This window comes from Antechinus flavipes, chromosome 4, assembly GCF_016432865.1.
Source record: "Antechinus flavipes isolate AdamAnt ecotype Samford, QLD, Australia chromosome 4, AdamAnt_v2, whole genome shotgun sequence".
Taxonomy (NCBI): Eukaryota; Metazoa; Chordata; class Mammalia; order Dasyuromorphia; family Dasyuridae; genus Antechinus; species Antechinus flavipes.
Window position 1 is genome coordinate 378,826,220 of NC_067401.1, and position 288,358 is coordinate 379,114,577.

General features: G+C 35.6%; 1 protein-coding gene and 1 non-coding gene across 2 annotated transcripts; both read right to left on the reverse strand.

Moving 5' to 3' along the window:
• Positions 1-34,713: 34,713 nt before the first annotated feature.
• On the reverse strand, positions 34,714-35,576 carry LOC127563353 (cilia- and flagella-associated protein 251-like; the record flags this gene model as incomplete). Its single annotated transcript, XM_051999758.1, is given in 4 exon segments — positions 34,714-34,782; positions 34,784-34,920; positions 35,095-35,409; positions 35,441-35,576. Coding segments are annotated over 4 exon segments (657 nt in total), but the record flags the coding sequence as incomplete, so codon positions are not given.
• A 79,551-nt stretch (positions 35,577-115,127) lies between these two features.
• Positions 115,128-115,253, reverse strand: LOC127563678 (U6atac minor spliceosomal RNA). The gene has a single exon (XR_007954115.1). It is a non-coding gene; the product is annotated as a U6atac minor spliceosomal RNA (small nuclear RNA).
• Positions 115,254-288,358: the final 173,105 nt, after the last annotated feature.

The following is a 288,358-nucleotide window of genomic DNA, read 5'->3' on the forward strand; positions in this document are numbered from 1 at the left end:
GTATTAGCAGTTGAGCAGTGAATGGATTTGCAGGGACCTGAAGTGTCTGCCCTGGAAGCACAGTCTGCTGGGGAAGTTCTATTGCCCTAGGCTGAGCCCCACACTGTGCTGATTAGAGGCTGCCCAGGCTGTGCAGATTAGTAACTGACCCCCGCAAAAGCCCCCAACTGCAGGATGTGGCTACAGGGCTGCATTACAGTCTTCCTGAGTTACTTCCGGGTTTGGGTGGTTACAGAACTCCTTAGGTTCTAGCATTTTTTAGAGTACCCTCTGTTTTAGGCTTTAATTTCTCTGCCAGTTTACTGCTTTGTAGTCAAGGCAGAGCAGTTAGCCTATAGCAGAGTCGTCTCTATAACTTCTTTAGCCACAGAGATCACCCCTGCCCCTAGTTTGCTCAGGATGCTAGTCTCTCACTGCCTGTGCTAGTCTGTTCCTGGCCCCTCAGGACAAACCTTTCCTGGGATCTTCCAGATTGACATCTGCTGGTAAATTGTGTGCTTATAATCTTCATGAATTTAAGTAGTAAAGAGCTATTTTTGAGGCTGAATTAAATAGTTGGTTATGAGGGGAATGAAAGGAACTTAGAGAGTCATGTGTGCCTTCTCTGCCCCAGGAAGACTACCTAATTGTTTTGAATAATGTATAAAATATTAATATGATTGACTTATAATGTAGATTTCTCTGTTTTGATTGAATATTTTTAACTATGACTTTGTCTGAGATCAATGACTACTATCCCTAATTTTCTGTTTTACTAAATTCTATTCCTAAGCATTACTACTGTGTTTGTATATATCTCTTTACTTTACTTCTATTTTACTTCTAACATCCTTCCATTACATTATTATAAGTTTATGTTATTCTTTTTGATTCATTCTTGGATAGCACACTTTCTTTCATCTTTTGTACTTTTCCTTTTAAAATGTGACCTTATGGGGCAGCTAGGTGGTGCTGTGGATAGAGCACCAGGAGGTGCTGAGGACCTGAGTTCAAATGTGGTTTCAGACACTTCATACTTCCTAGCTGTGTAACTCTGGGCAAGTCACTTAACTCCACTTGCCTCAGCAAAAAATAAATAAATGAATAAATAGATAAATAAATAAAATGTGACCTTATCAGAGAGCTGCCTATATAGCCACGTTTTTTTTTTTTTTTCTTCTTTTCCTTTATAATTCAAGTTATTCATACATTGGACCACTTGCCATCTAGAGGTAGGCATGCGGGAAGGGGAGAAAAATTGGAATATGATTTTGCAAGGGCTAATGTTGAAGAATTGTCCATGCATATGTTTTGAAGAATAAAAAAGCTTTAATTAAAAAAATTGAGGTTATTTGCAACTATTTTGAGCAAACCAGATTGTACATTTTTTATTACGTCTTTTCCCCCTAGAGTTTTTTCCTTTTTTATAGACTCAGTTCTTCATATAAAATCTATCCTTAACTTAAATTTTAAAATCTACTTGCTACAATCTTACGTACATATATGACAGCACTAAGCCTTCCATTCCTTTGCCCTCTTCTTTTTTTCTATTTTTTCTTCCTTCCTCCTTTCCCCATCTTTCTTTCTTCTATACCCTCATCTTTTCCTTCTTCTCTCTCATGAGTAAGCCATCACCAGACTTGAAAACCCGAGATTTAAAGGAACTCACTCCTAGGAGTTTCAGCTTCTATAGCAGGTGTTATAGTTACCTGATTCTTAGGAAATGATATTTTTTGGCCTATTTTTGGCCATAGATATTTTCAGAAGCTACAAACTTAATACTGCCCTTACCATATAGTAAATAGATGGATTTCAACATAATATAGTGTGAAAATGGTTTGAAAAAGGTCTCTGTCCCAATATCTGATTCTACTTCATTCCTTTGGCACATAAATGGAAGGAACTAGGTAAGATTTTATTACAGTAGATCATCAGTGCAGCTATAGAATTGGGGTGTTGAATGGGGGGATTCCTTTTTTGTTTAATAGAGTATTTTCTTTGTTCTCTAACTATCTGGGGTGGAAGGACAGAAGGGAAGATTAGTGTGTTTACGACTTTGCTACCAAAGTTTCTAAAGTCTGAACATGAATTTTTATCACTGGAGTATAACACATCTGCAATGAACTCTTGCCATATCATCAGTAAAGGTTAAATCCCTGATTCTTTCCTTTGGAATCACTTCTATTCTCCTGAACGCCACATCACAGAAGGAAAAAGAGTACCCATAGAACCAACCTAAACAGATGATCAAAAAGAAGAAGCCATACATTTGATCCCACTATTTAAATGATAGTGAAGAAGCCTCTCTGTCTCTCTTCTCATACACTAATTAACAGAAATACTATCAGAAAGTATGTTTTTGTAACAGACAGACCTAATTGCCTGTGCTTGAGGACTTCTCAGGAGATATAGAGACAGGAAACCTCTAATCTGTACACATTTGGCTGCTTGTAGTGTGCACTACAAGTTAATCTTGATAACCTCTGATTCATTTAGGCTAACTTGCCCAGTAACTACAGGGCTGGTGCTACATTAGGAAAAAAAAAATATTAGAAATCGTTGTTTATGCTAAAGAGAAAGATTTGGGTAAACTGTCATCTGTAATTCTATCAATAAAGGCATCTCTTCCCAAGATACAGGTTGCAACCCATTTTTGTCTGCCTGTCCCATGAGACTCTTGTTAATATCTTTCTATAAATTTACCACAAGACATCCAACCAACATTCTGGGGAGTGGAAAAAAAGAGATATTCCATATGCTTTCTTGATAACAGAAGATACTATTAGAGGATCAGGGCTTTCTATTACTTATCCCTCACTTTCACCATGTGAGCAATCTATTTCCTCTTTTGAGCATTCAGTTCATTTGTTAGACAACATCTTTTTGTACCATAAAATATGAAACTGTAATTCTGCACTAGGTAATAGAGTATGACAGTCATCTTGGTGGTAGAAAGTAGAGCAAATAACATATATAATTAGGCTCAAAAGACTATATGGAACTTTCTTTTTATTGGTGAAGACTATTTACTCAATTTCCCACATTTGTGTGAGGGATGAGCAGAGTCCATGAAAGCTAATGAGAAGAGAGATCTGGGTGTTTCTGGATTCTAGCTTTGATAGAGAAGATATATCATTCCAAAATCTTTTCAAGACTACTGAAGGGACACAAGAGTTACACAGAGAAATTGCACTTAAAGTAACTACTGATTGTATAAAATATTTAGGAATCTATCTGCCAAGGGAAAATCAGAAACTTTATGAGCAAAACTACAAAACACTTTCCACACAAATTAAGTCTGATCTAACCAACTGGAAAAATATTAAATGCTCTTGGATTGGGTGAGCAAATATAATAAAGATGACAATACTACCTAAACTAATCTATTTATTTAGCACTATACCAATCAGACTCCCAAAAAACTATTTTGATGACCTAGAAAAAATAACAACAAAGTTCATATGGAAAAACAAAAAGTCAAAAATTTCAAGGGAATTAATGGAAAAAAAAATCAAATGAAGGTGGCCTAGCTGTACCAGATCTAAAATTATATTATAAAGCAGCGATTACTAAAACCATCTGGTATTGGCTAAGAAATAGACTAGTTGATCAATGGAATAGGTTAGGTTCAAAGGACAAAATAGTCAATAACTTTAATAATCTAGTGTTTGACAAACCCAAAGACCCCAGTTTTGGGGATAAGAATGCATTACTTGACAAAAATTGATGGGAAAATTGGAAATTAGTATGGCAGAAACTAGGCATTGACCCACACTTAACACCGTACACCAAGATAAGGTCAAAATGGGTTCATGACCTAGGCATAAAGAATGAGATTATAAACAAATTGGAAGAGCATAGGATAGTTTACCTCTCAGACCTGTGGAAGAGGAAGGAATTTATGACCAAAGAACTAGAAATCACTATTGACTACAAAATAGAAAATGTTGATTATATCAAATTGAAAAGTTTTTGTATAAACAAAACAAATGAAGACAAGATTAGAAGGGAAACAATAAACTGGGAAAACATTTTTACAGTCAAAGGTTCTGATAAAGGCCTCATTTCCAAAATATATAGAGAATTGACTCTAATTTATAAGAAATCAAGCCATTCTCCAATTGATAAATGGTCAAAGGATATGAACAGACAATTCTCAGACGAAGAAATTAAAACTATTTATAGCCATATAAAAATATGCTCCAAATCATTATTAATCAGAGAAATGCAAATTAAGACAACTCTGAGATACCACTACACACCTGTCAGATTGGCTAGAATGATAGGGAAAGATAATGCAGAATGTTGGAGGGGATGTGGGAAAACAGGGACACTGATACATTGTTGGTGGAATTATGAACACATCCAGCCATTCTGGAGAGCGATTTGGAACTATGCTCAAACAGTTATCAAACTGTGCATACTCTTTGATTCAGCAGTGTTTCTACTGGGCTTATACCCCAACTAGTCATTGACCCACACCTATACACAAGAAATACTAAAGAAGGGAAAGGGACCTGTATGTGCCAAAATGTTTGTGGCAGCCCTGTTTGTAGTGGCTAGAAGCTGGAAAATGAATGGATGCCCATCAATTGGAGAATGGTTGAGTAAATTGTGGTGTATGAACGTTATGGAATATTATTGTTCTGTAAGAAATGACCAGCAGGATGAATACAGAGAGGACTGGTGAGACCTACATGAACTGATGCTGAATGAAATGAACAGAACCAGGAGATCATTATATATCTCAACAACGATACTGTTTGAGGATGTATTCTGATGGAAGTGGTTCTCTTCGATAAAGAGATCTAACTCAGTTTTAATTGATCAAGGATGGACAGAAGCAGTTACAAACAAAGAAAGAACACTGGGAAATGAATATAAATTGCTTGCATTTTTGTTTTTCTTCCCGGGTTATTTATACCTTCTGAATCCAATTCTCCCTGTACAACAAGAAAACTGTTTGGTTCTGCACACATATATTTTATCTAGGATATAATGTAAGCTATTTAACATGTAAAGGACTGCTTGCCATCTGGGGGAGGGGGTGAAGGGAGGGAGGGGAATAATCGGAACAGAAGTGAGTGCAAGGAATAATGTTGTAAAAAATTATCCTGGCATGGGTTCTGTCAATAAAAAGTTATTTAAAAAAAGAAAAGACTACTGAAGGGACAGAAAGACTCTAAGAAAAATCTGGCATGGGGGGGAGCTGACAATCTTTATAATTCTTTGCTTGTTAAGTTATAAATTTTGAGTAATTTTCCCTTGGGTAATATCTGGGAGATTCATTCTCTTTCTCTCTCTCTCTCTCTCTCTCTCTCTCTCTCTCTCTCTCTCTCTCTCTCTCACATTATCTCTCTCCCAATGAGAGAGCTCATTCTCTGGTATGTATTTCCTATATATAATTCTCTGATTTCTGTTTTGCTATAGACTTGGATAAATTGGTCCATTTTCTGTTTGCTATGTGTGTTTGTTATGACGCGTGTGTGTGTGTATGTGTATGTATATTTCACTTAGGACTTTCCTTTCTTACTAAGAAATATTAATGTAGAGTATGACTTGGACCAAAAAAAAAAATATTTCCTGTAAGCTATTGGTAGTTGTGAGAGAAGCTAGATTTAAGTCTAGCCTGGTACCCCCTCTATCTGACGAGAGCAGAGTAGTCAGTCTTTGGCCTCAACCTTTTGCTTCCCTTTCTAGCAACAATCACAGTTTCCCTTGAAGAAGATGGAGCAGAGTTGCTAGAACATTACACTTTGAGGAACATTTGGGCTTCTTTAGACCCATGTGGACACACATAACTTATATGGTAACAATACTATTACTACAACAACAATGTGCACATGCACACACATTCTTGCATTTGCATACCCATACACACACACACACACAAGCACACCAGACTATTACTTACACATACTATTTAAGGGAATAGTTGATGCCCTCTGTCTAACAATTAGACTAAGAGTCATACACAAGAGAAAAGAAAACCTTTGTCTGAAAGTCAGATAATAGGATTGATATATTCTGGTGATGAAGGGCAATTAATAAGTTCTAAGGGAAAAGATCATATTGGGAAGAAGATATGGCCAAATTGTGAGTTTCAAGAGTAAATAGAATGCCTTGATGAGTCACATCAAACTCTGTGGAATATCCAAATCTAAGGAGAGAGAAAAGATCATAGATCATAGAACAGTGGTTCTCAAAGTATGGTCTAGAGAATCCTGGGGATCTCTGAAACACTTTTAGAGGGACTACAAATTCAAAAATAGTTTTTATTTCCAATATGGTAAATGTCTATAAATATAATCCAGATAAACAAAAACACTGGGGAGATCCTCAATAATTTTTAATAGGATAAAGATACTGAAAACAAAACTTTGAGAATCATTGTCATAGAATGTAGTGAGAAGGGACAAATTTAACCCTTCATTTTGCAGATAAGAAAATCCAAATATATTGAGGTTAAAGACCTGTATTGTTAGAATCTAGTCCTTTCTGACTCTGTGTTCAATACTCTATGCATTATACAGTGTTGCCTTTCAGGAGTAAGAAGAACAACAACCCCCATACTAGACATGACAGTCTAGAACACATCAAATAGAACACATAACAAAGGACAAAAGTAGGTACCAGCAAGAAGAGAGACAGCATTCTTACTCCATAATGGCAGAATAGCTATGACTTCTTGTTCTATGTTGCTTTGGGTCTGAACAAAGACAACTATCACAGGGCTTACATTATTATGGTCAAATATTCATTTTCTCAGCCCTAAACTAAGTCATTTTAAGTGAAAAGAAGCAAAGATTTTACTTGGCTACAAAAAAATTCAATTTTACACATAAAAGAAAGAACATGATTAAATAGTTGTTCTGAAAAAGTTCTGGGATTATTAGTGAATTTCATGTTCAGTAAGAGTCAACAGTATGACACAACAGAGTACATTAAGCTAAACAAAACTTCTAGAACTAGTGAAGTGAAAGTCTCACTGTACTCTACCTCAGACCTCAGCTTGGCCATTTATTGTGTTCAGTTCTGGATGCTATAGCTCAAGAAGGACTTTGGTAAACTGGAGTTTCCAAGGGAAGGACTGCTACTATGCTACAAAAAAGACTTTTGAGTCTAGGTCACAAGGGAATTAAGAAAAGGAATTGGGAATGTTTAATTTAAAATCAAGAAGATTTAGGAGAGTCATGATAACTACCTTTAAATATTTAAAGGATTGTCATATGCAGAGGAATTAGCCTTGTTCTGTTTGGCTCCAGAAAACAGAATCAGGAACAATGGATAGAAATTGAAAAAAAAAAGACAAATTTTTATATTTAATATCAGGAAAAACTTTCTGACAATTAGAAATGAATATTGGCAGGATAAGCTACTTCCCTCCTGGAAGGGTTTCAAACAGAGGTTGGACAGGCATTTTTACACACACACACACACACACACACACACACATATGGAGTCAGAGGACTTATTTTCCAGGTCTGACAATTTCTACTTGTGTTACCTGAAATAAATTGTTTCACTCCTCTGAGTCTCAGTTTCTTTTTTTGTAAAATAATAGAGTTGGAGTAGCTTGACCTCTAATTTCCCTTTCAGTTTGAATTTTATTAACCTAAATCAAACAGACTCCTTTTAAATTACAAAACAAGCAAAGAAGACCCAATGAGGCAGAGATTCAGGAAACCTTTCTAGGAAATACTCTCGTCCTTTTGGCTGGAACGAATCTACTTCTAAGTGATTACCTAACATTTTCCATCATTTTGGTGGGGTTTCTTTTTGACAATTTCTAAATGCATAGAGAAACAACCTGCCTCCCTTTATATTCATGTATTCCAGCACATAACGTCTGATTTTCTGCATGGCAGGAGTCAACCAAGCTCCCATTCTCCTTTCTCCCTGTTCACCGTTCTAATGCATTTCATGATTTAGTTTCTTTGGTGTGCATTTCAAAATGACACATTTGATCAGTTCTTTAGGTAATATTGATGTTTTGCCCTTTTAAATGTGTCATTTGATTTTCTGATGCTTTTCTCCATCTGCTTTGGTAACACTTTCATTTAGCTACAATTTATTATTCAGTCCCCAAAGGTTTATGTAAGGACTTTAGCATCAAGTTTTTTGGTCCGTCATACTTCCTCTCTCCCCATACTTATGTCTCTTTCTCTGCTCCCTCTCTTCCCTATATTCCCTCACTTCATTTCCTATATTCTGAAAACTGTGAGTACATGACTGAATCATTTAGTATATGAATCAGAGATGCTAGTTTCTCCTCCATCTCAATCTCATTTAAGTATTTCATTGTGCAGACTCATTGCCCTACCTCCACCTTTTTCTATGGATCCAATCAAAGAACAATTTTTAAAACAGGTTATGTGGAGCTGCTGATGTTTTGCATTTCTGACTGCTTTTATGGCCCTTGGATAAGACATTTCCAACAGTTAATCCAAATTTTCTGAAGGCAGTAGTAAAGCATCTATACTCTCTGTTCTTTTTTTCATTGTTTGACTTTCTTTGGCTTTTTCTTACAAGACTTGATTATATTTACCTTACATCCTTGGCAGGTTAATTTCCACATTTCTGATCTCTTCACCTCCTCTGCAAGTACAGTAAATGCAGATGTTAGAAACACACAACGGGGTCAAGAGACTGATCCAACTTAAGTACATGCCAATTTCTTCCTCATGAAACATTTGAAGAACAGAGAAGATAGGGTCAAGTAAATAATATAAACCCCTTTGTTTCACGTCTCCAATTGTCAGTTCAGATTCTTTTAAACTACAAAATCCATTGAGAGGTGACTAAACAGTTGTACTGTCTAATAAATGGGAAACCAGATATTTTTTGTTTGATAGATTCCCACAAAGCAAATATAATAGTTCAAAGAATCATAAATTATTTTTTAATGAAAAATACTGTAAAGAATTTCAACACTCATCATCAAGAGCTAACATTTTCACCAAAGTAGTTTCAGAAATTAATGGAATGCTGAGCCAATTATAGGAAAATCAGGAAGACAGATGCAAAGTTGCTTACTTCATCTCATTTTAGTTTTGCTAAATAAGTTCCAGTAAAATGATTTGAGATATATTGGGATTGGAATAAGTGAAAAGGGATTTTCCTTTTCCAACTCTAAGAATAGACTGAATTCAAAGAGAGGAAGCTGAGAGGGGAAAATGTTTTGTTTTGTTTTTAATAGCCTTAGAATAAGTCTAAGAGCTTCTCTAGTTGACTGACTGAAATTTTGGGTCTGAATCACAAAGAAGCTGATATATACCCTTGGAGCAATAACTAAAAGAGCTATTAGACCCTTTCTATAGAGGAAAGGAATAGAACAGCTGCAATTCAGGAGAGAACCAGAAGATGGCAGAAGGAAAGAATAACTAAACTAGTCACAATTATGTGGCTACTGTGCAGAAAAAAAAAAAAAAAAGACTGATAAAGGACTTCAGCAATGAATAATCACAGAGAAAACAGCTCATAGTTTAATGACATTACTGGACTAGTAAATGATATTTGATTCAGCAAGTCACTAAGCAGCAGCATTAGAGACAGAGTATCTCACCAGGAGGGACACCAATTTGAATTACCTGGTTACATCTGTTCTCCCATCATGTGTGTTCCCAAACATATCTCTCTCTTCATAGAATTCTCTGACCACATATATTCTTTCCCCTCTGTGTACAAGTAAGTATCATCTTATTTCATTGTGAATTATAAATCAAGGCAGGGTGAAGTATCAGTTTGTGTATTGAGAAGGGAATCACATAATCCATTTCCCACTGTTATTTGAAAACATAGTTAGACTAGGTTCACAATCACTTCAGCAACTGACCTTGGGGGCAGTTTGTTTTACAAGGAGGAGACTGGGACTTCCTATTCTGCTAGTCTGTCATTGGACTCAGGTGTGTAAGACAGAAAGGGATTTGTTTGTCTATTGGTTTGCCTTGTTCAATATTTGGCATGAAGGAAAGCAAAACATAAGGATTAGACATGGCTGTCCATTTTTGTGGAATTGGAGGTTTAATCTAAAATGGCATTATTCATGTCAAGCAAGAAAAATTTGTTTTCTCCCTTCCTCTCTTCCTAACACAATGGCAACATAAAACTATGATAAAAGTTCTGTTATCTAGCATTCTATTAACTGATTCCTTCCATTAATTACTTTATTTGTGGTATAATACCAACTGATAAACATTCTATATAGGCCCCCACCCCAGCATTGGCCATAATGATATAGAAGAAACTTAATAAAAGTTTGCTGAATGAGTGAATCAATGAAAGAATGTTCAATAAAATGATCCTTCAGTGACTCCTGAATTATTCAACAAAAAGAAAATTATGTTTGGTGTAGCATATTTCCATTATAGTCTAATGCTTTGAAACTAAGTTATCTATCCTGAATCTATATATTCTTTTTTTTTTAAACTAGATCTTTGGATTTGGTGGCACAGAAAACCCAGAATGAGTAAATTCTCTCTACAAAAGTAGATTGGCATCTGTTTTGCAAGTCAGGGTCATAGATTTATAGATGGATGAGACCATGGAAGATATCTAGTATGATCCACTAATTTCACAGATAAGGAAACTGATGTACAATGAGGTTATCTGAAGTCACACAGCCAACATATTTCTGAAGTCAGACTTAAACCTTTCTGACTCCTGGTCCGGCAATCTATACTCTATGCCTCAATGGATATTTATAAATTAGAATATGTGGTTTTTCATGGAACTATCCTATAGCCTGACTTCACTAGAAAACAAGATGAAAAATTTCTGTGTAACTCATAGTAAGCCATCCCCAATCACGTATTAAATAAGTGAATGAGTGAATTCTTTTTCCTTCCTCTCTCTGTTGTAAATAAGGAAACTATTGCATTGAGATGTGGTTCCATGTCTGGATGAGGCCTTTTCCTAACCTATTTTTTGCTCTGGGTCTTATGCCTCAGCCTGGAAAGTATGTTTAGGTTTACTTATAGTGCCCAAAGGAATGTCAACTTTAAGGACACCTGGCTTTTTAAAAACAAGAGGATGCAAAGAGTTCTGTCCCATTATCAAACACCAAAATGGATCCTTTTTCTGTTTTTATAAATTAAAGAAGAGAAAACGAAAGAAAAGAAAAGAATGGAAAAGGAAAAATGAGGACTTTTTTTAATTGCAGGTGCATTGGCATTATTCTTTGATTAATCAATGCTGGACAGGACTCCTGGCTAATCTCATTAGCTAATAGTGCTTCTGGGTAATTACTCTGATGAGTGCAATTATCCTCAAATTTCTGTGTGTGTGTGTGTGTGTGTGTGTGTGTGTGTGGTGGAAGCATTGGTGTCTGCTTAGTGCACTGCCATTTTCCTAACCACTTTATGATCCTTTGAGTAAGACTTGAAAGGGTTGGGTTGTTTTGTTTTATTTTGTTTTTTCTTCTTAAAAAGAAAGCCTATAGTGGGGAATTACTCTTCTGAGATCCTTTCACTTAAGTCTCAAACTCTGGCATCTTAAAGAAGAAAAAAAAAAGCTTTCATTTAAGCCTAACATCCCCTTAAGTTATCTGTCTATATTTCTCCTCCCTTTCTCTGTCAGACTGAAAAAAATATTATCTCTATTTGATATCCCCACTTCCGTTTCTCTAACTCATTCCTCAACTCTTTGCAATCTGGCTTCCAATCTCATCATTCAACTGAAACTGCTCCCTCCTAAGTTACCAGTGATCCCTTAACTGTTGAATCTAAGATTCATTTGTTTTTCCTCAATCCTCTTCCTTCTCAGCCTATTCCTTGTATTTGACACAATTGTCCCTCCTCTCCTGTGGGATACTCTTTCTTTCCAGAGTTTACATGACCCTAGTCTCTCTTGGTCCCTTCCCATTTGTCCAACCCTTTCTACTTAGTTCTTTCTGGACCAACAGCACCACCATCATCTGTATGGCACTATAAAGTTTGCAAAGTGCTTTCCCCATATTATTTTATTCAGTCTTAAAAAGTTCAATGAGTTTGTTGCTATTATTATCCCTATTTTTTGCATAAGTAAATTAGGGCAGAGCAGATAAGAGCCTGGGTAAGGGTCATATAGCTAAATCTCATCAGAGCAGTTTAACTGAGGTTTCCCCAATTCCAATGTCTGTGTTATATCTACTATGCTATGCTGGCTCATCATATGCTTTAAAACTGCCAGTGCTCCTGAAAGCTCTATCCTAAGCCCCCAACTCTCTTCTTTCTAACTTTTCCCTATTGGTAACTATCAGCTACCCATGGATTTAACTATCATCTCTCCTCAGTGTACCCATAGATCTATGTCTTTAGTCCTAGTATCTTTCCTGTATCAAGACTTGTATCACTAGGTGATTAGCTAGATATTTCCTACCAAATGTCCCAGAGATATCATTAACTCAGTATGTTGAAAACAGAACCCATTTCCTCCCCTTCTCCAAACCTGTTCTGTTTCCTCTAAGAATACCATCATTTTTCTAGTTAGCTTTACAACTTTGATGTTCTCACTTTTCATTTGCCCATACTCTACATAGTCAGTCAATTGTCAAACCCTGCCAATTGTAATTCCACAACATACTGCCATCCGACCCATTGTTTCTACCTACTCTAATACCAACCACTTTAGTTCAGGCCCTCATCATCTCTTGCTAATGCTATTGCAATGAGACTTCTATTGAGATTACTCTCTTCAGTCCATTCGTGCAACCAAAGCAATTTTTGTTAAATCTGACATTTTACTTTGACAAACTCCATAGATTCCTACTGCCTCTATAATTAAATATATTCTCTTTTATTTAGGTTTATAAATGCCTAATAATCTATTCCCAACCTATTTTTTCAATATATTATCTGTTTCTTACTTATTTTTATCTAGTCTGTTCCACACACTCAACCTTTTAATGGCTTTGTATTGGTTTTCTCTGATGCCTAGAATATACTCTTTTCTAACCTTTAAATCATAAAGTTGGAGATTTTAAGACTTACTTCAAAAACCACTTTTTTTGTTAAGCCTTCCTGATTTCCACAATTGTTACTGAACTCCTTCCTTGTTTTAGTAGCTTTCTCCATCACTGCTGTGGCCCAATTTTTGATTTGTTAGTTCCTCCTGGAACCTCTGTTTTAAGGAAGGGTCCAAATTATATATTTATGATTCCTGGATTTTACCAACATGCCTAGCACAGGTTTCCCTCTCAACCTTTTTTCAGCTCCTTCTTATGTTTTATCTTCCCCCATTAGAATGTGTTTCCTAAAAACAGGGGGCGTTTTTTTTTTGTTTGTTTGTTTGTTTGTTTTTGCAGCTATTAAGTTTGAAAAAAGATTGTTGGCTACTATCTAACAATATAGTATTTTCTCTTTTTAAATTTATCTTGTATGTACATATTAACACACAAACCATATGCACATCATGTACATACCATATGTGCTTATACATGTGTGTATTGTTATTCAGTTACTTCATTTGGGTCCAACTCTTCATGAATCCACTTGGGATTTTCTTGGCAAAATTATTGGAGTTATTTGCCATTTTCTTCTCCAGCTAATTTCAGAGAAGAATAAACTGAGGCAAATAGGGTTAAGTAACTTGCCCAAGGTCACACAGCTAGTAAGTGTCCAAGCCTGAATTTGAACTCAGGAAGATAAATCTTTCTGACTCCAGGCCCAGCAGTACAAAATCCACTATACTACTCAACCTCCTGGAGATTGTATGTATATATGTATATATGTATTTGCATAGATATCCATATAATGTATATACACACATATAGCTATACATACATCTACCTAGATATTATATATCTATATGTGTGTATATCTATATCTAAATATAGATACATACACACCACACACATATATATGTGTATATATTAATAGATATATAGCTATATATATCTCAAGTTATTCTCATTATTACTCTTACTCTACCCTCCACAATATCATTTCTTTGAATGATAGGATTATTTTATATTGTATATTTGTATCCCCAGAGCTCATCAAATAATAAGTGTTTAATAAATGCTTGCTGATTGATAGGCCTTCTTCATTCCTAGTAACCTCCCAATCAAGTACATAAAATAACCTACTTGATAAAACTTGAAAGAATTTCTAGAAATTTCCAGTCAAGCTGAAGTAATGGGCCTCCAGGTTACAATAAGAAATCTAACTAGCATTTGGTCCCATTCCATGAAAACCACAGTGGACTCAGCCATGTCGCCCATAGAATAATAGATTTTAGAACTAAAAGAGACCTCAGAGACCTCCTAATACAAATGTTTCATTTTGCAGAAAAGGAAACAAAATGTGATGTATCAGAAACATAATTTCATTTGAAGTTTGAAGACCTGGCCTTAGATCCTAGCTCTACAATCTGCTCCCTATGTAGCCTTGAGAAAAATCCCTCCATTTTTTCTGGATCTTAGTTTCCTCATTTATAAAAGAAGACCCTCTATGCCCACTGAGGGACCTTCCAATTCTAAATCTGTGATCTCATGAAATGTGACCTGCTGAAGATCACCCAGGGAGCTGATGACAGAATTAAGATAAGGGCCCTGTTCTTTTGATTCCCAGGTCTGCCATCTTTTTAGTTTATTCTGTTATCTCCTTCATAGTAACCTCAAAAGAGTTACATGGAAAGAAAATAAGAACACCAGTAAGAAGTTTTCCACTCTCTCAGTAACACTAATTGAGACTTCTAAAAAAAATTTGGAGATCTTTTGTCTCCCATTTCCCTTCAATCCATAACTATATCTCAAATCTTCTGTCCTCAAACCTTCCTCTTCCACTATAATTATAATATAGGAAAGTGGACTTGGAAAAAAGGAAAGTCCAGTTTCATGTATTACCTCTGACAGTATCATATTGAGAAATTAAATTAGCTTTTCTTATCCTCAATTTCCTTATATGAAAACTGGAAATATTAATAGCAACCCACAGGGTTGTCATACTATCAAATGAGATAGTACATGCAATATCTTTTACAAGATTTCCAGTGTTATAGAAATACATGAGTTGTTGTTGATGATGATCACAATGATAGCATGACATAGTGGATAAAGAATTAGCTTTAAGGTCAGGAAGACTTGGAATCAAGTCCTATTTCTGACATTCTGAAGCCAGGCAAGTTAATTGACCTTTTGGTGCTCTATAGAAATCTCTAATACTGTAAGTTGCAGAGAAGGCATCAATCCACAGTGGAAGAGAGACTTTTCTCACCTGAGAATTGCCTATAACACTGCAATTATAGATATATTCCTATATTCCTATCCCCTATGTTATTAATATTATTGTTATTCTCCTTTAAACATCAAGAAAATGGAATTCTTCCACTATATACCATTCATATTAGTATGTTGAGTCTAATTCATTTCATCCTTTCACTAACAGCAGCATGCCCATCTGTATTTAGACCCAGAACACATACTCCTCACCCTGCAGACTAATGACACTCAGCTGGTAGAGTCTGGCTCTTCTATTCCAGTGGATTTTAGCCACTAAGTTTAAGGGTTGTCAATTCAATAACCCCTCTGGACACTAATGGCACCTTCAAAATGAATTCTCCTATTATGAAAACATCATTTTTCATTATAGGTTAAGCAATCTTGTGGATGATTTTTTTAGGGTCTAACTGAAAAAAAATAACAAACCTTTTATTTATGTCCAAACTCTAGTCTCCATATTATTTTAAACAGCTTTTTCAGACAGAGAACCATCAAACATGATTCAGGAAATGTGCTGTCTAGCCATTGATGCCCTATTACTCTGGTGCCCTCATTTGGGAAAGAAAGTATTAAGGCCCACCTGTGCCAAAAGCAGTTAATATTAATGATCAATGCGATGGCAAATACATGGAATTTTATTATCCCCTTTAACCTATCTTAGTAATGATTATTATCATCATAGTAATTTTAAAAAGAGGTCTTGTGCTTTTTTTTAGCAACTCTGGTATAATCTTGCTTTCTCCAGATATTTAGAAAAGTCAGTAATGTTTTGCCCCTTTTTAATTTAAAAAATTTGGAAGGAATTTTCTTCACCTAATGTATAGATAAAGACAATAAGTCAACTAAGGTATTCACATTTTTAGATCCTATTAGGGAGATTTCCATTTTATTTTCTCTTTAAGCCCATGAAATGGAAAAATTGAATAACCCTGTAAGTACCAAAACATTAGATTATTACTATTATCAACCTTATCATCACCATCACCATCATCATCATCATCATTATTGCCATTATTTTGGGTGATAGTTTTCTCAGCCATAGAAAAGGAAAATGAATAGCCTTTCATCCTTGTGGAAGGCTTAACTAGAAGATATATCTAGTGGTAATGAGTGGTGAATAAAGAATATTAAGATTAAAAGAACTTATATTTTCCTTTATCCTTTTAACAATCTCCAGATGTATTTCCTAAGGGTTGCCTTCTAAATCTTTTTTGTACAATAAGCTGTAAATCCTGGAACCAGCAAGCTTCTGGTTTGGCTCAACGTAGCCTTTCATGTACAATATGTACAGCCTGAATAATGGCAGAAAATTATTCAGGGGATAATTACAGCAATTGATCTTGAGATGTTTTGTAGCGTCCTTCATAGATCATTCTTCAAAGCCTTTTGGAGAAATGGTGTCTGTGGAGTCCGCTAGAGGCAGGGGAGCTTATAAGGGCCTAATACAAAATAAATAGCCAGCAGGAGTTGCAGCTGGCACCTGAGAAAGAAAGAAAGAAATAAGGAATAAAAGGGGATAAGAGGGGGGTTGGGAATGGAGGTGTGGGAGATGGGGAAGACTTAAAAAAAAAATCTCATTCCCATCCATAAGATACAAGCTGTTTCTGACTCACTCCACCCTCATGGTATGTCACCTGTCATCCATATGTCCCACTTCTGGTCCAGATGTTATCCTCATGGTAAGCCTTTATCAACCCAAGATAGGGGGAAAATGCCATTAGGTTTTTGGGAACTACTTCAATTATAAATTAGTGTCATATATCCTGGATCACCTGTACTCTTATGCACATACACTCCCTAGACACACTCACAGATGGACATAGATGCACATACAAACATACTCACGCACACATACACACAGAGAGACAGAGACAGAAACACAGAGACAGAGACAGAGAGACAAAGAAACAGAGAAACAGAGAGAGACAGAGACAGAGACACAGAGAGAGATCCATCTTCTTTTTTTTCCCATAAGAGTATGAAAACAGATTGGTACAGAATGTATACACCAGTATTCAATTCAGAACTCAATGATGACAATTCATAAATGGGCTTACTACAAATAAGGAAATTCATAAAATAGAAAGCACAGGCAGAGGTTGAGAAAAATTCTATTTTTCCTTTGAATGATGTTTATTCTTAGGTTGTCTGGTACATACCCAAGATTAGGACATAGCTAAATAGACAGTGACAATTTGTAGTTAACTTCTTAAAGGAAAAGGGAAAAGTTCATAAGTAAAAACATGAAAATCAGTGAAATGGCTCATTCTCAATTATCCTAGCTAATGAGAGACAAAAATGACCGACATTGTTATTAGTTTAAGTCTCACTCCTTACACTGTGCCATACATGCTTTTGAAGGGTCTAGGAATCGGAATTTCTTAATTTTTATCTTGAGAACTTAATGAAGACAGACTTCACAATTTTTAGAGATAAAGTTGGAGGTAAATACATGTCTGCTGAAATAACTGACAGAAGTGATCAATGAGCCATGGTGAGTATTCCTTAAATGACTATGAAGAACTATAGTTGGTTCCAAATGAATGGAATATGACTATTATCAAATATCATCCCAAGGCAAATATTGTCACAAGTTCAAAAACAGGAAGATAATGGAGTTTATAAATCAAAGACTAGTACTCTTGAGGTCAATTCAGGGCAAAACTCCATGATATAACATTAAAGGGAAGACTAGTGAGCACCTAGAAAAGGAAGTATCAATCGCAAGGGAACATCATGACTTTATCAAAAATAGGTCACATCATATAAATTTCATTTCCTTTTTTTTAAAAACAGGATTATTCAAATGATAATTTAGAATGCTGTAGATAAATTTTACTTTTATTCTAAGAATTTGGCAAAGTCTCTCATATGGTTATAGGTTAGACAATAGTATGCTTAATATATAAATATAGAACTGACTGAATGACTGGACTCCAAAATGTGAACCAATAGTTTTATGCCAACTTGAAAGAAAGATCTTTCTTATGGAATGCCTCAAAGATAGATAGATAGGTAAATAGATAGGTACATAGGCAGGCAGGTAGGTAGATGGATAGATAGATAGATAGATAGATAGATAGATAGATAAATTTGGCTTTATTTTGGTTAACATTTTTGTCAATGGATAAAGGCATAGATGTTTTATGCAGATAACTCTCAGATCTATGATGACCTCAACTTCCAGTCTAACACTTCAAACTCTCTATTGGACACATTACACTAAAAGTCCCATAGAACCTTAAATTCAACATGTCCAAAACTTTGTTGTCTTCCTCCTCCACAAAACCCTCCCCTCTTTGTAATCCCCCTATTACTATGGAAGGAACCTCTAAACTGTTAGGCTTTTGAAGCCTTTTATAACAGGTTTTAAATACCATAGTGTGCTGAAAAATATTTAACAATTATCTTTCAAAAATCCACATATGACATAGTTTTAAATGTAATCTGAATTATTAATATTTTCTCCATTTTTTAAATCTAGAAAAGTAATCAACAAAACAATAAATCAAGCTCTTTAGGTTTGTAGCAGCTATTGATTACCAAGGTATAAATGTGTACATCGAAAATTAATTGTCTCTAGAACAACAGTGCCTGGCCCCCTCTTTGCCTGTCCAGTCTACCTACCTCTTATTCCCCTCTGGGTTCTCTAAAATCTATCTACACTTACCTCCTTGCTCCTCCTTGCAGAAGATACTTTACATCCAGAATCTATACACTTTCACTGACTGTTCCCATGTTTTCCTCATCTCCACTTCCTAGCTTCCCTGATGTACTTCAGATTTTAGTTAAAATCTCACCTTTTGCAAGAAACTTTTTTCTAATCCCTATTAATACTAGTACCTTGTTCCTGAAAATATGTACATATATGTGTATATATATGTGTTTGTATAAAATATATACATATGTATATACTTATGTAAAACATATGCATATTTTCAGGATGATATATATAAATATATATGAATAAAATGCATCTTGCCTTTATAAAAACACTAGGTCTAAATATAGATACAATCATTCGCTCACACATACAAACACACACACACGTTTTTATTTTGTCTCACATATTAGCTGACTTCTTTGAAAGTAGGAACAGTTTTTGCCTTTCTTTGTATTCCCAGTGATTAGCACAATATGCCGCATAGTAGGAAATTAATAAATGCTTGTTGAATTCACTAAATTAGATAAGTATATTTATCAACATTTTAGATGTCACAAATATGGAAGAAATTAGCCAAAACATGCTAAGATCATGATCCAAAAAAGCTTTTCAGAGTTTGGAAGGTTTGACAAAAATCTAACAATTGAATAACAGTTAAGCCCTATATTTCATTTTTAAAAAAATAACTTCTTAAGAACAGGATAAAGGAGACATGCTTAGAAAGTAATTTGTCTGAAAAAGATCTGGAGGTTTTAATGAACTATAAGTTCAATAGAATCTCATATTTTGGGTTTACTCAAAATGCTAATTGTGAGTTTAGAGTTCATGACAACAAGTTTAATGACCAGGAAATGCAGGAAGATGGACTGGAGCTAGAAAATAATAATTTTCTAGCTAGAAACGCCTCTGTTCTTTGTTCTAAAGAACTTGGAACCAAGGGCTGAGCATATCCTGCTGATAGTAAGAGCCCTCATTGCCAAAACTCTGAAGGTAATAAATGAGGTCACTTGCAAAGGAAAAAAAAAATCTAAGAAGCATCTTAGCATTTTTCCCCCCTCTTATAGCTATTATATGAATGGGGCAGCTGTTTTTCTCAAATGGCTATTAAAAAACTTTTGACTTTGAAGTAAAAGAGCACGTACAGCTCACTTTTCTCCTGAGGAAAAGATAGCCAAGGATTTCAGCTAAAACCTATGGCTGATAGGGTCTGGCAAAGACAATGCATGTCCAGTGGAGCAGCATCTGGCTAAAAGTATTCAGTTGAATGGTTCCTAGAGGAGACTACATGTCAATCAGAGACCATAGTGAATTCTTCCCAGTGGGAACAGAAGGTTGACACCACTAGAAGACATCAATGGCCCTGTTTCCAAATATGTTCCCTAGCTATGCAGGTTCCCTTCATATATACATTCATCCCATTTATGGTATGTAAATTTTAAGAGTGTTTCCCAAATTTACTGAGAAATGTTTTCCAATTGCATTTATTTTTTTAAAAAAATATTTTTCCTCAATTACATATTAAAACAATTTTAACATTAAAAAAAAAAACTTTGAGTTCCCAATTTTATCCCTTTGTCCTTCCCCTTAACCCCTTCCCTGAGATAGTATACAATCCAATATATGTTATACATAAGTAATAATATAAAAATTTCCATATTATTAATTTTGTACATGAAGGATTGAACAAAATTAAAAAAAATGAAAAACAATATGCTTCAATCTGTATTCAAGTATCAGTTCTTTATTTGGAAGTGAATATGATGTTTTTCATGAGTCCTTTAGAATTGTTTTGGATCATGCATTGCCGAGAATAACTAAGTCATTCACAATTCTTCATTGTACAGTATTGTTGTTTCTGTGTACAACTTTTTCCTGGTTTTACTCCCTTTATTTTGCATCAGTTCTTGTAAGTCTTTCCAGCTTTTTCTGAAATTGTCTTGTTTGTCATTTTGATAGCACAATATATATATATATAAAATATCACAGCTTATTTACCCCTTTTCTAATTGATGTGCATTATTTTTATTTTTTATTCTTAGCTACCACAAAAATATAACATATTCCTTATAATTTATTAAATTATTTTCCTTTGAACTTTTATTTAGTCCAATGAAATAATTTTTAAAATATCTCATTATAAAATGAAATAATATTTGCAAAAAGTAATTTTTAGCATAGTACCTGGTTCATAATATATTTCATAAATTTCTTTACCTTTCCTTCCTAATAGTGCCTTTTGGCTGAATATAAAAGGTAAAATATATTGGTGGAACTCTTCAGCTTTGGTTTTAGGGGATGTGAATACATAGAATATATTTTTAAAGCTAAATTATTTTAATATTTTTATTCTTAAAATTTATTTTATTTTAAATTTAAGAAATAAAACAAGCAATTCTTCAACATAATACTAAAATGGGGAAATGATGATTGCCCACGAAACTGCACATCTCTTGTGTGCAATTTGCTATTTCTTTCAAATATATAATAAAGTTATTTGATTTCTTTTTTCCCCCTTTTTTCTTCCCTTCCCATTCCTAACCTAGAAATGGCTTCCATAAGATACAAATGTACATGTATGCATGTTTTGTGTATATATGTAAATACATATATGTACATATAAAATAATTTTATGCACACTTCTACTTATCAGTTTTTTTCTCTGGATATATATCTTTCATATATCCTTTATATTTAACTTTGATATTTATAATAGTCAAAAAACTTAGTCACTCGAAGTTGTTCTTAAAACAATATTTCTCTTTCTGTATATAATGTTCTCTTGGTTCTGCTCATTTTACTCTTCATTAATTCATACAAGTCTATTCATGTTTTTTCCTAAAATCATGACGTTCATAATTTCTTATACCACAGTAGTATCCCATTGCAATCACATACCACTTGTTTAACCATTCCTTACAAAGTATCTTTAACATGAAATAATCTTATTTCCTACAAGTTAACCAAGGTGGCATTAATATACTAGATAATATCCAGAGGAAATCAACTAAAATGAAGTATATTATGCCATTGTTTGTGGGGATAAGTAGAAGGAACTGAAATTATCTATAATGGAGAAGCAGAGTTAGCTCATCAGTATTTGAAGAATTGCAATATAAAAGACGAATGAGGCTTGTTTGACCTAAGAGGACAATGAAGAAAAATGAAAAAGATTTAATTTTGTGCCAAGGAAAAAAGCTTCCTAATAATTAGAGCTATCCCAAAGTGGAGTGAGCTTGGGAGGGGAGTAGGAGCCTCCCTCCCTGGAAGTCTTTAAGCAAAGGCTAAATGATCACTTTCTGGGTATGTTACAAAGGGTATTCTTTACACTGGAAATGACAGAAAAGCAATGGCTCACGTGGACTTTATACCTCGATAAACAAAGCTATAGTAAGAAGACTGAGCAGCCTTTAATAATCCTCTGACCCAACTAAATTACATCCTTGGATCATAAAAAGTGGCAGCTGTGATTGCTGAGCCTTGGTCAGGCTTGAAAGGCTTGAAAGATCATGGAGGAAGAAGATCACATGTTCCAATTTTTTTTTAAAAATGAAGAAAGAACAATCTGTAGACCAGTGAGTTTAACTCCTATTAATGTAAAGATTCTAGAATAAACCATTAAGGTGGTTGACAAGCATCTAGAAAGGGAATTTGTGACACCACACATATAAACATATAAATACATTTATACACATATATGTGTATACACACATACATAGATACATAATCATTTCCTCAAGAACAGGTTATTCTAGACTCATCTCATTTCTTTCATTTATTTATTTATTTATTTTGGTACAGGATTCCTAAATTAATAGGTAAGATAAATGCTATGGACATAGTTTTTTTTAAGGTGGAACACACATTTCGGTAAAATGTCTCTCTTATTGTCATCCCTCATCTGGTAACTTGCCCATTCCTCACTTGTATTAGCAGGCTAATTCCCCAGAAGACAACTAACTACAACTTTAAAAATTCTAGCCCCTAAGGGGCTGCTACTGCTCTTAGTATTCTAGGGGAAACACTAAGAGACTAGATTTCCTGTTACTGTAACTTATGAGCCCCCCTTACTGTTTCCCATTGATAATCAGCTAGCATCCACATTTATATTTTAGTAAAGGGAATTTACTAAGAAAATAATGTGAGAACAATTGGCACAAACAAGATGAGACATCTATGTCAGGAAAACTTGAGTTCAAATTTAGCCTCAGACATTAACTAGCTGTGCACCTCTGACAGATCACTTAATCCTCTCTAACTCAGTCTTCTCATCTGCAACATAGGGTTGATGGTAGAACTTACCTTCTAAGGTTATTAAAGGATGAAGCAAATGCTTTGCAATATCAATGCTATCATTGTTATTGATAATAATATCATGCTATTATGTTATGAACATAATATAATCTAATTACATAATATATTGTCACGTAATTATATACTATTGTACATAATGTTAAATAATTATAATAATAAATATGATGATGACTCTATTACAAAATATTTCCCTGAAACCCAGAATCTCTTCTCCTTTTCCACACACAAAATCCCTGGAAAAATCAGAACAAAATTTATAGTGAAATGGTAGTGCAATAAACTTATGGAGAAGGCATATGACAAAAAAGTACTTTATAATTTCTGGTTGCTTTAAGTTCTTTTCACCCTTTGTAGAGTTTTCATGAGATATAACTGACTTCTGGGCTCTGAAAGTTGGGTCTTTGTAGGATCTATAACCATCATCTTTTTATATTATGAGAGATCATGACTTCTGAGGCTGTTACCATCTCTGGTTGTATTTCCATATGTGTTTGATATTGTCTTTACTATTCTGATGACCATTGCTATTGTCTTCTCTGGCTTTTGCTACCAACTCTGGTCTCTGGAGCTGGAGGGAATGAGAGAAAAGGAGAAAGATATGCTTTCCTATCCCCTGTAAGTGATACTCTCTCAAAAACCTAGCTAGAGATTCTCAACTACTGGATTAGGCTGCTGAAGGATTTTGCTATTCAGAACTTATTCTTACAGACAGAATGAGAGGCCCATTCATGAGACAGCAGATAATAAACTATTGTTTTTGTGACATCATTTGTTTTTATCTAAAGATCAAATTGGTTGAGAACTTTTTCACACCTAACATATAGTTTTAATTATTTAATTTATTGGAATTTTCAGAGTGTTCTCTCAATACTTTAATTGAGACAGGAGTATAAATCCCTCTTATACCATGAAAAAGATTTTAAGAAATATTATTATAATCAGATGTATTCAGTTATGGTTGGCTAGACAGATTCAAAGAGTGATTGTTAATAGTTTGATGTTACTGTAGTATCCCCTAGAGATTTCATACAAAAATCTGTCCTTGGCCCTGTCCTATTTAATATTTTGGTCAATGACTTAGATAACCTCATGGATGGCATGCAGATTATACAAAGCTGAGAAGGTTACCTAAAACCTTGGATGACAAAATCAGGATACAAAAGAACTCTTATAGGCTAGAGCACTGGCATAGTAATAAATGTAAAACCTTGCACTTCAGTACAAAAAAAATCAATATCTCAATTAGAGGATCAGAGGTATGGACAGAGAGCCATGGTTGTAAGAGTGATCCAGGGGCTTTAGTGGACTTAAAACTCAATATGAGTCAGAAGGGTGATTTAGCAGCCAAAAAAGCTATTGGGATCTTGCACTGCATTAAATAGGACATAGCTTTCCAGAAAAGGGGGATGACAGTACTTCCATAGTGTGGCTTCAACATCTTTCAGCTAATACTGTGTTCAAGCTCAATGATCACCAGTGTCTCCTTCAAGTCTTGCTTCTATGCTGCCATTGCTCAAAACATTTTGGCAAAAACATTCAGAACCCAAAGCACATTTATTAAAACTTATTCAGTTATAGCAATATTGCATATCTTGATGGTACATTTTATTTTTGAAAATAATTATATATAATTTAGAGTCAAGGTTGTTAATAAAATGGAATATTGGGGCAGCTAGGTGCTGCAGTAGATAGAGTATCAGCCCTGAAGTCAAGAGGCTCTGAGTTCAAATCTGACCTCAGACACATAATACTTCCTAGCTATGTGACCCTGGGCAAGTCACTTAATCCCAATCGCCTCAGCAAAAAATAAATAAAATAAAATAAATAAAAATGGATTATCACACCTTAATAATACAATTTTTGGTAAAAAAAAAAAAACAAATTTAGGAATTGGATTTTCACATATGGCTCTCAGACTAACTTTAAAAACAATTCCAACTGAGAATTCCCAAAATAATTCCCTTCATCTAAGTACTACATTCAGTTCTGGACACAACATAACATCTCTGGTGTCCAGAGGAGAGCAAACAGAATGATGAAGAAACCTGAATCCATGTTGAATCAAGATAATTTAAAGGAAGTGGACATGTTTAACCTGAACAATAGGGCACATGGTAATGATCAGTTTTTCCATTTCGACCCAAAGGTTAGAACCTGTTGTAGTGGGTGGAAGTTACAAAGAAACAACTTTAGACTTGATGTCAAGAAAAACTTCCTGACAGAGCTGTCCTAAAGTGGAATGGGCTGCCTTAAGAAGTAGTAGTTTTCTCTCTCCTAGGAAACCTTCAAACAAGGGATAGATGACCTTAAAAAAAATTCTTATGGATTCCTGAGTTACCTTGGCAGACTGCACATACTTATTTCAGTAGTTTGAGAAGCATGGCACATGAAAAAGGAATTTGAATTTAGAGAAAAAAGATTTGGGTTCAAATCCTATCATTTGGGAACATTTGGTAAGTCACTTAACTGATCTGTGTCTCAGTTTTCTTTTTTGTAAAATGAGATTGTTAAACTCAATGATCACCAATGTCTCCTCTGAGTCTTGGTTCTATGCCGCCATTTCTTAAAATGTTTTGATAAAAACATTCAGAACCCAAGGACTATTTTTTAAAATAATTTCTTCAGTGATAGCAACATTTCGTATTTTGATGTTGGATTTTTTTTGGGGAAATAATGAAATATCATTTGGAGTCAAGTCTTGTTAATAAAGTAGATAATCAGACTCAACAATAAAATTTTTGGTTAAAAACAAAGTTAGGAAATGGATTTTCATTTGTAGCTCTCATACTAGCTCTAAAGGCAATTCCAACTAAGAATTCCCAAAACAATTTTAAGCAAAGGATTCTCTGTTGGAATAAATAGTCTTTCAAGGTGGCTTTCTGGAAGGACCATGCTCATTAGGATGCATAAGTTCTGTTATGTTCTAAAAACAAAAAACAACAAACAAACAAACAAAAAACAACCTGGCTCAATACTTGGTAGTCATACCTTGAATACATCCAATATGTGTCTTCATTTGGGTTAATGAACTCCATAAATGCATCACCTCCCGTTGAAGCACTCTTTTTTACTTTTTTCCTTAATAGTATTTTATTTTTCCAAATGCATACAAAAAACATTCATTTCTGTAAGATTTAGTGTTCTAAATTTTTCTCCACCCTTTCCTTATCTCTCCCCTCCCCAAGACAGCAAGTAATTTGATATAATTTAAATATGTGCAATCCTTTTAAATATATTTCCATATTTGTTGTGTTGAAGCACTATTTTTTATTTGCCCTAAACTTTCTTTGCTCAAGATTCAAAATAAGTCTCTCGAAGGATTTTGGAATTTAGTGAAACATTGTTTTCACTTTATCTGTTGGAAACTTTTGAAGAATTGGGAAGTGTCCAGTGGATAGAGCACTAGCTCTGAATTTGTAGAAGCTGGATTCAATTCCTATACCTATTTTTTGCTGCCTATGTAACTTGGGAAAGTCACAATTTCCCTGAATCTCAATTTCCTTGTATATAAAAATGGTAGTTATCCCAGATGAGTTCCAAGGTCAATGTCAACTCTAGATCTACAATCCTATGAAAGGGCCAAAATCAGTTCTTCCGATGGAAGTTTGATGATTGCTAAGTTTATTATCTCAATTAATAATAATTTACACATGGACCCACACTTAACACCATATACCAAGATAAAATCAAAATGGGTCCATGATTTAGGCATAAAGAATGAGATCATAAATAAATTACAGGTACATAGGATAGTTTACCTCTCAGACTTGTGGAGGAGGAAGGAATTTGTGACCAAAGAAAAACTAGAGATCATTATTGATCACAAAATAGAAAATTTTGATTACATCAAAATTAAAAAGCGTTTGTACAAACAAAACTAACACAAACAACATTAGAAGCAATAAACTGGGAAAACATTTTTATGGTTAAAGGTTCTGATAAAGGCCTCATTTCCAAAATAGAGAATTGACTCTAATTTATAAGAAATCAAGCCATTCTCCAATTGATAAATGGTCAAAGGATATGAACAATTTTCAGATGATGAAACTGAAACTATTTCCACTCATATGAAAGAATGTTCCAAATCACTATTGATCAGAGAAATGCAAATTAAGACAACTCTGAGATACCACTACATACCTGTCAGATTGGCTAAGACGATAGGAAAAAATAATGATGGATGTTGGAGGGGATGCGGAAAAACTGGGGCAGTGATACATTGTCAGTGGAGTTGTGAGTGAATCCAACCATTCTGGAGAGCAATCTGGAATTTTGCCCAAAAAGTTATCAAACTATGCATACCCTTTGATCCAGCAGTGCTACTACTGGGCTTATATCCCAAAGAGATACTAAAGAAGGAAAAGTGAACTACATGTGCCAAAATGTTTGTTGCAGTCCTTTTTGTAATGTCTAGAAACTGGAAATTGAATGGATGTCCATCAATTGAAGAATGGTTGGGTAAATTGTGGTATATAAATGTTATGGAATATTATTGTTCTGTAAGAAATGACCAGCAGGATGAATACAGAGAAGCTTGGAGAGACTTACATGAAATGATGCTGAGTGAAATGAGCAGAACCAGGAGATCACTTCAACAACAATATGTATGAGGATGTATTCTGATGGAAGTGGATATCTTTGACAAAGAGAAGATCTAATTCAGTTCCAATTGATCAATGATGGAAAGAAGCAGCTACATCCAGAGAAGGAACACGGGGAAATGAGTGTAAACTGTTTGCATTTTTGTTTTTCTTCCCAGGTTATTTTTACCTTCTGAATCCAATTCTCCCTGTGCAACAAGAGAACTGTTTGGTTCTGCATACATATATTGTATCTAGGATATACTGCGACATATTTAAGCAGTGTATAGGACTGCTTGCCATCTAGGGGAGGGGGTGGAGGGAGGGAAAGGAAAAATCAGAACAGAAGTGAGTGCAAGGGATAATGTTGTAAAAAAAAAACAATTACATATGTTCTATCAATAAAAAGTTTAAAAAAGCATAAAAAATAAAAAATATAACAATTTATATTTGTATGCTCTACAATTTGCTAAGTACTTTACAAATATTATATCACTTTATCCTCACAACAAGACTAAAAAATAAGGGAACAATCTACAGATATTAATATAGATGAGAAAACTGAGGCTGAGAGAAATTAGATTATTTGCTCAAAGTTGCATAGCTAGTAAAAATCTGATATGGTTCTGGAACTCTGGTTTTCCCATCTCCAGGTCCAATGTTTGTCTAGGGGAAGATGATATGACGATAACTTATCATTTATTTTCTAACATTCACTGAGGTATGAAGATGAATCTGTGTTCTCCAAGGTTATGCCAGCTAGGAGGAAGCTCTGTCAGGTCATGTAAAGGTGAAAAAGCTTCACACACACACACACACACACACACACACACACACACACAACACACCCCTAGACAGTTTAGCTGCAGCAGTGAAACACCTGGGTGAAGAAATATGCAGTGTCATGTGCCAGGTATATCAAGTTTGTTACCTCTTTAATCATAGCTCCTTGGATAGAGACAGTATAATTTGAAAAGTGATTGCAATTTTAGTCTACGCTTGCACGAAAAACAAGAACTGCCATAATGGACATATGATCCCATCTAGAGATAGGCAGTCTTTCACAGTGGGATTGTGAAAGTATCTGTTCTAGACACTTATACATTGGTGGTGGAATTGTGGGATAGATCCAGCCATTCTGGAGAAAAATTTGGAAGTATGCTCAAAAAAGTTATCAAACTGTACATACCCTTTGATCCAGCAGTGTTTCTACTGGGCTTATATCTTTAAAAGATCTTAAAGGAGGGAAAGGGACCCACATGTGCAAAAATGTTTGTAGCGGCCCTTTTTGTAGTGGCAAGAAACTGGAAACTGAGTGGATGTCCATCAGTTGGAGAATGGCTGAATAAGTTATAGTATATGAATATTATGGAATATTATTGTTCTATAAGAAACAATCAGCAGGATGGTTTCAGAGAGGACTGGAGAGACTTACATGAACTGATGCAAAGTGAAATGAGCAGAACCAGGAGATCATTGTACACTGCAGCAGCAATATAATATGACAATTAATTCTGATGGATATGACTCTTTTCAACAATGAGCTGATTGATTCCAGTTCCAATGATCTTGTGATGAAGAGAGCCATTTACATCCAAAGAGAAAATTGTGGGAATTGTGTATCACAACATAATATTCTCACTCTTTTTGTTGTTGTTTGCTTGCATTTTTTTTACTCATTTTCTTTCCTTTTTGATTTGATTTTTCTTGTGCAGCAAGATAATTGTATACATATATTGGATTTAGATTTAACATGTTTTAACACGTATAACATATATTGGATTGTTTGCCATCTAGGGGAAGGGGTGGGGAGAAGGAGGTTATGCAAAGGTCAATGTTGAAAAATTGTTAATGCATATATTTTGAAAATAAAAAGTTTACAAAAAAAAGAAAGTATCTGCTCTATTTTCCAATCTCATGTGAAACATCACCTACAACCAGGCATTAAGCATCAGGAAGTTTTGAAAGCATTTAACAAAGACCTGGATCCAGAAGTTCTTCATGGTTAGCAGGAAGCATTCCAGCATGCAGAAAAATGGCAATGGCAATGCAAAGGCCCTATTAGAAACTGAATATACCAGAAACAGGTTTTAGACACAGGGCAACTGAGCTTAGTTACTAAAATGGAAGTACGAAGTGGAAGGAAACATTTTTAAAGCATTTACCATGTGCCAGGCACTATATTAAGAACTTTACAAATATAAATTCACTTGATCCTCACAGCAACTGTAGGAGGTAGGTGTCATTATTCTCATTTTACAATTGAGGAAACTGAGTCTGACTAAGTTAAGTGACTTGTCGCAAACTAATGAGCATCAGGCTGGATTTGAACTCAAGTCTTCCTGACTGCAGTCCCAGCTCTCTATTTAATATGCTCTCTGCTATCTCTTTAGGACTTGTCTCAGTGAACATGAAAGCAGTCTGGTCAAACCAAGATTTGAGATTACAGTAGCCAGACTAATAATGCTAAACATTCTAAATTGTAAATTTTTGGGTCTCAATATTTCCTTCACTTTGAAGCTATGCTAATTCCAGAGTCTAATATGAGGCTAGGTCTACACTGGAGATAGAATGATCTAAGTTTTGTTTTGTTTCCCCCCCAAAAAAATGAGATGAAGTGACTCATCCAGGGTCACACAGCTAGTAAGAATCAAGTGTTTTAGGTCACATTTGAAGTCAGGTCCACCTGATTCCAGAGCAGTGCTATCTGCCATCTAGCTACCCAAAGTGATCCAAGTTTGAAGGAAGCTGGTATAGCAACCCAGGTAAATAACTAATTATAGAAAGAGGAGGCAGTGAACTAAACTGGAAACATTAGAGTTGGTTTAGACTGAACTGGGGAAGGGGGATCTGAAGTTATAACAACTCAGGCATCAGTATCTGCATGAGCATTCTGAAGCAATTGATTTTAATGATGTTGTGGTCAAAGTTGGAAAAGTCTGATGAGCAATTCTTTCATTTCCCTTTTCAAATTCTTCTTATTCCTCTTGAATGAGAATATTTCTCTTATTCTCACATTACCTTTGACAAATAAAGCTCTTCCACTTTTCCCAATACTGACCTAGGATTCAAAACTTTTCATTTTTTCTATTCAGTATAATCAAAATTCCACTGATTATAAATAGACATAGCTCTCATTTTGTGACCTAAATAATGCTGTCTAAGAATGAATGATACTTGACCTTCATAACAGATAATACTGATAAGTCACAAAGAAAGACTAGAAACAGGTCTGCTGAAACCATTCATTCATCCATTCACCTTTTTATTCATCACTTACTAAGTATCCATATTGTACAATATATAGTTCTACACAGAGGAAAAAATTAACATTTCTTTTGAGACCAGATTCCTATCCTCAAGAAAATCACAGTCTGAAAGCAGGCCATAGGTACATAGATACATACAGAATCATTGCATAATAATTTTACAGCTGCAAGTGACCTCAAAGGCCATCTAATCCAACCCCTCATTTTACAGCTGACAAAACTTAGATACAAAAAGATGAATGGCTTTTCTAAGATCAAAGGTATGATTTGTAGCCAAGTCCTCTGACTTTAGCCACAATGTTCTTTCCAAAGTACCACACTGTATCCAACTCCATTTACATTCTGGAGAGTCATCATCATGTGGTGATTAAAGCACTGAAAATGCTGTCAAAAGATCCAGGTCTACCACTTACAAGCTGTCTGACATTGACCTAACTGAACCTAAGCTTTCTCATCTGCAAGATAATGGTAATCATCATCATTTATAGACTGCTTTAAGGTTTTCAAAGCATCTTACAAATATTACTCTTTTAAAATATCCTCACAATAACTCTGGGATGTAGGTGATAATATCTCAGTTTTATAGTTGAGGAAACTGAGACAGTAGTTAAATGATTTGCCCAGTGTCACACAGCTTACTAGCATAGCTGAGCCTGGAACTGGTCTCCTGACTCCCCAAGTCAGTAATATTTTACACCTACATTTGGAGTTTAGTCTGCCAAATTAAAGGACTTCAGAGGAAGGTACCCTCTTATCCCTTCTTTTTGCTAAAGAGAAGAATATTATAGTGTGGAAGGATTACTATATCTAGACTTAAATGACCTGGATTAAAATTACTACTCTGACACTTAACACCTATGTAATGTTGGGAAAATCACATAACCCCTATGAGACTTTTTTTTATATCTATAAAATGAGGAAATGAGACTATATGGACTCTGAGTAATTGGCCAAAACTAGATTTATCACATATTCCCAATTAAGAACATACTGCTGGATATAAAAAAAAATATATAGATAAACAGACAGTTTAAATAAATAAATAAGGTAGAAAAACAGGAAGTATTTACCAGTAAATATCAGCTTCATTCTGATACACCCTTTCCTAGTTGATGCATTTTGATTTATTTTGGTCTGTAAGAAGAAAAGAGTGGAGATGTTTGATGAATCATCCCACAGGGTCTGAGACTGGATTTGAACTCAGATCTTTTGGACTTCGTTAGAACTTAGGCACTAAATAAATAAGAGTTCTTACTTTTGCAAGGACTAAACCTGAATATAATGTTTTGGGTTTTTAATTAGAGAATGATAATGTTTTCTTCTTTTTTTTCTAATAATTTTCCTGTGATGTCCAGCATTTCACTAAGCTTTTTGCTGTAGGAACATTGGAGTGAGTCTCACATTACTCTTTCAATTCCTAATACCAGTTGCTTGTTGCTTTGGAATATTTTTTTAATACCAGTGGTGCTACATAGTGATTTATAATGAAACACCTTAATCTTACAATAATCTAAATGACCCAGATGGCAATAGGAAGACCTAGGATGGATAGATTCAGACTGTATCATGTTACCAATAAATACATGCATAGAAGTGACATAAAAAGACATTATTAAGGTTTATGTGACTTGAAAAAGACATAGGTTAATCATATACTAGATAGTCCAATAGCCTTAGTACAGGTTTACGCCATTCTTAAAAAAGCTTAAAACTGGCCTAAGACATTTGTGATACCTTGTATCTAGAGTGAAAGACAAAAGATAGAAACCAGAGCCACTGACATTGTTATGATAATAAACTGTAAAGAGAATCAGACAGTTGTCCATTCCACCACTTAGACACTGATTGCCCAGTGAATGATTCACATTCAAATCACAGATCCATTGGAAAACTACAGCCTTACTAGAGCAAACATCTATCTATCTACACTACTCCTTGATGACTTCCAATTGTCTTCACTTAAATTAGTGGTTCTCAGGACCTAGACTTCTAGAGACCATTATACTATCTCGGGAGAGTAAATCCACTCAGTTTTGGGACTATGACCCAGGAAAGAACTATGCTGTTGAGAGAATAAGTGAATGAGAAGAAACTCACCTGACCCACTATAATTAGTTAACTCCCTATCATGTTTCAGAGCCCATCCAAACATGAAAAAGTAATCAAATCATTTTGCTACCATTGTTATTGGAAAGAGAATGATAATTAACAGCTCTTATAATGTCTTGGATGCCTCATATTGCAACTCTATCCTGGTCATCTGAGTATGTGTTGTCCCCAATTAGAATGTAAATTCCTTGAGAGTAAGGAATGCCTTATTTTTTATCTCTATGTCCAGTGCTTTGCATAGTTTCTAGTACATGCATATATGAAATATTTAATAAATGCTTGTTCTTTTTCTTGTTTTTTCTTTCCTTCCTCTTTTCTTCCTTCTTTCTTTTCTTCCTTCATTTTCCCTGCTTTTTCCTTTCTTCTTTTCTTCCTTCCTTTAGTTCTTCTTTTCTTCCTTTTGAGAGATCATGATATTTCGGAGAGCTGAGTTCAAATCTTGATAATAATAATAATCTTGACTTTGTTATTGACTGCCTGTGTGATTTTGGTCAAGTCCCTTATCTCTTGGGTTCTCAGTTTCTTCATCTGTAAAATGAGGAAGTTGAACTAGATGATAGTTTTCTTCTAAATCTAAATCATTATCCTATAATTATGAGAAAATATAGGTAAGAAATGCATAAGACAAAAAGTATAAATGGGTTTTTGTTGGATGAATACCCATGTAAATAAAAATCACTATTCCCACACAATGTCAAAGAATGTTAGGTAATGTCTTCAGGGTACAATCTACAAGAGATTGCCAACTCTCTTCCTGGAGTCCGACATAAACCATAGCTTAGAGATGATTTTCCTTCAAGTCTGACCTGACACGTATCTACATTGAGGTTGATCTGACACTTTTTTGCTCACTCACACAGCCTTACAGATATTCTCATAGTTATGTACATCATTCTGGCATTTCACTACTCCACAAACCTCCTACAGAATTGAAGATGTCATTGTATACTCCTGAGACATTTCTAAAGAGTCATCTTTCATATTCAATGATATCTAATTTTTCCAGAGATCCTTGCTAGTAGTCTTTAGATATCTAAAAGGATTTCATAAATTATAGAAATGATCATTTCATCCAGCCACCTCATTTTATACATAATGAAACAAAAACCCTAATGGGAAATACAATTTCTTCAGGATTGTACACTAACAGATTTGCTCCTGGAACTCTGGTTTCCTGATCCCCCAAGTCAGCAATCTTTTACACATACATTTGGAGGTTAGTCTGTCATTAAATTAAGGAGTTTCAGAGAAAGGTCCCCTGTTATCCAGTTCTTCTTCTTCTTCTTCTTTCTTCTTCTTCTTCTTCTTCTTCTTCTTCTTCTTCTTCTTCTTCTTCTTCTTCTTCTTCTCTTCTTCTTCTTCTTCTTCTTCTTCTTCTTCTTCTTCTTTCTTCTTCTTTCTTCTTCTTCTTCTTTCTTCTTCTTCTTCTTCTTCTTCTTCTTCTTTCTTCTTCTTCTTCTTCTTCTTTCTTCTTCTTCTTCTTCTTCTTCTTCTTCTTCTTCCTTCTTTCTTCTTCTTTCTTCTTCTTCTTTCTTCTTCTTCTTCTTCTTCTTCTTTCTTCTTCTTCTTCTTCTTCTTCTTCTTCTTCTTCTTCTTCTTCTTCTTCTTCTCTTCTTCTTCTTCTTCTTCTTCTTCTTCTTCTTCTTCTTCTTCTTCTTCTTCTTCTTCTCTCTTCTTCTTCTTCTTCTTCTTCTTCTTCTTCTCTTCTTCTTCTTCTTTTCTTCTTCTTCTCTTCTTCTTCTTCTTCTTCTTCTTCTTCTTCTTCTTTCTTCTCTTCTTCTTCCTTCTTCTTCTTCTTCTTCTTCTTCCTTCTTCTTCTTCCTTCTTCTTCTTCTTTTCTTCTTCTTCTTCTTCTTCTTCTCTTCTTCTTCTTCTTCTTCTTCTCTTCTCTTCTTCTTCTTCTTCTTCTTCTTCTTCTTCTTCTTCTCTTCTTCTTCTTCTTCTTCCTTCTTTCTTCTTCTTCTTCTTCTTCTTCTTCTTCTTCTTCTTCTTCTTCTTCTTCTTCTTCTCTTCTTCTTCTTCTTCTTCTTCCTTCTTCTTCTTCTTCTTCTTCTTCTTCTTCTCTTCTTCTTCCTTCTTCTTCTTCTTCTTCTTCTTCTTCTTCTTCTTCTTCTTCTTCTTCTTCTTCTTCCTTCTTCTTCTTCTTCTTCTTCTTTTCTTCTTCTTCTTCTTCTTCTTCTTCTTCTTCTTCTTCTTCTTCTTCTTCTTCTTCTTCTTCTTCTTCTTCTTCTTCTTCTTCTTCTTCTTCTTCTTCTTCTTCTTCTTCTTCTTCTTCTTCTTCTTCTTCTTCTTCTTCTTCTTCTTCTTCTCTTCTTCTTCTTCTTCTTCTTCTCTTCTTCTTCTTCTTCTTCTTCTTCTTCTTCTTCTTCTTCTTCTTCTTCTTCTTCTTCTTCTTCTTCTTTCTTCTTCTTCTTCTTCTCTTCTTCTTCTTCTTCTTCTTCTTCTTCTTCTTCTTCTTCTTCTTCTTCTTCTTCTTCTTCTTCTCTTCTTCTTCTTCTTCTTCTTCTTCTTCTTCTTCTTCTTCTTCTTCTTTTTTTTCTTAGCACTATTCTGGATTTAAAGAGAAGAATATTATAGAGTATAAGGTTTACTGGATCTAGACTTAAAGTATCTGCATTCAAATTCTACTTCTGACACTTAATATCTATGTAATGTTGGGAAAATCACTTAACTCCTATGTGACTTAATTTCCCTAACTACAAAATGAGGAAGTTAGACTTTATGGACTCTGAAGTACTGGCCAGTTTCAGATCTATCATGTTTTTTCAGTTTAAAATATGCTGCTGGATAAACAAGCAAATAAACAGATAAAAAGATAGACTAAATAAATAAGGTAGAGAAACAGGAAGTATCTACAAGTAAGTATTAGCATCATTCTGATACATCCTTTCTTAGTTGATGCATTTTGATTTATTTTGGTCTGTAAGAAGAGAAGAGTGGAGATGTTTGATGAATCATCCCACAGGTTTTTTTTAACAGTAGAGCTGATGGCTTGAAGTTGCTTCCAAAGGAAATTCATTATGTATGCTGTGGTACAGAATGAGCTGAGTTAGTCCCGAGCCTCAAAGAATGTCATGTTCTTATGGTGATGAATAACTATTAATTGGTGATAATGGATGCTTTTTAAAAATTGGTGATGATGCATTTAGAAGCAAAAAAAGAAATCAGGATAAAATATTTGTGGGAGGCAGAGCTGATCTACACAAAATGAAGAAAACCAGAAAAAAAATAGTGATAGATATGGCTCAGGAATTTTTATCATTTTGATCAAAGTTTAAATAATACTCAATAGGGCATTAAAATCTCCAAAATTCTGTGATACTTCATTTTTTGATGAAATTTTTCAGGTCCTCTTCATGTTCCTCCTCTAGAATGAATAACAGTGATGGGAAACTTCTTCTTTTTTTTAAAATAACTTTTTATTGACAGAACCCATGCCATGGTAATATTTTACAGCATTATCCCTTGCACTCACTTCTGTTCCAATTTTTCCCCTCCGTCCCTCCACCCCCTCCCACAGATGGCAAGCAGTCCTTTATATGTTAAATAGATTAAAGTATATCCTAGATACAATGTATGTGTGCAGAACTGAACAGTTTTCTTGTTGTACAGGGAGAATTGGAGTCAGAAGGTATAAATAACCCGGGAAGAAAAACAAAAATGCAAGTAGTTTATATTCATTTCCCAGTGTTCTTTCTCTGGATATAGCTGCTTCTGTCCATCTTTGATCAATTACAGCTCTCTTTGTCAAAGAGATCCACTTCCATCAGAATACATCCTCAAACAGTATCATTGTTGAGGTATCTAATGATCTCCTGGTCCTGCTCCTTTCATTTAGCATCAGTTCATGTGAGTCTTGCCAGTCCTCTCTGTATTCATCCTGCTGGTCATTTCTTACAGAACAATAATATTCCATAACGTTCATATACCACAATTTACTCAACCATTCTCCAATTGACGGGCATCCATTCATTTTCCAGCTTCTAGCCACTACAAACAGGGCTGCTACAAACATTTTGGCACATATAGGTCCCTTTCCCTTCTTTAGTATCTCTTTGGGGTATAAGCCCAGTAGAAACACTGCTGGATCAAAGGGTATGCACAGTTTGATAACTTTTTGAACATAGTTCCAAATTGCTCTCCAGAATGACTGGATATTTTCACAATTCCACCACCAATGTATCAGTGTCCCTGTTTTCCCACATCCCCTCCAACATTCCGCATTATCTTTTCCTGTCATTCTAGCCAATCTGACAGGTGTGTAGTGGTATCTCAGAGTTGTCTTAATTTGCATTTCTCTGATTAATAATAATTTGGAGCATATTTTCATATGTCTATAAATAATTTCAATTTCTTCATCTGAGAATTGTCTGTTCATATCCTTTGACCATTTATCAATTGAAGAGATGGGAAACTTCTTAGAAATCTTTAAGAAGATATTTCCTTCAAGTTTTTTAGGGATATTTATGCTTTGGGACTAGAGAATATCAGAGATGCCTTCCAAATTTGAGAGTTTATAAATCTATTAGCTTCCTAGATAGAAGCCTTTTCAATTGGCACAAATTCTTCCCTGAATTCTTTCTTCTTTAGAACAATCTTCCAAGTCAATATAAAAAGTACCAACCTCACCATTTTTAAAATCAAAATCATTCTATACTTCCACTGTTGTGATGCATTTCTCATTAAAAAAAATTTCTGGTACTCAGTTTTCCAAATATATAAGGAGCTACCTTGTGATAAAACTACTAAACAACAGGATCATAGAGTTAGAGTCAGAAGGAGAAAAAATAACTTTAGAGGTTAAACCCCTCCACTTGTCATTTTACAACTGAAAATATTGAGATTCAGGGAGAATGAATTAGTTTCCCAAGTTCACAGGTAGTAAGCAACAGAACTTGGTTTTCAACCTAGCTTCAAACTCTGGAGTCAAATTAGGCTAGAGTTTTTTTTTTTTTTTCCCATCAAAATAAAGGTATATGTTTCAAAATGCCTATTATGTGCATATAGGTTGTCAGGTTCCTACCACAGGTCTAAAGCTGATAGATGACAAACTGTTCTGGAAATAGGATTTCTGTGTTGAGTAAGAGGTTGGAGGAGGTGACCTCTAAGAATCTTTCTAGGAGATTTCATGAATCCTTGTTAAGGTTTTCTTGGAGAATTTTGTTTTCTCCACAGTCTTCAACAATTCTATGTCCATCCCTGTCCGCCTTTCCAATCAGGGGACTGAAAGCTACAGATTTCTGTGTAGAAAAAAAGGAAACAGACGTGTTAGAGAAAGGAGAAATATTACTCTGTGGCTCCTGGTGCTTCATCAAAACACAGGCCTTGTGAAATGACGGCAAACATTAGTAATCACCAAAGCTCTGGCCTTATTTATAGATTTGTGAGAAAGATAAATACTGTACATGCACATTCTAATTAAGGCCAAGGCATCCCAGCATGCATAGCCCTGCATCTCATTTCCCTTGTCATTATTACCAGGACTCTCATATTTTCTGTGGCAGCCATGCCCCAGAATTATTAGTGGTGTCATACCGAATGAAATGGATAGACTTCTAACTTGGCCACAGGGCACTGGAGCCTAAGCCATCTTTCTTTACACCCTTCTCCCTGCTACACCCCAACTCAATTATTCTGTAATCTGAAATTTAGAAACTGTACACTGGCATCTTGTTTCTGGTGGCTGCTTAAAAGAGCCTCAGAATACTGACCCATGACATGGTTCTTGCTACGTGGGTCAAGAAATATAACTCAAGTGGTGGATACTAGTAGGGGCCTTGGGGTGAAGTGAGTTTGTACCACCAATAATCGAAGATCTCTTTCAAAAAATTGCGTGTGTGTGTGTGTGTGTGTGTGTGTGTGTGTTGTAAAAGATAATTTCTTTTTATTTTGTGGAGATAATCAGGGTTAATTGCCATTCTCAGGGTCACACAGATAGTAGGTGTCTGAGGCTAGATTTAAACTTATGTCCTCCTTACTTCAAGGCCAATGGTCTATCCATTAGGCCACTAGCTGTCCTTTAACTTACAATTATCAAAAAAAAGAGACTTTTTGTATGTTCACAACATTTCTCAGGTGTAATGCTTCAAATTGCCATAACTCTAATTTACATTCTCATTAGCCTTCAGCTAGTCTCTACTACAATATCTTTCTAAGTGGGATCCTTGCCTCATCTTTACTTATCTCTCTCTGCTTCAATTCACCTTCAATTCAGGTGCCAAAGTGATTTTTGTAAACATAAGTTGGGTCATGAAACTCTTTCATCCTCCCCCTTTTCTTACACATTCTAAAGAGTTCCAATGATAGCTCCCTACATCTTCCAAGAACAAATATAATCTCTTTTCTAGTCTTAGAAAAGCTTTCCTTTTGTCCTTGAAGACTATGATTAAGCTATCTCCAGCCTACCTGCAGATCCATTACCAGAATACTATATTTCCCATTTTCTTGCCTTTGCATTGGATGTCCTCAAGCATGGAAGAATCTGTCACTTCACCTCAATTTCTTAGATTTCAATAACTTTCTTTAAGTTTCAATTCAAAGCTCATCTCTTCCACAATTCCTTTCTTCCTCCACCATTATGAATACACACATCCACACCCCTCCACACACACACTCACCTCATTTGCTAATATCTTTCCCTTTTTCATTATCTTTCATCTAATCTGCATATGTCTTGTGTGTGTCTAATTATTTACATGTTGTCTACTCCATTAGGATATAATTTACTTGAGGACAGAAACCTATTTTTCCCTTTTTTTTTTCTTTTTTTTTTTTACATATGTAGAACTTCACAGTTCCTGGAACAAAGGAAGCACTTAATGATATATGCATGTTGATTGACCAACATAAAAAGAATACTAAGAAAGAAGAGCATATAAAAATGTTATATTCAATTTATAAAATGTAAATGTATATTAAATTTGTCAACCACAAAATTTTTCTATTTGTGCTCTTTTGTGACTTTTCCAATTTAATTCACATTAATGAAGTACCATGGGTATTGGCACCATATAAGAGACCTGACTCCACAACACACAAAAGAACTCACTATGACTAGGTTTGATCCAGGTTCATAGCATCGTATGGCTAGAGCAAAAAGGGACCTGGAGGTTCACCAATTCAACTTGCATGTTTTATAAAGAAGGAACTGAGATCCAGAAATGGGAAATGAGTTGTCTAAGATCACATAGGTGATAAATAGTCGTCAGATTTGGAATCTGGATATCGCACGACATTGTCCAGATCTTCCCTTTCCTTATATACAAGTACGATGCTGTGTCACTGAATTCTTTTTACAACTTCCCTGCTGTCACTATTTCCATAGACAAAATAAAAGTCAATTTCAATAGTACTTTGTTGAAGTGAATATATGATTTTTCAAAAAATAAAACTTTCTCTCTCTCTCTCTCTTTCTCTCTCTCTCTCTCACACACACACACACACACACACACACACACACACACACACTCTCTCTCTCTCTCTGAAAGAAAGCTTCTGTCTCAAAGTAAAAAATAAAATGTAACTAAGTGAAACAAATCACTATCTTATCACTATTTTGGCCATTTCAAACAATGTATAATTCATTCTGCACCACAAAGTATGCTTTGCTGTCAGCTCATTGGAGTCAAAACTAGTAAGTGCACTGATCTGGTATCTTTTAGCACAGGATAGCCTTAAAGTGCTGTTTTAAGCCATCAGAGAAAAAAAGCATTAAGACTTTTGAAATATTCTGTGTTTTCCTTGATATTATTGCAACCAAATATGTTCTCTGGCCAGGTTTATCCTTATTACTTGAGGCCCAACTTCATATACTAGAAATCAATGATTCCCATATTAAAGGTTGCCATTATATCCCACCCCACTCCCTGACTGAACTATTATTATTTAAGCAAATATAATATATTTTTATAATATAATAATATAAATATAAATTATGTATTATGTTATAATATATAATTATATATAATATAAATAAATATTATAAATAATATAAATTTATAAGAAAAAAAGGATAAATTAGAAATATTACTGAGGTTAAAGGCAGTCAAAAGTAACTGTAGGAAAAAAGTACCTAGTACAGGCAGGATTACTCCCAGCTCACTTAAATAGCCACTATAATGAAAAGTCAGTAAATATTCACTTCTTTTCTCCAAAACACACCACACACACACACACACACACACACACACACACACACACACACACACACACACTATGGTGGTTATTTAAAAACTGCTTAGGACAAATGACCAATGAGAAAAACATCTAATTCAAGTCTCTTTATAAAATAACATTGCACCCCATGTAATCAATGGTAACAAATAAATATAGAATAAAGATATTGTATAGAATACATACATAATCAATACATATACAATAAAGAAAACAGGTTAGAGTCAGCCTGGAGCTGAATATAGCCAGAACCATGTTCTAAAAACGCTGAATGCTCCAATACAGGACAGGACTGAGATGAGCTAAGGGACGGGGCAGTCATAGTATGAAGTCAGAATTGAGCAGAGTCAGGATAGAGACAGAGAACTTCTCAGGGGCAGAAGCTGAATGGAGCTGGTTGGAGAGTTCCAATTCATCAAAAAATCAAAAATGAGATAGGTCAAGGAAGAGAAATTTGGGATAACCCTAGGAATAAAGCAGTAAAGAGGTCCTAAGATGGCTGTATACTGAGCCAAGCTGGACCAGAGAATTAGGCTATCAGAGCTAAGGGAGTTATAGCTCAGAAAGGAGCAGGTGAGTTGACCCTTAGGCACAAGGAATTTGAATCATGACAGAGTTAGGCAGAGGAGTAGGCAAGATAGGACTGGAGTGTACCATAAAAAATATATTATGCTATTGCTAATTGCATAAATAGTTCCAAATATCACAGTAACAACAAAATTTATAAGATTAATAATAATAGCCTGCATTTGTATATTGCTTTGAGATTTTAAGCACTTTAACAAAATTTATAAGATTAATAATAATAGCCTGCATTTGTATATTGCTTTGAGATTTTAAGCACTTTATATCTATGTTATCTCATTTGATTCTCATATCAGTTCTGTGATATAGATGCTTTTATAATCCACATTTTACAGATAAGGAAAGCTAAAAGGTGAAATTGCTGGGAAAACTGGAAAATAATGTCAGAAATTTAGCATAGACCTATATCTCACACCACATACTAAAATAAGATTAAAATGAGTACATGATTTGGAATAGAGGGTGATACCATAAATTAGAAGAGCAAGAGATAATTGACCTATGATATCTTTGGAGAAGTCTCTGATCTCTGACCACATTAAATTAAATTAAAAAGGTTTTGCACAAACAAAACCAATAGAAATAAAATTAAAAGAGAAGTATAAAGGTGGTTAAATTTTTTACAGCCAGTGTTTCTGATAAAGATCTCATTTCTAAAATATATAAAGAATTGTGTTAAATTTAAAAGAATACAAGTCATTCCTCAATTGATAAATTGTCAAAGAATATAAACAGACAATTTTCAGATGATGAAATTATAGTCATCTACATTCACATGAAAAAATGTTCTAAATCATTATTGATTAGAGAAATGCAAATTAAAACAACTCTGAAGTACCATCTCATACTTCTCAAATTGGCTAAGATGACAGGAAAATAATCATACATGTTGGAGGGGATATGGGAAAACTGGGCCACTAATGCCATGTTGATGGAATTGTGAAATGATCCAGCCATTCTGGAGAGCAATCTGGAACTGTGCCCAAAGGGCTATCAACACTGTGCATCCCCAGCAGTGCCACTACTGGGTCGATATCACAAGGAAATCATAAAGGAGGGAAAGAGATCCACATGTGCAAAAATATAGCAGCTCTTTTTGTGGTAGCAAAGAATTAGAAAATAAGTAGATGTCCATCAATTGGGAAATGGCTGAATAAGTTGTGGTATATGAAGATAATGGGATATTATTGTTCTATAAAAAATTATGAACAAGCTGATTTAGAAAGGCCTGGAAAGATGTATACAAACCAATGCTGAGTGAAATAAGCAGAACCAGGAATATGTTGTACACAATAACAGCAAGAATGTGCCATGATCAACTATGAAAAATCTGATTCTTCTCAATAGTTCAGTGATCTGAAGCAGTCTCAATAGACTTTAAAGAAAACGCCAACTGCATCCAGAAAAGAATCGTGGAGATTGAATGTAAATCAATAAATGCTATGTTCACTTCTTTTTTTCTGTGTTTTTCTCTCCCATGGTTTTTTCCTTCTGTTCTGATTTTTTTCTCCCAATATGATTCATAAAACAGTGTATATTAAAATTAATTAACCAATTAATTAATTTTTAAAAAGAAGATCTGTTTGAATTGTGAGCTACTTTTTCTTCCAAAATCTCTGTTCAAATTCCCATGGAGCTGAGTTGGACAAATGCATGTGTCTCTATTAATCTACAATCATTTTTTGATAGATATATATCTATGGAGGAGAACGATTGTTCATTGGGTATGGTTAATCTAAATGTGTTGAAACAAAAATAACATGTAATATATTTGAGTGTAATCTCTTTCTTCTTACCCCTGACATTTAGATTTACTTTCTCAGTTATGTTCCTTTTTAAAATATTTTATTGAGATCATTTGTTTTCACATTGTCCACATTTCCTACTGTATTCCTTGCCCAACTTTATCTCCCAAAGTCACCAAATGACATTTTATAGGATCATAGATATAAAGCCAGAAGGGATCTCAGAGACTATCTAGTCCAACTCTTTCATTTTAGAGATAAGGAAACTAAGGTCAGGGAAGTAAAGTCAATCAACAATCAGTCAATTAGCAAGCATTTATGAAGTGCTTATGATGTATCAGGCACTGACCAAGCAATAGAGATAATAAGAAAAGCAAAACTAATCCTGATCTCAAGGAGCTTATAGTCTAATAGGCGACATCCAAGTAAAGTATAAAGTGTACACACACATATACACATATGTATACATGTATACAGATAGGTAAATGTGTATTATTATGTGTTAGTTTTTATATTGAGTTCAAATCTGGCCTCAGATATCTACTAGTTGTATGATCCTGGACAAATTGCTTGTCTGCCTCAGTTTCTCATTTGTAAAATAGTCTGAAGGAAGAAATGATTAACCACTCTTGTGTCTTTGCCAAAAATAAAAAAAACAAAACAAAACCCAACATTGAATGGAGAGTGTGAAGAGTTTGCCATGACTGAAACAATTGAAGAACAACAAATACTATATGAGTTATTATATAAATGAATGTATACATATAATGCACATCTATACATGAGTGTATATGTGCACATGTACACATAAGCATATATATCTATGTATATAAATGTATTCTTGTATATGTGTATATATGCACATGTGAGTACATGTATATATGTATGTTTTGGGTATGTTTATATATACATATAAACACAAACACATATCCAAAGAGAAAGAGAAAGTGAGAGAGAGAAAAAATGAAGGAGAGAGAGAAGAGAAAGAGAGAGAGAGAGAGAGAGAGAGAAGAACATATGGCAGTTAATTTCAGAGAGAAAATGCTAGAGGGGGAGAAAAACCAGGAATGAAGACCTTCTAGGATTTAAGATCTGTCTTGAAAGAAGACTATGGGGAAGCAAGAGTCAGAGGTGATAAAGGAAAGCAAAGTGAAAAGGCAAAGAAGGAGTGGGGAAAATGGAGTGTAGTGTGTTGTATAAGAAGTAGCAATTAGTTATATATAGCTGGATCCTAGGTCTGAAGAGGGGAGCAAAATGAAAAAAGACTGGGAATTTAGGAATGGCACTGGTTTTGAATGCCTTTAAATCCTACACAGACAATTTAATATTTGATTGTGGAGGTAATAAAGTCACCAAAATTTATAAAGTATATGTATAGGTTGAGGAGGGAAGAGGCTAGAAGTGAATGGCCAGAATTAAGTTTTAGAAAAATCACTTTGACACTCGAATGGAGGATAATTTGGAATTGGGAGAGATGAGGCAGGGAGACCAATTAGAAAACTATTTAAATAGCCCTTATGAAAGATGATATAGGTCTGTACTAGAACCCTCTTGGTGAAGGGTGATGACATATATGAAAGATGTTTTTAAATACAGAAATGACAAGACTTAAGAATAGATTGCATTAGTGGAATGAGTGGGAGTGAAGAAGCAAGGATGACACTGAAGTCATGAATCTGAATTACAAGGAGGAGGATGGTGACCTGTATAATGAAAGGAAAGTTGAAAAGAAAGTAGAGTTTTAAGTGAATTAAAATAATTTCTGTTTGGAACATACTGAATTTGAGATACCCACAGTACATCTAGTTTGAGATATCTAAAAGGCAGATAGTACTTTGAATCTGCACTCAGGAGAGAGACTAAAGCTGGATATTTAGATCCAAAGATAAATCCACACAGAGATGAAAAGTGAATCTTCGAGAACTAATGAAAAATAAAGTAAAGAGTAGACAAGGAGGAGAGAAGATGGCTTGAGAAAGAGTCTTGAGGGATACTGTTGATTGGTTGACAGAAATAGATGAAGATACAGAGAACAGTTTGAAGGAAGAGACATGAAGGGAGAGAACAATATTTAAGAAACCTAGAGAGGAGACTATATCTAGGAAGAAATGATAATTAACAGTGTCCAAGGCTATAGAGAGATCAATGAATAAAGGCCATTAAATTTGACAATTGATAAATCATCATAATTCCATTATTCAAGTTGAGAGTCTCATAATCACTGAGAATCCAACTGAGGAGTGACTCTTACAATCTAGGATCATGGTAATGATAAGGAGAAACTATAATTTCAAGAAAATAAACATTTTAAACATTGAAGAACACCATGTATTGGGAGGAGTAGAGTTCTAAGTAGGTAAGTTAGATTAGAGGCTGAAATTTCAGATCAGGGATCTAAGATATCCTGGCTAAGAAATTGTGAAAAATAAAGATAGGAACCAAGAAACAAAGAGAATGTTGAACAGCTTTGCAAACTGAGAAGGGAGAAGCTGGTCAGCTGAAACAAGGAACTCACTCCCAGAATTTAAAGTCCTTTACAATCTGGTATCCTCCTATTTTTCAATCTTCTCCTATCATTTTCCTCTCATAGCTTTTGAGTAATCCACCATCCAGTTACATTGGCCTACATTGAGCTTTCCACCTTTGGTGTCTATCTGACTCACCTAACTCCCATCTTTGGCTCTAAGAAGCTGTAGCATGCACACCCTAGTAAATTGTTTTGACGGATGTGCTAAAACAGGTTGAGGAGACCCAAGGGGTCTCAAACCCATTATTGAGTTAAGAGAGTATCTACAAGTATGTGAATTCTTCCTCTGGTGGAATGGACTGATGAGAACAATTTATTGCAATGGCCATGAAGGCAACTGAAGCAATAATTGTGGAGAACTTAGAGTTTGACTAGATATAAAAGATGCCAAGTTTATCCACTGCATCTCTAATCATCATTAGTTGTTTTGACTCTGTACTGCTACTGGACACTGATGGTTCTGGAATAGAGCAAAATTGATGAGTTTGTGCAACTCTGCCTCACTTAAATCCAATTTACACATGAATCAAAATACCATTTTGTTATTTTTACCTGTCTCAAAGTCCTGTAGCAACAGACAAGTAACAGCAAAGTGATGTAGCAGCCCCCTGGGTTACTGAGCAGCCTTTTAAGGGTTGTACTGTTCTTCTCCTGTTGTGAGGCAGAAGCTAAAAAAAGTGTCTAAAATTGTCTATTTACTCAACCTTGGTCTGATTACCGAAGCATATGGGGATCTCACCCACTGGTCAACACACACACACACACACACACACACACACACACACACACTGTATAAAAACTTCTACAACAATAATTTTACTCACCATTGGTACATGGAATGTGTACACAGTTATAGACAATACAAAATCCAGTGTACCTGAAAGATGAACAGTTCTTGTTGTGAGAGAATCCAAGAAGCATCACATCCAAATAACAACCCTGAGTGAAACAAGGCTAGCAGATGAAAGACAGCTTACTGAAGTCAGAGCTGGATAAACATTTTTACGAAGTGCCACACTGAAGGGGAACAGTGAAGCTGTTGTATCAAAGCTAATCTAGTCAACAAGCTGATATGTCTACCTTAAAAGAGTGAATGAGAGGCTTGTGACAATGCAATTTCTACTTACAGGAAAATACTATACCAACATCAGTGCCTATGATCCCCTCTGATGAACTTTGATGGGGTCGAAGAAAAAAAAATTATGAAGTTCTAGAGACTCTCATCATCCAAGTGCCAAAAGAGGAAAAGCTTATAATTCTGGGTGACTTTAAAGCTAGCAAAGCTCATACATGCTATGTTCACTTCTTTTTTTTTTTTTAATCTCTCCCATGGTTTTCCCCTTGTGCTCTGATTTTTCTCTCCCAGTATGTTTCATAAAGCAACGTGTATCAAAAATAAATAAACTTACTACATTAAAAAAATGCTAGAACAAACTCAGATTGTCAGACATGGCAGGGAGTCCTTGGGAGGAATGGAGTTGTAAATTGCAGCAGTAATGGTCACTAATTATGAAGACTTGTGCTGCTCATAATCTTCTCATTACCAATACTGGCTTCCATTTACCTAAATGCAATAAAACTACACGAATGCACCCTTGCAGCAAACATTGGCTTTTGATAGATTATGTAATTGTGAGAAGAAAAAGACAGAATTTGAAAGCTATGAAGGCAACGTGTGGCATAATGTTGGATTGATGATAGGTATATCTACTCCAAGCTAATTTGGATTCAACAAATGGTGGCTCCAAGGCAACATGACTCCCAGAAGCATTAATGTCAACAGATTAGAGTGCTTTTCTCAGAAGGAACAATTTGTTGCTGACTAGGAGGCAAAGTTGAGCCAACACAGTAGGCAACAATGGAGCAAAAAAGGAGTTTAGTAATTTGGCATACAGCACTGCAGAACACTCCCAAACAGTAAAACTGATTTCATGAAAATGATGGGGAAATTCAGAAGCTGATAAATGAAAAACGAGAGTTCCATAGTGTTTACCATCAGGATAGTTCAATCATCTCTAAAAAAGCAAGACTTAATTCCATCAAAAATAAAGTACAGGTGAAACTTATAGAGATCCAGGATTCTTAATTCAATTGGAAGGTAGATGAAATTCAGTTTTATGCTGATAGTAACAATCCAAAGCACTTTTATAGGTCAAAGACTTATGATGAATCTCAACTACTAAGTGTTGATGAAGCCATATTGATTACTGATAAGGATATCACCTTAGAAAGATGGACTGAATACTTCCATAGTGTTTTTAAGAGACTCTTAAGTCAATGTAGAAGCCAGTAAGCATTTACCTGAGGTTGAAATCAATCAAGGGATTTCAGCTAAAGTTCTAACTGAAGAAGAGGTTTTGAACGCAATTAGACTCCTTTAACATAGGGAAGCACCTGGTGCTGATTATATTCCAGCTGAGATTTACAAAGTGGTAGGTCCATTGCTCATATAAAAGCTGACTGAAATTTTCTGAGTTAAATGGCAAAAGAGGTTATGACCCCACAGTTTAAGGATGTCTCCATTTTCTGTCTTTAAAAATGTAACGGGAATAGATTGTTCTCTGACAATTACAGAGGGACAGGGAATCCTTTCTCTTGGACATTACTGTTAAGATCCTTGCCAGAGACCTTCATACATTGATCCTTCACCTGGAAGAGTATCTACCTGAGAGCTAATGTGACTTTAGAAAGAGATGAGGAAAAGTTTATATATTGTTTGCTGTCTGACAACTCAAGAAGAAATGTCAAGAGCAGAACAGAGGTCTGTACACAATATTTCTAGATCGGACCAAAGTCTTTGATACTGTCAGTCATGAGGGCTTGTGGAAAAGTATGTCAAAATGTGATTGCCTGAATATGTTCATCAGTATTGTACATCAATTTTGTACATTGATTTTGTGATGGTCTGCTTGCCTGGATTCTGAACAATGAATGATTTTCTCACATTTTCCCAGTCACCAGTGGAATGAAACCGGGGATGTGCTTCCATGTTTTTAGCATGATATTTTCAGCCATGTTGTCAACTAATTTCAGTGAGAATGAACTTGTACTGATAGTATGTTCTTCCATTTGAAAAGCCTACAAGCCAAGACTAAAGTGGAGGGAGTGTACGTGATTTTTTGTTTGCAGATTATCATGTACTCAATGCTGCACAAGCAGCAGAGAATTGACACCAAGAATATAAGGGTTTTATAAGCCAGAACCACACCATCCATATATGGAACATTGCCTATAGCAAATGGAGAAGTTTTGAATACTGTGAATAAGTTCATTTATCTTGACAGTATATTCTCCAGGGATGTCTTCCCTGATGTCTACCTTGATAATGACATTGACATATGCATTGCAAGAGCAAGCTCAATGTTTGGGAGAGAAGAGATATTAAACTGACCACCAAACTGAAAGGTCTGTATTGTAATTGTGTGACCAGCACCATGGCAGGAAACTGAATTCCTTCCATTTGAATTGTCTTGGGAAGATTCTGATGATGACCCAGTAGGATAAGATATCAGACTCGGATCCTTTGCTGAAATAAAATACCAAGCATTCAAACTCTGCTACAAAGAGCATAATTCGGATGGGTTGTCCATATTATTTGAATGTTTACTGTTCACTTGCCAAAAAGGCTATTTCATTGAGAACCCACATAGAGCAAGTTCTGAAATGGTGGTCAGAAAATACAAAGACACTCTCAAGGTCTTTCTTAAGGACATTATTGTGCAACACAGGAGACACTTGGCACAGGACCTAGCATTGTGTGCCTTCATCAGAGAAGTGCTCTATGAGCAAAGCAGAATTGAAATAATTCAAAAGTAACATGAGATGCACAAATTTAGAGAGACTACCCAGAGTGATCATATGAACAATTTTTATTCAATGTGTGGTAGAGCAATCTGTGCTTATATTAGTCTGACCAGCCAGTCAGATACAATACAACTTTACTCTAATGTAATGATATAACTTTGGTCTTCATCAAGAAGGAAGAACAACCACCAATGAACAAACCAACCATATATCTTGTATGCACATCGTTGTTTATTCTCTTCCCCATTTGAGTGTGAACTCCTTGGGAGAAAGGGAGCAAATTTTTGCTTTTATGTATCTGCAGGACTTAGCATAGTGTCTGGCACATGGTAAACACTTAATACTAATTGACTGATTATTGACTGAAAGACAGGGTGACAAGTGTCTCTACAGCTAGAGAGACAATATAATCAAGTAGGTAGAACATTAACAGGGAAGTACTGAGAAATACAGATGCTTGTAGCTATAGTCCCCTAACCTGTAAAATGGGAATATAAACATGATTAATACCTTCCTCAAAATCATTGGAAGCAAATTCTTTTAAACCTTAAAACTTGATAGAAATAGAATTGTTGCTTGTTTTTTTTTTTTTTTTTTTTTTAGAAAAGAACAAACAGGTCAACACAGCTTAACAAATAACAAGACAATGCCCATTGACATTACAGTAGAGTTTACCTGCCTTCTACCTTGTTTTTGTGATTCATGATTAGTTTGGGCTGCTAAAGGCTGCCACGTATATACTGGTACTAAGTTAGAGGAGGAGGTCTGCGGGTGATTATCATTCTTAATGGCATCTCAAAGTGTGTTAATGCATCTTTCCTTAAACTAGTTTTAGCATGAATTGGCTTTCACTTAAGCATACCCTAATTGAGGGATTATCTGCTGTTTAGATTTAGGCCCGAGGTGGCACAAAAGACAGAGTGCCAAGTCTACAATCAAGAAATCTTCCCAAGTTCAAGTCTGGCTTTAGATATTAACTAGCTATGTAAGCCTAAGCAAGTCATTTAATTCTGTTTGCCTCAGTTTCCTCATTTGTGAAATGAGCTGGAGAAAGAAATGATAAATCATCCAATACCTTTGCCAAGAAATTCCCACATGGGGTCATGAAAAGTTGGATATAACTGAACAATAACATTGATCAGAGCAAAGAAGCCCAGGAACATCCTCGGAGAAGAGGAGGAGGCACAAGCATTTGTGAAGCCTTTTTGCCAGGCACTGTGATAAGCTCTTTACAAATATTTTCTCATTTGAGACTCACAAATAATCCTGTAAGGTAGGTGCTATTATCACTCTCAATTTACAGAGAGGAAACTAAAGTGGGCAGAGGTTAAATGACTTGGCCAATTAGCCTAGAATCAAGCATATGCTTAGGCTAATTAGTGTAGTAGTACTGTGGTGCAAGTTTTGGGTTGGAGTAAGTCCTGGGTTGGAGCTCTGGCTTTGACACTTATTAATTCTGATACTGTGAGAGAATTACTCCATTTCTCCAAAACTTCATTTTTCATTTGTCAAATAGGAGGAATATTACTTGCTCTACCAATCTTTCAGGGTCCACATGAGAAAAGTACTCATAAAAAGCCATGTTCAACTTGTCATTAAAAAAAAAAAAAGTATCCTCAATATTTGGTATTGTGGCATATATTAAGCCTTAATAGATGCTTTTTCATTCATTCAGGTATTAATGTATATTAACATGTATACATATGCATTCATACATATGTGGGCATCTAATCCATTCTAATTAATATTTATTAAGTACCTACTATGTACCAGGCATTATGCTAAATACTGTGGATTCTATTAATAAAAAAAAGAAATATATATACATATGCACACACACACACACACACACACACACACACACACATATATCAAATATGCATGTATTGGTAGCATAGTGGATATAGCAAAGAGTTTAGAATCAGGAAAACTTACCTTCCTGAGTTCAAATCTGGCCTCAGACACTTACTAGCTCTATGACCTTGATCAAATCACATAACCCTGTTTGGATTAGTTTCCTCATCTATAAAATGAGCTGGAGTATGAAATTCCCCAAAAATAATAACAAAGAGTTAGAAATGATTGAAAAACTGAACAGCAAAAAAAAAAATAATAATAACATATTATAAGTATGTATGTATGAGGACATTCATGTCTTTATATGTGGTACCCCAGTGAGACTTTTGAAAGGAATGTAAAAATAGAGACATAAAATAGCAACTGACACATACTGCAGATGCAAAATACACATTTCCCACCCCAGAAAAAATGGTAGTCTGGAAAACTTGAATTGCATATGAAGAGGCTATCAAGACAATGAACTTGCCTCCAGGGTATATAGATGGCATTCATCCCTTTGTCCCTAGTCTCTCATCTACATAAGTTTCCCAAAGGAGCATGGGAAGTAAAAAAAATAGATTGATACTAGTCACTCCTAGATTCAAAGGAATAATTTACTGAGGGGAGCAGCTTTTGAGGATAAATAAATGGGGAGCAGAGGTGAGCTTTGTATCTTCTGCCTGAAGGTGACAAACAACTTCTGAGATGGGGCTCTGAGTTAGTCAAAAGAAATAAGTTTCTGCAAAACCTAAACTTAGAATTGTTGGAAAGAACTTTGTATAACTCAATCTGAAAAGAACATCTTAACATCTTACCTGAGAATAATACCTAGTGCCACCCAGCCAATCTAGTGTCTGAAGGTAAAAAGAAACTTTAGCTGTCCATTGAAGAGTGAACGCAGAAAACTAGTGAATGAGTGAATGATCCAGAGAACCCTATTCAATATGCTTCTCTTTCTCTCTGTGTGTATCTCTCTTTCTTTCTGTGTATGTCTTTGTGTCTCTGTCTTTTTGTCTCTCTCTCTTTCTCTGTTTCTCTCTCTCTTTCTCTGTTTCTCTCTCTCTCTCTTCTTTTTACATACATACACACACACACACACACACACACACACACACAGAGTATCCAAAAAGTAAGTTTTTGTGCAGTGTTTAGTTTTAATATTGTTAATTCTAGCTCAGCATAAAGAAAACCAGAGGAATCAGGAGTTCAAAAAACAATAAAAAATAAAAAATATGTCTCTAATCATCTCTGATATGGATAGGACCAAGGATGTAAACACCACACTGGGACACTGAAAGTGCCCAAGAATAAGATTGCCCTTTAGTAAAGGATATAGAGCAGTATTGAAAAACTAGAGCCACAAGAGGTGGGGGGGGGGAAGGACAGTTTTTTGTGGGGTAGATGTTGGGGCAGATCAGCAATCCTAGTGCAATGCCAGAGAAACTGAGGCAAGATAGAGGTTAGAGAGTTGTAATATTTTTATTTGGATTTCTGAGAGGGAGAGATTGTCCTGGGGGCGTGATATCCCCAAGAATGATGTCCAAAGCATCCAGCAGCTAATGTATGCTTCCCATGAAGTATCTATACACACATGACTCAACTATAGGGGTAGACCAAGGCAGGGACAGAGTGTGAGTGTTAACGGACTATCAATACGGTTCTGACAGGGTGAGGGGAAGCACAGGACATTCTGATAAGTTGGTATGAAGAAGAACAATGACAGAATAGAGGGTAAGACCATAAATTCTTGATGACTCAGGAGGAGTTAAGCGCCAAGAAGTCTGAACTCCCCCTTATCTTGAGTTTACATGTTGGCAATTTATAACCATAGAGTAAGTAGCCCTGAGTTATATCAGTCTTAATGAACCAGAGATGGGGTTTGCAACTAAGACAATTGAGGCAGAGCAATTGGGGAAATTGAAACAGAACAATTTAGGGAAACTGAGGCAGGACCATTATGGAAACTGAGGCAGGATAATTAGGGAAACTTAGGCAAGACAATAAGAGGGAACTGTGGCACAACACTAGGATCAGTTTAGGTTGGTTTAAGGTGGTCTGAGCTGCTTCAGATACAGGATTCAGAGGACACAACCTGGAGAAACCTGGGTAAGAGCAAGATTTTGGTTCATGCCTCTTTTTGATGATTGGTCAGCAAGGGTTTTTCTCTAGAAATGGGAGTTCTGCCAAAGCTATAGAAGAATCAAAGTCATTTTCAAAATATCTTAGGATAACTTAAAACCTCTTTAAACTTTAATAACTTATTAAAGTTTTAAATTTTAATAGCTTAAAACTGCACTAAACCGTTTGGAACATACCATGTTTGAACATTCATTATTATTAAAGAACAGACTCCCAGGTCTTATTTTCCACAGTTACTCCATTTAAGTGGCTTGAGGCAAGCCAGAGGCCTTGAGACCAGAATATTAGAATTTGAAACCAAGAAAGCTACCTTGACTTGACTACCATTAGATTGTAAGCTCCTTGAAGGCAGGAACTGTCTTTACCCACTTTTAATATCTACAGCACTTAATATAGTGTCTGGCATGTAGTAGCCACTTAGTAAATATTTATAAGTTGATTGAATTAAACCTTTATAGGTTCAACTTGTCAGGACATACCCATGATGACTTTGGTTCCACATTCCCCTTGCTCTTTTCCAGAAATTAGTCTTTATGGAAAACTCTACTCTGCAAGAAAGGAATGTATCAGGGACTCTGGCTCCTAAATGAAAATGGAAACAATGTTTGAACCTCAGGGGAGTTGTGAGAAAACCCAGGGCTTGGTCTGCTGAGGATGACAACTCCATGGTCCATTTTCTCTTGACCTAGAGCTATCCCCATTGGGTCCTAAGAAGGGGGAGGTCCAGACATTCTGCCTCTGAACAAATTTCTGCCATCTGGATTTTAGTCAAGGGATCTACATCACAGCAGAGCACATAGCTATTGTGCAGCTGTTTAACAGCTGTTGTGAGGCCCCAAGGGCAGATGGGTGAGAAGGAAAGGGATTTTGACAAAAAACAAAGCTGGAAACTTAGTGGAAACTGGAAACACCAGATCAGAATACTCTTGTTATTGCTTTATTTGGAATTCTCAAGTATCTAGCTGGATAAAGCTCTGGACTTGGAGTTAGGAGACCACATCTTAGTTCTGTCTTTGATACTTGCTATCTTTATAATCTTGTTCAATTCCCTTTCCTTCTTTGAGTGTCATATTTCTCATCTTCAAAACCCTAGTGATGGTTTTGACTATCTCCAAGGCTTCTTCCATCTTTAAGTTCTACAAAAGACAATTGTATAAAGGATTCTCACAGGATTATTTGAGTCTCTATTAGGTCAGTTGACAGGAGGTCTGAATTTAGTTGTAAAAATACTCTTCCAAAGACTTCTGCTAATTTGAGAAGATAATGGATTCTTCTTCACTTCTCAGGTCACAAGTTAAAAAGAAATTCCTCTTCTCCTCCCCTTCCTTACCTTCCATTACAGGCAAAATATAGCTCTCTATAGAAACTAAGTGCTCTGTTTCCATACAGTAAGCCAGTGGTCTGGAAGGTTGTCTGTGATGAGGCAACAGACAAAAAGCTCACTGCTTAATCGAGAATTAAACTTCAATATCGACCTGTGTGGTCAGGCAGTGAGTGGACTAGCATAAATCAAACTCCTGACCCAGAAACAGGAGCCAAAGTGCTTTTGATTAGTTTTTGAATGGTTTTTATTAAAAGGAACACTCTTTACTTCTGTGGCCACTTTTCATTCTTCAGTCTGTTAGAAACCAAGGGAAATTTTTTGTCCTCCAATCCTGTCTTTCTCTTGGTACAATAACACACTTACCCATGTCCCATAAAGAAAGCTTGGCTTCATCTTCATTATTTAGTCTGGGACTATGGGTAGGCCTAGAGCTTTGCCATTCATGGCAGTAACTTACATTTTAGTTTGAATTATCTGTAGTGATGGGCTACCTAGATCACATTCGATCCATATGGGATGTCTATTCTTATGATATGTATATATCATCAGTAAATATTTGTCATCTGTATGAAGAAATAAATCCATCCATTCACATAAATAAGGAAGAAATAAGCACCTACTATGTTCCAGGAACTATGCTAAGGCCTTTACAAATATTATCCAATTTAATTCTCATAATAATCCAGAAAGGTGGATGCAATTATTCATCTTCATCTTACAGTTGAAGAAACGGTAAAAGAGGTTAAATGATTTATTCAGAATTATACTTTAGTCATTATCTAAAGCTAGACTGGAACTCACTTCTTTCTTACAGCTGCCTCTAAGGAATAATTTCTCAGTAGAGCTCCTTACAGTTATAATTGACTGATTCCAAGTAGTGGCTTCCCACTCACTGGATATTTTTAAGGAAGAGATGGATGACCCCTTGATCAGGTGAGATTGGACAGATGGTCTCTGAGTTCCTTTCCAACTGTGAGATTTTGTGATACATTCAACAAACACTTATTAAATCCTTATTGTGTCCAGGATATTGTATGGGGTACTGACATAAAACATTTATATAAAACATGGCTTTCTATTTTCCAAAAGCTTTTCATCTAATAGGGAAGATGACACAAATATGGATAAATATAATACATACTTATGTTCATTCCCTCTAATACAACTATGTGTAAGGCCATATGATATAATGATTTGAATGGCTTGAATATGTCATTATAGCCTAGATTCAAGGTGCACCTTTTTTTTCCATTTCAAGGCATAATAACTCATAACTACAATTGTTTCTTTATATCAATTGAAGTCCTTTATGATAAAAATTTGGAGTTTTCTTTTTAAAATTATGATATTAAGTAGAGAAATTAAAGATTCACCTTTGACACATACTGTCACATAACATCTTACATACCTATTGGCCACTTTCTAAGATTAGAAGTTTCAGAATAATTACTGACTTTCATTGATAGAGAGTTGCACTAAGAACATTCTACCAATGAAATTACAAGCCTTCACCCTCACTCCTCCAACCCCAAATAGGCAAAACACTATGCTAATATTTGGAGATATAAAGTAAAAAAAAAAATAAATAAATAAGTCTGCCTTCAAGGAGATTCTATTCTATGTGATAAATATATTTAAGAAAAGTGAAAGAGGGTTCTATGGACTTTCTAAAGAATAGAGATAGGGATCAAGACAGAATGACTTTCAGTAACATAACCTAAAGTGGAATAACAGAATGTGGTGTGATCTTGACTAAATAGTTTTCTTTCACGGAGCTTCGTTTCTCCTTATGTTAAACCTAGAGTGTTATATGCCTGATTTGAGGCTAAAGACGATAATATAGATGGAATCAAGGAGCATTCAGCAGGAAGGCATAAGATAAATCTAGGATACCATGATTAATCATTTCAACAAGCCCTAGCCTGGGTGGTAAACAACTGTCAAATCTTAGTAAACAGATAAGACAGACGAAAAGCAGAGATATCTTGATGGGCAGGTCAAGGAGGGAGGAAAGGAAGGAGAGTACAAAGAAGAGATGGAAAAGGAAATAGGAAGTCCACACTGCTGAACCATCAAAACCCTAAGGATGGTAAAGTTTGGGAGCCTGGGCTTTGTTCCGAGGAGGGCTCCACGAGTGAAACTGATTAGCTGTAAAATATCATTTAAATCTTCTCTTAAAGCAAATCCAAGTCTTTAATCATTATCTCCCAAACCACCAAACAGCTCCAGACACACACCAGCCTCACTGAGAGACTTGTCAAGACTGAAACAGTAATTCACAAATTCACTAAAATTCCCTGCTCCACTGAGCAGTATGACAGTTTCAGCGACCGGCGGTAACATTTCTATTCAAACTGGCTTTGGTGCCGAAGCTATAAATATCCTTGCAATATTTCCTGCTTCAGAACATAAAGACAGCTTTACAGCACTGATAAAATAGAAATTACTTTCTCTCTGAGGTCTTGCTGGAATTTTAATGTCTGTTTTGCAATAAAGCAGCTCCTACACAATTTGATTTGAGGGAAAGAAAACAAACGGTCTAATTTAGTTACAATAATGACTCCTCTTGTATTGTTTGCCCTACTTGCTTCTCTGGTTGCTGGGCTGTTAAAGTTTGCACTGGCGAGTAGGGGCGATGATGTTTATGGGAATATTAAATTGGCTTCTTTATTATTTAAAGATACATTGTTTCTGTGCCTTCTTACCATAGAAAAACACACAATCCAAAAAAAGTGGGGGGGATAAAAAGGAAGGAAAATGGAAGAAATAAAGTTTACAATCCTTAATAGCCAGTCTCTTTTGAGAGAAAAAAAAAATCACTTGTTGGACTCATAAAGCTGTTGACCAAAGATGAAACACATTTAAAAGGCCTTTGAAGCCTAAGAGATTATAAGCATTTTAATTAGTCCATACATGTTCCCCTAGTTCTTCTTAGTACTTTCAGAGCAAAGAATCTCCTTTTTCTTATTTCTGTGCATTTCCCTAGTGCTACTGTACTACAACTCTGTGCGTTGTGTGATACAGAGAGAAGAAAAAAAAAAGTACTGTTAAGAATAATTCAATGGAAAGGTCTAAAAACATAATTAGTATTGTTTGTTTGCAACTGGCTTACATGCTGCAGAGAGTGGGAGGTAGAGTGGAAATGGAAACTCTCTGTCCTCAATGGAAATGATTGGAGAGAGGCTGGCTGTTGACATTGAGTTGTGTCTAAATCCATCTTATTGGGCTTATTCACCAAGAACATTGGTGGATATGGACAATGTTTCGACCCAGTGAAATCTCTAATGGTAAGAATTTCAGAAACTGGTGGAAGATCTTTCACAAATCACACTGATTATCTGAGGACCTGTCTCATCCACATATCCAGAGATCTGTACTTGGCCCTGTGTTATTTAAAGATTTTATCCATGACCTGACATGAATATCAAGTTGGCAAATGACACTTGTTGACTAACACACTGGATGACAATGTCAGGAACTAATAAGTTCTTTAAAGCCTGGAGCATTCGGCTAAATCTAATAAGGTAAAATTCAGTAGGACAAATGTAAAGTCTTATGCTTGGGTACAAAAAATCAACTTCCCAGATACAAGATGGGAATAGCAACAATTTATATGAGGAATTAAGGGGAAATATGTAGTGAGCGTATCAGAAAGATTGTAATCCCGATGAAACTGACCAATCTGTTCCCCCACTTCTATACTCAGTGATCCCTCTTCCCAAAGAGAAGTGGGGCTCCGCTTTTGACCAGAAACGTTAAGATGACTCCTTAAGATTTTTCTTTAATGGGGACAGTTAGGTGGTGCAGTGGATAGAGCACCAGCCCTGAAATCAGGAAGACCTGAGTTCAAATCTGGTCTCAGACACTTAACACTTCCTAGCTGTGTGACCCTGGGCAAGTCACTTAACCCTAATTGCTTCAACAACAACAAAAAATTCTTCTTTAATAAGTTTTCCTCAATTTCTCATTTTCAGTGTCAAGAGTGTTATTTCTAATACTTGTTATCATCCATAACGCTTCACTTCCATGTTTAGGAACTCTTAAATTCCCTTATCACATTCCATTTTCTTCTCTTCATTGCAACTCCAAACCCTGTTTTATATCTTAACCATGACTTCCTTGGTTCTTTCCAAGGCTTTCAACCCTACAATGTCTATAATCTCCTCCTTTCCCCATCATGAGCCCTGAGTGAACCGGTCCCACTCTACAACGTTGTAGAAATGATAGAGAGTCAATTAGAAAGATATAAAAGTATTGCCTTTTTGCAGTGAGAATCCAATTGTGCTTATATAACAATTTAGTAGAGGATCTAGTCTTTTATGGTTTTGTGATTCTCCCACCCCTACCCCATCACTGAGTTTCATTCAGCTACTTGTGAATAGGCTCAAAAGCAGAAGACAGTAGAGGTGGTCTAGGGTTGAAGCTTGGCAGGACAATAAATGTTAATAAGTGGGCAAGTATTTCAAGAGAAGAAAATAGTATAGAGTTGAACTGACTCACTGAAAGGTCCTATAAACATTTTGAACTCAATATGTCCAAAACTGAACTCATTATAATTTTACAAGAAATATCCCATTCCTTTTCTAAGCTTCCTTTTTAAGGGTACCAGAATCTTCTTATTCACCCTGATTCACAACCTAGGTTGTGACTTGACTCCCTGACCCCTTCATTCTTTGACTTCTCATTCTTTCTTGCCTCCCTATCCAGGCTATCGAAAAGACTTGATTTTATGATTGCAACATTTCTTCTGTAAGTTCTCTTCTTTCTTGTGACCCTGGAGTCATCCTCATGCCTGTTACTGCCTGAAATGCCTGATTGTTGATCTTTCTATACAAGTCCCTACCTAGTTTAGTCCAGCCCCAATTTAGCTGCCAAAGTGATCTTCCTAAAGTACATGAGCATGAGGACTGACTTAGAGCACTTGCATGCATATATGTATGCATGCATGTATATACACAAAACACACACACACACACATATACATAAATATATATATATATATATATATATATATATATATATACACACACACACACATATACTTAATAAACTGCAATAGTTCCCATCAAATAGAACCCCTCTATTTGGCATTCAAAGTCCTCTTCTGGTCTGTCACATACATATACATAACTTCCCATTCTTCTTACACCTTATACCCCGACCTCGCACACAGAGACACACATACGCTTTCATCCAATGGCATTGACCTCTTTGCTATTTTTCATTCAACATACTCCATCTCTTAACTCCAGACATTTTCCCTGGTTGACTATCATGATTGGAATGCCATATCTATCTCACTATTTTTGTTCCTGGCTTTCCTAGCTTCCTTTTAACTCCAGTTAAAAACCTATTTTCCATAAGAAACCTTTCCAATCTCTCTTAGTTCTGCTTCCTTCTCTCTACAGATTATCTCCAATTTACCCTGTATATAGCTTGTTTAAATGTAGTTCTTTGCATGTTGTCTCTTCCATTAAACAATAAACTCTTGAGATCAGGGACAATCTTTTGCCTTTCTTTAGATCCCCAGTGCTTAGCACAGTGCCTTGTATATAATGTTTATCAGCTGACTCATGATGGTCCTATAATCTCTGAAGGTTGATCACTTAGCTTCAATGAAGAAGGAAAAAAAAATTCTAGGAAATGAAACTCACTACCATTCAAAAATCAGTCCCTCTATTTTTTGAGTAGCTCCAGTTGTTAGGGAATTTTGCTCAAGATAAGGAATCTGTTTCCCTGAAAGCCTCAGTCGATACTCTCAGCTTGCCCTGTGGGACCAATCAGAAAAAAGCCTTATATTTCTTTAACATGATAACTCTTCATATTTGGAAGCAGTGAACATGTCTCCTCAAAGATTTCTCTTTTCCAGACAAAATGTCCTTAGTTTCTTCAAATGATCTTCATATATTATAACTTTGAGTCTGTGAAGGGGTTTTTTGTCTGTTTTTGTTTTTTTAGTTTCTCCATTCATGAAAGCCTCTGAAAAGTCTGAACTACTTCCTCTAGGATCCTGTTCTTGGTTAACTATCTTGAAAAACTTCATCTCTGCTAATATGAAAATTTGTAGCAATGAATTATCATCTTATAATGGGGCATTCCATGGAGGCTAAGCTCAAGTTTTACCTAAACTATTTTATCTCCATGCTTAAAGCTATTTTCTATACACAGTAGATTTTTAACAAATATTTCTTAAGTGAATGAATAAACTCATGGCCCTCATCACAGTGATACCAGAAAGTTCAAAGTTAAAGGCACTTTGTGGATCAGCATTTTGTACCCCTGATTTCTTTCAAGGTTCAAATTTTATTTTCTGCAAAAGACCTCTTCTGGTCCTTCCAGATGCACTAATGCCTTCTCCTCAGAGACTGCCTTTTAAATACTCTGTATATCTTGCATATACCTCATTATTTACATATTCATTTCATTTAATCAAAACTGAAAAGGAATTAGGTTAGACTAGTAAGGAGATTCCTTTTAAGACCACCCTTACTTCTGATGGTACACCTGGTTGCCATGCAAATCAATTCAGGAGCAAAACTGAAAAGGCCCAGGTGGAGCTCTTGACTTTTTTCATACTTTCCACTAGCAACCAAATTTATTATACTCCCTATTTAAAAATTAAATGTTCTTTTCAGTCTAGACTTCTTCCTTTCACACTTTCCATCTTCTGCTATTCATGGAAATCTCACTCTTCTTTAAAATGTATCACTACTTTGGCCACTCTCTCCAATTGTTAATTTCTATTCTCATTCCTCCAATACCTGGGCTGGGAGGAAGAATAACAGTATTCCTTACTCATTGATAACTATTTCTAAAGTCTTCTTATATTTCTATCATTCAGCAAACTGAATGAGCTTTATTCTACCTATCTATATTTCCCATTCCAGAGTTTTGTTAGTCATGGTAGACTTCTTTAAAATTCTCTCTTCTTTCTTCTATATTCCTGAGTGAGTTTTCTTTTCCATTCCAATCCCTGATTTCAAATTCATATTTTAGTATAAATTTTTATATCACCAGAAATACTGTATCTTCCATCAGTCTTCTCAATTGCACATGATCTGTCTTCACTCATGTCAACCAAATGGTCATAATCTAAACCTCAATATCACTAATAATTGTGCCAGAAATTATTCTCCTCTTCTTCCCTTTCTCACTTCACCTCATTCATATAATCCTGTTTTTTTTCCTTCCCATGGCATCTCTTCTCTCCATTCTTTTTTACTTTCTCACTTCCCATGTTCCTCACTTTATATTCTTGATTCTAAATTAGCTAATTCAATTATATGCTATTTTCTAACTTTGCATTCCTTGATCTTTTGTTGTATTTCTTCTCATTCCTTATCACACGCTAACCCTGAATTACATTATCTTCACTACTACTCAAATACTCTTGGACAATTCTGGTAAAATTCAAACAATTGCCAAATAGACCCCTTATAATTTTATTTTATTTAAATTAGGCCCTTATTCTTCATGAAAATCCTTTTATTTTTATCCAATTAGCTTTCTATTAGATTCCTCAATGTAGTTTTCTGAATTTGCTCCTTTCTCCCAAACTACCTTTTACTACCTTCCTGAATTTACCTTTCACTTTTTTTTATTCAGATCATTGAGGTTATTTACTATGAGTTTTTTTTTTTTCCTGGTTCATTCACTGAAAATTTCTCTACTGTTGGAATATACAGGCGAGCTGTTGGAATACATGGCAGCCAACTGACAGTGGCTGCTGGAGATCCAACCCAGACCTGCAGAATGGATCCCCTCTTGTGAGAGGATGACACAAGGAGACCAAGAGGCAGTTGTTCTCTGACCTCTCTGACAGAGGCCGTTGTGTTGTCTGACTTCTCTCCTCTTCCCTCTGCCTCCAATTTACCTCATTCCCAGTCCGCAACATCTGTGTCAGCAAAGGCTGCTCTGCAACTCCTTCAGATGCTATGATCCACAGCTGTGGAGGCTCTCAGAGAATTGACTTGTCCCTTAACATTCTAACACTCTACATCATCTACCAATATCTCTTCATTTTATCTAATTTCTGAGGAAGCAGGGGCCTCATTCATTTTGAAGACCACTTATTTTACCTTTTTTGTCTTCTTAAATCGTTCCTCATTTATCATATGCTTTCTAAATATTTCCAAATATGAATAGATTTTCCATATCCTTAACAAATTTTCACTTGACTCTGCTATACCCTCAAAGTTTTCTCCTATGTAAGGGTGGTGGGAGGGATTAAGTGACTTCAGTGATGGTACTAGATCACATATGGCTCACCAGAAGTAGTGTCTTCATTATATGTATAGCTCTCCTCTCATAATATAAAATTCAGGAAAAAAGTAAATTTATATGTTCACCTTTATTTTTTCACTACCAGTTATCACTAGATACTTTAAAATTTAGCTTATTATCATCCACCTGTTTTCTCTACTGTTACCAATTATCTCAAAACTTGCTATATCAGTTGGCTTTTTCTCAGTCTTCATCTTTTCTGACCTCTGCAAAGTTGATACTTTTGATCACTTTCTCTATAGTTTTTCTCTACATTCTCTTTATTCCCTCGGTTTCGATCTCTTTTTATTCTCTTCCAATCATTCTGACTACCCCTTAGTCTCCTTTTCTGGATAATCACTATTTCTTGATTAATAATATTCTCTACTGAACCATCTTCTCTTTCTAAATTTTTTTCTAGGTATTTTATAAGCTCCTATGTATTTTAATATCTTTTCTATAGTGATATATCCTAAATCTATATCTTCATCCCTATTCTCTTTTTGAAAATCTAACTTTTTGAATTGTGGTTCATGATCCCACAAGGTATCTTATAACTAAATATTGGGGTCATGAAATTATGGTTTATTATCAGTAAATGTTTGACTTGTGTGAATATACCTATTTACATACCTACACCTGGGGTCATGCAAAAAAGTTTTCAAGTAAAGATAAATCATGAGAGTAAAAAGTTTAAAAAGCCCTAACCTAAACTGTGGTTCTACCATATACTTGTTAGACATCTTCACCTAGGTCTCCCATTCTTTTCTCCAATCAACATATCTGAACTAATCTCTGTCATCTTTTTCTCAAATTCTCTTCTCCTCTAACTTTTCTCTCTTTATTGAAGAGGCCATAATTCTTCTAATAACTCAAGTTCTAACCATAAGGTTATCATTGATCTTCCATCTCCCTCAACTTTCCTATGAAAACAATTGTCAAGTCCTATTGCTTCTATCTCCATAAATTATTTTGCATTTCTTCCCTTCTTTTCATTCAAAGAGTCACTTTCCTAACTCACATTCTCACTATCATTATGACTATAGAACCCTAATTATAATTCCTGCTCTCAACCATGCCATTGTTCAATTCATCCTCAAAACAGACACTATATAACATTTCTAAATGATAGGTCTTGCCATGTCATTTCCTCAATCAAAAAGTCTGAATTTAATGCTTTCTCTAAGATTAAAAAAATCCTCTTTTTGACATTTAAAATCTTCCACATGCTGACTGTCACTTACCTTCCCCACTTATTTCATATTACTCTTTTTGGACATTTCATATTCCAACTAAATTGGCTTACTAGATGATCCTCAGACTTGATTTTCCATTTCTAATCCTTGTGCCACTGTGGGAAAGAATCAGGAACAGACAGAAAAATAGAAAGACACCCAATCAGATCCAGAGAGAGACAGAGACAGAGACAGAGAGATGGAGACAGGAAGAAAGAGAGAGAAAAGAGATACAAAGAGAAAGGAAAAGTTAGGGACAGAAACACAGAAAAAGAACCATGAAAAAAGGCAAAGGGATAGAGACAGACATAGGCAGAGAGCCAGAAAAAGAGTACAGAGAGAGCATGTATTTAGCTTTTACTATGTGCCAGGCACTATTAAGTGCTAGGGATACAAATATGAACAAATAAGAGTTATTAAAACTCAAGAAGCTTCCACTCTATGGAGGAAGACAAAACCCAAAAGGCATCTGGAAATCTGGGAACAGGGATGGCATGGCTAGAAGGCGGAGATGAAATAAGTCAGAGAATGAACCAAGGAGGGAATGGTGAGCATGACATCTATAAAATGGCAGTCCATGCTAACAGATTTCTTTATTAGTGCTAATAAAGAAATCTAGTGAAAGTTGCTGGTGACAAGATAAAGAAATCCATAGAGTGAAGTACAACACAAACATATGTGTGTGTGTGTGTGTGTGTGTGTGTGTGTGTGTGTGTATATATATATACATATGTATGTATATGAATATATGTATATATATGTATATACACACACACACACATAAGACAAAAGACAAAGTAATTTTGGGGGAAGGGAATTGTACTAGTAACAAGAGTGGCTCAGGAAAGAGAAAGTGGCACTTGAGCTCAGAAAACCATATCAAATACATATTAAATTTACTCTATACTGTGTCATTGGTTATATTGATACCTCCTATAACATTATTCATTATTGATGGACCGTCATAAGTCAAACTTGTCACTAGCCCAGTGGTCCTGGAACTTCATTGTGTCAGTTGTGCAATTTCAAAATTCATCCAAAAGTATAATGTATTTTTATGGGATTAAGTTGATAAGTTATTGACCATCATAGTTCAACTTCTTCAAGTTCCTCTGGGTTTATAGAATAGCATCAATTATTATCAGTGGTTTGGTGTCCATATTACCCCAGAAATTAGTAATCTAGTAAAAACTCCATCCTTAGCAAAACATGATTCAAACACAACTTTTGCTTCTTTGGTCTTTAACTAGAGGCCCATACCTTCCCCAGAAAACCACGGACCTATAGAACAATTACTTATGGAAAGCAGACAGTTGATTTAAAAAATACTGTCATGGGAGACAAAAAATGGAGATGTAGTCCTCAAAATGGGTATCCTTCCCTACTAAATGTAAAAAATGTTTGATGCTTAACTGGAACATGTCATAGATATAATGCAGAGGTGACATGAGACTAATCCAGAGTAACTGGAGAAAATAATAGGAGAATTTCAGGGAATATCACAACGAAGGTGGAAGATGCAATATTTGAATGTCTTCACGTACTTTGTGAGATATCTACAACTTTTGAAATTCTTTTAATGTCAGGATATCTTCTGGAAAAGAAACTTGCATCCCTAATAAGAAAAAAAAGAGCTACACCCTTTATTTTTGATGTGCTGAATTTCTCACAAGTCTCTGTCATATCATTTCTTCTGCTATTTGTCATCTAAGAATAAGCAGGACAGAGATCATCAGCTCAAGGTAACAAGATTTACTTCCATTGATTGGCATACCTTTTAGCAGAAATATCAGACTTCCACAAGCACTTCCATGTATTCATAAGCTGGATCCTTGTTATGGAACATATTAATCATTTCTATAGCTATCCCTATGGCTTTGGTGGAGAAACAAGCAGGACCAATGGAATATGGCATCTGCAACCATATTAATCTTATCTGGTTAGTAATACATAATGAATTCACAGCTAGCTAGTGTCACTTCTACCATTTCATTGTTGAAATGTAATATTTAATTTGGTACTTGTCAAAATGTCAATAATGCTCATCTATACTAAAATAGAGCTTCATAAACAGTTTCAGAATTTTCCAATGACTGCCCACTTCAAAACCAAGAACTCCTGTTTATGTAAGGAGTCTCACCACTTACAAGTATTCTGCTGTCAAATGAAATAGATTTTAAATGGTCATCACTTGGCTGGTATAAAATGTTTTCTAAGATCTCTAGACATCAGACTTTAGTAAAAATAGTTTGCTTGAAGTTGCAAAAGCAAAAACTAGTTCACGCCTTGGGCAATTAATCAAATCTTTGGAAGTCTGCTCAGATTTCTCATAACAATGATCTACAAATGGGTACAAATTGGATTTCATTCTCTCTCTCTCTCTCTCTCTCTCTCTCTCTCTCTCTCTCTCTCTCTCTCTCTCTCTTCTCTTTTTGTTCCATTTTAAAAATGCACTAGTCAGAGATTATTGAGAAACTTAGTTATGATGGCGTTGTATTTCACATGCTTCTTATAGTAGTTAACAAAATTCTAGGAAAATCCTTACTTTCCAAAAATTCTTCAGGTGTGACTAAGTGATAAATATTTCTGTCTTTGTAGGGGTGAATATTGCTTGCTAAGATATTACATCACTCATGTACTTGACTTGGCACCTGACCATTCTCCAATCTTCTAGATGATTTAACACTCTCATAGTTCTAATGTTTTTCCAATGTTTTTCCAAATTCATGGATAGAACTTGTACAAATCAATACTTTTCAAGTATTTCATATCCCTATTTTTCCAAAGAAAATTTTATTATTATTATTATAGCTTTTTATTTATAAAAAATATACATGAGTAATTTTTCAACATTGACCCTTGCAAAACCTTGAGTTTCAACTTTTCCCCTCCTTCCCCCTACCCCTAGAACTTTTTAAAGTGGCAGAAAACCCAGAAATTCCTTAAAGCATGTGCTCTAGTAGATTCTACTAGATGGAAGACAGGCATCTTATCCTTCCTTCATCATAGAGGTCTGAGAGGCCTTTTTCTCTGCTCTGATCCTCAAGTGGTCTGCCTTAACTGTGAGTCTCAATTTCCTTTTTCTTCTGAAAGGTCCAATAATGAACAATGGACAGTTAAAAATGCCAGACCTTCACTGAGATATTTCTGCTTTTATAAAGTCAGCCTTTTTCTGTGGTTTACCCTTGAAAGGGTCAACTGGAACTACTCCTGTCTATATACTCTTCTTTTACTTGCCAGATTAATTATATCACTGTGGAGTAGTTGAGAGATGTTCCTTCTACTCACACAGCTATAAATGTACTTATAGAAGACATCATGTACAGCCCCTGAGCATTTGGGTCAAGCTAGTATGTTCCATACATTTTATAAAACACCATAGTCTTTATCAAAATTCTTATCTACAGTAGTAATTTATCTACCCTCAAAACCTCAAAAAAGACATTGTTTCTTTCTGTGTGTGTGCATGTTTATATATTTGTATACATAAGTATTTAGGTATGTGTGTGTATGTATGAAATTGGAAAATATTCAGAAACTTCCCATAGGTATCTCACAAACTGACCATTTAGCATCTATCTGAAGATATTCAAATATTGCTTTCTTATTTATTATATTGCATATTTTATTGTATCCTGCTTATTTTAAAAGTAGCTTCCCTGAAATTTTCCTATTATCTCCCACAGCTACTCTGCATTAGTCTCATACCACCCCTATATTATATCTTTGATAAGTTCCATTTGGACATCAATTTTTTTCTTTTCTTTTTTTTTTTTTATTATAGCTTTATATTTACAAGACATATGCATGACTAATTTTTCAGCATTGACCCTTGCAAAACCTTCTGTTCCAACTTTTCCTCTCCTTCCCCCACCACCTCCCTGAGATGGCAGGTAGACCAATACATGTTAAATATGTTAAAGTGTATGTTAAATACAATATATGTATACATGTCCATAGTTGTTTTGTTGCACAAGAAAAAATCAGACTTTGAAATAATGTAAAATTAACCTGAGAAGGAAATCAAAAATGCAAGTGGACAAAAACAGAGGGATTGGAAATGCTATATTGTGGTTCACACTCATTTCCCAGAGTTCTTCCACTGGGTATAGCTGGTTCTCTTGATTATTGAACAAATGGAACTGTTTTGGTTCATCTCATTGTTGAAGAGGGCCATGAACATCAGAACTGATCATCATATAGTATTGTTGTTGAAGTATATAATGAGCTCTGATCCTGCTCATTTCACTCAGCATCAGTTCATGTAAGTCTCTCCAGACCTGTCTGAAATCCTCCTGCTGGTCATTTCTTACCGAGCGATAATATTCCATAACATTCATATACCACAATTTATTCAGTCATTCTCCAATTGATGGGCATCCACTCAATTTCCAGTTTCTAGCCACTACAAAGAGGGCTGCCACAAACATTTTGGCACACACAGGTCCTGTTCCCTTCTTTAATATCTCTTTGGGATATAAGTCCAGTAGAAACACTGCTTTCTACTGACCCACTGCTGGGTCAAAGAATATACACAGTTTGATAACTTTTTGAGCATAGTTTCAAATCACTCTCCAGAATTCCACCAAAAATGTATCAGTGTCCCAGTTTTCCACATCCCCTCCAATATTCAGCATTATCTTTTCTTGTCATCCTAGCCAATCTGACAGGTGTGTAGTGGTATCTCAGAGTTGTCTTGATTTGCATTTTTCTGATTAATAATGACTTGAAGCATCTTTTTATATGGTTAGAAATAGTTTCAATTTCTTCATCTGAGAATTGTCTATTCATATCCTTTGACCCTTTATCAACTGGAGAATGGCAACACCAAACTTTTCTTACATTTAGTAGGTAAGGAAATCCACTCTTAGGACTATTTCTTTATATTTTTATTCTTCCTGACAGTGTTTTTAAGCCAATTCTTCGCCCTCCATAAATAACTATACCCACAGGACCATGGTTTGCTGGGGAAAGTATGGACTTCAAGCTAGGGACAAGGAAGATAAAATTGTGCTTGAATCATGCATGGCCAAGGGTTACTGCTAGATCACTGATCTTTGAGGTAGGTGTGAATACCAGGCCACTGATAATATGGATGCTACATCTTAAACCCTAAAAGACTCTGAACATTATCTTTAGGCAATCTTGCTTTCACTAAAAGACTTTACACTTTCTTGCCTTTTCTGATTCTATATTAGGGCAGTTTAATAAATAATTTCCAAACATCCCTATTAACAGTTATTGCCTCAGGGGTACTGGTATGTCACACTATTTCAGGTACTTACTTAATATTGTTAATGTTTCTTCATTGCTGAATATCATTATTTGTACTTTATATGCCCCCAAAGTTCTCAAAGAACATTGCAGTCTCCACAACTCATTGTTATAACCATAGTCAACAAGGAACATGAGGATCAGTAGTATCTGGTGGCCATCAGGTCCTGTTACTAGCAACAATATTACAACAGCTCCAAATTTATGGTGACTATTTAGACCAATATACCAAAAGAAATTTTTAAAAAGGAACAATTCAACAATGTCACTCCAGCAAACAATGAAAACTATATGAATAATTCTTTAAACTACAATACACTTTTTAAATCAACTTGTCTGATCTGAAAGGTTACACTAAAAGACTTTGCTGCTAAATTGCAAACTAGGAAAAAAAAAAAAACATCTCCTCCCATCCACTAAATCCTTAATGAATACTTGCAAAGCTAGATATACAAAACTTAATCCAAGATAACCTCTCACAAATGTAGCCTGAGTCCTTTTCATTTTGGGTCCCTTATAACTATACCATATACTATATAGGCTTTGGGTCATCATTGGTTCTAAATCACAATTTATGAATACTTAATGAGTGCTAATTTTCATTAGACCAAGCAAAAGAAAACATTAAGTCAACAAAGGCATTTAATTAAATAGAATAGCAAGTGTAGATAGCCATGAAAATTTCTTCCTACTTCTAAACATAGGAACATGTATATGCTCCCATTGTTTGCCATGTTACTGAAATAAGAGGGAATATATAGGTAATCCAGAAAACTCACGTTTCAATTAAAATATTTCTTGATTTTTGAGGCTGTCTGTTTCTTGTTTATTTTTTCACTTCAGAACTTTTAATATGATTGGATGGTTTGCTGATGACATCTGTAGAGCTGCTTTGTCAGCTGAAAAACTAGTGTGAACTTTCTCCTCACAGAAGTCCTTCAAGAACTTTTGTAAACATTACCTATAGCCTCGTGTCCTTTTCAGCTCTTTTGTGAGTCAAACCTACAATCACACTAAGGTATCCCACTTAGTAACTGAATTTGTCTGAGTAAATTCCTTTCAACTCACATCTTGCCACAGGCAGTTAATACTATGATCATATAGATTATCCTAGAGTTTCACTTAATTCAGGCCAAAGGACAATATGGAGTTGGTGATCTTTTGTCCCATATCTCAAATCAAATTGTTGCTCTCTCATTTCCTTAATGAAATTCAGAATTATTATCTTACCTTCAAGGTCCCCCACAACTTAATGCCATCTATTTTTTCCAACTTTTTTTCCTATTTTTTTTTCTTTATATGTCCTACTTCATAACAAAACTGATTGATTTTGTGGTCCTCTGAATATACTCTGCATTTCTTTGAACATGCTCTTCCCTAGAGTGATAATATTCTTCTTCCCTCTCCCTGTTAAATGTGTATGCACCATAGGAAGAGTATTAGACTTGATATTAGAGTACATGAGTGCAAATATAACTCTAACATTTCTCTTGTATGTATTACTTGCATAGCTGAAAGGTGGCTGGTGAGAAAAGTTTGGAAGAAGAGGCTGAAATGAAGCAGACTGGAGGTTTTCCAGCAATTATGCTCCAGGAGAGATAATGTTATGCCACAGTTCTCAGTTTCCATAATTATCCTGATCCAGTCCTGACTCAGTTTCCCTGCTTCTCAAAACTCAGTCCTGTAGAACTTCCCCTCCCCCTTTATCAGAATATTTGATAAAGATAAAAGATCTTATGTTTTAGAATATCAAAATGCCTCTCCTTATCCCAAGATATCAGAATGTCAGATACAATCTTATCAAGATGCCTCATCCCTTGTCCCGGATGCCTCCCCCTGATTATGTCATCTCATCTCCGAAGACTCACCCCACCCTGTCAGAGTTCCCTTCCACTCTCAGCACTCTGACTCCACCCCTGCCTGAATCTATCCCCTGAGTCTATGTCTATATAGGTCATTGAGAATTCACATTATTTGCTGGATTCTTAGAGACTATAGATAGTCTCATTCAGCCCTAGGATCAAACCATGGATCCATTTGGTCCCAGCAAATCTCTCCCTTTAAATAAGTTATTAAATTCTCTCTAATCTCTATCCTGCCTCAGTTTCTCTGGCATTACAATACTTATTGATTAGTACAACAATCTACAGGTATAAGTTCTTCCAGGGCATACTCTCTGATATAGACTAATAAGGTAATTGGTGAGGTTCCTATAGAAAAGCTGGCCAGAGAAGAAGTGGGGAGGTAAAGCATGATTGAACTAAAGATGGAGAATGGAATCCATTAAAATTAATCAGCAAATTCTTATGGAACAATCTTGGGTGTCTAGCTCTGTAGGAGAAACAAGAGAAGTATAAGTATAAGAAAATCCCTTTTTCCAAGGAACCTTTGTGACCTTTTCCCCTCTGGCCAGTTAACATGCCTGAGTAGGGACCACTATGATTTAATTAAGGACAAAAATTAATGCTCATGAAACAGATAGCAGGATTTATGCTCTAAGATTTTTTGGATGTGTGGGAGAAAGTCTGAATTAATTATTTCATTGATATAAGGAATCACTGAGGAAGAATCTACTTCTACAACCTAGGATTAATAACTGTTTTTCAATTTATAATTTTAGAAAACTGCCTGGGGAAGTGAACACAGAGGTTATGTGATTTGTCCAGATTCTGATATACAGATCTAGAACCCCAATTTTCTTGACCACAAGCCTGACTTTTTATCATCTCTACCCTATTGCCTCTCTGTGAAACTTGTAATAAATACTACAGGAAATTGTAGAATGAGAAAATTAATAAGAGTTGGAGTAACCTAGAAAGACTCTATCTTCCTAAGGAATGAGGCTTGTGCTAGAACTTTAAGGATATGTAGGTTTAAAATAGGCAAGGGAGAAAGGAAAAAGACATTTTAGATGTAAAAATTGGAATGAGAAAAGACATATATCATTTTCAGAGGCTACCTCTTGTCCATTTCCTGACTACCTTGACTTACAGGGATCTTTCTCTCTTCTGAACTCATAGCACTTTCTGACTGTATTATTCATTTGTCACTTAACATATCTTGACTCATATCATAATATTTCTTTCCCAATGTAGAGATCATATTTCCTGAATTCAATCCAATGAAATTCAGTAAATATTTATTAGGCATTTCTGTCTCCAAGACATACTACCTAATCAATGAGGAGCTTTGGATAATAGAAATAAAACTAGTTATGAAAAAAAAAGAAGAGAACCTGAGCTGGTCACACGGGAAGGGTGAGGGATAACTTGTAAAAAGAGTTCTAGACTGGTATCTTCATGAAATTAAGGAAAAAGTGACCCATTATTCTGGGTCAATCCACTGGGGCAAATTTATAGGAGGACATGGAGAAGAATCATCCAAAATAAACAACAGTAAATGAGTTACAATGTTCATTCTCAAAAAGAAATTTCCAAATCAATGAGATCACAGATTTATTTTAACATTTCAATGTATGACTATTTGAAAGACATTGTTTTGAAAATACAAAGATGAAAAAAATCCATGACCTCAAAGAGCAAGTGCTAGAAAATAACATGAAGATTGTCATACATATTACATACACACAAACACATATGTGATTGTGTGGTATAAATATACAGATGTGTACAGATATAAATACATTTATGTGTACTTATATGTGTGCACAAATATGCACATATATAGGATGTTGCAAAAATTTTTATGTAGTTTAAGTCATTAAAGTTTAAAATTGCCCTAAGATTTTGGGGATATCCTGTAGTTATAGCTTTCATTCTCCATGGAACTTAGCATGGTGACAAGTGTGCAGTGGGTGCTCTCTATTTGTTTTTATTAATTGATGGGAGTGGGAATGAATATAAAAGATGACAGAAGGTCCATGACAGAATGTTATAGCAAATAAGACATCTTTCCTATAAAAGCCTTGAAGCTTTTTTTTTTTTTTTTTTACAATTTTTCTCATTGTTCTTCAAACTATCTTTGTGAAATAGGGAGGGACAAAAATTATTAACTTCAATTTATAGCTGGAGAAATCGAATTCCCAAAGTTGTTAAGCAAATCATCTAGCAAATTTGATGCGATCCGATTCAATTCAATTCAATTCAATCCAATAAACTCACTGTGCTTGTGACTGAGGATAATCTTTCCACCAACATAGATTCTGTTCTCAAGGAAATTATTGTTTAATAATGTATTTTGGATAGTTAGAACTATGCTCTATATTATTTGTCACCTTCTGCTCTATTTAATTGAGAGATATTTCTACACAAAGGTTTTCCAAAATAATCAAGGAAAGAGCATATTGCACCACCAAGGTTGCACAATCCTGGATAACAAAACCCCACATGGGAATTTTTTTTTTTTTTTAATCTCCAACCATATTTCTTTGGTCATCTGAGCTGGGAATCCACTGTCTCCTGGGAGCAAGCTGTCTGGCAAGGTTTCAAACATCCCTTAGTCCCTGTAGGTTGGAAATGTTACAGTAACAGTCTTTCTGGTATCATTTTCTTAGTGCTAGTCCCAGTTGCAATCAAGAAGTGCAAGGGAGTGTAGCAACAATGAAAACAAGGAATTAATCAATCTTGCTAGAACTCCACCAAATAGGAGGAAATAGTTAAAACAAGGTAGTTCCCTGGAGGTTGGCTGGATATCTTTTATGCAGCTCAGATTTGATATAATATCATCAGAATGTTAATGGAACTTTAAGAATTTAAGGATTTAACACACACCCATTTCCCAATCAAAAACCACACACCCATTTCTCAGAGTTCATATAACCGTTATATTTCATTTGAATGGATGATCCTTCATTTCAAATACAGTTTGTGTCTCTACAAGGTCCCTAAATTAACCATTTCCTGATTGATTCATTTTTTTTTTTTTTGGAGAGAGAGGTATAGAGAGTTATATTTTAATGACTATGTTCAGTATACTGATCAGTTCAGCCATGTGAAAAAATGTAATTTTTCACTGAGATGGATACTTAGAAACATACTCTGATATATATATATATATATATATATATATATATATATATATATATATATATATATATATATACAGACACAGAAACTGTCTCCTATTCAGGACAGCTTTAAAAAAAATAATGATAATGATGACTATTATTGCTCATCATCATCATCATCATTATTATCATCATCATATTAGTAGCTAGGCGGTATATAGAGTATTGGACCTGAAATCAGGGAAATATGAATTTCAATCTGACCTCAGATACTTCCAAACCTTAGGCAAATCTTATAACCGTTGTCTGCCTCAGTTTCCTCATCTATAAAATGAGAGAGGGCTAATAATAGCATTTACCATATAAAGATATATATAAATATATTATAATATATATAATATAATATAATATATATAATAAAATATAGAATAATAAATATAAAGATATATAAAAATGGTTTGCCATTTTGAACCAGCTATACGAATGAGGAAATTGAGGCAAAAACAAACAAAAAACAAAAAACAAAAAAACAAACTCAAGTTAGTCTAATAGCTCTTATTTTGCAAATAAGATAACTGATGTCAAGAGTAGGTAAGTAATTTTACCAGGATCACACAAGAATTAAGTGACAAAGAAAACTAGATCTCTCTGATTTCACATTCATAGTCCTTTCCAGTATAACATACTTCCGCCAAACTAGTTCATTTTTACTTGAAACCATCCTTTTTGAGTTTTAAAGATGAGTAGTGGGGTGAAAGGGCCTTTATCTTGAACCTTGAAACATGATAAATTGAATAGAGCACTGGAGTTGGAGTTAGAAAAACCCAAGTTCAAATCTTACTTCAGGCTTAATGTAGCTGTGTGATTTTGAACAACTCTCTGTGCTTCAGTTTTCTTTTCTATAAAATGAGAGAATTAGACTCAATGGATTGTAAGATACATTTTATATTCACAGCCATATCTAACATGATTATATAAAATAAAATACCACATCTTTATTCAGCCTTTACTTTTTTAGATTAGACAATATTTGGTTTTAATTTTACCACTCTACAGATCCCTCTACAACCCCTCGTTAATTTCATAGTAACTGTTTTTCAGATCATAGCACTCAAAACTATACATAACATTCCAGGCACATGTATGCTTTGTTTTTATACAAGGGTCAAAACTGTTTTCTTTTATATTTCTAGTACTTCTTATGATATCCAGAAACTTTTTAGTAGTAACAAAAACATTGAGCTGATATCTCTAGGGAACAGTCTACCAGGACTCCTACATTCCCTTCCTACACTATAACTAATAACTCAGAACCAATCATCTTGTAAATATAGTTGGTCTTTTCTCCCCTCTAAATGCATTACTTTACACCTGTTCACACTGAAGTTCATCTGATACATTCTTTGATGTTTAAACAGCCTGCAATTTATGTACCCTGCCTTGGCATTTCACTTCTTGGAACAGCTTAGTGCCACCTGCAAACTCGAAGACTTCACTGTTCATTTCCTCTTCAAGGGCATTTATAAAAATGTATTTAAATAAATCCCAGCCTTATACTTCCAGAAGATTAAAGAGAGAAGTAAATGGCTTACCTAAAACAAAAATATTTACAGCAATACTTTTGTAGTAGCAAAGAATTGAAAACCGAGTAAATCTCTTCAACTTGTAAATAGTTAAACAAATTTCACTATATAAATGCTGCTATATACTGCTATATAAGAAATCATGAATATGGAAAAATACAGAAAAGTGAAGGAAGACTTACATGAACTGATCTGAAGGAAAGTGAGTAGAACCAGAAAAACAATGTACCTAATGATTATAATAATATAAAATAAAACAATAAAACAGCAACAAAACAAAACTGAATGTTATGTGAATGAATGAATTTGGATCACTCTTTATTTCACACACAAAAAAAGAAAGAAAATCCAGAGGAAAGTTGAAAGACTATAAGGATATAGTCTTGGACACTGAACTGAATTGTATAGATTGTTAGGTTCCCTTGATATATTAAATCGTTTTATTGGACTACTTTTTCTGATGGTTTCTATTTTTTCCTCTGTCTCTTTTTAGCTTAAGAAATCACTTTCTAAGTAGCAGAGAAGAAGGAATAATAGTAAGTATTTACATACTGACAATAATATCTGCATTTATGGGGAGCTTTAAGGTTTGCAACATGCTTTAAAATATTTCATTCTATGCCCTATAGAATAGGTGATATTATGACAACCTATTTTACAGAAGTAAATTTCTGTATTTACTTACAAGCTGAAATAAGATTTGAACTTGGGTTTTTCTAACTCCAACTCCAGTGCTCTGTTCAATTTATCATGTTTCAAGGTTTGCTCATACAACTATTTTACTGCCAGATAGGGCAGTGAGGTGGCACAGTGGATAAAGTGTAAGATGCCTAGATTCAAGATTCAGTTCAGTGTCCAACTGCCCAATTAGGATTTTTTTTAACAGTATTTTATTTTTTTCAATTACATAAAGAGATAGTTTTGAACATTCGTTTTTATAAGATTTTGAATTTCAAATATTTACTTCCTCCCTCCTATTCTCCCTCCCCACAATAGCAAGCAATTTGATGTAGGTCATACATATGCAATTATCACACAGTATTGCTGTTACTGTGTGCAATAATTTCCTGATTCTGCTCATTTCACTCAGCATCAATTCAGGTTTTTTCAGGTTTTTCTAAAATCCATCTGCTCATCATTTCTTATAGAACAACAGTATTCCATTACATTCATATATCAAAACTTGTTCAGCCATTCCCCAGTTGATAGGTCTTCCCTCAATTGATAGTTCTTTGCCACCACAAAAAGAGCTGCTTATAAACATTTTTGTACATGTAGGTCCTTTCCCTTTTTAATGATCTCTTTGGAATATAAATCTAATAGTTGTATTGCTGCATCAAAGCATAGTTTGTTTTTTTTTTTGGGGGGTGTATAGTTCTTTTTTTTTATTATAGCTTTTTATTTACAAAGATAAATATGCATGGGTAATTTTTCAGCATTGACAATTGCAAAACCTTTTGTTCCAACTTTTCCCTTCCTTCCCCCCACACCTTTCCCCAGATGGCAGGTTGACCAATACATGTTAAATATGTTAAAGTATAAGTTAATTACAATATATGTATACATGTCCATACAGTTATTTTGCTCTACAAAAAGAATTGGACTTTGAAATATTATACAATTAATCTGTGAAGGAAACAAAAAATGCAGGTGGACAAAAATAGAGGGATTGGGAATTCTATGTAGTGGATCATAGTCATCTCCCCAGAGTTCTTTTGCTGGGTGTGGCTGGTTCATTACTGCTCTATTGGAACTGATTTGGTTCATCTCATTGTTGAAGAGGGATATATCCATCAGAATTGATCATCATATAGTATTGTTGTTGAAGTATATAATGATCTCCTGGTCCTGGTCCTTTCACTCAGCATCAGTTCATGTAAGTCTCTCCAGGCCTTTCTGAAATCATCCTGCTGGTCACTTCTTACAGAACAATAATATTCCATAATATTCATATACCACAAATTCAGCCATTCTCCAATTGATGGGCATCCACTCAGTTTCCAGTTTCTGGCCACTACAAAGAGGGCTGCCACAAACATTCTTGCACATACAAGCCCCTTTCCATTCTTTATCCCCACTTTGGAATATAAGCCCAGTAGTAGCACTGCTGGATCAAAGGATATGCACAGTTTGATAACTTTTTGAGCATAGTTCCAAATTGCTCTCCAGAATGGCTGAATGTATTCACAATTCCATGAACAAGGTATTAGTGTCCCAGTTTTCCCACATCCCCTCCAACATTCATCATTATCTTTTCCTATCATCTTAGCCAATCTGAGAGGTGGGTAGTGGTATCTCAGAGTTGTTTTGATTTGCATTTCTCTAATCAATAGTGATTTGGAGCACCTTTTCATATGACTAGAAATAGTTTCAATTTCTTCATCTGAAAACTGTCTGTTCATATCCTTTGACCATCTATCAGTTGGAGAATGGCTTGAATTCTTATAAATTGAGAAGAATTCTCTATGTACTTTAGAAACGAGGCCTTTATCAGAACCCTTAAATGTAAAAATGTTTTTCCCAATTCATTGCTTCCTTTATAATCTCATCTGCAGGTCAATTCTATTTTTTAAGGAATTACTTATTTCATTCAATTTTGATTTTCCTTTTCCAAATTGTTGGCTTTTTTCATAATTCCCTTGCACAACTCTTATTTCTCTTCCTGGTTTTCCTTCTACCTCTCTTATTTGATTTTTAAAATCTTTTTTGAGGTCTTCCAAAAGTATGTTTTTCATACTAATTCATCTTCTCCTTTGAGGCTTTGCAAGTAGGCATTTTGAAATTGTTGTCTTTTGTGTTTGATTTTGTGTTTTGTGTTTTGATCTTCCCTCTCTTCATAGTAGCTTTCTATGGTCAGAGATTGTTCCTGGTTTTTGCCCTTTTTTTTTTTTTTTTTAAATTGAGCTCTGCTTTTAAGTTATAGGGGATACTACCCCAAGTTTCTTGTCCTGCAAGTCAGAAATCTAGTCATATGCCAAGATCTATGGGGTTGGCAGCTTGCCCAGTGTGTAAGGGTGTTCTGGCCTAGTCATACTTGTGCCCTGGGTTCTAGGCTTGGCAGTTTGCCTGCTGCACTAGGACTATTGGTCTTATATCTGGCCTGTTGTGCCAGGACCCACTGCATCTTGGTTGATTGTTTGTGGTGTTGCTAAGAGCTCTCACTGGTCTGTCCTGATACTACCTGCACTGGGCTTCAGTGTCTTTTGCTCAAGTGAGACAGATCTTTTCTGAAATCCTTCTAAGTTATATTGAGTTGAAAAAATGTTTCACTCCATTTTTTGTGGATTCTGTTGCTAAGAAATTATTTCAGAAGCTTAATTTAACATTGTTTCTGAGGAAGCTGAGAAGAGCTTGGGTAATTCCCCAGCTTTTCTCTGCCATCTTAAAGATCCCATTTAGGGTTTTCTTGTCAAGTATCCTGGAGTAGTTTTCCATTTCCTTCCTTCTCCAACTCATTTTACAGATAAGGAAACTGAGGCAAACAGAATTAAGTGACTTGCTTAGAATTATGCAGCTAGTAAGTGTCTGAGACCAGATTTAAACTCAAGAAGATGAGTGTCTCTGATTCCAAGTGCAATACTCTCTCCACTGTGCCACTTGATTGCTCTTAGAGGGAGTCACAAATACCTGAATTCAAAGCTGGCCTCAGACACTTACTAGATATGTGATCTCAGGCAAGTCATTTATCCTAATTTACCTCTACTTCCTCATCTATAAAATGAGCTGGAAAAGAAAATGGCAAAACACTCTTGTGTCTCTGCCAAGAAAACCCTACATAGGATCATGAAGAGTAAGATGCTACTGGAAAAAAAAAACATCTGAAAAACAACAATTTTACAGAGGCAGACAAAGTTTGAATGGTTTGTCTAGAATACTAGAGCTAGTAAATGTCTGAAATTGGATTTGAACTCAGGTCTTTTTTATCCTAGGCTCAACTTTGTGTCCACTGTTCCATTTAGCTACTTATATTTGCTTTTATCTCATTAGATACATTTGAACATAAAATAGATAAGTACTGGACCAGTTTTTTTTCACTGTCATAAGGAACTCCCTCTATCAAGAAAAGTTGGTACTTTTTTTTTTTTTTTTTACCGCTTATAGACTTAGAGAATTGGAAAAAAAAAAAAATGGAAAAGTCAAATAATTCACCAAGGCTCACACAATGTGTTTCAGAAATAGAACTTGAATCCAAGTCTATGTTTTCTATCATTCCACTATGCTGTTTTTCACAAAAGACCAATGGTAAACAAGTATAAATAAATCCCAAGTTTCATCTTGATGTAATCCCATTGGTCATATTTTTCTATAGGGGGTAATAAAAAATATTTTCCTAAGCTTTTGTTTTAACTTTACATTATACATTTAATTTTGAAGAAATCCTTTTATTTTGAGAAGACCACATAAATTCTAAAGTTGTATTCAATTCAAATAGTTTATTATTTCTTACCAGTTGCTAATAAATTGTAATGCATTCTTGTCATATCCCCTACACATACACAATCATCATTCCCATTTTATATTTCTGTAGTTTTACTCTTTATTACTCTTTGGAAATTTATCAAAGACTCTTTGAAATTTAAAGTAATTTTGTTCAGTGGGTCACCTCATCTGTATGTTAATTGACCCCTACAAAAACTCCAATAAATCAGTGAGATATGATTTCCTTTTCATAAAATGCTGCCACCTTGACTTTCTTGCCACCCACTTAATCCTCATATTCTAGAAAACTGATTTCCACCTTCATCTCTCCACTAAAACTTTTCTCTCAGAGGCAATCAATAAATTTCTAATTGCCAAATCTGGTGGCCTTTTGTCATACCTCATCCTCATAAATTCCCTTTCAGCATCTGATACTTTTAATGATAATCTTCTTGAAACTATCACTTCCTTCAAAAACCTTAATATTATGCCATATAAGGATTCTAAATTTCTGTATCTCTTGCTACCTACCCTGAAAATGTTGGTATCTTCTTCCAGTTCTGCTCTTGGTTTTCTTCTTTTCTATTTCTACAGTATTTTTCTTGGTGGCTTTCATTTTTTATAGCTTTAGCTATCAGTTATCTCTATGTAAAAACTTTCAACTGTTATGCTTCTAGTCTTAAATTATTTCCTGAGTCCATACACTACATTTTAAGTTTTATTTCTTTAAATGTCTAATACTAGTACATTATTCCCACCAAATCCCATTCCAATGTCTATCTTCCCATTTCCTTTTATGCAATATTTGAATTCTTTAATTTTGAAACAACTTGACTTCTTTTCCCTTCATCTTCAGGAAGGCACTCAGTTACAAATCCTTCATAATTTCTTGCATCAGTCCCCATTTTAACATTCACATAGCCTTCATCTCAGTTCATAAATAGAACATAATTATCTCTTTCACATCACATCTTTCCCCATCATATTTCAATATATCATGGGTTGGAATAAGACATTAAATGGAAAATTGAAGAGGTGGTTGTGGAAGCTGAAGACAATACTGAAAGGTCACCAGATGACAGAAAAAAAGTTCAGAAACTTAGAAAACATAACATATATGTATAGTGCAATTTCTTCTTTTCTAGTATAAAGGGAGGATAAAAAAAATTTTATAGGGATTTTCCAGATTGCCAAGGGGCTAAGCCCCTAACTCCTGCAATGTGGAAGAAATAACTGCACTTACAAGGGACTTACTATGAGGAGTTACTAAAACTACTTGAGTCCATGCATTTATATATATAATTTTGCTGAGGCAGTTGGGTTTAAGTGACTTGCTCAGGATCACACAGCCAGGAAGTATTAAGTGTCTGAGTCCAGATTTGAGCTCAGGTGCTCCTGACTTCAGAGCTGGTGATGTATATAAATTTCTAAATCAAAACTTAAAAAGAAATACAAGTTATTTCCTTGATCCAAAATATCCAATAGTTCTCCACTGTCTATTGATCAAAATACAGGTTCCTCAGCCCCATCATTCAAAACCCTCAATAATACGGCCCCCATTTGTTTTTCTAAACTATTCTTGTGCTGGTCCTAGTATATCTTCCCTAGTTCAGCCTAATTGAGCTGTTATTTCCCTAAATTTCCCAAGATTTCCTGTCTTTGTCCCTTTTTTTAAATATAGTTCCATTCATTTGAGTTTTCAAAAAGCAAGAAAAAAATTTCAGCAAAACTGACCAAAATAACAATTATGTATAACAATTCAACACAAAGAGTCCCTTATTTCTCTCCCTTTTCCAAATTAAAAAAAAATACATTTTCTCATCTCTTTTCTAGGGCTTGGCTAGAGCCTTAGAATTACACACCATTTACTTTCTTATCATTGTTGTTTAATTCTTATTTATTGTAGTCATTGTTCATATTATTTTCCTGGTTCTACTTGCTTAATTCCACATGATTTCATACAAATATCCTATGTTTCTTACATAGAATTCTTCACATTCACCACTACTTATAGTACAGTAATATTCTCTTATCATAATCAATCACTACTTGCTCAATGCTCAATCATTCCACAATCAATGGCCTTTACTTTCCTTCCATTTGTTGTTTTACTACCATAAAAAGTGATGATGTGAATATTGTGGCATACATTGGACCTTTTTTTGGTGCCTTTCTTGTGTCACTTATCTTTGTCATGAGCATCCTCATCATTATATCTAGCATTTATACAGTCTTAAGTTTTGCACAGTGTTTTACAAATGGAAATTATTTTACAAATAATTATATAAGTAATTATCTTATTTTATCTTTGGACCACTCCTGGGAGATAGATATTGTTATTATAACTAGGTCTCAATTAACTTAAATAATGAATTTCATGAAGCACTTGCATATGTTCAAATTTATATTATCCAAATATATAATCATGTATCTAGTTCAATGGAAATATGCAATATGAATTAAAATAATAGAATGTCATAATATTCATTATTCACACTAAATGGGATCTAGCTATATGACCATTTTACAGATCAGGAAGTAGAGGCAGATTGATTCATTGACTTGCCTATGCAAAAAGGAAGATTCTGAGTATACTCCTGACTTGAGGTCAGCACTTCATCTACTACAGTACCACCTACCTACCAGCTTTTACCCTACAATTATTTGAGTATTTTTTCTCTTTCCTTTATTGTCAGTTCTTTAAGAAGATATATTTGCATCTTCCGCAATATCTAACAGTGTATTACAAAGAAGATGTAGTGAATATTCACTGAACTACTTTTCTGCAATAAAATATATTTATTTATGGATATGTTTGATAAGCCTATCTTTTCTAATAGATTCTAACAGCTAGATAAGAATGAATTGGCCACTCACTGGCACTGAATTTCCCGGGCCCACAGAAACTTCTCTCATGAAAGGGGTTCCAAGGAACAATCTTTCAGTATTCTATCTAGTGCATGATACATTTCTAATACTTTATATCTTCTGGCCAAGAACTCCATATCTGCAGTATTCTTACTTGACATTAGCCCTCTCCTCACATTCAGTTAATTAGTTCCAATATATCTTGTACATTCTACCTATTTCATTTAGTGGTTCTTATTGTTATATAGCCAGAGATTATTTGGAATATAGTTTTGTTTATAACATCATCCCCAGTAAAAGCTAAGGCCAAAAATTCATTGAGTTTCTCTGTTGTCTCTTTTAATTCCTGAGTACAGGTCTTTGCACAAAGAATATCAACTAGTTTCAATGATTCTCTACCTGCTTTCCTGGTCTAAAGGTATATAAAGAACCTGATCTTATTGATTGGGGGAGTGGAGAGGAGGGGAAGAGGAATATGTTACAAAGTCCTTCTGAATCCTTTCTTTGTCCACCTATCTTTTAACATGCTCTAGGCACATTGTTTTGCAGCTGTTTTGTTTTAAAGCAGGCTTTGGTTAAAATAGCTTTCCTTGTTCCCACTTGGGCTAGCTTTTCCTTTTTAAAAATGATGCCTGTTTCTCCACAATGACTTCTTTTCTTTGATAGCCAGGTGGCGGGTCTTGCGTCTGAGCACCCATTCAAGCAGAACGAGTGATTTACTGTTGGTTGTATAGGTGAAAGAGGCTTTGACAAGTGGAGAAATGGAGAAAGTCTGAGCTTTGTTCATTAGCATGCACTTCTTCTTTGTATGGGTGTGGGGAACTGATAGGGAGGGGTAGGGCTTATGAGTTATAAACTTGGAGCCTAATTTGGTTATGGAAACAGATCTGTGTCTGGATGAAACACATGGCACCCTGTCCTCAGGCCATCAGTGTTTGGGAAGCCTGCATGGCTTAATTGGCAAATCATCTGTCTTGCATTGTATTCCACTAGCATTATCTCCAAGGCAGCTGCCCACCTTGGCTAATTTAAATACGATTTAGCAAGATAGCCTCCTGCTCTCCTTGCCAGACCATACATTTCACCAAATCAGTGTTGAATGGCTTTTGCCATCCTAACCATCTGAGATTGTGTTGATAAGATTTTGTTGCTCATTTAACCTGACCTGAGATGGCTTGCGAATATCTTTATTACCCCACTTTCAATCAACAGGATTTGGCCTCTAACCATTCTGCTAATTTCCTTCATTTGTCTGCAGAAGCCACTGTGTGTGCAGCTGTCATGGTAGCAAGGTTGGGAGTCCTTCACAAAGCATATTGAGTAAATGCCCATGATTCCAAGTCACTAGTCACAGAATCCTGAAATCTAAGGGCTAAAATGGTCAACAAAGACCATGGAGAGTAGTATGGAGAAGGGAATTTTGGAAAGAGACAATATCTGCACCAGTTTTCTGTCCAATTTTTGCTTGAAGGGTAACAATTTCTCATTTCTCCTTTGCCTCAGCTGTAGTCAACTTCCCAGACTACATATCAACAGGTCCTGTCATGTGGATCACAAGTGGAAAAGAACAATAGATTTGAGATCAGAATAATTGGCTTTAAATCCTCATAATACCACTTGTTACTTGTGTTATCTTGGAAATGTCAATTTACTTTTTTAGGATTGTTACTTCACCTTTAAAATTAGACTGTATAGCTTTAAAGATCCATTTTAGGTCCCAATCTTTAAGCCTATATTCCTATAAAGTCGTCTGGTTTCATTTATCTTGAGAATGCCATTAAATATATAGTCCATTTCCTCCAATAATGTCTCTGGATAAAGACATCACATGTAGAATACTAATAATTAAGTCACCCTTTGTAGGCAACTTAGAGACTATGTTTTTAGTAGTATAGGAAAAAGATGAATAACAAATGTATGATCACTGGTAGCCAAAAAATATTCAGGAATCTAAAACAAAAAAAAATGGTCTCAGAATGTTGAATAGGTCTTCTGTGGAGAGGCTATTGAAGAAAGAAAATAAAAATCAAATGGAAAGAAAATTGCATGGGTAGGTTGTAAACTACATGAAGGGAAGGAATGCTCCCAACACCGATATCACAGAAACACTAAAGCATAATAAATAAAATAGGTGAGAATGAAGGATAGAGACTATTCTTTGAATAGAGAAAGGTACGAGTAAATACACCAACAGGGTACAAGCAATGGTGTAAGACTCATTTCCTAAGAAGGTATGGGAACAGGGTAGGTTTGGCTGAAATGCAAAATATTTGGAGGAGATAAAATCAAGCCAGGAAACATTTTTATGCACTTACTATATGCTGAATTATACTAAGCACTGAGAATTAAAAAAAAAAAAAAGGAAGAGAGTCTTTATATTCTAAATGGGTGGAAAACACACATAGTTAGAAAGAATAAAGAGTGCAACTCTACCCAAAACTAGGAAGTCAGAAAGAGGAAAAGAAGATATTGGGACAGGGAAAGAGAAACTATACTTTAACTGCAATTCAAGAAGTAGCATGAGACCTTGATAGACAAGGGGAAAGTATTTGTTTTGGAAATTTGTATTAGATCTAGAACCTGATTAATACCAATCCAATATGGAACAAGTTTCTGGCACAATCTATATACAAATCATCTTCTCTGAGAAAAACAATAATCCTGTACCATGTGTGCAGTCACTTAACTCTATGAGAGCAATGTATATAAAGATGGAAGCATTTGGATAGCTAAGGATTATCAATAGAAAAGTCTCTTTTAAAATTTTCTAAAGTTTTTTTTTTTTTTTTTAACTTTTTCAAATACATGCAAAGATAGTTTTCAATATTCACCTTTGTAAAACCTCAGGTTCCAATTTTGTTTTCCCTTTTCTTCCCCTTCTCCTTTCCCCAAGACAACAAATAATTTGATATAGGTTAAACATGCAATTCTAAACATTTCCATATTTATTATGACTAGAAATAATTTTAATTTCTTCATCTGAAAATTGTTTGTTCATATCTTTTGACCATCTGTCACTTGGAAAATGGCTTATATTCTTATAAATTTGAGTCAGTTCTCTATATATTTTAGAAAAAAGGTCTTTATCAGAAATACTGGCTATAATTTCCCCCCAAACTTTTTGCTTCCCTTCTAATTGTAACTTCATTAGTTTGGTTTGTGCAAAACCTTTTTCATTTAATGTAAAAAAAAATTATCCATTTTGCATTTCATAATGCCCTCTAGTTCTTCTTTGGCCATAAATTCCTCCCTTCTCCACAGATCTCAAAGGTAGTTATTCCTTGTTCTCCTAATTTGCTTGGAATATCATTCTTTATATCTAAATCATGAACCCACTTTCATTTTATCTTTGTATAGGTGTTAAGTGTTAAACAATGCCTGATTTCTTCATCCTAGTTTCCAATTTTCCCAGCTATTTTTGTCAGATAGTAAGTTCTTATCCCAGAAGCTAAAGTCTTTGGGTTTATCAAGTACTAGATTATTATGGTTATTGATTATTGTCTTATGAACCTAACTTATTCCACTGATCAATTACTCTATTTCTTAGTCGGGACCAAATGGTTTTGATGACTGTTGCTTTATACTATAGTTTTAGATCTGGTACCACTAGGCCACTTTTGTTGTATTTATTTCCCTTGAAATTTTTGATCTTCTGTCCTTTCAGATGAATTTTGTTATTATTTTTCTAGCTCTATAAAGTAATTTCTTATTTGATTGGTATGGCACTGGATAAGTAGATTAATTTAGGTAGAATTGTCATTTTTAGTATATTAACTCAGCATATCCATGAACACTTGATATTCTTTCAATTGTTTAGATTTTTATTTGCGTGAAAAACATTTCATAATTGTGTTCATATAATTCCTAGCTTTATCTTTGTAGGTAGACTCCCCAATATTTTATATTATCTACAGTTATTTTAAATGGGATTTCTCTTTCTATCTCTTGCTGCTGGACTTTATTGGTAACATATAGAAATGCTGACAATTTATGTATATTTATTTTATATCCTGTCCCTTTGCTAAAGTTTTTAATTATTTTTAGTAGGTTTTTTAGTTGATTCTCCAGGATTCTCTAAATATATGATCATATCATCTGCAAAGAATGGTAGTTTTGTTTCCTCATTACCTACTCTAATTCCTTCAATTTCCTTTTCTTCTTCTATTGTTAAAGCCAACATTTTTAGTACAATATTAAATATTAGTGGTAATCATGATCAAACTTGTTTCTCCCCTCTTCTTATTGAGAATGCTTCTAACTTATCTCCATTACACATAGTATTTGCTGATGGTTTTAGATAGAAGCTACTTATTGTAGAGGGCTGGAACTCTGAAAAGGTGTACTTGAGTCTAAGACAGCAGAGCACTTAATGCTAATTACTTACTCAATGTGAGACAATGGTTGTGTATATGTATAGATAGATAGATAGATAGATAGATAGATATGGAGATGTGATTACTCTTCTCATGATTGGCGCTTGCTGAATGTGTTGTGGTGAGGTAATTGGAGGCAAGGATTGGAGGGCTGAGGGAGAGAGTCAGAGTCTCTCTGCTGTAGCCCACTCAGGAGGGAACACTTCAGGCTCCAGACTCCATAGTCCAGGATCCATTTTTGGTAGCTTGCCTGTTTCCTTTACTTCTCTTCCTAAAGACCAAGGACTTTGACTGGTCCTGAGGCCCTCCAGAGAGCTAGTCCAGACATTATAACTTATTATTTTAAGGAAAACACCATTTATTCCTATGCTCTCTAGTGTTTTTAATAAGATGGATATTGAATCTTGTCAAATACTCTTTCTTCATCTATTGACATAATTATATAATTTGTTACTTTGGTTATTGATATATTCAATTATGCTGATAGTTTTCCTGATATTGAACTGGCCCTGCAATTCTGGTATAAATCCTATTTGGTCATAGTATATTATTCCATGATGAGTTGTTGTAATGTCTTTGCTATTTTTTTAAATCTAAGATTTTTGCATCAATATTCATTAGGGACATTGATTAATATTTTTATTTCTCTGTTTTGGCCCTTCCTGATTTAAAAAAAAATAGCACCATGTTTGTGTCATAAAAGGAATCTTCCCCTAATTTTCCAAACAGTTTATATGGTATTGGAATTAATTGTTCTCTAAATGTTTGGGAAATTTCACTTGTAAATCCATTTGGCCCTGGAGAATTTTTCTTAGGGAATTCATTAAAGGCTTGTTCGATTTCTTTTTTCTTAAATGGGACTATCTAAGTAATTTATTTTTTCATCTGTTAATCTGGGCAATTTGTATTTTTTATATGTATCATCCATTTCACTTAGATTATAAGATTTATTGACATATAGTTAGTAAAATAGATCCTAATTATTGCTTTAACTTTTTCTTCATTAGCAGCAAGTTCACCTTTTTCAATTTTGATACTGAAAATTTGATTTTCCTCTTTTCTTTTTCTAATTAAATTAACTAAAGATTTATTTTTTTCATTAATAGATGAATAGTTTTCTTTTTTTATCATAACTTTTTATTGACAGAATATATGCCTGGGTAATTTTTTACAATATTATCCCTTGCACTCACTTCTGCTCCAACTTTTCCCTTGCCTCTCTCCACCCCTCACCTAGATGACAGGCAGTCTTATACATATTAAATATGTTATAGTATATCCTAGATATAATATATGTGTGCAGAACCAAACAGTTCTCTTGTTGCACAGGGAGAACTAGATTCAGAAGGTAAAAATAACCTGTGAAGAAAAACAAAAATGCAAACAGTTTACAGTCATTTCCCAGTGTTCCTTCTCTGGGTTCCTACTTCTGCCCATCATTGATCAACTGGACCTGAGTTAGACCTTCTCTTTCTCGAAGATATCCACTTCCATCAGAATACATCCTCATACAGTATCATAATTGAAGTATATAATGATCTCTTGGTTCTGCTCATTTCACTTAGCATCAGTTCATGTAAGCCTCTCCAAACCTCTGTATTCATCCTGCTGGTCATTTCTTACAGAAGAATAATATTCCATAACATTCATATACCGCAATTTACGCAATCATTCTCCAATTGATGGGCATCCATTCAGTTTCCAGTTTCTAGCCACTACAAAAAGGGCTGCCACAAACATTGTGGCACATACAGGTCCCTTTCCCTTCTTTAGTATTTCTTTGGGATATAAGCCCAGTAGCAGCATTGCTGGATCAAAGGGTATGCACAGTTTGATAACTTTTTGGGCATAATTCCAGATTGCTCTCCAGAATGGTTGGATTCGTTCACAACTCCACCAACAGTGCATTAATGTCCCAGTTTTCCCACATCTCCTCCAACATTCATCATTATTTTTTCCTGTCATCTTAGCCAATCTGACAGGTGTGTAATGGTATCTCAGAGTTGTCTTAATTTGCATTTCTCTGATCAACAGTGATTTGGAACACTTTTTCATATGAGTAGAAATAGTTTCAATTTCTTCATGTGAGAACTGTCTGTTCAATCCTTTGACCATTTATCAATTGGAGAATGGCTTGATTTCTTATAAATTAGAGTCCATTCTCTATATATTTTGGAAATCAGAACCTTTGACAATAAACCCAGTTTATTGCTTCCCTTCTAATTTTGTTTACATTAGTTTTGTTTGTACAAAGGCTTTTTAATTTGATGTAATCAAAATTTTCTATTTTGTGATCAATAATGCTCTTCTAGCTCTTCCACAACTCTGAGAGGTAAACTATCCTATGTTCCTCTAATTTATTTATGATCTCGTTCTTTATGCCTAAGTTATTGACTCATTTTGGTATATCGTGTTAAGTGTGGGTCCATGCCTAATTTCTGCCATATTAATTTCCAGTTTTCCCAGCAGTTTTTGTCAAATAATGAATTCTTATCCCAAAAGTTGGGATCTTTGGGTTTGTCAAACACTAGATTGCTATAGTTATTGACTATTTTGTCTTGTGAACCTAACCTATTCCACTGATTACCTAATCTATTTCTTACCAATACCAAATGGTTTTGGTGACTGCTGCTTTATAATATTGTTTTAGATTAGGTACAGCTAGGCTACCTTCATTTGATTTTTTTTTTCATTAATTCCCTTGAAATTCTCAACCTTTGTTCTTCCATATGAATTTCATTGCTATTTTTTCTAGGCCATTAAAATAGTTTTTTGGGAGATTGATTGGTATGGCACTAAATAAATAGATTAGTTTAGGAAGTATTGCCATTTTTATTATAGTCACTCGGTCTATCCAAGAGCACTTAATATTTTTCCAATTATTTAAATCTGACTTTATTTGTATGGAAAGTGTTTTGTAATTTTGATCATATAATTCCTGACTTTCCTTTGGTAGATAAATCCCCAAATATGTTATGCTACCAACAGTTATTTTTTTAATTAATTAATTAATTAACTTTATAATAACTTTTTATTGACAGAACCCATGCCAGGATAATTTTTACATTATTATCCCTTGCACTCACTTCTGCTCCAATTTTTCCCCTCCCTCCCTCCACCCTCTTCCCTAGATCACAAGCAGTCCTATATATGTTAAATATGTTGCAGTATATCCTAGATACATTATATGTATGCAGAACCTAACAGTTCTCTTTTTGCACAGGGAGTATTGGATTCAGAAGATAAAAATAACCTGGGAAGAAAAACAAAAATGCAAATAGTTTACAATCATTTCCCAGTGTTCTTTCTTTGGGTGTAGCTGCTTCTGTCTATCACTGATTAATTGAAACTGAGTTAGGTCTCTTTGTCAAAGAGATCCGCTTCCATCAGAATACATCTTCATATAGTATCACTGTTGAAGTATATAATGATCTCCTGGTTCTGCTCATTTCACTTAGCATCAGTTCATCTCCAAGCCTCTCTGTATTCATCCTGCTGGTCATTTCTTACAGAACAATAATATTCCATAATATTCATATATCACAATTTACCCAACCATTCTCCAATTGATGGGCATCCATTCAATTTCCAGTTTCTAGCCACTACAAACAGGGCTGCCACAAACATTTTGGCACATACAAGTCCCTTTCCTTTCTTTAGTATTTCTTTGGCATATAAGAGCAGAAATAACACTGCTGGATCAAAGGATATGCACAGTTTGATAACTTTTTGGGCATAATTCCAGATTGCTATCAACAGTTATTTTGAATGGAATTTCTCTTTGTATCTCTTGCTGTTGGATTTTGTTGGTGATGTAAAAATGCTGAGGATTTATGTGGATTTATTTTGTATCCTGCAATTTTGCTAAAATTATGAATTATTTCTAATAGTTTTTCAGTAGAATTTCTGGGGTTCTCTAAATATACCATCATATCATCTGCAAAGAGTGATAGTTTGGGTTCCTCATTACCTACTCTAATTCCTTTCATTTGTTTCTCGACTTTTATTGCCGAGGATAGTGTTTTGAATAACTGTATTGAATAATAATAGTGATGGTCGGCAACCTTGTTTCACTCCTGATCTTACTGGGAAAGGTTCCAGTTTTTCCCCATTACATATGATCCTTACTGACAGTTTTAAATATATCCTCCTGACTATTTTAAGGAAAAGCCCATTTATTCCTATCCTCTCAAGTCTTTTTATTAGGAATGGATGTTGGATTTTATCAAATGCTTTTTCTGCATTATTGAGATGATCATATGGTTTTTGTTAATTTGGTTATTGATATAGCCAATTATGCTAATAGTTTTCCTAATATTGAACCAGCCCTGCATTCCTGCTATAAATCCTACTTGGTCATAGTGTATTATCCTGGGGATGATTTTCTGTAATCTTTTTGCTAATATTTTATTTAAGATGTTAGCATCAATATTCATTAGGGAGATTGGTCTATAATTTTCTTTCTCTGTTTTCAACCTACCTGGTTTAGGTTTCAGTAATATGTCTATGTCATAAAAGGAATTTGATAGGACTCCTTAAATCCCTATTTTTTTTTCAAATAGTTTATATAGCATTGGAGTTAATTGTTCTTTAAATGTTTGGTAGAATGCACATGTAAATCCATCTGGTCATGGGGATTTTTTCCTTAGGAAGTTGGTTAATAGCTTGTTCTATTTCTTTTTCTAAAATAGGACTGTTTAGACTATTTATTTCTTCCTCTGTTAATCTGGGCAAGCTATATTTTTGAAGGTATTCTTCCATTTCGTTTAGGTTATCTAATTTATTGGCATAAACTTGGGTAAAGTAACTCCTAATTATTGATCTAATTTCCTCTTCATAAGTGGTGAGTTCTCCCTTTTCATTTTTAAGACTAATAATTTGATTTTCTTCTTTCCTTTTTTAAATCAGATTTACTAAGAGTTTGTCTATTTTGTTGTTTTTTTTTCATAGAAACAACTCTTAGTTTTTTAAATTAATTAAATAGTTTTTTACTTTCAATTTTAATCAATAGTTTTCTTATTTTCAACTTTATTACTCTCCTTTGATTTTCAGAATTTCTCATTTAGTATTTAATTGGGAGTTTTAATTTTTTTCTTTTTCTAGCTTTTTTAGTTGTATGCCCAATTCATTTATCTTCTTTTTCTCTATTTTATGCATGTAAACATCTAGAGATTTAAAATTTCTTCTAAGAATTGCTTTGACTGCATCCCATAAGTTTTAGTATGTTGCCTCATTATTGTCATTCTCTTGGATGAAATTTATCCATTGTTTCTATAATTTGTTGTTTGATCTGATCTACTCATTCATTTGGATTAGATTATTTTATTTCCAATTTTTAGTCTATTTTTCCATAAGCTTTTATTATAATTTTTATTGCATCATGATCTGAAAAAGAGGCATTTACTATTTCTGTCTTTCTGCATTTGATTGTGAAATCTTTATGTTCTAATATATGGTCAATTTTTGTTTAGATGCCATGTACCACTGAGAAAAAGGAATATTTCTTTCTATTCCCATTCAAATTTCTCCAAAGGACCATATCTATCATTTCTAAATTTCTTTCTTGTTTATTTTATTGTTAAATTGTTAGATTTATCTAGTTATGAGAGAAGAAGGGGAGCTCTCCCACTAGTATAGTTTTGCTGTCTATTTCTTCTTGTAATTCACTTAATTTCTCTTCTAGTAGTTTGTATGCTATACCACCTAGTATATATAAGTTTAGTATTGATGTTACTTCATTATCTATCTTTAGCAATATGAACTTTCCTCATTTGTTTTAATTAGATCTTATTATAATTATTATTATCATTGCTTGATATGAGATCAGGATGACTACCTCTATTCTTTTAATTTCAGCTGAAGCATAATTCTGCTCCAGCCTTTTACCTTTACTCTGTATGTAACTCTTTGTTTCAAATGTTTTTCTTATAAATGATATATTGTAAAATTCTGACTTTTGGTCCACTCTGCTATCCAATTCTGTTTTATGGGAGAATTCATTCTATTAACATTCACTGTTATAATTACTAACTCTGTGTTTCCTGCCATTCTATTTTTCCCAAATTATATTTTTCTTTCTCCTTTCACCCTTTCCCTCCTTATCAATGTTTTGCTTCTGACCACCAACACCTCTTTCCTGCCTTTTTCCAACCCCCTTTTCCAACCCCCTTCTCCCCTTCTATTTCTGCATTTTCTTCTATTAGCCTCCTCCTTTCTTTTCCCCTTTCTCCTTCTACTTCTCTATAGGAAGACAAATTGCTATTTAAACTAAGCATATATATTATTCCTTCTTTGAGCCAAATCCCTTGATATTAGGTTCAAACAATTCTCATCCCCTTCTCTTCTTTCCTCAACTGTAACAGGCCTTTTGTACCTCTTCATGTGATATAATTTTCCCCATTTAACCTTCCCTTTCCTCTTTTCCCAGTACAATCTCTTTTCCATCTCTAATTTCTTTTTTTTTTAATATCATCACATTAAAGTAAATTTATATCTACCTCACCTCTCAGTATACCCCAGTTAGCTCTACATGTTCTTTGTGTCATCTTCCTATATAGGGATATGAACAATTTTAACTTTTAAAAATCATATTTTTTTTTCTTCCATTTACCTTTTTATGCTTCTCTTGAGTCTTGCATTTGAAGATAAAATTTTCCATTCAGCTATGGTCTTTTCATCAGAAATAATTGAAAATCCCCTATTTCATTGAATATTCATCTTTTCTTAATTTTGCAGGGTGGTTGATTCGTGTTGTAGTCCAAGTTCCTTTGTCTCCCAGAATAACATATTCCAAATCCTCCAATTCTTTAATGTGGAATCTGCTAGGTCCTGAGTAATCTTGATTGTGATCTTTAATATATAAATTGTTTCTTTCTATTTACTTGAAGTGTTTTTTACTTTATCTAATAATTCTTGGATTTAGGTACTATGATCCTTGCATATGTCATTTTGGGGTCTTTCTCAGGAAGTTATTGATAGATTCTTTCAATGACTATATTAAACTCTGGTTCTAGAATACCGAGCTAGTTTTCCTTGATGATTTCTTAAAAAATGTTGTCTAGGATTTTTTTCATTGTGGCTTTCAAGTAGTCCATGATTCTTAGATTGTCTCTTCTGGATCTATTTCCCAAGCCAGTTCTTTTTCCAATGAGGTATTTTACATTTTCTTCTATTTCTTCATTTTTAAATTTTGTTTTACTGATTCTTGACATCTCATTGAGTCGGTTACTGCTATTTGTCCAATTCTAATTTTTGAGTAAATTATTTTCTTCAGTTTTTAATCTCCTTTTGCTTTTGACCAAGTGTATTTTAAAAGGAGTTGTTTCATTCAGTGATTTTTTTTTCATTTTACCAATTCTATTTTTTAAGGAGTTGTTTTCTTTTTCTATTTCACTAAATTTATTTTTAAGTTGTTTTCTTCAGTATATTTTTTACCATTTTGCAAAATTTATTTTTTTTCAAGAAATTGTTTTCTTCAGAAAATTTCTATACTTCCTTTTCCAAGCTGTTGGCTTTCCCCCAAAATTTTTTTTTTCATAACTCTCCTGCATAGCTCTCATTTTTTCGCTCATTTTTCTTCTGTCTTTTAAGATCATTTTTAACTCTTCTAATAGAGTCTTTTGAGCTGAAGACTAGTTCATATCTCCCTTTGAGGATTCACCTGAAGACAGTTTGCTTTTACTATTCTCTGATCTTCCCTGTCTCCATATTAGCTTTCTATAGTCAGAATTCTTTTTGCTTTTTTTGCTCATTTTAAAAAGTTGAATTATGCTCCTAGGACATAGGGGAGATTGTCCCAAGTTTATTTTTCAGAGGGCAGGGGTTTCTCACTGACTGCACTGGAGTGGGTGGTAATGTAGGCTTTTCTACTGTGCTGAGTGAACCTGGCCAAGTCTTACCTGTTTGCTGAGGTTTAGAGGCTCAAAAGTTCTCACAGCTGGTGGCCTTCTAAATCAGGACAGAATAGCCAGTGCTTCTTATTTCTGATCGATTTTCCCCATTTGGTCTTCCTGCTTCCCCATGTCATGCCTGCAGTGAGCCAATTCAGATAATCTTTCCTGAACTCCTTCTAAGATATCTTAAGGTGAAAAGTTATTACACTTTGAATATTTGTGGCATATGTCACTCCAAAATCTGTTCAGAAGCTTGATGTAGTGTTGATTCTAAGGGAAGCTGGGGAGAGCTCAATGTCTTGTCTACTCTGCCATTTTGACTCTGCCCCACCCCCCAGAAAATCTTTATATGTTTTTTCTTCTGTGTTCAATACCTATCACTGGAAATTGATGTCACTGAAAGTTTTCTATGAATAAGCTGGTTATTATTATGCCTATTTTATAGAGGAGAAAATTAAACACAGAAAGTCTTGTCCTACATTATGAAGTTACTAGTGTCACCAGGGTGGCCTGACTTGGAGTATTTATCCACAAGACATACAAACATAATATTCATGCTAGAAGACAGGTCATCTAGTTCAAGATCTTCATTTTGTAAATGATGAAACAGAAACTCAAAAAATAAGGGCAATTTGCTCAAAATACAATTAGTAGAAAAGCTGAAAGTAGAGACCAACTTTCCTTTCACTGACTCCTTGGTGCCACCTTCCTGTTCCCTCTTAATTTAGGCTTTATCCCTGACTTTTAACATAACAGCACAGAAATGTTACTGGTATTGAGTGAAAGATAGAAGCATGACTAAGTGAAAGAAAGAATGAATGAATCCATGAATAAATGAGTGAATGAATAATCATTGCAAAGCTTTTAACTAAGTTCTAGGGATATAAATAAAAAGGTAAGAAAATTCCTCTAAAAAAGTTCACATTCAAATGGGAAAAAGAACACATGAAAAGGTTTCAGCTACAAGTCAGAGAGAAAATCCCCATGGACCTCAGAGCATATGGTAATGCATCTTCTTTAATTTTATTTCCACTTTAAAAACTTTGTTCATTTCTGGTGTTGAACCATTTGATAGTGTCAAGGACTTTAGAGGTGAGACTTTCTTCTTTGTATCTATACTGTGACTTCTGAAGAGGCAGGGACTACAGAACCTAATCAGGCAGTTGCCAAGCCAAATTGCCACAAGGATCAATTCTCTAGATGGAGCTATAGGAGGCAGGCTACAAGCAAGGTCAGTAATATGGGCAGCCCTGTTATTTCTAAGGTCCTGGAAATATATTTTTCATCATTTTTAACTGTCATCACCAGAGTCCATGGAAAGGGATGATGGTTTGATTCACCTGGGACATTGCACCTCCTCTCCCTCCATCTACCTTGTTCCTTTAGCTAGATTGTCTTGCCTGCCTTGTGAGTGGTATTGTTATTTTTTTCTTAAAATATTTATTTAGTATTTTCCCCAAAATTCTAGTAAAAACAATTTTAACAATCTTTTTTTTAAACTATGAGTTACAAACTATTTCCCTTTATCCTCTTTCTCCTCATTGAGAAGGCAAACAGCTTGATAGAGATTATACATGTATAGTCATGTAAAAGCTATTTCTATATTAGTCATGTTGTGAAATAAAACATAAAAAATACAAGAAAAATAAAGATTTTTAAAAGTATTCTTCAATCTACATTCAGCCTTCATCAATCTTTTTCTCTGGGAATGAACAGGATTTTTCATACCTACTGTCTTTAATCATTGTATTGCTGAGAATAGCTAAATTGTTCACAGCTGATCATCATTCAGTATTGCTGTTATTATGTACTATGTTCTCCTGGTTCTGCTCATTGCACTTTGCACCAATTCATGTAAATCTTTCTAGTATTTTTTTGAAATCTACCTGCAGATTTTTTTTATAATACAATAGTATTCCATCACATTCATATACCATAACTTAAGCCATATCCCAATTGATGGGCAATCCCTCAATTTCTATTCCTTTGCCATCAGGAAAGAGCTGCCAAAAATATTTTGGTACATAAAAATATTTTTTCTTTTTGTATTTAATCTCTTTGGGATATAGACTTAGTAAGTGGTATTTCTGGGTTAAAGGGCATTCATGGTTTTATAGCCATTTAGACATATCCCCAAATTGCTCTACAGAATAGTTGAATCAGTTTGTAAGTACAACAGTGAATTAGTATCTCCATTTTTTTTTCTTTTCTGTCATATCAGTTAATCTAATCAATGTGAGTTGGTGTCTCAGAATTATTTTACTTTGCATTTCTTTGATCAGTAGAGAGTTAAAGCATTTTTTCATATAACTATATATCACTTTAATTTCTTCATCTGAAAATTGCCTGCTTATATTCATTGATCATTTATCAATTGGAGAATAACTTTTATTTTTTTTTTTTTTACAAATTTAACTCAATTTTATATATTTGAGAAATGAGGCCATTATCAGAGAAACTTGCTGTATTTTCATAGTTTTGATTGCTAATTATATTTCACTCCATCCTATTTTCTCTACTTAATTTAATTCTTTCTTTCTTTTTTCTCTATCCATTCTCAAGTATTTTGCTTCTGATTACTACCTCCTCCATTTTGCCCTCCCTTCTATCAATGCTTTTATTCTTTTTTTACCTTTTCTTTCTTAACCTTTCTTACCCTTTCCCTTCCAACTTTTCTATAGTTCCTATAGAACTCTAAGATTGATTTCTATATATACTCAGCTAAGTATGTATGTTATTTGCTCTATGAACTGATTTCTGTGAGAATAAGGTTCAAGCATCCCCTGCTCCATATTTGCCTCCATAGTAATAGTTAGTTTGTACCTATTTTATATGAGATAATTTACCTCATTCTACCTCTCTTTTTCTTTTCTCCCAGGGCATTCCTCTTTCTCAACCCTTACTTTCATTTTTTTAAGATATTCTTCCATCATATTTAACTGACAGCCATGCTCACTATGTATATTCCTTCTAACTGTCCTAATAATGAGAGAATTCTTAGGAATTATCATTATCTTCCCATATAGTAATGTAAATATTTTTATCTTATTGAGTTTCTTAGGTTTTCTTTTTGCTGTTTAGCTTTTTATGCTTCTCTTGAGTTTTGTATTTGAAAGTCAAATTTTCTATTCAACTCTGATCTTTTCATCAATAATGCTTAAAAGTCCTCTAATTCACTGAATATTCATTTCCTTCCTGCCTTCCTGGAAGTATTATACTCAGTTTTGCTGGGTAGGTTGTAACCCTAGTTCCTCTGGAATAATATACCCCTCTTCCATCTTTTAATGTAGAAGTTCTTAACTCTTGTATTAACCTGATTGTAACTCCACAATATTTGAATTGTTTTTGATTATTTGCAATATTTTCAACTTAACTTGATAGTTCTGGAACTTGCCTATAACATTCCACGGAGTTTTCATTTGAACATCTCTGAGGAGGTGATTGATGTATCCTTTCAGTTTCTATTTCACTCCATGGTCTTAGAATATCAGAGCCGTTTTCCTTAATAATTTCTTAAAAGATGATGTCTAGGCTCTTTTATTTTTTTGATCATGGCTTTCAGCTAGTCCAATAATTTTTTAAATAATCTCTCCTCAATCTAGTTTGTAGCCAATTGCCTTCCCAATGAGATATTTCACATTTTTTTCTATTACTTCACTGTTTTTATTTTGTTTTATTGCTCTTTGATGTTCCATGAGACAATAGCTTTCCTTTGCCCAGTTCTAATTTTTAAGAAGTTATTTTCTTCATTGAACTTTTGTATCTCTTTTTTCCATTCAATCAATTCTGCTTTTTAAGAAATTCTGTTGAATTTTTGTAGATTTTTTTTTCGTTCGGAGGTCATTCTTCTCTTCATTGTATTTTTGTGTCTCTTTTACTATTTGACTTATTCTTTTTAAAGATATTATTGTTTTTCCAATATTTTTGAGTCTCCTTTACCAAGCTATTGACTCCTTTTTCATGATTTACTTGCAACACTCTCATTTCTTTTCAGAATTTTTTCATCTTTATTATTTGATTTTTGAAATGCTTTTTTGAACTCTTCCATGGCCTGAGATCAACTTACTTTTTTTTTGAATCTTTGTATTTACCAATTTCAATTTTATTTTCTTCTTCTGAGTTTGTGTTTTGATATTTCCTGTCCCCATAATAACTATATAATTTTGTTGTTTGTTCATTTTCCCAGTCTATTTCTTGACTTAACTTTATATTAAAATTGGGATCTGCTCCCAGGGTACAGGGGAGACTATCTCAAACTTCAGGTTTTTGAACAGCGATTTTCAGGGCTAGTTCTGGGGATCTGTAAGCTTTCCATTCCTTTAAAATGGTTTATTCTAAAAAGAGTTACATTTACTTCTCTCCTGGCCAGTGATTTGGTCCACAAAACACTCTTTTTTGCCCTGAAACTGTAATCATGGTCCCCACTTCCCTTGAGTCACAAGTTTTAGTGTGCTAGTGTTCCTCCTTTCCCTGGGAGTGGGATTTGGATCCAAGTATGGGGAATGTAATAAGAGTTCTCCACCCAGTGCCAGCAAAGGAACTTCTGTAATCTCCTTCTGAACACTTGTCTGGCCCCCTACTGTCTGTGGGCTAAAAGCCCTGGAAGTAGCCCTTAAAGTTATTTTTCTATCATGGATGACTCTTATTTGGGCTTTTCTTAGCAGAGATACTAAAGTGGTTTGCCATTTCCTTCTCCAGATTATTTTACAGATGAGGAAACTAAGGCAATCATATCATTACTAAGTGTCTAAGGTTATATTTGAACTCAGAAAGATGAGTCTTCCTAATTCCAGGCCCAGTACTCTCTTCACTCTCTTCATTTTACCACTTAACTGTACCTTGTAAATTATAGTTGGTCATTAATTGATGGGGGCGGATGGCTACTGAGTCAAAGTAGTGTCATATACACCAAGCTCTAACTAGGGAAAGGGTCCATATTCTTATCCCATGTAAATGGAACCAGTTAATAACAGCTACCTGGCACAGATTGTCCTACTTATCAAAATATCCTATTCTAACAGTGCATTTTGTATTTTTTTCTGACATAGATGCCTATGACACGAGCTATTTGATTTTCTCAATTAATACTTTATAATAACTCAAATGCTTGTATTTCTATCTGAATCCCTATGATAAAGCTTCTAATAAACCCCCTTGCTCCACATGCATAACAATTATGTCTCCTCCAGTAAGAGATATGCAAGTGTATTTCCTTCCATAAATGAGAGTTAAAGTCAATGAAAGCAGCAACTCTTTTATCTCCTCAACTATGCAGCAGTAAAATGATCATACAAGATCCTTGCAAAACACTATATGTTATTTCCTTCCTTAAAATTAGCATCTTCAGTACCCTTGTGAATACTGAATTATTGACTTTTTAAAGATCCTTTTAGATTTTTTTTTTTTTTTTGCTTAGATAACTCACATCAGGAACTTAAAGCATATTCAAACAACATTATCCCAGGCTGCCTTTCCAGGAGAGTGGGTAGCTTCCTTATTGAAAGATGCATTCCATACTCCTGCAGTGATACAAGTAAACACCACACCAGGAAAGCTCACGGTACAGACTTTTATTAGGCAGTAACTGCAACCAAACAGTGCTAATTGAGTGAGAGAGCCATAGTATAAATCAGATGTTAATTTTGTGCAATAAGACATCTTGGAACACAGTTGAGAAAGTACATGGGTGATTTTGTTGAAAGTTTTTAAAATTTGGTTTCATTTTCTGTGTCATGTTTGATGATGATGGAAAGTAATAGGCTATCCCAAGGTGAATTATGGCACAAGAGGCCATACATAGGAGGATCATCTCTGATCTTCTCTGTGTATTGCTTAGTCTTTACTGGTCTGCACCTGTGGTTTCATGAGGAAAAGTACTTCCAGTATGGAAACTTCTTTCCACTGATACAGACTAGCAGATCATCTAGAAATAATAATCTTTGAGATCCTCCAGGGGCACTAAGAAATTGTTGCTTGACTATAGTCACACACTTAGTATGAGAATGCTTACATGTTTTCTTCCTTGTTTTCTCCCAAACTCTAAGGTCATCAGCAATATAAAAAGATCTTTGGATTCATGCCTCACAATAACAAAGAATACAGTATGCATAAATTTATGTCTCCAATTCCTCTCTTAAACTAAGATCATTCATTCAACAGACCTTTATTGCACATTTACTATATTCCAGAAACTATGCTGGGCACTGGAACTACAAAGAGGAAATATAAAATTGATTCCAAAGAGCTTGTATTCTATCTATAATATGCCTTAGATTTGTATTGTAAGAAGTAGGAAAATCTGGAAAAGTGACCATAGGCATGTCATTTAACTTCTCAGAGATAGATAACATTGTGGACTCATTTCCTAAGTTATAGACAAGTTTCAAACCTGAATAAGTGTTGGGGGATGGAAGGGAGAATCCTATACCAATGTATTTATATAATATTTTGAAAAACAGAGCTGAATATTGCTCAATATAATTTCAAATGTCAATGGGGAGGAAGCTAAACTAAAAAAGACAGGGCAAAATTGGCTAAAATAGATAGAAAGACATATAAATGAATGAATGAACCAAGAAGAAAACAAATAAATGGGCAGGCAGACTCATAGGTAGATAGAGATAGATAGATACAACATGCATACATACATAGATACCTAGATTCAAACATATATTAATATATACATATATAAATTAATGAATAAGGAAGGAGAGAGAGAGAGAGAGAGAGAGAGAGAGAGAGAGAGCAAATTCTAAGTCTAACACTTTACCCACTGTGTTTCCAAGCTGACCATCAATTCTCTCTCTCTCTCTCTCTCTGTCTCTCTCTCTCTTTCTCTCTGTCTCTCTCTCTCTGTCTCTCTCTCTCTTTCTCTCTGTCTCTCTCTCTCTCTCTCTCTCTCTCTCTCTCTCTCTCTCTTCTCTCTCTCTCTCTCTCTCCTCTCTCTCTCTCTCTCTCTCTCTGTCTCTCTCTCTCTCTCTCTCTCTTATCTCTCTCTCTCTGTCTCTCTCTCTCTCTCTCTGTCTCTCTCTCTCTGTCTCTCTCTCTCTGTCTCTCTCTCTCTCTCTCTCTCTCTCTCTCTCTCTCTCTCTCTCTCTCTCTCTCTCTCTCTCTCTCATATGCCACAGTTGTCTGTCCTGAGACTGCTCCTGATTTTGGTACTTTTCCTCTATCTTTTGAAGTACTTTGTCAAAGGCACCTTGCCCAGGATCTAGGGGAAGAGAAGATGCATATGATAGATTTACTCTAATTCGGTCAGCAGTGGGAAATGGAGATTTAAATCAGTCAGGAAAAATTCAAGAGGAATCTGATGGCCCTCAAATAAGACATTGCTATGGGAAAAAAAAAAAAATAAAAGAAAATATTACAGGGCCATTCTAGCTCCAGATTCCTGAAAAAAAGTTACAAAATCATTAGTTGAAGTACTAATATAGTAATTTCAAGATTCCACTGTAAATGGAACTTAGTGTAAGAAGTAATTGTCATACAATTTCTTCAAAGGAGAGCTGAAGGAATGGTTTAATTTTTGCTCTTATATCCCCAGTACTTAACACAGTATCTGTAGCAGACGATTAATAAATATTGAATTAAAAAAAAAGGAGGAAGAGAGCTGAACAATGGTGAGAAGTAGGAAGGCAGAGCCATAGGATTAGGGACAGAGGTGGAGTCATGGTAGTGAGCAATCAATTCATGGGGCAAACTTTGAATATACTCCATTCTGGATCTATACCCAGGACAGTTCTGTGAGTCATGGAAACTACACAGATTTTCACAGAGGTTGGGAAAAAGACTTTCCTGAGTCTTTATGGATTCAAGTGTATGTGTATACATGTGGGCATGCATGTGTGCATATGTGAATTTTTGTACCTTCTTTGTTTTGTAGAAGGAAAATTAAACCTTGGTATCTCACGAGTCTTGGTATTTGTAAGGAGAAGTGTTGGCTGCAATTCATGTTGATGCTGTTCTAGTGGCAGTGAAAAGAGTTGAAGTGGGAATCCTCTTTTGGTCGGAGGTGCAGGTTAAATGTGAAAGAATTCATGAACCCAAAATATTAATGGCAAAGAGGAAGTTTTATGGGCACTGCAGAAGTCAGCTTTGCTAGGAGACTGACTTCCTCAGTGGCAGAGAAATAACAAAAATTGTTTGGTTTTTTTTTGCTGAGAAGAGGGTCTCTTCACAGCTGGCAGGGGTCCTGGCAGGCAGCTATGCCAAGAAGTTCTTGACAAGGCATAACCCTACTTTGGACATTCTGCAAAAATATGAAGTTTAGAATTATCCTTTATAGGTGTCTGAGGCTCAGACAGAAAGTGATGTCCCCAGGCCTAAGTATTTATCAATATCAGGCCCAAATCTCCCAACTGAATGAAAATCACTTTGAAGGCTTGAAAGAATCTGGAATTTCCTGAAAAGGGTCGGGATCCCCAAAAGATTAATGGAAATGGTGGAGTGATTCACCTTAGAAAAGGCCCAGCCTGGAAAGTATGCTTTCTCCAAGACTCTTTGGAGCCTGGGAGACCCGAATCTCTCTTCTTTTGCAGATCAAAAGGGACACAATTTTTAAAGAGTTCACTCCAGTAAGTATGGGCTAATAAATCAGAAAGAAGTGAGATATATTCCCAAAGCATCGTGAGCCATTTGAGTTAAGAAAGACATTCTGAAGCAAGGACTGTGGGAACATGGAGGACTTTCTCAGGCTGATGAAATTAGGAAAAGCTTATACACTGACCATAGACAAGAGACAAAAGTCATCGATGCCAAAAGGAAAGGAATGTTTTCTAGTTCCTTAGGAAAAGGGAATTTCGTGTAGAGTCATCAACTCCATTTTTTAAAATTCATAAGAAGTTCCATTTTCACTAAAAAAAAAAAAAAAAAAAAAAAAAGTATTATCCGGAGCAGAGACAGCCTATGCTTTTTAGAACTCTTGGTTCTGACGTTTGCTGGGGCACTGAATTATTTGGTGGTTTAATTTGCAGCAGGAGAGAGGCTAGGTGGGGAGGATTTTTCAGAGCTGGGGCTGAACTGACAGTTCCCTAATTTTTTTTTTTAAAGCACATACAATGGCACCTGAGTAGCTCATTATTCCTTTTCAATAGGCAAGGCTCTGCAGGCCCTTACCACCTTAGCAGCTCTCTACAGGAAGCTGGCTGCTTTCAGTTTAGCTTGAGTGCTCGGGTTATTCTGCAATTCGAAGTTCCTGTCTCTGCTTCTCTCTGTCTGCATCTCAAACACCTAGAGATGGTCTGAACTGCATGATTAATGGAACTTCCAGATGGAAATTGTCCCCTGATCTCCCTTTTCCTGACCCAAGGCAGGGAAAGGGAGGGAGATATACAAATATCTTGAGTTTCTGTCTCCTTGTCTGTTAAAAAAGAAAAAGAAAGGAAGAAATAGACTATAGCAGTGATTCTCAAACTTTTTGGTTTGAAAAACCCTTTATTCACTTAAAAGTTATAAAATTATCAAGGATCCTCCAAAGAGCTTTTGTTTATGTAGGTTATATCTATCAGTATTTACCATAATCAAAATAAAAACTCAATAGTATTATTATGAAAATAGGTTTGGTCTCATAGATCCCCTAAAATTGTTTTAGAAATTTCCAGAGGGTCCCCAGATTATACTTAGAAAACCTTTAGCTTAGATGATCGCTAAGACAATTTTCATCTCTAATCTATAGATAAGTGTTCTCTTAGGCAAAGAAGCACTATTAACCATAGTCTTCTTTGGGGTCCTTTTTTTTTTAACTATATACTATCCTACTAACATCCATCCATATTCTATATGTATCCCCGTGGCCTAAGCCCTGGCCCTAAGAGCAGTTTTTGTGTAGGACATCACAAGTCTCCATGCACAAATGCTGATGAGAACCATCACCCTCTTCCTTTATCTGGGGATGCCTAAAGATTTTGCCTTAGCAGTACCCAAATAAGTCCACCAATAGGACATTACATAAAAGCTATTCCTAGTGCTTTAAAAAAAGCCTCATTAGAATGCCAACTCAGTGGGACTGAAGGCAAGTCGTGCCTTTGCTTATGTTAGAACATATGGACTTAACTCACTTTAGGAGAGATCAGGCTATTAGGATGCTAAACTCATACCCATTCCACCCCTAATTCCCCAGTGAACTTCATTAGCTCCATATAAGGGAGATGACAGAATCACAGGACATTTGATTTAGAAGAAATTTTATTTTATCTTGTTTTTATTTAGTTATTTATTTTTTGTTTAAAGGGATTTGAGATCTCTTTCAATCTAGTCCTCTTGTTTGACAAATGAGGAACTTGACACTTAAAAATTAAATGATTCTTCAAAGATTAGCCATAGAATCAGTACAAGAACTCAGCTCTCCTGATTCATGGAGACACCATTAGATCATAGAATTTGAACTGGAAGTACCCCCACCTACCCTCTCTTCCAACCCCCTTGTGTTATGTTTGAAGAAAGAACCCAGAGAAATTGAGATTTGCTGAATATCATACAGAATGTAAGTGACAAGAGGTAAGTAAGATCAGAACTCACGTCTGCCAATTCCAAATCTCATACTCTTCCCACTGTCTCATGTTTCCTCTGCCACAAGGAACATCTTAAGTTATAGGTCATAACATATAGGATACTATCTGTCCTTTTTAACTCCAAAGTTATAAGGACAGGGGCCACCTGAAAAGTAGAACTGATTACACCTCATGTTTTTGGCCACTCACTTATTTTTCTCTAAGACCTGCAAAAGATCTTAGAATTTAGTTCAACTCCTTCATTTTACACTTTAGGAAACTGAGGCCCAAAGTAGTAAACAACTTGCTCAAGTTCACATCCCGAAACAGTGGATCATCCTAACTTCCAGTCCAATACTCTTTGTATGTGATCTCTGTGTTTTAAAAATTGCATTGATATCTTATGTTTTTCTATCATCATCATTTCTAGATATAGCCTCCATTCCTATTCCAAGATGCAGTTTGCCTCCCCTTATATAAAAGTAAAGCAATTAAGCAAAACCAACTAACACAGAAGCTACAACTGAGAATGTATGCATCATTCCAAACCCGTAGAGCCTCCCTCTCCAAGAAAAGAGGGAAAACATCATGACATTTTTCTAAAAGGGATAAAAATCAGACATGACCCTGAATGTGGCTAGTCAATGTAATGAGTTTTTAGAGAGATGCTTACAGTGATGATTTTCAATTGTTGTTGACTGATTGATTGATCGATTCCTTTTTTTCTGGTTGTATTTTATTTAATGTTCTATTCTTCATAGTTACCACATTTTATAAGAAATTTTATTTATAATGATGATGAAATGACAAACAACTCCAGAATATTGACAGACCTGTTGGAGGAAATCTGACTAGTGTTGGTATTTTTAGATGAAGCATATTGTTAGTTCTTGTAGATTTTAAATTCCTAGAGAGTGAAAATGTTTTCATTTTTGCCTTTGTTTCGATTGCCTAACACTTTGCACATATTAGGTATATAATGTATGTTTCTTGAAATAAATAGAATCAGTCTAATCTCTCCCTACATATTTAGTGGAGCTGTGGTATAATGAGAAAAGCATGGCCATAGAGCTGGCAGCCTCGGAGTCCAGTCACAGCCTGCCATTCACTTGCCATGTTACCTTAAGAAATTATTGCATCTCTCTAGCATTTAATATTTTCATCTAAGAAATGGGTGCATTAAATGAGATGATCTCTAGATTGTCTTTTAGCTCTGAAATTATGTGATTCTATTCAGTTTCATCCTGATGTCCATTTCCTTACGTTTAAAAAAGAGTGATGAGTTAGAGCTCACCCTCATCACTTGAAAATAACCAAAATAACATTAACATATCTTTTTTCTCTTTCCCCATGTGGCCATTTGCTATGTGGTCTGCTGCAGTGGATAACAGTAAAGCTTTAATTAAAACCCATTGATGACTATCTATCCTACTTTCCTTTCCATTGCTATCTGTTCTAAATGCTCTAACCCAGACTAAGGACCAAGAAACCTGGCTTTGTGGAAGAAGTCAACAAGAGTCACAGAATATCTTTTCCTTACGGTGCTTTGAAAAAAAATGAGTGTTTAGGGGCTTGGTTCACTCCTATATCATCATGATTTAAAGGCATTTTTCAAGAATAGAGCTTCTTAAACTTTTTCCATTTTTGATCTGTTTTTTCCCGAGAAATTTTTTATATGACCCCAAGTATATAAGTATATAAAGTAGTTATACAAAACAAACATTTGCTGGTAACAAATTATAATTTCATGACACACCTATTCAGTAATGTGACCCCATATGAGGTCACAACCGACCGTTTAAGAAGCTTTGCTCTAAAGGTCCTTACTAGTTTCTTCGATGTACTGGGTAAATAATTCTTTTTAAACCCTTAACCTTGTTTGTGATTCTCAGTATAATCTTATATCAAAACCCTTTGGTAGGGAAGTCTCTCCTTATTGTGGAAATAAATGCCCTGCCCAATGTGAGGGATGGAACAGATGCCTCAAACCTTTTCCTCTGTATTACTTTTTTCATTCATTCATAAGATTTAGGGAAAGGCATCATAGCATCATAGATTTATTTCAAAATGTTAACTTAGAGGGTCCTAAGTTTTTCATTTTACAGAAGAAACTGAGGCTTAGATAGATAAAATAATCACTCATATTAACCCAAGAGTAAGTCGTGAAACATGACTTAGATCCAAATATTTTTACTTTGGCATCTAGATGGTCCAGTGGATAAAAAATTGCCCTGGAATTAGAAAGACCTGAGTTCAAACCAAGCCTTAAACACTTACTAGCCATGTGGCTTTGGGCAAGTCACTTAATCTTTTTTTCCTCTCAGTTTTCTCATCTGCTTAATGAACTGGAGAAAGAATTGGCAAGCCATTCCCAATATCTTTGCCAAATGGAGTCCCAAAAAAGTCAAACACAACTGAAAATACACAAAAAAAACAGCAACTCCCTTACTTCAAGTTTAATGCCCTATCCATAAAACCTTGTTACCTATCAAAACAACAACAAAAAAAGCCTTTCATCATTTTACTCATGCTGAAAGACATAGGTATGATCTTCTTAGTTATGGGCATGGGAGCTTTGACCTATTCAGTTTCTGAACTACACCAATTCATTCCTCTTTATTCACCTTGGTGGTCTGCTGTTCCCAGAGGCATCATCATCATCATTATCATCCCCATTATCATCATTATCACCATCAGCTCTACCAGCACCACCATCATCATGATCATCTTCATTGTTAGGTTCCAAATGATCAGACTAGTATAAGGGACCCCTTCCAAAACAGAAGATGTGACTAAAGATTCCCATTGTTGGCCAGCTTTCTCCAATAGGACCCAAAACCAAGTCCTAACAGCCACCACTGAAAAAGTTAAACCATATAATGGCTTTAATAAGCATAATTTGAGCCCATGATTTTCTTTTTATAGCAACTTCATTTTCAGTGTTTTATATTCCAATTTTCCACCTTTTAGTCTTGCTTTTCATTCCTGTTGCTACCAGCCCCTCTCAGATAGGAGGGCAATTATTGAGCAATCGAGTTGTTCTTTAATTGAAACACTTACAGGTGCACACTGGAAAACTATAAAGACTTTTAAGAAATAGTCAAGCTTTAATAGGTTCTTGTGTACTCACCACATAACCTAATTCAGGGCTTGTTCAGCAATGCCAGGGGATGTTGCTAATTTATGACCATGATGAGCAATAAAGCAATAATAATAATCGAAAAGGTGCAATATTCCTTGTTTAGGGGGCATTTATGGTTATGTATTAAAACTATAAATACTTCAAGAGTTCGCACAACTGATCTATAGAAAATGAAAGATAAGATCTGGTCGCTTCTAAAAGTGCTTTTCTTGCAGAAATCTGGGCTCGACTTTATGGTTTATAAATATAAACAAACCTAAAGTGAAATGTTCAACATCCCTAACCATCCAAAGGGACCACTTAAATAAACACCAGCACTCAAATCTAATAAGAAATAGAAAGTTCTCTTGCTTCTTTTTTCTTTCTTCTATCCTTCCTCCTCTTCTTTCTGACTTCGCTCCTTTTAATACTATTCCTTCAATTGCCCCTCTTTTTCTTCTGACTTTTCTCTTTTTCACTCACCTATCATCTATTCCTTCCAGCCTTGTAGAAAAAAAATAGAAGTATGTGGAAATGGGGTCTGCTGTACATCTCATGTAAAGAACCCCTTGAAATCTACAAGAAGATTCCCCAGACTATAGAAAGAATGCCTTCAGAGGAATTCAAAGCGGTACCATAGAAATAGTATAGAACCTATAGTCTGTATAATAGATTCAACACATGAATTTGAATCCAGGCTCTGATAGCTGTGTGAGCCTGAAGAGAGAACAACCTCTCTGAAAAGCAATTTCTTTATCAGAAAAATAGAAGCAATACCCTGTACTATCTTCCTCACACAGCTGCTATGAGAAAAACACTTAGAAAAGTGTTTAAAGCTTAAAGCACAATAGAAATATAGCATATTAGACCTGGGGATGTATATATTTATGAAAAAAACAAACGGTGCTTGGGAAAATGAGAAAATTTCTGGAAAAGCAGAGGATAAACATAGAGGTTATTTCCATTGAAAGTATTAGAGGCTCTCACACCCCTCAGAATAGCTAAATTGACAGGAAAAGATAATGCTAAAGGTTGGAGAGAATGTGGAAAAACCGCAACACTAATGCATCGGTGGTTGAACTACAAAATGATTCAACCATTCTGGAGAGCAATTTGGAATATGCCCAAAGAGCTATAAAACTGTACACACCCTTTGACCTAGCATTGCCATAACTAGGCCTGTATCCCAAGGAAAATATTAAGGAGGGAAAAGGACTCACATGGGCAAAAAAAAAAATTCTTTTTGTGATAGTAACAAATTGGAAAATAAGAAGATGACCATCATTTGGGGAATGGCTGAATAAGTTGTGGTATATGAAGATAATGGAATATTATTATTCTATAAAAATGATGAACAAGCTTATTTTAGAAAGGCCTGGAAAGATTTATATGAACTAGTGCTAAGTAAATCAGGCAGAATCAGGAATACATTGTACACAGTAACAACAAGAATGTGCAATGATCAACTACAAAAGACTTGGTTCTTTTCATTGGTTCAGTGATCCAAGGCAATCTCAATAAACTTTGGATAGAAAATTCTATCTGCATTCATAAAAAGAATTATAGAGATTGAATGTAAATCAATACATGCTATGTTCACTTTTCCCCTGTTTTTTTTCCCTCTCTTCCATTGTTTTTCCCTTTTGTTCTGATTTTTTTCCTCCCAACATGAATCATAAATGTGTAATAAAAATAAAATAAATTTTTAAAAAGGGAAGTATTAGAGGCCAAGCTTCAAATTCATTCATATCTTTATCTTTTATACAACAAATATTTAGTGTTTGAAATAATTTTTTGAAATGTTTAATTTCAAATGTTCTTAGATTTATCTGTACAGGTATAAACTATGTTACTATAACAGAAGAAAGAGAATTCTGATCAAGAAGGACCAAGAATTTAAAATATATACAATATTCTTTTACTAATGCCAACCCATCTAAAGATAGGGTGATCCTGTTTCAAGGCATAATAATTGAGGGATGGGGGAGGTTTCCTTCCTTCCATTTCAGACAAATGTACAAGTATCCTCTAACGATTTCCTGCCACTTTACAGCACAGTGACAAGGACTCTTTTAGTTGACTACTGGGCTAAAAATGAATATACATGTAAAAGGTCAAGAGAAGGAACAAGTGAGGAAAAAGAACAGCTGGGAGTTTTTGGATGCATTCTAGCATCTTCTACCCAGCTGCCACATGTCTATGAATACACAACTATTTCTTTTGTCTTTTGCATTTATTCTTTTCTTATGTGAATGAATGTCTGAACATGAAACAGGTAAGGTAATTTTATGAGCTTTGAAAATTTGGAAGAGACTTGAGAAGTCTAATAATTAGGGCTGGGAATAAAATATGATAATAATTACAACAGCTGAGTTATATAATAATAACAACAACAAAAGGAGACTATGAAGTAGCTAACGGTCCTGTTTGACCCCTCCCAGTAAGGAGCAAACCCAGAAGGAAGGGAATGACCCATCTACTTGCTAAACCAAACTCAGAAGAAAATTTGATGTAGATTCACATTAGGAGAGAAAGTACCCCCCTCCATGTCTTAATGGTGAGGTGGAGAGGTGACATAGTACCTATTTTATGTTTAAGTCTAATCTTAAGGTTATAGTAAGGGGAGAATACATGCTTAGTTTGAAGAAAAGTGCTATTATGCCTTGATTTTTGCTATGCTTTCTTTGTAAATATGCCTGTGGCAAACAAAAGAAAGAAAAACAGCTTATTGGTATTGATTTGGTGAAAGACATCAACTGGTTAAATGATATAGAGGCTTGTAAGAGATCATTTAAGAAGGAAGGAAACAGACATTTATTAAGTACCTATTGTATGCCAGACACTTTACAAATATTATCTCATTTGTTTATCAGAAACAACATTGGGGCATAGGTTCTATAATTGTCACCATTTTACAGATGAGGAAACTGAAAGAGAAATTGGTTAAATGACTTACCCAGGCTCATAAGGATGGGAAGTATATAAAGCCAGATTTGAACTTCCAGACCTGAAACCTAGTACTCTATCCACAGTGGCACCTAACTTTCTCTCGAGATCACAAAACTTCAGGATAACTCTTTAGAAACCTAGTGGAAGAACCAGTAGTTGACTACTGGAGACTTAACCTGCTAGTCAAGTTCAATTAGTAGATGAGCCGAGAATCTCCTTTATATTGCTATTAATAAGACTGAACTTAATCTGTCACAAATTTGAGAATTAGAAGGGACCTTTGAATACATTTAATCTCAACTAACACACAAGATATAAAACTAAAGACCATTTGGGCACTGTTCTGGCCAAGATCCAGCTTAGCCTCCCTTTGGGGAATTTTGATTTCCAAACACTAGCCATAGAACTAGGCTAGAATATGTTGGAACCAGCTAGTGGCACATTATCCTTTCTCACCTATAGGTATCTTTAGGGTTTTTTTCCCCAGGCATCTTCAGGTGCTCCCTGTCTCTATTAAACCCTCCTTTTTTTGCACAGGCTGTTAGTATAATGGGACAGACAGCATTCCCCAGAGATAGTGTTTCTGGATAAAAATTCAACCAAGGTTCCATCCCTCCTCCCACCAGCCCTGAATCTAAGAATAAAGAAAAAATCAGTCCTAAAAGCTATCATGACTGTTCCAGGCTGAAATGACAATGTAAATATTACAATAGGAGCTCCTGTCAAAATCTAGCTGGACACATTTGGATGGTCCTTGTAGATGAGGCTGGAGGAAGGGCAGACAGAGAGAGGCTTGTTCAAATTTTATGAGGGAGAATTTAGCTCATACCGTCTAAGAGTGTAAAAGCTAAAGACAGTCCTTTTATGAAATGGTAGATGACAGAATTAGCAGACTATTTCTCTCCTTCTTTTTCTACTTCTCTCTTTTCTCCTTCCAGGAGTTGGCATATGGAAGGGTGTCATGAAGGGATAATTACCTTGTCGGCACCAGGTCTCCAGATAGTTACTTTGACATTTCAGAATCCAAAAGCACAATCTGTGTTATGATTAGCTAAAAAGAAAAGTCAAAACTATCTGACTGTATAGAGTTCCAACAATTCCCCTCTGGCCCCAAGGGAGGTTATGACCAGAGGAGTTTTATTTGAGATGAGGGGGAGAGGGCCACATCTTCATTTCTGGAACCATAAAATGAGGAAATCACAAAATAGTGCTCCTTTGCTTGCCATATTATATCTACATTTCCTCGTGTCCCTTTCAAGGTCTTCCTTAATATGGTGCCAACTTGCTTATCCAACTGAATCTTCTACTAAGACCCATCACTCAGTTTCTATTTCAATCAGGCTGATTTCCTGCCTGTGCCAGGAAAACTACCATGAATACTTTTTTTTTTCTCTCTCTGTCTTTGTCTTCTTACCCAGAATGTTCTTTCTTTCTAATTTCCACTTTTTTTTTTCAAATCTGATCCATTCTTCAAAGTCTAGTTCCTTCTAATTACACCAGTCCCCAAAAGCCTCTCTTTGCTTTCAGTTCTTACAGTCATTGGCACATGGTTTGATGTCTAACTATACGCAGGTAGATCTCATTATCCAAATATTCATTATTTCAGTCCTTGTCATTTCAAGTTTTCATTTTTTTTTTGGTCTGGATTTGGTTTGTATATTATTAGGTTCAGGGAAATACTCTCTCTGAGGAAATTCCCTTTATCAAGCAGCTCATAGTTCTTTTTCTTTTTAATTTATTTCATTTGAAAAAAAGAGTAAGAAAAAAAGAAAAGAAATACAAAACAAAGTAAAGCAAAAGAAAAGAGAATATTGTCATGTGCCCAGCAGAACATCAGGGAGGATTAAAATATATAACAACAAATTACCAGATCAAGGAAGTATATGTGTGTGTGTGTGTGTGTGTGTGTGTGTATTAGTAGAAGAAATTATGTTAATGAATGTTCATTTTTTCTTTACTTTCTTGTAAACTGTTCTTTGGTTCTCTACTATCCATTTTATTTACTTCATTCTTTTTTCCCCCTTTTATCCTCCCCATCATCCCCAAGCAAGCAGCAGCAGTTAAATATAAAATATATATCATATGTAGATGTACGCATACACACACACACACACACACACACACACACACACACACACTCCATAACACACCTGTTGTTCCTATCCCTGACTTTTTAATTAAATTCTGCTCCATAATTTGCCTTGCTATTACTTAACCTCCCCCCACCTATGGATCCCTCCCTTGTCTTTTTCCCTAATCCTTTGCTTCCCCATCTTCCCATTCCTCCCCCCTTGTTTTTTTTGTAGATTTTGGAAGGTGATATGTCCTTCAAAGTGCATAGTTCTTAAAGAAGGGCTTTAGGCTCTCAGAAGTTAAGATGACTTGATGCTGTGTGTCGGTGGTGGGACTTAAATCCACGTTTTCCTAGTTCTGAGACCTGTCTCTAGCTGTGAAATCACGCTGGTTAGATGTACAGTATGTGACAATGCCTTAACCATATATGTGTTGTAAAGGCTTCAAGAACCTCTTCCATCTTCATCAAGGAGAGTGCCAATCTTCTATATCTGGCCATCAGAACAGCTGGCTCTGGAGGGGAAAGTGAGGCAGGGGACCTTGCACAGCCTCCCTCACTGAAATTCATTTTACATGCACATCATAGCATCACCTCCCTGATGTCCTGGTCTTCTTTAAATACAAAGGACAAAGAACAACAATGAAATCATGCTACCTCCTTATGGATAGTATAAGTAGAAAAAGTTCCAAAGTAAAAACATGACCACATATAAAATTAGTTCCCATTCAAACACTAGCACCCGTCCCTGCCATACCTCTCCCATTTTAGTTTGTTAATATCCTAGATTTTTGGTAAGTGCTTCAAAAGAGAATGATTTAAATATCAGAGGATTAAGAGAGCCCCTTGGGAAAACTGATGAAGCCCTTGAAGATTTTTGCAACAATGACTCTTTTTATGATCTTGCTGCAAAAGTCAGACATCAAGTGAAAGTTGTTGCATCATGCTATCATACAATTGGTTGGGGGAATTATGCAAAAATATCCCCAATCAACACTTGATTCATTCTTTATATATCCTGAGAGTCAGTGCATCATGACAATTATAATGTAAACTTTGTTATAAAATCACATTTATTTTTTTGATTATTACTTTCACTTCCCCCCACACACAAAAAAATGCTTCGATTAACTATTTTCTCCATATTATGAAATGTGCATTTTCATTTCAAATGGGTTCACTTCATGGCATTTTTTATAGTATCAATTACCATAAGATAACAAGACTCAGAGATGCAAACTAGCCTATCGGAAAGCAGCAGAAAGTAGCATGAACTCACCACAGGACATCAGCAGCCTGGATGGGTCAGATGTGTGATTTGCTCTGATGACACAGATTCATAGTATGTGCTCCTCAAGAAAATTTCCTGGGCAGGAATCTGTATGTTATCTCTCCCATTTGTAGAATTAGAAATCCATAGGGGTATCCCTCATAGATTGAGGGGAAAATCCTTTCTTTTTATTTTATTTTCTGTATCCTTTGATTAGATATCTTTTGTGTGTCTTATGAATAGCTAGTAGAAGTAAACATGTTGTGGGGGTTCATGAGCTATGATTTTAAGTAATTATTGAGAACAGAGTGCATCAAACCTGAGATAAATTTTCTTGGGACCTACATGTGAAGGGAAGGGTGCTACAAGTGTTACCAACGTTTTATGTTAATGTTTATTCATGTGGAGCAGTGAAGCATTATAGTGAATTATAGTTAGTTTGAAATCAAAAATATGTTCAGACCCTGACATATAAATGATTAACTGTGTGGTCTTGAATAAATCATTTGCTCTCCCTCTGTCTCAGTTTCCTCCCATGTAAAATGAGTAGGCTGGACTTATTTACCTCAAAAGCCCTAAAATCATGTTTATATAGGTTATTAGTTCTTTAAGTGAGGATATAGGCCATTTCCTATATGTCTCTGTATCACCAGTGCTTAGGAGTGTATATATTTAATTGAGATTTAATTGTTGAATTGGTGTAAGGGACTGGAAATAAGAAGAAAATGAGAGAAGAGAGGAAAGAAAAGAGAGAAAGCAAAGGAAAGTAAACAAGGAAGTACGCCTTTCACATATTTTCTTTTTAAAGACAGGTTCTTTGCACCTGAGTTATATAGACATCAACATTCCTCAACCTTTTTCCACTTAGGAATCATTAATGGTTACTTGGTAGCATCCTCCTCATCTACTCACTCAAGCAACCCTCCCAGAGAAACCGATACTACCTACTGTGAGGGATTTTTTTAAAGTTTGCTGAGTTCTCTGTTCTCCAAGTTCTTATAACTCTGCACCTGGCTTTCCCATTAGAAGCACAAGACAGTCGCGGGGAACTAATCTCTCAGCATTTTGATATATGAGAGATCATTCATGTGCTGTTTTCTGGGCTTCCAGCACCAAGGAACTCTCCAGACAGCACTTCTCTCTTTTTGTGTCAGGAGAAAAGAAGCTGGTGGAACTACATTATTGTACTGTTCCAAAGACTCAAAGCCATTGGTCTGACAACCGCCTCTCACTTTATTAGACAGCTCCCTAGATACTGGTGGGAGAGAAAATGTCAGTGATTTAAAAAGAGAGAGACATGTGTAAAACAGATGAGAGGAGAGAGAGACAGACAGACAGACACACACATACATACACACACACACACACACACACAGAAAGAGACAAAAAGAGGCAGAGAAAGATAGAGAAACAGAGAGACAGAGACAGACAAAAGGACACAGAGAGAGAGACAGCTAGAAATGGACAGAGGGAGAGAAACAGAGACAGAGAGGGGGACTGCTAGTCAGACAGACAACTATAGAAAAAACGGAGACAGAAAGATGCATAAAGAGAGACAAAGAGACTTGTTTCAAGTTAAACAGCTCCAGTGTGAGCAAGAAGTGACTGGCTATGCAGATTTGCTCACTCTCCTGCTCGTCTCTTCTTGTTCTCTTCAGTCTGAATTTTACTTCTCAATTCCTTCTCCATCCCATTTCTAAACTCCCAAAAGGGAAGGAAGGAAACAAGAATTTATTAAGTACTTACTATATGTCAGACACTGTGCTAAGTACTGGAGATAGAAATACAAGTAAAAGAAAGATAGTGTCCATCTTCAAGAGCATCCATGCCAATGGGAGAAGGCAACACAGAAAAAGGAGAGGAAATGGAGGGGGGTGCCAGGGAGAATGAAGTACCCAGAGCAGGGGTATGGTTTTGAAGTCTGTAATGGTCAGGAACAGGGTCAGGAGGGGAATGAAGGCAGGATATCCTCAACCTCTCCACCAACGTAGGTTTTAGGAAGCAATCACCAGTGGGAGAAGAGGAACAGGCTTTGCAGAGGGGTAATCCATAGTTAGCAGGCTGTGGAGATCGAAGGCTAATCTAGGTCAAAAAGTCACCAGGTACTGAGGGAAATTCCAGCATGACCTCAGGAGAAGATACATGGTTTTGAAGTTTAGGAGAAGTCAGGAATAGGCCTGGAAGGAAAATAACAACCTACCTCCACAGAATGGAGGATGCAGGAGACACTAGCCATTGTTGAGGAGGCTATTGAATCCCAAGTCTTACCAGTATTCTAGAGCCTTTTCACCCACCAGTTCTCTGGATTTCAGTTTTTTGTAGGTACAACTTTGTTTTCCTAAGGCATTCTCCTTGGAAATGCAGAATAGTAACTGGCATTTCTAGCTTCCTGTATTTCTCCTGTCCAAAGAGACATTCTCAGACTGTGATTTCCACTAGGATTTCTTAACCTAGGAGAAAGAATTGGTGAAAGGAACAATGTATAATAATGCAAATTGTGACATTTTAAAAGGTTCAAGAGACATAGTTTCTGGGTAATTTAAGCATTTTATTAATAAGGGAAGCAGATTATTAATAAAAGGATGGTCATTTGGCTATCTCTTTTAGAGCATATTTTGGCAGCTTACAGTTGATATAACCTTCCAAAAAGTAGGTTGTTAATAAGAGGCTGATGTTATCCATCATCATGGACAGAGAAAAAGATCTTTATATCAGACTATTTCTAGCTATACCAGATTACTCCCAGACAAAAAGATCTGTTTCCATCCAAACTTGACATTAGGTTTCCCCATCCTAGATTAAACTCCTTCCAAAGTTGGGTAGAATCTGACCAAGATGAGGAGAGTCAATATAATCTCATTTTAAATGATATCTTTCTTTCCAGAAAAACTGAGCTTTTTTAAATGAGGAATTTAGAAGAAGGGGAGGCTTCTGAATCTCCCAAAGATATTGGCTATTAATCATCATTTCTATGAAATGCTGTGCATAAACTTATTTGGTTTATACTATTAATTTAAAGGTAATTTTCTCATTAACTGTTATGATCATTGTTTGCATTTTGATCCTGCTTACACACCACATATATAGATAAATGGAAAGGAAGAAAGAAAGAAAGATAGATGAAAAATAAACTTCATTATTACTACTATGAAGGAAAAAGTACAGAAGTCATTATTGTTATCCCCATTTTTCAAGTAAGAGAAACTAAATCTCAAGAACTGGAAAAGATCCTCAAACCCCCTAGAATAAGCCAAGCCTGAAGGTATCATGATAATATGACCCCTATTTTTTAAAATAACTTTTTATTGACAGAGCCCATGCCTGGGTAATTTTTTACAACATTATCCCTTGCACTCACTTCTGTTCCGATTTTTCCCCCTCCCTCCCTTCACCCCCTTCCCCAGATGGCAAGCAGTCCAATACATGTTAAATAGGTTTCAATATATCCTAGATACAATATCCAGAACCGAACAGTTCTCTTGTTGCACAGGGAGAATTGGATTCAGAAGGTATAAATAACCCAGGAAGAAAAATGCAAGCAGTTTATATTAATTTCCCAGTGTTCTTTCTTTGGGTGTAGCTGCTTCTGTGCATCCTTGATCAATTGAAACTGAATTAGCTCTCTTTATCGAAGAGATCCACTTCTATCAGAATATATCCTCAAACAGTATCGTTGTTGAGGTATATAATGATCTCCTGGTTCTGCTCATTTCACTTAGCATCAGTTCATGTAAGTCTCGCCAGTCCTCTCTGTATTCATCCTGCTGGTCATTCCTTACAGAACAATAATATTCCATAACATTCATATACCACAATTTACCCAGCCATTCTCCAATTGATGGGCATCCCCTCATTTTCCAGCTTCTAGCCACTACAAACAGGGCTGCCACAAACATTTTGACACATACATGTCCCTTTCCCTTCTTTAATATCTCTTTGGGGTATAAGCCCAGAAGTAACACTGATGGATCAAAGGATATGCACAGTTTGATAACTTTTTGAGCATAGTTCCAAATTGCTCTGCAGAATGGCTGGATGTGTTCACAATTCCACCAACAATGTATCAATGTCCCTGTTTTCCCATATATGACCCCTATTAACAAGAATTCCCCTTAAATATATCCAAATGTTCATTCTCCTCCTGACCCTGTTACCATCTGCCTCTCAACTTCAAAACAATGTTCCTGCTCTAGGCACTTCATTCCCCCTGGCACCTGCACATCCCTCTTTCCTCTCCTTTTTTCTGTGTTGTTTTCTTCCATTGGCATGTATACTCTTTGAAGACAGGCACAATTTTTCTTTCACTTGTATTTCTATCCCCAGCACTTAATACAGTGCCTGGCATATAGTAAATACTTAATAAATGCTTGTTTCCTTTCTTCCTTCCTTCTTGGGAGTTGGAGGTTGATGGAAAATAAAGTTCAGAAGAGAACAAGGAGAAACCAGCAAGAGAGAATGAGCAAATCTGCAGTACCAGCTATATCCTTATTTGCTGACATATTGGAGTTCTTTAACTTGAAACAAGTCTGGATGGATCTCTCTCTCTCTCTCTCTCTCTCTCTCTCTCTCTCTCTCTCTCTGTCTCTCTCTCTCTCTCTCTGTCTCTCTGTCTTTTTGTCTCCCTCTCTGTCTCTCTCTGTGTCTCTCTCTATGTGTGTCTCTCTCTCTCTTAATGTCTCTCTCTCTCTCTCTGTGTCTGTCTGTCTCTTCCTCCTCCTCTCTGTCTCTGTCTCTGTTTCCTTGTCTCTGTTTCTGTCTATTTCTAAGTGTCTAAGTATCTCTGTATTTCTGTCTGTCTCTGTCTCTTTGTCTCTGTCTTCCTGTTCCTCCCTGCTTTTCAGTCTCTGGCTGTCTCTGCTCTCTTTATATGTCCCTCTGTTTCTCTATGGCTGGCTCTCTCTTTGTCTCTGTTTCTCTATGTCTCTATGTTTCTCTTTGCAGTTTTCTTTGCAGAGATACTAGAGCATTTGTCATTTCCTTCTCCAGCTCACTTAATATATGAAGAAACTGAGATTAAAAGAGTTAAGTGACTTTCCCAAGTTACACAGCTAGTAAATTTCCAAGGCAAATTTGAATTCAGGTCTTCCTAACTCCAGGACCAGCACTATATCCACTGTGCCATCTCCCATGATAAAGTGAGATAATTTTTGTAAAGAGTTTTGCAAGCCTTCAGATACTATATAATGTATTCCCTCTTACAGGAGTTCTTGAAGTATATATGCATGTATGCATACACACACACACACACACACACACATATATACATATATTATATATGCGCACACATACCTATATATCACATATGTATGTGATGCATTCAGTCTATACATACACACATGGCTATGTACAAACATGTATATATTATGTACATATGCCTTATGTACACACGTCCGTACACATGCATCCACATGTGTGCACATCTATAAATGTCAAAATGTGTGTATATAATTTTTCTCTAGAAGACAAAGCTAATCAGTAGAAGAGTTTAATCTTCTGATACTGTCAGGAACCTCATCCTCCCTGTTTTTCATGTCTCCTATTTGCTGTCTCCCATTGTAGAATCTAACACATCCCTATTTTCTCCAAGACTTTAAAAAAAAAGTATACATATTTCAAATCCTCTTCCTTGTACTTTCTTTCAAGATACCTTTCCAAGCTGCTAAGTTAGGGCTTGCCAATATAATAGAGAAAACATTGCCTGACATTAAAAACATAATGTTTTTTAATGATCTGCAACTGCTTAGGACTGCAAAAGTCCAACAGTATTCTTCTGTTTAAGTTATATAACTAAGAAGCCTATAATAACATATCAAAGAAGAATTGAACATTTAAAAAAAGTAAACAACTCAGAAGGCAAGTCACTCGATCTCCCACTACCATAGTTTCCTATGAAAAAATACTTTGAGATAATAATAACAGCTACCTCCCAGGAATGTTGAAAGGAAAAAATGAAATATTTGTAAAATGCTTTGCAAACATAAGAATACCATATAAGTGACGGTTGTTGTTATGGTTGTTGTACTGGTGGTTCTTGTTGTCATTACATCAGGATATTCACTATTTCTTCAGTATGGTTATTCTCTTTACCTATGCAGCGAGATGGGTGCGAACAAGTAACAGTATGTTACTTCCCAACACTGATTTCCATGTGAGAAGAGATGGAAAAAGACATTAAGAACTTTATGGCCATAAAGGGAGGAAATACACATCAAGAATGAGGCAACATTTGTACTGAGGTACATTGGTACCTCTGAGAAACTACAAGTAAAAGGGAGACCCCCAGAGCATTTAGGTGATTCTCTATGGAGGAAACAAAGAATATGAGATAGTAAGAACTGCTCTTTGCACAGGTAAAGAGAATAATCACAATACTGATAAAATAATAGATTGAGCTCTGAGTTCTGAGCCTTACTTCTGGTATCTGCAATAAGTCTAGCACCGGTATGGTGACTTTCTATTTCCCACCTCCACTCCCTCTCTGTCCTCTATCACTTAGCAGAAGCCACCTGGTTGCTTAAGGAAGGGTAAATCAGCTCAGGGGCTGAACAGAATAGGTCCAAACTCCCTTATTCATCAATAGTACAATCAGTGATTGTTTCATTTGCAGCCTGGAAAGAAAGATCCAGTCTCAATTAAATCAAAATAAAATAAAAAATATTAAATTAGAGAATATATGTTCTTTACAAATATTAACACTTACTCCCCATCCTCTCAAATTCCTCCTTTGAATTTTCTCCTTTGCTTACCAAGAAGACCTAAAATTTGAAAAGGAGCTAGCTGTATTTGACCCTTTGAATCATCTATAGATTGCTATATAAGTTGGCCCATTCTGGATCCTTGAACTGTGACACATGGTACTAAATTTCCCAACTTACCAATTTCTAATTTCCTGGTTGTTTCTTCTATCAAGGGACCATGTCCTAGACTTGCCTCTAAGCAATCTAATGGCCAACCATTTAGTGATGGACCAGACATGTCACTTCACTTGCCAAAAGGACAAACTTTATAATTAATCTCTTGTTTCTGCTCCTCATGTTTTCATGGTCAACAATTTCTTTTTTCCCCTTTAGGCTACAATGACATTCCAAACTTTCACTACTATTCTCCAAATGGGTATTGCCTTCCCTCCATTTTTCCTTCTACTCTCCCTAGTTTTACCCTCCTTTTTTGTGTTGTCTCCACCATTAGAATATAAGCTCTCTGAGGATAAATACTTTCTACTTTGTATTTGTATTCTCAGTTTGCCTAGTAAGCACTTAATAAATGCTTGTTGACTTGACTTATCTTGATTAGTCTTATCTCCTCATTTTATACAGAAAGAAACCAAGACCCAAGGAGTTAAAGAAAGTTGCCCCAATGGGATCACACAATTACGTAATGATATAGCTAAAATTCAAACTCTAGTTCGTCTAACCCCAAATACAATATTTCACATTAAACAGAAAAGGGGTGGGGAAAGATAGATATGAGGAGACACTTGGCTGACCAATGGTGGGTTTTAGCCCATCAATAGCTCCTAAATTTCCAGCCTAGACTTGTTTAAAGCTGAAGCCAGTTCGACATGAATTTTGGAGTACTTATATACATCTTATAACTAATTCTAGTCCACTAACAATAGAGTAAAAAGCAAACTTTTTGAGTGGCTGTGGAGCCAATAGGGTAAGAGCGAGGGGAAAAACAGATACTAAAATACCCCAAATGAGTTTCTTCATCTGGCTTTTTTCTGCTTGTTTAGAGTATGGAATCTGGCAGCTGTAATATGGGTAACAAACTCATATTAGGTCTACCAAACCTTACATAAAGATCCTTGGAGTGGAATATTGACTTAGAAAACCATATATTAACATTTTTAAATATAATTAGAGAACAATCATCCCATCCCTTCAAGGGTATCCTAGAGCTCTGAGAAGGAGATATAGTTAGCCTAGATCTAGGAATCTAGCTGGTTTGATTTGAAAAGTAAAGCTAGGTTCTTTGCTGGATAAATATTTAGGACATATATTATTGAAAAGTTATTTGAATTGGGATAAACTTATGTAGGGCATGACTATAGTTTCTAAGGAATTAATTTGTTATCCCTCTCATTTATCCTAGGATTATAGTATTTAAAACTGGAAGGGACCTAAGAGATCATCTGATTAAACTTCCTGATGTCACAAACGAAAATAATAAATCCCAGTTTAAATCAGCAAACTTTTATTGATAACCTTTGACCCCATAGATAACACTGGATGTAAGGAGTTCTATGAAACAAAGACCCCCTATACACTGAAATTTTTAAGGCAGTGTTTTTGTGGTAGCAAAGAATTGGAAACAATGGAGAGAGGAAAATAGGTAACAAATTGCAGTTTATGAATTCAACAGGATATTACTCGTTCGAAACAATGAATATGATGACTATAGAAAAGCATAGATGATATATATGTGTGTGTGTGTGTGTGTGTGTGTGTGTATATACACACACACACACATACACACACTATGTAAACTGTTGCTAAGTGAAGTAAACAGAACCAGGAAAACAATATATGCAAAGAAATAGGAAAAAATGTTAACAAAACAAGAGAAAATAAAGGCCACAGAATTCTAGAAGCAAAATGAATTCCAAAGAAAAGATACAAGATAGTATCTCCTCTTGCTTCATTGTAGAAATAAAGGAACGATACTATCTATATTTCTTCACTATGTTATTAGTTTTGTCTTTGCCCCCTGTTTTTACTCTTTGTTTATAAGGAATAGTACTCTCAGGAAGAGGAGAAGGTAGTAATCAATTGAGAAATCTAGTTGCTGACAAAAATTTAGATATCAATAAAATTTGTTAGTAGAACAAACAAACAAAATGAAACAAAAAATAAAAATCCAAAGTGTTACTAATCACCAAATTTGCACTGATGAAAAAGTGACAGTACAAATCTTGCTTTCCAAGAATTTGCAATTTACATGTGAAACTACAATGTGAATATAAATGGCAATACACAACAGTGATTAAACATTTTTAAGCACCTATTATGTGTCAAGGACAGTGCTAAGAATAATGTGAAGTATAATGTGAAAGGGTAATGGAGAACCCAAGTGACTTGCTCAAGATGAGGTAAACAGAAAATAGGAACAAATATTTGAAATCATGACTTCTGCTTCCCAATCCAAGGTTCTTTCTACATCACCAAAGACCATGTCCTAACCTCAACTAGTAGCTCTTATAGCAGACATGTGAAATACTTATGGTAAGCCAGTAGGGGAAAGAGGAAGAGATAAATATTTATATAGCATCTACTAGATACCAAGCACTGTGCTGAGTACTTTTCAAATATTATCTCATTTGATTCTCCTAATAACCTGTAAAGTAAGTATGGTTGTTATTCCCATTTTAGAGTTGAGAAAATTCCAAGTTCACATATCTAGAAAATGTCTGTGTCAGATTTGAACTCAGAGTTTTCTAACTTAAGGGCCAGGGCTTTTATCTACCATACCACTTAGCTTCCTCCAGGAGAGGTAAAACTTTGGGGCACACAGAGTATAAGTTTTGGGTCTTCTTCAAATCTTGACATCTGAGAATGCTTTGTCTGCAACATGCATGTGTGATGGTAGTAGAAGGGGACATATTCTTAACTATTGCAGGTTTTCTTATCTAAAAGAGTCCTCCTTTTCACTTATTTTTCTGGCGATCTGATCTTTTAAAATTTTTATAACAATAGCTTTTTACTTTTCAAAATACATGCAAAGATAGTTTTCAACATTCACCCTTGCAAAACTTTGTATTCCAAATTTTTCTTCCTTCCTTCCCACATCCTCCCTCTCCTAGAAAGTAAGTGATCCAATATAGGCTAAACATATGAAATTCTTCTAAGCATATTTCCACATTTCTCATGCTACGCAAGAAACATCAAATCAAAAGGGGAAGAATGAGAAAGTAAAAAACAAAGCAAGCAACAGCAACTACAGTGAAAATATGATGTTGTAATCTACATTCAGTCCCCATAGTCCTCTTTCTGGATGCAGATGGCTCTCTCCATCACAAGTCTATTTGGGATTGCCTTGAATCATCTCATTGTTAAAAAGAGCCAAGTCTATCACAGTTGATCATCACATAATCTTGCTGCTGTGTGCAATGATCTTTTGGTTCTACTCACTTCACTTAGGTTCAATTCATGTAAGTCTCTTCAGGTCATTCTGAAGTCATCCTGCTGATTGTTTCTTATAGAATAATAATATTTCATAACATACATATACCATAACTTATTTAGCCATTCCACGATGAGAATCCACTTCTTAATCTGATTTTAAAAGGGTATGAGAAATTGTGGGGAGGTGGGGGTTGTGAGCTGAGCTCAAGTTTCAGAGTCAAGAGAGTGGATTTTATTATTGAGTTAAATGCTCCGACTCTTTTTCCTAGAACAACCTAGCTGAACTCTTGTAGGTAGCTCAGTAGCATATGAAGAGTGGGGGTATCTGATATCAGCATGGGCACAATATTCAGAGGGAGCTTGGACTAGATTAAAAGGTAAGTGAACATATTTGACAAAATAAATGAAAACACAGATAATGTTAAGTCAGTATGCAAGTGTTAAGGATTCTTATGAACAGCTTAGTAGCCACTATTTCATTTGAGTTTAACACCATTGTTAAAGAGCTCTGGACTTGGAATCAGTAAGAGCTGGGTTTGAATTCTACCTTCCTAACTTACTAGCCATGTTACCTTGATGAAGTCACTTAATCTCTGTCAATCTTATTTTCTTTATTTATAAAGACTTCATTTATTTGTAAAAATGATGGTGTTAATAGCCCCTACTGAGAGCAGCTAGGTGGCACAGTGAATGTCAGTCCTGGAGTCAAGCTTATCTTCCTGAATTCAAATCTAGTCTTAAACACTTACTAGCTGTATGACCCTGGGCAAGTCACTTAACTCTGTAAAATGAACTGGAAAAGGAAATGACAAACCACTCTAGTAGCTTTGTCCCCTCCCAAAAATAAACAAAAAAACAAAAAACAAAACCCAAATGGGATCAGGAAGAGTCAGATATGACTCTAAACAACAAAAGCCCTTTTATACATGATAGCTACACATGATAATACATAAAGTGCTATGCAAACCCAAAGCACTATAGAAATGTTGCTATTATTATTAGATGAGCTAAGGTTCATCGTCTCCAAGCACCATATGCATGTTACGACTTTCAATAATCTGTAAGCAGTTTTGAGTTCAAAGGATGGAATTCCTCCTTTTTTGGAGTTGAAAATCCAATTCCCAAAATACAAATCCCAATTTTATTCCTTTATATCTCTGGAGTAGTCACTCAGTCTCTATGAGTTTAAATGCTCAATAAGAAAGGGATGGAAGTTACAACCAGGCAGAATTCTGATCATTTTAGTACAGTTTTCCAACAATGGAAGAATAGATTATCTCATTAAATAGTGAGTCTTCCACCATTAGAAGTATTCAGATAAGGCCACTTTCAAGTTTAAGACTTTATAAATCCAGAAGGTACAAATATTTACTAGATGAACACAATTTAGGGTGAAGATTATACTGGAACCAACCGCACTAGACCTAAATGGCTTAAGTTCTATTCCCCAAGACAGATTCATCTCAAGTGGCTAGTCATTCTTGGAATGGTTTCCTTCTTTTATTAATTCCTTCTGCTTCAAGTCCTAATGCCATGGGTAGATTGGGAAGGAAGAGAAGAGCTTGTTTCCAAACTCACCAACTCCCATCCTCTCTCCAGTGAGACTGATCATTACCCATAATTCTATCAGCAGCCAGCTGCTTGGCAAAAACCCTGCCAACTCAGCAGCTCTCCCCACACATCCCTCGGGGAAACCATTCACCTTATCACCAAAGAAAGGGAGAAAAAGAAAACTCCCATCTGTTACAGCTCAGAGCGAGAAGCCTCATAATTGCATCAGCGCACATGGGCTGCATATCAGATTCTCTTGTTTTTAGGGAGCACTTAGGGAGCTTTCCCACTCCTTTTATTGTTGTTTTCTCCCTAGCAAGTGACCGTATTTCATCTCCACCGAGACACAATGAAAGAAATTTCCAAGCAAATTTGTTGCTTAATGATTCTAAGGAAGGTGCTTAGAACTATAAATGTCTTCCTGAAAATCTGTAGAGGAGCCCAGCTCTGTAAACTTTTTTCAAATTAGCACACGGAGTCAGGGCACAACTATTGTGCTGGGTCAACAGTCTGAGAGGAGGAAGCTGTAAGATACATACTTCTCAAATAGCCATTGCTTCGAATCCCAAAACTCTGTGAGCTCCAAAATTAGGCTGGAGATTTCCAAAGGCCAGCATGATAGGTGAAGTTGAAGTTATTTAGAGATTCCTTAAAGATAAGCGATGGGATACAGAAACTTCAGGGAGAAACAATGAGCTGAAAAATAAGAAATCTGGTTCATATCCCATCTTTTAAGGGTAACCTATGTGACTACAACTGCACTTTAATTTGCCTATCTCTAATATGGGGAGAATAATCTCTCCTCCTGCTCCTCGTCAGTTCTTAGCAATGGAAGAGGATTATTTCCGGGGAAGATCACGAGAAAGGGACAATCCAAATAGAATCCTGACAACTCGAATTCAGAAGAATAATAAGAACAGGTCCATGACACTGTATGACATCCAAATATTGTTAATTGGATTTAGAATAGAGTTTTTTTTTATATTTGTGTACCTCATATCCTGTTATCCCAAAGAACTGTTACGTTATAAAAATTATTAGAATATAAGCTCTTTGAGGCAAATAGTAGTAGAGTAGATAGCGCATTGGACTTAAAGTCAGAAAGTAGTGAGTTCAAAATCTGACTTCAGATATTTATTAGTTATGTGGCCTAAGGCAAGGCACTTAACCACTGTCAGTCTCAATCTTCTCATCTGTAAAATGGTGATAATAATGTTATATACCTCCTATGGTTATTATGAGGATAAAATGAATTAATATTTGTAAAGCTCCTTGTAAACCTTAAGGTGTCATATGAATGTTAGCTATTATTATGGAGACTAGCCTCTCTATAATGTTTGTAGACATCCATGTTTAGCAGAGTGACTGAAAAAGAGTAGACACTTCAATAAATAATTATTTAATTCAATTGACAAATTAAATCACATAGCCTTAAAAATAGGAAAGAATGAAAGTCATTATTATCAAGCAAACATATACAGTAAATTTTGTCCTAATCTAGGTTCAGCCCAAAGTCAGGTCACAGGGAAAGAGTTGGAAAATTTTGTGATATCAATATCAATATTACCTCATGCCCACTGCAGTTATTCTGAAAGACATCTACATTTTAGAAGTGAGAAATTCAGAGACTTACTAAATATTACACAATGAATTGATATGGAATCCATATTATCTTTGAATTTGTTACTCAATCATTCAGATCATTGATTAATAATGTAGATATAAATGTTATTTTTAATATTATCATTATTATTACATTGACTTGAAAGACTTCTAAACTTGCAATCAGTTGAGTTAATTAGTCAACAAGCATTTATTCAATCCATATTATGTGGCATAATATTAATAAAGTTTGCAAAGCATTTTGCATATGTTATCTCATTTGATACAAGTGATAATCCTAAAACGTAGATGCTAATATTACCTAATTTTACTATTGAGGAAACTGATGTTCAGAGAAGTTTAATGATTTCCCCAGGGTCACATAATTAGCAAATATCTGGTTCAGGATTCAAACTCTATTCATAAAACATCTCACTATTTTATATGGCAGAGATATAAAGGACAAAAGTGAAACACTGAATAGTTTGATGGCCAGTTGGACTGTACCATCAAGGGTGAAAAGGGAAATAATATATAAAAGGTTAAGAAGAATTGCAAGGGTTCTAAATCCCCCTCAAAATGGAGTTTAACATTCATTTTAAGAAAGTAAGGAAACACTGAAGTTTATTGAAAACAAGAGTGACATAGTCCAACATTCATTTTTGGAAAGTCACTTTTCTTTTTTTTAATTTTTTAATTTTAATTTTTTTATTATTATAGCTTTTTGTTTACAAGACACGCATGGGTAATTTTTCAACATTGACTCTTGCAAAGCCTGCTGTTCCAAAATTTCCCCTCCTCACCCCACCCTCTCCCTTAGATGGTAGGTAGTCCAATATATGTTAAATATGTTAAAATATATGTTAAATCCAATATATGTATACATATTTATACAGTTATCTTCCTGCACAAGAAAAATCAGATCTAGAAAGAAAGAAAAAAAACCTGAGAAGGAAAACAAAAATAAAAGCAAAAATAACAGAAAGAGTGAAAATGCTATGTTGTGGTCCACACTCATTTCTCATAGTCCTCTCTTTGGGTATAGATGATTCTCTTCATTACTAAACAATTGGAAGTGGTTTGAATCATCTCATTCTTGAAGAAGGCAATGTCCATCAGAATTGATCTTCTTATAGTATTGTTGTTGCTGTGTACAATGATCTCCTGGTCTGCTCATTTCACTCAGCATCAGTTCACATAAGTCTCTCCAGGCTTTTCTGGAATCATCCTGCTGGTCATTTTTTACAGAACAATAATGTTCCATAACATTCATAAACAATACTTTATTGAGCCATTCTCCAATTGATGGTCATCCATTCAATTTCCAGTTTCTAGCCACTACAAAAAAGGCTGCCACAAACATTTTTGCACATGTGGGTCCCTTTCCCTTCTTTAAGATCTCTTTGGGATATAAGCCCAATAGTAACACTGCTAGGTCAAAAGGAATGCACAGTTTTATAATTTTTTGAGGATAGTTCCAAATTTCTCTCCAGAATGGTTGGATTCATTCCCAGTTCCACTTTTCCCACATCCCCTCCAACATTCATCATTATCTTTTCCTGTCATCTTAGCCTATCTGAGGGGTATGTATGGTATCTCAGAGTTGTCTTAATTTGCCTTTCTCTGATCAATAGTGATTTAGAGCACCTTTTCATATGACTACAAATAGTTTCAATTTCTTCGTCTGAAAATTGTCTGTTCATATCCTTTGACCATTTATCAATTGGAGAATAGCTTGAATTTTTATAAATTTGAATCAATTCTCTCTATATATATATTGGAAATGAAGCCTTTATCAGAATCTTTGAATGTAAAATGTTTTCCCAGTTTATTGCTTCCCTTCTAATCTTGTCTGCTTTAGTTTTATTTTTACAAAAACTTTTAAACATAATGTAATCAAAATTATCTATTTTGTGATCAATAATAATCTCTAGTTCTTCTTTGGTCACAAATTCCTTCCTCCTCTACAGGTCTGAGAGATAAACTATTCTATGTTCTTCTAATTTACTTATAATATCATTCTTTATGTCTAGATCATCAACCCATTTTGACCTTCTCTTGGTATATGGTGTTAAGTGTGGTCAATGCCTAATTTCTGCCATACTCGTTTCTAATTTTCCCAGCAGTTTTTGTGAAATAGTGAATTCTTATCCCAAAAGCTTTGGGTTTGTCAAATATTAGATTGCTATAATTAGTAACTATTCTGTCCTGTGAATCTAACCTATTTCACTAATCAACTACTCTTTTTCTTAGCCAGTACTAAATAGTTTTATGACCATTGCTTTATAATATAATTTTAGATCTGGTACAGCTAAACCACCTTCATTTGATTTTTTTTATTAGTTCCTTGGAAAGTCACTTTTCAATATGTGTGGTAGAAAGACTAAGGAGCAGAAAGACAAATTAGGGGATTATCAGAATAATTTAGGTGAAGTCCAGATGAGGCTCTGAACAAGAATAATGGTTGTTGGGTTGGAAAGAAATAGACAATTGTGGAAAATATCATAAAATAAAAATGACAGGATTAGGCAAGAGATTGGACATGTGGGATAAAAGAAGACAAAGGCAAAGATGACACTGAATTTATGAATTTGGATGACTGATAGGTGGCAACCTGACAAAAATGGAGGAGTTTAGAAGAGTTTTGGATTTGGGAGAGAAGATAATAATGATCTCTATTTTGATCATGCTGAGTTTGAGGTCCTGGGGACATCTAGTTCTAGATGGTAATGGTAATAAAGGACCAACACTAAGAAGAGAGGCTATGGCTAGATATATAGATTAATTAGTTTTCTGTAGAGGGTTATGATAAAAGAAAGAAGAAAGGGGCCTTCAGGATAACCCAAGGGCTACTCCTATAATTGTAGCCATTGTATGACTAACAGAACAGAAAAGGACAATGAGTTAGATAAATTAGGCAAAAAGAAAAAAGAATGAAGAGAAAACAATCACAAAATCCCAGGGAAGAAAATGGTCCAAGAAGAGAATGTTATAAAAAATGTCAATAGCTGGTTCATTTGGTCTTTAAATACTTCCAAATCTCCCAACTTTAAAAAACCTTTCATGGATTGTATCATTGTAGTTCTCCCCTTCCTTTTCTAATCACATTCCTGTAACTACTGGCTCCATTTTCTTTTTTCTCCTGAACCCTTTGCTATCTGCTATTGCTCACTGTTCAATTGTAGCTCCTTCTTCAAAGTTATCAATGATTTCTTTATTGCCAAATCAGATGATGTTGGAAGGGTTGAGGAGAGAGAAGACCAGCAAATAAGGCGAAATTAAAGACTGGTGAAAGAGGTGTTAGCTAATTTGATGGAAAAGACTCTAGGGTACATATAGAGGGATTGGGTTTACTGAGGAAAAAGATCACATCATTATGAAAGTTGAGTTAAAAAAAGGAGAGAATATGAGATTCATCAAGGTGTGAGATGTAGAAATAAGGAATGGAAAATGACAAGATTCATGCCTAGTTACTAGAATAAAACTATTGTCTTAAAAATTTTCAAATGCTTGTTCAGTTGAACTAAAGGATTTATATGAAATGAATTCCATGAACTAGGTGCCAGTTCAGCTGTATTTTGAAAGTTTGATTGTTACCAAGGAGTTTTCAAGTCTCACTGAGCTGAAAGTTCTAGAGCTATAATAAAGGATCTGTACTGTGCAACCCAATTTCCATAGATAGATGCAAATATATAGACAGAAATATACATACATGTACATGTGAATATACACATATAAACACACAAAGTTATATTATACATGTATGTGTGTATACACATATATCTGTATGTATACAAGAACAAGGGAAGCTTTTGCGACCTTAAATATCCTTGATTTAACATATATATGTATATATATGTATGTATATGTATGTATTTACACATGTATATACATATATATCCAATTAACTATCAGAAAAAACAGGGAAAATTGTTAAAAAGGTCACATGATATTTCACATATATTCTGCTAATACAAAACAAGGCAATAAAATCCTGCTCCCTGTTTATACCCTCAAAAAATAAACACAAAGACCAAATGTCTGATATCCATACATTTTGTGATGAATCCAATTCTACCTTCCTAGCCTGGTTACCTTCATTTGATATTCCATCCATAAATAATGCCCAGTGCACCAATCTGACAATGATATGAAATTAGAGGTGAAAAGCATGTGACTCCTAAGGGGAACAGAGAGGAGGTTGTAACTCAATTCATTTTATATTTATTTTAAAAGTTGTTATTTGGGTAAGTTCACAGTAGTCAATAAAGCATTCCTGTAGGGTCCCTCATTCCTCAGAGGTCTCTAATTTCATTTGCATATTGGAAATTCAGCACTTTTCCTTACTCTAATCAAACTTGCAAGAAATTCAAGGCTGACTTTATTTAACAAAAGGTTTTAGACAAGCATTGGGGGACTGGGAAGGAGAGGGGAGTATTACAGAAAACAAAGAGTAATCAGCAGAGCCATGCTGTTGGGGTGGCTGGGGTCCCACACAATCTGTATTACCTCTAACATTTTAGCACAGATCAAATTAGGTCAAAAACAAACAATGGGATGGGGAAAGTCTTAAAAGAGAAAGTTTTTAAAAGTCACAGTTCCACAGTTATTGAGATCAGAATGCTTAAAAACTCAAGAAGCAGTCAAAGATATGGCTGTTGTTAATTTGGTGACACAAAACCAATACTTCCCAACTTTTGGGGGTTTCTGTCCAAGACCTCAAGTAACTCACAATGCAATCCAACATATGAAACCATACCTAAGCATGACACCTCCCATAAACAGACACCAAGGAGGGCTAACCAAATATGTAACTAGACTTCTTAACAACTGCAGTGCTCTGCCATTTTTACCTGGCTCCCTTGCTAGCATAGTATAATGATCAATTTAGGAAAAATCAGCTCCACAAGCCTGGGCATTCTCTTTACTATTATATGTTTCCCACAGGTAAGAATAGAGTAAAAAGAGAGATTAAGATCTTGATTAGGGCTAACACTATCTGTTTCTGCTTTCATGCTTTCTCAGTTCAATTGCCCTGCCTCTCTGGTTATGGTAACAGAAAACACGCAGTTATATCAGGGGGAAATAGAAGTATTCTCTCTCTCTCCAGAAAGCCTTCCTCGTTATTTCTCCTCCCATCTGTGCCCTTCCCCATATCTCTCAAAGCAATTTATTTGTAATTTTTCTGTTCTCTTAGCACCCTGGTTCTAAGTTTTACTACAGCTATCTGTATCCAACCTCCTGCAATGAAATTGTAACCTCACTGAGGACAAGCATTATGTCTATTTTACCTTGATATTTCAAGGCTTGATCCAGTTCTTTGCACACACACAGTAGGCTGCCCTTGTTTATGAAACTAAACTGTTTATTCTGCCTTTCTTTAGTTGTCTAGAAGTCTAGGAAAGGAAGCAGATGTCTGTATCCATTTATGGGGTTCTCTGAAAAATGCAGTGAGGTAGGTTTTTTTTTTTTTCTTTCTCTCCCCTTCATCCTTTCCTGTCACATGCAGACACCAGAGGAGTTTACTATCCTGATGTTTTGTTTTTAATCTCCGAGGAGAACACTCAATAGCAAATCCATCAAAACCCCAATAGATTTCTCAAAAGCAATCTTCCCCTAATTGTATTCTCTCTTTTACCAGCGATTCCTATTTTGTGTATGTGTGTGTTTGAAATTATGTTATCTATGTGCCACCAGGGCACCTGGTCCATTTGCATATTAGGAAAGAATTGAATAAAACATGGGACTTATTCTTTCAAATGGGAAACAGTATCTTCAATGGATACTTTCAATTAGGGCCAATTCCTCCAGAATCAATCAACTCTGCCTCTCAACAAGTAGGCATTGCACCTGTTATGTGTCCAGAGCTCTTTTAAGTTCCTAAAGGGCTAAGAAAAACAACAAAAAATGATCTGTGCCCTTAAGGAGCCAATATTCTAATGTGTCCTATTCAGTTCAGTTCAACATTTATTGTTTATGGAACCTACTAACTTCAGAAATCAGAAATGAATTTTCACTTTAGAAGTCTATTCAATCCTTAGATCAGGAGCTACCTCCCAAAGCTCCTCTCTTAAGAAAACAGAGCAGAAGAGAATGACTCTCATAGTTGGTAGTTGAATCATCTCCAATGTAGTGACAAGGAAATTTAGAGATCCGTAAGAGAAAAAAAAATACTTAGATTCTTGCAGAATCTGCTGGAGAAGATTGAATTTCATTCCTATATACTCTTTGATAATTTTAAAAATTCATTTTAAACTTAAACACAAATCAAGAAAAGGAGGGGAAAGAGCATTGCCATGTTCACAGCAGAATGAGAGGATTCAATATAAAATTTTATATATTCTTTTCCCTAGTTGTTTCAGTTCTATTTTTGATTTTATCCTGTGGTACCCCTACTGTTGTGAGCAAACTCCCTCTCCCAAATTCTAGATCTCTTATTCATTTTGCCTTTTGAAGGTATCAGAAAGGTGGATTTCGCTTGGAGGTATCTCATCCTTTTTCTGTGCTCTCCAGTGCTGTGCTCTTCATTTCATTTATGGATCCCTCTGACAATGGGCCAGGAGGGGTGCTCAGCATATTCCTTATTCTCCTCTATTACATCCAGACTCCTCCTACATCCCATAACTCCTGAGTTTCAAATGAAGACATGTTCCTTTTTTTCCTATTTCTTATCTAGATCCTTGTTCCTATCATCTATCAGTTACAGGGTTACTCTCCTTCCTTTCTCAATGAATTCAGTTATTTAGCATTTCTTATAGTTTTCTTTTTTAATGTCATCTTTGGTGACTTTAATATTCTTGCCCATGTGCCTAAATATCTCTGTCACTTTATCCTTTATTATTTCTAGTCAGAGAAAGAACAGGCTCTTCTTCTTGCTAAGAATAATCCCTCCAGGCATTCTATCATATCTCCTCCAGAGTTTTGGCCCATTAATTATTCTTGATGTACTGGCTTCTTCCCCGTTGTGAATCTGATCAGGACTCCCTTACCTTCTTTTTCTTTCTTTCTTTCTTTCTTTCTTTCTTTCTTTCTTTCTTTCTTTCTTTCTTTCTTTCTTTCTTTCTTTCTTTCTTTCTTTCTTTCTTTTTTCTTTCTTTCTTTCTTTCTTTCTTTCTTTCTTTTTCTTTCTTTCTTTCTTTTCTTCCTTCCTTCTTCCTTCCTTCCTTCCTTCCTTCCTTCCTTTCTTTCTTTCTTTCTTTCTTTCTTTCTTTCTTTCTTTCTTTCTTTCTTTCTTTCTTTCTTTCTTTCTTTCTTTCTTTCTTTCTCCTCCTCCTCCTCTTCCTCCTCCTCCTTCTCCTCCTCCTCCTCCTCCTCTTCCTCCTCCTCCTCCTCTTCCTCCTCCTCCTCCTCCTCCTTCTCCTCCTCCTCCTCCTCCTTCTCTTCCTCCTCCTCCTTCTCCTCCTCCTCCTCCTCCTTCTCTTCCTCCTCCTCCTTCTCCTTCTTTTTCTTTTTTGAGACTGAATGTCTCTATGCTGCTCAGGCTGGAGGTGCTATGGTCATTCATAGGCCTAAAAAGCTTTGGAATAATTCTTTTTCTGATCTGTTTAGCCTAGGGGTATAGTAGCAAGCATTTTAACAATTTGGCTTTCTAGGAGGAAAAAAAAGAAAAGTTTTGCTCAAACTTTTAACTTTAATATATATTCTTCACATCTTCTCCATCATTTTCTTAAATCCAGACAATCAACAAAACACTAACTCAATCACTCATTTGTAGCATTTGCAAATTTCTGTAGATTTCTAAGGTGTAAACACACACTACAAATTTAACAATCAGCTTTTACAATCCAGTTGGACCTGGGTCCAGAACATGCTTGGATTTGCCTCTCCCTAGACAGCCCAATAGTTACATGGATCCAGGCGACTCACCATTATTGGTCCAAATTTAATATGGATTCTGGGCATTTAGTCTTAGCTCTGCTACAATTCAGGGCTCCTGAAACCCAAGGGATCCACTAGTCTCAAGCTCTCAAATAGTGCCACAACTACAAATATCCCTTATCTTAAAAAACAGAACAAAACACAAAAATATTCACCTGATCTTGTCGTACCTTTAAGCAAGAATCTTTTAAAGGGGGTGTATATGTGGGAAGGTCATTCTGGTGAAGCCTTATGAGCTCCTTCTCAGAATAATTTTTTTTTTCTATAAATAAAATAAATATCATAAATATGTGTAATTTACAAAGAAAAATTATTATGTTAAAATATAATTTTCAAAATATCAAAAAAACAAACTCACTAATTCAGATTATGAACACTTAATCAAAATATAAACCCATGACTTCCTAGATTTTTCACTAGAAAAACTCAAAAAAAATTAAAAGTCTACAATTGCTATTTCCTGACTTCTCATTCCTCAACCTTTTCTAATCTTGCTTCTGTATCTACCACATGACTGAAACAATTTTTGCAAAGGTTACCAATGATTTCTTAATTGTTAAATCTAAAGGCATTTTCTCTAAGCCTCATTCCACTTAAATTTTCTGTAACTTTCCATACTTGCAGTTCTTCCACTAAAACTCAAATTACTGCCTGATCGGTGACTTCAGAAACTTGTGTTATCTTTGGTGATGTTAGTTCATTGGAAATACAGCTCTCACAGGAAACAGACAGATCTAAAAGTCAGAAAAATCTCTCAGGCAGTTTTTAACCCAAGCATAAAAGAACTTGACTCTTGAGTTTGAGAGGTAGTAGAGTATGGCTACTGAGTAGGGAGAACAATGGATCCACCGAGTCACTTTTTTACTTCCATTCCAAACTATTTTGTAGGAAGTTATGGCTTCCCTAGCAATTGTCACACCATTGGGTACAAAGTATGAATACAGTATGACAAAGATTAGGCCTTTGGATGGAAATGAATGAGTGATAGCACTTTCCTCCCAGGGTTTTGTGAAGATCAACTGAGATAATATCTGTAAGGTGCTTATCTGAATTCTTGGCAAATAGTAAGTGCTTAATAAATGCTTGTTTCTTTCCTACAATCCACTGATAAATAGAATCCTATTATCCTGGGTATACACAAACTGTGTTGTTCCTATCCATTGTTCCCTACGTGCAAATGGTTCTGGGAACAAAACTGGTCAATAAGGATTGGAATCCCAGCAGTGTAAACCAGTATTTTCCAGAATGTCAGTATCCCAACTTGGAAACCCAACAGCTTTTGCACAATATTAAATTTCCTTGCTTAAGCTGAGACAAATGATCAAAATTGGATCACTAGCATCCAGGTGTCAGGGCTACTTTTGGGGAGGGGAAGAGGATTATCAAATGATATCAACCTATTCCAGTTACTTCTCTTTCTCTATCACACACCTGCATTTTTGCAGTTAGTCTTGTGCTGTCAAACTATGTGTCGCTGACAACACAAAAGCCTTGTTATATAACTGCATCTTGATTGTTTTGTTAATTACTAAGGGCAATTAAAGCAAGAGCTGCTCTTTGGTCTTTTCTTAGAATCTCTATGGGCAACAAAGGAACCCAGGCAATTAAGGTAGGAGGCAGATGGATTGCCAGTTTGTTTTCTACCTCTGATTTCCTTTCTGTGTTTTGATTATGTTTTCTGTACTATACTCACCACCTGTAGTAGATTTACTCTTGTATGCAGAAAGACTGGCCTAGGAATGTGTTGCTGTCATGACAACTTACTACTAAGTAAAGAGAAAAAGAGATATGGGCTGAATTCTTAAGATTCTAGCCTCATACTATGATGCTAGTCTTTCTTTTGGGGTGAGCAGGATGACAATGATAACTGAGAGACTGTCTGTACCTTATGCTCAGAATAGAGAACAGATCTGTAATGCAGCCTGGCAAATAAATATAGTCAGCTTTCCCTGCCTCACTCAGCACAATACTAGGCACATATATAGTCAATAAATTCTTGTTGATAAATTGATTGCTTCAGGGAGCAAAAGTGTAGATAATCTAAAACAGTAGACAGTCTGACAATCATTTTGATGTCACTTTAGAATTCATTGAAAGACAGATATATGTGTATACACAGTGCTCACATTGAAAGAATCACCTTGACCTCCCCTCTTCAGGCTGGGACCCAGATGGACAGGGGAGGGGGGGACATACAAAGAGCAGATCATCCCGGCAGGGTAACTGAGAGTTGATTGAACAGATAAATTACCGATGCACGACTTTTCAGTGCTTCCCCTAGGACTGAAATAAATGAAACCCACATTCTGGGCCCCTTATCTGCAATAAATTGCTACTTGCCCTGGGTGAATTGCTATAAAAAGGTCATGGAACTAAAGTTAAAGGCCTTTCTTGGAGGGCCTGGGAGAGAGCATATGACTTAAAACTCAGTAGGAAAATGGGACCTACTCTCCATAGGAGTCAGTTTCTGCTATGAGCTAAATAAGAAGTCTCACGGGTAACCAACCAAACACAACTGCCCCTTCTCTCTCTAGTGCATTATGCCAGTGGGTTCCCAGAGTATCTGCTGGGAATAAACAGAAAAAAATAAATAAAAGAGACAACATGGCGAGTTGTTGGCAAACTTCCCCGGAGAATCCAGGACAGCATGATTGTTAGTTTCATTTTCAGAATCAGTCATCTATAGTGTGCCTTTCTCACTGTGTGTGTGGCTTTTGCTAGATGAGACGATCAGACATTTAAGATTATAGGATTTTAGAAATGGAAGCACTATCGGAGAGTGTCTAGTCCAAACATCATTTTATATCTGAAGAAACTGAGGCACCAAGAGATAGAATGAATTCTCTAAGATCATACGGTACCAAAACCAAATCTAGAACTCAGTTCTCTCTCCTTCCAATCCACTGCTCTATTTCACTACAATGATTTCAAATCCAGCCTCAGACACTTACTGGCTGTCTGACCCTGAGCAAATTACTTCACTCTCTATAACTTAGTTTCCTCATCTGTAAAATGAGCTGGAAAAGAAAATGGCAAACTACTCCAGTATCTTTCCCAAGAAAACTCCAAAATAGGATCATGAAGAGTAAGACCCAATCAAAATGATAAGACAACAATACTACTTCAACCTTTACCAATATGTACTTGTCAATTTACATCATTACAATCTACATGGGTAACTATTGTAACTAGATGAATTAGTAAATTTATTTCTAAGGCACTTCATAGTATAAAGAACAAAAGAATCTCAGAGTTGGAAGGATCCTCTTTAGACTTCCCATCCAAGCCATGCTGACTGTCATTCTCCTTAATGTTGTTCAGAAGTCATCCTCTAACTTATTAGAATATATTGAATGAAAATTCTCAGTGTCTCCTGAAGCATGCATTTTTTTTGTTCAATAGTAATAATAAAGAAGATTTTTCTTTGCATTGAGCTAACATTATCTTCCTATAGCTTGGATTTATAACTTTTTGTTCTCCTCCCTCATGCCAAGCAGATCAATTTGTGACATAGAAAAAGCATTGGTTCTACAGGAGCTAAACTTCCTCTTGTGATGCTGGTTTTCTCCCAAAAATGTCTTCCAAGACTTAATTTCCCTGGGTTTTAGTTTCCTTATCTACAAAATGAGGACATTGGACTGTATGATCTTTTAAGTTCTTTCTGATTCTATATTTGATCTTTGGTCTATTCTTTCTCTCACCCAATAGTCCTTTAAATACTTGAAGTCAGATGCAATGTCACCTCTTTTTTTAAAAAGCCTCAAAATCCCCATATCTTTCAATTGATCCTTTATGACAAAATCTCCATTCTGTCTGTCCTCCTGTGGGTGTGCTTCAGCAGATCAGGTCAGAGTGGTGATGGTGACTAGAATTGAATGTAATATTTCATTTGAGATTTGAGTTGACAAGTCAAGTGTGGCAGGACTATGATCACCCTCATTCAGAAATAGATGAATGATGGCTAGATAGGGAGGAGGACAGAAGCATTTTTATAGCACCTATTATATATCAGGTGCTTTACAAATATCACATTTAATCCTTACAACATCCTGCTAGATAAGTACCTACCCGTTGTTATCCTCACTTTAGAGTTGAAGAAGCTCAGGCAAACAGAAGTTAACTTTTTAAAAATAATAATAATAGCTTTTTATTTTTTAAAATATATACAAAGATAGTTTTCAACATTCACCCCACAAAACCTTGTGTTCCAAATTTTTTCTCCCTCCCTCTCTCCCTTCCCCTTCCTGTAGATGGCAAGTAATCCAATATAGGTTAAAGATGTGTAATTCTTTTAAACATATTTTCACATTTGTCATATAACAAGAAAAATCAAATCAAAATGAAAAAAACACGAGAAAGAAAAAAGACAAACAAACAATAGCAATGACAAAAAAGATGAAATTGCTATGCTTTTATCCACATTCAGTCTCCATAGTTCTCTCTCTGGGTGCAGATGGTTCTTTCCATCACAAGTCTATTGAAATTGCATTGAATCACCTCATTCAAATTTAGTAAGTGACTAGCCTATGTTCACATAGCTAGTAAGTGTTTGCAAACAGATTTAAACTCGGGTTTTCACAACTATAGGTCCAATGCTCCAGATCTTTTCCACACTATTGTTTAGACATGTCATCATGTATTTGTGAAGCTGATTGTATAAATTTAATCATAGAACTTTCTATGGCATCACATTAAATAACATCTTTTTGGATCCTATCTAACTATTTTAGATTGTTGAGACCACTTTGGATTCATTCATTCTTAGTTATTGAGGCTTTTTTAAAAAGAGGTGACATTGCATCTGACTTCAGGTATTTAAAGGACTATTGGGTGAGAGAAAGAATAGACCAAAGATCAAATATAGAATCAGAAAGAACTTAGTTATTCTTTCCCTTCTAGTCCAGTATGCAAATTTGACATGTTATATTTTACATTGGTCCAAGTCAATAATAAAATTGCTGACCAGCACAGGACTAAGAATGGATATCTCCATATCAATGTGCTAACATAGTACTTATGTGAGAGAAAAAGGGGCTTAGCTTCTGTCCTTGAAGACATAAACCATGTTATATCCAATATACTTTTTGCCTAGCCTCCACAGTGCTAATAAAAGAATCCTCAATGGAGTCCTAAGAGAGATAGTTTGGGATTTTTGTGGGGTCTTTTGCAAAGCAAAGTTAGAAAAAATGAGTTATCTCTGCCTTCTCTAGAAGTAGTCATGATTCATAGCTGAGAAGAGGTCTGTTATTAAGACTTCTTCAAGACAGTTTCTTTTTCTAAAATATAGGCAGTCCTTGAAGGCAGGAAGGAGAACCCAATGAACCCTGAAGGAGTCATCTAGACTATATGGCCTTCTGGAATTGATTTAAGTGACTGAGTTTTGTATAATGAGGGGGATCAATGCTAAGGTCACTGGATTCTTCCAGGGTACTAGAATGGTATATCTACTTAAGTTTAGAAATTTATTTTCAGAATGCAAGCTATTCTCACAGATATTTCTCCAATGTACCTAAATATCCAAAGACTACACAATCTGGATAGAAATCTATAAATGGATTCCTTGATATATTTATGGAACCATCAGACCATAGCATCTCAGAAAGAGAAGAAATGTCATAGATCATCTAGCCCAATCTATACCAGAACAGAAATCTGTAGGAATACTGACTTGAGATCAGAGATCCAGATATCATCTAATTCAACACTAATTCTACAGACAAGGAAAGCAGGGTCTGGAGAGATTAAAAGTTAGAGTCATATATGTAAGAATCCCTTCCACCACCAGATGACCAGACACTGCTGCTGCCATCTTTATTGGCTAAGTTGTATTTCAGTAAATACTCACTAATGTGATTGGAATGTATTTGGCCCAGAACTATGAAAAGTTAAATTTGGCTGAAAACTTTCATGACATTTTAAAAATATCAATGCCAAAAAGACACCTCTTAGTCTGGAAGGCCAGTGCTTGAAATGTCTTGTTGATACTTTGATTGGAATCTGAAAAAAAAAAGATATATCTTTCCTATTTGAACTAAAAGCTCCTATTCTTACTTCCAAGATTATATGCTTTACTTCACCGAGATATATTTTTGTGATATAATGTATACCCACAGAACCAATTATAACTGTCTATTACTATTCTTCTAGTCAAATTCTGCTCCCCTTTCTCTACCTGCCAGGAAGATTCTGAAAATTGAATTATGGTATTTGAGTAAGAAATGCTGGTGTTGACTAGTGGTTTCTTCCCTTATTCCTTTCATTGTGGATTTCTAGTAATCTGATAACTTCATCCAGCTTCCTGTAGAAAACCTCTAGTAATATGGAATCTGCTACCAGCTAAAACAGCCCATTCTATTTCTTAATTCTTCTAATTGTTAGAGAGTATATTTCTGCATTTAATTTAAATTTCCCACTGCAACTTCCACTTATTACTCTTAGTTCTGCCTTCTAGGGGCCAGAATGAATGCAATTAATCCTTCTTCCCCATGGATACTGTTGAAATACTTGAAAACAGTTACCATGTCTTTAAATTCTCAAAATTAAATGATTCTAGTTCTTTCAACTGGCCTGCATATATCATGGTTCCCAATCCCCCTCATTAGTTCATTCATGTTTTTCTGGAATCACTTCAGCTTATCAGTGAACATCATTCCAGGTATCGTTCCTACATTTAGTTCAGTGTCTCACACATACTAAGTGTTAATAAATGTTGATTCATTGATTGATAACTCTTTTGTCAGAAGTTGTATCCAGATACAAACTGGGCATAGTTGGGGTCTTTTTATTTCTTTGGATGATTATTCCTACTCTTATGTTTTAGTATCTGTTACCTCCCTAGGTGTAAACACCAATTCCCCTTTTAAGCATGTACACTCATGGAGCTTAAAATATAAATATTTTTATTTACAACATAATTTTATTAGCAGCTTTAACCCTCAGGAATGGTTGGTAAATATTAACCAATACACGATTGACAGCACCACTACTTGGAATTAAGGAGATGCTGATAAGCATCTCAATGTAAGAATGTAAATTTGTTGATCCTTATTGTTGTGAGGCTCAAATCAGATATCTGTAAAGCACATGATACAGTGCCTTTTGCATAGTAGATGCAATATAACTGTTCCCTCTTACCTATCATCAATCAGGATTTGAGTGACGCTTATTGTTGGATATGTTATGGTAGTGATTCCCTTCACTGCTAGTGGTCCTTTTAGCTGTAAAATCGTATGATTCTGTGACGTTAATGGAAATTTAAAGAAAAAGACTCAAATCTGAGCCTTTGGAATGTAACAATTCCTAGCAATGAGCAATCCTCTCTCCAGAGTCTCTGTGACTTCAAGTACTACCAAGGTTTTCACAGATTATGGTCAGTGTTTTCTTCTCAGTTCTTTTACTTTTCTCTCTAGTTCTACTTTTCTTTTCAGGCTCCAATAAAAGGCTTTAATTCTCTTTCCCAGGGGACCAACTCCTAACACCCCCCAAAATGTGTCTGCAGCTCAAAAATACATCACTTATTCCTTTTTTATGCACACAGTCTTCACAAACTCTGATCTAAAGGAATGACATTTCATGAACTATAGAGATACTTTTTTTCATTGTATTTTGCATGCAAAAGTGCTGTCTCCAAGTGAGAAAAGCTCATGATGACTCATTAGCATTTATCTCCTCTTTACCAAATACCTAGTGGAGTCTCTTTTTCTGTGGCAGGATTTCAGCCTTTCCCCAATTGCCCATATAGCTTCCTTCTGATCCTTCAATGGAGGACATTGGCGAAATTATTAGGTTCATTCTGAAAATATTTAGAGAAGGGAGGAGGGATGGAGCCAAGTGCTTCTTGTACAGAGAGTGTGTTAATTTATCACAGATCCTCTAAGTAAACTCCTCAATTTTCTATAAAGGCAGGATGCTGCTTCCAGAAATACCACATGACACGCTAGATAAATAACTAACTTTAGAATCAGGAAGACCTGGATTCAAATTCTTCCTCTGCAAAATATATGCTATGCAGCCCTGAATAGTAATGATAATGACAACAGCAAACATTGATATTGTGCTGTAAGATTTGCAAAGCACTTTACAAATATTTAATTTGATTCTCACAACAACTTTGATAGGTAAGCACTATTATTCTTCATATTTTATAGTTAAGGAAAGCGAAGCAAGTGGTAGTGAACTGATTTGCCCAGGCTCACACAGTTAACAAGTGCCTAAAGCCATATTTATATGCATATCTTCCTAACTGTAGGTCCAGCATTTTATCTATGTTGACCACCTGACCGCAAGAGTAATTTAATCTTTCTTTAGCTCAGGCAACTTTGTAAAACAAAAAGTTTCATGTCACATGTTGGTCTGTCTTAATAGAGAATACTGATTAATGGGAAATTCTCTATACCAATGAAATCACAAGTCTAGTCCATATAAGTTGGTACAAGTAGGAAAATATATACATATATACATTCACTTACACATATATGCATGTGTACATATAAATTCATATGGACAAATACTTTAATAATAATATATACTATCTATATAAATTATATAGATAAACATGCATATATGTACAAATACCTATATGTATATATTATACATATATCTGTGTATGTAAAATATATACATATATATATACACTGTATATATGAATAAATAAACATGGTGTGCATATATATATATATATGTTTATTTGGATATATACACAATATACATCTATCAACACAGACGTGTATATATGTACATACTGAAGGAACTGAATGAACCACACTGACTCTGTCTTGTGACTCAATTCTGGATCTGAGTTCTTTTTCTATTCAGTTAGGGGTCTAGTCCAATTTCTGTCCTGTGAGAAAATATTATTCAACTGTGGAAATTGGGAGAAAACCTTATTTCCTTGTTTGAACCCATTCCTTTGTGGCTGAGAAGATTGACCAGCTTTCCCTGATATTTAGAGACCATTCACTAAGGATCAGAAACCTGGTCATATCCAAAGATTAATACAAGGAGTTTTCTCACCGTTGTACATCTCAAGCAACCTCAAACTGGCTCCATTCTGATCAATCAGTTATTATTTACAGTTATACTTAACTTTTCTGATTTCAGGGAATTATACTTGTTACCTCTCCCCCTCCCAAGTTGGAAAGTCCCTAAACTTTCATTCAATTAGAAATTATTACCTAATGCTGCATTGTTATCTTTTAATTAATTGGCCTTATTTGATTGTTTTTAATGGTCTCCCCAGTATTCAAGATCCAGTACCAAAGCTGAGAAAGTTTATTGGGTTCAATTTGTTAGGTAATTGGCATGTATTCCTTAATAAAGTAAAATGCTTATAAGGTTGAACCTTTGTTTCTTTCATTTCATTTTTCATGTGTTAAACTATACATTTATTTATATGCATTTATATATTACAATAAATACACATGTATATGTGGATACATAGAAATACATTATATTTTGTGCATACCCAAATATCATGAGTATACATATGATACATACACATACATATGCATTTATATTTGAATGTATATATACCTACAAGTAGGTATATATTCATTTATATATAAACACATATGTATATAATTTATATATACATATAGATGTATATATACACATATATGTAATACAACATATAAACATGCACTTAAATAAAATACCAGTATATCTATAGCATATACAAATATACAAACATATCTATGTGTGTAGACATATAATATAAGGACAACTAGATGGCACAGTGGATAGAATGCTGAGCTTTGGCTCTGGAAGACCTAAGTTAAAATACAGTCTCAGAAACTTCGTACCTATGATCTGGGGCAAATTGTTTAAGCTCTGCCACCGGAGAAAGAAATAGCAAATCACTCCAATACTTTGCCAAAAAACCCTCCATAGATAAAGATCCATGAACTCACAAAGAATCAGATATGACTAAAGTAACTAAACAACAGCAATACATGTAATATGTATATAAATGAATACTATATGGACAAATATAATATATACACATATATTATATGTTGTTGCCGAAGTGTTGTGTCTATTATATACTGATATATTTTTTAAAGGAATGGGAATTAATTTGAACCATTTTACACTGCATATGCTGTGCATTTTCCCTCCACTGTCGAGATCTTATTATATATTCATTTATAAAGCAACCCTGAGATCTTCAATTAAGGACCAGAATATCCCTCCTCATTCACCCATACATTGACCTAGACATTTGATTTTTCCACTTTCTCCTGGGCAAGTTAGCAACAAGAGCTGAACAGTTTTTTTTCTTTGTAGTTTCCCTTCCTGGATGGTTTCATGGGTTATTGCGAAGGTCTGTGGAAAAAAAAAAAAAAAAGGCTGTATTAGCTTCAGTGTGGTCCAGGACTTTGGTCTCTGACCGTATTGTTCCAGGGAATAAACTCATATTTTTCTTTACTTTTTAGCACATGGCTATTAGATGCTATTCCATGTGTTAATGAACAAAATGTACACAATATTGATTTAATGCATACAAATATGTGCATAATATGCATATTTAACATATGGATGCATATATTTCTATGTGCATGTATTTATATGTAGTACTGCATATGTACGTGTATATGTGTATGATATCCTGACCTTGTTTTCCTGTTCACCATCTTTGAGGGGGAAAAAAGGCAAGAGTACCTAGAGAAGGCAAAGCCCAGCACATAATTCAGAAATGGTAATGCAGAGGGCCCACCCCAGCAACCGACTAGTTGCATTGGTAATGATTTTCTTCAAATAATGCAAACAATATTTTTCCCTGGGAAAATGAAATACAGGAATGCCATGTTCCACAGATGATGGGGGAGAACTCATAAAAGATTTTAATCTTGCCTTGTCAGGCTTCAGAAATGTGAACGGGCTTGCCATTTTTCTCCCTATGCCTTGGACTTCTAATTGAGGAAGCTAGCATCAATTATGCATGTAGGCACCACTGGGGAGGGAGCCAGAATAAATATTTGGGGGTATCGTTAACCAGCACATCACTTTGTCTTTGTGTCACCGTAATTTCCCATAGTGTAGTGCTTTAGATTAGAACATATGGCAATAAGGTAGGTAATGGGAACCACAATTTTCTGAAACAACATTATAACTTTTCCCTCTTTATGGTCACATTTAGTTACAGCACATACTGTCGTTTAGCTGCAGCTACTGGCAAAGGCAAATGGCAAAGAAGAGGGTGTTAGGAGAGGGAGAATCTGGACAACCTGGATTCCTGAGCCCAAAGCTGTCTCTTGGCAGGAGAAAATTGGGTCACTGGGTGTAGGATTCTGCTATCATGGAGACCCGAGAGCTATAAGTGACTCGGAGGGGAAGGGTGTCTGGGAATGAGGAGGAAGATCCACCAGCTGCTGTTAAAAAATTCCCGAGGTTTCTGTAACCCCCAATCAGCAAGTACACCTGTGATACTAAGGTGGACTATGGGGTTCAGGGGTATAGTTCTTTCTCTCTTTTTCAATTATATATATATATATATATATATATATATATATATATATATATATATATATATATATATATCTATCTTAGGTTGGATGTAGTCTTTTCTATGACTTTTTTCTCCTTCAAGGTTAGCCTTGGTATATATTTAAAGCAGGTACTAGGTGTAGATTTAAATGAGATACATGGGCAAAACTCCAATAGCTTAATTTGATCAGGGTTCATACTTCATTATTTATTGAGCATCTATCCTCTTTAAGTCATTGATTATATAAAATTGAAACAATTACCTTCAGGGCACTTTAACTCCACTCCAGTGATGGGGATGAATCCTATCTACAAATTTCTAAAATACAAATGCACAAATCACTTTGCTTTTTTTGCCTCAGTTTCTCTAACTTGAGGACAGTGATATTTGAATTACCTAATTCCTATTTGTGAGAAAAGCACACCAGGAAAGTTAGCATGCTATATCAATGTGAAATATTATCACTAGGCTAAGGAGTTGTCATTTTATTGAGGAGGCAATGGGGAACATCCGAAGATTTTTGAGTAAGAGAGTGGTATAATCAGACCTATGCATTAGGAAAATTGCTATCTGAGAAGGACAGCTGGATAGGAGGAGAGGAGCAGAAACAGGGAGGCTGATTAAGAAGCTAAATGGCCTTGCCCAGTTCTGTCAGAGCAGAATACCTTCTCCAGACAGGTCAGCCCCAAAGGAATGATTTCTCTTTCTGAGCAGTATGAACACATGAAAACATAAACCATTACTAAAAGAAAGCTGAATTCTACTTTAAATGTTAGAGCCAGCTATTGCATTCTCTATGGGGAGCTCCAGAAAGGACACACTGTTTTTTGAAGAACTAGGCTAGATTTCTGAGTAAGTCCTGTGTGAGCTGGATCTGAGTACTTGTGTTGGATCTGAGTCCAGAATATGTGAGAATGAGATGAGTTGGAAGGCCTAGAAGATGGAGGAAATATGGAAGCTAGATGGGGAAGGAAGATGGAGTTATGTGGTCTGATGTAGGAAAGAGATGAAGAAGAAAGTTTTTTGTGATTGTGGACAGAATGCTAACTAGAATGGGGACCATGTTATCTTAGCTCTACTATCAACAACTATGTAACCTTTTATTAGTCAGTATACATCTCTAATTTTCCATTTTCCCATACAAATAATAAGGAAGATTTGAATTGGAGGGTATATTCATCTATAAAAGTTATAGTATATGATTTCTTAAAGTCACTAGATTAACCCATGCTATTCTGATCATTAGTCACAAAGATGACATTTTTTGGTAGTTCATGGAAAAAATAAAACCAAATCTTCTATTAGATTAGATCCTGAATTCTCTTTTCCTTCTTCTTCATTATTAACTATAACTATTTACTGAGTATTTACTGTATTATAAGAGTATTGAGGTAATATCTGAGGACTTAAAAATTTGTCATTATCCTTAAGAAAGTCACAATTTAGTTTTTCATAAGATTAAGCCATTCAAATTACCTGTTCTTCAATTATGTCTAATTTTCCATGACCCCATTAGGGTTTTCTTAATAAAGATACTAAAATGGTTTGCCATTTCCTTCTCTAGCTCATTTTATAGATAAGGAAACTGACTTGTCTAAGGACACACAACTAATAAGTAATTAAGGTCATATTTGAATTCAAGTCTTCCTTCCTTACTCTAGGCTTGGGCTCTATTCACTGTGCCACCTACCTATCCCAAATAAACCAGTTAGAAATGACAAATGAGTGCCAGACACAATTGCTAGAATTTAATGAGTACTTAAGTGGGAAGAATCTGTTTTGGGCAAGCCATGTGCCAGGTGGAAAAAGACCTCTCTGTCCAGTGAAGGAATTCTGAGGGAATCAGGATATAAAATGGGTTTTCAATGAGAGTAAGACTCAAATAAGTAAAAAAGAAATGCAAGATTTTTTCCCCTCTTAATTGGGTGACTCACAGGTAATAGCTACTCTTTCCAATAATCATCTTGAAGTTTTTTTTTTCAGATAAAAATGGAGTCAAAGAATATTGCACTAGGAACCATAATATCTAGACTCAGTTGTTTTGACTGATTTTTGAACAAGACATCTTGTCACTTCAAGCCTCACTTTCCTCATCTTTATAATGGGAATAATAATTCCTGTGCTGATATCCTATAAAAAAGTCAAATACTATAGTGACATTAAGACATTCTGTAAACTGTGTGCTGCTATATACTTTTAAAATAAATTTTTATTAATAGATTATGTTTTACATATTGCTTAAAATTGCCCTTCTATCTCTCCCCCACTATCCTATTCCAAAAAGTCATGGATTGCAATATTATCACTGTTATGTTATCACTGAACTCCTGTGGTCAGGGTTGTGAAGGGCCTGGGACTTAAAAACAGTTCCTGATAATTTTCTTTGGCTGTATCTCAGGCCTAAAGTCTCCTCAGCCAGAGCTACCTTGGTTTCTGTCTCTGGCTATGTCCCTTGTGTTGGAGGTCAAGATCTTCGAAAGCACAGCCTCCAACTTCCTCTCCTGGATAGACTACAGGGACTTCTCTCTTGAAGCACATTGTTTGAAAGTTTGTGTCATAAAGAAATCGATCCCACCCCGTGCTCCCAAACAGAATCTCGATGTTGAAGCACTCCTTTAATCAAAAGTAAATTATGTACTGGCCGTGCAGGTCAGCCCAGCCAGACTCACAAAAACGGCAATCCATCATTTATCCGTAAATGTCACTGAAATCTGAGGATCAATATGTGTTCCAATGTGGATTATGTTTATTATTTTTTCTGTAAATATCAAAGAAGAGAAATATTTCAGAGAAGCAAGGAGGTGCCATGGGAAATCGACCTGAGATCTTACCAAGTAGATTTTGTCTGCTCCTTTGGGGGAGGTCAGATCAAGGAGTTCAGAGAAAGAATGTGTAGACTCACATGCTCAAAAAATTCTGTGGGGAAAATTGGACCAAGAAGGATGAAGTGCTTTCAAAAATGAAAATCTCAAGAAACAAAGAAAAAACAATTACAATGAGAAAGAGAAGGGAAAGCTATTTAAAGACAGTCATGTGATTACACAGAGCATCAGCCACCAATTTAGATTTTGGGGATAATGTTACTTATACCACCTACCTCACAAGGTTGTTGTGAGGCAGACACTTTGTACACTCAAAGGTGCTGTATAAATGCAAGTTGTTATTTTCTTGAAAAAAAAGTATAAAAGATCAAAATAAGTGCAGGTAACTCAGGATGAATACCAAAGAATGACATGGTCCTCTAAGAATAATGTCAGGAGTGATAACACTCAGAATGAACTCAGGTTTACAATGAATGTAAATGACAATGAACACTATTTTTGCAGCTATGCTGAGGCAAGAAAAGCAGCAAAGATGGGATAGAATGTTGCTTAGGATAGCTGGGAAGATGATAATGGACAATGAAGAAAAGGTAGAAATACTTGACTAATTAACACATTTCTGTTTCATTTTCTTTACCAAGGAGAACAAGACTGGGCTTTGAATATATAGAAGAAAAATTGTTAAGAGGGAATTTAAATGCAATACAGGGCATCTTCAAAAGTCTTAGAGACACTTAAAACTCCACTAAGACTTTTTGAATGTCCTGTATACGCAAAAGATGATTTAAAAAAAGCACTCTTTTCAATGAATTCAAGTCACAAAGCACAGGTTAGTTCTATCTCTGAATGCAAACAACAACAAGATCTCTGATAGGAAATATTTCCAAGACATTTTTTGATGTTTTCTTTTTTAAAATAGCTTTCAATGTTTGCTTTTATAAAATTTTGATTTCCATTTTTTGTCCCTTCCTTTCCATGCCCTCCCCAAGATAGGAAGCAAACTGATATAGATTATACATATATAATTATATTAAACATATTTACACATTAGACATGCTATGAAAGAAGAGTCAGAACAAAAGGGAAAAATCATGAGAAAGGAAAAGAGTGAAACTAGTATGTCTCAACCTGCATTCAGACTCTATAATAGTTCTTTTTCTGGAGATGGATAGCATTTTTCAGTATGATATTTAGAATTGTCTTAGATCATTACATTGCTGAGAAGAGCAAAGTCTATCAAAGTTGATTATTTGCACAATGTTGCTTCTCCTGATTGTGCTCATTTCACTCTGCATTAGTTTATTTTTTATGATTTTTTTATGCTACAGACCTAGTACAATATTGCTAGATCAAAGGGCATAGTTCCAAATTGTTCTTCAGAATGGTTGGATTAGTTCACCATTCTACCAACAACATATTAGTGTTCCAATTTTTCTATGTCCTTTCCAACATTTATATTTTTTTCTGTTATATTAGCCAATCTGATAAGTGTGAAGTGGTACCTCAAGGTCATTTAAAATTTTTATTTCTCTAGTTAATAGTGATTTAGAACATTTCTATATGACAATGAATAATTTTAATTTCTTTATCTTACCTGGGGGATACCAATAATTCATAATAATTACTAATGAAGAATGAGAAAGATATCATGGGACTAGAAATAAGAGGTGTGGTCTCAACTTTTAGAAAACAGCAGAAGATAGATATGACTTCAATTCCTGAAAAAATTCTAGAACACATTGGTAAAATGGCAGTCGTAGATAGGGAAGTGGTGACTAGTAAGAGTCAGCATGAGCTCATTAAGAACACATTGATTAAGCTATTCTCTAACTGATAAATGGTCAAAGGATATGAACAGACAATTTTCAGATGATGAAACTGAAACTATTTCTACCCATATGAGAGGGTGTTCCAAATCACTATTGATCAGAGAAATGCAAATTAAGACAACTCTGAAAGACCACTACACACTTGTCAGATTGGCTAAGATGACAGGAAAAGATAGTGATGAATGCTGGAGGGGATGCGAGAAAACTGGGACACTGATGCATTGTTGGTGGAGTTGTGAACGAATCCAACCATTCTAGAGAGCAATCTGGAACTATACTCAAAAAGTTGTCAGACTGTGCATACCCTTTGATCCAGCAGTGTTACTTCTGGGCTTATATCCCAAAGAGATATTAAAGAAGGGAAAAGGACCTGTATGTGCAAGAATGTTTGTGGCAGCCCTTTTTGTAGTGGCTAAAAACTAGAAACTGAGTGGATGCCCATCAATTGGAGAATGTCTGGGTAAATTGTAGTATATGAATTTTATGGAATATTATTGTTCTGTAAGAAATGGCCGCAGGATGAATACAGAGAGGTTTGGAGAGACTTACATGAACTGATCCTAAATGAAAAGAGCAGAACCAAGAGAACATTATACACTTCAACAACAATACTATATGAGGATCAGTTCTGTTGGAAGTGGCTCTCTTCAACAATGAGAGGATCTAAATCAGTTCCAATTGATCAGTAATGAACAGAACCAGCTACACCCAACGAAAGAACACTGGGAAATGAGTGTGGACCACAACACAGCATTTCCATTCTTTCTGTTGTTGTTTGCTTGCATTTTTGTTTTTCTTCACAGGTTTTTTTTTTTTTACCTTCTTTTTAAATCTGATTTTCCTTGTGCAGCAAGACAACTGTATAAATATGTATACATATATTGTATTTAACATATAATTTAACATATTTAACATGTATGGGACTACCTGCCATCTAGGGGAGGGTGGGGGGAAGGAGGGAAAAGTTGGAACATAAGTTTTTGCAAGAGTCAGTGTTGAAAAATTATCCATGCATATATTTTGTCAATAAAAAGCTATGATAATAATAAAAAAGAACACATTGATTTCTTCTTTGAAAGATTCATCAGACCAAAGTTCATAACTTTGTTCTGATTACTGCTAGAAATATCTAAGACCTTTTCAGATGTCCATGAGAGCAACATTTTCAAAACAATATAAAGATGTTTTTATCAAATAGGACATATATTGGAGCTATTGCTCACTTAAACAAAACTCTTTTAGTGGGGAGATCCTCTTAATTTTTAAGAGTGTAAAGGAGTTCTAAAACGAAAAAGTTTCACACACACTACAGTAAACTAATAGATTAAGTAAAAGTTGGAGACATAATACACCTGGATTTAATTTTTTATATATTTTGTCTTCCTTTTTCTTCCATTTGTTTATTTATGTTGATATTCTTTTCTTTTTAAATTTTGAGTTCCAAATTCTTGCCCTTCTCCCATTTGCTTCTCTACCTACTAAAAATGCAAAACAAACATATTTCAAAAAAACAAGAAAAATTAAGTAAATTATATTTCAATTTGTACTCAGAGTTCATCACTTTTCTCTCTGAGGGCGAATAGCATTTTTTTAAAATCAGAGTCCATGGGAACTGTCTAGAATCATTGGATTGATCATAGTAGCCAAGTCTTTGATAGCTGTACATTCTTACATCATAGCTATTATTGTGCACAATGATTTCCTGTTTCTTCTCTTTTCACTTTGCATCTGTTTATTTAGGTCTTGCCATGTGTTGTTATTTTGTTCTGAAATCATCCCCCTTATCATTTCTTTTTGTTTCATTTCTTACAGCCCAAAGATGCTTCATCACTTTCATATGTCACAACTTTTTCAATCATATCCTAATTGATGAACATCCACATAATTTCTAATTCTTTGACACTACAAAAAGACCTGCTATAAATATTTTTGTACATATAGGTTATTTTCCTTTTTTTCCTTCCTCTCTTTGGGATACAGACCCAGTAGTAGTATTGCTGATCAAAAGTATGCAGTTTATTAGCTTTTTGGGTTTAATTATAAATTATTCTCTAGAATGGTTGTACCAGTTCACTATTCCAACAATAATTCATTAGGGAACCTATTTCCCCCATCCCCTTCAGTATTTAACATTTCTGATAGGTGTGAGATGGTACTTTCAGAATTGTTTTAATTTTCATTTCCCTAATCAATAGTTATTTTCTAGTTAATCCTGATCTTTTCATTAGGATTGTTTCAAAGTTCTCTATTACATTAAATCCTCATTTTTTTCCCTTGAAGGATTATACTTAGATTCCTGTTTAGGTTATTCTAGGTTATTCTTAGCTCCTTTTCATTCTGAAATGCCATATTTCAAATTTTCCATTACTTTTAACATGAGAACCGCTAAATATTGTGTGATCCTGACTGTGACTTCATGCTATCTGGGTATTTGCAAAATGTTCTTCTTTACCTGGGAACTCTGGAATTTGGCTATAGGATTCCTGAGAATTTGCGTTTTGGGTTACTTATAGGAGGTGATCACAGGGTTCTTTCAATATCTATTTTATTCTTTGTATCTAAGATAGTGGGGCAGTTTCCTGTGGTATTAATGAAAGATGATGAATAGATTTTTATTTTTAACATGGCTTTCAGATACTTCCATAATTCTTAAATTATCACTCTTCAGAGTCATTTCTTTTCCCAGTTTTTCCTCTACTACTTTCATCTTTTTCTTTAACTGTTTCAGGAATTCTTGTTGAGCTTAGATCCAAGTAACCTTTTACTTTGAGGCTTTATTTTTAGCTGTTTTCTTATTTTTGTCTTCTGAGTTTATGTCTTGGTCTTTTCTGTGACTTTTATAGTCAAGTTTTTGTTGTTTCTTGATCATTTTCCCCAACCTATATGTTAAAATAGGACTCTGCTCTCATGGGGGTAGGAGATAGTGTTCCAAACTTCAGTGTTTTTTTTCATGCTACTGTTTTCAAAACAAATTTTGGGGTTCTACAAGTTTTTGGAGCTTTCAAGATAGTATGATCCTGAAAGAGGTATGATCCCTGTTCTTTTGGCATGTGCTCTAGTCTTTATCCAGGAAGGGTCCTTGATTCCCTGAAGCCACAAACAATAGCATTCCTCTTTGTCTTGGAACCAAAAATAGGACTCCTGTTCCTTTGTGTCTAACTACCACCATGTCTCTCCATCCTGGAAGTGTGACTCAGAACTGCATATAAGCAATAGAGTGCCAGCAAAGGGTCTTTTGGAATTTCTTTCTGACAAGATGTCTTAGCCCATTACCATCTCTGAGTTGAGAGCTCCTGAAGCTGCTGTGACCACTATTGCTCCCCTCACATGCACTTCAGATAGGCTTTCACTTTGATTTCAAAGATGTCTCCTGACAACCGCCTAAATTTTCTTAGGCCAGAATAATGGCCTTTTGTTAATTTTGCTGCTCCAAAAGTTGACTTGAGAAATTATTTTAAAGTTGTTTGGAGGAGAATATTAAGAGAGTTTATCTGAGTTGCTGCCTCTAATCCACCATCTTGTTTCTACTCTTTATCTGGATTTTACCAAGATTTCAAGAAAATCTCTCAGATCCCTGTAGACAATGTAGAAGAATATGAGCTAGATAGGTGGATTCCAAATTGATTGAGTCATTGTATATAGAGTAATGATTAATGGTACAAGAGGGAGGCCTCTGTAAACAACCATCAACTTCTATCTTAGACCTGGGTTATTCAATATTTTTATTAGTAAGTTAAATGAAGGCTTTGATTGGGAATGAGCAGTAGATGAATGTCCTCAGATACCCAGATGACACTATACTTAGAAGAATAGCTAATATATTGGATTACAGGTTACAGGCAAATAGGAGATATATTGGACAAAGCATTGAGCCTAGAGTCAGGGAGATCTGAGTTAAAATTTGGTTGGAGACACTAGCTTTGTAATTCTGGGCAAATCACCAACTTGATCTGCCTTACCTTCCTCAACTGTAAAATGGGGATAATAATAAGTACCTACTTCCTAGGAATATTGTGAAGATCAAATAAAGTAATATTTGGAGTGCATTTTGCATGTGCTTGTTACAAAGTAGTTGCTTAACAAGTGCTTGTCCTTTTGTCTCTAAAATGGATGAATCAAATAAAATGAAATTTAATAAGGATAAATGTAAATTAGTGTCCTTGGTTCAAAAAAACAACTAGAAAAGAATTGTTAGAAAAAAGTTCATATAAGAAAAAATTGGGATTTTTATCTATTTCAAAGTCAACAAAATCAACAAAAGGCAACTGAAAAGTGATTTGAATTGGGGTTATATTAATATCAGTACAGCATCCAGAATAACCCAGGTCTAAGTACATTCAGAATATCTTGTGTATTTATTGATGTTGTACTTAGGGGAAGAGCTAGACAAAATGGAGAACATCAAGAAAAGAGCAAGAGGCTTAATACTAAGCTTTTCAAGGATCATTTGAAATAACTGGGGACATTTAGCCTATAGAAGAAGAGATTTAGTAGTGACATGATAACTATGTTTAAGTATTTAATAGGCTGACATATTAACAAAAGATTCAACTCATTTTATTTGCTCCCTTCCCCTCCAAAAAACCAGGAATAATGGAAAACAGTGTGGTATTGATAAAAAAAAAAAAGAACATGGTGTAGTAGAATAAGTATTGAAGTTTAAGGAGTTTTTGAATCTTGGTTCTGTTCTGTACTACCTTTGTGACTTTAGGGAAGCCACTTGACCTTTTGGATTTTCCATTTTCATCTATTATTTATCTACCTGTGTGCCTGTCTGTCTGTCTATCAGTGTATCTATCTATCATCTGTCTATCTTTCACAATATTTCTTGGGTCTTTCTTGATGCTAAGACATTTATTCTAACACTATTTAATATTCTAATGCATTTCCTAGCTACAGTACATCTATAGTGTGATCAAATCTGAGCTACATAACATCTTTAGTGTTCAGTTTCCCCTTAGGAAAAATGGGAATAATAATACTAGCTTTTTCTGTGTCAGAAATTTGTTTTGTTGGCAAATAGTTTTTAAAAGTACAAATCACTAGTGTTCCATCTATATAGATTACAATTCCTCCACCTGTTAGTGACAGTAGCATGAGTTTCTTTTATCATCAAATAATTTGAAAAAGAAGAACAAAACAAAACACCATCTCCTGGCAGCCAACTTTCTGGTGATGAATCTTCCTGCAGTTAAGCTGATTGATCCTTAAATCACAGATATGGCATGGACTATAGATATGGCACTCAGGACACTGCATAGCCAGAACTCAAATTCTTTCTATCTTGGAAGAAACTGGCAGAAATTGTGTTCTACCAACATAGTCTTAACAAACCCAGGAATAGCACCGATGCATGGAGAAATCTCAGAAGTTTCAGTAGAAGAAGCTATTACATATATGTTCTTTGATAATAGTGGTGGTAGTGGTGGTGGTGGTGATGATGTCAGGAAGATCTGGATCAAGTACTACTTCTGAACCACATTGATCACATAATCCCAGGCAAAACATTTAACCTCTTAGTGTCCTAACCAAATTTCTCTAAAACTGTTCTTATAGACAGCCTATTTTAGGAGAGGAAATTCTTTTCTGGGAGAAAGAAAGGCAAAGATAGTCTCCTTGCCTCCAAGGAGATCACTTTATAATCTAAGAGAAAATATGCAAATAGCACAAAATACATAGTTTAAATGGAAGATAGTCTTAGAGGGAAGGCAGATATATGTATATATACATATACATATATGTAAATGCATGTATATATGTATGAAGGAACATGTTTACACATATACTAATAATATATTTTTAAAATATTTTATATAATAATTATACAGACACTCATACATTTGTAGTAACAATCTTCAAATAAAGGACACTTCCAAAATCTTAGTGCAAATAGCTTAAAACTGTACTAAAACTTTTAGGACATTCTTCTGCATATAAATCCTAAGTCTGTCTCTGTCCATCTGTCTATCTCTCTTCTTTCTATGAATATACACACACATACAGATATATATATGAATGTATGTAGATATATGTGTATACACATACTATATATATAATGTATATATATATATACAGAGAGTGAGAGAGAGAGAGAGAGAGAGAGAAATAGATATAGTGCATAAATATAGTACCAGACAAAGTAAGTTTTCTCCAGTATGAGGAAGTAGCTCTTCCTGAAAGAACTCTTTGGGAAAATAAAGGCCATAGGTCTTCAGCTTTAGAAGTGAAGTCTTAGCTTTATTTGAGAAGTCCTTACTCATCATAGATTACTTCTGTCTTCTCTCCAGATAAGATGTGGAGGAAGAATAGGATATATAAAATTTAAGTAGATAGGAATAAGGCAAAGGGACCAAAATTCATCTTAGATTCTTGGCCCCCAAATCACTGGCAACACCTTTGACATTTGGTACTTCTACTAATGTCTGCTGGGTAGTTAAATGTCAGATTCTGGGGATGGAGTAGAGGATGGAGAAATAAGTTAGTTTGAATAGTCTATGAAAAATACAGGCTGTGCACTCTCAGACACTGCCCAGCAGTGGCTCCCAAATGTCTTTCTCCTGCATTTGTTTTCAGTCTTTCTTCCAGCTTCTCCACTTACCAAGCCCAAACCATAGGATGCTTCATCCTTCCTGAGTGAATCTTCACTGAGCACAGCACAATGACCTGTTTTTCGCCACCTAGTGTCCACATTTGAGAATTAAATAGTACTAAACCCTCTCTCCAACATAGAAGAGTTCTCATGTTACCCAGCCAGGGTGTGGGAAAAGAAACTAAAGAGGGATTAAGAATTCCTTCTCTTACTCTGCTCCAGTGGAAAAACTCTTTTGGGGAGCTAAGAACAGAAATTATTATCATACCTAAAGCCCTAAAGAAAATTCTTAATTTCTTTAACTATGTAAGCAGTCATTCAGTAACTTGTTCTAAGAATCCATTGCATGTAGAATTCCGGGCTGATCTCTAGAAAAAAGAGAAGGAAGGAAGGATGAGGATAAAGGGGGTGAAAGAATTGCAAATCAGAAAATGGAGGCCCAAATATGACTGGCTCAGTCACAATCAGAGAAGGACATCGAACAGAAATCCTCATATTTAGGAGACAGGGCTTTTTCTGCAAAGTGCACTTTGTGATCTAGAGTCATAAATTTGATGCTGGAAGGGATCTGAAAGACTTATTGTAGCCCCATCATTTTTACACATGAGAAAATTAAGGCTCAACAAGGATAAAGCCTTCAGTCTTCAAGATCAGACTTAAATTTAGTAGGGAAAAACAAATTCATAGGTATGGAAAATACTTAAGAATCTTTCCAAGGCAGTACTCCAATGAGTGCAAATAAATGTATTTGTATATTTTATTTTTCTTAATTCATAAATTATAAAATTTCTATGATTATATGCTTTCAGCAAATTTTGGAGTTGGAAAAGGCTCTGACCATTTTTGCATTATAAGAGAAATGATTCTCGAAGTAATCAAATCTGAGATGGTTAGATCTGGATAAGTCCTCAGAGGCCATCTGGTCCAACTCCCTTCAATTTTCACATGGGGAAACTGAGGCACGGAGCTGTCAAGTAATTTTTCTAAGGTTAAGGTACCTAGAATTAGGAGCAGGGTCAGAGGGACCATTTCCTAATTTTTTTAGCTTGTGCTGAACAAGGGATCTGTACTGAACTTAGCCAAGTCTCCTGCTTGGATAGACCTTCCTTTAGCAAGCATATTCTGTTAATCATGTTGGCAGTGAAGCTGGAGTCCTTTTCTTTCAATTTCAAGTAACAAATAATTGCTTCATTAAGAAAGAGAGCTGTTCTTGCCACATTGTTTCCATACTCAGGGGTTCAGATTAAGTCTTTAACCTGTGACCACAAAGCGTGGTTCAGAGCTCTTCCTGCAGCTCACAGGATCCGGAGAGCTGAGCTGTTTCCTGAGTGTAAGACAGAAAAGTGAACAAATAAGAAGGTCGAAAATGCTTATTTTTTACTTAAAAAACATCAGTAAGCACTTTTAAATAATCCTACCCTGATAAAAATACCCTTCTGTTGACTACTTGCTTAAAAACGCCAGGGATAGCAGGAGCAGGGAGCAGAGCTTTCAAGAGTATCGCCATCTAGTGGACCCACTGATTATCAGCAGTCTAAAAAAAGAGCTGCAGAGATCTGTCTTCAATTTGTGGTCCATAGCAGAAAGGAGAGTCCTCCAGCCCCTGAGACCCAGAGGGAACCTATATGAGGCTGTCAAGAAGCTTTGGACTAAAATTATCTTGAAAAGGTGGAGGTTTCTGCTACGTTAGGTATTTAAATGGACTGAGAAGTTGAATGTTGCAAATATATACGTATAAAATATATACAATATTATACAAAATATATAACTAAATGTAATAGTCATACATTGTATACATTATGTACGTAAAATATTTTAGAGCACTTTGAAAACATGAAAATGGGTGGATACATGTATATAATAGAAATTGTTTGTATGACATGCTGTGATAATTATATATGTGTGTATATATCCATAAACACATGTGTGTATATACATATACATTCTACCTCCAAAGATTGCTGAAAGGATCCAGTGAAAAATTTGTAAAGAGTTTTGAAAGTGTGTGTGTGTGTGTATGTATGTATATATATGTATATATACATACACACACACACATATATATATGTACATAATATAAAGTATATACTTTATAAGGGACATACAATCTTATATGTGTATATACATACATATGCACATATAAATGTGTGTAAATGTATATATATACATATTACTGCTCAGGATTGTCAAAAACATCATTTGAGAAAATTTGAAGAGTTTTGCAGACTTGAAAGTGTATGTGTAAACATATACATATAAATAGATACATATACACAGAGGACTAAGTATACATAAATACATATATATTTATGCATATACACATATATACATATACTTTTAGGTTCACATTGTGCTTCATATAGTCTTTTTTCATATAGTCTTCATGAGAGCCCTGAGATGTGGTTACTATTATCTCTGTTTCATAGATGAAGAAACTGAGGCTGAGAGAAATTAATTTCCCTTGCGTCACATAGCTAGTAAATTTATGAAACTAAATTAAAACTTAGGTCCTTCTTATTTCCATTTTTAACATTCTATCCACTTTGATATCTTCTCCCTCCAATATGGCTCGTGTATAGTCTGCTATTACTTTTCCACTTGTATTTTTTTAAATCTGTAAATTAAAGGGTTTGGAATAAATATCCTTTAAAATCCTTTCTAGCTCTAAATCCATGGTGCTCTCTGTTTCTCTGACCTGTTTCAGGTCTTTCCCATAGCTCTAAAAGCTGGAACTGAGATTAAGAGTTGAGGAGAACCTCAGTTTAACCCACTGGAGGTTAAGAAGAGATATCTCTTCCTTTTTTTCCATTCTTTAGAATGGGAAATTTAGAAAAATGTACTTTCTAACTTTCAAGGCACAGCTCAATTGTTTTTTCCCACTCATGTCTTTGCTGATCCCTAATCTCAGTTCTTAGTCTCCCTCCCCCCTCCAAGTGAAATTACTTTCTTTGCTTTTGTATATATTTTGTATTTATTCATATGTATACTTTTATTCCACTGTCAAGACAATGAAGGACAGGGACAATTTTATTTTTCTCCCTAAGGAATCAGTGTCTAGTACAGTTTCTATAGGTGTTTAATAACTGTTTTTTTGAATTAAATTATTAAATCGCATCTCTCTTCAGTACCACCCTCCTCAAATGAGTGAACATAATAGTCAGGGTTCAAGAGAGATGCACAGGATAAATGAGATTGATATTAATAAAGGGGAGTGGAGGAAGTTGCAGCATCAGAATGGCAGTGAGATATAGGGCCATCTGGGAACATGGAGGAGGCTGCTGGCTGTGTCAGGAGCCCTTGTAAAAGGAAATTAAGCCGGATATAACCCCCTGTGGGAAATCGTTGGGCATATCTTGGGTCTCTGGTTTAAATATTCAAAAGACCTTCAGCAAGAAAGAGAATTAATGCAGAGGGTTACTTGTCAGTGAAAAGGGAAAAAAAAAATTAGGGAAAAAAAGTACAATTCTCCATTCTCCTGCTTAAGCCATTCTTATTCCATGCAGAGGGGGTCCAGTTCCTTGTAAATGAATCAGGAGAGTCTGTGCCTATGTTCCACTTTTTGAGGGTCTTGCTGCCTTGGAAACTTGAGTTCAGATTCAAGCTAGCAGCCATTGGGAGTTGAGTATCGTTAGATGGAGAGGCTATCTTATTTAGCTTTGTTGTTTTGTGGGGAAAAAAAGCCATTGCTAATGGAGGTCTTGACACAGGCTGAAATAGCCAGCCACAGATATGTTTGTTTTTCCTGAATGTTCTTTGTTAAAGAAGAAATGTATTATTGGAGGTGGAGGGGAAACCATCTCTGTATTCCTAAGGGATAGGACTGAGCAGAGAGATTTCAAAGATTCAAGTCCAATTCACACACAGAAGTTGCAACCCAGATGCGAACAGATCCAACCAATTGCCAAAGGTTATTTTATGTAAACTGGGGAGGTCTCTACATGAGAAACCTCCTTTTCTACACTATTTCCTTAATTGCTTCTTTTAAAAAGAGAAATAGAAGCACAAAATAAGAAACAACCTATAATGATTTGGTCAGAGGCATAGAGAGGTACATAGAAAGTTAGATGGTTGAGATAGCATGAGACTTAACATGGCATGCTTTCCCTTCAAACTCAGTATAACCGAAAGTCTCAGAATCAGAGAATCTGTCACCACCATTCTATTTTATATGTTGTCTTCACCTATTAAAATGTGAGTTGCTAGAGATCAGGACTGTCTTATCTTTGTATTCCCGGTGTTTAGCACTGTTCCTGAACATAGTTGACACCTAATAATTATTTATTAACTAATTGACTATCTCTGTGTCTGTCTGTTTCACACTCCTATATTTTTTCCTTCTCTCTCTGTCTCTTTCTCTCTGTCTCTCTCTTTCTGTCTCTGTCTCTGTTCCTTGCTTTCTCTCTCTCATTCTGTTTCTCTCTCTTCCTCTATTTCTTTCTTTCTCCTGTCTATCTGATCTATTTCTCTGTTCTCTCTCAATTTCTCTAACCCTCTGCTTTAATCTCTCCCTTTCTGCTCTCTGTCTTTCTTAGTTACTCTCTGTCTCTGTCTTTCTTTGTGTGTCTGTCTCTCTGCAGGTCTCTCCCTGTGTGTGTGTGTGTGTGTGTGTGTGCGCGCGCACATGCGCTCACACCTCTGGGTCTGTCTATATCCCTCATGTTTAGCATAGTAACTAGCACATATATAATAACTGATTTTCTTTTCATTATTCCTTTCATCCATATAAATTCTAGTCCCAACACTTATTAGTTGTGTGACCTTAAAGAAATCATTTTCACCTGAGCTTAGTTGCTTCCCTTGTTAAAAACAAAACAAAACAAAACAAAAACAAACAAAAACAAACAAACAAACAAAAAAAACGGAGGGGAGCAATTAAGACTTTTACAACCCACCGCAACAGGATAATTGTGATAAAAGAACTTTGTAAACTCTAGATAAAGTATTATAGATGTGCAATCTCTATCATTATTTGTATGGTACTACTGCCTCAGATGACTTGATTGTCATTTCCACTCATGGCTCAGTAACTGCTCTTTGGAGAACAGTGAATGGAGTTCGGATTTCCATACACAGGAAGAGAAGTATCTGGTATTCTTCTAAATACTTTCTTCTGGGGAGTTTGACTCACATCATTTCCTATATGCCATCTTCTTCCTGCCCACGGAATTTAGGAAAATGAGGGATCCGGAATAAGTTCTCTATTTTACTGGAGAAATCAGGAGACTCCAAGGATCACTATAGATAAAATGAATGAATAAACAATTAAGCATTTTTTAAATGCTTACTATATGCAAAACCCTGTGCTAATCTTTGAGGATGCAAGTAGAAAAGCAAGAGAATTCCTAATCTCATGAAGTTCACTTTCTAATAAGGGGGAAAAAAACATATTTAGGAGACTTCTGCAGTAAATCAAAAGGAAAGCAAGGTCCATTGGTTTTGAATATCTTGAATGTCATTTCCATTTATTAAAAAAAATCTATTTCTGATGTTTAATCATATGACAGTGCCAAGGATTTTAAGGAAAAGAATTTTTCCCCTAAGTTTTCAGAGCTGTGGCTATTAAAACAAATATATAGAGCTATATAGCTATATATCTATTTAGATAGATAGATAGATAGATATAGCTATTTATATTAATCCTGTTTTACCATTGGACCATAAACTCCTCCAAAAGTGACTTTCAGAAGACCTCACTTTTCCCAAATCTCCACTCTCAGGACAGGGATACAGATATCAACATATCTATAGTATTCAATAAATGATAGGAGCAGATGAACTGCACCATAGGTCTTGAGACTCCCGACACCTCAGTAGCAATAGTAGATAGAATTTCTTGAGGGAGCAGAGAGGTAGCAGGTTTTTAATGAGATTCCATTAAGTACCGGGCACATTGCTAGAAACTTTTAAAATATTATCTTATTCGATCATCATAACAACTCTTAGGTGATCTCATTATCTTTATTTTACACATAAGGAAACTGAGGCAGAGAAAAGTTAAGTAAGTGACAAGGTAACATAACTAGTAAATGTCTGAAGAGAAATTTGAACTCAGGTCTTTCTGACTCCAAGTCTAACTCTCTTCACCCCGGCCACTTAGCATCTTTAGCATTAGCATTAGCCTTAAATTTCAAGGTACCCTTTGTATCCTTAAGTTAAACTTTTCACCTCCTTGATGTAGCATCCCCCATTTGCTCAAGGTAATCTTCGAGCCCCATTTCCCATCCATTAGCTCTGTAGCAGAATAACTCCAGAGGAGTTCTGGCTAATGGCGAGAACTCCTGGGAGTGATGAAATCTACCCTTATCCACTGCGTGGGGTCTACTCTCTGCTCTGTAGGTAACAAGATGTTAATGGAAGTCAATTCTCTAGAGGGGTGAATGAAAAGAAAGGGACAGTTTGACAAATGGGGGAATCTTTAATATACTCTGGAGGAAAAAATTGAAAAAAACAAAGAATTCAGCTGTTAAAGAAGAAGCTCCTTCAATTCTTTAATGTAGACTGCTGGAATCTTGGGCCCAGAAAAATCTCAAGAGATTAGTTAACCTATCCCCCTGCCTCTAGGCAGGACTACTTTGTAGATATTGATAAATCCTCAAGTGAGAATTCATATAAAGAACTTTGAAAGCTTTAAAGACTTAAGTAAGTGCCTACCATCATCATTATTATTATTTTATTTGGGACTCCCAAGTTAACTACTGTTGAATAAATGGACATGTTGAAACTGACATACCTTGATAACCCGAAATAGGTGGAGCTAAAGAAAGAAGCTGTTGAAAAATGGGGAGTTACAAGTGCAACCCCTTTGGCCAGGTGCTGTAAAGTAACTATTGACTAATTGCAAGGTATTCCTCTTACGTGAGTGAATCATATCCTTCTATGAGAAGACTCCTATGTCACAGAGGAGTGTATTGCAGTGGGCAGAGCACAGACTTTGGAATCAGCAAACCTGGATTCAAAATTTAATTCTCCTTAATTGTGCACAAGGCACAACTTCTCTGGGATTCCAGTTCTCATTTGTCCAGTGTCTGGGTCATAGGTTCACAGAACCATAGAGTTAGAGTTGTAAGGGACCTACTAATATGTGATCTGGTGCAGCCCCCCTAATTTTATAGTTGAAGAATTGGGTCCCGGAGACAAAAACATATACAGTCCTTCCCTAACTCTGAATCTTCTTTCCTCCAACTTGGCTTCAGATGCCTAATGCACAGCTAAGCTTGGAATCTCTAAGCAAACACATTAAACAAAGCCAGCTTTAGACTTCTCAACAAAGCCAGTCCCATTCATGATGGGATGCTGGAGTCCAGACGTCATGGTCAGGAAGGGGAAAGAAAAATGATATGAGAGCAGCTTGGATTTGAACAATATTTCAGGCATGGCTAGTTGTTAAAAATGAGCTAATTCAGAAGAGGCACATTTAAATAAATATAATGCAAAGGCATAATGGCACAAGATAATAGTTTTGAATGGGGAATTCTAATGACCAAGTACATTTCACAGGGCAATTAATACACTTGGAAATACTGCTATGTTCAGCAAAAGGAGAAGGGGGGTTGGGAAACAAGGGCTGAAAACAGGAAAGGGAGATGGCGGCAACTGATAAAAATAGGACTTGATTTTCTTTGCAGAAGGAGTAATGCTTACAAATATAATAAAAGGGGAAAATATGTATGTCAGGTTTTATAATACAGCTTGTAAAATCCAGAATGATTAGTTTTTGAAGAGGGCAATTAGCCTCCTTTTGCATATTCATGGAAGTTTAATGAAATCGGGCTGGGCTTTCTTTCTTTGAATCTTCCCCCCCACCCCCAATCCCCTACACCCTGCATCCTTCCCCCACTAAGAACTAAAAATATATCTGATTACCAGCAAATCCAGAGTACATCCCAATTCAATTCATTCAGGAGACTCTCTAGGCTAATTGGTGCATGCAGATGCCCAATAGTCTCTTTAAGAAATTACTCATCTTTATTGTCTCTTCCAGGAGTAACAGATGAGGTGTGTAAATTGTTTGGGAAGGAGAAGTGGAGTTTTGATGACAGCTAGTGGGGAGATTTTACAGGACTGGAGAAAATCCCCTGAGACAGAATGTGTATATTTTTTGTTTTCTGGGTTTTTTCTTTCTTTTTTTATCATCTACAAAGTGAAATTTTGTACGTGTGTGTGTTTGTGAATGTGTATTTGTGTAGTGCAGAAATCTGAAAGGGACCACAAAGGGAGACACATGACAGTCCTTTTCCTGTCCATCTGGGTTTGGGGCCTGGTGCATTATTCCAAGGCTACCTGAAAGTATGTATTTTCTTTATTTCTTTCTCCTTTTTTGTTTATGTGCCTTTTAAGTGCTGCCTAGAGCGGGCAAAACTAGAAACCAAGGCATAAACAAATTCTAAACCCCTGCAAAGCAGCCAAAACTCATTTTTAACACAAAAGAGGTTGTGATGCTCCATCTGGTCTGATTATATCACCACAATTCCCTCTAGGCAGATAGCTAGATAAACAGAGACTTTGATATAGAATTATTATTAATTCAAAATATTTCTCTAATATTTTCCATTAAGAACTCCAATTCTCAAGCCCCTGAAGTAGGGGAAAATGTTTTTCTTTTTCTAACATTCCCATAACTCTTTTCACCCACCCCATTTTTTTCTGACTCTGAGACTTATTTCTTATTTTGCCATACTATAATACCAGACTAGAGTATCTCTTGAAATTAATAATTAACTAATTTTGAGTCCTTAGAAATTTAAGAAACCTGAAGCCAGGTTAGGGAGAAGATTGATAAAGCCACAGGTTATTGACATGGGGAATAAGTGGCCAGAGATATAGAATGTGATGGGAACACCATTTTGGAGTTACATAGACCTTCAAGTGTTGGGATTCCCTGCCTTAGAAAGACACTTTTAGTCCTCTTATGAATCTGCACATTATAAACCTAATCCACAAGGCAATGCTATGACCTTCTCTCTCTACAAATCTAGAAGTAAAAACATTGTGCTTGGATCTTCTAATGGGCTTAAAATAGACAGCATGCCAATTTGAGCCTTGTTTTTTTCCAAAATCCATGTTTTGTTATGGTTGATTGACTCAATCAAGAGGACTCATATCCCTGTTAATGCCTACTGCCGGGAAGAGGCAACCTTATCTCCTTCTTCTTCCCACTTGACTGACTAGAGCCTTGTAAAAACCCTCTGCTGCCAAGAATTCTCTCCACTGGCACCCAGAGAGAGACTTCCCTGCTGTCCTTGAGAGGAAACCAGCCTTCACAGTGCACTGTGGTTTTAATTCATAAATAAATATTACATGTACCACCAGATGGTTCATTAGCCAGTTGTTATGGCAATCAGCATTCCAGCCAATTAAAACCCTTTCCCAAGACTTTAAAATATGTTGATTGTGGAAACATTAACACTCCTGAAGACCAAGTAGAACCTCTTGCGTACTAGAAATAAGCAAGAGGCAGTTCTTCAGGATGTGTATAGGAAGAACTGATTGATAGAAAAAAAGTGAAAATGAAGGATAAAAAGCAAAAGAAAAAGAAAGGGAGAAGAGAGAAAAGAGTACTCAACTCCTTAGGAGAGAGAAAAGGGATCGAGAAGTGAGCCAGACAGCATAGTACCCTAGGAAAAGTGATGGTATTAAAGCTGAGACATCTACGGTTTCAGTCCTATTGCTTACTAGTTCTGTGGCCATGAGCAGGTAAATATAACTCTTGGAGTTTCAGTTCCTTCTTCTTTAGAAAAGTAGCAATGTCACTTGTATTACCTGACAGGATTTTGGTGAGGAAAATGCTTTGTAGGGTCTGATGTGAATGTTAAAAATTAATTTACCCTTTCCCTCACCAGATGAGAAGCGCTATCGAAGGCTCATACGATCCAAGGGAGCTCATTGAATATTAATACATAACACAAAATGAAGGGGCAATCCCTATTCTTATTAGCCCAACCAGTTTAGGACTAAAACAGCTTGCTTAATATTTTTCAGGATCAAAATAGGAAAAAAGGCTTGGGAATATGAGATCTTTCAGTAGCCAAGAGTAAAGGTATTGGGGAAGATGACCAAGAGAGTCTGCCCTAATTGGTGCCTAGGAGACAGTGGCTACAAATGCCAAGAATGTATTGGATTCTGAAATCACATAGCCACTATTTTGTGAACAAGTCATTTGGCACCAGTTTATGTATTTAATCAACTGGTATGTTGGTTATTTTTCATCATGATGTTTATGTTTTATGTCACTAACTAAACTCATTGAGAAAAAGGATGGCATCATCTTTTAGTGTTCAAAATCCACACCATATTAACAGATTCTTTTTTGGCATATTCTCTCTCTCCCTCCCTCCCTCCTTCCTTCCTTCCTTCCTTCCTTCCTTCCTTCCTTCCTTCCTTCCTTCCTTCCTTCCTTCCTTCCTTCCTTCTTTCCTTCTTTCCCTCCTTTCTCCCTCCTTTCTCTTTCTCTCTCTCCATTTCTTCATTTCTTCCTTCTTCTTCCTCTCCTTTTCCCTCTCCCTCTCCCTCTCTTTCACATTCTCCCTCTTCTTCTTTTTATTCTCTCCTTCTCCCCCCCCTCTCCTTTTCTCTCCCTTTCCTTCTTTCTCTTTCTCTCTCTCTCTCTCTCTCTCTCTCTCTCTCTCTCTCTCTCTCTTTCTTTTTCTTTCTCTCTCTCTATCTCTATTTTTTCCATTTTCCTTCCCTTTTTTCCCTTTCCCATCCCTTTTCTATTTTTCTTGCCTTCTCACTTGCCCCCTTCTTTAATCTCTCCCCTTCTCCTTCCACTCCTCCCCTTCCTTCTCCCCAACTCCTTTCTAGTTTGATTTGCAAAGAAAGTCATCCCACCTACATAGATTCTTCCTGGGCACTATCAAAATAATAAATTTAAGAGGATAGGCATACTATCTTTATATTGTCAATTCAGACTAAGCAGATTCTTAACTGAAAATCACTATTGTATATATCTCGTCATTTTAGCAAACCTAAACTCCCAAAGCAAAGAGACACTTCAGTGTATATCTGCTCCAAGAAGATAGTTTCAAGTCTCACCTCTGACAATTGCATGAATCTAACTGAGTCATAACCTCTCAGTGTAAGCAGATATTGATCTGTATTGGTAGAGTCAGAACAGTCAGAACAAAAACACAATACAATGAAACAAAATTTCACCAGTGCTAGAGTGATCTATATGCAGTAGGTATTTAATGTATATTAAATTGAATAATAATTCAGCACAATGTCTTATCTAATCACTCTATTCAACCTATGCTTATTGAGTTATTGGTCCTTTGATATCAGCTTCTCCAAGTATGTTTGGGATGCTAAGGGATCTATTTAGATCTTTTATACTGACTAAAATTTTTCTTTCATAGTCTTCTGATTTTTTTTTTCTTTTTTTGAAGCAGCCCTAAGTCATCTCATTGTGTCACTGATATAGGGAACTAGGGGTAGGAACATTGCCTCTATTATTGCAAATTAATAGCTGCCCTACAACTTCTAGACTTAAGTGGACTGATTCTACTTCCAATATCTGTCAGAGATACAATATGAATCCACCTTCCTGACTCTGAATTTAACTCCATCCATCAAACCACACTATCTTTAATGCTTTGGTGGGAATGAAGTCTTAAAATTCTTATTTTAATCATGGCTTTTCCATTTCTTCCTTTGAGAGTCTCCCGCCAATCAGTACCACTAAAACCAATGAAATAATCATGTAGACCTATTCCAAGAATAAAGATACTGATGTTCTTGGGACTCAAGATAAAGGAAGAACATTTGGGGGTAGTCTGGAATTGTAGTTCTTGAGGCAACTGGCATGGTTCCTAACTGGCAATAAGCTCCCACTCTCCTTGGGCAGGACAGTCTGGCCCTCCTTGTCTTAGATTTCTGCCGCCTCGGAAATTGTATTGATACAGTAAAGGGAAAGGAAGCACAAAAATAACTTCCCCAGACAATCAGAGCAGATTATTTTAATGAGGACTTGGAAATGAGAAACAAACAGCGCCAAATTAGCCTCACTCCTATTCGTCAACTGCACTGGCGAAGATGCTGTAGCTTTGCCTGAGTCAGCAGTTTGGAGAGCCAAGCTGACTGCCTCATGTTTCAAGACTGGCCTCTTCCTAGTAGCTCCTGAAGCATTCTGCCCAGAAACTGCCCGTTAGCATCGAGCCCATTCATCTCTCAGCTTGTCATTGTCTCCAGTATGCTGTTACACATTGTGCTGCTTCACGTCTGCCTTAGATATACTTGGGTAGATGTCCAAAGAAAGGGAAAGGAGTAGATGGACAAGTGTTCTATTTCCCATGTAGACGGAAGAAAAATAAATAATAGAACTAAATTACTAGTTTTTCCCAGTCTCAATGGCCATCCCCAACCCAGGAAGCTCTCTCTGGGTGGCCCGCATGAAGGGATTAGGTTTTTGTTGTTGTTGTTGTTTGATTTGTTCGTTTTTTTTCCCCCTATTTTCTCCCAAAGGAATTTGTCTTTTTTTCTATTATCCATTAGTATTATTTGGCATTCACTGAGCATTGGCAATACACAAAAGATAAGACTGGAGCTGGGGTTGGGTTGACTATCACTCCACAAATCATAGTGTAGCATGATAACAATGATAATGTTCCGAATACAACTGGCCTGTGATGCTGAGCTCCTTCTGCAATGGGGCCTCAGGTCAGAGTGGGAAACAGGAAGGGATTACAATAGATTATTACATTAAGCAAAACGAAATTGTTTCCCCGCTGGAAGGAAGGAAAGTCATTAACTCAGGGTGTCCAGTTATCAAGGAAAATGATATCACATCTGCAGTATGTTTTGGATTGCAATTTAAGGGGGAAAATTGGAAGAGAATTTGATAAAGGGTGAAAGGTGTTGGATTGACAGCTGAGAGGATTGAAGTATGTTGTTTCTTTCTCTGTCTCTCCATCTCAGTCACTCTATCTTTGGGTCATTGTCACTTTTTCCACCCTCTCTAACTCTTCTCCCCACACACACTTTCTCTCTTTGTAGATGAAGTAGTGTTTTTGGAAGCAAACTCAATTCTAATAAATTCTGTTCCCTCTTCCTTCAGTCTTTTGGTGTTCTGGGACTTTCAATTCTGAAAAGATAATCTTATGACTGTGGCTAGTTTTGTGCTTGTAGAGAAACATCAGAGCAGAATGTCATGAACCTCTTTATATTTACCACTAACCCACTTCTTGTGAGGGGAGGAGGGGAGGAGGTGGAAAGGCCCTTCATGCTGTTGCTTTGATAGCTTAGCTTTCCCCCTTCCTAACTCAGCCTCAGTTATGAGTCATGAGTTACATCACATTCAGTCCATTCTTTAAAGTGCCAAGAACCACTTTTCTTTCATGAATTTCAAGATAAATATTATATGCAGGAAAGTCAATTATAAGTATAGTAGAATTATAGCATCTAGTTCTGTCTGGCTTGGATAAATCTTCCTCAGGACTGGATTCTCTGCCCAAGTCTCTAGAGCTCAGCTGTTTTTGGCTCTGTCTCTGAGCTTTTACCTGCTCTGCTTTCCAAGGAGTTGGAATTTTTTTCACCCTTCCATCTATAGGTAAAGGGACAGTCCTCTATTTCCATTCATCTGGATAATGGGGAAATAAGTAACTTTTCTTATTCTTTGATTCTCTCATTTTTCCTGAAACAAGTAGAATGAACTTTTACCCCTAAATTTTCAGAGCCTTGGATTCCTAGGCAATGTTTGATAACTAGTGCTACGGAGCTTTTTCTATAGAGCTTCTTGATTAGCTCTGGAATCAATTAATCAATGAATTAACAAATATTTATTTAATACTAATTATGTGTTGGACATGTAGGATGCAAGTATGGAGAATAGATATGGAGAATAGATACTCTCTATTTGAAAGGGTCTTGCATTCTAATTGGGAATATAAGAAATATACACATGTAACCTAAAAACCACATGTAACAAACTAAAAGCAGAATAGAGGCTAGAAAAGTCTTCATGCAAAAGATCTTCATCTACATCTTTATGGAAGAGTAGGAATTCTATGAGGCTGAAGTAGGGAGAAGAATATTCCAGATATATGGGTGGGTCACTTTAAAGCTTGGAGATGCGGTGTCATGTGAGAGAAACAGAGAGAGGGCCTGTTTGGCTGGATATCAGAATGTGGAAGGGGAAGTAGATAATGTCAAGTGAGATTGAAAAGATAGGTTGAGGGCATTTTATGAAGGACTTCATAAATTAAGCAGAGAAGTCGATATTTGATCCTAAAGCAATAAAAAGCCATGGGAGTTTTAAAGTGAGGGAATGACATGGTCAGGTCAGGTATGTACAGATTCATGTTCCACCATGTTTTTTGATTTCCTAGGCTTACTATCTTGATATCATTTTCAACGCTTTCTTTTCTTTTACTCCCCATATCAAATCAGATGCCTCTCAGTTACACTTTGACAACATCTCTTGTATACCTTCTCTTCTTCACCTCTGTCACTGCAACAGCCCTGCACCTTATGCTTGCCCAATTCCAAGACTTTGCTAATTACTCTCACTGCCTCAAGTATTTCCTGTCCTGTCAGCTGTCATTCCCAATTTCATCCTCCAATAAGTTATCAAAATGATCTTTTTAAAAATATATTTTATTTCCCCCAATTATATTCAAAATATTTTTTACATTTGTTTTAAAAACTTTGAGTTCCAGATTCTCTTCTTTATTTTCACCCTGACCTCCATTTAAAAAGCACATGTGAAATTATGTAAAACATTTCCATAAAAGGCATGTTATGAAAGAAAATACAGATCTCCCCCCCCAAAAAAAAACCAAGAAAAATGAGGGGAGAGAGAGAGTAAGAGAGAGAAAGAGTATGTTTGAATCTGTATTCAGGCACAATCAATTCTTTGGGAATGGATACAATTTTTTATCATAAGTCCTTCAGAGTTAGTTGTGGATCACTGTGTTGCTGAGAATAGCAAAGTTATTCACAGTTGATCATCCCAGTACATTGCTATTATTTTGTACAAAGTATATTTCACTTTGAGTTCATGGAGAACTATGAGACCATTCTGCTCATCATTTCTCATAGAAAAATAATGTTCCATTATAATCACATACCACAATTTATTCAGTCATTTCCCAATTGATGTACATCTTTAGTTTCCATTTTTTAATGCTTGTTAAATCATTATTTTATTGAATGTTACATTTGCAAGAATGCTTTTCATTTAAGGTCAACTATTTCATTTTTTTTTTTTTTTACATTCATTTCCTAATGATCTTTCTTTGGGTGTAGCTGCTTCTGTCCATCACTGATCAATTAAAACTGACTTAGGTCTCTTTGTCAAAGAAATCTACTTCCATCAGAATACATCTTCATACAGGATCATTGCTGCAGTATATAATGATCTCCTGGTTCTGCTCATTTCACTTAGCATCAGTTCATGTAAGTCTCTCCAAGTCTCTCTGTATTCATCCTGCTGGTCATTTTTTACAGAACAATAATAGTCCATAACATTCATATACCACAATTTACCCAACCATTCTCCAATTGATGGGCATCCATTCAATTTTCAGTTTCTAGCTACTACAAACAGGGCTTCCACAAACATTTTGGCACATACAGGTCCCTTTCCCTTCTTTAGTATTTCTTTGGGATATAAGCCCAGAAGTAGCACTGCTAGATCAAAGGGTATGCACAATTTGATAACTTTTTGGGCATAATTCCAGATTGCTCTCTAGAATGGTTGGATTCGTTCAGAACTCCACCAACAATGCATCAGTATCCCAGTTTTCCCGCATCCCCTCCAACATTCATCATTATTTTTTCTGTCATCTTAGCCAATCTGACAGGTGTGTAGTGATATCTCAGAGTTGTCTTAATTTGCATTTCTCTGATCAATAGTGATTTGGCACATTCTTTCATATGAATGGTAATAGTTTCAATTTCATCATCTGAAAATTGCTGTTCATATCCTTTGAACATTTATCAATTGGAAAATGGCTTGATTTCTTATAAATTAGAGGCAATTCTCTATATATTTTGGAAATGAGGCCTTTATCAGAACTTTTAACTGTGAAGATGTTTTCCCAATTTGTTGCTTCCCTTCTAATCTTGTTTGCATTAGTTTTGTTTGTACAAAGGCTTTTTAATTTGATATACTCAAAATTTTCTATTTTGTGATCAGTAATGGTCTCTAGTTCATCTTTGGTCATAAATTTCTTTCTTCTCCACAAGTGTGAGATATAAACTATCCTATGTTCTTCTAATTTATTTATAATCTCGTTCTTTATGCCTAAATCATGGAACCATTTTGATCTTATTTTGGTATACAGTGTTAAGTGTGGGTCCATGCCTAATTCTGCCATACTAATTTCCAGTTATCCCAGCAGTTTTTATCAAATAATGAATTCTTATCCCAAAAGTTAGGATCTTTGAGTTTGCCAAACACTAGATTGCTGTAGTTGACTATTCTGTCTTGTGAACCTTATTCCACTAATCAACTAAGCTATTTCTTAGCCAATACCAAATGGTTTTGGTGACTGCTGATTTATAATGTAGTTTTAGATCAGGTACAGCTAGGCCACCTTCATTTGATTTTTTTTAAAATTCCCTTGAAATTCTCGACCTTTTATTGTTCCATATGAATTTTGTTGTTATTTTTTTCTAGATAATTAAAATATTTTCTTGGAAGTCTGATTGGTATAGCACTAAATAAATAGATTAGTTTAGGGAGTATTGTCATCTTTATTATATTTGCTTGGTCTATCCAAGAGCACTTAATATTTTCCCAATCATTTAAGTCTGATTTTGTGTGAAAAGTTTTTTTTTTTTTTTGAAATTTTGCTCATATAATTCCTGACTTTCCTTTGGTAGATAGTTTCCCAAATATTTTATGCTATCAACAGTTATTCTGAATGGAATTTCTCTTTGTATCTCTTGCTGTTGGGTTTTGTTGGTGATGTATAAAATGCTAAGGATTTATGGGGATTTATTTTGAATCCTGCAACTTTGCTAAAGTTACGAATTATTTCTAATAGCTTTTTAGTAGAATCTCTGGGGTTCTCTAGGTATAGCATCATATCATCTGCAAAGAGTGATAGTTTGGTTTCCTCATTGCCTACTCTAATTCCTTTAATCTCTTTCTTGACTCTTAATGCAGATGCTAGTGTTTCTAATACAATATTGAATAATAATGGTGATAGTGGGCAACCTTGCTTCACTCCAGATCTTAGTGGGAAAGATTCCAGTTTTTCCCCATTGCATACTGATGGTTTTAAATATATGCTCCTGACTATTTTAAGGAAAAGTCCATTTATTCCTATACTTTCAAGTGTTTTTATTAGGAATGGATGTTAGATTTTATCAAATGCTTTTTCTGCATCTATTGAGATGATCATATGGTTTTTGTTTGGTTAGTTATTGATATAGTCGATTATGCTAATAGTTTTCCTAATATTGAACCAGCCCTTCATTCTTGGTATAAATCCTACTTGGTCATAGTGTATTATCCTGGTGACGATTTTCTGTAATCTTTTTGCTAATATTTTATTTAAGATTTTAGCATCAATATTCATTAGGGAGATTGGTCTATAATTTTCTTTCTCTGTTTTCAACCTACCTGATTTAGGTATCAGTACCATATCTGTGTCATAAAAGGAGTTTGGTAGGACTCCTTCAATCCCTATTTTTTCAAATAGTTTATATAGCATTGGAGTTAATTGTTCTTTAAATGTTTGGTAGAATTCACATGTAAATCCATCTGGTCCTGGGGATTTTTTCTTAGGGAGTTGATTGATAGTTTGTTCTATTTCTTTTTCTGAGATGGGACTGTTTAGGATATTTACTTCTTCCTTTGTTAGTTTGGGCAAGCTGTATTTTTGGAGGTATTTTTCTATTTAATTTAAGTTGTCGAATTTATTGGCATAAAGTTGGGCAAAGTAACTCCTAATTATTGCTCTAATTTCCTCTTCGTTAGTGGTGAGTTCTCCCTTTTCATTTTTAAGACTAACAATTTGATTTTCCTCTTTCCTTTTTTTAATCAGATTTACTAAGGGTTTGTCTATTTTGTCAGTTTTTTCATAGAACCAACTCTTAGTTTTATTAATTAATTCAATAGTTTTTTTACTTTCAATTTTATTGATCTCTCCTTTTATTTTTAGAATTTCAAGTTTAGTGTTTGACTGGGGGTTTTTAATTTGTTCCTTTTCTAGCATTTTTAGTTGCAAGCCCAATTCATTGACCTTCTTTTTCTCTATTTTATACAAATAGGCCTCTAGAGATATGAAATTTCCCCTTATTACCGCTTTGGCTGCATCCCATACATTTTGGTATGATGTCTCATTATTATCGTTTTCTTGGGTGAAGTTATTAAATATGTCTATGATTTGCTGTTTCATCCAATCATTCTTTAGTATGAGATTATTTAGTTTCCAATTATTTTTTGGTCTACTTCCTCCTGGCTTTTTGTTGAATGTAATTTTCATTGCATCGTGGTCTGAAAAGGATGCATTTACTATTTCTGCCTTACTGCATTTGAGTTTGACGTTTTTATGTCCTAATATATGGTCAATTTTTGTATAGGTTCCATGAACTGCTGAAAAGAAAGTGTATTCCTTTCTGTCTCCATTACATTTTCTCCAGAGATCTATCATATCTAACTTTTCTAGTATTCTATTTACCTCTTTGACTTCTTTCTTATTTATTTTATGGTTTGATTTATCTAATTCTGAGAGTGCAAGGTTGAGATCTCCCACTATTATAGTTTTGCTGTCTATTTCTTCTTGCAGCTCTCTTAATTTCTCTTTTAAGAATTTAGATGCTACCCCACTTGGTGCATATATGTTTAATATAGATAGTGCTTCATTATCTATGCTACCCTTTAGCAAGATATAGTGCCCTTTCTTATCTCTTTTAATTAGATCAATTTTTGCTTTTGCTTGATCTGAGATCAGGATGGCTACCCCTGCTTTTTTGACTTCACCTGAAGCATAATAGATTTTGCTCCAACCTTTTACCTTTACTCTGCATGTATCTCCCTGCTTCAGATGTGTTTCCTGTAAACAACATATTGTAGGATTCTGGCTTTTAATCCATTCTGCTAACCGCTTCCTCTTTATGGGGGAGTTTATCCTGTTCACATTTATGGTTAAAATTACCAATTCTGTATTACTTGCCATCTTGTTAACCCTTATTTATGCTTTTCTCCCTTCTTTCCCCTTTTCCCCCCTTCCCAGTAGTAGTAATCTTGTGAGCATCACTTGCTTCTCACAGCCCTCCCTTTTTAGTATCCCTCCCCCCCACCTTAGAGTTCCTCCTCCTATCTTACTCCTTTCCCTCACAGTTTCTGTATTCCCTTCCGCTTAGCTTATTCCTTCCCTCTTCACTTTTCCCTTCTTACTTTTCAATGAGGTGGGAGAAGTTTCACCATAAATTGAATATGTCTAAAATTTTTCTCTTAAAGCCAATTCTGATGGCAGTAAGATACCCACTATATTCATCCCCCTCCATTCTTTCTCTCAGATATAATAGGTTTCCTTTGACTCTTTGTGAGATGTAGTATCCCCACTTTACCCTTTCCCAGGTACAATGTCCTTTCTACCTCTACTTTCTAGAACAAGGTATACATGTATTCTTTATACATATTTATAGCAGAAATATAGTTCCCAAGATTTCTTTTCACCTTTTTAGGTTTCTCTTGAGTTCTATATTTGTAGATCAAACTTTTTGTTAAGTTCTGGTTTTTCATCAAAAATAGGTGAAATTCACTTATTTCGTTGAATGGCCATCTTCTTCCCAGGAAAAAGATGCTTGTTCTGGCTGGGTAAGTTATTTTTGGTTGCATACCAAGTTCCTTAGCCTTTCAGAATACCATATTCCAGGCCCTTCGATCTTTTAAGGTGGATGCTGCTAGATCCTGGGAAATCCTTATTGTGGCTCCTCTATATTTGAATTGGGTTTTTCTAGCTGCTTGCAGTATTTTTTCCTTTGTCTGAGGGTTCTGGCATTTGGTCAAAATATTTTTTGGTGTTTTGATTTTAGGATCCCTTTCAGTAGTTGATCGATGAATTTTTTCAATGTCTATTTTACCCTCTGTTTCTATGACTTCTGGGCAGTTCTCTTTGATAATTTCCTGGAAAATAGTGTTCAAGCTCTTTTTTCATCATATTTTTCTGGGAGTCCAATAATTCTCAGATTGTTTCTCCTGGAGCTATTTTCCAGGTCTGTCGTTTTCCCAAGAAGTTATTTCACATTCTTTTCCATGGTTTGATTTTTTTTTTTTGGTTTTGCTTGACTGATTCTTCTTGTCTCCTCGAGTCATTCAATTCCATTTGTTCGATTCTGATTTTCAATGAAGTATTTTCTTCACTCACTTTTTTTATATCTTTTTCTAATTGTCCAATTGAATTGTTTTGTTCTATGGAATTTTTTTCCATTTTGCCAATTTTATTTTTTAGAGAGCTATTTTCTGTTTCCAGTTCACTAATCCTATTTTTCAAGGATTTTATTTCTTTATCCACTCTGTCTTTAAATGAGTGGGATGACTTCTCCAGACTCTCTTGCAAGTCTCCCTGTCCTTTTCCCATTTTTCTTCCAGCTCTCTTGTGAGAGCCTTTTTAATTTCTTCTATGAGATTCATCTGTGCTGAGGAATAGACAATCTCCTCCTTTGGGATTCACCTGGAGACAGTCTGTTTTTAATCTCCTCAGAGTTTAGAGTCTGCTCTCCATCCATATAGAAGATGTCAAGGGTTAAGGTCCTTTTCAATTTTTTGCTCATTTTGTCAGAGAAGAATCAAAGACAAACTAGCAAAAAAACAAAAAAGAATAAGCCCCCAAATGGAATCTGCTTTTTTTGGGGGGAGGGGCTGAGTGGTTTTACCAAGCTTCCTCTACAGATTGCAGTGAGGCACCAGCAGGACTGTGCTGCACCTGTGCTCTGAGACTCCGAGAGCATGCTGAGACACTATGGGGGAGGGGTGGCCAGGTCCTGGGAGACTCTAGCTGTTCCCGGCTGTAATTCTTCACCCCCGATGTTTTTAGCTTCTCTGCTGGGCTACTGACTTGCTGCCAGGGTGAAGTATCCAATCCTGTAGCAAAGCTCCCCCGCCCCCCGCAGAGACGGCGGAGATCATACCCCACCCCCCTCCAGTCTGCTGGGCTGTGAGCTGCCTCCCATGTTCTCGCTGCCGTTGCCTGCCCTCATCCTGTGCCCGATCTAAAACCATACCCGCCCTCGAGCAAAAACAGACCTTTCCTGGTGAATTTCAAAGATGTTTTCTCTTGGTAACTATTTGTGGGATTTTTTTCAGTCAAGCATTAATTCAGAGGCTTGTCATGAAATGGATTCTGAGAGAAAACGCGGAGCTTATGCAGCTGTGTGGCTCCTCTCCGCATCTTGGCTAGAAGTCCCAGTTTCCAATTTTTTACCCTGAGAAGAGAATTGCTATTTTTTTTTTTTGTATATGTATGTGTGTGTACACACATATCTTTTTCTTTAAAAAAAAGTTTTTGGGGATTTATGCCTAGTAATGGTATTGTTAGGTCAAAGGATATGCAAGATTTATAGCTCTTTGGGCATAGTTAATATCTTTTTTATCATTTGTCAATTGGGGAATGGCTCTTATTTCTTTATAATTTGACTCAGTTATCTATATGTATAAGAAACCACCTTGTACTACTATTGATTCGGAGGTCTCTAGTCCAGTTCCTTCTTTGCTGGCTCTGGGGTTGGGACCAGGTGTGTGCCTGCCAGGCCAACACTGGAACAAACCTGGACTACATGCTCGACTCCCACCCCAGTGCCAAAGACCTTTCCTACTACCTTCCAAGTCATCTTTAACAGGAAAGTTGTTCTATTCCATCTTTTTGTGTGTTCTGATGCCCTAAAATTTGTTTAGAATCTTTATTTAAAAGAACTTAGAGCAGTTGAGTGGAGAGCATAGTGGGTTCCTGCCTTTATTCCACCATCTTGGTTCTGCCTCTTCAAAGTGATCTTAAAATGCAAGTCTGATCATTATGTCCCTCCAATTCTATTCAATAAAATTAAGTTGTTTTTTATTGCCTCCAGAATCAAAATGAAAACCATAGGTTTGACTTTTAAAATCCTTCTTAACCTAGTTCCTACTTACCTTTCTATTCCTGCATCTTACCTCTTTCCATGCAGTTGGTGATAGAGAAGAGTCCCCCTGCTTTTCTGTGCACAAGATATTCCATTTCTCAACTGTGTGAATGCCACTGACTGTCCTTTAATTCTGAGAATCACTTCCTCCTCATCTCTACCTCCTGGCTTCCTTCAAACACCAGGAAAAAAAAAAACTACCTTTTTAAAGAAATCTTTCCTGATCACATTTAATATTAGGGGTAAGGAAGAAAACATCTAAAATTAGACTAGTAGTTGCCTTCCTTCTGAGATGATCACCAATTTATTCTGCACATATTTTGTTCATACATAGTTATTTGTATGTCATCTCCTTGATTGAACTGTGAGATCTTTATGAGTAGTTACCATGTTTTTTTTCCTTTTCTTTGTTTTCTCAACCTTTAAAAAAGTACCTGATTTGTAGTAACTTCTTTATAAATGTCTGTTGGATTGCTTAAAGAAAATTCCTTTGGCAGCAGTGTGCAAGATGGGACTGGAGTGAAAAGAGACTTGACAGAGAGAGACTTGGAAAAGTCTAAGCAAGATGGAATGAAGGCTTGAACTAAGGTGGAAGCTATGTGAGCAAGGAGATGAGGTATATACAAGAGATATTGTGGCTATAGAAACATCAAGATTGGATAACTTACTGGCAAAGTAAGGTGAAGAAGAGAGAGGATCATAGGAAAATGCTGATGTTACAAACATAAATGACCAGAAGGATGGGGCTTCTTAAGAAGAAATTAGGCAATTTAGGAGAGGTATAAATTTGAGTGGAAAAATAATGAATGCAATTTTGCACATGTTGAGTTTCATATATCTGGGACAACCAGTTTAGAATTAAAAATAAGCAAATGGTGATATGGGGCTGAAGCTCAGGGAAAAGACTAGGGCTGAGTATATAGACTTAGTAGTCATCTACTTTAATGAATCATATAATTTTAGACCCAGATGAAATCTTAGAGATCGTAAACAAATATCTATCATACTATAGATAGATAATGATCAAAGTCATAGATTTAAACTTGGAATGAATCTTAGAAGCCATCTCATTTGATAGATTAGAGAACTCAGGTAGTAAGTGGCAAACAAAGTTTGAAACTAGACCTTCCAACCCAAATTCTAACACTCTTTCCATCGTATAGTGGAATTAAATACAAATTATAAAGCACAAAGACTTTAATTTCCCTTAATTTCCACTGTTCTAGTTTCCACTATCACTGTTTCTAATTAATTCATTGGTAACTTTTGTAATTTCTCTCAATCTTGATTTATAAACCCCCTTCTACACAAATTTATCCCTAACCAAGTACTCTCTGCTTTCTCCCAGTTTATTTTTTGTTCTCCACAAATGAACAGCACACTTTGGGACTAATTAGCCAGCACAACTGAGTCAGTGAGGGTGTGATAATAAAGCCATAACTAAAGATAGTCATCATAGCAATGCAACTACTAGTCTAATTTTAGATGTTTTCTTCCTTACCCCACGAATAGGAAACCAGATTGGTGAAGTCAATGAAATAGAACAAAGGCTTGAAAAACAAAAAGCTTGAGAACCAAGGAAGGATAATGTGATTTGCAGGGAAACCAGAACCCTAATGTGACTAGGATATCTTTGATGCCATAATAAAGCACTCATTTGAGTGGCAGTAGTTGCCACAACTTTCCAGACTTGGGAATTTGTATCACCTTTGCCACTGTGTGGAGGAAACACTTATTAGCCTTAGTTTCCCTCTCTAAAAATTGAGAGGGGTTATACCACAAGATCTATAATACCCCTTCCAGCTCTTAAATTCTTGCGTTCTCTCTAGACTCAGCCATGTTGAATTTTAGCTGGAGCTCAAAGACGCTTCATAGGTATATACTTGGAGAAGATAAACTTGTTAGCATTTTCCTTAATTTGCCACTGGAAATATCTGAACCAATCTTCAAGTTTTCAGCTTTCCTGATTGCTGTAATAGCCTATATGCCCCACACCCAGAATAAACAACCTATCCAATTTTTTCTTTGCTTAGCAAACGTATCACACTGTGCCCTATTATGCCTGGAAGGCTTTTTAATAAAACCGTCTACCAAGATTGCAAAATAAACCCATGAAACAACCTTTCTTTTCTCCTTTCCATGTTCTCTCTGCCCCAAATGTCACTGTACTTTCTATAGAAAACTTGAATATTTTTACGTACTAAGAATGATATTTCCAAATCATTTATGATGGAAGGTAGAAGATAGATTCATCCTGTTGTATATTCTCAGAACAGGGTGAAAGGCAGCTAGACAGCATAGATGATAGGTAGATAGAGTCCTGACCCTAAAGCCAGAAAGACTACTCTTTGTGAATTCAAATCTAGCACCAGACACTTAATAGCTGTGTGATGGTGGGCAAATTGTTTAACCCTGTTTGCCTCAGTTTACTTATCTGTAAAATAAGCTGAAGAAAGAAATAGCACACCACTCCAGTATCTTTGCTGAGACAATCCCAAATGGGGTAACAAAAAGTTGGACACAACTGAAATGACTGAATAAAACGGCACATGGCCTAGTTTCAAGAAGCCATTTTTTTTTCCTCACAAGTGAATTGACATTGAGATCTCTATGATTTAGGATACTTGCCTAGAATGTATCCTTCTGTTCCAAATGTAGGCTGTTTTGTTGGCTCATATATAGGAAGAAACTCAAGTCCCTTACTTTAAGCTTTCACAACAGTTTCTGTTCTCTCTCTCTTTACTGACTGTACAGTTTATATAAGTGCCAAATAAACAGTTCTTGATTTCTTATCTGACTAAGTCCTGAGATGAATCAGGAGGATAGTTAGATGAAAACTGAGACAAGTCATTTTGGCTAAAAGAGATATTCCAACATTCTATTGGCTCTACGATACAGGTATTTCTACATCACAATCTAACTATGTTCATTCACTTGTACAATTCTTACTGAATTCACCCAAAATTTATCCTAAGGGGTCTGTTGTAGATTAAGCCTGATTTAGTTCAGTCCCCAAATGTTTAAGATATAATACTGGAAAAAAGATATTCCTCAGTCATTTGACAACTAAAGAAAAAAAAATTTTTATAGTGTGAAAAGGACCATTTATAAAATTAGACATTGAGGACACTCCATCTTGGTTCAGCTAAGAGAAGCTCCCCACCACTACCACCTAAATTACCTGTCATCTGGTACTGGTAAATGTATAACAACTGCTTTTTTTTTTTGAGGAAAAATATGTAAACACTTTTAAATTTAATCTGTATTATTAATATTTTCTCCATTATTTCTTAAATTTAGAAAAGCAAAACAACAAATTAAGTCCTGATTTGAAGTGTCTCCTACTTTCCAAGGAACAAACGCTTAAATTTACAACTTACAATTGGCCTCAGAGGTGGTATCAACACACCTCTCACCATCATCATCCCCCACCCAAAGATTTAAGCACTGCTGGAGCTTCTGGTGGCTGTTTTGAACTCAGGCAATGAAGAAGTGACACCAGCAGTTGAAGACTTTATTTCACAATGATAATCAAGTCTCCGGAAGGTGTCAATACCATTTAAAGAAAATTTAATTAAGAGTAGGCTAGGAGGAAACAAAATATTGCTTTTTGCAGTTGACATGATGGTATATTTAGAGAATCAACTAAAAACTAAACAAAATGATTAACAACTTTAGAAAAGTCACAAGATATAAACCAAATCCATACAAATCATTACTATTTGTATATCTTACCAAAAGAACACAGCAGGAGGAGATTGAAAGAGAAATTCCATTTTAAATAACTGCAGAAGCCATATGACCCTGGACAAGTCACTTAGCCCTGATTGCTTCACTAATAGATAGATAGATAGACAGAAAGAGAGACAAAAAATGAATAAAGAAAGGAAGGAATAAAGAAAAGAGAATAATTGCAGACAATATGAAATACTTAGGAATTTACCTGCCAAGACACACAGAGGAATTATATGAAATAAATCACAAACTATTTTCACACAAATAAAGATAGCTCTAAACAATTGGAGAAATATTAATTGTTAATGGATAGATTGAGCCAATATAATAAAAATGATAATGCTATCTAAATGAATTTACTTATTCAATGCCATACTAATTAAAGTACCAATGAATTATTTTCCAAAGCCAAGGAAAATAATAAAAAAAATTCATCTGGAAGAATAAAAGGTCAAGAATATCAAAGCAATCAGTAAAAGAGTGAAGGAAGGCAACTTAGCAAATGGTAATCATCAAAATAATCTAATACAGAATAAGAAATACACTGCTTGATCAAAGGAATAGATTAGATATACAATATATAGAAACAAATGACCACAGTAACTTAATGTTTGATGAACCAAAATATCCAAGCTATTGAGGCAAGAATTCATTGTTCAACAAAAATTGCTGGAAAAACTTGAAAGAAGACTGACAAAAACTAGGAAACTAATCATTTTGATCGTATAATTATTTTTGCACAAATAAAACTAATACAACCAAATTTAGAAAGACAGCCAGAAACTGAAGGGGTAGAAATTTACAAGTTTCTCTGATAAAAGTTCCATTTCCCAAATATATAGGCCACTGCACAAATTTATGAAAATAAGTGTTATTCTCCAATTGACAAATGGTAAAAGATGTGAACAAGTAGTTATCAGAAGAAATAAAAGCAATCAGTGGTAATATTAAAAAATGCTCTAATCACTAATAATTAGAGAAATGAAAATTAAAACAACTCTGAGGTACAACCTCACATCTATGAAATTAACTAACATGACAGAAAAGGAAAATGACAAATGCTGGAGATGATGTGAAGAATAGTTATACTAATGCCCTACTGATATAGTTGTGAACAAATCCAACCATTCTGCAGAAAAATTTGGAACTATATCCAAAGGTCTATAAAACCAAACATATCTTTTATCCCAGAAATAAGGCTATTAGGTTTATATCCCAAAGAGATTTTTTTTTAAGAAAAAGAACTCACATGCACAAAACTATTTATATAAGCTTTTTTTGTGTCCTGATGAAAAATTGGAAAATGTGATGGAATATCCTTGTGCTGAAAGAATGATGAGTAGCATGGCTTTGGGAAGAAAAAAGTTGGGAAAACATTTGAAACAATATAAAGTGATGTGAGCAGAATCTGGAGAACAATATACACAGCAATGGCAGTATCATAACAATAATAATCTATGAAAAACTTAAGTGCTTTGATCAATATGATCCATGACACTTCCAAAGGACTCACAATGAACAATGCTACCTAACCACTACCCTCCTGTCAAATTGGCTAAGATGACAAGAAAAGATAATGATGAATGTTGGAGGGGATGTGGGAAAACTGGCACACTGATACATTGTTGGTGGAGTTGTGAATAGATCCAACCATTCTGGAGAGCAATTTGTAACTATACTCAAAAAGTTATCAAACTGTACATACTCTTTGATCTAGCAGTGTTACTATTGGGCCTATATGCCAAAGAGATATTAAAGAAGGGAAAGGGACCCCTATGTGCAAAAATGTTTGTGACAGCCCTTTTTGTAGTGGCTAGAAACTGAAAATTGAAGGGATACCCATGAATTGGAGAATGACTGGATAAATCATGGTATATGAATGTTATGGAATATTATTGTTCCATAAAAAATGACCAGCAAGATGAATACAGAGAGGCTTGGAGAGACCTACATGAACTGATGCTGAGTGAAATGAGCAGAACTAGGAGATCATTATATACTTCAACAATGATACCGTATAAGAATGTATTCTGATGGAAGTGGATTTCTTTGACAAACAGAAGATCTAACTCAGTTGCAATTGATCTGTAATGAACAGAACCAACTACACCTAGAGAAAGAACACTGGGAAATGAGTATGGACCACAACATAACATTTCCACTCTTTCTGTTATTATTTGCTTACATTTTTGTTTTTTCTTCTCACATTATTTTTATCTTTTTTCTAAGTCTGATCTTTCTTGTGCAACAAGATAACTGTATATACATACATACATACATACATATGTTATATTTAACATATACTTTAACATATTTAACATGTATAGGACTACCTGCCATCTAGAGGATGGGGTGGAGAGAAGGAGGGGGAAAGTTGAAACAGAAGTTTTTGCAAGGGTCAATGTTGACAAATTACCCATGCATATGTTTTGTATATAAAAAGCTATAATAAAAAAAAAGAAAAATGCTGTCTATCTGGAGAGAAAAAATTGATGCACCATGAATGGAAATTGAAGCATATTTTTTCATTTTATTTTTCTTTATCTTTTTAAAATCAACATGGCTAATATAGAAATATTTTGCCTGATTTCTTTCATATGTATAATGGCAATAAAATTTCTTGATTCTCACTGGATGGGGAGGGATGAAGGGAATGAAAGGCTTTAACCCTGAAACTAAAAATAAAAAAATAAAATTTCAAAGAAATTTTTTTAATAAAAAGAAATATTATTTTCTAATAATATTGCAAAATGGTTAAAATATGGCTCCTATCGCAAGGTCCAACCACATGTTTGGGGACTTCTTTGACTTTTCTTGACATTGCGAGAATGTTAATGAAACATTAAAGATGTCTACTGACAATCACTTACACCCACCTAACTAGGTCTCCTTTTGCTCTTACATTTATTTAATGATATTCTTTATTCTACTCTTAATAACTCCATGTTTACAATGTGTCTCCATTGCATTTCAAGTGATTAAAAGTTTCAAGGTCTGTAGTGCTCCATGAGTCATACCTATATATCATTGCCAGAAGAATATTGATATTTTTTTTTAAATTGCACACAATTCTAAAGGATTAATGATGAAGCCTCCTAATGGAGAAATAAAGTACTCAATACAGAATGAGACATTGTTTTTTGTATATGACCAATGTGACAATTTGTTCTGATCGATTTTATAAGTTTGCAAAGATTTTTGTTTTCCTTTAGTAAAGTATTGGGTATTTGGAAGGGAAGGTTGTGGTATAGGGTTGAAAAAATTTCTCTTGAATGAAAAAAATGTATATATATATATAATTTAAAAATTCAAAAATAACAAAACTTTGTTTCAAGGAGGACTTGGGGGCAATTTAAAGTATTTTATAATTTCCAAACTCAATAAGATCTACTTTGTTTCTTCTATTCAATGTAAAAAAGATGAGAAAGGACTGTACAGATTTCTAAAGGATATAAATGAGACAGTGGACAGAATGTTAGATTTGAAGTAAGGAAAACCTGAGTTCAAATCCTGTGTTATATACTTACTAGTTGTGTAACTGGTCAGGTTACCTAATGTTTCTCATGTTAGTTTTACTATCTGTAAAATAGGAAGAGTAATAATTACCTTCCAGGGTAATCATGAGCATAAAATGAGATAAAATATGTAAAGCACTTTGCACACCTGAAATAGCATCTATAAATACTATTGATCCTATGAAAATGCCATATACACCAAACTATTATTTATAGAAATGATACTATTTATATATTCATTATTATATAACAACATATATAATGCTATTATTAGGATTTAAATGTTTATGTGATACATATATTATTTTACTATCTAAATCATTACACAATACAAATCTATTTTCATTATTATTAATAATAAGATAGAGAGCGTTTTGTAAAGGAAAGAGCAAAAAGAAATGAAGTCAGGGAACCTGTGTTCAAATCCAATTTCTGAACTTAATATCTGGATAATCTGGGTCAGTCACTCAGCTCTCTTGGGCTCAATATGTTCATTAATATCCCTTCAAGCGTCCCTATTTCTGTCAATCACCACCATTCTATTCTTCCAGTCCTTATCTTCTCAATTTCTCACCTCTTAAATGCAATAAATAGGGAATTCTTACCATTTCTACCTCTACAATCTCCCTTATAACTGACCCTTTCTCTGTACTCATGCAATTATTACTTTTGTTCTGGATCTTATCACTTCTCAGTTGCCATGGCCTTTTGATTGGCCATGCCCTGCCTCAAATCTTCCATCACTACAGTCCATCCTACTCATTGCCATCAAAAAGAGTTTTCTCAATCATAGATCTGATCATACTAATTCACTCACTTCCAGTGGCTCCCTATTGTTTTTAAAACAATATATAAACTTTTCCCTCTAGCTTCTGAAGCCCTTCACAGTTTGGCCCCTATCAATCTTTCCAGCCTCATTGTATATTACTCTTGTTCTTGCACACTGTGATTCAGCCAAACTAGCCTTTTCTTTGTCCCACATTCAAAGCACTCCATCTTCCCTCTCTCTACTTCTGCATTGAATGTCTTTCATGCCTGTGATGTACTCCTTCCTCCACTTCTTGGAACCTCTTCCTGTAAGATACTGGAGCTGACATCTACAGTCTTTCTTGATGTTCTTAATGGCCAGAACCCTTCCTCCCTAAGTACTTGTATTTAACTGCTCTGCATTTATTTTCTTTATGTTTACACAATATATTTGTGGCTTTCCCTATTACTATTTTAAGATCCTTAAGGATAGATATCATTTTTTTGTACTTATATACCTAGGACCTAGCTCCATGTCTGAAAACATTAGTAAATACTTAATAAATGCTTGTTTGATTTAATAAATATTTGATTGATTTATAAGTTGAAAGGTTGGACTAGATAATCGCTAAGGTCCCTTTTGACTAAATTCTAGAATCTTAGGGTCTACTTTTATGAGATTCAGGCAAAATAACCCTCTGGAGCTTCCTTTCAATGTAAAAATCCTTGGTTTCTAGAAAACAAAATGCAAAACATAGAAGAGGAACAACTTATTGTTTTAAAATGCTCGTAGACAACAAAGGGCAATGCTATGTAATCTGTTTTCTCATTTGTCAGATAGGAATTTGTGAAAAGGTGCATTTCAATTCAAGTTCCACTAGTTCATCTGTAATTCTGAAGATTAGATCCCATACACATAAAGCCACAATCACCAGGTTCAGAGCAATAGACTAGTATATCCCTACTTATGGGAACCCCTGCCTCCATCCTATTTTCCTCACTTAGATAATATCAGAGATATTGTTCCCTTCTTTCTGGCCTTTTTCTAGTATGTGTGGTCCTTAGTTCAAGGTTGGAAGGTAGGATGGAGCCTACCAACCTCATCTTTGAAACCTCCATCTTATTTCCATGCTAATCATAATTAATTTTTTATTATAGCTTTTTATTTACAACATATATGCATGGGTAATTTTTCAGCATTGACAATTGCAAAACCTTTTGTTCCAATTTTTCCCCTCCTTCTCCCCTCCCCCTCCCCCAGATGGCAGGTTGATCAATATATGTTAAATATGTTAAAGTATAAGTTAAACACAATATATGTTTACATATCCATACAGTTATTTTGTTGTACAAAAAGAATCAGACTTTGAAATAGTGTACAATTAGCCTGTGTAAGAAAATCAAAAATGCAGGTGGACAAAAATAGAGGGATTAGAAATTTTATGTAGTGCTTCATACTCATTTCCTAGAGTTCTTTCACTGGGTGTAGCTGGTTCAGTTCATTACTGCTCTGTTAGAACTGATTTGGTTCATTTCATTGCTGAAGATGGCCAGGTCCATCAGAATTGATCATCATATAGTATTGTTGTTGAAGTATATAAGGATCTCCTGGGTCCTGATCATTTCACTCAGCATCAGTTCATGTAAGTCTCTCCAGGACTCTCTGAAGTCATCCTGCTTGTCATTTCTTACAAAACAATAATATTCCATGATATTCATATACCACAATTTATTCAGCCATTCTCTAATTGATGGACATCTACTCAGTTTCCAGTTTCTGGCCATTACAAAGAGGGCTGTCACAAACCTAATCATAATTTATTGACAAACCTATGGTTTATTTTTTATGCAATAAAGGCATTTGACTTTCCTCTTTCCTTTCTCATTTCCCATCCTTAATTTATACAACTCAATTTGGTAGCAGGTATAAGTGAGAGGGGATGGGAAGGAAAGATATTCAAATGCAGGATTCTGATACCTAGAGTTATTTATCAAGCTGCATATGTCCCTGATTTGGCAAATGATGGCCTGAACAATTGCCAGTGCCTCTATTTTTTTTAAAGAAAAAGAAAGGAACAAGTCAAAGGGGAGGGAAGGAAATGAGAAAACAAAAGAAACTCCCCACAATAAGACAGAAATTTTTGCTAGCACATTAAAGAAATTTAAATTGGTTCCAAGCTTATAAAGAACTTGGTTGTCTGTATTAGTGCCTTACCTTCTTACTAAACTCTAATGTTCTAAGAGGAGAGGGACCTATTTTATAACTTTTGTGTCTTTCCCAGTCACCAATACAGTGATCTACATACTTTGTAGTTTTGTTGAAAGAAATTTGCTTCATGAATTACACTTTTGAAAAACCATGAACAAGGAAGAGGAATGCACCAAATTCAGTTTCTTGGATGAATCACAGAACTTATGAGATCCCAGTCCTCCTTGCTTCAATTCATTTGTTAGGCAGTTAATCAATATAGGTGTAATGAATCCCTGAACTTTGTGCTTAAAAAGAATTAATCTCTTGGCAATATGTAGATTTACCTTCAAAGAGCTTTTAGTCACATAGGACAAATGAAAAAAAAAATAAGAATGTTTTCAAGAGAAATGTATGAATTATAAAACTGATTTGTTTTTTATTTTGAAATGTGTAGAAACTATATTGAAGAGAAAATAGGGTTTATTATATTGTATATTTAGAATACTTTATTCAAATTTTAAGATATTTTATTGGAAGAAAGCTGATGACATTGAAGAAGAGACCTTGAAACTCTCTAAAACTCCTTGAAGGACAAATTCTCCTTGAATCCTGCCACTGTGGGAACCCCAGCTGAGGACAAGCAGCTTCATTTTGTTGTCTGGGTGGGGCTGATTAAGTTCAGAGCTAGAGATACTAATCCTATTCAACTGAAGATTTCCTATTCAATTCAGGTGGAGCTAGCCAGCTCAAGCTGAAATTCAGCTTGTAGATAAAAAGAGCCAACTTGGAACTCCACCCACTAGCCCAGCCCCAAGGAGTCGACTTGAAATGTAGCCAAAGATTTCCTTATGAAAACAGCAATTAAAAATTCATTTCTTTGCAGAGGTCCTAACATGCCATGCCAAGGAAACCTCTGTCCACTGGAATAATATTCTCTTCCAGTGCTACCCTGTCTTTATCCTTACTTATTTCCCTAAGGAGACCTTATACCTCTTTGTCAGGATTTCTCTAAACTTTACTTCTCTGCCAGAACTCCTCCACTGAAGAATTCAGCCTTCCTATTCTTGCATAGTAAAAGTTCACTTCCCAATGCCAATAATAAGCCTCTTTTATCAGTCTAGCCTTTTCAGATTTGTAAATTCCCAAAACTCCCTATCCCCAAAACTGCCAAATCCCAAGGGGGGTAGGGGAGCCAAACCTCTCCATTTGGTTCCCTGAATCCCAAACCTGCCACTGGACCTTATCATTTAACTCCCTGACCATCAGAAACACTAATCTCATTTTGTTTCGCTAAATCTAAACCTCTCCATTTGGTTCCCTGACAGAAGGGAACTCCAAAACCTAAACCTCATCAACATGATATTCAATCATTCATTAAATAAATATTTAGTAAGTATTCTGTGCCAGGCACTGTGCTAAATGCTACAGATATAAAAAGAGCCAAAAGTGCCTTCCCTCAAGGAGTTTATAGTCTAATGAGGGAAACCATGTTCAAAAAATATGCAAAACAAGCTACATACAGGATAAATAGGAAATAATTAAAAGTGAGAAAGCAATGGAGTTGAGAATAGTTAGATAAGTCTACATTAAGAAAGAAGGATTTTAATTGGGACATAATGGAGGTGAGGGAGGTCAGTAGAGCAGAGGAGGGAGAGCATTCCAGGCATGGGGAATGGTCCCAAAAAATACCCAGAGTTGAGAGTGGAAGTTTCTTGTTTGTAGAAACAGCCACTGTTACTGAATCAAAGAGTACATGTCAGGCAGTAAGATGTAAGAGGACCGAAAAGTATGATGGGACTAGCTTGTAAAGGACTTTTAAAATCAAACAGAGCATTTTGTATTTTTGCATCTGAAGGCCATAAGAAGCTACTGGAGTTTATTAAGTTAGGGAGGAAGTGGGAGGGTGATATCATTGGATATGCATTTTAGAAAAATCACTTTAGTGACTAAATAGAGGATGGAATAGAATGGATTGAGACTGAAGATAGGCAGATCCATCAGAAAGCTATTGGATAATCCAAGTGTGAGGTGATTAGGGCCAGCACCAATGATGGCCTTGTTGATGGAGAGAAAGGGAACATATTTGAGAGATGTTACAAAGGTGAAATCAACAGTCCTTGGTAACAGCTGGAAGCCTAAGAGATAGTGAAAGTCCAGGATTGTGGTGTAGATCTGAGGGATTGCTGTTGCCAAATACATCCATACATCCATACATATATATACATATAGATAGATAGATATAGATAAATATATAGCTATATAGATATAGATATATATCAACTCAATTAAATGGAACATCTTATTTTCCCCAATCATTCTGAACAAAGGGTTGATTACTTTAGCTTGAATCTCTGGAGTTTTAGCCTAAAAGGCAATTTGCCATATTTGCCATATTTTCTTTCAACTTTATTCACACCATCACTGGGAGAAGAGAAAACTTGGGAAGGATGCTAGCATATTAGTATTTAGAGCTTAGATCTAGTTTAACCCTTTGTTTTCAAGTGATTCTCTTGCCCAAAATAACAAAGGTAGTACATAGTAGGTACAGAATTGGAGCCCAGATTGGGATTCAGTGCTCTTTTCAGAATATAATATCACCCCTCTACTCCCTTTTTAATGGTGAAACATACTCTACAATTGGTAGTGCCTCCAGGTCTCTTTGTGATTCAAGGCAATTCACTATCTGTGACTTTATTGACAGAACACATGCCTGGGTAATTTTTTCACAACATTATCCCTTGTACTCACTTCTGTTCTGACTTTTCCCCTCCCTCCCTTCACCCCCTCCCCCAGATGGCAAGCAGTCCTATACATGTTGAATATGTCATCGTATATCCTAGATATAATATATGTGTGCAGAATCAAACAGTTCTCTTGTTGCACAGGAAGAATTGGATTCAGAAGGTAAAAAATAACCTGGGAAGAAAAACAAAAATGCAAACAGTTTACATTCATTGCCCAGTGTCCTTTCTTTGGGTGTAGCTGCTTCTGTCCATCCTTGATCAATTGAAACTGAGTTAGATCTCTTTGTCAAAGAAATCCACTTCCACCAGAATACATCCTCATACAATATTGTTGTTGAAGTATATAATGATCTCTTGGTTCTGCTCATTTCACTCAGCATCAGTTCATGTAAGTCTCTCCAAGCCTCTCTGTATTCATCCTACTGGTCATTTCTTACAGAACAATAATATTTCATAACATTCATATACCACAATTTACCCAACCATTCTCCAATTGATGGGCATCCATTCAATTTCCAGCTTCTAGCCACTACAAACAGGACTGCCACAAACATTTTGGCACATACAGCTGTGACTTCTTTTTGCAGTGTTCTTCATGGTCATTTCCATTTCTAGGCTTCTTTGTCTTCCTTCAAGTTTCAGCTAAAATCCCACTGTGTACAATAAGATTTTATTGCTCTGCCTTAATTCTAATGCCTTCCCTCTTTTGTTTGTTACTTATTTTTCCTATTCGTTTTGTTGGTGTACAGCTATTTATAAGCTGTTTATCCCATTAGACTGTGAATTCCTTGAGAGCCTGGAATGTCTTTTCCCTTTCTTGATATCCCAGTGTTTAGAACAGTGCCTGGAACATAATAGGTGCTTAACAAGTGTTTATTGACTGACTAATTGATTATTAGTTCCAAATTTTCTCCAGATTAGGAACTGATGAAGTATATAAAGATGGCCTGTGATTTGATCAACTCCTGGATATTATTTTGTGAAATTTTAGCTGAAATTAATATCAAATATCTCATATTGATTCAGTTTCATTACTTAATATTGGTGACCTGCCATCCCCCTTCAAACCTCTGTTTTTCAATGTGTCTAAGTTGTAAATATGTTGATCATATTGGATCACTGAATTTTGAGGGGAAACTACCAGGTATTCTCTGGGAGATTTGTTAAAGTGGGAAGACAGACTAGTTCAAGAAGAACAAATCAAACTATTAAGCAAAGGAAAAGAATTACCTCATCCAATCCAATCCAGTTTAACAGTTATGTATTAAGTACCTAAAGCATATAAAATTCTGTGTTGGGTGCTGGAGATATATACTCTTTCAAAATCCAACATTCTCTTTCCTACAGGGACTGTTTACATAGAATCAAAACCACACATTCATGGTCATCTGAGGAGGAAGGAGAAAGCACAAATATCTAAAGGGACCATATAAATTAAATCTCAATAGGGTTCAATTATTATAGATTAGAATTTAAAAGAAAATATGAAAATTTACCCTTTAGTGTTATGCCAGGAATGCTAATGACAGGATCAACAGCACCAGAGTTTATGGCCAAGTGTGGGGTAGAACAAAGATGACTCTCCTAACTTACACTTATACTGGCATTTTTTGTCCCTGGAAAGAAGCTAATTACTTCTCTTTTTAAGAGAAGTTTCCTTCCTTTTCTAGGAATAATTTTGAGGGATTAGTATTTCTAAATTTACTCACAAACTCCTACAATAGCAATCAACCAGTGGAATTTTATTAGCCTTTCAAAAAAGGTATTTACTGTGAAAGTATAAAAAGAATAGTAATTATAAAATATCACTTACTCCCTGAACTTGAAAGTATACTACCTACTTATACAAAGTCTCTGGGGAGAAAGGAGTAGAAGAAAAGAAAAATAAGCTTTAAAAAAGTATAACCAAGAGATTACATAAATTGATAGCCTCTAGAGTGACAGGGAAAGATAATGTGGAATGTTGGAGGGGGTGTGGGAAAACAGGGACACTGATACATTGTTGGTGGAATTGTGAACACATCCAGCCATTCGGGAGAGCAATTTGGAACTATGCTCAAAAAGTTATCAGACTGTGCATACCCTTTGATCCAGCAGTGTCTCTACTGGGCTTATATCCCAAAGAGATACTAAAGAAGGGAAAGGGACCTGTATGTGCCAAAATGTTTGTGGCAGCCCTGTTTGTAGTGGCTAGAAGCTGGAAAATGAATGGATGCCCATCAATTGGAGAATGGTTGAGTAAATTGTGGTATATGACTGTTATGGAATATTATTGTTCTGTAAGGAAAGACCAGCAGGATGAATACAGAGAGGACTGGCGAGACTTACATGAACTGATGCTGAGTGAAATGAGCAGAACCAGGAGATCATTATATACTTCAACAATGATACTGTTTGAGGATGTATTCTGATGGAAGTGGATCTCTTCGATAAAGAGAGCTAATTCAGTTTCAATTGATCAAAGATGGGCAGAAGCAGCTACACCCCAAGAAAGAATACTAGGAGATGAATATAAACTGCTTGCATTTTTGTTTTTCCTCCCGGGTTATTTATACCTTCTGAATTCAATTCTCCCTGTACAACAAGAAAACTGTTCGTTTCTGTACACATATATTGTATCCAGGATATACTATAACTTATTCAACATGTAAAGAACTGCTTGCCATCTGGGGGAGGGGGTGGAGGGAAGGAGGGGAAAAATCGGAACAGAAGTGAATGCAAGGGATAATGTTGTAAAAAATTACCCTGGCATGAGTTCTATCAATAAAAAGTTATTAAAAATAAATAAATAAATAAAATGATAGCCTCTTGCCAATTGTAGAAGCAAAGAACAAAACTGGCCTCCATTATCGAAGGCTAGTGGAGCTACAATTGTTGGCAGATAAAGTTGTGGTAGCTAGGAAGCTGAACCTGGAATCAGGAATTCCTTAATTCAAATCCTTCCTCACATACTTACTGTGTGATCTTGGCTGTCACTTAGCTTTGGTGTGCCTCAGTTTCCTTACTTGAAAATGGGGATGATAAAGTGCAGTATAAATGATATTACCTATTATGAGAAAAGCAAGGTTTTATGACCTTTCTCTAGTGGTAAGAAAAATGACTGTCATTAGAAAACAGTCATCTAATTAACTGAATGTTTGTCTCTCTTTGTTATTTTCTTAAAAACCTTTACAAATCTGGTAGATGGGAATGGCATTTTCTGCATGCTTTTTTTTTCCTTCAAGAAAGTCTCTCTTTTCTCAGAGTTCTTCTCTTAGGAAGCTGGATGAGAAGAGACAAAGGAGATCTAACTCAGATTAAATGAATACATCTTTGTACTGTCTTCCCCTGAAATCCCCTGGTATCTGTGGCTCTTTCCCTAGTGAGGTTCCTGGGGAGTTACTCAGATGAAGCATATAGAATGTTTTCTAATCCCTTCATTACTCATCGAGGTATAGAAGTCAATGTTGGCACTCAGCTACCTGACTCATTTTAAATGTCTTTTGCTTTAGGAAAAAAAATGAAGAAAAGAGAGAAAAGGCAACCAAAAGATGAAGAAACAAAAGCAGCTCCCTACAGTAAAGATAGATGCCTTGCCAATTGCATTAGAGAAATCTGAACACTGCCAAAGTGATGGCGCAGCTCAACTTGCCTCATACATTAGGGTTGGGAAGCAAGCAGGGGCCAGAGCTGCAAAAATGTGCTCTCAGTTTCAAATCAGGACAACATTAAATGTGTTGAAAGCTATCTTCAAGTCAGTCTTCAACTCCAGGAGGGAAAGGCAGAAAAGCCAGAAATGGTTGTCGGGGATGAAAATCCCAATGGAATCTGATGAAATTGAAAAGCTGGTGAACTCCTAGAGGGAGGAGATTGTGTCTTTCCCTGCACAGAGAGCTATCTGAGTATGGGCCTTTGACTCCAATGATAATGCATCAGGAATGAATTTAACTCAGCAATTTGCCCCCTATTTCTAGCTCCATGAATTGGCCAATTGGAATAACCAATATCCACCCACCTCCCAACACCCATTTCTTCCTATCCCTGCTACTACCCCCAAGGATGGAAATTCTCATTTCATAGGACTTATGAATATTTCTCCTGCTTACAACTCTTTATCTTTTTTCCACTCACTCTGGCTACACAGGAAACATGAGTACACTCCATCGCACTTCAGGCTCTTATTTCAAACACCAATTATGATTCATCTCAATGATCCAAGACACTTGGGCCAACTCTCATCTTGATGTTTATGTGCAGGTAAAAGGGATGAGAGTCAGGGAATAGCTGGACCTACAGAGAGAGACTTCAAATATAGCTAATTTAAGTCTCCCTACCTCTATCCCAAAGTTTGATTTAATTTCTCTTTTCACAAAGGGGAAAATAAATACATTTTCTTCCTTGGTCCCAACCATTCCTTCTGACAGAAATGTTTTTTGTCTCTTTTCCTAATGCTCTGAGTCTTCCCTCGCCCTCTCTCCTCCATACTTCCCATCTCAGTAATAGCATGACATTAGCACCTGCTAATATATGAGGATTTGTCTTTAGACAAAAGGATACTTTAAAATGGGTAAACTGTAAACCAGCTGTGGTTAAAAGTTAGAGATTGGGAGACATCAGATGACTTTCCCAAGAAATTAAGAATGTCAGGTCTACTTAAGAAGCCTTTGAATGGGAAAAACTAGGGGTGAACTGTTAATGGGCCAGCAGTAATAGCCAGTCTGTTTAAAAGTTCATGAATAAGAGATTGGATATAATATCTGTACTATGAATTATACACAACCCTTGAATCAGAAAATGGACAACTTCCCACTCTCACTCACCACAGCCAATTTCCCCTTCATTCTCATGTCAACATGAAACAACTTCAGTCAAATCTACTTCCAGCTGTCTCATTTTGATCCTCGTGGAAAGAAATCAGTTCAGGGGAACAGGTTTGGGATAGATTGAAAATCCTTGACCTTGGTGAATTCTGAGATATTAATTTCCTTATGAAAGTCCCCTAGGATCTCTGAATTTCTTGATGAATTTCTCCAAGACTATTGAAAGAGACTTCTAACACACTTTATTGCTTCCAGCCTCCCCCCTTTCTTAACCATTCTTCATACCAGTGGCAGATTAATCTTCCTAATGCATAGTTCTGATCACCTCTCTTGTTCAAAAACCTTCAGTGACTCTCCATTATCTGTAGAATAAAGAATTAGCTCCTTACCCTGTGAGTCCAACCTCAGACTACCTTGACAGTTTTACCTCCCCTGAGTCTTTTCCATGCACCTGATGCTCCAAAACAAAGAAGATACTCATTTCTACCAGATAAAGTGGTTTCCCCTTCCTCTGGATTCTCAGAGTGCTTTATTTGTGAAGGATACAGATCATGATTACGTCTATAATAATCTTGTACCTCCTGAAATCAATGTATAGCTGAAATGCCATCACCCAGACAACAATGTTCCTAATTCTCCCAGTTCTTCATGCACTTCTAGAAGTCTTTTGCAAAATGCTTTTGTTGTTCTCACCAAAGCTCCTTGAGGGCAGAAATTGTTTGATTTTTTTTTCTTTATATCCTCATTAACTAATATAGTGTTTGCCACTAGGTGACAAATAATAAATTTTTGAACAATATAAAAAAAGCGAGGATTAAGATCACACTATGATTGCAAAATTCTTTTCATAAGTTATATCATTTGATAGCTAAATTAAGATGTACTTATGGTATATTCTCATAGGAGAATAGGATTTTAGATTTAGTGGTGGAAGAAATCTTAAAGATTATCAGTATTGAACTCCATCACTTTATATATGAGGAAACTGAGAGTCCCAAAGACATTCTTTATAAATTGACCTGTCCAGTCTCAAACAGATACAAAGTATCTAAGGGGATTAGTATAATCTGCCTGGGTTAGAAACTACATTTCCTGAACCTCAAGTGCATTGCTCCTTAAAATTTACAATTGTGGATTCTCAATGTTCCCAAAAAGCAAGAGGTAGAGGAATCAATGAGAAGAGAAATAGAGAGTCATACGGAAATCATAGAATCATACAAATCAAAGTTGGAAGAGACTTCAAACATCATTTAATCCACATTAATAATGAAGGATTGGGATAAGATAACAGAAGAGCACATTGAGTTTGAATTCAGAAGAACTGGACTCTGATATATTTTACTTGTATGACCTTGGACAGGTCACTTAACTTTACACAGTTTCTTCATCTACAAAATGAGAGGGTTGGAGTAGATGGCTTCTGAGGTCCTTCCTAGCTCTTGATATAGGGATCCCATTATTCTATTACCTGGGTTGAAATGCACTGCTACTTGATCCCTGTGTGACCTACAAAGAGTCAATTGGCCTTTCTTGGACTTATTTTCCTTATTTACAAATAGGGAGATTATATTTCATTGCTCTCTAAAATATCTTTTAGCTTCATATCTATGATCTGATGAATCTGCTGTGCATTTTATAACATTCCTGATAAGAGATTGTGTAACTTCAGTTTAATGATTTCCAGTGTTAAGGTTCTTTCATTGAGGTCAAGTATAAAACATCTAATTTTTTCTCCCTGATGACTACCTTTTAGTCAATAGAAGATAGCTACCATGGCCCTCTACAGAACATCTTTTCTATGAGCTAATGCCAACTCTTTTCAGTAAATTCTCTTAGGTTTCATTTTCCTTTATCATTCTGAAAAACTCAAGATTGCAAATGTTCTTCTTGAAATGGAACACTTAGGGCTACCAGGTGTTATCTGACCTGGGGAGCATACAATGGGATAGTTACCTCCTTAGTTTATGCATGTAAACTAAAATAGAATGAGATTTTTAGTACAATAATAGCTTATAATTATAAAGTGTTTTAAGTTGGCTTTAGGGCTGGAAGAATTCCAGAGGGTTTCATTTTAGAGACAAGGGATCTGAATTAAAGGAAATTAAGTGACTTGTCCAAGGTCAAACAAGGAATAATTAAAAGAGGAAAAATTTGGAATCATGTCCCTAGACTCCAAGTACAGTGCTTCCCAGGTACTCACAATTCTGTCACAACAACATAGGAAGAAGGAAATAAAGGTGATAATATTCTTATTTCACAGAAGAGGAAAAGAAGTCTTAGAGAAATTAAATCATAACTAATAAGACCTAATAAACTGCAGAAAGACAGGTGCTCTCATACTCAGAAGCATGAACTAGTCTAACCATTATAGAAAGGAATATGAAATGACCCTAAGAAAGTAACTAAAATCTCCATACCCTTCTTACCATTACACTGCTAAGATTAATTAACCCTTAAGGAGGTAAAAAATACAAAAGTCCTAAGTATACCAATATATTCCTAGTAACAAGTTTTTTTTGAGAACAAAGAATTGAAAACAAAGTAAATCTCCATGAATTAGAGAATGGATAAACCAATTGCAGTATATGAATACAATGGAATATTCTTGTATCATAAGAAACAAAAAATATGAAGAATGCAGAGAATCGTGGAATAACATATGAACTGATGCAGACTGAAGAAAGCAGAACCAAGAAAATAATATGCATGACTACAACAGTGAAATGGAAAACAATGAAAAGAAACTGAATATTCTAGTTATAATAATCATACTTCTCTACAAAGAAGAAGAGGGAGAAAAAATCATATCCATACCTTTGAAGAAGTATAAGCTTATGTGTATGGATTGCTGTACATACTCAATATTCAAATTTATATACTTAATAGACACATTGATGGGTTTTACCAAGTCACTATTTCTTTCTTTTTCTTTTATCCTTCATTACAAATGATGATTTTAAGAGTGAAGGTGATGTAAACTGAGATCTTTTTGGGGGACAATGATGTAACCTCTGGGGGGGCAGGATGTAAACTGGGGAGACTCTCAAACCCTGAGAAAAGTAAGCCTTTCCCAAGTTAAGTGGTTTCATTCAATCGGAGATCTTGGTTAATCAACCTCCATTGACATAAACTGAGATCTTTTGGGGGCCAGAAACTGTACCCCTTTCAGGGAGTTCACAGACCCTGGGGAAAAACCTTCAAACTCTCCATTCAGTGATTTTATTCAATTGTAGATCTCTGTCTGATGGTCCTCTATTGATTAGCCCAGATAGCTCCCAGCCCCAAGCCAACAGGGATCTATCTGTTAATCCACCTTTGCCAAATTCCTAATCATGAGTTTTGCCTGCTAAGAAAACTTCTTCTTAGTGAACAATAAAATTCCTTTTTTTGCCACACACATAGATTTCCGGGTTTGTGAATTATTTTGCACTGGACCTGTGCTGACCAGAGGATATTCCCTACCCCAATTCTCTTACCTCTTCACTACCACTAACCTCATCATTTGCACCTCATCAAAGAGAAAGGATATGTTTGGAAATGTAAGTAATAGGGTGACAGAAAATACCAATCATTTTGAAAGTTGCTTGAATGTGGGAGTTTTCTTCAACTTTAATTAAGTAAATTTAAACAAATTGTGGTTTCTGATCTGATCCAAACTACTATATACATTTAATTTAAAAAATTACAATTTGAAAGTTAATATGACTACATGATTGGAATACTGGAATTATAATGATCTTTGTGTTTTATAACTGAATGAACCTTTTTTGTTTCTTTGGAAAGAGGAGAGAGCAGAAAGAGGTGAGGAGAGACAGAGACCAAAAGACAAAGAAAGAGAGAAATTAAAGGTGGGGAGGAAGGAGGGAGAGACAGGAACTGGGACATGAAGAAGGTGAAGGAGAGGGGAACAGGGAAAGGAGAACAGGGAGAGGGAGAGGGGGAATATGAAAGTCAGGATTTGAATCCATGTCTCACAAGCCTCTATGGAAAAGCCAAAAGTTTGCATGCAGTACGCTCACTTTATCTCTCTCTCTCTCTCTCTTTCTCTCTCTCTCTCTCTCTCTCTCTCTCTCTCTCTCTCTCTCTCTCTCTCTCACACACACACACACACACACACACACACACACACACACACATACACACATATACTTTTGCTTATATAACACTGATGATGTTCTAAATTTGGCAGAGTTCTAGTTATGTCATTAGGAAAAGCAATGAAAATATAATTTCTCTGCATTTCTAGAACTCCCAGAGGGCCAGAACTACTTATTGTTGTCCCTTTTGAGATCATATTTCTTTTGTCCTAACCAGTAGATACACCACGTTAAGATACACATCTTCGGGGTGGAGATATTAATGTTGCCTATTGATTCATCAGAGAAGCTAAATATCTTAAGAGTTATAAGCAGCTTCAAGGACTGTCTGATTACCAGACAGTACTGTAACTAAATCACCCCCAGATAGCTGATGGTTTTTGAATCTCTTCTTTTTCCCTGAGAAAAGAGATCTCCCAACCTTTCTTAGAAAAGTCTACATCCAGTGTCTCAGAGATAAAGCAGTATATGAAGAAGGTTGATGGGGTCCACCTAGCTCTGTCACTTACTAGTAGAATTGGGTTTGTAATGGGTTAAGTCACTTTTCCTCTGAGTCTCACTTTTCTTATCTGTAAAATGGAGGTGAAACTTTTACTATCCCACCAGAAAAAGCAGCAGGTTAATTTGAACTATTAATATTTAATTCAGTTCAACAAATATGCTTACTGTATGCAAGATACTGCATAGAATCAGGAGCCTTGTAGATTAAAAAAAAAGTTCCTACTCTCAAAAAAGTTCCATTCTCCTCAAATGTAATAATACTTACACCTAAATTTGGCAACTGAGAGGCAGTGTGGAATAGTGGATAGAGCTGACTTCAGAGAATACCCAGGTATGAATCTCACTTTTGACATATTCTGGCTAGGTGAATAAACCCAGGACAATTCTCTTAGATTATAAATTGTACAGCAAATGTACATTTGCATTGGTGAAGGGAAGTGCCTCACTGGGAACAAATTATACACAATGAGCAAATAAGTTGAATCCTTCCTGTTGTCTCACTTAAATTCTTCTGTTGCATGCAGATAAAGCCCTTTCCTCTATCTAACCTTTTCTATTCTAGTCATTTCCATCTTTGGAAATGGCTATTAGGTCACTGTTCTGTATTTCAAAGTTAATGCTATTTAATCCCTTTGGAATTATTGCTCCTGTCATAATCATTATTTTTATTGATTAATATTGCATTAGTTTTAGCATATCAACACACATTGGCAAAACTGAAAGGAAAGGGGCTTGTACCTCTTTTTTAGAAGTATCTTTTCATAAATTCAGAAGCAAAGAGCTATGCTATCCATATAGCATGCCATAATCCACTCCTATGTCCCAGGGGCTCCCCGTTACATATTGGATATTTTTGAGTTTGCTTTAAAGCCTTTCATTATCGAATAGTGTTAGGGGAGCTGGTGTGTAATGAGAAAATTGGCAGGCATCCCAGAGTGATCCGAGGGGCTGGGATTCAGAATGCTAAGCCACTATTCAAAATGTAAGTAATTAAAATTAATTAAAAATCATTAAACAAACCTTCACTCTTGCAATTTCAAGGTGCAACCCAAGTCACCAGAGCTCATAAAGGATGTGCATGCTATCGTGGCTCCATGAAATATTTCCATGACCTGAGCATTGAATAGGTGGCCAAAGCTGGCATAAGCAGGGGCTATATGCCAGGACAATTCAAACCCTGCATTTAAACATAAATAAAGGCAAATCACAACATATCCACATCTAATCAAGACAGTGTCCTTGATGATGCACTTCCTACCAAACAATCAATTGGCTACCACATATTTTTGGAGGCCCACCATTTGTTTGGCAATACTGGCCCTATAGGTGATATAATGGAAAGAGCCTTGACTCTAAATTCAGAGGGTCTGGACTCAAATCTCACTTCTGATGTTTATTACCTTAAGATGTGTTATCTTAGGTGGGGGAATGAGAGGTGTAACCAGATGGACTCTTCTAGCTCTAAATCTAGGAATCCCAACACTACCATTTACTATTTGTTTGACCTCAAGGAAATCACGTAACATTATAGTTTCCTCATCTGTAAAGTGAAGGAATTAGACAGTGACCTCTGAAGCCTTTTTCAAATCTATATTTATGATTTTGCATTCATATTCATCATAACGAGAACCTGACTTTACCTTAGCTCTCAAGATAAAAGGGAGCTTTAAATTCCAAGTAGACAACTTTATATTTATTCTGGAAGGAAAAGGAAGGCCAGGGCAACTAGATGGTCAAGGGAAACTAGATGATGTAGTGAATAAAACAACAGCCCTAGAGTCAGGAAGAGCTGATTTCAAATCCCTCCTCAAACACTCACACTATCTATGTGATCCTGGGCAAGTCTGCCTCTGTTTCTTCATCTGTAAAATGAATTGGAGAAGGAAATAGCAAGTCACGCCAATATCTTTGCCAAAAAAAAATAATAATAACTAAAAAAAAATCCCAACCAAATGGGTTCATGAAGAGTCAAACATGATTGGAAAACAGCTGAACAACAATAGAAAGACAATGGAGTTTCTTGAAGGAAGCAGGAAGCTCTTGAAAGAGCAGTGAATGATCAGACTTAGGCTCTAAGACAATCACTGGCATATAAGTGGAGGATGGATGAAAGTGGGGAGGTAACAGGGGTCGGAAGAGCAATTCAGAAGCTATTTATTGCAACATGGCAGGAGAGAAATGATGTGGGTCTGAGGGAGAGTAGTGGTTGAATCAAAGTTTAGCTCTGGATCTGAGTTTTAGTCAGCTTTTTTTTTTCCTTCCCTTCCTTTACCTCCTCTCCTCTCCTCTCCTCTCCTCTCCTCTCCTCTCCTGTCTTGTCCTCTCCTCTCTTCTCCTCTCCTCTCCTCTCCTCTCCTCTCCTCTCCTCTCCTTTCCTCTCTTCTCCTCTCCTCTCCTCTCCTCTCCTCTCCTCTCTCTCCTCTCCTCTCCTCTCCTCTCCTCTCCTCTCCTCTCCTCTCCTCTCCTCTCCTCTCCTCTCCTCTCCTCTCCTCTCTTCTCTCTGTCTCTCTGTGTATCCGTGTCTTTCTCTGTGTTTCTATCTCCCTATGTGTGTCTGTCTCTCTGTGTATGTATCTCTGTGTGTCTTTCTGTTTCTCTCTGTCTTTCTGCTTTTGTCTCTGTTTCTTTTTCTGACTGTATATGCATTTCTGTTTCTCTGTCTCTGTCTGTCTCTTTCTCTCTGTGTATGTCTCTCTCTCTGTGTATCTCTCCCTCTTTCCCTCTCTCTGTGTCTCTTTCTGTCTCGCTGTCTCTCTGTCTCTGTCTCTGTGTGTCTCTGTGTGTCTCTGTGTGTCTGTCTGTCTGTCTGTCTATCTCTGTCTGTCTGTGTGTCTGTGTGTCTGTGTGTCTGTCTCTGTCTCTCTCTCTCTCTCTGTCTCTCTCTCTCTCTGTTTCTCTCTCTCTCTCTCTCTCTCTTTCTCTCTTAAATTAGGACATTTATCTTTCTCCAATCTTGTGGAACCTCATCTACTTTTCATGATCTTTTCCATTTTGTTGTCTGACACTCAGGAATTACTCACTTTCCATTTCTTTTGGTATCCAAAGATATAGTACATCTGGGTGAAGTGACTTGAACTCATGATAAACCACTCGGTGCTTTCCTGCTCCCTTCTTACTTATTTTCAAGGTAGTTACCTCAGTTCCATCATTTCCAGAGAAGAGGTCATTTTCCTTTGCCAAAAAAAAAAAAAAAAAAAGACAAACAACAACAACAAAAACAGAAATGAAATAAAAATTAAGCAGCTTTGCTTTCTCTTTGTTGCCACATATTTCCATCCCACATTGTCCTACCAACTCTAAACCAAAGTCTTATCTCTTCTTTAATTCCACCTTTTCTTTCAAAATGGTAAAAAAAAAAAATCTTTATCTTCTTTCAGCAATATTAATTCATTCTGATTTTTTGCATGCTTCAGACTATTTTATGGGACTGTTACACATTTTTATGTTGTTTTTTGTTATTTGGCCTTATTTCTATAATTTTAAAATTTAATTTAAATATCTAAGTTGTTTGATGAGCTCCATATGTATCTACAATGATCTTTTCAAACTGTTTCCCTTTGAATATTCAGAATTTCATTCTTCAGTATCTCTTATTCCTCTTGGGCTAATTTGTCTGGAAATATTTTATTCCGCAGGTTCTCACCCTTTCTTTCTTATGGATCCTTTCAAATTAGTTCTCCTAAAATAGCAGACTATGTTTAAGTTTCTTATCACAAACTATAAGATAGAATGGTGGCCTCTCTCCAAGGTCCTTATCATGATAAACATCAGAGGCAGTATTTGAACTAGTGTTGTGACTCCAATTTTGATTGTCTCACAGCATATCACCCCAACAGTAGGAAATAAATCAGAGTACAGAGGGTTCTGATAACCAAATTGCAATGTTTCTTAATTCTTCCTGTATGGAAAGAGACTCAAAATAGAATCTATGAGCTAGAAGAACCTCAAGAAATCCTACCTACTTCTTTGATTTTGGCAAGACTGAAGGGACCCCAAAACTCTCTAAAACTCCTAGAAGAATAAATTCTCCTTGAATCCTGCCAGTGTGGGGATCCCACCTGAGGACAAGCAGCTTTATTCTGTTGTCTGGGTGGGGCTCATTGAGCAATCCTATTGAATTGGAGAAACATCCTATTCAATTGAAGATTTTCTATTCAATTACAACTCCGCACCAGCCATGGACTTCCTTATTAAAATGACAATTTTTAACTCATTTCTTTGCAGAGATCCTAACATGCCATGCTATGCCAGCTATGCTATGCCATGCTATGCCAAGGAAACTTCTGCCCATTGGAATAATACTCCCTTCTAGCGCTACCCTCTCTTTATCTCCCTCACTTATTTCCCTAATGAGACTTTATACCTCTCTGTCAGGATTTCTCTACCAGAAACTTTACTTCCCTGCCAGGACTTTGCCACTAAGGAATTCAGCCTTTCTATTCATGCATAGCAAAGGCTGACTTCACAATGCCAATAATAAACCTCTTTTACCAATCCAAGTTTTCAGGTTTGTAAATTCCTTTATGAAGGATCTTTGTATGGCCATAAGGAGGATTCCCCAAACTCCCTATCCATCCATCAAATCTAAAGGGGGTATAGGGGAACCAAACCTCTCCATTTAGTTCCCTGAACCCCAAATCTACTGCTAGACCTTATCATTTAGTTTCCTGACCACCAGGAACCCTAATCTCATCATTTGGTTCCCTGACAACCCTAATTCTAGACCTCATCAAGACCATACCTAAAGGACATTAGGACTCTGATACTATCTATGATATTTCCCTTTGAAAATATCGGGGTATCTGTGTACTTAATACTAGTTCTTCATCCCATAGTGAAGCAGGAATGATAGGGATTAATAGATCTCCTGAGTATGGGTGAACAAATCAGAAATATTGCAATCTGTCCATATTAAACAGCAAGTTAAACCCAAGAATAGCACAAGCATCTTGGGCTCTTGCCCAGCCAGAACTTGGAGACAGGGAAAGTGAAGATATATTACCAAGGATGATTGTAGGCACTCCTCTCCCAAAGATTTTGATGAAAAAACAATTATTTATGTAGGACAGGTTGAGTGCAAAGCTCTCTGGAGATGTAAGGATGGATGAAAAGGGCTCACTCCTCATGACTCTGGGATGTTTCCAGCTTCTGGGATAAAGGGACTTTGTGTCATTCAGCTCTCCTAGAGGAACCAAGCATAGAAAATGGTGATAATATGACTATCACTTCCTGTATTTGTATAAAGAGAAGAGGAATGCTGGAATATTTGACAAGACACCTACCCTTTACCCTGTATTTTACATTTTCACACATGATTAGTGTGTTAAAAGAAAGCTTGTCTTGCCACATTCTACAATATCTATGTCTTCCTGTCCACCTTTCCATCCCCAGATGGGGGATTCAGCCTAATTTAACATGAGTGACAGTTTCTGCTCATGAGAAGACCCATGCCTCAGTTACCATGGAGACAGAATTACCTCTCTTCCTTCCAGGTCAGGGCCCCAAACAGGCTCTTTTTTGTTGTTCTGCACCTGTGTCAGTGAACACACACACACACACACACACACACACACACACACACATTCACATCAGTTTCTTTCCTGATCTTGAGGTGTTTCAACAATGCAGGCTAATGGATAGAAGTCCTTTAGCTGACACATATAAGGTTTCATCCTCCTTATATCCTTGACTCACTGGAGAAAGTAGTTTAATCTCTAAGGAGTTCAGTTTCACCACATATTACATAGAGAAAATAACTTTTACTCTTTGCTTTACTGAACTGGTGAGAAGAAAAAGAAGAAGTAATCTGTGAAGTGCTCAGAAAATGAAAATCAAGATAATGGCATAGGACAGATAGATAATGCAATGGATGGGCAAGAGGGAAGTTCCATATGCAGACAAAAAGGACAGAGAATTCAGAGCAGAAAAAAAAATTGGAAGATTAGGCCAAACTGAAGGGAATAAGCAAGGAGCCCCATTCAGTTTGTTCAATGAGTCTGGGTTGTTGTCCAGAAATCCAAGGAGGAACATGGTCTGAAGCAGAGTCAAAATATATAGGCAAGTGCTGGGTTGAAGATTAATTATCAAACTTGTATAGTTCTACACAAAGATGAGAATACAACCTAGACTGGGCAATAAGGAAAAGCATCCCAGAGTCCATCCCAGATAGGAGGAATCAAAGGAACTGGGAGAATTCTCTGTGCTAGTTTTAAATAGTCACATAAGTGGAAGCTTATAACGTATTAATGGAAGGTATAGTAAGGCAATTAGTTGACAAAGGGCATAGAATATTGGACTGACATCAAGAAGATCTGAGTTCAAATCATACTTTAATATTTACCTTTGAAAATATCGGGGTATCTGTGTACTTAATACTAGTTCTTCATCCCATAGTGAAGCAGGAATGATAGGGATTAATAGATCTCCTGAGTATGGGTGAACAAATCAGAAATATTGCAATCTGTCCATATTAAACAGCAAGTTAAACCCAAGAATAGCACAAGCATCTTGGGCTCTTGCCCAGCCAGAACTTGGAGACAGGGAAAGTGAAGATATATTACCAAGGATGATTGTAGGCACTCCTCTCCCAAAGATTTTGATGAAAAAACAATTATTTATGTAGGACAGGTTGAGTGCAAAGCTCTCTGGAGATGTAAGGATGGATGAAAAGGGCTCACTCCTCATGACTCTGGGATGTTTCCAGCTTCTGGGATAAAGGGACTTTGTGTCATTCAGCTCTCCTAGAGGAACCAAGCATAGAAAATGGTGATAATATGACTATCACTTCCTGTATTTGTATAAAGAGAAGAGGAATGCTGGAATATTTGACAAGACACCTACCCTTTACCCTGTATTTTACATTTTCACACATGATTAGTGTGTTAAAAGAAAGCTTGTCTTGCCACATTCTACAATATCTATGTCTTCCTGTCCACCTTTCCATCCCCAGATGGGGGATTCAGCCTAATTTAACATGAGTGACAGTTTCTGCTCATGAGAAGACCCATGCCTCAGTTACCATGGAGACAGAATTACCTCTCTTCCTTCCAGGTCAGGGCCCCAAACAGGCTCTTTTTTGTTGTTCTGCACCTGTGTCAGTGAACACACACACACACACACACACACACACACACACACACATTCACATCAGTTTCTTTCCTGATCTTGAGGTGTTTCAACAATGCAGGCTAATGGATAGAAGTCCTTTAGCTGACACATATAAGGTTTCATCCTCCTTATATCCTTGACTCACTGGAGAAAGTAGTTTAATCTCTAAGGAGTTCAGTTTCACCACATATTACATAGAGAAAATAACTTTTACTCTTTGCTTTACTGAACTGGTGAGAAGAAAAAGAAGAAGTAATCTGTGAAGTGCTCAGAAAATGAAAATCAAGATAATGGCATAGGACAGATAGATAATGCAATGGATGGGCAAGAGGGAAGTTCCATATGCAGACAAAAAGGACAGAGAATTCAGAGCAGAAAAAAAAATTGGAAGATTAGGCCAAACTGAAGGGAATAAGCAAGGAGCCCCATTCAGTTTGTTCAATGAGTCTGGGTTGTTGTCCAGAAATCCAAGGAGGAACATGGTCTGAAGCAGAGTCAAAATATATAGGCAAGTGCTGGGTTGAAGATTAATTATCAAACTTGTATAGTTCTACACAAAGATGAGAATACAACCTAGACTGGGCAATAAGGAAAAGCATCCCAGAGTCCATCCCAGATAGGAGGAATCAAAGGAACTGGGAGAATTCTCTGTGCTAGTTTTAAATAGTCACATAAGTGGAAGCTTATAACGTATTAATGGAAGGTATAGTAAGGCAATTAGTTGACAAAGGGCATAGAATATTGGACTGACATCAAGAAGATCTGAGTTCAAATCATACTTTAATATTTACTAGCTATGTGAGGCTGTGCAAATCACTTAACTTTATCTCATCTATTGTCGGTTTCTCTAGCTATAAAATGAAGATAATAATAATACTGTTCTGAAGATCAAAGAAGATAATATTATTTTAAGAGCTTTGCTAATGGGGCAGCTAATTGGTTAGTGGATAGAGCACCAGCCCTGAAGTCAGGAGGATCTGAGTTCAAATCTGGCCTCAGACATTTAACACATTCTGGTCATATGACTCTGGGCAAGTCACTGAACCCCAATTGCCTCAGCAAAAAAAAAAAAAAAGAAAAAGAAAAAAAAAGCTTTGCAAATCTTATAGATACTAACTATATAATAAATAGCTAACACACAGCATATATTATAATGTAATAATGCTGGCTAACATAATAATTAATAAGAAGAAGAAAGTTTTTTTTTTTATTGAAGCATTCACTCATGTAGTTATTAAGCATGTATTGCATTTAGTTGTTTGGGACTGGTGACTGTGACACAAACTTCAGGTTAGATCTACCAGAGAGTCCTCAAAATTCCAACAAATAGGATATTGGTGGATGATGTAATGTGTGTAAAATTGCTTTGTACACATTGATGTGCTTTACAAATGTCAGCCATCATCATTGTGTGTATTACTGGTTATTGTTCTCTATTTCTGTGATGTTTCCAACTGTTTTTTTCCTTAAGTTTCCAAAATTCATTTTCTACTACTGCCATGATCCCATTTTGAGCTTTTAGCAATAATAGCAACAAAACCCTGTAAATTGGTATAGCACTCTCCTCTTTCCAGAGCATGTTCATGAATATCTCATTTGATCCTCCTGACAACTCTATGATACAAGTAGAACAAGTGATCTTATTTCCATTTGACTGATGAGGAAAGGTACAGAAACATTAAGTGAATTGCCCACAGACATGTAAGAAATAAATGATGGATCTGGGACTCAAACTAAAGGATTTTGACAATAATAATGATTAAATAACATTTACATAGTGTTTTAAGATTTGCAACATATTTTAGAAATATCTCATTCTATCATCACAAAAACCCTGGGAAGAAAATACTTTTATTTTATTTTGATTATCTATTTTATAGATGAGGACATTAAGGAAGACAGTGGCTAAATAATTTGTCTTTTTTCACATAGCTAATATCTAAGACTGGATTTGAACTCTTGTCTTCTTGACTCCAAGTCTGGTGCATCATCTAGTTTCCCCCGTATTTTTTCTATTCAGTAATTCCATTTGAATTCAACAATTACATAAACATATTTCCATGACACATACTCATTATATGATGCTGCTCTGAGTCACAGTTTCTCTAGCTATAAAACAGAAGCAACTGTAGTTGTCTACATTCTTCATTCTTTCTTTTCCATTTATTCATTTAGCTAATATTTACTATAAACTTACCGTATGCAAAACACTATGCTCAAAGGGGAGATGCAGAATTCATAAAACATAGTCCCTGATTCCACAGAATGTACAACTTGGGGAAGACCAAGATACAAAAAAAAAGAAAAAAAAAAAGAAAGAAAAGAAAAGAAAAGAAAAAAGTGAATTAAAATACAATAAATGCAGAAAAGAAATATAACTGTCTCTATAAAATAAAAACTGACATATAGTACTTTAAGGATTGCAAAGTGCTTTACATACAATTCATTTGTTCATTACAAATATCCTGTGAAGTAACTACTACAATTATTATTTCATTTTACAGATGAAGGAATTAAGACTGAGTGAGGTTAAATGATTTTTCTTGGGTCATTTAGATAATAAGTTGTTAAGTATTTGAAGCAAGATTTGAACCGAAGTTCTTCTGGTTCTTAGACTGGAATACTTTCTAGTACTTTGTACTATGGAGGAGACAGAAAGACAGACTCAGACTGACAGACAGAGATAGAAACAGAAACAAAGAGGCAGAGACAGACAAACGGACAGATAGAGCCATAGACAGACGGACAGATAAAGAGACAATGATTTTAGCTGAGATATCAGGGAAGATTTCAATCATGGCAATTGAAGGGCTTAACAGACAGAGCACTGGATCTGGAGTCAAGGAAATCTGAGTTCAAATTTGGCCTTAGATCCTTACAAGCTATAGGATACTGTGTAAGTCTTTTAACCCATTTTCCTCAGTTTCCTCAACTGTAAAATAGGAATAATAATAATGATGATGATAATGATGTCTCCCAAGGTTGTTGTGACAAGTCAAATATCTGTAAAGGACTTAGCACAGTGACTAGCATATAGCAATTCTTCATAAATGCCTATCCTTTCCTTTTATACTTTAATTTCTTTCTTCCATTGTCCCTTTGTCCCTCTTTTCTTTCTTCTTTTTTCCTCCCTAAATTCTTCTCTTTCTTCTTTTCTTCTTTCCTTCTTTCTTTACTTCCTAACTTTCTTCCTTCTTTTTGCTTTGTGAAGAATATGGTAAGTCATACTGTTTTCCAAAGTGAATAATCTGCTATTAAAATGAGATTATTTGTTCAGTTTTTCTTTAATTATTTTCATTAAATTATGTTCAAAAATTATTATTTAACTTAATCAATTTATCATTAAATATTTTTCAATTTCATGTAAAAAATTCAGCAATCATTGTTTTAAATTAGCTCCCTTCCTTTTACCCTTCTCCCCAGGGAAACAATTTAATTTCTATTCTACATGTGAGATCATTCAAAACACATTTCCATATTAGCCATGTTGCAAAAAAAAAAAAAAAGACAAACAAGATAAAACATTAAAAATAAATTACATGAGTCAGCTAGGTGGTACAGTGGATAGAGTACTAACCCTGAAGTCAAGAGGACCTGAGTTCAAATCTGATCTCAGACACTTAACACTTCCTAGCTGTGTAACCCTGGGCAAGTCACTTAACCCCAATTGCCTCAGTAAAAAATAAACAAAATTGCAATTAAAAAAATATGCTTCAATCTATATAGAGTTCATCAGTTCTCTTTCTAGAGTTGGATAGCTTTTTGATCGTGGGTATTTTGAAATTGCGTTGGATCATCGTTTTCATCAGAGTAACTTGCATAGTAGATCATCCTTAGACTTTTGCTGTATACAGTATTTCCTGGTTCTGCTCACTTCATTTTGCATGCATTCACATAAGTCTCCCCAGATTTTTTTTGAAACCCAGTTTGCTTATAATTATTCCTAATACAATAATATATCATCAAAATCGCACACCACAACTTGTTTAGTCATTCCCCATTTTAGGGGTTTACCTCAATTTCTAATTCTTTGTCACCACAAAAGAATGTATGTATGTATATATATGTATGTGTATGTATGTATATATATATAATAGCTTTTTATTGACAGAATATAAGCATGGGTAATTTTTCAACATTGACCCTTGCAATCACTTCTGTTCCAATTTTCCCCCTCTTTCCTTACACCTCCTCCCCTAAATGGCAGGCAGTCTCATATATATTAAACATGTTAAAGTATATTTTAAATACAATATATGGGTACATATTTATACAGTTGTCTTGTGGCCCCCAAAAAATAGGATTTAGAAAGGTAAAAATAACTTGGGAAGAAAAATAAAAATGCAAGCAGCCCACACTCATTTCCCAATATTCTTTCACTGAGTGTAGCTAGTTCTGTTAATCACTGATCAATTGGAATTGAATTGGATCCTCTCATTGCCGAAAATAGCCACTTTCATCAGAATTGATCCTCATATAATATTGTTCTCCTGGTTCTGCTCATTTCACTTAGCATCAGTTCATGTAAGTCTCTCAAAGCTTCTCTATATTGATCCTGCTGGTCTTTTCTTACGGAACAACAACATTCCATGATATTCATATACCATAATTTACTCAGCCATTCTCCACCTGATGGACATGTATTCAATTTCCAGTTTCTAGTCAAGGACAGCTATATTTTTGAACATATAGGTCCTATTCTCTTTCATTTTCCTTTTTTTTTGTTGTTGTTGTTGTTCTTTGTTCTTTGGAATACAGACATCATAATGGTATTTCTGGGTCAGAGTGTAAATACAGTTTTATAACACTTTAGATGTAGCTCCAGATAGTTCTCTACCAAGAGTGCATTCATATTCTAATTTTTCCACTCCAGCATTTGTCATTTACCTTTTCTTTCATATTAGTCAATCTGATATGTGTGAGGTAATATCTCAGAATTTTTTAATTCATATTTCTCTAATCAGTAGTAATTTAGAGCAATTTTTCATGTAATTATTGAGGTCTTTGATTTCTCCTTCTGAAAACTGCATGCTGATATACTTTCACCATTTGGGGTGAAAGTTTGGGGAATGGGTTTTATTTACATAAATTTGATCAGTGTCCTACATATTTAAGAAAGAGGCTTTTATCAGAGAAACTTGTTATTTTTTCCCTTCAATTTCCTGTTTTCCTTCTAATTTTGGTTGCATTAGTTTTGTTTGTACAAAAGCTTCTTAATTTCATGTAATCAAAATGATCTGTTATTTCCCATAATTCTCTTTAGAAACAAACTCTTCATTTATCCATAGATTTGACAGATACATTTTTCAAAGCTCCCCTGATTTACTTATGATTAAACATTATGTCTAAATCCTTTATTCATTTCTATTTTATCTCGATTCTACTAAACTTTCTAATTTTCCCAGAAATTTTTGTCAAATATTGAGCTCTTATCCCCAAATCTTGGATCTTTCAGTTCTTCAAACATTAGATTATAGATTAAGAGAAGTCCAATATAAAAGCCAGAAGAAGAATGTAACCCCATAATTAGTATAAGCAGAACTTCAGGGAAAAAAAAACACAACAAGGATTCTTTAAGTAGAGGGAAGATAGATGGAAGAAATGAAGCAAACTTTTAAAATAATGAAATTGAGTTCCTGAGGGAAAAATGGAAAGAGAAAAAATACCTTAATATAGAACATCAAAAACAGGACCATATAATAGATTCACATAGGAGAACAAGCTGGTAGACTCCATGAAAAAGGAAAGGAAGAAAACAGAACTCATGAATCAATTAAGGAAGAAAGGAAAAAAGCATTTATTAAGCATCTGTTAAATGACAAGCACTTCAAAAATGTTATTTCATTTGATCATGAGGAGACAGGTGCTATTATTAGCCCCATTTTATAGTTGAGAAAACAAGTCAATAGGTATCTTGACAACAGGTCACACAGCTGATAGGGTTGTAAGGCTGGACTTGGATTCAGGTCTTCCTAACTCTAGACTCAGTAATTTATCCAATATGCCATCTAGCTATAAATGAAACATTAAGAAGCATTAGAGCAAAGTCAAAGGATGGAAAAAATATAATTATAAGATACTAATCAAAATAATTGATTTTAAAAATTGACAGATAAAAAAATCATGGAAACGATGGTGGGATTGGAAGGCCAAGAAAGCCTGGATACCATATTTTCAAAAATATATAAGAAAACTTCTCATATTTATTAGAATTAAAGAAAAAAATTGAAAATCAAAAGAATGTTCCAATCACTTCCTAAAAGAACCAAGTGAAAAAAAATGACACAATTATCATAACTAAAATTCAGATTCAAGGTCAAGAAAAAAATGCTGCTGATTGGCAGAAAAAGTCTTTAAGTACCAAGGAACCACAGTCAGGATCACATAATACAATAATGAAATTATTATAACAGGGGGTATCTTAAAATACAATACATGAGATTTATAATAAAAAATAACACATCCTGCAAAACTAAGCATAATTCTTCAAGGGGGGAAATTTATCTTTAAGAATATAGAGGAATTTTCTCACATTCCTGATAAAAAGACTAGAGACAGATAGATTCCTGAAAACAAAAAATCAAGGAGATGAATCTGGGGGGAATAAAACAATTTAAAGGGGATAAATTATCAAATGTTTACATTCTAATGAGGGATAAGAGATAAACTTCTGGGGGTGGAGCCAAGATGCTGGAGAGGGCACACATTTCTTTCTGACCTTCTCCTACCACCCTCAGATTAATTAGTAAATCCAGTCTCTGAATTACTTCTGGACTAGCCTCCATGAATATTGGGAGTGCAACAAGTTACCAGCAGAAGATAATTTTGAAGATTTCATGAAAAGGTTTGTTTCAAGTGAGCATGGAGGGAAGTGGGCCAAGTGCAAGCAGGCTGAGCACAGACACTGAGTGCAGGCAATGCAGAATCCTGGGGCTGAGAGCACCAGAGAATCTACAGGGAGGAATTTACAACAGCAGGTGACTACTCTGCCATGGCTGCAAGCCAGTAGATCAGCAGAGAAATTAGAAAACACCCAACACAAACACAAAAAATAAATAGTGAGCCCCAAAACACCAGAATCTCATGGGACCTGGCCATGCTCACCAAGCACAAGAAGTCAGTAAACACTCAGTGTAATCAGCATTGATCTAGCACAGCCACTGCTGCTTGTAGAGGAAGCTTAGACAACCCCCTTGCCCTAAAAATAGATTTCAACTTTTTTTTAAAAAATGAATAAAAAAGGAAAAAGAACTCTTGACCATAGATAGTTTTTAGAAGAACAGATTTCAAACCCCGAGGAGACTAAAAGCAGATCATCTCAGATGAAGCCCCGAAAGGTGATATAAATTGGTCCCCATAATATAAGACTCTCCTAGAAGAAATTAAAAAGGATCATGAAAGAGAGCTGGAAGAAAACTGGGAAAAGGAAATGAAAACTTTGCAAAAGGATTTGGAAAGGGCAAAACAAAATTATTGAAATGGAACAAACATATAACTCTTTGAAAGAGAGATGTGATACAATGGAAAAAGAAGACAACTCCCACAAAAACAGAATTTGTAAAATGGAAAAAGAAAATAACTCCTTAAAAACAAAATTTGTGAAATGGAAAAAAAAATTCCATAAAACAAAACTATTCATTTAAAAATTCAACTGCACAAATACAAAAAGAACTAAAAAAAAGTAAATGAAGACAATAATTCAATAAAAGTCAGAATGAATGATTCAGTGAGATATCAAGACTCAGGCAAGCAAAACCAAAAAAATGAAAAAATAGGAAACACCTAACTAGGAAAAAAAAAACTGACCTGGAAAATAGATCTGAAAGAGACAATCTAAGGATTATTTGAACTTCCTGGAAACCATGATGAAAAAAAGAAAACTGCCCAGATGTCATAGAATCAGAAGGTAAAATAGCCATTGAAAGAATTCAACAAAGACTTCCTTGTTGGAATCCTTACTAACTGCTAACTAATTAGAGTTGATCTAATCTTACAAAAAGATGTTTTGGGCAGAACCTGAAACAAGGTACTAAGTAGAACTAATTAATACAAGGCTTGTGTTCACACCTTTACTCATTGGAGTTCAATGAGTTCACACCTCCCTTGAAGCTCTTTGGGAGCATAAATAGAGCTTCAATGGGCCAGTCAAGGAAGTTCTTCAGAGGAAGAAGCTACAAGTCGGGATTTCAGTGGAGTTATGCCAGAAGCCCTCTCTCCAAGGCAAGGCAGAATATTTTCCACTTGGCTGGCTGGTGGCAGAAGAAGTTCTTCAGAGTGAAGAAGCTACAAGTCGAGATTTCACCGGAATGATATGAAGAGTGGTGCTGAAGAAAGCAGAGGCAGAAGCAAAGGACAAAGCGGCAAGAGCTCTTGGAACCAAGCAGAGAGATAGGCCTCTAAGTTAACCGGGCTATATTGGAGATAATAAAAGATCTGAACTTTTATCACCTGGCTGCGTCTTGAGAAGAAAAAGCTCACCACACCTCCTGAAAGAGAATCCAAAATTAAAACCCCAGGGAATATAGTGGCTAAATTTCAGAACTATCAGACCAAGGAAAATATATTACAAGCAGCCCGAAGAAAACAATTCGAATACTGAGGACCCACAACAAGGATTACCCATGACCTAGCAGCTTCCACCTTAAAGGATCAAAGGGACTGGGATCTGATATTCTGAAAGGCAAAAGGAACTTGGAATGCAGCCAAGAATAAATTATCTTGCTAATCTGAGTATTTTCTTTCAGAGAAGAAGATGGATATTAAATGAAACAGGTGAATTCCATTTATTTATGATAAAAAGATGTAAGCTAAATAAAAATTTGACCTCCAAATAAAGAACTGAAGAAGCATAAAAAGAAAAGAACTCTTGAGAACTGTATTTCTATTATAGGTATATATAGAGAGTGCATGTACAATTTGATTTTACTCTTATAATATAAAAAAATAAACTAGACATGGAAAGGGGATTGTACTGGAAAAGGGGGAAAGTGAAGGTAAAATAAGGGAAATTACATCTCAGGAAGAAGCAAAGAAAACCTATTATAATTGAAGGAAAGAAGAGAGGGGGATGAACATCGTGTGAATCTTATTCTCATCAGATTTGGTTCAAAGAGAAAATATTAGACATATTTGGTTTCTCAAAGAAAATTTTCTCACCTTATAGAAAAGTGGGAGGGAAAAAGGGAAAAGGGAAGGAGTAGGCTAAATAGAAGAGAAAACAGAAACAATAAGGGAAAGACATAAGAAAGGGGGGAGTCTAAAGGGGAGAGCTGCTTGAGGCAAGTAGTTGCAGGATACAAAATAAATCCACATAAATCATTAGCATTTTATACATCACTAACAAAATCCAACAGCAATAGATACAAAGAGATAAAAAGTTTTTGTACAAACAAAACTAATGCAGACAAAATTAGAATAGAAGCAATAAACTGAGATACAAAGATACAAATTCCATTTAAAATAACTATCAAAAAATAAAATAAAATAACTATTGATAGTTTAAAATGTTGGAATCTTTACAAACTGCTAACTCATTAGAGTTGATAGATTATTGATCTGATCTTACAAGAAGATGTTTTGGGCCAGAACCTGAAACAAGATACTAAGTAGAACTAATTAATACAATGCTTGTGTTCACACCTTTACTCATTGGAGTTCACAAGTATGCCAGATTCACAAAGTAAATTTTGTAACTTTGTGAATTCACACCTCCCTTGAAGCTCCTAGGGCCAGAGAGCACTATGGGAGAAAACCATAATCCCTCTCTCTCATATCCCACAATTCCTCTCTCTCATATAAAAGAAACAGACAAAGGCTCTTGGACAGATTTCAGCAGAATTACATGAAGAGAAGAGCGTCAAGTCAGAAGAAGCCATGAGTCGGAGCTGAACTGAAGGTTGAGAAGGCTCTCTCAGAGGCACAACCAGATTTATCTTCATCTCACACCACTGTGGTGGCTGGGCTCCTGCACTTCCCCCACTGAGACCAAGCTGGTTTGAAAGACTCGCCAGAAAGCTAGCCGAACCCCAAGTGAAGGAGACAAGACATTCATTCCATCTTTGTGCTGGCTGGAAGCAGAAGAAAGCAGAGGCAGAGGCTGAAGGACAAAACCTTTGGATTTGGAGACATTCGGAGGGAGCAGAGAGAGAGGCCTCAACTAACCAGGCCACTTTGGAAGGAGAAAATAAATGTTTGCATTTTTACCAGCTGGCTGCATTTGGGGTAATTATTGATCTGAACTGATACTAAGGCTGCTTCCAAGAAAACCTCCCCCAAGAAACCTACCTTCTCCCCCAGAGAGAACTATTCTACTTATTTTAAAAGAAGAAGATCACCACATTAAAATATTTAGAAATCTATCTGCCAAGGAAAAGTCAGGAACTATGTGAGTTAAATTACAAAATACTTTCTACACAAATAAAATCAGATCTAACCAATTGGAAAAATATCAAGTGCTCTTGGATAGTTCTAGTGAATATAATAAAAATGACAATACTACCTGAATCTATTTATTTAGTGCTATACCAATCAAACTCCCAAGAAACTGTTTTACTGACCTAAAAAAATAAAAAAAAAATTCATCTGAAAGAACAAAAGGTCAAGAATTTCAAGGGAATTCATGGGGTGAGGGGGAGCATATGAAGATGAACTAGCTGTATTAGATATAAAATCAGATTATAAGGCAAGGTCATCAAAACCATTTGGTACTGATTAAGCAATAGAGTAGTTGGTCAGTGGAATAGGTTAGGTCCATAGAACAAAATAGTCAGTGACTATAGCAGATGATTTTCACATGAAGAAATTGAAACTATTTAGTTATATGAAAAGGTGCTCCAAGTCACTATTGGTGGAACTTTGAACAGGTCCAACCATTCTGGACAGTAGTTTGGAAATATGCTCAAAAAGTTATCAAAGTTCATACCCTTTGATCCAGCAGTGTTTCTACTGGGCTTATATTCCAAAGAGATTATAAAAGAGGGAAAGGAACCCACATGTGCAAAAATGTTTGTGGCAGCCCTTTTTGTAGTGGCTAGAAACTGGAAACTGAATGGATGCCCATTATTTGGAGAATGGCTGAACAAGTTGTGGTATATGAATATATGGAATATTATTGTTCTGTAAGAAATGACCAGCAGTATGATGTCAGAGAGACCTGGAGAGACTTACGATGAACTGATGCTAAGTTAAATAAGCAGAACCAGGAGATCATTATACACAGGAACAACAAAACTATAAGATGATCAATTCTGATGAATGTGACCCTCTTTAACAATGAGATGATTCTAACCAATTCCAGTTGTTCAATGATGAAGAAAGCCATCTACACCCAGAGAGAGAACCATGGATGCTGAGTGTGGACCACAACATAGCATTCTAACTCTTTCTGTTGTTTGCTTGCATTACTTTTCCCCTTCCACTTTTCAATGAGGTGGGAGACATTTCTCTGTAAACCAAATATGTATAATATTGTCTCTTTGAGCCAATTCTGATGAGATTAAGATTCACACTATGATCATCCTCCTTCTTTCTTTCCTTCAGAAATAATAGGTTTCCTTTGCCTCTCTGTGAGATATAGTATCTCCACTTTTCTCTTTTTATGGTACAATTTCCTTTCCACCTCTAGATCCTTTTTTATATTATAATAGTAAAGCAAATCATACATGTACTCTTTATGTATACCCATAACAGAAATACAGTTCTCAAGAGTTCTTTTTACCTTTTTATGCTTCTCTTGAGTCCTATATTTGAAGGGCTAACTTTTTCTTTAGCTCTGGTTTTTTCATCAGAAATAAATGGAATTCACCTATTTCATTGAATGTCTATCTTCTTACCTGGAAGAAAATGCTTAGTTTGTCTGGGTAAATTATTCTTGACTGTATACCAAGTTCCTTTACCTTTCAGAATATCAGATTCCAGGCTCTTTGATCCTTTAATGTGGACTCTGCTAGTTCCTGAGTAATCCTTATTGTGGCTCCTCCGTATTTGATTTTTTTTTCCCCTGGCTGCTTGTAGTATTTTTTCCTTGGTCTGATGGTTCTGAATAAAATTGAAAGTAAAAAAACTATTGAATTGATTAATAAAACTAAGAGTTGGTTCTATGAAAAAACCAACAAAATAGACAAACCCTTAGTAAATCTGATTAAAAAAAGGAAAGAGGAAAATCAAATTGTTAGTCTTAAAAATGAAAAGGGAGAACTCACCACTAACGAAGAGGAAATTAGAGCAATAATTAGGAGTTACTTTGCCCAACTTTATGCCAATAAATTCGACAACTTAAATGAAATAGAAAAATACCTCCAAAAATACAGCTTGCCCAAACTAACAGAGGAAGAAGTAAATATCCTAAACAGTCCCATCTCAGAAAAAGAAATAGAACAAACTATCAATCAACTCCCTAAGAAAAAATCCCCAGGACCAGATGGATTTACATGTGAATTCTACCAAACATTTAAAGAACAATTAACTCCAATGTTATATAAACTATTTGAAAAAATAGGGATTGAAGGAGTCCTACCAAACTCCTTTTATGACACAGATATGGTACTGATACCTAAACGAGGTAGACTGAAAACAGAGAAAGAAAATTATAGACCAATCTCCCTAATGAATATTGATGCTAAAATCTTAAATAAAATATTAGCAAAAAGATTACAGAAAATTGTCACCAGGATAATACACTATGACCAAGTAGGATTTATACCAGGAATGCAGGGCTGGTTCAATATTAGGAAAACTATTAGCATAATTGACTATATCAATAACCAAACAAACAAAAACCACATGATCATCTCAATAGATGCAGAAAAAGCATTTGATAAAATCCAACATCCATTCCTAATAAAAACACTTGAGAGCATAGGAATAAATGGACTTTTCCTTAAAATAGTCAGGAGCATATATTTAAAACCATCAGTAAGCATCATATGCAATGGGGAAAAACTGGAACCTTTCCCAGTAAGATCTGGAGTGAAGCAAGGTTGCCCACTATCACCATTATTATTTAATATCGTATTAGAAACACTAGCCTCGGCAATAAGAGTCGAGAAAGATAAAAAGGAATTAGAGTAGGCAATGAGGAAACCAAACTATCACTCTTTGCAGATGATATGATGGTATACCTAGAGAACCCCAGAGATTCTACCAAAAAGCTATTGGAAATAATTCATAATTTTAGCAAAGTAGCTGGCTACAAAATAAATCCCCATAAATCCTCAGCATTTTTATACATCACCAACAAAACCCAACAGCAAGAGATACAAAGAGAAATTCCATTCAGAATAACTGTTGATACCATAAAATATTTGGGAATCTATCTACCAAAGGAAAGTCAGGAATTATATGAGCAAAATTATAAAAAAGTCTCCACACAAATAAAGTCAGACTTAAATAATTGGAAAAATATTAAGTGCTCTTGGATCGGCCGAGCGAACATAATAAAGATGACAATACTCCCTAAACTAATCTATTTATTTAGTGCTATACCAATCAGACTTCCAAGAAAATATTTTATTGATCTAGAAAAAATAACAACAAAATTCATATGGAACAATAAAAAGTCGAGAATCTCAAGGGAATTAATGAAAAAAAAATCAAATGAAGGTGGCCTAGCTGTACCTGATCTAAAATTATATTATAAAGCAGCAGTCACCAAAACCATTTGGTATTGGCTAAGAAATAGATTAGTGGATCAGTGGAAAAGGCTAGGCTCACAAGACAGAATAGTCAACTATAGCAATCTAGTGTTTGACAAACCCAAAGCCCCTAACTTCTGGGAAAAGAATTCATTATTTGATAAAAACTGCTGGATAATTGGAAATTAGTATGGCAGAAATTAGGCATGGACCCACACTTAACACCATATACCAAGATAAGATCAAAATGGGTCTATGACCTAGGCATAAAGAACGAGATTATAAATAAATTAGAGGAACATAGAATAGTTTATCTCTCAGACTTGTGGAGGAGAAAGAAATTTGTGACCAAAGATGAACTAGAGACCATTACTGATCACAGAATAGAAAATTTCGATTACATCAAATTAAAAAGCCTTTGTACAAATAAAACTAATGCAAACAAGATTAGAAGGGAAGCAACAAACTGGGAAAACATTTTACAGTTAAAGGTTCTGATAAAGGCCTCATTTCCAAATATATAGAGAACTGACTCAAATTTATAAGAAATCAAGCCATTCTCCAATTGATAAATGGTCAAAGGATATGAACAGACAATTTTCAGAGGATGAGATTGAAACTATTACCACTCATATGAAAGAGTGTTCCAAATCATTATTGATCAGAGAAATGCAAATTAAGACAACTCTGAGATACCACTACACACCTGTCAGATTGGCTAAGATGACAGGAAAAAATAATGATGAATGTTGGAGGGGATGCGGGAAAACTGGACACTAATGCATTGTTGGTGGAGTTGTGAACGAATCCAACCATTCTGGAGAGCAATCTGGAATTATGCCCAAAAAATTATCAAAATGTGCATATCCTTTGATCCAGCAGTGTTTCTATTGGGCTTATATCCCAAAGAAATACTAAAGAAGGGAAAGGGACCTGTATGTGCCAAAATGTTTGTAGCAGCCCTGTTTGTAGTGGCTAGAAACTGGAAAATGAATGGATGCCCATCAATTGGAGAATGGCTGGGTAAATTGTGGTATATGAATGTTATGGAATATTATTGTTCTGTAAGAAATGACCAGCAGGATGAATACAGAGAGGCTTGGAGAGACCTACATGAACTGATGCTAAGTGAAATGAGCAGAACCAGGAGATCATTATACACTTCGACAACGATATTGTATGAGGACATATTTTGATGGAAGTGGATTTCTTTGACAAAGAGACCTGAGTTTCAATTGATAAATGACGGACAAAAGCAGCTACACCCAAAGAAAGAACACTGGGAAACGAATGTGAACTATCTGCATTTTTGTTTTTCTTCCCGGATTATTTATACCTTCTGAATCCAATTCTCCCTACGCAACAAGAGAACTGTTCGGTTCTGCAAACATATATTGTATCTAGGATATACTGCAACATATCCAACATATAAAGGACTGCTTGCCATCTAGGGGAGGGGGTGGAGGGAGGGAGGGGAAAAAAATCGGAACAGAAATGAGTGTAAATATAATGTAATTATTAAATAAAAAAAATTAAAAAAAATTCAACTGCACAAATATAAAAAGAACTAAAAAAAAAGTAAATGAAGACAATAATTCAATAAAAGTCAGAATGAATGATTCAGTGAGATATCAAGACTCAGGCAAGCAAAACCAAAAAAATGAAAAAATAGGAAACACCTAACTAGGAAAAAAAAACTGACCTGGAAAATAGATCTGAAAGAGACAATCTAAGGATTATTTGAACTTCCTGGAAACCATGATGAAAAAAAGAAAACTGCCCAGATGTCATAGAATCAGAAGGTAAAATAGCCATTGAAAGAATTCACCAAAGACTTCCTTGTTGGAATCCTTACTAACTGCTAACTAATTAGAGTTGATCTAATCTTACAAAAAGATGTTTTGGGCAGAACCTGAAACAAGGTACTAAGTAGAACTAATTAATACAAGGCTTGTGTTCACACCTTTACTCATTGGAGTTCAATGAGTTCACACCTCCCTTGAAGCTCTTTGGGAGCATAAATAGAGCTTCAATGGGCCAGTCAAGGAAGTTCTTCAGAGGAAGAAGCTACAAGTCGGGATTTCAGTGGAGTTATGCCAGAAGCCCTCTCTCCAAGGCAAGGCAGAATATTTTCCACTTGGCTGGCTGGTGGCAGAAGAAGTTCTTCAGAGTGAAGAAGCTACAAGTCGAGATTTCACCGGAATGATATGAAGAGTGGTGCTGAAGAAAGCAGAGGCAGAAGCAAAGGACAAAGCGGCAAGAGCTCTTGGAACCAAGCAGAGAGATAGGCCTCTAAGTTAACCGGGCTATATTGGAGATAATAAAAGATCTGAACTTTTATCACCTGGCTGCGTCTTGAGAAGAAAAAGCTCACCACACCTCCTGAAAGAGAATCCAAAATTAAACCCCAGGGAATATAGTGGCTAAATTTCAGAACTAGCACACCAAGGAAAATATATTACAAGCAGCCCGAAGAAAACAATTCGAATACTGAGGACCCACAACAAGGATTACCCATGACCTAGCAGCTTCCACCTTAAAGGATCAAAGGGACTGGGATCTGATATTCTGAAAGGCAAAAGGAACTTGGAATGCAGCCAAGAATAAATTATCTTGCTAATCTGAGTATTTTCTTTCAGAGAAGAAGATGGATATTAAATGAAACAGGTGAATTCCATTTATTTATGATAAAAAGATGTAAGCTAAATAAAAATTTGACCTCCAAATAAAGAACTGAAGAAGCATAAAAAGAAAAGAACTCTTGAGAACTGTATTTCTATTATAGGTATATATAGAGGGTGCATGTACAATTTGATTTTACTCTTATAATATAAAAAATAAACTAGACATGGAAAGGGGATTGTACTGGAAAAGGGGGAAAGTGAAGGTAAAATAAGGGAAATTACATCTCAGGAAGAAGCAAAGAAAACCTATTATAATTGAAGGAAAGAAGAGAGGGGGATGAACATCGTGTGAATCTTATTCTCATCAGATTTGGTTCAAAGAGAAAATATTAGACATATTTGGTTTCTCAAAGAAAATTTTCTCACCTTATAGAAAAGTGGGAGGGAAAAAGGGAAAAAGGGAAGGAGTAGGCTAAATAGAAGAGAAAACAGAAACAATAAGGGAAAGACATAAGAAAGGGGGGAGTCTAAAGGGGGAGAGCTGCTTGAGGCAAGTAGTTGCAAGATACAAAATAAATCCACATAAATCATTAGCATTTTATACATCACTAACAAAATCCAACAGCAATAGATACAAAGAGATAAAAAGTTTTTGTACAAACAAAACTAATGCAGACAAAATTAGAATAGAAGCAATAAACTGAGATACAAAGATACAAATTCCATTTAAAATAACTATCAAAAAATAAAATAAAATAACTATTGATAGTTTAAAATGTTGGAATCTTTACAAACTGCTAACTCATTAGAGTTGATAGATTATTGATCTGATCTTACAAGAAGATGTTTTGGGCCAGAACCTGAAACAAGGTACTAAGTAGAACTAATTAATACAATGCTTGTGTTCACACCTTTACTCATTGGAGTTCACAAGTATGCCAGATTCACAAAGTAAATTTTGTAACTTTGTGAATTCACACCTCCCTTGAAGCTCCTAGGGCCAGAGAGCACTATGGGAGAAAACCATAATCCCTCTCTCTCATATCCCACAATTCCTCTCTCTCATATAAAAGAAACAGACAAAGGCTCTTGGACAGATTTCAGCAGAATTACATGAAGAGAAGAGCGTCAAGTCAGAAGAAGCCATGAGTCGGAGCTGAACTGAAGGTTGAGAAGGCTCTCTCAGAGGCACAACCAGATTTATCTTCATCTCACACCACTGTGGTGGCTGGGCTCCTGCACTTCCCCCACTGAGACCAAGCTGGTTTGAAAGACTCGCCAGAAAGCTAGCCGAACCCCAAGTGAAGGAGACAAGACATTCATTCCATCTTTGTGCTGACTGGAAGCAGAAGAAAGCAGAGGCAGAGGCTGAAGGACAAAACCTTTGGATTTGGAGACATTCAGAGGGAGCAGAGAGAGAGGCCTCAACTAACCAGGCCACTTTGGAAGGAGAAAATAAATGTTTGCATTTTTACCAGCTGGCTGCATTTGGGGTAATTATTGATCTGAACTGATACTAAGGCTGCCTCCAAGAAAACCTCCCCCAAGAAACCTACCTTCTCCCCCAGAGAGAACTATTCTACTTATTTTAAAAGAAGAAGATCACCACATTAAAATATTTAGAAATCTATCTGCCAAGGAAAAGTCAGGAACTATGTGAGTTAAATTACAAAATACTTTCTACACAAATAAAATCAGATCTAACCAATTGGAAAAATATCAAGTGCTCTTGGATAGTTCTAGTGAATATAATAAAAATGACAATACTACCTGAATCTATTTATTTAGTGCTATACCAATCAAACTCCCAAGAAACTTTTACTGACCTAAAAAAATAAAAAAAAATTCATCTGAAAGAACAAAAGGTCAAGAATTTCAAGGGAATTCATGGGGTGAGGGGGAACATATGAAGATGAACTAGCTGTATTAGATATAAAATCAGATTATAAGGCAAGGTCATCAAAACCATTTGGTACTGATTAAGCAATAGAGTAGTTGGTCAGTGGAATAGGTTAGGTCCATAGAACAAAATAGTCAGTGACTATAGCAGATGATTTTCACATGAAGAAATTGAAACTATTTAGTTATATGAAAAGGTGCTCCAAGTCACTATTGGTGGAACTTTGAACAGGTCCAACCATTCTGGACAGTAGTTTGGAAATATGCTCAAAAAGTTATCAAAGTTCATACCCTTTGATCCAGCAGTGTTTCTACTGGGCTTATATTCCAAAGAGATTATAAAAGAGGGAAAGGAACCCACATGTGCAAAAATGTTTGTGGCAGCCCTTTTTGTAGTGGCTAGAAACTGGAAACTGAATGGATGCCCATTATTTGGAGAATGGCTGAACAAGTTGTGGTATATGAATATATGGAATATTATTGTTCTGTAAGAAATGACCAGCAGTATGATGTCAGAGAGACCTGGAGAGACTTACGATGAACTGATGCTAAGTTAAATAAGCAGAACCAGGAGATCATTATACACAGGAACAACAAAACTATAAGATGATCAATTCTGATGAATGTGACCCTCTTTAACAATGAGATGATTCTAACCAATTCCAGTTGTTCAATGATGAAGAAAGCCATCTACACCCAGAGAGAGAACCATGGATGCTGAGTGTGGACCACAACATAGCATTCTAACTCTTTCTGTTGTTTGCTTGCATTACTTTTCCCCTTCCACTTTTCAATGAGGTGGGAGACATTTCTCTGTAAACCAAATATGTATAATATTGTCTCTTTGAGCCAATTCTGATGAGATTAAGATTCACACTATGATCATCCTCCTTCTTTCTTTCCTTCAGAAATAATAGGTTTCCTTTGCCTCTCTGTGAGATATAGTATCTCCACTTTTCTCTTTTTATGGTACAATTTCCTTTCCACCTCTAGATCCTTTTTTATATTATAATAGTAAAGCAAATCATACATGTACTCTTTATGTATACCCATAACAGAAATACAGTTCTCAAGAGTTCTTTTTACCTTTTTATGCTTCTCTTGAGTCCTATATTTGAAGGGCTAACTTTTTCTTTAGCTCTGGTTTTTTCATCAGAAATAAATGGAATTCACCTATTTCATTGAATGTCTATCTTCTTACCTGGAAGAAAATGCTTAGTTTGTCTGGGTAAATTATTCTTGACTGTATACCAAGTTCCTTTACCTTTCAGAATATCAGATTCCAGGCTCTTTGATCCTTTAATGTGGACTCTGCTAGTTCCTGAGTAATCCTTATTGTGGCTCCTCCGTATTTGATTTTTTTTTCCCCTGGCTGCTTGTAGTATTTTTTCCTTGGTCTGATGGTTCTGAAATTTAGCTACAATATTTCTTGGAGTTTTAATTTTGGGCTCTTTTTCTGTAGGTGATTGATTAATTCTTTCAATGTCTATTTTAACTTTTGATTCTATGATATCTGGGCAGTTCTCTTTGATGATTTCCTGAAAAAATAGTGTCTAGGCTCTTTTTTGGTTTTCAGGGAGTCCAATAATCCTTAGATTATCTCTCCTAGATCTTTTTTCCAGGTCTATTGTTTTCCCAAGTAGATATTTAACATTTTTTCCTATTTTTTCTTTTTTTCTTTTCTTTTTCTTTTTTTTTTTCTTGTGCAGCAAGATAACTGTATAAATGTGTGTGTACTATATACATATATATGTGTATATATATGTATATATGTAATATACATATATATACACATATATATGTATATATATGTGTGTGTGTATTGGATTTAACATATATTTTGACATATTTAACATGTATTGGACTACCTGCCATCTAAAGGAGGGCGTGGGGAGGAGAGGATAATTTGGAACAGAAGGCTTTGCAAGAATCACAATCAAAGTGGTGGCAGAGCCAAGATGGCTGACAGGACACACACATTTTTCTGAGCTTTCCTGCTTCCCTCACACTATTTACGAAATTCCCCCTCTGAATTAGTGCTAGACTGTCAGAACCTACGAATATTGGGAATACAACACATTACCAACAGAAGATAATCTTGAAATTCACCAGAAAAGGTCTGTTTTGATTCATGTGCAGGGATGGAATGGGGCTAGGCCAGGCACAGACTCAGGCAGATAGGTAATGAGAGAACAGAGAACAGTTCATGCTGAGAGACCAGAGTGGGGCCGGGTATGGTTTTCATCTGTGGAAAATCTGCAGAGAGAACTCTACCACAGTGTCAGCTACTCTGCCCTGGCAGCAAGCCAGTAGATCAGCAGAGAAGCTATAAACACAGAGGGTAAAGACTATAATTCCAAAATGTTAGAGTCTTTCGGGACTTGGCCATACCCACCCAGCACCTGGAGGGACTCAGCACGATCTCAGCACAACCGCTAATCCCACCTCAGCCTTTGCTGTCCCACTGCCACTTAATTGCCACTGGTGTGTCTGTAGAGGCATCTTGGAAATATCCCATTGCCCCATAAACAGACCACAGTATTTGTTTTTGTTTTGTTTTGTTTTTAAAATGATAAAAAGGCAATTCTGGCCTTAACTATAGATAGTTTCTGTACTGAAAGTGAGCAGATTTCAAATGGAAACTCTTCCCTTTTCAGGGGAAACAACTAAATTTGTGAACTGGAAAAAGAAAACTAAAAAATAAAATTGGCAAAATGGAAAAAAATTCCATAGAACAAAACAACTCATTTAAAAACTCAATTGGACAATTACAAAAAGAAATTTAAAAAGCAAATGAAGAAAATAATTCCTTAAAAATCAGAATTGAACAAATGGAAATGAATGACTCGAGGAAATGCCAAGAATCAATCAAATAAAACAAAACAAAACAAAACAAAAAAAAAAAAAAAAAAAAAAGAAAAAGAAAAGAAAAAAAAAAAGAAAAAGAAAAGAAAAAAAAAAAGAAAAAATAGGAAAAAATGTTAAATATCTACTTGGGAAAACAATAGACCTGGAAAAAAGATCTAGGAGAGATAATCTAAGGATTATTGGACTCCCTGAAAACCAAAAAAGAGCCTAGACACTATTTTTTCAGGAAATCATCAAAGAGAACTGCCCAGATATCATAGAATCAAAAGTTAAAATAGACATTGAAAGAATTAATCAATCACCTACAGAAAAAGAGCCCAAAATTAAAACTCCAAGAAATATTGTAGCTAAATTTCAGAACCATCAGACCAAGGAAAAAATACTACAAGCAGCCAGGGGAAAAAAAATCAAATACGGAGGAGCCACAATAAGGATTACTCAGGATCTAGCAGAGTCCACATTAAAGGATCAAAGAGCCTGGAATCTGATATTCTGAAAGGTAAAGGAACTTGGTATACAGTCAAGAATAATTTACCCAGACAAACTAAGCATTTTCTTCCAGGTAAGAAGATAGACATTCAATGAAATAGGTGAATTCCATTTATTTCTGATGAAAAAACCAGAGCTAAAGAAAAAGTTAGCCCTTCAAATATAGGACTCAAGAGAAGCATAAAAAGGTAAAAATAACTCTTGAGAACTGTATTTCTATTATGGGTATACATAAAGAGTACATGTATGATTTGCTTTACTATTATAATATAAAAAAGGATCTAGAGGTGGAAAGGAAATTGTACCATAAAAAGAGAAAAGTGGAGATACTATATCTCACAGAGAGGCAAAGGAAACCTATTATTTCTGAAGGAAAGAAAGAAGGAGGATGATCATAGTGTGAATCTTAATCTCATCAGAATTGGCTCAAAGAGACAATATTATACATATTTGGTTTACAGAGAAATGTCTCCCACCTCATTGAAAAGTGGAAGGGGAAAAGTGAAAAGGGAAGGAGTAGGATAAATAGAAGGGAATACAGAAATTGAAAGAGAAAGGTTTAAGAAAAGGGGAGAGACTCTAAGGGGGAAGAAGGGATATTAAAGAGGGAGGGCTGCATGAGGCAAATGGTATTCATAAGTTTAATACTGGGTAGGGGGAAAGGGGAAAAGAAAAGAGAAAAGCCTAATCTGAGGTTAAAAAGATGGCAGGAAACACAGAATTAGTCATTTTAACCATAAATGTGAATGGGGTAAACTCCCCCATAAAGTGGAGGCAGATTGTAAATTGGATTAAAAGCTAGAATCCTACAATATGTTGTTTACAGGCAATACATACAGAGTAAAGGTAAAAGGCTAGAGCAGAGCCTACTGTGCTTCAGGTGAAGTAAAAAAAAAAAGCAGAGGTAGCAAACCTGATCTCAGATCAAGCAAAAGCAAAATTTGATCTAATTAAAAGAGATAAGGAAGGGCACTATATCTTGCTAAAGAATTGCATAGATAATGAAGCAATATCAACACTAAACATATATACATCAAGTGGCATAGCATCTAAATTCCTAAAGAAGAAGTTAAGAGAGCTGTAAGAAGAAATAGATAGCAAAACTATAATAGTGGAAGATGTCAACCTTGCACTCTCAGAACTAGATAACTCAAACCATAAAATAAATAAGATAGAAGTTAAAGAGGTAAATAGAACAATAGAAAGTTTGGTATGATAGCTCTTTGGAGAAAATTGAATGAAGACAGAAAGGACTACACTTTCTTCTCGACAGTTTATGGAACGTATACAAAAATTGACCATATATTAGGACACAAAGACCTCAAATTCAAATGCAGAAAGGCAGTAATAGTAAATGTATTTTTTTCAGATTGTGATGGAATAAAAATTACCTTCAATAAAAAGCCAGGGAAAAATAGACCAAAAAGTAATTGGAAACTAAATAATATCATCCTAAAGAATGAATGGGTGAAACAGCAAATCATAGACACAATTAATAATTTCACCCAAGAGAATGACAATAATGAGACAACATAACCAAAATGTGTGGGATGCAGCCAAGGTGTAATAAAGGGAAATTTCATATCTTTAGAGCCCTACTTGCATAAAATAGAGAAAGAGAAAATCAATGAATTAGGCTTGCAGCTAAAAAAGCTACAAAAAGAGCAAATTTTAAAACCCCAATCAAATACTAAACTTGAAATTCTAAAAATAAAAGGAGAGATTAATAAAATTGAAAGTAAAAAAAAAAACTATTGAATTAATAAAACTAAGAGTTGGTTCTATGAAAAAAAACAACAAAATAGATAAATTCTTCATAAATTTGATTAGAAAAAAGAAAGAGGAAAATCAAATTGTTAGTCTTAAAAATGAAAAGGGAGAACTTTCCCACTAATGAAGAGGAAATTAGAGCAATAATAAAGAATTAGATTGCCTAACTTTGTGGCAATAAATTTGATAATTTAAATGAAATGGATGAACACCTTCAAAAATATAGGTTGCCCAAATTAACAGAGGAAGAAGTAAATTGGTTAAATAGTGCTATTTTAGAAAAAAAAATAGAACAAGCTATTAATCAACTTCCTAAGAAAAAATCCCCAGGACCAGATGGATTTACATGTGAATTCTACCAAACATTTAAAGAACAATTAACTGCAATGCTATATAAACTATTTGAAAAAATAGGGATTTAAGGAATCCTACCAAATTCCTTTTATGACACAGATATGATACTGAGACCTAAATCAGGTAGGACAAAAACAGAGAAAGAAAATTATAGACCAATCTCCCTAATGAACATTGATGCAAAAATCTTAAATAAAATATTAGCAAAAAGATTATAGAAAATCATCCCCAGGATAATACACCATGACTAAATAGGATTTATACCAGGAATGCAGGGTTGGTTCAATATTAGGAAAACTATTAACATAATTGACTATATCAATAACCAAATTAATAAAAACCATGTGATCATCTCAATAGATGCAGAAAAAGCATTTGATAAAATCCAACATCTATACTTATTAAAAACACTTGAGAGTATAGGAATAAATGGACTTTTCCTTAAAATAGTCAGGAGCGTATATTTAAAACCACCAGTAAGCATAATATGTAATGATGATAAACTGGAATCATTCCCAGTAAAATCAGGAGTGAAACAAGGTTGCCCACTCTCACCATTACTATGCAATATTGTATTAGAAATGCTGCCTTCAGCAATAAGAGATGAAAAAAAGATTAAAGGAATAAGAGTAGGTAATGAGGAAACCAAATTATCACTCTTTGCAGATGATATGATGGTATACTTAGAGAACCACAGAGAATCTACTAAAAGGCTGTAAATTAATCCATAGCTTTAACAAAGTTGCAGGATACAAAATAAATCTACATAAATCATCAGCATTTTTATACATCACTAACAAAATCCAACAGCAAGAGATAAAAAGAGAAATTCCATTTAAAATAATTGTCAATAGTATAAAATATTTGGGAATCTATCTGCCAAGGGAAAGTCAGGAACTATATGAGCAAAACTACAAATCACTTTCCCCACAAATAAAAAAGATTTAAACAAATGGAAAAATATTAAGTGATCTTGAAATTGGTCAAACAAATATAATAAAGATGACAATACTACCTAAACTAATCTATTTATTTAGTGCTATACCAATCAGAAAAAGTACCTAACCATATGTTTTGTAAATAAAAAGCTTTAACTAAAAAGGAGAGTGAGAAAAGCTTCCTTTCAGGATCCCACTATTTCCAATTGTCTACAGAATGAGTAAAGAAAAACATGTACAGAGCTTTTGTTTTACTTTGCTGATTTTAAGAGGGGGGAGCAGGACACAATGTATCTAAGGAGGAATGGGGATGTTACTATTACTCATAACTGGGATGAACCAGAAAAAAAATTATACACCATGTGGAATTGTGAATATATCCAGCCATTCTGGAGAGCAATTTGGAACTATGCTCAAAAAGTTATCAAACTGTTCATACCCTTTGATCCAGCAGTATTACTACTGGGCTTATATCCCAAAGAGATATTAAAGAAGGGAAAGGGACCTCTATGTGCAGGAATGTTTGTGGCAGCCCTCTTTGTAGTGGCCAGAAACTGGAAACTGAATAGATGCCCATCAAATGGAGCATGGATGAATAAATTGTGGTATATAAATAATATGCAATATTATTCTTCAATAAGAAACGACCAACAGGATGATTTCAGAAAGGCCTGGAGAGACTTGCATGAACTGATGCTGAGTGAAATGAGCAGGACCAGGAGATCATTATATACTTCAACAACAATACTATATGATATATACTATATATATTCTGATGGACCTGGCCATCTTCAGCAATGAAATGAACCAAATCAGTTCTAATGGAGCAGTAATGCACTGAACCAGCTACACCCAGTGAAAGAACTCTGGGAAATGACTAAGAATCATTACATCAAATTCCCAATCCCTATATTTTTGCCCGCCTGTATGATTTCTTTCACAGGCTAACTGTACAATATTTCGGAGTCCGATTCTTTTTGTACAGCAAAATAATGGTTTGGTCATCCTGCCATTTAGGGGAGGGGATGGGGGAAAAGAGGGGGAAAATTGGAACAAAAGGTTTGGCAATTGTCAATGCTGTAAAATTACCCATGCATATAACTTGTAAATAAAAAGCCATTAAAATTTTTTTTAAAAGTTTATACATCATGGAGGAAGGGATTTGGGCATTGAATCTCATTCTTATCTGAACTGAGCAAAAAGAGGAATGCACACATGCACACAAATAATTTGGTATAGAAAGATATTAAATTCAACAGATAAATAGTTGAGAAAAAAAAAGAAAATAAGAGGGAAGTAAGTATCAAGTAAGAAGTCATTACAAGTAAAACAAATCTTCTCTGAATGAGCACATCATAAAGTGGAGAGACATACACTTTCAAATATATCCAATGGTGAATTTTTGTTTCAATATAACTTTCTGTTATAAGTAAGAGCTTTTACTGAGTGACAGTTTTAAGGTTTGGTAGGTAGTAAGAGTGATTCAAAAAATAAAAAGAATAAAATTGACCTCTTTATGGTTTTTAAAATATTCAGAAAAGAGCAGAAAGAATTCAAAAGGAGAGACAGAGAACTAGGAAAGTTTTGTTACTATGGTATAACATTGAGTATGTATTTTAAGAAAAACAAACTGTTATAGATATTTATAGATTTACACAAAATTCTCTTTTTCTGTTCTTTGAATATTTAAACATGCATGACTGTAGAATTCATAACAAAAGATTATGAAAATTTGAAGTTGGAAGAAACTAAAAAATTTTTGAAATTGTTTTAAGTACCAACTATTTATAGACTGTCATTTTTTCTACTGTGGACATTTGAAATTATCTTATGCTAGTGTATTATTTCTGAATTTGCATTTTCTTTTTCTACTTGTAAATAAACTATAGAAATTCACTTTTGTGGATTTCAGTGTAGTGGCAGAGGGAAGGAGGAAAGGAAAAGGTGGTGATCATGTGGTGCCACATTCGGGGTGTCCAGTTTTTGGAGAAGCAGGAACAAGAAAAAGGGAAGACATTATTTGAGTTTAACTGAATCTCTTTCAAAGTGAAAATAGGAAGAATCAATGATTTATCTCTCTAAGTTGAAAATATTCAGGATTGCCATAGCCAAAATTCAGTCCATGAAACAAATCCTTTAAACAGTGAGAAACAAAGTGCATAAGTATCAAGGAACTAAGGAAGCATAGTCAAGACTGCATGGTGATTTGAGTCCAGGTCACCTAGCAGACTCAAAAACTAGGAATTTTTAAGAACTTTGGGACATCATTTGGAATTCAATAATGAGTAACATTTAGATAAATTAATGAGAAATAAAAGAGGACCAAAGATCCAGAACTACAACCAACATGGAACAAATGGAGCTCTGTCCCAAGATACTAACATGGCTTTTTCCCTATGGCAACAACTGTCACTGAATTCTAATTGCCATTTATATAATCCTGCCACTATGGAACTTTGTATCTGCTGCTCTGCCTGGTTTCAATCCCATAACCCTATCATTTTTTCCTTCCCCACTTGACTGTCTCCAATGAATTGTAAATACTTTGAAGACAAAGACTGCCTTTTTATTGATGGTATTGGTACACAGTAGTGCTTAATAAATAATTATTGAGTGGAATTGAATTAGATGATATCTTTCTTTTGGATTGGATTGAGATTCCCTCCCTTCCCATAAAGAAGCAAAGATTAGAGCTTTCTAGGGAAGTGGCAACTCCTTCCTAGCAAGATTACACCTGTCCTCTGTACTACCTCTTCTTACAGCTTAATTGCCTGCAGTACAATTCAGGTTGCTTATGACTTTAGATCAGCTCCAAAGAAAAGATGATGTACTAAGAAGCTGACCAAGTTCACAAAGGCATAAAACCCATAGCTAGGTTCTATATAAACATAAAATACTTTATTTAAATCTCTATCAAAATTGTTTATTACCTCCTCAGTTATGCCGGACATCAGGTCTACTACAAACCATGGAATCATTTTCTTTCTCTCTTTTTGTGTTACACACACACACACACACACACACACACACACACACACACTGGTTTTCCATGGATTCCAGAATGGCTACCTGCAAAATGGAAAAGACAGTTTAAATATCTAGATGGTTAGGAATTTGGAGACAAAAAAAAAATCCCTTCCTAGGATTTCTTCTAATACCTAAATACTATTTAATAGACTTATAATTTCACCAGAGTAGAAGCTTACATGTGAGGGAGCAAGTATTTATTAATCATTTAATCTGTGCCAGCACTATACTAAGAGATTTTTAGATATTGTCTCACTTAATGCTTACAGCAATCCTGGGGCATATGTGCTATGCTGATCTCCAATTTACAAATAGGAAAACTAAGACAGAAAGGCATTATGTGACTTACGTAGTAACAGCTAGTAACCTACTTACAGCTAGTAAGTATATGAGGTCAAATTTGAACTAAAGTTACTCATGGAATGAAGTGGCTTGCTCAGAGCCTTATATATAACAAATATGTGAGGTATAATTTGAAGTTGAGTCTTCTTGCCTCTAAAATCAGTGCCATTGTCACTATACCATGTCCTTAGTATAAATTATAAATATAATTTATAACTGAGAGCTTAAGAGAATTAATTGTTCAGGGTCACACAGCCAATTTATGGAAAATTTGAACCCAGGCCTAGTTTCTTGCTCAGTGTACTGTCACTCAGGTAAACAATCTTTGTAAAAATGAAACCTGTCAACTTCTTGCCTCCTCCATAGTCATAATGAATCAGACAATAAAATTTTCTCCACCAAAATCTTTGGAACCATCACATGGTTCAAAACCAGACACAGATATGGTTTTATTGATTGAGATGACATGAAAGAAGGTAAATTGCTGCTCCAGCTTAAAGACTACCTATATATTTTTACAAATTGTAGCCAAAACTTCCTATATGTTGTGCATCCCTCTATTAAAATATGTCCTTCTTTAGGAAAGTGCCTCTGTTCCATGTGTTTCCTCAGGGCTTTGCATATGATTAGTCCACAAAAATGCTTTTTCATTCATTCATCCATTTCTAACTCTGAGGCCAAAGTCTAAAAGTCCTTAAGCTTTTTGGTCTTAGGACTTCTTTCCATTCTTAAAAATGACTGAGAATGCCTCAGCAGCAGCCTTTGTTTATGGGGCTTTCATCTATCAATATTTACCATATTAGAAATTAAAATGTCTTTCAAAAATAGTTTTGACCTCACAGAACTACTGAAAAAGTCTCAGGGACTGCCAGACATAGATGGATCATATTTTGAGAAACATTGCCCTGGTCCATGCTACGCCAAGGAAGCCATTTTGCTTTCTAATAACTACCCACAATTCCATCTGGCCTCAGAGCTTGCGAGTAAGGTCACAAACACACAGGCACATAAAACAAAGTCAAGTGAGTAATTTAATGTTAGGGGATGCCAAGCTGGTAATGCATCCCCAGCTCTTTTATTCATGAAGTAAATCATTCTTTATTCAAGGATGTATTACTAGCTCCTCTCCTGCATTTTCTTCTGCCTTTCCCTGCTGGGTTTGTATTTAGATTGGAATGGTTACTGGTCTATCTATGGAAGCAGAAAGAAAGAGCAGAGAGCTATAGATCAGTTAATATGAAAGAATAACTTAAAAGATCAGGGTACAGGGTTATTCTAAAGCTTTTTCTTGCTTTGTCTGTAGCTTTTTACATGGGGGTGATAAGGGTCTTAAGACAATATGACTTAGCTCCAGCTTTGTTCTCCTAGCTCAAGGGAAAATAAGATGCTATAGATCTGCCTTTTCTCAGGAGATTTGCTGGCTTTCCCATGGAGTGACAGCTGCCTTGTGGGCTTTGGAATGGCTGTGAACTCTGGCCTTTTGGTCCAATGGGATAGGCAACAATTCTGAGGGTACAGATCCTGGAGAGATCTAAGTAGGATATCCACTGCAGCAGAGTAAGGGGGTTGGCAATGTTGAAACTATCCCATGAAGATAAGATCAGACCAGGAGACTAAGAGAAAAACTATAGGATTCTAGGACTGTGAATGACCTTCCCAAGACCTTTTTTTATCAATCTCCTGGTCGCTAAGTTATAAACTTGATCAAAATAATTTCCAAGATGAGAACAGATTTTGTTTTCAAAGACCATCACAGAATTATCCTTGACCATATTTTATCAAGAAATAATAACATGAATTTTGGAAGTGCAGAGGACATTAGAGACAATTTAGTTTAAGAGTTCTAAATTTTTTTGCACCATAGACAGTAACAACCTGGTAGAATCTATGGACTCCTTTTTGGAATTAATGTTTTCAAATAACAGAAGAAAATGCTAAATTTCAGTTAATCATTAATGAAAATGAAGACTTAATATTTTCCTCATCCAAATTCATAGATTTTCAGAAATTTATTCATATTCTTGAGGCCATAGACCCTAGGCTAAAAACCCCTAATCTACTCTAATTTCCTCATTTTACAGATAAAATAACTAAGGTCCAAAGAGAAGTATCTTGACCAACATAACAGAGGAAGCAAACCAAAAACTTTGAATCCAAATCTAATATTCTTTCTACCATGCCATTCATCCTAAAATTTCATCTCAATATTTCATGTTACTAAATATCGGTGTATTTTTCCTTTTTCTTAGAAATTGTACAGAATAGTTTGCTAACATCATGAATGCCTGGAAGATTATATGATGGAAAGGAAGACCAACCAGATAACACCTACTTAATAACATCTGTGCCAGTGAGACCATTTCAATAAAATTTCAGACAGAAATGAAATAACATAGTTTAGGTCAGTTATTTGATTTATGTGATATGGCTAAATGAAAAAAAAAAAAGGAGTATCTGAAAATAAGTAATATATCCAAAATAAAGGAGATGATCATCCCACTGTGTTCTGCTCTGGTCAGGTTACATCTAGACTAAGTATTTTGCTCAGTTCCAAATATCACCTTTTTAAAAAGATATCAAGAGAACACACAAAGGTTAACAAGGATGGCAAAAAAGAATAGAGACAATGTCATTCAGAGATTGAGTCACAACTTCCTGAAGCCTCAATTTCTTCATGTACAAAATAAGTTCCTCTCTGAAGTCACTTTCAGAACAAGATCAATCCTGTGATTTGGGGGTATTTAGCCTGGGGAAGATAAGGTGGGTGAGGGAATGGTATGAGAATAATTTTTAAATATTGTTTTTAATATTTATTTTTAAATACTTAAAGAGTGACCATATGGAAGAGAAAATCAATTTGATCTGATCATGAAAAGCAAAACTAAATCCAATGGGAGAAAGTTATCATGAGGCAGATTTTTATTCAATATATGTATTAGGAGATGAATTGGATTTTATTTTTTTCATAGGTCTTTTTTGGTCTAAGTTTTATTTTATAATGTGATTAATATGGAAATATACTTTGCATGATTGCACATGTACAACCCATATAAAATTGTTTACCATCTCATTGAGAGGAGAAAGGAGAGATGGGAGAAAATCTGAACCTTGAAATTTTAAAACAAATGTTAAAAATTGTTTTTACATGCAATTGGAAAAAAATGAAATATTATCTAAAAAACTCCTATAAAACTTTTGGGAAAAAATAAAAAGCACTTTGTTACTTAAAAAACAAAAGCAATACATTATTTAAAATAGGAAAATAATTTTGGGGACATCTTATATGTAGTTATCTACATTTTGTCTCCTATGATAGAATATAAGTTCCTGGAGGGCAAGCACTATTTCATTTTTGTCTTTGTTTCAAAATAAAAATTGTCTAGCATTGTCTATCACAGTGCCTGAAAAATGTTTCTTAATTGACTTAATAAAAGTGTTTTTATTCATGCATTCATTCATTCATTCAAAAGAACATCAACAAAAGGAGTTGATTTGGGGCACATACCTGTGCCCCACATCTGCAAAACTGCCCTGCCTATGTACCCACTGAATGTTCTGGATCAGTACTGAAAGGATCTTCGTGTTTTGAGATAATGAAGCAATATCCTTATTGGCATTGAGCAGAAAAAGCTGCTGTTTCAGTGACCCTATTTCCCATTTCCAATTTGCATTGGGTCAAGATTATTCAAGTTTCCCTGGAAGGATAGAGAGAGAAGGCTGCTACCCTTCTCCCTGTCCCTACACAACAGAATACACACACATGCTCACTTAGGCTGGCAGTATGGTAGCAACTCTCATATAATAGCTAACGAAAGGGGGCTCAAGTATCCAAGCTTGAGTGTGTGCCTCTGAATACCACTTCTGCCTTGCATTTTTTCCCTAAGCATAAAGTGACTGAATGTCAATGTCAAAATAGACATCCAAACATAGTCAAAAGATTTGGAATCTGAGGCTGATGCTGTTGCTCAACATCATGCCCTACTCTTTGTAACCTCTTTTGGGATTTTCTTGACAAAGATATTGGAGTTATTTGATATTTCCTTCTCCAGCTCATTTTACACATGAGGAAACTGCAGGATGACATAGCAGATAAGTGTATGAGGTCAGATTTGAACTCAGCGCCCCCTGAATCCAGGCTATCACTTTACTCACTGTACCTCTTAGCTGCCATAAAATCAGAGAACACACATTCAAATCCTCCATTCGGATTCTGTCACTTATAACTCATATTATTTGGAGCAAATCAGCCTCTCTGGGTCTCAGGTTCTTACCTATAAAATGAAGGGATTGGGCTCAATGCCTTATAAACTCCCATAAGCTCTATGTCTGTGATCCTAGATCCAGACTTGAAGGCAATCTTGCGAGCTTGAAATGATGAGTCTGTCATATGGAGATGACTAATAATAACAATGGAATTTCTGCATCAGAGCAAGTCATTCTGAAAGAGGATGAAACCAAACCCTGATCTGACTTAAGAGGGAATTATTTGAATGATATGGTGTCTGAGGTAATTTTTTTTAAAGTCTATTCTGCAATCCCACCAGATGCCTTATGATTTGATGATTTGAAGTCTTGACCTCCTAGGGTACTTTAATGCTAATTACAAAGTATTATATTCTGTTTTAAGTCTTTCTTAAGGTGTACTTCTGAGAGCCTTTTTCATTTAGCATTTCTTTTGTGCAAAGGAAATAAATAGCAGCCCCATTATTGATTCACATAGTACATAGAACAACTCTTTTCTCCCCTATTTGGAGAGACCTCAGGAATGATCCAAATATATGCTTTAAATAATTTTTCTTGAGAGAAAAAAAGGTGTCTAATAAGTCCTAGATTTTGAGAAAAAGAGGCTAATCTTTTATTAAATCTAGGCTTTCCCAAGACTGGACCCAATTATAATGCATATGGAGCTGGAACAAAACAGCCTCCCTTAATAAAGAGAGAAGGGGCATAATCCCTCAACCCCTTGAGTTTAGAAGCAGATACTATTTTTATGTAGGGAAAACTTCCTAATACATGTGGTTGCAAAAAAAAAAACGTAAGTTACTTCAGGACATAGTAGACTTATACAGGTCTTCAAGCACAGCCTTGATAAACTATTTATAAGGAATATTATAAAAAGAATTTCTTTCCAAATTGATTGTTCTAAAGGGCTCCATTACAGAACTTAATGGTGATGAAAGGGTAAAAAGCATTAAAATACAAGGTCATCCCTCAAGGAACTTATAGTCTATCCATACATGGGACATTCTGTGATCCCATTTGGGGTTTTCTTGACAAAGATATGGGAATGGTTTGGCATTTCCTCCTCCAGTTCATTTTATAGATGAGGAAACTGCAGGATGACATAGCAGATAAGTGTATGAGGTCAGATTTGAACTCAGCGCCCCCTGAATCCAGGCTATCACTTTACTCACTGTACCTCTTAGCTGCCATAAAATCAGAGAACACACATTCAAATCCTCCATTCGGATTCTGTCACTTATAACTCATATTATTTGGAGCAAATCAGCCTCTCTGGGTCTCAGGTTCTTACCTATAAAATGAAGGGATTGGGCTCAATGCCTTATAAACTCCCATAAGCTCTATGTCTGTGATCCTAGATCCAGACTTGAAGGCAATCTTGCGAGCTTGAAACGATGAGTCTGTCATATGGAGATGACTAATAATAACAATGGAATTTCTGCATCAGAGCAAGTCATTCTGAAAGAGGATGAAACCAAACCCTGATCTGACTTAAGAGGGAATTATTTGAATGATATGGTGTCTGAGGTAATTTTTTTTAAAGTCTATTCTGCAATCCCACCAGATGCCTTATGATTTGATGATTTGAAGTCTTGACCTCCTAGGGTACTTTAATGCTAATTACAAAGTATTATATTCTGTTTTAAGTCTTTCTTAAGGTGTACTTCTGAGAGCCTTTTTCATTTAGCATTTCTTTTGTGCAAAGGAAATAAATAGCAGCCCCATTATTGATTCACATAGTACATAGAACAACTCTTTTCTCCCCTATTTGGAGAGACCTCAGGAATGATCCAAATATATGCTTTAAATAATTTTTCTTGAGAGAAAAAAAGGTGTCTAATAAGTCCTAGATTTTGAGAAAAAGAGGCTAATCTTTTATTAAATCTAGGCTTTCCCAAGACTGGACCCAATTATAATGCATATGGAGCTGGAACAAAACAGCCTCCCTTAATAAAGAGAGAAGGGGCATAATCCCTCAACCCCTTGAGTTTAGAAGCAGATACTATTTTTATGTAGGGAAAACTTCCTAATACATGTGGTTGCAAAAAAAAAAAGTAAGTTACTTCAGGACATAGTAGACTTATACAGGTCTTCAAGCACAGCCTTGATAAACTATTTATAAGGAATATTATAAAAAGAATTTCTTTCCAAATTGATTGTTCTAGAGGGCTCCATTACAGAACTTAATGGTGATGAAAGGGTAAAAAGCATTAAAATACAAGGTCATCCCTCAAGGAACTTATAGTCTATCCATACATGGGACATTCTGTGATCCCATTTGGGGTTTTCTTGACAAAGATATGGGAATGGTTTGGCATTTCCTCCTCCAGTTCATTTTATAGATGAGGAAACAGAGGCAAACTGGCTTAAGTAACTTGCCTAGGAATACATAGCTAATAAGTATCTGAGGCCAGATTTGAAATCATGAAGATCAGTCTTCCTGAATCCAATCAAGTGCTCTATCCAAACTGTTCTTAAAGTCAAAAGCCCTGCTATAGGGCACAGGTCTTCCCTTAAATAGCTCTGTGATCTAAAAAGTCCCTTACTTACTTTGAGCCTCAGCTTCCTAATCTCTAAAATGGTAATAAAACTAGCTACTTTCCTTACCTTAAAATAATAATATAGAAAATGAAATAATGTGTGTGAATGATACTATTTTATAGCAATAGTCAGGATATACAAGACAAGCAATTGAATACAAGGACTCTTTTCTGAAGGCACATATTTTCCAGTGCAGCCTATGCTTTTGCCTTATTATTTAAACAAGTATAGACAATGAAGTAGGAGAAATGAATTGTCTTCTCAAGTACAAACCATTCTCCTTTCCTTAAATACTTCATAACTCCCATGACCCTTTTGTCTTCCCCCATTCTCACCTAGGTTTTGTTTGGCTCTGAGTGGGTCTACTTCAGTTATCAGAGTAGAGATATGATGTGAAGATACATTGCAGGATGGTTTTGAGAAGTTTGACTTTGATTATTCTAAATTACACAGGCAACAATGACAAGTTTCAAAAATATTTTTCTCATCATCCATGATTTTTAGGGTAACAAAGTATTTCAAAAAGTACAAAAGTAAACAAGCATTTATTAAATTGTTACAATATGTCACCTTGGGGAACAAATGCAAACAATAGTAACATCAAAAATAGTCTCACCTTCAAAGAACCTAAGTCCAATAAGATGATACAACATGTAGAAAGAAGTTGAAATAGGGAGAGTTGTAAGTTATTATAGAGGGAAAAGGAAACCTGAACTAAGCTTGTGACAGTGTGACTAATTAATTATAAATGTAGAAATGGCAAGCTTTGGCAACAGGTTATATATGTTATATAAGCAGAGTAGGAAGTTGCGGATAATGCCAAGGTTTTGAACCTGTATGATTGGGAAAATTGTAGTGCCCTCTACAATAATAATAAAATTCATAAAAAGGTGGAAGAAGATAAGGAGAAAAATTAATGAGTTTCAACATGTAGGGCTTTAGATGAATACAGATTATCTAGTATAAGGTTTCTAAGCAGCTGGAGTACATGATCATAGTTCAGGAGTGAGACTAAGAGTGGATAGATGGGGTTGGAGCTTGTCTAGTTAGAGATGATAATTGAATCCATGGAAGTTGGTGAGCTCATCAAATTAGACAACATAGAGAGAAAAGAGAAGAAGGTCTAGGATACAGCCTTAGAAGTAACATGGATAATGAACCAGCTAAAAAGACTTGAGAAAGAGTATCCAGATCAGTAAAGAAAGAACAAGGAGAATGGTATCATGAAAACATAAAGGGAAAAATATCCAGGAAAAGGTCATCGACAATGTTTGAAGTTTCCGAGGTCAAGAAGGATGAGGACTGACAAAAGGTGATGAGATCTGGTGGTTAGGAAGTTGCTGATAACTTTGGAGAAAGCATCTTCAGTTGAGTGATGAGAACAAAGGCCAGATTGCAAAACGTTTAGAAGAGAATGAGAAGAAAGGACACTGGCACCTGAATGAATCAGGAAAGTTTCTCCATGGGAGCAAAGGAGCCCAAAAAGAGATGAGGAGGAAATGTATCTCAGGGATTAGAGGCGGCCTTTGCAAAGACACAAAGGCAGGAAATGAAATACTCATTTCTGGAACAGGCAAATAAGCCATTTGGGCCAGAACTTAATGTGAAGGGGGAAATGTGAAGTAATTCTCAAAAAGGTTGGCTGGAGCCAGACTATGAAGAATTTTAAATGTCAGTGTGAAATGTGTACAATCTATACTAGAAGAAAATAGAGAGACCTTTTCTACAAGAGAGTTTCAAATTGGGAATATGGGCACTTAAAGCTATTCTAGAAGCTGCATTTTTCCTGTAGCTCAATCAACTGAGCTCATGTTTAAAAGTATTCAATAAGCCTACTCTTAGTATAGGAGGGGGTTCATGTTTAAAAGTGCTAATGGGTATCTTCCAATATAGCCTCTTCTTAATCCTGTGGCAGGGGTGCTATACTTAGCTATTCTTACCCACCTATTCACTTGATCTCAATAATGCCACGCTACCCTGATTCCTTTTTCCTCCTGATCTCCCCTTTGAAAGTCTCCCCTGCCCCAGCTTCTCTTTTGCTAGTTTTTGCTTTAGATCCTGATAGGAAAGAAGCAACACCCAAAGCCATATCCCAGACTCAGAGCATAAATGATGAGTTAACAAGTAGAGTTTAAATTCCTGCTAATATATCCAATTAGAAATATTTGACACCTACTTTACCAGAGTATCATGGAAGGATGAAATCAAATGAAAAAAAGAGAAATTTCTAAACATTTTCATATGGAGGAACTAGAGCAGATGTCATGTACTCTATGGAATGTGTTCCATCATATTTCTTTGTAAAGAAATGACTAGGAAGCAAATTCTATCTTCTAATTGATTTTCATTATGAATTTGGATTCGGGAGCTTGCTAATATAAGTGAGAGGAGTAGGAACCTGAATTCAAGATAGTATCAGAAAGTTTGTGCTGCTGAGGAAGTGTCAAATATTTGGACCCTGGACTACTGGATGTTAAATGAACAGATCCTGGGGTGCTGACTTTTCCATTGAAAGAAAAATGGAATTTCCTTCAAAAATCTGAACAAAAATCTAATCTATTTCATTGACTGTCCATAAAGATGAATATTTTCCCCTTGTCTAGGGATCCCCTTACAAGCTTCTGCATAGTAGTAGTTCTTTGCATTAGACATTTAACATATAGTACTCATATAACATAAGCATTTTACTTTGCTGAGCTCTTTTATGTGATATTCACAATACTCCTTTGAGGAAAATTATTGTTATCCCCATTTTACCGATGAAAAAACAGAGGCAGACAAAATTCAAGTGATAGCTATGAGTGTCTGAGAGTCCAATATTCTATCCACTTCCCCGACATAGGTTGGATTGAATGAACTATATTGGGTTGGATTTACATTTGGATTTTTAAAGAAAGCTGTGTAAAGTTCTTCATATGTTGAAAAACAGTTGCTAAAAGAAGTTCTACTATATGAAGGTTTGAATTAAATCTAGTCAGCCTGCAACTTTTGGGATAAGAGTGAATTTTTTCTTTTTCTTTTTTTATTATTATTATAACTTTTTATTGACAGAACCCATGCCTGGGTAATTTTTTTTTTACAACATTATCCCTTGCACTCACTTCTGTTCCGACTTTTCCCCTCACTCCCTTTACCCCCTCCCCTAGATGGCAAGCAGTCTTATATATGTTAAATATGTTGCAGTATATCCTAGATACAATATATGTTTGCAGAGCCGAACAATTCTCTTGTTGCACAGGAAGAATTGGATTCAGAAGGTAAAAAATAACCTGGGAAGAAAAACAAAAATGCAAACAGTTTACATTCATTTCCCAATGTTCTTTCTTTGGGTCTAGCTGCTTCTATCCATCCTTGATCAATTGAAACTGAGTTAGGTCTCTTTGTCGAAGAAATCCACTTCCATCAGAATACATCCTCATACAATATCGTTGTTGAGTTTTATAATGATCTCCTGGTTCTGCTCATTTCACTTAGCATCAGTTCATGTAAGTCTCTCCAATCCTCTCTGTATTCATCCTGCTGATTATTTCTAACAGAACAATAATATTCCATAACATTCATATGCCACAATTTACTCAACCATTTTCCAATTGATAGGCATCCATTCATTTTTCAGTTTCTAGCCACTACAAACAGGGTTGCCACAAACATTTTGGCATATACAGGTCCCTTTCCCTTCTTTAGTATTTCTTTTGGGAGTGCATTTTTTCTTAAGAATAGATTGGAACAAAAACTACTACCAAACACACTACCATCAAACATCACCACCATTACCAACAACAAGTACATATACCTGACTAAAAAGAATTAGTCATGTCAAATCTTATTCTCTCAATATAGAGATATAGTTCTCTGATGATCTTTTCTTCTTCATTTAGTCAAATGTTTGTGGGGGGTTTAAAATATAAGTGGGCATCATAAGTGCAATCTGAGGGCGTGAAAAGAAATCATAGAATCAGAGGCACAAAATCACAGAGCTACAGTTAAAATAATTTTTAAAAAATCAGTAACAAGATGAGTCTAAGTAAAGGACTGAGTGGTGCAAATTGTTTACTATGATTTGCTCCACTCAGCTAGTGGGTAACACCTGTAAGCTTTTAAATTAGGGCCGTATGGCTAGTGCTACTCTAGGAGGCCCTGGCTCACCTGTACATCATCTGGAGTGAGAGACAGCTCTCCAAGGGGAAAATAGTGTGGAAGAGAACATTCTTAATTGATGCCTGGGGCCAAAACCAGGCATCAAATTAAGTTGTGGTTGATTTAATTAAGGGTTGATGAAAAATGTTCCTATATTTTTTATAGAGAAAACTTGTTCTGTGGTAACTTTAAATATAATTTCTTGATATTATTTAGGCTTAGCTTTTTTATAAGAAATTATGTTTTTTGTGAAAACCTGATAAATTCATGATAGTAATATGAATCAGAAGCAAAATGTGTGCCTTAAAATTTCAAACATGAACCCAAAGGCTCAAACCTAGGTCTTACCTGATAGAAAAATATATTAGAAGAGTAAGGATGACATGCAAAATATAACATTATAAGATATGGGTGATGGCAAACAGAACAACTCCATACTTGTAAATCTTCCAACTATGCTAGATTTCTCATTTGTTTTCACCAGTATCTAAAAGAGATGGGTGATATAATTCCTTGCTTTAAAAATAAGGATAGTAAATAGTATTCCACCCTCACTATACCTTAGGCACTAATCTTTTGATCCTCAAAATTTCCATAGAATATTAGGTATTGGACAGAAATTCCATTAAGTTAGGGAACTACCAGTGAAGAGCCTCCTCTATCAATGTGGAGTACCAATGATTTTGCAATGAACAGCTTTAAGGAATTGCCTGAGGGACTTGCTGAGAGTCACACAACTTGTAGTGTCAGAGACAAAACCTGAATCCAAGGCCATGCTGACTCTGAGACATAGTTCTTACTGCCATTGAGCTCTCTATTTTTATTAATCCTCTAAAATCCTCTCCAATTTCCAAGGACCGAATTCCTGAAAATAAGAGGTATTTTTAGCTGTCACAGAATTCAAACCACAGAATCTCAGACTTCAAAGACCATCTGGTTCAATTCACATCCAAACAGGAATTCCTTCTATTGCATTCCCAGTAAGTGGCCAATCTGGCCTTTGCTCCAATGGGGGAAACTCACAACTGCACAAAACAATTGATTTCCCTTTGAGATAACTTTCCTTACCAGCAAGTCTTTCCCAAATCAAGTCTACACTTGCCTCTCAAGCAGAACAATTCTAATCCAATGTTCCTTCTATTTGATGACTACTATCATATTGCCCTAAATTTTCTCTTCTTCAGTCTAAACAGCCCCATTTTCTTCAAATGATCCTGAGATCAATTTAATACCCTTTGCCATTCATACCAACAGTCAAACTTTACTACAGAGAATGCAAGCCCCAGTAGGCTGGCCATGCTATTTAATAGCTAGCCACATATACATTTTCCTAAAAAAAAGTATTTTATGGAGAACTCACACAAGGCAGGCACTCACATGGAAGTGATACAAGGACACTCTCTCAAGGCCTCTTGGAATTTTGGAATTGTGGGAGACACTGGCAAAGGACCATCCAATATGGCATGTATGCATCAAAGAAAGAGTTGTGCTCTATAAGCAAAGCAGAGTTGCAGGAGCTCAAAAAAAAAAGTGAGATACATAAATTTAGTGATATCTCCATTCCAAATGTTCATATGGACTACTTGTAGCCAACTTGTGGTAGAATCATCTGAGGTCAGTTTGGCTTGATCAGTCATAGACTATACCTTGACCCAATCTGGTGGTGCCATTTGGGTCCTCTTCCAGAATGAACAACCACAACCAACTAATTCACTCCTCTGAGTACATGGAAAAATCTTAAAAGAGATTCAGGCCATAAAATTGTACTCATCTGTATGAATAAGACCAAGCTCCCCAGTTAACTATGTCTTTGCCACCCTCCCCTTAATTTCTTTCTGGCCCTTTCTGATTCTTTAAGCTGTTTCCCCTATACTCTATGATGCTATTCTATTATAATGGCCTTATTGCTATTTCTCCCACATTGTAATCCATTTCCATTTCCATATCTTTATACTGGTTGTGTCCCTTGCCTTCTTCTTCCTCATCTCTACATCTTCAAATTTTTGTTTTCCATTAAGACTCAGCTCAAGTCCTACCTTCCATAGGAGATCATTCTTCTTTCTTCCCACCCCAGATGTCCAAGTAACCTTTTAGGTTAGCTTCCACTTGCTCTGTCCATATCTTGAACATGTTGTCTCCCTTATTAGAATGCATGCTTAGAATGTATGTAAGGAATTGGTTTTGACTTTCTTTATATGCCCAGCACTTAGCCGAGTGCTTGGCACATACTAAATGCTTATTGATTAATGACAGATTTTGTCTCCCTCTCAAGACTGGATCAGTTAAATTGACAAGAAACCTTTTTTGTTGTTTGCTCATTTTTCAGTTATGTTTGATTCTTCATGACCCCATTTGAGGTTTTCTTGGGAAAAATACTAGAATGATTTGCTTTTTCCTTCTCTGGCTCATTTTAGAGATGAGGAAATTGAGGTAAAGAGGACTAAATGACTTGCCCAGAGCCACATAGCTAGTAAGTGTTTGAGGCTAGATTTGAACTCAGAAAGATGAGCCTTCCTAATTCCAGGATCAGCACTCTATACTTGGCTGACCAACAAACAGTAATTAAGAGCCTAATGTATGCCAGTGCTGGGGATACAAAGAGAGAATGAAATCATGCCTGCCCTCAAGGAGCTTCCATGCTACCATGGAGCTGCAGTAAATGCACAGGTAAAAAAAATATAGTTCAAATGGTTCAGAATATTAATGATTAAGGAGAGCAACAGTGACCTCCTATAGATGTCTGCAATTTTGTCTCAAGAGAAATTGGCCAATTTTGTACCAAATAATAGAGTAACAAAATTTAGAGCTGGAAGGAACTTTAGCAATCACCTTGTCCAGTCCTTACATTTTACTAAGGAGGAAACTGAGGCACATTAAGGTGATATGACTTTCCTTTAGTTGCCTCAGTTACTAAGTGTCAAAGCTGAAATCCAAACCCAGGTCTCTTGATGCCAATCCCAGTACTGTTTCCGCTCCACCACCTTACCCATTGTGAGAATCACAAATTGCTTGTTTCCTGGTGCTATTCTAGGGACATAGCTTCAGAATTCCTCTTTGGATTACTAAGCCTGCCAACTCTCCTTTCCGGCTGCCAAGCTTTAGTAGTATCAATAAATGCTCGGGAAAGAGTCTGCTGTAAATAACCCAAGTTTCCACCCTTGTAATCAATAAATAAATTGTTTATGGTGGTTCTGGGTAGTGGCCCATCTTGTTAGGGGGTCAGTCTGAGTTTTCCCAGGGCCCAGGTTTCAGGTAGCACTCCCAGGCTCTTGGCAAAATGTGTCAAGCAGAGACCTACCTCGGGGGGCAATGGAATCAGGGCCATTTCTGAATTGTGTAGGTTTTTTTTTAACAATCCATCTTTAGCAAGGACCATTTCCCAACTGCAGTGAACTAGACAGAAAACAAAAGGTTCAGGTTTGCAAAAGAAGGCACAGTTTCTTATTTGTCTCTTTCCATGGACAGATGCTGAGGATTCTGAAAGGAGAGAAAACCCAAACAATGAAGTGAGTCCCCTGCCCACGTGCTGTCAGGTGTTTGATGGAGAGAAAAATCCATTGAGCAAATATAATGACTGTGTCTCCTACCTTTCTTGTAGCACAAAGCTGGACTGGACAGCAATAATACCATCATCACCCATCCACTGTCTTGTCTCGTCCCCCTGCATTAATTTTCATTCTGGCTCCTTGTTTTTCTAGCTCTGTCATTTCTCCTCTCCTTGTCTACAGCATTTTCTTAACTGGCAGTGGTTTGTCAGCCTAGATCATATTTTTAATTCACCAAATATTCTTGCAGTCCATAGAGCTGTTTTGAATTTATGAAGCAAGGGAAGGGAAAATAAATCGTCCTTGTTTGCAGGTAGTTAGATGTTGAGCCAAGAAGTTGGGTGGTCAGGAAGGGGAAAATGCCATTCATTATGAAAGTCTGTTATGAATTGAGATTATTCTGGCATCCTGGTTGTACCTGCTGGTTCAGAGCAGTCCCCAGGGGAGCATGTCTCTGAGCAGAGATTTTTTAGAAACTCTAAAGACTGATACCCAGAGGTTTCTGCCTTTACGTTAGCTAAGAGATGTGTGTGTGTGTGTGTGTGTGTGTGTGTGTGTGTGTGATATGTGTGTGAAGGCACTTGACACATGCTTAGTACATAGTAGGTACTCAATAAGCATTTAATGAATGAAAACAGTAAATAGCTAAATACTGGCAATGTCTAGTGAATGATGTCATTATTTATATTTGTTTTATATTATTAGCTAAGCAATAGAAATGCTTTTTCTATTAAAACAGTTTGGAAATCTTTTTCACCAATTCCTTTGTGGTCTGATAAATCAGTTTGGAAATCTTCATCATTTCCTTTGTGATCTAATATATCAATCTGGAAATCTTTTTCACTAACTCCTTTGTGATCTTCCTATTCCTTTTATAGTCAAGGTTTCTGCTTCTTGCAAATAGTCACTTGGGGCACAGAAAAAAATACACTAGACCAGGCATCAAAAGACCTGCATTTGAATCCTTTCAGGACAAGTCAAAGGATGCTAGATTAAGAGTTTCAACCTTCTCTTCTTATGGATCAGGAAATGAAGGGCAAAAGAAATGAAATATTTTGCTTGGGTCACACAGCTCACACATAAAAAAAAAAAAAAAAAACAGGATTTAAACCTTGATTTTCAATTCAGGACTCTTCCCACTTTACCACATTTTTTTTCCATTCATATTACTTAACTTATCTTATTTTTAATTGCCTCACCTCTATTCTATTCTACTTGGCTCATGAAATAAACATGTTGAATGAGATAATGGATGTATAGAACATTATAAACTGTACAGTAGTATACATGCAGGGAAAGCATTTTTACTTCTCATTGAACTGATGATTATTGTACAGATTCTATTGCTATTGTTAAATTATATCATTTGATTTAAACCCTGATGTATTTGAATTCATCCTCAGATATTTATCATTTGTGTGACCCTGAGCAAATCATTTAATCTCTCCCTACCTCAATTTTCGCATCTGTAAAATGGAGATAGTAATAATATTTACCTCACAGAAAAACTGGAAGGATGGAAGGATAAAATGAGATAATATTGGTAATTCTCTTTACAAATCTTAAATTATCTAAGTGTCATCCTCTCTTTTCTCTTCCTCCTCATCCCAATTTACAGGTGAGAAAACAGAAATTTAGAGAGGTTGTAGGATCATGAATTCAAGATGCAGAGGAATCTTAGAATACATCTAATATAAAGATATCAAACCCACAACCTACAGCCCACTCCTGAAGAAGAGTCATACCAGATTAAATAGTTGACAAAATAAGTAAAATATAGATAATGTTTCTAGGTGAATGTGCACACAGTAGGGATCCTTATATCCAGATTAGTAGTGCTAGTTCTATTTAAGTTTAAAATCACTGATATAATAATATAATCCCTCATTTTTTTTACAGATGAGGAAATTAAAATATTTAAAATTAAAATATTTACCCAAGGCCTATGTAGGTTGTAAATAACAGAAGTAGGATTTAGACTTGGATTTTCTGATTTCAAATCCAACTTACTTTCCACAGAACAAATAATTTGCTTGGTCACACAGATAGTATGCTGCAGAATCCACATTTGAACCTTAGGGTCTTCTGACTCTAAACGTATTTATTCTTCTAGTATGACTCAATGATCATTCCTTCAAGAGTACCCTCTGAGAAGTCAAAGTCAACCTCTTCTCATCATATCTCCAATAGAGTCTTAAAAAGTAATGATAGTTGCAGAATTGACTCAAATTAATAAGAAGCTGATATCTAACAAAATGTAAAATAGGGAGGAGATCCAAACCAGAAGAGAAGGCATATAGAATCTCAAATACCAGAGTGATGGAGCTCTGAGTGCGGGAAGTAGGGTTGATGCTGGGTCTTCAGTTAGGTCTGATAGTTAGCATGATGTTAGTGGAGAGTTGACAACTGAAGATGAGGGATTCAGTGGCTATAAAGGAGCTAGCATAGAGATCAATTTATACACATGAATTTATAGTACATCTCAAAGAATGTCTTAGCACCTTAACAACATGGGGGAAGCACTTGATTCTGCAAGAGATGTGGCTCAATGTGACATATGCCTAACAGGTAAGGTTCCTGGGTAATAGAATGATCACTCACTGTCAGACTACCCTAGGTAGGGTGAGAGGGTGCATAATACAAAATGGCATAAATTGGTTGAACCTTAGTGAGTTGATTCTGAAGTAGCTTTTTAAATCCAAGCATGTGGGATGGCTTCAGAGAAGTTGGCTAAAGTGCATTGTAGAATTCCTCCTAATCTAATAAACAAACCTCAGATTTTTATTTGAGCTCTATTCGAAGCAGAGAGATATGGAAGAGACATGTCCCATTAATGAGGGGAAAGGATGCATCTGCTGGCAACAATGCTGGAAGTGAAAGTTTATAAGTGATAGAAGTAAGAAGTCCAAGTTCAATGGGAGAAGTCAGGAAATGGATAAGTGATTTCAGGAACTGAAGTCCAAGGATCATAAGACTTCAGAACACTAAGGGGACTAAAAACTTATCTAATTCTCCTCCACTACAGTAATTTTTTCTATTATGTTCCTGAAGAATGATCATCAAGCTTTTGCTCAAATACCCACAATGATGGAGAAGTCACTAGATAATGTGGTATTCTATGCCATTTTTGAGTCTTTTAGTTGTTATATTGACATCAGATCTACTTCTCTATGACTTTTAAGGACATGGATAAATAAAGTATATTGAGAGCTTGATTTGTGGCATAATGGATAGAGCACAGGACTTGAAGTTAGGAATATCTGAATTCAAATCCAGGCACAGACATTTACTAACCGTAACTTGTAAGGCAAGTTACTTAACCCCAATTGCCAGGAAAGGAAAGAAGGAAGGAAGAAAAAAGAAGGAAGGAAGGAAGAAAAAAGAAGGAAGGAAGGAAGAAAAAAAAGGAAAAGACATTGAAAACTTTCATTTAGAGGAGAACAATACAATGGTAAAGCACTTTAAAGTTCATGCCATTTAAGAATAATTTGAATGAACTTTGAAGAGAATGTAGTCAAGAAAATCTTAAGATCAAAGATAAAGTTAGAAACAATCTCAGAGGCCATCAAGTCCAACATCCTTTGATCCTTCCCTCCCCAATTTTACTGATGAGAAAACTGAGGCAAACGAGCTTAAGTGACTTGCTTAGGATCACATAGCTAGTAAGTATCTGAAACCTGTTACAGGAACCAACTGCTAGTGGCTGCTGGGGATCGAATTCTGACTAGCAGAATAGATGTAAGAGGATGTAATGATACAAGGAGATTGAGAGGCAGTTGCATTCTCCCACCTCTCTTCTCTTCCCTCTTGCTTTCCATTTATTTCATCCCCAGTTCACAAGCAAAATCTGGGTCAGTAAAGACTGGTTTGCAATTCCTTCAAGTGTATTATGATTCACAGCTGTGGGAACTGACCCGCCCCTTAATGGTACAGTCCCCTTTAACCCTTTACAGGCTTTCTGGATTTCACACTTAGGCGTGGTCCTTAATAGAAACCAATTCTGAACCGTGGTCTTCCTGACTCTAGACCCAGTATTAAGTGCTATCTAAACGTCAATGTTAATGTTTATTGTTATTATGTTTTCAGGGGAGGATTTGAAATTGGTGACCCAATAGAAGTCAAGTGACCAATTTCTAGACTTTCTCCCTTGTAGATAATAGGCTTTTCCTTGCAAACATCAAGTTCACAGAGTGACTTAAAGTAGTTGAATTCACTTCCTTAAACACAATCCCTTTTTAGGTAAGTGAAGGTTCTGATTTTCTACAGTGAAACCAATTTGGAATTTAAAATATTAATTTCCAGACAGAGCAGCAAGCAGTGGCCCTCTCCCTCTCTCCTCTAAAGCTATGGAACTGTTTTTGCCTGGGTGGTATATTCTGTATATGTAGTTGCTTGTGGTACAAAAGTATGTGGTATTCATTATAAACAGACAGACAGACAGGCAAGCAAATAGACTGCTAGACCTCATCAAATACAATATAGTGAATCTATCAAGCAAATAACTGAAAAGTGAATTGGAAGAATTTCAGGACCTCTATGTTAAGCCCTGGCTGGGTATAAAGATCATGAATATCCCAGAGCAGTATGTGTTCAAGACATGAAACCTGAGATTCTGCAAACTGTGAAATAAAAACACTTACATTTCATAAATGTCACATGTCACACACACCAGAGGGCTTGTGGATGGTCACTATATGGATTAACTTAGAAGCTGTGTGACCTCTTACAAGCAGCTTAGCCTCTCTGAACCTGAAATGATACTTGGATGATGTAGTTCTCCCAAGGTTGTTGTCAGGATCAAAATATATAAACATTACTTAGAACACTTGGAAGTGCTATGTAAATGTCAGCCCTTGTTACTGACATATAAGCTGGAGATACAAGACTTAGGAGTGTTCACAAGCAGAAGGAATTAATTTCAGCTAGGAGAGTTATAGAAGAGCAGACATAGTCATTATTCTTCAATTCCTTCTCTCCCTTCCCCAGATCCCTATTAACCCAGATCAATTCAATTCCATTTGAAAAGGATTTATTAAGCTTATGTGCCAAGCCCTGTGTTAGGTGTTGAGCCTATACAAAGTCTGAACATGTCCATAGGAAGTTTATGGAGGAACTGAATATAGATAAATACCAAATACAATGTGAATACAAAGTAACTTCTGGGAGTAGTAGTAGTAGGAGTTCCTACTTAAGTGGAATTATGATGAAAGTTAGCAGTTCCAAGGTTACAAAAGATGGAGGTAAGAAAGAAGAGCATTCCAGGAAGGGGGATGATTTACACAAAGGCAAGGAGGCAGGATAGAGAATGACCTATACCAGAAGCAGCTTATATGAAATTTTGGCTAGTGTGTAGAACTTGTGAAAAGGGTTGATGTGAAATCATCCTAGAAGGATAAATTGGAGCCAGTCTATATTAGGCTTTAAATACCAAACAGAGGAATCAGTGTTTGATCCTAGAGGCAATAGGGAGCCACTGAAACTTCTTGGGTAAAGGAATGAAATGATCAGATCTCTGTTTTAGGAATTTTGATTATGAAACCTCTTAAAGTCGTAAAGGAAAGAGAATGGATGCAGAAGGAACAATTAGGAAGCAATTGTAATAGGAAGAAAAGAAACTAAGTTCCTATTCTGTATCAAGCACAATGCTGAGCACTTTACAAATATTGTTTCATTTGATCCTTCTTCACAACAATTCTGGGAAGTAGATGCCATCAATATCCCTATTGAACAATTGAGGACATTGAGTCAGATCAAGGTTTAGTGACTTAGAGAGTGGAGAGAAAGGAAAGGAAATAAGCATGTATATGGTATCTATGTGCCAAGCACTTTCTAAATATTATCTCATTTGATTCTTCTTCACAATAGCATTGGGAGTTAGGAGCTATTATTACCTCTATTGTACAATTGAGAAAACTAAGTCAGATCAAGATTAAGTGACTTACAGATAGGAGAGATGGTATATCAGGCACTATGCTCTAAGTCCTTTACAAATATTATTTTATTTGGTCCTATGAGATAGAGACTATTATTATCCTTATTTTAAAATTGAGGAAACGGAAACAAATAGAGATTAAATGATTTACTTAGAGTCAGAACCTGCTAAGTATCTGAGACCAGATTGGAACTCAGATCTCCCTAACTCCAAGTCCAAGTTTCATTCACCGTAACCACCTCAATGCCTTTCTATTCGATCCAACGGGTGTTAAATGACTCTCCTACCCCCAACTGTACAACTAGCTCTTTACTTCCCCAATGATCTTCTAGGCTAGAGCCAATGGCTTTATGCTATCCTCAAGAACAGGTAGTTTTACTGGGAAGCCTAGCTATGAGACTCCATTTCCAAAGCTATGATTTTTTTTTTAGGGAATGAGGGAGTATGGTCAGCAGGGTAAGAATAGTTGAATGAATTGGAGATGGGATGTGGAGAGGGGTCCATAAAGGAAAAGAGGGAAGCTTTCTCAAAGCTATTTAACTTGGATCTCAGAAAAATTGTCCTTTCCTCTTCCCTGGGTTATTTATACTTTTTAATTCCAGACAAGAGCTCATAATTAATTGATTGTGGCCACAGAGCTTCCGTCCAGGTTTGATAAGGGAGACTGCTTTAGATCCTCCTAGTGATAAAAGATCCTCTCCTTTGGTGTCTGTTAATAAGTCATCAGTAGGAAGGTAGTGGCCAATAAAGCCATTTCAGAGAGGTTATCAAGCCCACACATTTTCATCTTAACTAGACAGACACCATCCAGTGGGGCTGTAACCTTTACATAGAAAAAGAGAAGGGGGAGGGCAGGAGTAAGCTCAAAGTACTGCTCAAAAAAAAGGTCAGTGTCTTCATCCTGGACTGTTTTCTTCTCCTCATAGAAAATGCTTCAAGTTTAAAATGAGTTTCGATTCCTGGATAAACATTCAGTAAGAAATAAAGGATTCAAGTGCCCTTTAACATACCCTCCCTCTTAGATTTCTTCTGAATGTTCATTCAGGCAGGCAAACAGAGAGCCATGAGGCAGGCAAATAACCTAAGGCTCCCCCATGGTTCCTGCAGGTGGAAGTGTGGGTAGACTGAGTCCTCTTCCCAAAGTCACAGTCCTATTCTGTGAGAAGCATTTAAACTAGCCAATCACTAAGTACTTACTAGGGCCAGATACCCTGGACAGAGCTGAGATCATAGTATCATAAAGGAGGCAGTTCAGAAGTCATCTGCAATCAGAGTATGTCTCATTTAAGCCCATTTCTCATTCATAGAGCTACCATTCTAGTATAGGCCCTCTTAACCTCACACCTGGACCATTGTTGATAGGTCTACTTGCCTCAGTCTCTCTCCTCCCACCAGGCCACCTTCTACTGAGATGTCAAAAGGATCTTTCTATAGTGCAAGTCTGATCATATAATTCCTAATTCCCATCCCCCCCCACACACACACACTAACATCACCTAGGTTAGCTTGTCTGATGCCAATTTACATGCTATCCACACCAAACTGTCACAATCATGTCAAAAGATATCCAGATATCTCCATTTAATTAAACTCCACTGTGATAGAATATATTCTTCATTCTCAAAACAGAAAAAAAAATCTCTTCTTCCTGTTATCGGTAGTTCTGAACATTAGATTTTTAAAAACAGAAACAAATTCCAATAACTCCTAATATTTCCAAGGATCAATTATAAAATCCTTGGACTTTTCAGCTGGCCCGTTCCTACTTTAGCTCCATTTCCCATACTTTATGATGCAAGGACACTGACTTTCTTGTTGTTCCTCACATAAAACCCTGGACATTTTGACTGGTTGTCTTCCATTCCTAGAATTCTCTTCCTCTTCATCTCTGCCTCTTGGCTTCTTTCGGGTCTCAGGAAAAATTGGCTTTCTTACTGTTCCTCAAACACAACACTCTGGATATCATCTCTTTTCACTGACTCTCTCAATGCCTGAAATGTTTTTCCTCCATATTTCTGGCTCCTAGCTTCTCTGCTTTCCTTCAAGATTTTGTTTCAATCCCATTTTTTGCAGGAGGCCTTTAGTAGTTTTCCCCCAAGTCCTAAGCTTCTTGTCTCCCCAGTATAATATGACCCTCTTAAGAGTAAGGACTATGTTTCTTCCTGTGTATCTTTAGCACAGTTCCTGGCATATACTAAGCACTTAATAAGTGACATGCCAAGGTCATACATATAGTCTCAAGTAGAGCAAAGGCTTTGAAGAGATTCTGTGGAAAGATAAGGAATTTTATTCTCCACATGAATCACAGGGAATTCAAGCCTAGAGAAATTATCTCTTGGGGGAGGAGAAGGGAAAAGGCTTGGTCCATATAGTACAGCTGATTTGTTTTGAAAAGAAACTTAAGATTAGAAAAGAAAACCAAATCTGCTCCATGAAATTGAGCTACAGATAATAAAAGTATCAAAGTGAGATGGTGGTCAGAAAACTGAATCTGGAGGGGAAAAAAATCATAGTTCAGAAAAAAAAAATCAGGCACCTTGTCAATGTTGATCTCATCCCTCTCTGTGTCACCCTGGCAGCCGATCTGCTTCGTTTACTGATAACAAAAAGAGAAAAGAGGCAAAGAAGAAAGTTTTTATTATCTCCAAGCTCAGCACGGCAGGGCCAATATGCCGTGGCCATGGAAGAGTGAACTGCCTTGTTCCCAGCCTCATGCATCATCAGTCGAATTGACAGCTGAGTGCTAACCTTATTCACACTTCCAGCCCATAGAATGGGGGTAGAAGGGTGGCTGGGGAGGGGCTGGGGAGAAGGCAGGGAAGGTTCTCCTGGAAGTAAAGGAAAACCTAGGGAAAAAGAGCAAATGATTGTGACAGGACAGTCCCATGGCACCAAAGCTAGAGAGTTACAAAGAGGCAGGTTTAGGTCCTTGTTTTGGTCTTTATTAGCTCAGTGACCATGAATAATTTACTTCCCCTTTTGTCTTCCTCTTCTCATCTGGAAAACAATGATGATTACTATCTGCCTCACAAGGGTATGATGAGGGCAATTATAAACCTTAAAGCAATATATAAAATCAAGTCATTTTTATTGTTGTTTTTATAATTTTCTCATCATTTTAACTTTATTGAAACAATTGCAGATAATACAAGTTATTGTCCTACTATTCTTCCATTTTTAATTCTCTGTGCAAGTGGCTAAAATTATTTATTATTGGTATTGGAGATAGCAGGAGCAGAATAGAAGTTGTATGACAATAGTGAATAAAATGTTAAGCTTAGAGAAGAGGTCCTAGGTCAATGGCAAGCATTGACTTCCCTCCTTAGCTCTGGGTTTTTTATCTTCTTCATCTGTAAGTCTAAGGAGCTAGACTTGATGGTTTCAACTAAAGTCTCTCAGGCTCTAAAGGTTGTTGTTTTAAAAATCAGCAGATGGTGGTCAGTCTAAATATCCATAATACTATTAGCCTGATAGGGTCTTTTGTAGGCCCCATCTAAGAGAAAATCAGCAAAACTATATCTGAGTGGTTTATTCAAAAGAATACAAATTCCTTGTTCTTTTCATTCAAACACCATAGCTCTCAAACTGTTGTCAGACATGTCTTTCCCAGTCTAGAAAATGACTGATTGGGTTCTACTTCCATTGGGCCCAGCTTCAGTGGAAGGGGAATTACATCTAGTCAGTTCTCAAACATCCAAAGCCCTCAAGATGAAGGAAAGCATCAGCTCTTGTCACTGAGTTCATTCAAACAGATGAACAGAAAAGCAACTTTCCCCAGCTGATTATATAAGCTTGTTTCTATCAAGGAGGCACAGAGGGAGAATCAACAAGGAGCTTCAAGATGTTTCTTGGTCCTTGGCAGAGAGCTCAGTTTCCATAGAAGAGAAAGTGCCTGTGCAAGATGATGGGAGGGAGGACTGCAGGAGAAGGAAAGGTAGGGGAAGGAAGAGAACAACATTTTAAAAAATTTAAGCTGTGTTTGCAAGACCCTATATCTGTTCAGTGTATCTGCCAAAGCCCAGTGAAATCATTTCTAAACATACTGGCTTACACCTATTCACATAGTAATCTTTGTTTAGGGTATTACAGCACAGGCAATATTCAGCAAGGAAAACACTTAGGAAAGAGAAAACAATTAGTATTTCTTCCTGCAAAAGCAACATAATTTTATTTTAAAAATTCCCTAGTACTTTCCCTCAATCTCAGAAAGATGCCCTTCAATGATGATTTTCCAGTTCTCCTCAAAAGTACCCTCAGCAGATTCCCCTATTTGCATGAATCATGGTCACTGCCTAACACTGTGATCTTCTTTCAATAGTTCTGAATTCTTGATGGAAATCATCTTTCTTTCTCATACATCTTTTCTGCCCCCTCTCATACACAGTTCTCACATACTCCCTTTAAAGCCGTAACATCTAAGACCTGAGATAGAAAAAAAAAATGACCAAATTAGAATTATGTATATCTATTTTAATACATACACACTGCAAAATGTGTGTGTATGCATAGTGGTATGAAGATTTAAAAGCGATTATAGCAGCCTCTCTATGTATATAAAGCACAGGTCTGTAAACTAGACTCTGGGTTCTGGTCTATCGGGAGAATGGAAAGTCAATGCAGGTCATAGCACTTTTCCTGGAAGAAAAAATAATTCTGCTTTTCATCTCTCTCCCTCTCTCTCTTCTACCCACAACATTCAATCTCTATAACTCATAGCATCCCCAGGCCTTCAGGCTCTGATCTACTTTAGGCCTATAGCAACAAAAATCTTGGTGAACAAATAGACATCCAACCAACCCCCAGAACTAATCTTAACAGTTTACTTCTCAACCTGCCAGATTAGCCTGGGAAATGAAAATGCCTAGCAAGATGGCTGGACTTCTACCTGCAGGGAATATGGGAATTCCCATCTTGCTATCTCCATGTCCCAGGGAGGTCCTTCCTGAATGGCTGTGCCTGATTTCCACCTCCTTCTTAGTAATTCATCAATAAGAATACACATTTCCCTCTCCCACCCAGAATCAAAAGAAAGATAGATTAGAGAATCTGAAATCCATTGGGAAAACAAATGTGACTTGTAACTCAGTGCTGGCAACTGGCACCAGTGATCTATGATTCTAAAAGCACCTGAAGGCTAAACCTTGGTAGGTATAATTAGGTAATTATGCCTAATAAACGTAGGTATATTAAATAAGTATATAAAATATACCTATATATTATAATAGATACATAAATAGGTATACAAAATAGGCAAGTATGTATATACATACATGATTCTAATTTGGTCATTGGTTTTTTTTTTTTCTATCTCAGCTATTAGATGCTATGGCTTTAAAGGGAGTATGTGAGAACTGTGTATGAGAGGGGGCAGAAAAGATGTATGAGAAAGAAAGATGATTTCCATCAAGGATTCAGAACTATTGAAAGAAGATCGCAGTGTTAGGCAGTGACCATGATTCATGGTAGGAGTAGAAAGAGTACTAACTTTGAAGTGACATGACCTAGGCAGGTCACTTAATCTCCATGAGCCTCAATTTCTTCATTTGTAAAATTAAAGGTTTAGACTAGACCATCTCTGAGGTCTTTCCCACCTATATGATATATCCCCACTCCTATTTTTTCAGGTTCACAAAATTCAGAGTTGAAGTAGATCCCTGTGGTTATAGAAAACCACACATTAACATTATCTATATTGTATTTTTATTTATTTTAATAAACATTTTGCAATTACATTTTCATTTGGTTTAGCCTCACTCTGGAGTTTTATGGACAAAGTTTGATACCTTTGATCCATTCCAATCCTCTTATTTAACCTATGAGGAAAGAAATCCAGAAAAAATGAAATGTTAGTTGAGGAATGTAGTATCATGAAAAGACACAATGCTCTCTTTCCTAATGGTGTGAATCTCAAATAGAAACAGATTCCTGTAGCCACATAATGACTTACAAAAAGCTTCTTTTACTTTGTCCACTAATGACACTTTTCCAATTGGGAAATTCTTACATAGGTATATAGTATATATGCCTATGTATATATAGGTATATTAAATAAATATATAAAATATACCTATATATTATAATAGGTACATAAATAGGCATATAAATAAGTATATAATAGGATATAAAGCAGGTATACAAAGCAAATGTTTACTGACAATAAGTCATACTTTCACAATCCCCACATTAAGGTATAAGATCCCATATGGGATCATGACCCACAGTTTAAGAAGCTGGGACTTAGAAAACTTCAAATTCACCACAAATTGTATTTTTATTAATTAGTTATTTTTAACAAACTAGTTATTTTTTTAAACAACTGACTGTATTCAGGTGAGGAGGCAAGGAACCTTGTAAATCCACTGTGAGAAAAGAAACCTCAGAATCTTATCTCCCTATCTGGACCACTGCCATACTGATCAGAAGTATATGGTCCTGCTGTTTCTGTCTTGATTTTATCTATTCTTCCCACTTTTAGGTGAAGGAATATTGGAGATGACTACAACCTCATGAGCTTGGAAAGGTCAAAAACATAAACCATTAGAAGTCTAGGCATATATGCCAGGATATTCCATAAGCCAAATAATGAGAGGTAAAACCCCTGGTGACCTGTTTCAACCAGCATGGATCAAAAGAAGCCAAAGGCTTCCAGTGGCTGGTAATGTTGAATTCAGAAGTGAATTTGGTAGGGCAAAGGCCATGTAAAAGTTGCTTTAAGTTTCAGCCTACTTTCCCAGAGACCAAGGTGATACAGGGGGAAAGTATGCCTCCAAAGGCAAAAGGGAAATCCTTTGTAATTTCTGTTCTGGACTCTTAAAATAAATATACACTTAACAATAAATATCCCTTCCTAAGAGCTTTTTTTTTCCTTTTTAAATCATACTTGGAACTAGGAAACTTACTTGGATTTGGGCACTACAACTAATACTTACAAGCTATTAATCACCCATAAGCTAAGCACCCATAAGCCTCAATTTCCTCATCACTACAATGAGGTTCATAGCATCAGCATTAGCTGCTGCACAGTGTTCTTACAAAGAAGGCACTCTAAAAATGTGAGCTCTTGCTAATACCTATTTCCCTGAGTTGTTTCACAGCAAGTGAACCTATAAAGCACTCTATAAATGGGAGCACCACAGGCTTGTTAAAACCAGGCCCTGCCCTTGGGGAGATTGCCTTCTAATAATCCTAACTATGGCTCAAGTTTACAGAATCCTGGATCTCAACCAACTTCAAAGCCCTTTCATAGATCTGCTCTTCAGAGCTGGCCAAGTTCTGGACCCCAGAGGGCTTGGGATTTCTTTTCAGTTCCCCTTCCCTCACAGGTCTGTGGCTTCCTTAATTTTAATCCAATTAAGGAAAAGAAAACCAGCGACTTTCTAATGCTTGTGGAAAAGGGCTGAATCGACAGCAGTTTAATCATGGTGTGTAGAGAGATTAATTCCTTTCCTTTGTCTAATAGATCTGGTTCTGATTATGAATTTTTCTATTGATGCCAGACCAGATGGTCTACTTGTCTGTCCTAGTCAGAGGGATTTCCCAACTCTAATCTCTGTAACTCTTCACCTAGTCTTCTCCTCCAGTCTGAAAACCCAAAACTTTCAGAGCTAGGAGGATGACTTCTCCCCTCATCCTCTTCCCACAGCCCCAACCCATTAGGGGTTGTTCCAACAGAAGAGTGCTCATCCCAATATATACAATGTACCGTTCTTTGACCCTTCAAATGCCAAGCACCAGAGAGCCATTGCAGCATTCTTTAACCTGCTGATGCTACAAAGATTGAAGCAGAGGGGGGAAGATCAATACAAATTAAAAGCAAATTAAAAACAGTACCAAGGGCCAAAGCACGTAGTTGAAAATCCATTAGCTGCTGATTTATGGTTTGGTGACCCGTGATTGTTTGCTGGGTGATAGAAGTGAGCATGAAATCTATTAGCTTCTTTGGTGTGTTTGGAGAAGTCCATACAGCTCTGGAAAGTGTTTCTCATTTAGAGTAAGTTGAACAAATCCTCTCTGAACATAATCCTCAGAAAGGATGGGAATTAAGTAAAGAAACTCTAAGACAAGGGGTCCTATGGAAGATGGAACAAGAGTGAAGGGGAGAGAGAGAGGAATACAAGGAGTTAACATGACAGAGGTTTAGTCAGAGCACTTCTAAGTAGAAGGTCCTTGGAAGGAATGGTCTCCATAAGTAGTTTTTTTACTTATTGATCTTTTTCTTTTTTTGTTCTGTTTTGACCTCAAGATAAAAAAAAAATCAGTTGAGCAAAATGACAGTGAATACATAAGTACCAAAAAACCCTTAATTTATATTCATATTCACAAGTATGTCTATATGTATCCATTCTATATATATAGGGAATTATGTTAAGTTGTGGGGATATAAATAAAAAAAATGATACAATCTCCAGTCCTCAAGGAGTTTACATTGTGATGTGTATATAAAGCATATATACATGGTAGCACAAAAGTCTTAGTGAAGTGTTAACTTTAATAATACAATAATCATGGTAATAGCTAACATTTCCATAGTGCTCACCATGTATAGACTTAACATTTTACAGTTAGTATTTCATTTAGTCCTCACAGCAACCCTAGGATATAGGTGTTAATATTATCCTTATTTTAGAGATGAGGAAACTGAGACAAGCTGGTTAGTTGACTTGCCCAGGGTTACACAGTTAATATGCATTTAAGTCTAGATTTAAACTCAGTTCTTCCTGTGTCCAGGTCTAGAGCTCTAGCCACTGTGCTTCTCTCTATAGGTGTATACATATACATTTATACCCATATAAACATATATACATACACATACATATATATGTATACATACATACTTAATATATATGTTTATATGTCTATATTCATATGTGTGTGTGTGTGTGTGTGTGTGTGTGTGTGTGTGTGTGTGTGTGTGTGTAGATATAAAAGGTGTAGCCACCTTTTATATTGGTTGCTGTCCTTTGCTTTCAAAGAAGACCAAAATGGCATCACTATATTGAAGTCAAGGTATAAATGTGTCCATCTGTGGCTGATCAAACCAGTATGAGTATTGAAGTCTACCTAGCTCAGGCACAAATAGACCATTTGATAAACTTTTGGGCTACCTTGTATATACGCTCATACATATGCACAATTATATATAATATGTTGTTTTGGTCTGGGAAGTCATAAGAAGGAGGAATATATCCATAGGGCTTATTGGCATTCCAGGTAAGTACAGAATTAGTTGAAAGGCTAGCCCAAAAGAAGTTATTTAGTTCTTATGAGTTCAATGTCAACCTGAAAGACATCTTGTGGAGAGCATTTTAATCAATGGTCTGGATGAAGGTCAAGTGCCAAGATGTTGTAGTAAGAAAAGAAAACCTGAAGTGCCCCCAAATCCCACCCCCACCCCCCCAAAAAAAAACAACTAGAAAATCACCTAAGACTTGATGTAGGAGTTGGGAAGCAGCTTATCAGCCCATCCAAAGAGGCTGTCTTACTGGGCTGGTAGGGGAGTAAAGTCCAATAACAGCAGCAATGGCAGCAGTAACCAGTCTCACAGCAGAGGACATACAGCAAGGTTCTAAGTCAGGAGAAATTCACTAGTAAAGCCCTACCTCCTGCCAATAGGTAGCTTCCTATGTGAGTGATCAGTCATGCAGTGTAGCAAGACAGAAGAAAGTGACCCCCCCCTCCACAAGCCACCAGCAAGTCTTTGGTCCCATTGCTGATCAGTAGTGAAGATTCAACTCAAAGCTGGCCAACAGTGAGACCTAGCCTTGGAGTCTGCCAAAAGAGACTCTTTTTTCCATAACAGGGCCCAACTCTTGGGGCAGATCCACAATAAAATCCCTCCTCCAGGACGAGCTATCTCTACCAGAAAGACTCTGTTATTATAGCAACCAAGCAGAAAGGCTCCACTCCCCACATACTCAGGGGAGACTAAAAGAGAGGGTCCACCTCTCACCCTCAGTACAAGTCAATAAAAGCAAGCAGATAAGCCCTGACGCCCAGTGAAAGTCAGCAGTAAGACCCTGAGCCTTAGCACAAAAATCTTGGCAGAGTAAGACCAGGGCCCAATTCACATAAAAAAACATTGTCACAAAAATGCAGAAAAAATGAGCAACCCCCCAAAAAAAAATTAATATAGAAAGCTATTATGGTGATAGGGAGGATCAAAGCACGTATTTAGAAGATAATAATATTGTCAAAATGGCAATAGGAAGCCTCAAAGAAAACCATAATTTGGGTCTCAGATTCAAAAAGAATTCCTGGAAGAACTTAAAAAGAATTTTAAAAAGCAAATTAGAGAATTAGAAGAAAAATTAGGAAAAGAAATAAGAGTAATGCAGGAGAATCGTGAAGAATCAATAGCATGGGAAAGATACTGAGGAAAATAATTCCCTAAAAAATACAATTGGCCAAATAGAAAAGAAAGTACAAAAGCTCACTGAAGAAAAAAAGGCATTAAAAGTTAGAATGGGGGCAGCTAGTTGGAATAGTGAATAAAGCACCAGCCCCGAAGTCAGGAGAACTTGAGTTCAAATCTGGCCTCAGACACTTAACACTTTCTCTCTATGTCATTTAACCCCAGTTGCCTCAGGAAAAAAAAAGTTAGAATGAGAGTGGAATGACTCTATGAGACATCAAAGCACAATAAAACAACATTTTATTTATTTATTATTTTTTTAATACTTTTTATTGACAGAACCCATGCCAGGGTAATTTTTTACGACATTATCCCTTGAACTCACTTCTGTTCTGATTTTTCCCCTCCTTCCCTCCACCTCCTCCCCCAGATGGCAAGCAGTCCTATACATGTTAAATATGTCACAGTATAGATACAATATATGTGTTCAGAACCAAACAGTTCTCTTGTTGCACAGGGAGAAATGGATTCAGAAGGTAGATATAAGCCAGGAAGAGAAACAAAAATGCAGTTTTCATTCATTTCCCAGTGTTCTTTCTTTGAGTGTAACTGTTTCTGTCCGTCATTGATCAATTGAAACTGAGTTAGATCTTCTCTTTGTCAAAAAAATCCACTTCCATCAGAATACATCCTCATACAGTATTGTTGTTGAAGTATATAATGATTTCCTGATTCTGCTCATTTCACTTAGCATCAGTTCATGTAAGTCTCTCCAAGCCTCTCTGTATTCATCCTGCTGGTCATTTCTTACAGAAAAACAATATTCCATAACATTCATATACCACAATTTACCCAACCATTCTCCAGTTGATGGACATCCATCATTTTCCAGTTTCTAGCCACTACAAGCAGGGTTGCCACAAACATTTTGACACATACATGTCCCTTTCCCTTCTTTAATATCTCTTTAGAGTATAAGCCCAGTAGTAGCACTGCTGGATCAAAGGGTATGCACAGTTTGATAACTTTTTGGCATAATTTCAGATTGCTCTCCAGAATGGTTGGATTCGTTCACAACTCCACCAACAATGCATCAGTATTCCAGTTTTCCCGCATCCCCTCCAACATTCATCATGATTTTTTCCTGTCATCTTAGCCAATCTGACAGGTGTGTAATGGTATCTCAGAGTTGTCTTAATTTGCATTTCTCTGATCAATAGTGATTTGGAACACTCTTTCATATGAATGGAGATAGTTTCAATTTCATCATCTGAAAATTGTATGTTTATATCATTTGACCATTTATCAATTGGAGAATGGCTTGATTTCTTATAAATTAGAGTCAATTCTCTATATATTTTGGAAATGAGGCCTTTATCAGAACCTTTAACTGTGAAGATGTTTTCCCAGTTTTAAAACATTTTTAAAAGAAAGTTTAAGAAGAGAAAAAATAGAAGAAAATGTGAAATTTCTCATTGGAAGAATAAATGACATAGAAATTAAATCCAAGTGAAATAATAGAATTATTGGACCACATGAAGTCTGTAATGAAAACAAACAAACAACAGCAACAAACCCTTGACATCTTTCAAGAAATTATAAAGAAAACTTCACTAATATATTAGAACTATAAGGCAAAATAAAAATTGCTATCCCATGAATCATCATCTGAAAGAGATTCCAAAATAAAAACTTCCAGAAACATCATAGTCAAATTCCGGAGCTCACAGATAAGAAAAATCACTACAAGCAGCCCAAAATAAACAACTTAAATATCATGGAGCTATACAGACAGGATTATACAGGTGTTAGCAGCTTCCACATTAAAGAACCTTATCATTGGAATATGATATAGCAGGCAAAAAAGTTAGGACAACAACTAAGAATCATCTATCCAGGAAAACTGAATATAATCTTTCAAGGGGGGAAATGGATATTTAATGAAATAGAGAACTTGCAAGCATTCACAATTAAAAAACCAGAGCTCAATAAAAACATTTGATGCTCCAGATTCAAAAGAAACTTAAAAAGGTTAAAAAAATGAAAGAGAAAATATAACAAATTTAATAAGTTTAGACTGTTTAATTTTCTCTATAGCAAAATAATATTTGTAACTTTATTGCAATAAGAGCAGTTAGAAGTATATGTAGACAGAGGATATGAATTTAAGATAGCTTTGTCAGGATGGGATCCCCTCAAAACAAAATAAAGTTGTGAGAAAGAAAATTGTCCTGGAAAGAAGAGGTGGGAAATTGAATGTCATAAATTAACTCAAATAAAAGAGGCATGAAAGAGGGGAAGATAGGATTTGGAGGATGACTGGGAAAGCTTAAATCTTACGCTCATCAAAATTGTGTCAAAGAGAGTATAACATACACACTCAGTTTGATATAGAAATCTATCTTACCCTATAAAGAAGTAAAAAAAAAAAAAACAGGAATAACAGAAGGGGGAGGAAGAAGAACTTATCAAAGGGAGAGTAGATTATGGAAGGCAGTGATCAGACATTAAACATTTGCAAGGAGGGAATGTGCTGGGGTGAGAAAGAGATGGGGATAAATAAAGGAAAATATCAATACACAGATAGTTATCATAAACGTGAATGAGATGAGTTCATCCCAGAAGCAATAGATAGCAGAATGTATTAAAAACCAAAATCCTAAAATATGTTCTTTATAAGAAACACTATTAAGGCAGAGAGATACGCTAGAGTGACAGGGGAAGATAATGTGGAATGTTGGAGGGGATGTGGGAAAACAAGGACACTGATACATTGTTGGTAGAGTTGTGAATTCATCCTAACATTCTGGAGAGCAATCTGGAACTTATACTCAAAGGGTTATGAAACTGTGCATACTCTTTGATTCAGCAGTGTTTCTACTGGGCTTATACCCCAACTAGTCATTGACCCACACCTATACACAAGAAATACTAAAGAAGGGAAAGGGACCTGTATGTGCCAAAATGTTTGTGGCAGCCCTGTTTGTAGTGGCTAGAAGCTGGAAAATGAATGGATGCCCATCAATTGGAGAATGGTTGAGTAAATTGTGGTATATGAATGTTATGGAATATTATTGTTCTGTAAGGAATGACCATCAGGATGAATACAGAGAGGACTGGCGAGACTTACATGAACTGATGCTAAGTGAAATGAGCAGAACCAGGAGATCATTATATACCTCAACAACAATACTGTTTGAGGATGTATTCTGATGGAAGTGGATCTCTTCAATAAAGAGAGCTAATACAGTTTCAATTGATCAAGGATAGACAGAAGCAGCTATACCCAAAGAAAGAACACTGGGAAATGAATTTAAACTGCTTGCATTTTTGTTTTTCTTCCCGGGTTATTTATACCTTCTGAATACAACTTTCTCTATGCAACAAGAAAACTGTTCAGTTCTGCACACATACATTGTATCTAGGATATACTGTAACCTATTCAACATGTAAAGGACTGCTTGCCATCTGGGGGAGGGGGTGGAGGGAGGGAGGGAAAAAATCGGAACAGAAGTGAGTGCAAGGGATAATGCTGTAAAAAAAAATTACCCTGGCATTGGTTCTGTCAATAAAAAGTTATTTTTTAAAAAGGCAGAGAGATACAAATAGAATAAAGGTAAGGGGTTGGAGTAGAATTTATTATGCTTCAGCTGAAGCAAAGAAAGCAGGGATAGCTATCATGATCTCAGACAAAGAAAAAGCAAGAATAGATGTAATTAAAAGTGATAAGGGCTAAAACTATATCTTGCTGATAAGTATAATGATTTCATAAGCAATGAAGTCATATCAATGCTAAACATATATGTACCAAATGATATAGCATCTACATTTTTGAAGGAGAAGTTGAATGAGAAACAGGAGTAAATAGATATTCTAATGGGGACCTCAGATTTCTCCTATCAGAACTAGATAAATCTAACCAAAAAATAAAAAAGGCAGATAAAGAGATGACTACAATTCTGGGGAGGGGGAAATGGATATAATAGATTTCTGGACAAAACTGAATGGGAATAGAAAGGCATATATACCTTTTCTTCAGCAATATATAGCACCTACACAAAAATTGACCATATATTAAGACATAAAAACCCACAATCAAATGCAGAAGTATTAAATGCATTCTTTTTAAATCTTTTTAAATCCAATGGGATGAAAAAATATATTTAATAATGGACAAAAGAAAAAGAGCATGAAATCAATTGGAAATTAAGTAATTAATTCCAAAATATAAGTGGATCAACAATTGATCACTTCATTAAAGAAAATGACAAGATTGAGACAATACCAAAATTTATAGGATGCGGCCAAAGTGTCACTTGGGAGAAATTTATATTTCTAACTGTTTATAGAAAAAGCAAATCAATGAATTGGGCAAACAAGTTTTAAAAATAGAAAAAGAACAAATTAAAAATCTCCATTTATACAGCAGCTATCATCAAAACCATTTGGTACTGGCTAAGAAATAGAGTAGTCAATCAGTGGAATAGGTTAGGTTCTCAAGACACTATAGTCAATGACTGTAGTAAGCTAGTGTTTGATAAATCCAAAGACCCCAGTTTCTGGGAGAAAAATTCACTATTTGACAAAAATTGCTGAGAAAATTGGAAAACAGTATGGCAGAAACTAGGCATTGACCCTTACCTAACACCCTACACCAAGAGAAGATCTAAGTGGGTTCATGATTTAAACACAAGAGTGATAATATAAGCAAATTAGAAGAACAAAGGATGGTCTGTCTCTCAGATATATGGAGAAGAAAGGGATTTGTGTCCAAAGAAGAACTAGAGTTCATTATGAAATGCAAAATGGATAATTTTAATTATATTAAGTTAAAAAGGTTTTGTATAAACAAAACCAATGCAGACAAGATTAGGAATGAAGCAGAAAACTAGGGAAAACACTTTATATCCAAATGTTTTGATAAAGGCCTCATTTGTAAATTATACAGAGAATTGACTCAAACTTATAAAAATACAAGCCATTCTCCAAATGATAAATGGTCAAAGGATATGAACAGATAATTTTCAGATAAAAAAATTAAAACTATTTCTAGGCATATGAAAAAATGTTCTAAATCACAATTGATCAAAGAAATGAAAATTAAGGAACTCTGAAGTATTATCACTTACCTCTCAAATTGACTAAGATGATAGGAAAAGACAATGATAAATGTTATAAGGGGATGTGAGAAAACTGGCACACTAATACATTGTTGATGGAGTTGTGAATTCATCCTAACATTCTGGAGAGCAATCTGGAACTTATACTCAAAGGGCTATGAAACTGTGCATACTCTTTGATCCAGCAGTGTTACTACTGGGTCTGTATCGCAAAGCCATCATAAAAAAAGGAAAAAAAAAGTTTGTAAAATGTTTGTAGCAGCCCTTTTTGTAGGGGCAAGGAACTGGAAATTGAGTGAATGCCCATCAGTTGGAGAATGGATGAATAAGTTATGGTATATGAATGTTATGGAATGTAACAGGGTGATTTCAGAAAGGCCTGGAGATACTTACATGAACTGATGCTAAGTGAAGTGAGTAGAACCAAGGGTACATTATACACAACAAGATTATGTGATGATCAATTCTGATGGACTTTTCAGCAATGAATTGATTCAGGCCAACACCAATACATTTGTGATGAAAAGAGCCATCTACATCCAGAAAGAGGACTGTGGGGACTGAATGTGTATCACAATATACTATTTCACTTTTTTTTCTTGTTGTTTGCTTGCTTTTTTTCCCTCATTTTTTTCTTCTTTGATCTGATTTTTCTTGTCCAGCTAGAAAAATAATTAACAAAATTCATCTGGAAAAACAATAGCCATACCAGATCTCAAACTGTATTATAAAGTGGTAAATATTAAAGCAGTTTGGTAATGGCTAAGAAATAAATTGGTGGGTCAGTGGAATAGATTAGGTACAAATCACATTATAGTAAATGACCATATGATATATGATATAGTATATGATAAACCCAAAGATAAATGATGCATAGAAAAGTGAAGAGAAACAGGAGAATAGAAAACATTGAGCACAGTAATAGCAATGTTGTTGGAGGAACAATTGTGAATGACTAAGCTATTCTCAGCAATACAGTAATCCAAAACAATACTTAAGGACTAATGATAAAGTATACTATTTGCCTTCAGAGAAAGCACTTATATTTTTTGAATAAAGACTGAAGCTTGCTATTTTTCATTTTCGTTCTTTCATTTTTTAAACCTTTTATTTGAATCTTCTTATACAAAATGACTAATATGGAAGTGTTTTACATAATTGCACATTTATAACTTATATCTGATTGCTTACCATCTCAGGGAGGGAGGAAAGAATAGAATTTGGAACTCAAGCCTTTAAATAAAAATGTTAAGATAAAAAAATGATTTGAATGAAGGCAGAGATGGTATTCTTATTAAATTTGAAGATGGCACAAAGCTGGGTAGAAGAGCCAAAATATTGCATTACAAAATCAGGATCCAAAAGGATTTTTATAGGCTACAATACTGGGCCAAATCTAAGATGAATTTTAATAAAGATAAATGTTCCATACTGTCTTTCTTTCTTTTAATCTACTTCATAGTGTAAAATGGAGAGCATAACAATTTATCTGAAAAAGATTTGAGAATTTTAGTGGACTGCAAGTACAATATGAATCAATAGTGTGATGTGGTAGCCCCAAATAAAGCTAGTTAAAAGCATTAAAAGAAGAGTAGTGTCTAGGACTAGGGAGATGATAGTTCTATATTTATCTTAGGCAGACCCCAGATAAAATGTTGTTGTTTTTTTCAGCTCTAGACACTATACTATCTAGAAGAAGTGAACCAGAATGGCATAAGAAGCTTGAGTTCAAGTAATAAGAAAATTATTTAAAGGAATTGGGATGTTAAGTTTGGAGAAGATTAGACTGGGAAGACATAACTCTTTAAGTAATGAAAGGCAGTCATATGGAAGCTAAATGAAAATTTCCTAGCATTCAACTAGGCACTTGGACCAGTTGTTCTCTACTGTTTCTCCCAAATGATATTCTTTGATTCCATAATTCTACATGGACTGTATGGACTTAATATAGTCCAATTTGGTTGGAATCTAGAGAATAAGAAGAAAAGCAATGTGAAATGAAGTTGGAAAAGTAAATTGGAGCCAAATATAGATGACCTCCTTTGGGTTAGGAAGCAATTATTTCTTTTTGCTTTTTTGTAACAACGAGGATGATGATGATGATGATGATGATGAAGTCAGTCTAAGGAGTTTGTATTTTATCCTGAAATAATAGGGAGCCACTAAAAATATTTGAGCTGGGGAAGAATATAGTCAGAAGCAAGCCTTAGGAAGACTATTTGGCAGCCATGAAACAAAATTCTATATATTTTTTCCTAAAATGATAAAAAAAGAATCCTATTTTAAACTTCACAGTCATTAGAAGGACAAAGTTATTCCAAAGTCACACAGTTCATTTGGCATCTCTAGCAAATTTACCTTTGGGGGGCAGGTCTGTTTGGACATTTCATTTTCAGCAGGATTGTTGGCATCTCATTTCAGAAGGATTGTTCCTATCAACATCAAATGTAGGATTTTACAGAAACATCAGACTTACACATGATTATTTTTTAATTAAATAACATAAGAGGCAAATAATCAATATCATTTTAGAACAGAAAAGGACCTTCATCTAAAACAAAAGTCTTATTTTAGACATAAGGAGACTGAGGCATAGAGGTCAGTTAGTCAGTAAGCATTAAGTCCTTACACTAGAAATAGAAGCACAAGCAGACAGACTGCTTATATTCTAATGGGTGAAGACTGTATATGGGAGAGAGTTGAAGAGTAGCCAGTATGAAAGTCTTGTAAAGAAAGTCCAATGGATATGACTTAGCAGTGCAGCCTGGAGAGGAATAAAAGTGAAATGATTTAATATAATCACTGAATACAAGTTGGAAAGGACCTTAATTCAACCTATGCCTAAAAAGAATTACTCATTCTAATATACCCAGTGAGTGATTATTCAGTTTCTGCTAGATCTCCAAGCATGTGGAATACTCCATGTATTAAAAATAGCAACTAAGTGGCACAGTGGATATAGTACCAGCCCTGAAGTCAGGAGGATCTGAGTTCAAATCTGGTCTCAGACACTTAACACTTTCTAGCTGTGTGACCCTGGATAAATCATTTAAACCCAATTGCTTCAGCCAAAAAAAAAAAAAAAAAGAAAGAAAGAAAGAAAGAAAGAAAGAAAGAAAAAGAAAAAGAAAAAGAAAAAAGCTAAATTTTCAGAATAAAATGAGTCAAATCTATGAATAAAAAGCATTTGCCCAAGGTCACATAGTGAATGAATAAAAAAGTGAATAATGTTGAATTAAAGTGAGAGAATTTTAATCCAGACCTCAAATCCGAGGCTCTTTGCATCACAATATGCATCTCTTCAGGCAGAATGAGACAAGAGCTAAAATTAATGAAGAGAAAAGATTAGGATCTCAAAAATGATAAAGAGCCCTGTGGGCTAGAAAGGTTTCATGGAAAAAGAGAAATTTAATGAATCAAGAAAACTGTATTTGTATACGTAGAGAAGATCACAGATCTCAGAAATCTTTAAAGAATCTCTGAGGTAATCTATTCCTCTTATTTTACAGATGAGGAAACTGAGGCTCAAAGAGTTTAAGTGATCTTTTCAAGGTCATACAAGCAGCATGCATCAGAGACTGGTTTTTAAACTCATGTATTCTGACTCCGGAGGTAACACTTTTGGCCATGTATTATTACGTGCAGCCTCTTCTATCTTCCTTCATAGACCTGGGGCCAGTAGGATCCCCCAAAAGCCCTTGGAGTTCTGAGCAGCTAAACTGTGTTGCTCTGCATCCCTTCCCACTCCCTATCCCAAGACTGTCCTCACTTGGCATGTCAAGGGCTTAAAGTATTTAGAAGAGCCCCAATATCTCTCCTGCTGATCTCTCTTCCTTCACCCCATCCCTTTCTTGTCATAGACTTCAAACTACCAGCCTAACTTCTTATCCAGCCAAGTAGCAAATTTTCCACTCATAGAAAATGTTTTTAAGGAATCAGTAGTTTGATTTACAATAATCATATCCAGTAGTTCTGTTGCAAATGCCAAGCCTTCAATGCATGCTTCCCCTTCTCAGATCTTTTCTCTCTCATTTGTACCTGAAGGTGAAATTCATGCTAAGCAAAAAGAGGCCCTTTTGTATCCAACCCAGGAAGCTTCTGAGACTTGAATGCTGCTGCCTTTCTTTTTTCTCATTTTTTTTTGTTTTGTTTTGTTTTTCTTCTTCACCTGATCAATACCTTCTCCTTCTGAAGCTGCACAGCCGGCCTGGTTGCCATTCTCTCCTTGTATTTGATTGGCTGTGAAGAGGGAGGCAAGGAAGGGGGTCAGACACTATATTTAACCACAAAGATGATTCCTTTTCCTTTACGTGACCAGGAGCTCCGGAAAGGCTTTGACATTTCAAGGGACTAAAAGCAAGAACAATTCCCATTTGTCAGGCTGAGGGAGTGAAGGGGAGAGGACACTGTTGGAGTAAAAGAGATGCAAAGATCAGACATTTTGTTCCAGGGCCGGTGGTGGAGTTTTGCTTATCTTCGAATAGGCACACAAATGCACTTGATATTTTTTTCTCTCTGAGACTCATGGAGTTATCACTGATAGATTCTAGTCTAGGCTGGATCAACAGTTTATTCACCTGCTTACTAAGTTCTAATTTCTCACAATCCTTCTCCTTCAGTTTTTTAAATATAAACAGGGGCTTAACTACTGAGGGCCTCAGGGCACTAATATCTAGGGAAATATGCTTTTTTCCTATATGAACAATAGCAATATTTTACCTTTTTCCATGATTCTCAGTACACAATGCATGCACTATTCCAGGCAAAACTCCAAGGTAATGGGACAATGGCACACCTTCATCCTATGGTCCACTATCCCCTTAACCTTTAAATCATCAACTTAGATATAGGAAGGATCTCAAAAGCCATCTAATCCAATCCCTTTTAACGTTTATGAATGAGAAAGGTGGGAAGAAGGGAGCTGGGGAAGGGAATAAACCATGTGTATATATAGCACCAATTATTTGTCAGGCACCATATTAACCAATCTATAAATATCTCATTCAATTTCCCCAACAACCCTGGGAAGTAAGCGTTGTTAATATTTTCATTTTATAGGTAAAAAAAAAAAACTTAAGTAGACAGTGGTTAAGTGACAGTAAATATCAAAGGTCTTCCTCTCCTGGCCTAGAATTCTATCCACTTGACCACACAGCTGCTCCATCTAGGTGGGTTTTCAAAGGTTAAATGATATGCCCAAAGTCATATAGTTATTATCAGAAGTGATATTATAAGTAAGATTGATGCCAGCTTTCTGTTAGTCCAAGCTCACTATCAAGATTATGCAAATTGCTGAACTCAAAGGTCATTGAACAGTTAACAAACTGGTAATAGTTAATTTCTATCAACTGGGACCCCCTCATTTCCATATGGAATTGATCATTCATCAGAGCAGTGTGTGATAATTCATATTCTTCAGACATTCATTAAGTTGGAGAGGCAGCAGCCTCCCATGTATGCCCCTAATACTTAGAACTCAAGTTAGCACACCCAGAGACCAACATGATATATAAGGGAGGCATAAGCTCCACAGCATACTTGACCTATTTTATATCTTACTTAAATACCTCCTGTGATAGGGAACTTTTTCTACTTGGGAATGGTTTTAATTGGTAGGAAATTTATTTTAGGATCTAGAAGGTTTCCTTAATATGAATATATAATTTTCAGATGAAATTAAAGCCTTTTCATATGAAAAGATACTCTAAATCATTATTGATTAGAGAAATGCAAATTAAAACAACTCTGAGGTACCATCTTACACCTCTCAGATTGCCTAAGATGACAGGAAAAGACAATGATAAATGCTGGAGCAGTTGTAGGAAAACTGGGTCACTAATGCATTGTTGGTGGAATTGTGAAATGATCCAGCTGTTCTGGAGAGCCCAAATGGCTATAAAACTGTGCATACCTCTTGACCCAGTAGTGCTACTATTAGATCTATATCCCAAGGAAATCATAAAGGAGAGGAAAGGACTCACATGTGCAAAAAATGTTTGTAGTGGCTTTTTTTTTTCCTGAGGTAATTGGGGTTAAGTGACTTGTCCAGGATCACACAGCTAGGAAGTGTTAAGAGTCTGAGATCAGATGTTGAACTCAGGTCCTCCTGACTTCAGAGCTGGTGCTCTATCCATTGAGCCACCTAGCTGCCCCAATAGTGGCTCTTTTTATGATGACAAAGATTGGAAAGTGAGTAGTTGTCCATCAAATGGGGACTGGCAGAATAAGTTACATAAAAGTAATGGCATATTATTGTTCTATAAAAAATGATGAACAAGCTGATTTTAGAATGGCCTGGAAAGATTTATAAGAATTGATGCTGAATAAAACAAGTAGAACCAGGAATACAGTATATACAGTAATAGCAACATTGTATAATAGTCAACTATTAAAAACTTGGTTCTTCCCAGCAGTTCAGTGATTCAAGACAAACCCATGAAACTTTTGATAGAAAACCCCATCTGCATCCAGAGAGAGAACTATGGAGACTGAATGTAAATCAACACACGCTATGTTCACTTTTTTTTCTTTTTCTTCTGTTTTTTTCCTTCCCTTTTGTTCTAATTTTTCTCTCCCAACATGATTGGTAAAGAAATGTGCATTTAAAAAACAATTGATATAAATGTATAACTAGAAAAATAAAGAAAAAATTTTTAAAAAGTTTTCCTTAGCACATTCACTCCATTCTTCTTTGGGCACCACTCCAAATTTTCCAACATCTTTATCCATCACAACTCAACAGCCTTTTCACTGTAGATCATTCTGCAACTGTAGCCCCTTCCTCTGCTTGGTTCCTTCAGGAATAATTTTTAGGAAAGTATCCAGGATAGTTAAGTTCACTCCTCCATTCTTCTGTGGGCCCAGCTCCTTATCCCTTGAAGATCTGTACCCATTTTGCCCCACCCTAATGCAGTTATGTGGCACATTGTATTGAGTGCTGGACTTGGAATTGTAGGACCTGAGATCTTCCCTTAGACACTAGTTTGATAATCCTATGAAAATCACTAGTCTCTGTCTCCTCTTCCCTCACTTCCTCTCTTCCTTTCTCTATCTGTCTTTGTCTCTTTATTTCTCTCTGTCTCTGTTTCTGTCTCTCTATGTCCCTCTGTTTCTGTCTTTTTCTCCCTCTTCTTCTCTCTTTCCCCCCTCCCACTCTTTCCCCCTCTCCCTCTCTCCCTTTTTCCCTTTCCCTATCTGTCTCTCTTTTTTCTCCTCTTCCTCTTTCTGTTTCTCCCTTTCTCTCTCTGTCTTTCTCGTTCCCTCTTCCTTTTTTCTCTTCCCCCCTCTTCTTCTCTCCCTCTCTCTACTTTCCTTTCTCCCTCTATTCTTTCTCTCCTTTTCTCTCTCTTTCTGTCTCTGTATCTCCTCCCTCTGTCTCTTTCTGTCTCTGTCTCTATCTCTCTTTCTGTTTCTCTTTCTCTCTGCCTTTCTTTCTCATTCTCTTCTCACACACATACACATGCACACATACATACAATTTATGGGCAAAATGGGCACAATAATAATAATTGTTGTTTTTCTTAAGTTTTGTGACCCCATTTGGGGTTTTCTGGACAAAGACATTTGACTTATTTATTACTTCTTTTTCCAGCTCATTTTACAAATGAACAAACTGAGGCATATAGGACTAAGTGACTTTTCCAGGAACATATAGCTACTAAGTGTCTGAGGCCCAATTTTAATTCAAAAAGATGAGACTTCCTGATTCTAGGTCTGGTGATCTTCTATCCATAGCTGCACCTCGCTTCCCTGAGCATAATAATAGCGCTTCACAACTTCCTAGGGTTGTTTTAACGATTAAATGAGGTGGTAGGTGCTTAATAAATGCTTGATTCCATTCTTTCCTTTGTCCTACTGTTTTCAGTTTTCTTTTATAAATTGTCTTCTATTAGAATGAAAGTTCCTCAAGGACAGACTATATCATTATTTTTACTTTTGCCTCCCAATGTTTAATGCATGGCACATAAGTGCTTAATAAATCCTAGCTGACTTGACTTAAGCCAAATCTAACTCAAATGGGAATTTTTCTTCTCCTGACTGCATTTACTCCATCTTCCAAACTAAACCCTCAGAGACCATCTCTAGGGAGAGCATCTTGTATTCTCTGGAACCATCATGTTCACCCTCACCCCAGTCATAGTCTATCCTGTTCCCTCAACAATAATGTTCTTAAAACCCAACAATCATCCATTTTCTGAGAGTTAGATCCAAGGTAAAGTAAGAAATGCCAGCTAGGTTGTGTACAGTAGAGATTCTATTACCACTGAGATTGCTGTAGTGGTCATGAAGGCCTGGCAGGACCTTTGAAACAGTAGTCACTTGGGCGCTGGCAATACCATTAAATGGTTTAGATAGTACACTGGCTAGAGCTATAAAAATGCTTCTAGGAGTATAAGAAATGGACAAAATGGCATTGGGTTACCCCTTGGCCCTACCACTCAAAGACAATATGATGATGTGCTCTCCATGGTGGGCAATAGGATGGCATGTACACCATTGTGTTCTGGTGCCACAGAAAACAAATTATATTGGAATAAATCAGCATCCCATTGGCTAGGAACATTTCAGTATGGATGGGACTGACCACCAAGGTGAGCAAATTCTGAGTATCTATGAAATGTGCTAAAGATAGGAATGCTTTTATTATATGTTTATGTGATATTATCAACCCTCACAAATCAGGAGAGAACTATGTAAGAACAACTTCATGGGGATAACTACACCTAAGGAAAACTTTTCTTTCTACAAAAAGAGAAAAGGCTGGCAATAACTAGGTATGATGTGTCCCATTGCCATAAAGTGTTCTCTACATATTTGCCTCACAATTGTCCCTTCATTTTAATACTACTGTCACCGGAGACCTTGTATAAAAGTCTCCCCATTTTGGGGAGAATATTTGTAACTACTATTCTTGCTGTATCTTCTCAGCAAAATCACATTACTAAAACCTAATTAAATCTGACTGGCCAATTGTCAATAAGAAAAGCACTGGGGCGGGGGAGGGGGGCAGTGTTATATGTGTTAGTCCCTTAGTTTACCCTGAGAATCCTGAAATGCAGTAACAACTCTTCTTTCAGGACTCAGCCTGTTAATGCAAATAGGAACTGAGGAATAAACCCAAAACAGGTGTAGATTTCCTATGCAACATCTATTCAGTCAGATATAGCGAATAATAATACTTCCTTAATTGTAACAAGTGCCAAGAGATCTTTAGGACTCTCTAAGTTGCATTTTAAGGAAGTATGAATAAAAAGTACCTTCTTTATTTTCTTGACTTGTTGAAGCTTCCACCAGAATCTAGTCAATGAAACAAGAGAGTTTCTGTTAGATGTTGGCAAAGTCTTTACCAAGGCTGCCCCCTGCTACTAGAAACATGAGCTAATCTTCAACAAACATTATTTTTGCTACTATGTTGTGCGTTTCATTGCCTTTATGTCTTTGCAATTTGAATCCATACATGTATCAGGCTATATTTGCCATAACCAGTAGGATTATAAGATCCTCAAGCCAAGATCATGATGTTATTGGGAGCAAACCATTTATAACTAAAAAAACAGGGAGGTGATATTAGAATCATTTAGTGATGGTAGCTGCTCCCTGCTGCTTAGGCACCTTTTGCATACTTAATTGGCTGATTTACATCTTTCCAGTGGAGATCACACCTCCATGGACCAAAATAGAGGAATTTGGTTTAGAAAATAAAAAATAGAGTTGAAGGAAGAAGAGGATTTGAAATGGGTTTTATTTATGCTCTACCACATGCATGATTATTTGATTGCTGTATGGATTCTCACAGAGAAGGTCATCAAGGCTAGACAGAAAGAGGAAAAAGGGAAATCAGCCCCCTTCCTGCTCATGATTAAGAAGCCTGTGCTGGTAGAAGCCTCAGGTTGGGGTCCCTGAAGCTAAGGTGGTAGGCTTGAGGAAATAACAGAGAGACTGAATAAAGTGACAATAAAGTCATCAGCTATTTAGAATGGCAGGAAGAAAAGGAGGAGGTAGCAAAGGGGGCCTTTCAGAAATCATCCTGGGACTAACCAGAACTTTGAGATTACATCAGACTGAATTACAAATCCAACTAATTGTACTCTACCACCTAAATGAAATAGAAGTCAAATAGTAGGCAGAGAAAGGATTGTGGGATATGTATACTGCACATGTGTAATAGAGGGGGCTGATATAGGAAATTCTCCAATTAGAAACTCTTTTATCTCTTAGCTGGGTTTTCTAGAAGAGATTGTTCAGTCATTTTTTCAGTCATTGTTGAAATACACGGGAGAATTGCTGGAATACACAGGAGCAACCTGACAGTGGCTGCTAGAGGTCCAACCCAGTATGGATCTCCTCTTGTGAGAGGATGGTACAAGGAGACTGAGAGGCAGTTGCTGTTCTCTGACCTCTCTCCTCTTACCTCTGCCTCCAATTAATCTCGTTCCCAATCCTCAGCATCTGTGTCAGCAAAGGCTGCCCTGCAACCCCTTCTGATGTTATGATCCACAGCTGTGGAAGCTCTCGGAGAATTGACCTATCCCTTAACAAATCATGTCTAACCCATATGGGATTTTTTGGCAAAGATATCAGAATGGTTTGCTATTTCCTTTACCAGCTCATTTTAAAGGTAAAGGAACAAAGGACAACAAGGTGAAGAGACTTGTCCAGGCTCACACAACTCCTAAGTGTTTAAGGCCAGATTTGAAATCAGGTCTTTCTAATTCTAAGCTCCTTTCTCTACTCACTGGGTTATCCCTGTCCTCAGAGAGGATAGAGATGACAAAGAGGAGGATTGCAGCTGAGTGGGGTATATATTCTTCAGAGGCTTCAGGAATGATAACGAGATGTTGACCTTATCATGAGAGACAACCTGCTTGGACAATCACAAAGGAATCAAGACCACTCTGGATAAACACTGACAATACCAAGAGCTCAACTGCATATTCAAAGACTTCAACTTGTCAAAAAAAAAAGTGACAATTAAGTCACAAAGGCTGTTTTGCAAATGCAACTTTCTATTTAACCCGTACCCCATCACCACTACCATCAATTTCAAGCAAATTGGAAATTTATTAGAGTCCCTGTTGTTCAAGGAGTAGACTATAGAAAATGGTATTTATAGAAGACTTTCTATGGAATTAACACAGGGTTCTCTTTCTTGTTTTCAGCTATAATAAGTACTACTATTTGAACCTAGCCACCAGAAATCTAAGAGTTGACACTTGTTCAGCCATGTACAACTTCTTTATCCATAACAATTTTCTAGAAACCTACTCAATTAACTAAGTCATACTGTCTAAGGCTTGTCTGCCATAATTATTTCCTTAAAGACCATCCAAATAAAGCAAGTGATACTGCTAAGATCCTGCAGCCATTCACAGATCTTTACCAGGACTTTCCTTTCTTTTTACTGGAATTGTAATCTTATATCATTCAATCAAATTTTTTCCCTAATTATGGCTCCCATTTTTCTCCCTGATCAATACAGATTATTTAAGAAAATAGAAAACATGTGGTATGTGAATGTTATGGAATATTATTGTTCTGTAAGAAATGACCAGCAGGATGAATACAGAGAGGCTTGGAGAGACTTACATGAACTGATGCTAAGTGAAATGAGCAGAACCAGGAGATCATTATACACTTCGACAACGATATTGTATGAGGATGTATTCTGATGGAGGTGGCTTTCTTTGACAAAGAGACCTAACTGAGTTTCAATTGATAAATGATGGACAGAAGCAGCTACATCCAAAGAAAGAACACTGGGAAATGAATGTGAACTATTTGCATTTTTGTTTTTCTTCCCGGGTTATTTTTACCTTCTGAATCCAATTCTCCCTGTGCAACAAGAGAACTGTTCGGTTCTGCAAACATATATTGTATCTAGGATATACTGCAACATATCTAACATATATAGGACTTCTTGCCATCTAGGGGAGGGGGTGGAGGGAAGGAGGGGAAAAATCAGAACAGAAGCGAGTGCAAGGGATAATGCAGTAAAAAAATTACCCTGGCATGGATTCTGTCAATATAAAGTTATTATAAAATAAAATAAAATATTAAAAAAATAGAAAACATGTAATATGTCATTGTAAGCTGTAAGAATTAAGCACCTATTGAAAATCTACAAGGTTGGACCTGGTTTCGATAATTATACAGTGGGGTCTCACTATCTTTTTTTTTTTTTTTTTTTTTGCTGAGGCAATTGGGGTTAAATGACTTGCCTAGGAGCACACGACTAGGAAGTGTTAACTGTCTGAGGCCAGATTTGAACTCAGGTCCTCCTGACTTCAGGGCTGATATTCTACCCCTCACTATCTTTAAGAGACCAAAAGTTAAGACATGCCTCTAGAACAAATAAAATTTTAAATAATAATAATAATAATAATAATAATAATAATAACTCTGTCCCTCTACCCTGAAATCAAATTCATTATTTTTATGATGAGAATTAGAAGGAAAATGGAAATGATTGCAAAGATGGTAAATGCTAGCCAGGGTGATGTAAAGTAGATTCTCCATGTGCTCCAGTATAATTATAATACCTATAAAAGACTGAAAGAAATACTTCTAAAGACAAGTATTAAATACTGCGGCGCCAGAAGCACCTTGAGCAAGCTAATATCCTGAAGACCTATGGGAGAAAACATTGAAAGATTGCATCAATATGTGTCTGGAATAGACTGTAGAAAACTTGAATATCATGTTGCCTAATTAAAGGCAAGAAAACAAATCATGCAGGATGCAAATCATTAAACAAACATATATCAAAAATTACTGATATCCTTGATCAACAGTTTTTTAAAAGGTTATAGCAATATAAGTGAAAGCAGTGCAAAGAACAAAATAATTCAATAATAATCAGGAGTCATTCTATAGAATTTTAAGAAAGAAAGGAATTAGATGAGGGAGTTCAGATTAGAAAGTGATCCTATTAAAAAGAATGAGAAGAATAAAGTAATACTATAAAAAGCCAGTTATTTTTATCAACTTACACAACAGTTCACAGATTATGAATATTAAGAATACTTATTCCTTTGATAATAATAACAATAATAACACTCCCCCAAACCAGCCTATAGTTATTGCCACAAGGGGTGGGAAAACTGGGGTAAAAATGACAAAGTAAATGAATGCCAGCTTAGAAAAGTGGGTGT